The sequence below is a fragment of the Echeneis naucrates genome, chromosome 19 (assembly GCF_900963305.1).
Source record: "Echeneis naucrates chromosome 19, fEcheNa1.1, whole genome shotgun sequence".
Classification (NCBI taxonomy): Eukaryota; Metazoa; Chordata; class Actinopteri; order Carangiformes; family Echeneidae; genus Echeneis; species Echeneis naucrates.
In genome coordinates this window covers 7,981,659-8,270,016 of record NC_042529.1, presented here as the reverse complement: position 1 = coordinate 8,270,016, position 288,358 = coordinate 7,981,659, and the positions used below count along the sequence as shown (strand labels likewise).

The 288,358-nt window shown below is 39.7% G+C and overlaps 4 protein-coding genes across 16 annotated transcripts; 2 read left to right on the top strand and 2 right to left on the bottom strand.

Annotated features, from left to right (window-relative positions):
- The first annotated feature begins 47,754 nt into the window (after positions 1–47,754).
- Positions 47,755–49,941, top strand: LOC115060450 (leucine-rich repeat-containing protein 51-like). Its single transcript, XM_029528377.1, has 4 exons — positions 47,755–47,824; positions 48,278–48,483; positions 49,055–49,203; positions 49,812–49,941. Exons 1-4 carry the CDS (start codon positions 47,755–47,757, stop codon positions 49,939–49,941), a joined length of 555 nt encoding a protein of 184 aa, XP_029384237.1.
- Positions 49,942–58,947: 9,006 nt separating this feature from the next.
- Positions 58,948–203,285, top strand: LOC115059626 (protocadherin-15-like). Its single transcript, XM_029527226.1, has 38 exons — positions 58,948–59,139; positions 79,964–80,114; positions 91,288–91,353; positions 98,783–98,943; positions 99,386–99,541; positions 104,037–104,156; positions 104,466–104,576; positions 107,400–107,570; positions 114,996–115,104; positions 116,312–116,424; positions 117,460–117,666; positions 119,696–119,830; positions 121,420–121,569; positions 121,769–121,860; positions 122,570–122,671; positions 128,456–128,588; positions 129,439–129,518; positions 132,359–132,452; positions 136,385–136,513; positions 143,496–143,615; positions 143,741–143,926; positions 145,219–145,455; positions 146,302–146,418; positions 148,693–148,833; positions 150,820–150,932; positions 168,224–168,333; positions 168,840–168,980; positions 172,123–172,250; positions 175,822–176,052; positions 176,403–176,491; positions 178,184–178,360; positions 179,012–179,230; positions 181,747–181,857; positions 192,900–192,921; positions 193,479–193,517; positions 193,964–194,037; positions 198,341–198,470; positions 202,029–203,285. The coding sequence occupies exons 2-38, from the start codon at positions 79,994–79,996 to the stop codon at positions 202,758–202,760; spliced, it is 5,367 nt and encodes a 1,788-aa protein (XP_029383086.1). The 5' UTR covers positions 58,948–59,139; positions 79,964–79,993; the 3' UTR covers positions 202,761–203,285.
- A 1,597-nt stretch (positions 203,286–204,882) lies between these two features.
- On the bottom strand, positions 204,883–276,419 carry plce1 (phospholipase C, epsilon 1). 13 transcript variants are annotated; one of them, XR_003842215.1, is made up of 47 exons: positions 276,260–276,419; positions 270,674–270,805; positions 266,644–266,706; positions 265,240–265,899; positions 264,607–265,017; positions 264,298–264,507; positions 244,250–244,425; positions 243,614–243,756; positions 234,148–234,302; positions 233,702–233,869; positions 229,322–229,467; positions 229,074–229,221; positions 228,835–228,945; positions 228,644–228,753; positions 228,405–228,521; positions 226,517–226,645; positions 226,281–226,417; positions 225,773–225,879; positions 225,341–225,465; positions 225,065–225,209; positions 224,748–224,912; positions 224,460–224,574; positions 224,114–224,273; positions 223,907–224,029; positions 222,996–223,132; positions 222,663–222,901; positions 222,420–222,481; positions 222,121–222,286; positions 221,910–222,017; positions 221,441–221,557; positions 220,479–220,637; positions 220,043–220,178; positions 219,810–219,851; positions 216,741–216,859; positions 216,280–216,397; positions 215,073–215,210; positions 214,342–214,632; positions 213,435–213,598; positions 212,188–212,449; positions 211,966–212,084; positions 211,558–211,686; positions 211,244–211,441; positions 210,779–210,991; positions 210,428–210,640; positions 209,592–209,800; positions 207,952–208,465; positions 204,883–207,440 (listed from the first exon to the last, which is right to left on the bottom strand). XR_003842215.1 is itself a non-coding variant. In XM_029527179.1 (47 exons), the coding sequence occupies exons 5-46, from the start codon at positions 265,858–265,860 to the stop codon at positions 209,636–209,638; spliced, it is 7,017 nt and encodes a 2,338-aa protein (XP_029383039.1). In that variant the 5' UTR covers positions 265,861–265,899; positions 266,354–266,438; positions 266,674–266,706; positions 270,674–270,805; positions 276,260–276,419; the 3' UTR covers positions 207,838–208,465; positions 209,592–209,635. The 13 variants fall into 13 exon arrangements, 12 of the variants coding, with proteins under 12 accessions (XP_029383039.1, XP_029383040.1, XP_029383032.1 ...); XM_029527179.1 differs by lacking the exon at positions 204,883–207,440 and adding an exon at positions 266,354–266,438 and having other exon boundaries at positions 207,838–208,465; positions 266,674–266,706; XM_029527180.1 differs by lacking the exon at positions 204,883–207,440 and having other exon boundaries at positions 207,838–208,465; positions 266,354–266,706.
- Positions 276,420–280,657: 4,238 nt separating this feature from the next.
- slc35g1 (solute carrier family 35 member G1) lies at positions 280,658–286,951 on the bottom strand. Its single transcript, XM_029527646.1, has 5 exons — positions 286,439–286,951; positions 284,764–284,938; positions 283,934–284,068; positions 283,388–283,584; positions 280,658–282,331 (listed from the first exon to the last, which is right to left on the bottom strand). Exons 1-5 carry the CDS (start codon positions 286,734–286,736, stop codon positions 281,919–281,921), a joined length of 1,218 nt encoding a protein of 405 aa, XP_029383506.1. The 5' UTR covers positions 286,737–286,951; the 3' UTR covers positions 280,658–281,918.
- Positions 286,952–288,358: the final 1,407 nt, after the last annotated feature.

Below are 288,358 nucleotides of genomic sequence, written 5' to 3'. Positions count from 1 at the left end.
TGTGTGCGCTCAAGAGTACTTAAGGACTGTGCATCCCAACGTGCCAAACCTCAAAAGAATCTGTAGATGGAAAAAGTGTGCAGTGGAAAACCTCATGCCTTGTACCAGTTCCCAAAACAAAGCGTCCGATAGAGATAAGACTCCTGGCCAGTGGCTTTAACCTCATATATCATGAAAACAGTGGATCAGCTGATTTGGAATCATATTAAACCTCTAAAACCAGGTAGCACAGGAACTAGATCCCCTTAGGTTTGCCTACCAGGAACATATTTTCAACATGTAACCATTTTTTACACTTATTTATTTATTCATTGTCTGTCCGTAAGGGTTTGTGTTAATGGTGTTAGGTGTTTTGTGTGTGTGCTGCTGGACACCAGAATTTCCCTGGCAGTTATTTATCTGCCAGTAACGGAGATTAAAAAAAAAAAAAGTATCTTCTTCTTCAATCTATCAGCATGAAACGCTGTAATAAGTCACAAGAAGCTGTAATGGGTTTTGGTTTTCTCATTTTGGTTCTAAAGGTCTGGATAAATAGAGAAGTAGTTTTACTCCCATCTTGTACAATGAGACACATGTTAATGGCAATGTTGAATTAGTAAACATTACATCAATTATTACTTCCAAATCACATCTGTTGTTTTCATCAGGAGGTCGCAGGAGAAGTCATGAGTAAATTATTTAATCTACTGCCCCTCCTCCTGCTTCCACCTCTCCTGTGTTTTTGGCCATTATCAACACATACGCGCACACACAAGCTTAGACAACAATATTCAAACACAGAGAGCAGTGACATGTGGTGTTGTAACCACTGCAGCAGGAATTATGTGTATTAGTCAGAAGAACTGTGTGCATGTGCAGACATGAATTTGTGTTATTGGCGCGTTGGAGTGTGCAAGTGTCACAGTGTGAAATTTAGTTGTATGTTTGTGTGTACAGAGTTCATGACGAGGTCAGCAGCTCTTTCTGACACCAGACTTTTCAATACCTATTTAGAGGCAACGCTCACTGTCATGCTGATAATTACACTCTCATTTGAACTTGGAGAAAGATGTGGATTTGGGCATTTGCACGTGGTCATGCATATCTGCGTCTTTTCTAGTGTGACTGGACACATAATGAGATGGAGAGAAAGGAGCGAGAAGAAAGACAAATGAATGCATCACAGGCCAACTTGATCGATGTTTAATGGGTGGCTGCATGTCGAACAACACTCATTCATGGATCTGATTCATTGCAATAGCATTTTGGTGAAAGATAATATCAATGTATGAATTTCACTTTGGCTTTGTGAAATACATAAAGATGATGATGATGATGATGATGATGATAAGTACAAGAAGAATTGTTATTCATGTGCTGTTTCATGTCATGAGTAGAATTCATCTGGATGGTAATGGAAGCCTTGATATTTACATACTAACCCTGTGCTTGTGGTGACTTTAATGTGCCAGGCTCCTACATAAATTAGTACTAAGTTTTTGCAGCATGAGATGCGCTGCCCATGACTGCCTCAAAAAAGCCCAGCAATGAATCAAGAGTGCCCAGAAAAAAGAGAAAGAAGCTTCAATGAAGCTGAAACCACCAAGAAACACTCCTGCGGCGCCTCAGGGAAGATAAACTGAGCCCACTGAGAGTAGCTACTTTAGTTTCCAGCCAAAGGTCTCCAGCCACAGCACAACTGTAAGAAGATCAGATGGAAACATTCTGCTCTTGAATGGATCAATTCCAAAACATGATATTAAGTCACCACATCTCATTTGTAGACAAGCTTATCACTACGTATTATAGCCTTGATATAAATATCCACAGTATATTCCTTCCCACTTTAGCGCAGTCCAGCATTCAGTTCATTTAATCAGCTGTTGCTCCCACTTGTTCTTCTGTTGAATTTTCTATCTTAGTGTTTAAACATTATGTTTACCCTGTAGTGGTAGTGTAGTTAATACATTTCTTTAGTTAAACTAAATCCATTTTGTTTTTCTCTAAAGAAAATAACAAATGGAGAATTCTAGTTATTTAATCTTTCTGGGCTGGTAACTTTTTTTTTTTCATGTAGCTCATGTTGCATTGTCGTACCTGCTACAGTGTCCCTCAGTCAATTCTCGGGTCGTTGGTTTTATATCTGATTGGTGGTCACCCCCTTTGCCATCTCTCTCTCTCTGCATTCTTTTCCTCTAAAGTTGAACTTCAACAAGTTTTTGCTTTGCTGACAGCAATAGTTAATTGGCATTTACGTTTGGCAGACCAATCAAAGCGGGTAAGAACATGAAATCGTCCCATATCCCCTGGTTTCCGACTGAAATGGTTCCTGTGGTGTCAGAATGACTGCGTTCCCATGGCGACCACATGAGTTTTTGTTCCCGTGGCGATATGAAACTTATTCAAGTTCTTTGATTTCCCAGCGGACCAGAACATGACTGAGGGAGAGACGAGAAAAAAGATTCTGGGAAGGAGGGAAAAAGTGGTTGGAAGAATAGAAAGTAGACTAGAGTGGTAAAGACAGATGGATGAAGAAAATTTGAGAGGAGGGGAGGGGGGAAAAAAGTAGAGGGGGGCTGCTGCTCTGGCTGAAGGATAAAAACAGATTGTTTTTTATTTTGAAGATCGGTGAATTGAACAGTTCAGCAGCAATTTTAAGTTTATCACTCGGCTTTATTGCAACACCATCCATCCATCCATCCATCCATCCATCCATCCATCCATTCATACATCCATTTTGCTTTCTTGCTTGTTGTTCTTTTATTCTAAGGACTCATGGAGCAGGTTGTTTTGGGGGGTTTTCAGGCTCAGTGAATTGAATAGACCTAGAGCAATCATCTTTTATCACCAAGTTTTACTTCATCCTGTGCTCCAACACCAAACTCTGGCAGTTATCTTCAAACGTTTTTTTGTTTGTCTCCTCTCTTTTTGTCTTTTAGTGAGAGACTAAAAGCGAACAAAGGAGAAAAAAGTGAAGTCAGGTAACAAATGTAAATAACAGGTTAGAGTCAGCAGTTGTATTGTACACACTTTTCCCATAAAGCCAAGTTCCTAGGTACCAAAGCATTTAAGTAATTGCTGGTAGCATTTTAGTATTCAGCAGCATAACACTGACTTAGTTCTGCCAATAAATGTCGTTTAGAGAAGACTTTCACAAACGTAGAAGAACAAAGAATGAAAGTCTAAAGAGCAACAGAGAAATTCATATTTGAAAAAGTGGTAAATTCGTGTATCTGAGCGTTAATCCAGCTTAGCAGAGACTAGTTTTTCTACCCACACAGATGTTGGCGCTGAAGCAGCAGTGAACCCAGGATCAGCCGCCGTCACTTTACCTCAGTTTTTCAGACTATTAAATTCACCAGCAGAATGTCTTGTGTCACATTTGTTGTTGGTGTTACTTTTTTGTTATGAGCTAACAGAAGATTGTGCAAAAGTAATACAGATAAATGCAAATTTACTAACTAAAAATGCAGATTTTGGTTTTACTAAATTTACTTCACTTGCTGTTTTTTGGTTAGTGTCACGTTTATACGGCAACATGACAACAGCTCTGGACTTCTGGATCAGCAGTAAAGCAACAAGTGTAGCAGTTTTTACTGTATTTAGCTCTTTCTTATGTATTTTTGATGTTTTAACACTGAAACATGACCTTGGACCCTGAATATTGTTAAAATCTTTAGTACTGATGTCGAGGCTGTTGGAAAACTTGGAAATCAGTTTTGAAGTTGCAGATGTTTATTGAGGCATGATTAATCAAGGAAAAATGAGTTATCTATGCAGTGTTCTGTGTATGATGTTGCCTCAGTTATGATGAAAGGGGCTCTGTCTCTAGCACTCGGAAAGAAGGATGTGTTGTCATTCAAATTTTCCACTAGATGCGAACAAACAGAAAATGTTTGCAGGCCTAGATGCAGTCTAGTCAATCCTGAGCCTCTTGTTAGCGACCATCCAAGGTCTACTGTTATCTGCAGCGGCTCCCGCAGTATCAGGGGCAATCCACAGTTGCATCAGGAGGAGTCGCCGGTGTGTCTCCTTCCACAAGATTTAATATAGGAGCTGGGGCTCTGTGACCTTAGGCCATGTCATTAAGTATTCATTTGATCGCAACCATTTAGGCCTAAATACATCTTTGATCATTGACTTGGCAGGCTTCTGTTTGCCAGGTAATCTTTGGTGAATGTGTGCGTGTGAAGAGTAAGAACAAAAACTGGGGAGAAATTGTTCCCTGTGGAAAAATTGTATTGGGTTCAGTTCTAAATTACATTACTTGATAAAAAACACACATCATAGGAAAAACACCTTCACAAGAACAGTTGCATAACATAAAACGCTCCCTCCCTAAAAACTTGGACTACTTTTCACATTGGCAGCACACAAAAATTACAAGGAGACTGTCTGTCTGCCAAATATGGAGTGTATAATTCAGTGCTTTTACCTGGTATCTGATTGGAAGTGTACTCTTGTATAGACCCTTGGCTCTTGTGCTCCTGCCACTGCATGAAATGAGAACACACACACACACACTCTCTCTCTCTCTCTCTTTCTCTCTCTCACACACACACACACAGGAACTGCAGATCGCCAGGCTCCAGGGTGTTATAAGCTGTTGTTTTTGTTTACAGAATCATTTAAATTTTTTATTTTCATATACTGACAAAGTACATTCAGAATTTGTGAAAGAGTGTAGGAATCTCAATTTGTTCTATAAATCTCTGATCCCAGTGCTATGATAAAGGCAGCAAAAATCTGCTTCGTTCAGGTAATTTCTGATATAGTTGAAATAAAATTTATTGAAGGAATTTTGGTTGAACACTGTTTCTGTAATTTGACTGACCATCAAACCTAACTGGACAAATCCTATTGACCAGTTTACTGTATAAAAAAAAAAACCAAACAAACAAAAGTGTCAGCCTCTTTACCGGCCCTCTCTCAGTCCAAGTGGATTATTTTCCACCCTCAGCTTCTATCGCAGTCACAACTGACACAACAGAGCTTTCTGTTGTGTCAGTTTTCCACAGGCACTCCAGTTTGTTCCACCGTCCAGTGGAAGGGACGAATAGCTCAAAGCCGCTGTCTGTTGGTTGTGCAGTAGGGGATGCACTTTGTTTCTGCTGTCAGCTGAGCCTGACCGTAGATTTTAAATGAAACTTTGACAAACAAGGTGAACAGCATAGGGAACAATCTAGTCTACTCTTTCATCATTTTACAGGAATTACACTGCAAAGTCAACATTTAGTTCCAAGGGGTCTAAACATAAAATTGTGTATTTTCACATAAATTTTGTCCTGCCTAATAGTCTACTTATACAATTAACTGTACTACTATTATTATTATTATTATTATTATTATTATTGTTGATGTTGTTGTTGTTGTTGTTACTATAAGCAGCTAATATGTTAACACTTTTGGGGATATTCGTGAGACACTTCAACTTTCAGCTTGTATCAAAGTTTTCCTTGTAGTTCAATAGTCATTGATATCGGTACAATATAGTTAACTCTTGCTCACTTTTTTGTTTCCACTGTGGCCTGACACAATTTTTGGCAGATTGGCTAAAGTACACTTGCTTGTTTGTGTGCAATTTGTCCTTTCTGTTAAGTGATGACAGAAGCTTTTAGAAATGCCAAGAATGGTCAAATGGGGACAGAAGAATCGATGCGCCAAAAAACTCTGGGCTAAGACTAAAATCATCAAATGCAACTCAAGGCCTTCGAGTAAGAAGTGGTTTCTTTTATGAATCAAGTCAATTGTTTAAGTCACTTTTTGCCATAAAAAACATAGGGATATGTATTAACAAGGTACATAAAGGTATAATTTTTTCCACTCATAGTCAAGTGCTATAAAAAAAAGCACGTCTGGCTCGGCAGCTTCAGGAGCTCAGGGACTGGATCAACGACTGTTACTTAGACTTCTGGATCACACATTTAGTTAAGGAATCAACAAGTGACCAAAGAAAAAAATTTAGTTCAATAGTCAGAGATTATTGGAAGTAGGGGATCTACATTCAGTGTAATGTTGAGTTGGGTGTGCATTTCACCACGTCCAGTTTGGAATCTCCTCATCAACTCAGAATGTGTTAGACTCCTGTGTAAAATCTGCTTTTGTTTGGCTTTCACCATCTTCACGAGTAACTAAAGCCATAAATAAGTAAAACCATTTACTCACCTCTTGCTGGCTGAGAAGACAGAAACATCACAGTTTTGAGTGGCGATCTGATTTGTTCACAGCCTTTGGCTTCTTATTAACCTCAAAATGAGACAAGCAGCAAAAGTTATGAAAATTTCATTGAATGTGTATCTCAAACATTCTGAAAATGAAAGGTCCTGACTGATCCAGAGTTAAGGAGCTGATAAGGCTGAAATATTGACAGTCAGTCATGAAAGTTTAACTGAGAGCTTGTTTGGGTGATGTCAGCCTTTTTATGCAGTGGATGAGGAATATGATGAATTAATTTTACTGTCACAGAGGACAGTAATCCAGACGCCCTGTCATAGTGTGTATCTACTGTCCTGTATGGGTAAGACTGTAGCTGTGGACATGAGAACATGAGACATGAGAAAATATCTTTCTTTTTTTTTTCTCACTCTTCCCGTTCTGTCTTTCTGTGACTTTCATAGTGATTTGGCTTCATTTTTTACTCCGGATGTCCTTCCCATTGCAACCCCCCCATTTTTCCGGGCTTGGGACCGGTACGACCCTTCCTTTGGTTTGTGTTGTTGCTGGGGTTTGAGCCTGGGGGCCTTTGAATGCAAAGGTCCACCACTGAGCTATGTTGCCTGGCATGAGAAAATGTATTTTAAAAAAAAAAAAAAAAAAGAGAGAGAAAGAAAAAGTAGTGTAAAGCAAATTTCAGTTTTCTTTGAGATTATATGGTGGACTTTTACTTTACCAGTCAACCAATGGAAGTTACTGGTTTCAAACAGGAAGTAATATGTTAATTAATTTAAAGGTGGTTGTCTGTTTGGGCGAGCCTTGTTGTTTCCCTTCTGTTTCCTGTCAAAGAAAAGTGAAAAAGTATTATCCCGATTCTAATATTCCTTAAACATTTTATTGTATAATGTCACTTAATCTACGTTAATGTCATGAAATGTTGATTTTTTTCATTTGATAAATTCCAAAGACAAAGATGAAGTTTTCCAAAGAAGTCCTCTTTTGGCCTCGAAACACCTGAACCTATTTATCCGGATGAAAACAAGCTTTCAGTGACACACACTTGTGGGTATGTGTTACCATAGAAACCTAAGAGTGCTCAGTTGAGTACTTAGTGTCTGTCTCCCCTTTTAAAAAAAAAAATCATTATGTCGGCTTAAGAAGCGAGCATCAGAGTCTGCTGTCTCTTTTTCCCTTTTCTCTTCACTTGGCCACATCTTAATTTTCCATTTTTCCTCTTCACTGTCTCATTGATGGATCCTTATACGCTGAAAGGATAATTATGAGTGTAAAGATGAGTGACAAGTTATTTTCTAAACACAACACATTCGTAGACACATGCTCACAGTCGGTTGGTGGTTCAATATTCATGCATTAGACATGAGAGCACAAAGTTGGCTCATATCAGCAAGTAATCACAGTCTGACCTTCACACGCCCACACGCAGACATGCACACTTCACAGCATGTGTTCCCATCATAAGAAAGGAAACTTAAAAAGCGTAATACTTGGCCCCCCCTCATGGAACGATTTGTGGACTCTGCCTTGTCCTCCACACCTATTTCACGACTCACTTGTACCTCCTTCATCCATTACCCAGCTCAAAGGTGAGACATTTAGAAATCAATACATTTCTATCACGTTAATTATGACTAATTAGTCTAAGTGAAAGTGACCATCAGTCAAAACAGATGGACAGCTTTTCTTGTTGAGTTTCGAGTATCTTGTTGCAGTTTGAGTGTTTTCAGCTTGCTGCAGGCATGCTCTACAAGGAAACACAGCACTGGTTTATAGCACGTTTCTATTCTTCTTTGTTTGACCTCAGCTAACACCCATACTGAGGAAACAGGCTTGAGGCAATTAGTAATGGTTTTAGAAGTTGAACAAAAGTTTTGTTGACTAAAAAGTAATTTTGACAAAGCTCTCCAAGTGCAACTGTGTCATGCTGAGGCAATCAAGTTCACTACATTAAAAGTTAAGCAAACTGCAAATAACAAATTAAAATGACATGTCAATAAGTGAATTTTGTGCTCAAATGTGATGGAAGCCTTTTTCTTGTTTATTTTAGAAAAACGAATGTGCCAAACAAAGGTTTAAAGGGCCAGTCATGCGTTTGCAGGTGTTATAAGATGCATTTTTTAATGCATTTTTCACCTCTCGATAAACAAGACCTCCAAGTACAGCCACGAGTCACTGCCATTTTTCTAATTGATTGCTGCATTCATTTGTGCGCAACTTGTAGTAAAATTATTTCCAACAGCACTTGAAGGCACCGTAAGAGAAGGAATAGCAAGTGTCATCATTACGCTTCTGCACATTGATTTTAGCAGAACTGACACTTGTTGCCCTTGTGTCACATTGAATGCTCCAAAATAACTGAATCACTTTTTGACGTTTGCTAACATCTGCCTCTGGCTTCATTACTTTTTTTTTTTTTTATTATTATTATTTATTTTCAATGCTTATTTGTTCTGCTGCTCTCTTGCATTCATGTATTAGTTAGACTCAGTTATAATCAGTGTGAATCACAAGCCATCTGTCATAAGCTCACTGGGTTCATGCACAACAGAGTGTGCCAAAGTAAGGTTGACAAGGTGAGGGAGATTGATCAGAATCAAACTTATTTTTCTATTTCTGATTTTGCAAGGAAAACAAGTAGTACAAAGTCATCTTGTTTAGGCATCAAGATGAAGGAGGAAGAATAAAATATAAATTTCATTTGTCTACTTGGTGCTCTACTACACAGAAATTTAATCCAACACAAAGTTGTGGAGGTGAAAGTTTTGGCAATCTTTGGAAAAGCACTATTCTACTTATAGATTTTTTAATTAAAACCTGACTAATTATAAAGTTTACAGCTTTATTTTAATTATCAAATGTGTCGATGGAGCAGGTTGCGAGTTGCTGGTGTTCCACCATGTGCCAGAGATCTCAGACTCTGTAATCCCAAGTGAGTAAATTTAACGGCAAACTGGTCACAGCTTCTCTCACATCATTTGCTTGTTTTATTTATTTATTTATTTTTTTGTTACACCACTGGCGACACAGCCGACATCCAGGCCCTGTTTGTGTGCGAGTCTGACTGAGAGGAGACGTGAGAGAACCACAGAGGCGATTTGTGGGTCTGTCTCTCTATATTAAAATTTTCCCGCAGAAAGGAACTGTTTTTAATTGTGTCTGCAGGCTGTGTTTGTTTTTGTGTTTGCTGACCTCCCTGAGTGCATGCAGATGGTGCCTGGAACAACTTAGGCTGGCAGGGCTCACATCAGCCTCTTTGGCTGGATTTTATTTATCTCCAACATACATAAGCTGAATGAATGAATGAATAAACTCATGTGTGTTATGTATCTATATCTCCAGTATTATCTATATAGATGTGTAAAGTGCTCAACCTCACTGCATACCGCAGCTTTAGGATCAAACTGGAGAGCTAGGTCTCCTCCCCACAAGTTAGTACCTCACCCCCTCACCTCTTGTGGCAGGTTCGGAGCAAATCCCTGCAGTCAGGCTCCAGCAGCCTGTTTATGGCTTTGGTTTTGGTATAAGTACTTCTGTAGTTAGAGACGTCCCAAAGGCTCAGACTAGAGGAATTCACAGCTCTGAGAGTTTCCCATAAAATGAGAATGAGGGGATGAGTAGCAAAGAGATATCAGACACAAATAATGATTTCACTTGAGGGGCTCACATGGCCACGCTGTACTTGCGAAGTAGCACTTCATTAGTTGCATAAGTTTAAAAAGCTAGTGGTGGAAGTGAAGGAAGTGGCCAGGGGTTCCTGTGGTACGGCTAACAATCAGGGTTGTGACCGCAAAACTGGGAGAGCAGATCCAGGCAAGATCTCTGTCCAGATGAGTGCAGTCCGTAGTGCATAGAATCCTCCAGCTCCCAAGTCTCTGTTTGAGAGCCGAGCTTGAGGGAAGACGTGATTATCTAAAACACTTATTTTTCCTTTCCAGCATATTTTCCCAGACCAAATATTACTTGTGTACGGTCTTTGTCATTCTCTGTGCACACTTAGAGCCCCACGATGACAGTGTTCTAAAGTGTGTGTGTTGGTTTGTGCCTGAGCCTGTTGTTAATAATTGAAAAATGTCCTCAGGGCTTGGTAAAGCACTGTGAGTTATGCTGTCCCAGAGAGGACAGTACAGAAATGTAAAACAGCATACAAAGAGACAGCGTGAAGGGAGCAAATATGGGCGAATACAAATGTATGAGATGAGGCTGTTTTCTTGATACTGAACCAGACAGAGCTCACCTGTAAAGGCTACTCTTTTATTTTTCTAATAAATGTATGTTGAATAATAAAATGTGCCTAAATGGACAGATTAATTATTCCTCTGTGAGCTCTCTTTTTAATACCACGTTATGTTGTTGCTCCACTGTTTAAAAGAGTCTTCCTTCCTTTACATGCAAAGAGACACACAAAACCCACGAAGAGTTTATAAAGTTAAATGGTCTGGGGTCCAAACGTGTCTCACCATTTGGATTGTTGGACCCCATGTTGGAATTTAGACAAACCGAATAAAATGTGTGACTCGTGAATGCATCAGTAATATAAAAAACACCCCACTGATATGATTTTTAATAGCCTGCAGCTTGGTCATCACAGTGAGCAGATGATTTTAACAAGAGTCAAGTTTTTGAATCGTTAACTCAAAAGCTGTTATCCGCTATCATTCTGTGGTCACTCCCTGCAGTCACTGCGCTTTTCTGTCACACCACAAACAAGTCAAAAAAAAAAAAAAAATCACACCAGCGTCCACTCTGTAGCAGAGTGAGACCTGGGCTAAGAGATGGATGATTAGCTTTCAAAGCAGCCGACTCAAACTGAATTGAATTGGACAAAAGCACCAGATGAAGCGGTTGAGTCTTTCAGCTTTCCAAATTTCATTACTTCTGTCTTACTGTGCCACAGGGCTTGTCACGCAGGAGCTAGTTAACATTGCTGGTCACACTGCAGATTTCTTATCTGTGATGTTTCACGCCTTCTATCTCATGTTCGTTTGACCAGTTGTTTTTTGCCCCCCCCCCCCGTCTGTGTCACATGCACAGATCAGGGATCAGTGGCCTTTCCCGCCCACAGCTGTGACAGGTATGACGCGTCCTCAATATTGGTGGCCACAAATTCGAATCCGAACAAAACTGGGTCTTGTGGCCAACGTGTCAAATAAATGGTCTAGAGAATTATTGACACGACCAAATAAGTTGCCTGAAGCGAACTGTCATGAAAAAAATGAAATGTATCAGGCTTAAAAAACTGCTCAATAACAAATCAAATTGCTGTCACAAAGAAGCAATTGGAAAAATAATGAACTGAATATATGTGTAATCTGCCATCCGTTTTCTTTTTTTTTGTTGTTGTTGTTTGTTTGGTTGGGTTTTTTTTTTTTTTTTTAGATCTTAGCAAAAATCTTTTATTTTTCTGTGATGATCAACAGTGATGTGTAACTTAATAACATCTGAATAATAGATCATTGATGGTAGTTTATGTGCAGACAACATCACTGGGTCAATTCCATCTGCACCATTATCCAGTGGTCGGTTGAAGTATGAAAGAATGCAAAGTTTGTCTGCATTCAGCCGATTGAGCTTTTTATTTTTCAGCTGTCTTTACCTTGGGTTATTTTCCTCTAAGTTTCTCTCTTGAACACCCACGGCTTCTTTTGCCACGTCTGGCAGATAACTGACATTTTCATACCTTTTTAAAGTCACTGACAACAGAATTGGCGACCTTCACCTCAACATCATCATGACATTGTGGGTTTAATTCAGCTTGTGTGCTTTATCACTCGCCGTACACATTTTTTATTTGTCCATTTGTCTGAGACAGAGCAAAAATGCAAAATGAGTAAATAAATCCTCAAACAAACAAATCGTTTCTATTTGTGAAAGGAGACGCAGATAGATGTGTGGGCAAGAGAAAAAAGACAAGGAGGAATTAATGTCCCTACTCTTTTCTTCTAAAAAAGCCTCCTCTGCTTAGGTGACGACCTGCCGGAGCTTGAAGGTAAAGGTTTCCTCCTCAGAATTTAAATTAATCATACTTAGCGCAAGATCCTGTGAAGAAATTCCTTTAATCACCATGTAGTCAAAGTATTGTCAAGGCCTTTCACAGTGCGTGTCACAAATCTCCCCCTCATAGAAAGAAACAGCATGTCGTAAGTACTTTGTAGTTGAAAGTCTTGGAACAAGAGTGGGTCAAGGAAATACTCCATATGTTTTATGTTTTTTTTTTTTGTTGTTTTTTTTTTTCTACTTGAGATTTGTCATGTACAGCAACACACAAAGGGTTGGGGGGTGACTGTGCACGCAAATTGCCCATGCGGTTAATAAGATGTAAATGAACCTTTGATTCTCATTTACATATGTGTTTGTGTAAAACCACAAGTAAGCAGCACTTTTCCTGGATGATTTTACAGGTTTGTGTCTTTTCCTCGTCACACTGAGACATGATGGAGTAAAATGTAAAATACCTTAAGACAGTGAAATGAGTAAAAAACGCAAAATATAAAGCTGATATTGCAGTTTTGCCTCTGGGCTGCTCCATGCATAATTGCCCTGAAAAATGGCTGCATTATCCCTTTAAGTGGAAAACTTTTTTTAAGCTACGTCTTTGGTTAAGTCATGCGGATATATGCACGTGTGCGCGCTTTTGTGTGTAACCATAAGACAGTATGTGAATGCTAATGCATAAATGTGCTTGTTTATGTGACTGACTGTATGAATTATTTACCAGTAATATCTCATAAGAAGCATATTACACAGACTGCACAAGACAAAGCCCTCCTGAACCCCATCACCAACTATAATCATAGCCCTCAGACACAGAGGGAGAGGGAGGCAGTCAGGGAGAAGGAAATGAGTGTTAAAAAGAGAGCGGAAAAAGTTAGGAAACAAATAGAAATTATTTGTTTCACTCATTCTGAGTGTCTTGTCTCTTTTATGTTTAAGCACTTGTTTGTCTGCCTGTCTTCCCTTTAATCTCTAGCTTCTTTTTGTATCACTATCCAATTCAATGTGATTCCTTATGTTAAATAAGAGATGCAATCTTGCTGTCTACCACTACCAAACTGGAAGATTGCCGGTGTGAGGTCAGCATTGGAAAGTCAGCTTTTTTTTTTTTTTTTTGCGTCCCTCTGTCTGTCTGCCCAGCTATCTGTCTTCATCCTTCATGACATATGACTGTCTCCCTGACAGCTGAATAATGAGTTTCACAGGTCACATCATCACTTCTCATCCATAGATGATGATAAACCGGTCTCATGCTAACAGCTGATCTGCCTGAACGACCCTTTTACTCCAGCAATTTATCAATTAGTGTAATCAGCATTGATCTGATCAGCATCACGGTCCAGATAATAACGTGAGGCTGAGCGTAAGACTCAGAAAAAGCATATTCATTTCTCATCTTTGAGAATTTGTGTAGGATTGTGTGAGAAACTGATTGCAGCAGCTCCCAAGGTTACTTCAATTTTCACCTTCTGTCCCTGTCAACGTTGGCAGTTTTCCTCCTCCTCTTTCTAACCAATGAATAATGTCAGGTGGTACGGAAGATCCAGCCATCGCTCAATGTCCTTCCTACAAAACTCACAAACCCACTCCTGTGATTGATATCTGGTCTGTGGCCACTCCTCCGCTCCAGCCATCGATCAACCATCAGGCTTGTTTTCATCAGCCTGATCAACAGTGATCGACTGCTTTAGGATGGAGGCCAACTACAACTGTTGTAGTTTAGGTGATCGTGGCTTGGGCTGTCTTGGTTTTGATGTAACATCAGTTTTCAGTGAAAATCCCTTGCAGACTTCCCAGTTCTTCATCATTTTTTTTGAACTGTTGGATTTTGATATGAAGAAAACAAAAGCAACTTTCAAGTTGGCAAAGATGTTTTTGTGGGCTCAAATGATGACTCGCTGTTACAAGCTCGCTGAGAAAACATGGGTTGAGTGAAAAGTCAGGTTCCTCCTGCCAATATTTTTTTACTTGGTAATGTAGTGTAACAGTATAATGTAATAGACCAAACTTAAAGCATGTCTCCTCAGATTTACCAAAAAGATTTGGGATAAAATCTATTTTGATCAACAAGTTTGGCCACAGTTGTTGGAACATAATTATATTCAACAAAAATAAAATGTTAATGGTATTCATCTTCTCTTGCACTTTGGTTCTTTGCTTTTTTTAATCTTGGCTACAATTAGCAAGCCAAACTGTCCCAATTTCTTTTCTAACACTTAGAAAGGGGAAATACACACATTACATAACATATTAATCACTGACTGTGAGCAAATGCATCCTTCAATCATCAGAACGATCAATGTGTCCTCCCATATGATTGGTTGACCCTCAAGCCGTCTCTTCTAAGAGAAAAGTGAAAGCACCTTATATTTGCTATGCTGCCTGTGAGGGTAAAAACAGTGCGTAAAGTGAGGATGGGACTTTTTCTGTCTTATCACCCTTATCTTCTAAATCTGTGTAAGTCTGGCTAATTGGGTATTCATTTGCTCCAATCACAATTATCCCCAATTAACCCATTTAATTCAAGTTTGGAGCTGCAGAGGGGAAATGTTTGGTTATTTTGAGGGGTTTCCAGCATGGTCAGCTATTGAACTCAGTCTTCTGTGACAATAGCATTTACTTTTCAACTTCACAACAATCATTGAAGATAAACGAGCTGTAATTGCTGTGTAGTAGAATTAAAGAAAAATCCAATCAAACAGAGGTGTAATGGTAATGTGAGGTTGCCGGATTTCATTCTGCGTTTGCACAGACTTGGTCTTGTAAATGAAATCATTGTTAATGTTTGTTAATAGTCAGTGTCAGCGTGGCTCATTTTGTACCTTCAATGTAACTACCAGATATCAGCAAAAGCAATTCCACACTAGTAACAGACACTCTTGTCAATTTACTAAGTAGAATGCATCATTGGCAACAAGGCTGCATTGCCTTTGTTTGTAGAAATTGCTTCTTTTTCTCTTAGGAACAATAGGTTTGATAACTTGGAGGAGGTTCTGGAGCAAGCTGCGGTCAAATTGATGCTATCAGCACGAACCACATGGTTTCCTTCAGAAGTGAAACTTTGTGGAGTAGCAATACCACATTTATTTATCTGTCTGGTAGTTTGTTTGTCTATGTCTCTTTGTGTCTGTCACTTTATCTGTGTCTGTCATGCAGCGCGGCTCAGGTTTGAGTAGGGGGATTAGAACCTGCAACCACTTCTTCTGTAATAGGATTTGATAGAGCGGGACCAGTGTTACTCAAGTGCATGTGTTTGTGTGTGTGTTTGTGTGTAAGACACTCAGTAGTGCCATGGTCACACACCAGTCAAAAAGTTACGTATTATGTCAAGTCTGAGTCCATCAATATCCTAATCCCTTGAAAGTGTGTGAAAGTGTTTGTATTCCTCATCTTGGTTGGTGCCTGTGTGCCAAGTCTGGGAGTTTCCTTGTCATAATCCCAATGGGGTAAAGTCTGCATGTGTATTTATTAGTGTCATTGCACATGTGTAATGAGTGTTGCAGTGTAGAGAGGTACAGGGGGCATACATGTTCTCAAGATCAATCCTCATAGGATATCCTCTAAGAATATCAAGTGGGAAAGACCAGATGTGTGAGTACCAGTCAACAGTTTGGAGACACTTTCTCATTGAAATTAATAGGGAAGTGCGTATGTGCATACGTGTATGATCTCATTATGTGCGCTCAAATATCAGGATTGTCTGGAATTTTTTTTTTTTTTTTTTTAAATGTAATTACTTTCTCTTCTTCTCTTGAGAGCGTGTGTCCTTCAGAAGTGGCAGTGTATTCAGTGTAATAACACCCAGTGAGATACTTGATGTAGCACTAGATAAAAAGAGAAGGAGGATCATAGACATCAGCAGAGGGTCAGGCACAGCGCAGCATCGGTGGACTTGCTAGAATTAGAACAAAGAGTTTAAACACAGGACTTTTGTTGAAAGAAATATTTATCACGTTGAAACAGATGCCACTTAGATCCCTGCTTGTACAGGAATTTGCAAATGTTCAAAGTGTTCAGCGTGCAACGATCATCCCCTACACTCATAGTTCACGAGCGCTTTGACCATGCAAAGTGGGACCATTCACTGAGAAGCTTACATCGTCCTCTCTTGTAAAATCGCTTTCATGATATAAAAAGGAGCAACCGCCATGTTCCCGCTGCCCGTCTCTGTTGACTGGTGCCCTGTCTGAGCCATGCTACGCCACATCATTATCCAGGCCACCTGCTACTGGGGCGACAGATGGGAAAGGCTTACCTTGTGCACCCCCGACTGACAGCTCGAGTCATACAAGCAGACGTCAATGAAAACCACAACAAACTGTGCATGACACTCGTACCTTCAGAAATATCCCATATGTAGCTCTCTAATGTGCAAACACATATGGGCCTCTGCTAGCTTGAAGTCAGCGACAGAGAAGTTGCACTGACAAAATAAATGAAATTTAGAGGAAGAATTGAGTTTAAAGTTTTCCATTAAACTGAGAAAACAACTGTGGTAACTGGAGCTAAAACTAGTCATCTTTGAAGATAAAAAAAAATTCTGCTAAAAAAACTAAAAGCTCAGACATTAGCAGGCTAACCAGCTAGCCCCAGCCCATATCATCTAATGTTACCATAGCGTCCAACATGTCAAACATAAGTGAAGCTCTTCTCTAAAACAACTGCTAAAGCTAACATTGGTGATGCAGGGATATATTGCATCTTTAAGACAGGATTTGTGACTTTTTTTTTATAGATTATGTTATATCTTGTGCAGTAAATTTCAAGATGCCGTGATTTCACATTTAGTAGCTTGACTTGAGACTAATGATCACACAATATGTTCTTAGAACCTGCACTGATCAATATAATCTCTGCAGAGGCTTCATGATAGATGAGTTCCATTAGTGGTAGCAACACTAAGGAGGCTTCTGTGTGTGAACTGGATCTGAATTTGATCTCCTTGAACAACAAACCGTTAGTTGGCATGTTGGTGTATTTTATTTCAATATCAGGGTCCGTTTAAACCAAAAAGACAATTGGAAAAATACATAGAATGACAAAGCCATATGAGTGCTATGAAGTGTATTTGCGAGTGTGTGTGTTGTCTGCAGGTCCGATCAAGTCATATTGTGCCACCAGTTGTCTGGGTTGTTCAGTATTTTTGCTTTTCTCACTACACTGAGCAATTAGTCCTGCTCCCTATCTTCTCTAATTCTGTTTGTAAGTTTTCCATATTACTTCCCAAAGTCTCCAAAGGCATGACAAATAAGAATTCACACACACATTTCAAATATGTATAAACACCTTCCACTGTGGCCATCTTACATCCTGTCACCAACTTTCTCTTTCACTCATGTAAAAAACTCTCTTTCACACCAACTTACCAATTTGCACCAAGGGGGAAGCATTTCTTATTTGCTTCCCTCGGAGGGACCTGTTTTTGCTTCATGCCTTTTACTTGATGTGATATAGATGCTAAGTGTATATGTGTATGTGTGTGTATATATATATATATATATATATATATATATATATATATATATATATATATATATATATGTGGGTGTGTTTATAAAACACTGACAGCAGTCCGTTGGAACATATGTATGCACCAGCCTCTCTGGGGTAATTTTTAATAAAGATAAGTGACACATTACATTTTTAAATATTTCATGTCTAATAGTTGATGTTTCGTTGTTGTTGTTGCTGCTGCTTCCTCGTAGCAGGACCGGACGGCAATGTCATCAAAGACCAGAATTAATTTAGAAATATGAATTTCATTCTCTTTGAGTTGGACCTTTTCAGGCTCAGTTTTTGCCTCTGTCTCCCTTTTTTATGACACTGTCAGTGGAGCTTGAGTGATACTGGCAGTCAGCACCTTTTTAATGAACATTGTGAAACATATGGACCCAGCTCTATCGCTGTAATTATATCCATATAGGATTTATTTTAGCAGCCCACTCAAATCCATCTGACTTCATTCAGGAACATTTGTTTTGTATTTTTATAGTACAATAATTCCTTCCTTTCAAACACTTGCAAAGGAAAGCAGTTGACAGGGTAGATTGATTAAACCCTGTGTGGACTGGCTCATTTATGTGGATTTGCTCCTACGGCCAGAAATTGTCCAGTCATAGTGTACTAAGCACGGCCTGCCTTTCAGCCTTTCTCCACATGCTGAGACACTGGGCAAGGAGTTGATCTAATGCTGTATTCATATGCTATATTGTTGAGGCAGCAAACACAAACAAGCCAGTTGGAAAAAATATACATCAGCCTCCTAGATGAGAATTAACACACATTTCTCTTCTGCTGTTCCTGAGCCAAATATCGTCACCCTCTTAAAATAATTGCCTAAGTCATTTTTTGCCTAAATATCATATGCTCAACAAATGGTTCAGTTTTTTTGTGTTTCCTGAAAAATCTGGAGTAAAAAAAATGACTTAGGCAATTATTTTAAGAAGGCGTCAATATGTAACACAGTGAATGTAGCAAATTTGTACAGTTCAAGTGTATTTCAATAAATAGTATCTGTTGGGGAAATAAATTGAAATAATGTGTTAACTGAGCTGAACCATCCATCTCAGTATTATCAAAATTTGACCAAGTATAATACTGAAGTCACACATGAAGAAAATCATAGTCTCCAGATGTAAAGGGACATGCTTACTTTGGTACAGACCCCAGCAAGAAGGAATGTCAAGCATTGAGAAAATTGCTGATTTGCATATTCGGCTAATTAGCATGTTACTATTGATGGACTAACATTTTTTCCGATGCTGACGTGAACTGGGAGACAGTTGTGGTTCTCTGGTGGTTTACATGACTGAATTTGGGAAAATGCATGTTGAGCATTTGAAGTGACACCCAGTTTGAAACCACCACATTAAGGCTGAAATCCTGCCACTCTCTCACTTGTTGCTCCTCAGCTAAATTATAAAATTATGCTCATTTTCATTATTGGTTATTACATTTAGAGAGCAGACTAAATCTACACAGCAGGACATGAATAGAGCTTTTCCTCGATTTCACAGTTTTCTACATAGATCACTGACTGGTAGGGTAGTGCGTTTAGCTCCAGTTGTAGCACAGTGGCCGTCAAGTGCATGCTTAAAACGCCTTTAACTGTGTTTAATTTTTTTTTAATCCATTCACAACTAGACTTTAATGAATTGGAAGTTGTAAATCGTTTAATGTTGTTAGCGTAACCTCACAAGGGAGAGTTTAATAGGTGCAGCAGGAGTAAATGAGATGGTGTGGCTTTGTTAATGGTCTTTTGAAAATTAGCTTGTGAAATCAAAGTTTAGGTACAGGGTGATAGTTTACTGCCAGCGAGTGAACAACACACTTACTTGTCCCAGCTATGGCCAATAGATTGCCTGTGGGCAGCACAGTCAGCAGCGCATCTATGCTATAAAAAAAAAAGCATTTTCCCCAAGTCCTTGTCCAACTCAGCCATGTCATTCATTGCTCGAATAATAAAAAAAAAAAAGCCCAGTTACAGTTTTGACTTCTGCACTATCACCAGCCTACAATGAAATTAGATTCTGCTTTCATAATGACAGATCCAGGTAGTGATCTTTATTACCCGCTGCTGTTTCACAGGTAACCACAACATCTGACATGTTTAAGCTGCACAAGATATCCAGCATTCCACGTCGACACAGCCTCAGCTGTTGATTTGGTTGTTTGATGTGTCATTGAAATTCAACGTATGAAATCTTACCCATGCTGATTATATGATTACTAAACCTAACAAGCTCATTAATCGCTCTAAGGCATTTTAATGAAGGTTCTAATTGAGAAACATCCAGCACTGATACACAAAGGAGACCCTCGAGAACTTTAATGGCACATCGAGACAATGGAGGCGGCAGAAATGTTGCATTATTTCGCTCTTATCAATTAATTCGTTTAGTGACGAACTTGGTTAGAAATGGAAACCAATAGTTCATCTCAGGGAAATTTGAGGCATTGTTTCTCCTGAATGCTGTTTTTTTTTTTTTTTTTTTTTTTTGTCCTTAAACAACCTCACATCCCAACCTTGTGTTTGTGCCTTTGTGTGATTGTGAAAAGTACAAATGTATACAAGTTCAGACTTAAATGACTAATTCTTTAAGCCTCCCTTTCTTTTTTTTTTGTTTTTTTTTTGCTTCTTTTTCTCCAATTTGTCACACCTTCTTTCAGAAATCTTCCAAGACTTTGCTGAATGTCAAAGAAAATATTGGCATAAGAAATGTTTTAAATGAACTCATGCATTCGTTCATGTTCTTCTTTCCCTCTTATCTACCCCTTATCTTGGTTTTTCAGCTAAGTTCTTGTTTTCCTTTCATTTCTTCCCCTTTCTTCCTTCCTTCATAACACTTCTTGAACTATCCATAATCTAGATTATCATCACAGCTACCACGCTGTAATGACCCTGACAACAGATGAATGGCAAATCAATAAGCACTGACCTTGCAGCATAATGGGACTGGGCCTCTCTCACTCGTAGAACAATAACTTCATTATAGGGGGAGACAACTAAAGTAATTGAGGTGTTATTTTATGAAATTATATTTATAAAAAAGATCCACTTAAGCAAGACACTCCTGCTCCCAAGTTCTCAGGAGTAGGGACTAGAAAAGCAGGCAGTTTCCAGGCTGAACGCTATGACTTCTTTTTTTAAAATGGTATTTTAATGTTCAGAAAATTCAGAAGTGACCACTGCCCATACTATGGCCATCCAGATATACATGTGAAGAGGAAGCAGGTCTTGTACTCCACTACTGGTTGCTCCATCCCTCATGCATATGTCTCATTCATGCAGAGTCGTGGCTGCAGCCAATCCCAGCTGGCATCTCTGTAACTAAAACAGAAAAGAGTTGGCATCCCATTGCTCTTCATACTTTTCTAAAAGTTACCAATTTTTTACGTCTATTTTGGCCTCTCGTGTAATTGTTACGCACATACAATGACTTCATGTGCATGAGAGCTGAGAGGAGGAAAGAAGAAATCTTTGTTTTGCCTGAAAAAGGTTAACAAGATTAAGAGTCCAGTCACGCTCTGAGAGGCTGTGCAGACAAGCAGTTGTACTTAAAGCTAAATACTAATGCACACTTGCCTGCATGCTAACGTGCTGGCAGGTACATGTGCACACAAAAAATGGGATTGTGCACCAATTCGTCTTGTAGATGTTGAGACATGAGAGGTGCTCTTTTGGTAATATTTCTGCCAGACCAAAATCTGGGAGCTTATTTTGACATAAAGCTAAATGAGTTTTTATTCTTCATTTACACAAAGAATCACATCCTTGCTACAAAGCAATTAGTAGTGACTGAACAGTTAGATAATGATTTCTTTATATTAAATAGAAAAAAAGGTGGAAAGAGAGTTGTCTGCTGTGGCCCCTGCTAATACATATCTGAGGGAACACTTATGTGTTGCGTTTATGTACCTTTCACTCAGAGCGTCCTCAAAAGATCCTGTCGATTTATTGGTGTTCTGATGACCATTTTTTAAGAAGCTTCTTGAATTTTTTGTAACGAAGTGGGTTCTTGACTTTAGAAACAGCATGCTAAAAAAGTGTCCATTTAGTAACTTTTCATTATATTATGGGATCTTTATCAGCTGATGGAGCTAGCAAAATTGTTGCGATTTGGAGTCCTACCTGCATCTGCCGATGAAGTTCATGTTACATTATTGAAAGCTTAAGCAGATTAAACAGCTTTCTAATGCATTTTGGACAAACTCCCATTGCCTGGTCAATATGATTTCCCATCAGCATTGCAACTCAACTAATCAATACCTACTAGATGAGATGTTTTGGAAATGATCCTCATTTGTTCTGAACCAAGAGTTAATGTTATGATTTGGCTGCCATAAAGTGCCAAAGGGATCTTAAACCCGAACGACTGACTTGACCTTGTCTTTTTTCCTTCACATCCATTAATCTGTCAGGGGACATCAACAAAAAACCAAACAAATGGGGGCGAGAGGGAAGCAGACGAAGCAAATAGAATGGAGCTGTTTTCCAACAATAACATAATGGGGAATATTAGAACACCTGAGTCAAGATAATGAAGCAAACTAATAGAAATAATTGAATTTTGAGTCACCCTAAGTTAAAATTTCACCTTCACTACAGTCATTTACTGTCCACCTCAGGCCAGGGTATGAATTTAATGATTTGTCTGTCTTTGTTGCTTAATCTTTTTCTCCCCCTCCTTCTGGTATCCTTCCCTCCTCCTTTTGCCCTTCCCTTTCTGTCTTGTAATCTAGACACCACCATCACACTCCCACGCCCACTTCTTGTGTTTTGTTTTTTTTTTTTTTTTTTTTTTTTTTTTTTTTGTAATGCTGTGTTCCCTGATGCATTTAAAGACCATTATTTTGTTTGCACTTGCAAATAAAGATACACAAACATCAATGTAGACAACAGTGGCCTTCATGGAAAATTGCATACACATACAGATATATCCACCTTAGGCAGACGCACACACATCATGCAAGACTTTGCAACAGTGGGTGGGTGTTCTGGGGGTGTAGCTACTCTATGTCTCACTGGCTGATTGATCTTGAGAATGGGGATGTAGTGCTCTTTGTGTGTGCGAGTGTGCATGTGTGGGGTTGTATTACTGTGTGTGATGTTGCTACTCAGCATTAAAGACTGAAGTTTGGTGTGGTGTGGGACATACAATATACATAGATTTACATACTGCACCCTTGATTTGTGTCACACTTCAGCAGTCGAAGAAAGAAAGTGATTTAATGTCACATTTCTTAAATTAGCAGCGCCTAAACCGTAACAGTGTTATATTGACTTTAAATCAATTCCTCTGCAAATATAATGTGTCTTCCGAACTTTAACATAATGTCTGCTGCAAACCTGCAAGGCCTATCATGAAAGTGGTATAAAGTAGATCAGAGTGGAACACTGCTAAGAGCTGATGCCGTGCATTGGCAGCATTGACTAGAAAAGTTAGTGCCATTTGCGCCATGTTACATTGACAGCATTCAATCCTTGCAGTTCAGTCGTGAGTTTTTCTCTCTGAACTCACCAGGTTGCTCAGTGTGCCATCCATATTCTCAGGTAAATCAGTGTCTACAGGAGCAGACAGGTGAAACCTAAGATAAATTTAAACATAGATTGATTTTTCTTTAAGTAATGGGTTAGTCATCTAGAAGTCACTTTAATGTGGTTACTTTCATAATCACGATAACCACTGAAAGTCTTTGCTGTGATATTTACACATTATATACATATGTCTACATAAATGTCCTATTATTATTGTAGTTGTACCTGGTCTAGTCCAAGACTTTTGATTAGTCCATACACTTTTGCTGTCAAAAGAATACTGTATGGGAAATTTGGAAATAGTGGGCGTTGTTTTGTGCTGAGTGAGAATCTGGGATGGATTTTTTGCATTACCAACAAACTTTGACCTCATATGTACGTGTGTGTGTGTGTGTGTGTGTGTGTATATAATTTATAAGTTTCATATTGGTTCTATCTTCTATCTAAATTTCGGATGAAGCAATGGTACAGATTTTTATTTATTTTTTTTGGACCTCAGAAGAAGGAAGGCAGGGAGATGGAACAAGGAGAGACACTTGCACAAAATGAACTGAAATCATGCAAATTGCTTAAATGCTAGATTGCTATTTGAACTTGCGGAATATGTCTCATAATTTATTGAACTCTTCACAAAAACTATGACACAACGAGCGAGTAAAGATAAAAGTGGATGGCTGAGCTTTTGAGAACAAGAGACACAGTACATTGAGAAAGGAAGTAAGATTCAGGTGATTGACAAAGTTAGAGAAAATCAGAGTATTGTGCTTTTTGGTTTTTATGTGAATTATCCAGTGAAACTGAGGGGATGTGATCTGGTTAGCTAATTATTTGACTGACCTTAACATTGTAGCAAACTGCAACAATTAGCTTTAGGGTTTTTGTCCAGTGGACATGAATACAGCACACATACTAGCTGCTAGCTGCTCCACCTAGTGCACACATGCTCTCCTTTTGTCACAGAAATGAATGTCTGTATGTGTGTGTCAGAGCAGAAACAGTTTTTTGTCATTATTTGTCCACGGGGGCTCGTCAACTTGTCATCCCATTTTGGGTGGATTTCCAGCTGAGACACATTCAGGCTGATATTAAGATAGATCCTATGGGCAATAATAAAAGTAACTTCTATCTATTGTTGTGTTGTCCCAAGTAGTTTTAGTTGCCCACAATCGTTAACCAGAGTCAGAAGATTAGAAAATACCATAGGTTACCTGTTAAATTATAATTTTTCTTTTATTTTATTATTATTTTCTAATTTGTGTGTGAGACACTTGCTCTGTCTCATCAGGGGACGAAGTGCTCCATATTTGCTTGATTAAAATGTACTTTAAAATTTTTGAACGTTCATCCATCTATTCATTATCTATGGCGCTTATCCACTCAGGGGCACCAGCTGTCATTGGGTGAGGGTTTACCATAGACATATAGCGACAATCAACCAGTCACTGTCAGAGTCACTGATTAATCAAACATGCATATCTTTGGACTGCAGGAATACCTGAAGGGCTTTACTGTGAGTCCACTGTAATATATGCTGTACTTCTGTGCCACCCAATGTAGCAATTTCTGAAGAGAAGCATTTTAATGGCACTTCAGAAAAACTTGCCTGAAATCAATTACAGGCATGCTTGTATGTTTCTTCTTCGTGCCATGCTCAGTTTACTCCTGTCTTTCCTTTCTCCGCCCCTCTCGCTTATTTTATGGACTACTTCACTGACTTAGTATTGTATTCACAATGGACAGGTTTTTATGTGAAAAAAAGTGTAGCAAAATTGATGCAACAGGGCAAGAGAATTTTTTTTTTATTCCAGGTATTCAGATAAATTATAAGGATCCTGCAGAGCTCACTGGCAGAAATATGTGCAAGCACAGAATTGGTGAAGGATGCCAAAATGTAAAAAAATTCCGATGTATTGAAGGCTCCGATACTCCCGCAATGGCTGCCACAATTCCTAATGGGAAAAACTTTCAGAACATTCAGTACTCTTTTCCTAAAGATGAACACCGGACCAAACTGAGCAATCATAAGAAAGGAGGCTCAAGAACTTGATCAAGAACCTGATTGTCGATCTGGCTCAGCTAGAGAGATCCTTTGGGGAGATGGGAAAAACTTCCAGAAACTACTCAAAATGTCATTTGTAACTCATTCCAAGGGTAGATTTGTGTCAGGCTACAGAGGTCTGACACAATCATCTGTTTCTAACGCCCCACTTTTCAAACTTTTTTGTCTTGCTCCAAAACACAGTGGTGTAGCCTCCCCAACAAAAAATATCTGGTCTATGTGCATAATTATTTATATAGACCAGAGAAATGTTTGGCTTGATTCTGAATTTGATGCCTCCTCTGATGCTGCTGCGTTGGTTTTTCACTCATTGTGGGGCGTACTTGCTTTATTGACCTGTGATTTTTCGCTGTGAAAGTCTGGTAAGAGGATCTAGTCTGGTCCTTCTGAATCCAATCTGTTCCTGGATTCCACCCTCCTGATGGTATTGTGACTATAAGGCTCAGGCGTCTCCAGATGGAGGTGCAGCTGCTTACAGTCACGATTTTCCAAGTGGAATACTGTAATCTGCACAGATGCACAATCCATACTGTTTGAACAGAGTCTCATCACTGTGTGAGCATTCAGGGCTTTGATGTGTTTGAGGAAAACCTGACAGTTTTGAATATGAAACGTCATTGTAGCAGTTCAGTTTAAACTCTGTACGATACATGTTTTAAACATTTTGTTCAAAGTGGGATTTGAGTGATCTACATTTATCTTCTACATAATGCATATGTTAAAAGGACCCTTGTAAAACAGAGATCAGGATGATGATGGAAGTTAATATAACATTAAAAAATGTGAATAGCTTCCCATCTTCTACATTTCTAAGGTTTGGTGATAAATGCACAAAACAACGAAGGATGAACTTTTATTTTGTCAAAGACAAAATCAGAAACTGACAACAAAAGGAGGCAACTGTGGTGTGACAAGGAGACTGAAAGCAGAATCATAGATGTAGGAAAGTGTATCTATATAATTGTGTGTGTGTTGTTCGACGATAGTAGAATTTTCTTTGTACTGAAATATCTCAGAAACGTTTGGATGGACTCTTGGGGTGAGCCATCCAACCTAAAGATCACATGACCCTCTTTTGGGCTAAAACTCCATGGTCTGAATAAAGTGTGGCCCTCAGTCCAGTTTCTGCAATTTTTTTTCTGCCAGGTCTGACTGGATGTTGGAATTTGTATTTTTCCATTACTTTAATGCTTTCTGCCCAACACTGTTCTCCATCCCCAAAACTCTCTTATTCTTCTTTTTTTTTTTTTTTTAACTTCAAAACCAGCCATACATTCTCCTTAGTTTACAAACAGAATTCATTTGGACATTGCTGTTATATATTTATGAGGTGCTACATCTAGGTACATGAATTTGAAAATTCAGATTCTAGCTTGTCAGTCCGCCCCACATCATATCTCCTTGCCTCCAGTTCCTTCTCTTGTCCCAAAGATGGACTCTCTCCATCTCGAGCTGTAGCTGGTGCATACAACACATGTTGCTATTTCAAGCTCAGAGAAGAACAAAGACCGTTGTGTCCAGCTGAAATTAACAGTGTGCTGTTTATAGATTGAGTAGATTGATTCTTAAATTATATAGCTTGCTTGGTAATGTGGGAGGCTGAGTGGTTAGCACGCATACCATGCTCTTGCATGTCAGCTTCTTTGCTACGTACCAATTAAAATAAAGGCATAAAAAGCCCCCCCAAAATAATAAAAAGAACTTATTTAGTACATTATAATCACCTTTTAAAGATGTCATCTGTAGGATTAATGGATATACATGAAATTTGGGACACACACACACATGAATGTATAAATGTGTAAAGACATAAATAAAGTGATAGCAACCGTACAGATCATTTGTCATGCAAACAGCCAAAAACGCTGTTGTTCCTTCTCGCATTGAAGCTCTGTCCCCTTATTCATACACTCATGCATCATTTCACTCTGTAATCACCCCCCCAACACACACAGACACACACACACCCCTCTCTCTCTCTCTCTCTCTCACACGCAGATTGTCTGGATCTTTTTCTGTTTCCAGTACTGTGTCCACACACACACACACACACACACACACACACACACACACACACACACATCTTTGCTGCCACAGTGACTAATGAGAATATGTGACAGCGCTGGCGGTAAGTGAGACAGAGAGGAAGTGAAATGGAAGGACACCCGAATTTGTCATTGAGGAAATGAAGGGTTACGGGGTTCAGCACTTACCACTTCCTCCCATCTGACCAATGGCTGATGAGTATTTGGAATAGACTTCCAGACAGAGGAGACCAATCTGGAGAGACAGTTGTGAATTTGACCTCTGTCTTTTTCAGATCCATTTATCTTTATCCAGCCTTGCTTTCCTTACCATTTCTTTGCTTTCTAAATTCAGGCCTTCCTCTCTTTCTACCTATTTCGCATTCCGGCTCTCTGTCATCTCAATCGCTCCCCATCCTCAACTTCAGTATCCATTTTCTGACTTTTATCCATCACTCACACTTTGTTTGTCTCTCTACCATCTCCGTCCCTGCCCCTTCTCGATTATCATCCTTTTACCTGTCCATCTGCTCTCCTCGTCTCCCCCCTTTTCTTCTTTCTCCGTGCTCTCATATTTCTCTGCCTATCCATTCCTCTGTCTCTTTTTCTCAGGTGGCGGAGCAGATTAGTGGTTAGTGAGACCATCCCATTACCGCAGGGTTACAGATTCAATCTCCGAAAAGGCAGACAGGGTGCACATCAACAGCCATGGGTTCTGTCAAAATGTCCTTGAGCAAGATGCTGAATATACAGCTGCTCAGTCATTTGAAGTCACCCTGAATAAGAGCCGACTTCCAAAAATGTCAAATTTGGCTTTTCCCAATGTTATCTAGTATTACTGCTTATTCTAAATACATTCATTAGACTGACCTTCAGTTATCACAAGTGCTGTTATGACACTTAAATGGGCATTTCTTAAAATAAGGGCCACCATGGATGAGTCTCAACTATTTCTGAAGATTGCATTTTAATGAGAAGAAACTGCCTTTTCAGCTAAAGATTGTTACGTAAAATTGTGTTTAGATTTTCCTCATTTTGTGCACAATATCCCACAAAATTTATAACAAGGCCCGTAAAGGCTCAGAACTTACTTTGTGCTGTGTTCTAATATATGATTGTACGTGCAAGGAATTATTTGATTTTTACAGAATATGTTCATTTTATGCTTCTTTGTGAAGGATTTTTTTTCCAAGTCATTCTGTCCCAGGAGTATAAGCTTGTGTAAATGAATAGTTATGAGTTTTCTGATAGGTCATCATGATGTACAGATCAACAATATGAGGGACAGAAGTAGCTGTGACCGTCTGTGATGGTTTCACATAGCTGTGTGAAAAGAGCTCATCTTTCCTGTTCTTTTCATTCAGAGGTTGCATTTGTTGGTATTTCTGGTTCTATCATATGAAGAAATATAGCTATCAAATGGAGGATTCATGCGTTTATATCCTTTTTGCTTAAAACAGTCAAAGTGGATTAACTAAGTCCAGACTGTGCATGTGTAACTTTATTAATCTGTCTTTGCATGAACACAGTTTTAGTCCATTTTGTAGCTTAACTTTTCTGTTGCACATGATCATGAGATGAGGGGATCAAAGAAGAAGCATTTTCATTTGGAAGGGATAAAATAAATGAACAATTGGTCCTATAAACTCAGAATAAATATGGTTCTATATTCCTCCTGCAAAGCATCCTAGACGACTATTTCTCACATCGATCTTGTCTGATCCTAAAGAGGATATGTATATTTTTTGTTTTCTTTGGTGGGGAAAGGGATTGAAAAGCTGTTTTTTTTTTTTTTTTTTTTTTTTTGATTTGCATGTCAAGTTCTCCTTGACCAAAGATGCATTTTGTGAGTGATCTGCAGCTTTGCTTTAGGAAACATTTCACCATTTGAGACATTTGCGAAGCTGCATGTGCTCCCAAACCTGCACTTTCATTAAAAAGGCTTTGATAGGGGTTAGAGATTGCATAACATGCAAACTAGTGCAGAGAAAATACACAAACTCAAAGAGAGGAGGCGATGTAATTCTTCTGATAGTGGATAATTGAATGAACTTCTCTGAATCTGAACTCCTGTCAAACAGTCTCCCAATCTGGAAACCAGCTCTATCATCCGGTGTCAAATCTTTGCTTTCCTGCCTCCGAGCTTTAAGAAGTGATCTTTTCCTGCCACAAATCAAAGCTATGCTGCTCAAGATTACAGGAACAGCATTTTTCTTTGAAGTGCCTCACATATGAAAGTTGTCTCCCTTATTCACCAGATGCTCTGAAAATGAGATCTTGAAGAACTAATTCCCTCAAGTAGAATTGTGTATTGAATAACTAGGTATTACTGTTTTATAGAGAAATTAAACATCTGTCCAACTTTATCCATTTATGTGAAATTTTTCACTGGATGAGTGGAATAAATACCCATCCATCCTTCCATTATCCGTCTCATTTTTCCCTACTGGACCGAATATGTACAGCATACGTGATGATGAATAACTTGGCTTTATAGATATTTGTGGAACATATGATTTGTATTGATAAAACTCTGCATGGATGTCTGCAGGTGCAAACCACATATATGTATCTGTGTATGTGTGCGTTTGTGTGCTTCCCTTCTGAGTCGATGATTGGGACCCTATCTTGGCTTAACCTCTTAACTCACACCAGTCAATATAACAACAACTACCACCAAAGCATAAAATGTCATTATGTGACATTTTCAGAGGTCAAGTTAGAATATTATTGCCAGGACCAATGCAGCCATGAGCTTGCTGACAAGGTCCGAACTTGAGTAAACTGTTAAGTCAGACATTAAAAGACGTTGATTGATTTTAAGTGACAATCTAGTGGCAGGTAACGGCCTGGAAAACATACTCTCTGCTGTATATCACCTTTCATCACCACGGTTTTTTTTTTTTTTTTTTATCGCTCTTAAATACTTTGAACTGGGTGGGACCTAGTAGGGAAATTGTGAAGTCCAATAAGAATCCAGCAAACCTCAGAATATGACTTTGTCAGTCAAATCTGATGAAATTACAACCAGACAGTCCTGATGTTTAGCTGAATGATCGACTTAAATTGATGCTTATCAAGTGTGAATATTTTATACTCAAAGCGCCTGACAGCATGTTTAAATCTCATGTGAAATTACCAACTGTTCAGATTTTGGCAGATGGTGGTGTGTTCATGCGAGAAATAAGGTTTCAAAGGCCTTTAAAACTCAAAGCCACGTTGTTGGGGTGCTCTAAGCTCAAAAACACAATGTCTGTGTAATTATTGAAAAAAATAATGGACCTTATTAGAAGCAATGCGCCATAGAAGTTCTGCTGTTCCACTTCAGGTGGACTAAAGGCGGTAAAATGACTGACATTGGAATAATCAGTTGATCCTTTTTGAGTCGTGTGTTTATCTTCAACTTCCAAACTTCCACCTCAAAATCCAATCCAAGTGCTTAATATTGAATGGCTGACTACTTCAAGAAGCATCTACTCATCTTTCTGTTTTCGACTTTTCTCTGAAGGACAGCTTTGTAGTCCCTCTGGTTGAAAATTGTTTTTGCCCTTCTATATTGCTTTTGAAAATACCAAATGAAATGCGGCGCATCAGGCGGTCCACCATCATTTTAATCGTCCACAGAGAGGCGGAGAGTGAAAGACAGTTCATATCTCAGTGTTTTGGCCTTATCTGTTTATACAAACGGGCATATCATACAAGTATCCTGGCTAACCTACACAGTGGGAAAGGAGAGGATGGTTATCACAAACTGGGCTCTTTGTGTTAATGAGTCTGCAAGGCACACAAAAGAGACCTGAGTAAATGATGCAAAATTTCTGCTGTGTAATGAAGGTCACCATTTTAGCATCTTTCATTGTGTGCTTTGAAACAGCCAAGGAATACAAATGCATGAATAATGTATTCAGGGATAAAGTTGCCATGTTTGATGCCGTTGAGCCAAAGTGCAACTAGTTATTTCAGGAACAGGATTGACAGATGATAATTACACATTGTAATGTGAATTTGCTGTTTGATGTCGCATGCTGCTTTGAAGTCAGGTTAAAAAAAGACAGATCAAACATAAACAAACATGGATGTGCCAGGAAAGGGAAAGTTTTATTTTTGTCAGTTGACTTTGTCAAGTTTGCTGAGAGGAACAGTTTGCTTCCACTGATGTGATATTGGTATTTTAGAATAAAATACAACCTGGTTTTCCCATTTTGTTTTCAACTTCTTTGAACAGCATTTGGTGGAAACTCTCTTTCTATCGCTGTCTCACACAGACACACACACACACACACGCACACCAACCAAATGCTGCCAGCCAAAGAAGTGTGTGTTTCCCTTGTCAGCAAGAAAACAGAGCGCAGTGCCTGTAGTGACTATTTAAAAACACTTAGGTTCCTGTCAGAGCCAGCACAAGCGTTTTCTTCTTGTCTGACAAATGTTCAAACACAACAATGGATGTAACACGATAATGCACAAGAAAATGGACAATGCTTTCATTCTATTTTAATTGTGCTACATGCAATAAAAGCCCTGTATTAGCTCTCACTGAATTTTCCCTGGCCGTGTTCATCAGTCACCCGGCAATCAGTAAGCAATCAGAGACATTGTTAAAAAATACAATTTTGTCATTCCTGTTAATGTGAATCAGGATTAAAATTAATTATGAGGATTCATTAAAAATTATCTATTCATTTATCTATAAGTAAATAATGAATTGAATTTGAAAGTGTTAATTTAATCACTGTGTGTTATAGCTACCATTTCCCTGAACTGGAGAATCAGTATTGACATGGCGATCATGGATTCATTTCATTACTGAAGTAATATGCAATTAAGAAAATTATTTGCAATATTTTTTTCCATAAGCAAAGGTTTGAAACAGACTAATAACATAAGGTTTAATCCATTCTCTCACTCATGAATAGCTGTTAAAGTAGAAAGAAAATACACAACAGCCAAATAAAAATGTTAGATGGTGCACATTGTCACATTATGGTGGTGTAACTGCAGCGTTACTAGCTCCACCTGTTAATACTCTGAACATATCAGGCTTGGGTAGAGGGTAAACAAGGTGCTGTCTCTGTGCCACTGCATCTCGAATGAAGTGTTCTAACATGTATTTGCTGCAAGAGACTGTGTTGTACAGTTGCACTGCTGTGATAAGCTATTTTGAATTTGCAGAGCTCGAGTCTCCGTCTGAGCACTTGATGAGAAAATGGAAGCATAGACAGATGGAGAGACATAAACTCATTCTTACATTTATGGTTAGAAAGCTACATCGCTTGTCCATATTAGAAAAAGTGCAGACCATAACAAGTATCAAATGGGGCTGAATTTTATGAAAATCATCAGGATTAGAACTTCAAAATGCAATTTTACAGCAAAAATATAATTGAACTCTAGTCAGAATAAGTTTGGGGGCTTTTATTTGATAACGACAATGGAATCAGCCAGAGCATGCTGTGTCCGCTATGATGGGACTATTTAAACTGTTAAATTGTGTAGTATATGCATGTTTTGACACAAAAATTTAACTGTTTCTGAAGAGCTTGAATGACGAAGTCTGTCACTGCGATTTTTTTTTTCTTTTTTCTTTTCTTTGTTCTCTGTTCGTCATCCTCACTCAGCGATGCGCTATCCGTTCCCTCAAAATGCAGTCTAAACCCCCACAGTTGCTTTCTTCCTTGTTTCCCTTTTGCTGTCGCCCTCTCAAAGGAGAGATGTATTGTAGTGTTGTCGACATGACTTCTTATTATGGGGCTAAGCAAGTGTAAAATAGACTTTCAGCCAGAATGTAACAACTCACTGAAACCAACTGTGGTTGCGTCTCATTGTGTGGGAGAGCATGTGTCTGTAATTTTTATTTATTTATTTATTTTATGTGTCTCAGCATGTCTGTCATTGTGCATGGAATGAATATCAGTAACAAAACTGGCTAAAGACTGATGGAAAACATACGCTGATTGGTCAAAGCATTAACACCGGAACTGCCATCCTTTGTGTGCCGCCACATCAGGCAGGTTGAAGCTGTTTAGATGCCTGAAAGTACTTCAAGATCCAAGCAAGATTCACCAGTCCATTTCTACCACATCACATCAGAAACACTGTTAACTATGAGAGAGCGATATGGCAATTCACTCTTTTCTGGTCCTGATTGTTCCTCAGAAAAAAACTGTGAAAGTGGAGTCTCTCAGCATCAGTTCGGACCCTCTTATTTTGTAAGGAAAGTGCTATGTGTCATTGGCTTGAGCCACGTGTGTGTGTGGTGGAAATTAACTCAGTTTGAACTCTGACCCTGTTTGCTTGCAGTGTTTCTAAGTTCACCGTATGAGTTCACGTGAATTGATTTCTACACCAAATTTACTTGTACCTTTCACCTCCAATATCCCCAGAGGATTGAATTTAGTCATGCTGTAATTTTTGGCCCCACATTAAAATATTACTTTATATATATATTTGAACTGAATCTTGAACATCCTAGTTCAAGATTCATAAAGTTTAAGCATTTGTACATAAATACCTCATAGTCACAGGGAATAATATTACGGATATTATAAGATCTGCCCAGTTAGTATATTAGTAGACCCATCTTCATTTCAGAAGGGCAATAAGATGTGAACCTGCTTCATGTGCCCTTAACGCCTACTGTTCAAGCACTTGAACTTGAGTCTCTTCATTGCTCTTTATAGAAACCTTCTGCTATTATCTTTTTTTGTTTTGTTATGATTGGGCAGCTGATAAAAAAACAGCAATTGTCATGTGTACTTTTCTGAAAAAGGTCAGCTGTTTTTAACTTTCAAAGGGCTCTGCTCAGCCAAAAAAAGGCAGCTTGGTACAGGGCTTTTCAAAGGGCATCCATATTCTGAGCATCTCATTGTTTTCTCCAAAGACAAACACACACACATGCTGCAGGAAAAAAAGATGCATAGCATCTGCTCCTTTGTGTGACTCAGAGAGATGGATGCCTGTATTAAACCAGAGAGAGTGGAAAAGATGTGGAAAGACTAACAGCGGGAAATGCGATGGAGATAAGTCGAGAGGTGGAAGTGAAAGATTCAGTTGAAGATAAAAAGTTGTAAGAAAAGTGTGTGAAAGCACTAAGTAAGAGAAGTATGAGACAGAGAAATACGTTCGAAGCTGAAGTACTGTAACCAAGTGAATGAGAGTGATCCAGATAGGAATGGACAGAGAGGACGAGATTGCAGCTGTCAAGTTGACGGATGGACCGACGTTTCTCCCACCACTAATTCTGTCTCACTGCTGACACTGCTACTGTACACACACACACCCGCACTATCTCGCTCTTACATTTTTTATCTTTATGGAATTTTTCCCACATCTACTTGACATAAATTTTCATCCACACTTGTTTTCTTCCCTAGTTGTCATTCCATTGTTCCATTCCTTAGCACTTAGCACAATACACAAATCAGTGTTGAAAATCTAAGTTCAAAGGTCCACGACTTTGAGAATGTTTCTGTGTTTTAAAAGAAAGTCAACATAAGCGGTTCTTTCTGTCCTGGTGAAGAATTTGTAATTCATTCTTCATTGCCAGTAAAATCCATAACATAATATTGATTTTACAAAAGACCCTTTAGAGGAGAATTCAATGCACAAGTACAACTCTGTTATGAAACACATAAATCAGTAATTTGTGAGGCATCTTTTCAATCACCAAGATGATCACAACACTGAAGCCTATACTAAAATACCATGAAAAGCATGATGAAATGAATTATTTTAGAAGAAAGCATAAGATGGGATGGTAAAAATTGAAAAAAATTAAGTTTTGTGTAGTCAATAAGTCCCACATTTGGCTCAGTAATTAGAAGTGAAAGAAATTAAATGAGTGGAAATTGATTAATTAAACGCACACAAAAACATTTTTCATTGGGAAGTGGTTCCATTTTGGTATTCAAACATCTTAGCGATTTAGATTTTATTTGTTTGCAGAACAATAGCTAGATGGATTTGTGGCATATTCAAGCAGTGATTCATGTCCGCTGTAGATTTATATTCTACGAGCAAATCAAACACTTCACTCGTGAAAATTGTGACTGAAAGAGATAACTTGGAGCCATGTCGTGATTATATAACCCACAAAGAGTTGTGTTCATATTCTCAATAAGCCAAACACATTTCCAGGTTTTGCTGGTCTCCACCAGTGTCCCGTCTCTGGTTTTCAAAAGGATCTTGAGCTGCAGTTAGTGGGAGGAATGCTACTTGCTACTCTGTTGGCTTTATCAGTCCATAATCTGACATATGTGTTGGGATGGTTTGCAGCAGAGTTGCAGATGGGATGAGTGTTTCCTTTGTTCTCTGCTGTAAAATGCTTCCTTGAGTGAAGGAGCTCTTCTGTCTTGGGGTGATGTTCCTCAGTGAGGATTTAATTGAGTGTGAGATTGACAGGCAGATTGCTGCGGGGTCAACAATAATGTGGGCGCTTACCAGACTGTTGCGGTGCAGGAGAACTGAGATGGAAGTTGAAGCATTCAAATTATCGGTCATGGGCCTTGGGCAGTGACCAAAAGAATGAAATCACAAACAGAAACAGTTGCAATAGGATTTCTAGGTTGGGAACTTGGTTTTGGCTGCTTGTAGAAAACACTGAGAGAAAATCTTAAGTTAAGAGATGCTGGAAATGGTTGAGGTAGCTTGGGTGTCTGATCAGGATGCCTCCTGGGCAGCTTCCATTTTAGGTTTTCTGGACACATCCCAGTGGTTGGAGGGAGACAGAGATTGTTAGTTTGTCAAACCTGGGAAGGCCTCGAGGTCCACCAGGAAGAACTGGAAAGTGCTGCTGGGGAGGAAATATCTGGAGTTCTTTTGCTGCTGGATTTGCAGATGGATGTTTTTCAATAGTGATTTTCAGAGAAAGGCACTGAGAGAATTCAGGTAGGATTTATAAATGCACAATGTTCCATTTAATTTCAAATTAAATCCTTTTTTTTTCTATGTGTGCCTTTGAAGTTGTGTAGGCTACAATGAAAGGCAGGGCTGTAAGCCATATTCCTGCAATTGTGAGGTATCTTCTTCACTCCCAACATTTACAGTATGTGCATGTATTCCACTTGAAGAAAAAGTTTAGTCTTCCTTATATAAGTTTAATGACCCAAGGGCCTGCAAAATGTACGAGCTGAGTCTTTATATCATTTAGAAAAAAGAAAAAAAAAAGCATGGTTGTCAGTATGAAAATGTTTGACTTCTCAATGACGGTTTTTTCCAGTTGCAAAGTTTTCACATGATCAGTATTGCACTGCATCCCGTAAGAACTAAACACAATTTGCCATGTGGTATTTAATGGCCCAGTGTACTAACAATGTAATCAATAGGATATGCCCAATTTGCTTTAATCCTAAAAGTGAACAGTGTTGGATGATTTCATTTCGTTTGAGAGTTATGGGGACAAATGGAAGGAAGAATTAGTCCCCCGGGAGATGTCACTGGAGGACGCTAAATCCTTGTTGTCTAAATTAAAGCTCAGTGAGAAGACAGAATTTAGCATGGCCAAAAGCCTCTGTAGTCAGCACCATCGGGGAAATAAAGTTTTTGAGCTAATAATTATGTTGGTTGTGCTGGGTAGTCTGACAGGGTTTCCTGAGTATACAAAACAAAACAAACCATTACGACCATCAACAAGAGAGAAGGCAAAACTCTTTATGGAGCCATCAGTCATGCACACGTTCGTGATAAATCACATCTCAGATGTATAAAATGGCAAAAATTATCATAAATCAAGGCAACTAACTCCTGCAAGGTGCTTTGTAATTACCCCTGTATATTGTATAGACTGGATTGGCCAAATTCTTCTGACCCTATAATTAACTGTACACTATGAGCTTACTGGGATGAGTTATCTGAAAAGTAATTAATTCCTTTCTTTGTGTTTATTTAAATCATCGACTTGCTGATGATCCCATCCCTTGATGATCTCATTGTGGCATCATTAGTCTTTGCAGTCTGCAAGACATCAGAAGCGCAGTACTGTCTTATGCTAAAAGCAGAAAATCTTTTATACTGTACTTTCATCCACAGCAAAATTGAGTCCAAAACACTACAGCCTGACTCCTGATGAGAACCACGAGGACAGAGCATATTTTTCCTATTTTTGCTCAACTTCAGTGGTTCCAGCTTGCAGTTTCAGATTGATTTTAAAATGTTATTGATCACATCTTGGGAACACTTTGGATTGGTGCCCGGCCAAAAAATCCCCAGACAACACTCTTGTGGTCGTCTCTCATTTGAAGCCGAAGAGCAATGCTGACCTCACAGTGGATGATATTTTGGGGTAATTTTGGATTCTGGGAGTATTTAGCAAGGTCAGGGCAGATGTAGTTGGACTTCTGACATGAAAGCTGTGAAGTTTGAGGCATTCTTAATCTAGCTTTATATCTTCTGGCCTTTATCTGAATGTCTCTATTACAGAGGAAAATGATTCAGCAGGGGATCATAGCTGTCCTTGGGGTTCCCCTCAATAATCTGTTTGTCTGAAATAAAAACATATGACCCAGTCATACAAATAGCCTACTATTGCATTCAAATGGTTCATTTTAAGACAGTTTACTTTGAACATCATTAAGCAGTCTCTGAATATTCATCTGTATTTACACAGCTAAGCCATTATGACCATGTCTAACATTGTGTATTAGACACATGGGTTGTTTTGTCACTAAAAGAGCCCTGACCCATCGAGGCATGAGCTCCACTCAACCTCTGAGGATGCGGTGTGATATCCAGTCACAAGATCTTAACAAGTCAAATCAGATTTATTTATATAGCGTCAAGGCACTTTGCATATGTAACAGGTCTAGACCAAACTCTTTACTCTCGACCCAACAGATCCCCCCATGAGCAAACACTTGGCAACAGTGTCAAGGAAAAACTTCCTTTAAGAGGCAGCAACGTCGGGCAGGACCGAGCTCAGGGAGGGCAGCCATCTGCCTCGGCTGGTTGGGTAGGGTAGGGAGAGAATGAGAGCAGCAGGAGGGGATTCACTACAGGTGCAGGCAGGAACATATGATGCTGCATGAAGTTCAGAGAAATATGGGAGCAGTGATGATTCAGCACATGCAGGATGAGGACAGGGAGAGAGGGGAGGAACTGGGAGGGTCAGAGACTTTGGGAAACATGGTTAGCACATAGTTACACATTGTTAGAACTGGGAGAAACATGGTTAGTGGTATGAGAGAGGAAGGTGAGAGTTGGGACCTCCAGGAGTCCGATGTGACTGCCAAACAGATCCCGCAGATGGAGGTCAGCACATTGAACTTGTTGTTGAAACTCCACATTTCCAAATATCAAAATACATATTAAACATGTGCACAGATATACACAAGCAGTGGTGGCAAATGGACGGAGAAAAAAAAGACACATAAAAGGTTTTTATGTGTGTTTTTGTTTGTTTCATATGGTCTCACATCCATGTACACACAGTGAAGATTGTGTTTCCCTGCATTGGCAGTTTTGTGACGGCAAATAAAGCCCTCATCTACCATCCTCTGCTGAGGCCGACACGTAACACACCGTTTCGCACAGGAACAGCAGCTTTCTGTGCTGTGAGGCAACGATTGTCTGTCCTGTGTAACCTTATTCTCTCTGGGAGCAAGGACACACACACACTCTCATCGTTTCTTCATCCACACATGCAGGCAGGCATGCACACATACACACAGACACTATTTCTCTAAGGCTAAGAGGTCACTGTCTGTGCGTGAAAGATAATAATGAATTATGGTTATTCTGTACGTGCGCACACACGCGGCAGTTGAAAGGGTTAAGGCACATATTTAAATGACCGTCCGTTTGTGTGTGTGAGCGTTTATAACCTGCTGATGTCGAGTGTTCATTTGCCAGTGTATAAAGATAAATATCATCCCGCTAGCGTCTTAATCACATGACCTTTACAAAGTCAATCAAAATGGATTTATATACTCTGAGCTTTCAGATGGTTATAATGCCACAAGATGGGAGGTTGTTTGAAGATTAAATATATATTTCAAATCTTCCCAGTGTAAATTGTATCGTTTAATTATATCTTATACATCAACAGGGAAGTTATCTCATTTTAAATCCATTGCCGTCTTTTGAACTCTGCATAAATTCCCAATCTTCTGTTGCAGCTTGAAATCGATTCATGCATTTTAAGATGTAATGGTAAAATGTGAATGCCACAAAAGCGCTCGATAAAATTGGATTTAAGAGACTATCCAACCCCTATTTTTAATAGACTAGACTTATATAGTCATTACACAGGTTTAGATGAATACAAAGTTATCGCTTCAGTTATTCTTTTTCTTTGTTTTTCTTTCTTTTTGTGAGCTATGACCCAAGATTTGAAAATTAGTCACTATATTCCATAAAATAATTTATTTTATTACCCATTATGACCTGAGAAACAACATGTTCCTCTTGGGAATATCCATATTTGTCTTTTCTTGTCATTGAACATCCTCTTAAAATATAACGTTTATATTTACTGATGACAAACTCACTTTCATGGATTTTTTTTTTTTATTTTTTTATTTATTTGTTTAAGTTTCATGTCCTAGATGGCTGAACCTTCCAGTTAAGTTTTGTTTTTTTACTCCAGGGAATATGCAACCAAGTGTTTTTTTTTTTTTCCCATCTCTTTTGCAGATGTTCTACCTTTTAATGAAGATATTTTTAGCAAGATGGCACAACAGAGCTTCAGTTGTGTCATTTAACACACATTTGCCGAATGTACAGTTTTCTAACCTGTTTTCTGCTGTAAAGCGTTTTAATCCTGGGAATTCAGATTTTTCTCTCCGTGTTACTGTAGTTTTGTAATTGTAATAAAAGAAAAAAAAATGTCATTTTTTAAATGTCATGATGATACTCTAAACTCTTTATCAGCTTTTATTTGTAATTTTTATGTCCACTTCAGTTAGAGTAGTCAGTGCTTTCACTCTTTGTATTAATTATATTAAATGCCAAAGCCCTTCAAACCTCAAGTTTTATTGAATACTTAAAAAAATATCTTCTGATGACTCCGATGTATTCATGAGACCCTCACATACGCAGTGATAGATTCCCCCCCCCCCCCCCCCCTTCTCGTGTCAACTATATATGTGATGGAATATGAGACAATTCAATCTGGAGTGGAGACTCCTGTGAATATGTTTCACCATGCTTGGCCTGAATTTTCTGTCAAAAAACAGCTTTCTAAAACCAAATCCCAGGTTATGTATCTATGTGGTGCTATCTCAGCAGGATATGGCAGAGACTGTTTTGCACATAGAGAGGAATCAAAAAGAGACAGAGCGGGTTGATAAGGCAAAGGGCTTATTGAATCGAAATTTTCTGGTCAGGAGAAGCGAAGGGAGGAATGGGGGAGTGTGGCTGGCCTGAACATGGAAGGAAAGGGGAGGCGTGGCAGAGATTGACTGTCGTGACAGGAAAACAGGCACGCAGGCAAGCTGCAGAAATAGCAAAGAGAATGATAGGTTTCACAATTAATCTTGTAATTCTGTCACAGAAAAAAAGCAATAGGAGTGTCTGGTACATTCACTGCTGCATCGTGTTGACACAAAGATCTGACAAAGAATAGTTAGAGAGTCAGGGTAGATATAAAAGCAGGGAAATCCTTTGAGTGACTCAGAGTGCGGACTTGGCTATAAGAAAAAAGCATTGACAAAAGAATCTTCTTTTTAAATAAAGTTTTGGTGTCTGTTCTGTAATATACTGTATGTGTTAGAGCTTTGTCGAATAACAAAGTGCTCTTAAGAAAAAAATTCTAACAAACAAGACAAAAAAAGAGCATCTGACTGCCACTCCAAGAATTTAACAAAGTGCCTATGGATGGATGAAGTTATTTAAGGGCTGACTCGGTCTTGTGAACTGTAAAATGAGACAAAATGGTTGATGTGAGCTGCTCTGTGGCTTCGGTATTTTGACACAGCAGTGGTTTTGCCTAAAAGCTGAGTGTCAATGTCAAAGATCAACCTGAGTTGTTCAGCAGAAAGAGGGGGATTTCCAAAATTTTTACACTTTGTAATCTGAGGAAAGTGAATGTGAGCCACTGGTTTGATTGGACTTGGAATAGTTTCCCAGGAGAAGTGAAAGTGTCGTGCCAGGCGGTTGCCAAAATCTGTAGGATTTGCCTCCTGGGAATCCTCACTAACATTTCATGACAATCTATCAATTTGTTGGATAAAATTACCTACATGACCATACGCTTGTTGAACTATAAGAGAGATAATGTGCGTTTACAAACAGTCTAAGGATTTGCAGAGCAGCTGCGATGAGAAACTGTAGAAATCTGATATCTGAATCATTTAAGGTGGGAGTTTATAACTTGAGGTCCACTAACTATGTAGTTTGTTCTCATTTAAAGTTCTGCTTTTCTGAAGACTATTCAAAGACTGTTTTTGGTCTCTGTTGTTATCCAGGCACTAATCCTAAATTAAATCAAATTTGACATTTTAGTTTAAGCAGCTTAATTTTAGAGCAGCCTGCGTTATTTCAGTAGCACATTCTTCAGCACTTAGTCTTAAGGACAATATTATTCAGAATGAAATAAATTAAGCTGAGGTGAGATCAGCTAGTGTGATGGATACGTTGCCACAGGGAGCAGTGCTGGGTCATGTATCAGCAGTACTTCAGTTCAGGAAAGGTTTTATTTTTAACACATTCAAAATCTTTTTGACAGTGACTTTAGCTTTTGCTCCATGGTATGATTGATATATATAAATATAAAGGGTTAGAAAAGAACATTATTTCATTATTTTGTGGCTGTATTTTCTGAATATCCAGTAATTCAACCCAATGTTAAAACCACTCTCAATATTTGAGCCAAAAAAACATAGAAAACGATCTTGTTGAATGCCTGGAGACAAAAACAAAGAACAACCACACACACACAAAATTTCCAAATAACTTTTGAAGCATTTAAGACCAAAGTCATATTTTTGCTGCAGCTTGGCTAATTATTGGCTTCTTGAGGATTCTTGTTGCAAATTAAAAATGACTAGTGTTTCAAATATGGCACTCTGATCTTGCTTGGCAAGGTTTGAATTTATTAACAAAACTTTTACAAATTTATCAACCAAGGTAACATCAAAAGAAGCCCAAAACATGATCTGTGTAATGCTCCTTCCTTGACTTTGCACCTACACCAGGATTTTGTAGGTGTTATGACGGCACCTGGCCTGAAGACCAGGTTCCAGTTTTTTCCTGTTTGGTTTCTGGGATCCGGGCAGTGGCTCACTGGGAGTGATGGCTGACAGCTGGGTTGGTTTGTCTGCTCATCTGTGTGGATGGGCGCCTGACTGGTCAGGCACCCTCCTCTCTGGGTTATTTGGTTTGGTTGGATTTTGGCCGATTTATTTTGTTTTCCACACACTACACGCCTTACTGATGAACTGATGGCAGCCTTAATTTAGTTTCTTTAAATTAATTTATTCAGCTCTAAAGTCTCTCCACATTTTGCCCGACCTTTGAGTTGTGTTGCGACAGTACATATCTCAATACTGCGACGTGTTTTTGGAGCAAAACTGTATAATTTCTTTTGGCTGATGTTCTAAGTATATAGATCTTGGCTGTATGTATTGGCTGTCCCCAATCCTGGGTGAGAGGAAGTGAGTAACTTACTCCTTTCCACTACAGCAAACCTCACCTCACTTTGCTTTGACAAAAGCACTTAGCGTGACTGCTCCATCTGAGCTGCTCTGTCGCTGTATTTAACAACTTCCTGGAATGACTGTGTGTAATTGAAAAAAGAAGTGTTCACACTTGTAGAAGACGACTGGATGATGAAACCATATAAATTACATTAAAATAAATAATTTTTAAAAGGAATTTCAATCCAGTATGTTCCACTTAAAACCAAAATTTATTTACTTCAGTGGCTTTAAAAGCCATTTCTGTATTTGTACGCATTCAGATTTAAATTATTGCTTTCAGTGGAAAAATCATTGCGATCGTCTGCTCTTTGTTGTTTCTGAGTCCTGATGTTTATAAAGTTGGACTAGTTTATATGTTAGCTGAGAAATAGATATTTGCATGAAACCAATTGTAGTTAATTTAATTTTTTTTTTTTTTTTTTTTTTTTAAGGGACAGCTGCTAAGAATGCATGCGGCCACCTTCATGTTGTCATTTTCATATTTACTCGTGAGCATACCAAGAGAAGAAACTCAGCTGTTGATATCTGGATGACAGTATTTGTGTTCATGTCCATCCCCATTCCCCATTCTTATAATTTGTTTTTCACATTTTCACAATAAATAGGCTTTTTAAAAATAATTTCAAATGCACTGCTAATCTCATAATTTTTTTCAGTTAAATAAACACTGCCAAAACGCTTCCAAAGCAGAAAGAGACAGCAACAAAGACGACACCTTTCCTGCCATGTATGCTTTTGTCTCCACCTAAACCTGTGTACCTGAGCGAGTAACTAATAAGCAGTATCTCTGAATAGCATCAGCGGTGTAACTGCCCTGCTAATGGACTGAAACGATTCCTTCCCCACGCTGTCGTCATACTGACTGACATGACCGATACTTTTCGCGGCTGGCTGAATGACCATCTGACAGCAGCTAACTGACTGAGTGACTAAACAACCAGCGATCTGAGGGAGTGACCGGCTGTGGGGGCAGCTGATCGACTGTCAGCCCGCTCTTAAATGCAAGGTGAGCAGCCATGCGTGCCCATGCCAGGAGGAGGCTGAGTGACCAGCGGGCTAATAGCATGACCCTTTCTGTAATGCTAAAAGGGAAGGAGGTGGAGAAACTCAGCGAATGATAGTAACAGAAAGAGGGGAGGATATGCGTGGTGAGCAGAAGAAACATACACAGAAATACAGAAAAGAGTCTCTTTTTACTTTGCATTTTAAGTGTTGTCACAACCTGTCATCACTGGAGGCATTCAGGTAGTAGAGCTGACAGACAGGGCGAAAATACCTACATTACCTAAAAAGAGGAGAGATTGTTGTGAAAGGGAAGGAGAAGGGCAGGGAGGGATTAAAATTGTGATGGCCATTACTTTTTAGTACACTAGTAGTTTAGAGTGAAGGATGGGAAAGAGAGAAGGCATGACAAGACCAGAGATGTCTTTTAGTGCAAAAACAGAAGAAGATCGTCTGTATCCCCATTTGGGCTACAACAAATCTGAATTCTGTGGTCCCACTTTTCTTGTGATTGTGCTTCATTTGTGTGCATGCAAGTGTCTGTTTCTGCGTGCCCTTTAAAGCAACACTGAGTTTGACAGAAGAAATAAGCAATGACGACAACTACTGAATTCTCTTGTGATGTTACAGTAACTCTACCTTGAGGCTATAAACGAATGCACTGGCAGCGTGGAGGATGGTGTGGCCCAGCTGCGGTTGTGTTTATGCAGATCACATGCTGCAGTGCTGCCGAATGCCTTTCTGCTTGCTCCAATAAGCCTGTCTTGCATATGCAACACTGAACACAAATCCAACTTTTCTGAGATTCTTTTTGACCTTTTTGTCTCAACTCTTGACACTACAGTTCAACTACTTCACATTTTACTGTTTGTATTTTTTGCCTGGCTCTTGAGCATACAGCAGAAAATTTTACATATTTTTAAATATTTATATGATTATATTGTAGCTTTTTGCACAACCTCTAGCGCCGCTGTATTCTATTGTTTAATACCAATAGTCCCTTTAAAGTCAGAGGTGAACCCCTGTTTAGATGTGACTGCTCACAGTCACAACTTTGAGCTGCCCCGTCACTTCATACTGTTTGCTGTTGAAGAGACTCTCTGTAGTAAATGGGGGTTAAGTGTGTCACTCAAGGGCAAGTTGGCAGTTGCAGAAGGAATGCTGCCCATTCAGTTAAGTCCAGCTCTTTCCATCTGGTCTGGACATAAGCCTGCGTTTTGAAGGGTACTGGGACTTTTTATTTTTTATTTTTTGATATTTTATTCAACTAAAATGACCCTGTTTTCTGATCTATGTTAAGAGATTCAGCAAACTCTGAGACACAGACCGATGACAGAAATGTCCAACTTACTGTCCTGAGTTGCCCTCTGGCATAACACAGTTTCTAGTTTTAGTGTTTATGTATTTGAGCCTTTTAAGTGGCAAATCTGCAGTAAGAAACTTTAAGTAGTCAATCATACATTCATCTTCTACCGCTTATCCATCTTCGAGTTGTTGGGGGTGCTGGAGCCAATCCCAGCTCACTCTGGGTGAGGGCGGGGTCATTGCAGGGCCAACACAACCACTCGCACTCCCACTCAGACCTTTGGATAATTTAGAGTCATGAATTAACCCAAATACGATCTCTTTGGATGGTTGGAGGAATCTGGAGCACCAGAGGAAACCCACGCAAGCACGCAGAAAGGCCAGAGGCCTGGGTATCAAACCTGTGACCTTCCTTTTGTAGGGCAACGGCCATTATGCCACCATGCTGCCTGAACCTTAAGCAAGTAGCTCAAAAATACATACTCCAAGACTTTTCTCACATTCATACTTGACACAGTCTGAAACCCAAAATATTTGGTGACAAACACAGGGCCATTGTCTCTGTCCCACTGGGCACCAGTCCGGCATAACATTATGACCACTGACTGGTGGAATGAATAGCTCATCTCATTACAAAGGCACCTGTCAGTAGATGGGATATATTTAGGCAGCAAGTGAACATTTTGTCCTCTAGCTGACGTGTTGGAAGCAGGAAAAATACACAAGTGTAAGGATGTGAGCAAGTTTGACAAGGGCCAAATTTTGATGGCAAGACAACTGGGTCAGAGCATCTCAAAAACTGCAGCTCTTTTGGGATGTGGGTTTTTGTCTGCAATAGTTAGTACTTACCAAACGTCCAATGAAGGTAAACTGGGAAAGGTTGATACTGTCAGGGGCAGCGTGGAGTCATTGATGTGTGTGGTGAGCGAAAGGCTGGCCCATATGTTGCAATCCAACAGAAGAGCTGTTGTAGCTCAAATTAGTTCATGCTGGTTCTGATAGGAAGATGGCAGAACAACTACATTGCAGTCTGTTGAATTTGGATTGTGTAGCTGCAGACCGGTCTGGGGTGCCCATTGTGTCCATGTTTTGTATGCAACAGTGGGACGTACACAATATTTGGCAGGTGGTCAGAATTTTTTGGCCAATCAGTGAGCATCTTTCTTCCTGTTTTTCTTTTTTTTCTTTTCTTTTCTTTTCTCTTCTTATTGAAGGGCCAATCTTGCTCCTTTAGTGATATGCTGTTGGGCTGTTAGTGAGGCTGTGCACACGCACACACACAAATCTTGATTGCATAGCAAGGTGAGGAAAAACCCAGGCTGATGGATGCAATTTTCCATCATCCCCTCTTACCTATTTCAGCTCTTCTTTCTAAACTTGTCCTCCATTTGCCCTCCCTATGTTACTATGCTGCATTTTGGCACTCTTTTATTTATTTTCAATCTGTTTCTCTGATTCAAGGAGCTTTCCATAATTGTCAGCTGTCGGCCACATAGCTGGACATTAAAAGATCTCAAGCCAATTACTTTGTTACCGTTTCATGCCACGTCACTGCACCTTTTTATAACCCTGTAACTTCAACCGGATGATGGATTTTAGTAAACAGATGCCTGGATCAAGAGAGACAAGCCGCGCAGGCATCAACGCTCACAGCCCCTTCTCTCAGCATTGTGCCAACAGAAGAATTAGGAAAAACCCCAATTTTTTTTATGCACAACTGCTTCAGTGTGTTTTTTTTTGTTTGTTTTTCCCCCACAGTTTTCAATAGCCTGTTCCATTTGTTTTGTGAGAAACCTCTGCAGATAATCCTGGCCCTGCTTGAGAACTTGATGGAATGATGGAAATTGCTGTAATCCTAACCTAGAAACAAGCTGAGGTACTGTTAGTGGCAGCTCCACAAACAGCCTGCATTTCCTCACGACATGTCCACCAAATAGCGTAAAAGAAGCATGACTTTTAACATGGAAAAGATGTATTCTTTTTTATTATTATTATTATTTGTTATGGAAAAATTTGGAATAATTCAGCTTCCAGTAAAAACCGCCTGAACAGTGAACACAGAAGAAATCAAAATATAGAAACAAAACCCCAGTGAGTTGGGGAAAAAATTACAACTCCCACACTGCTGCAAGCCATTTTCAAACTCTGTTATTGCTTTGAGAGAGGCACTATTAGCAGCAGACATTTACGCTGAACTAAAGTTTACTTTTTAAATGGAGTAACGTTAAAATTTCGACATATAGTAAAGAAAGTTGAGTGATGATGAACAGAAACAGCAGCTGAAAGTCGTGCCTGCTGACATTTTGAACAGCAGAGAGTCATCTGAGGGGGTTTCGCAGTTGAGAAAGAAGCTGTTCTTGTATTTGTTTACACGTTTCTTACTTTTATACATTTAAAAGTTAAAAAATAAAAATTATAATAATTTTAATAGGTAATGTTCATTTTGGAATTCTGTTGCTAAGTAACACCTTGCATCCAAGATTTCAAAAGATTTGAGTCAGGTATGTAAAACACATTGTGTAATTTCATTTTGGCATTTTTCTGTTGGTGGAGATGTATAAGGACATGGATATCTATGGTCCTCCAGTGGATCTGTCTTTTAGATCCCTGAATCAAGTTTCAGGTAATGTCTCGTGTCTTCTCTTCCTTTTCTTCCCGGCAGTTGTTTACTTTTATTTCTTCTCTTGTCCCAATATTTCTCTGTGTTCAGTTCTCTGTGGGACTTTGCTCTAATAACTGAAGTATGCTAAGATTTATCAGAAGATTACCGCAGCACATAAGCTTCTTATTTTTAGCCCAGCTGCACTTTAAGCTAATGAGAACCTTAAGTGCTGTGTTCCTCCTTCATATGTCTGTCAATTGCGAAATTACACGCGTAAAATGTTGTGATCAAAATATTTGCAAGTACTGTGGCGCCCACATGCCATCACAAACCTCTGAAGAAAAGCTGGAATGTAATGAAAATATACTCGCACCAGTATTTTACTGAAATAAACGAATGTATTTTAGCTCCAGAAATATAAATACAAATCTTCAAAAAAAGCTTCACACTCACTGTAATGACTTTATTTGTCAGATACACTGGCAGTGAAACCTAGAAATCGCCAGCGGTACACAAAAACAAACTCAGCGGGAAAGTATGTGAGCTGCTCAATGATTCTTAATAACAACAACCTCAAAAACCTTATCGGACTCCAGGACATCCTCAGCCACTTCCTGGTCCAGCCATTGAAGCTCATGTGGCTGGATGTTTCCTTCAACCAGCTCAAAAACATAGATCCGGTGAGATTTCTCTCTTTCTTCTTTCACAGTGTATTTCTAGTTACATGTTTGCTTCCTTGTTTTTTTTTTATTTTTTTATCTTTATCTTTCTGTCTTTGGTGACACAAATATTAATCCTCCCCATTTCATACAGTTCTATTTGTTTTTGTTTGTTTTTTAATCCAAAGCCCAAGAAGCTGGAAAGCAATGCTGTGAAATATGAATGTTTCATGATGTCCATATTTAAGAAATAGCAGTAATTCAGCACAGCCTTCTTTAGAAAGATTTTTTTATAGTGGAAGACAATTTTGATTTGCTCCTCAGGGGCCTGGATTATATCAGTCTTGATGTTATACTGGTCTTCATTCATGATTCTTTTCAGTTTCTCTTTGCTGGAGGGCTTTTGTTGTTCCACCTGTCACTGTACAATACTCCAAATTTATTCTAGCAAAACAGGTCCATAGTTGTCTATGTCATTGTCTTTCAGTTTTGTTGCTTCGAGGCATGATTTTCTTGAGGACGGTCTCTGGGAGTCAATTAACACCTGCTGATATCATTTACATGTTGGTTGATAGATGTGTTTGTGTTCCAGTTTTTGAGCGAGCTGTTTGAGCTGCGTGTGCTTTATTTGCACGGCAACGCCATCGAGAGGATGACGGACGTAGATAGTCTGAGAGAGCTGCAGCATCTACGCACCATCACGCTCCATGGAAATGACATTGAAAGCAAAAAAGGCTACAGGTGATTTAAACAACTTATTCAGGCACACCTTCTTGACGAGGGCCTAATTACTGAGGTGTCGTGATTTTTGCTCGTGAGCTGGGGCCATTGCTTCTCTGGTTAATAACGTCAGCTAACAGACTGAGCACAACAAATCAGAAGACAAGCTCTGCACATAAAGATGGTATTTCACGCTGCAGTATTGTTCCTGAAGATAGTTGAAGGTTAGAAGTCTGCATTTACCTTGTGTGGATATCTGAAGTTTGTGAAAGTAAATGGATAACATTTCATTCATTCATCTATCCTCTACCGCTTGTCCGTTTTGCGGGGGGTGCTGGAGCCAATCCCGTCTTCACCAGTCCATCACAGGATAACAATTCAGTAGATGTTTAAATGAAGATCAGTACTCGTAGTTGATTTCTCTTGCATTCAGCTTTTTCATTTAATTTCTGTCTCATTTCATACCACCAGTTAAGTCAAAGTACAGAGAAGGTCTGCTTTGCATAGAATGAATCTTCTTTTTCAAAATTAAATGTGGATTCATCATGTGGATGTGCTCAAAATGTCCATAGAATTCCTCGATTTAAAGCTAATTTAATGTACGTGCTCGTTTCTGTTTCGTCCTTTAGGAGATATGTAGTTTCTACTTTGCCTCAGTTGAAGATGCTGGACTTCAGTGCTGTGACACGTGATGAGCGAGTGATGGCGGATGTGTGGTTTCACCCCAAGAACCAACAAAAACGCGCTAATGAGATTTGACAGTGACTATTACAACAAAATCACTCATCGAAATAATCAAAGAGCCACTGTGTCATTAAATTCTTCCTTTTCCCTTAAATATATTACTGGCACTAATGATGCCGCTAATGCTCACCAAACGAAGATCTGTCGTGATGTTCTTGGTGTCCAGACGCTCTATCAAGTGCCAGCTGCTAATCTACTTTCCCCTTTGGCTTCCTGGCTCTTTCTTTTGAAGTTGGAGTAAATAAATTACACAGGCTATTGACTGAATCGTATAATGATAAAACAACTGACACTAAATCAGTAACATTTGACCGTGGAGACTATTTTGTCCAGCTGATTGCAAAATATGAGAATATCGGCCTGTTTAACTCGACTCAAGGTCAACCACAGCAGAAGATGACAACAGGGCCGTAGATTGTGTTGTTTCTGTAAACCTGCTCTTTTTCTTGAATTCAGTTTAATTTTAGTTCAGCTCACTTTTCAGGCATGCAGCATATTGCAGTTGTTGATGTGGGTGAAATTAATTAAGTAGCATACTTATCACCTGCACTGGATCTGATATATATCATTTATAAATAGAGTCAGTGGGTGATTGATGCCTTCAGTAAATATAATGAATGGATATAAGGGTGTATTCTACATTAGCCTCAGCGTCAGTGTAAGGCAATCAGTGCCCAGTGTTCAGACATACACATGCATTCTGGGGCGTGCACACACATGCATATAAGCAAAATGAATGTAATACGCTCAGTTTGTTTTGTAAAGATCTTTGGGTTTCTGCTGTTGCTGTTTTCACTTGTTAGTGGAGAAATGTGGACCATAAATCAGCCCTGAGGCTGATTTAACTGGCTGTCCTCCAGCCTCTATTTGGTGCACAATCGTGTATCAGTGTTTTTTTCCCGCAGCATCTTTAATTGGCGGGATGGAAATCCTCCTGAATCAGCGTTTAGGCCACGTGACAGGAAAGCTGTACACTAAACCCAATACTAATGAAATTGTTTGAAACTGAAAGTAGGCCCTGTAGGACTAAACGCTGAAATTGATACTTGTGTAAGTTACTTCAGTATGACAGCGTTTAGATTTCAGTTTCCTTTGAAATTTGTTCTAACATGGTTACTTTGAAACGCCATTTAGAGAGTGTGTTTCAAACTGTGCAGGGAAGCTAATATCAATGAGTATCTTTTAGTGAGGTTGACAGCAGCTCTCAGCAGGATGGCCCACTTTGAGTGTATGGCAGATGACGAAATAGTTACATGTACGTGTACATGTACTTTATAGCTTTTGACTGCACTTTGGGCTGCATTTCTTGTATAGACACATACAGCTGTTTTCCGGTTTTTAAAACCTAAATAATATATTTTTTTTAAATATATATGTGTAGGGTTTAGATTTCACACCATATACATTATTTTCAGTTTGAGTGCGTGGTGAAATCTTTTTTTATTTTACTTTAACGGGGGTAGCTGCTTACTGCAATGTGCATCCTGCTTACAACTCCACAGATACATGTTCCTTTCCATCCTTTTAGAACATTTTATTCCAATGACAGAAAAACAACGTAACAGAATAATTATTCACTGGGATATTTTCATCTTTTAATGCCCATGGATAGTTTGTAGATTTTGCAGACAAACTCTTGATTTCTATAACTATATCACTTCTTGGTAAATATACGGAGTATCCAATCAGATAATGGCTCTTATATTTATAAATTTCACTATCATTCATATCAAAATATGATGGACATCAGTTCATTATTGTTATTCATCACATTCCTTGCCCATAACTTCTAATAAACAGCTCTTCCAAGTCATGCATGAGGAAAATGCCTTTTCAAGACTAGCTCCAAAAAATTGAAATTGGTATCCTGAAGGTGCAAAGTGGCAGGTAGAAAATATAGTGCACCACAAAGATGCAGCCATAGGCGGATAGCGTGCTTTTATTTCACTGTGAGCAGTCAAGTTGAGATGTTGTGCATGATTAATCATCCCTTTAAAAATTAAATTGAATGTTTAAATAATGAATTTAAATTGTAACTGGGAAAATGATTTATAACTAGCCAACTGAACGCACCAAGACAGACTGAAGGCGTTCGGATGACTGTGTGCACTAAATTAACTGAGGCACATGGCTTTTACGAAATCTAGGAGCACCACAGGGAGAAGATTATTTATTATAACACTGCGAGCAAAAATACTAATTTCCTATTGGCTGGCAAGTGTCATAAAATTGTACAGACACCTGAGTCATCAAGTTAGTCAGTGTCACATTCAAAGGACTGTTGGTGTGAAGTAGATTTAATTCATCAATTAAATTGAACACGCGGTCTCCCATTCACACTCCTGCATTATGGTGGTAGCTCAGTGCTCATTCACTGTGGTCACTCACCACAGATATCCTCATTCATTCTTTCATCTTCATCCGCTGCTGGAGCCAATCTCAGCTCACATTGGGCGAGGGGCGGGGTCACCAGTCCGTCACAGGGCCAACAACCACTCACGCTCGTAATCACAGCTACGGTCTTTGGACGGTGGGAGGAAACCCACAGAGACATGGGAAGAAGCCGGGAATCGAACCCGCAACCTTCTTATTGTGGGGTGACAGCGCTGTGCTGCCCTTATACTCATATTGTTAGAGAAAATATGTTGGTACTCCCATGGGAGGAGAAATATCAAAGTCAAAGCTGCCACCTCACTCTGCAGGGCTCTGATGTGGTCTGAGCAAATAGGCTACACGCACAAATCCCAGTAATCCTCCACTCCAAGTGTTCTACTGCTCTTCTTGATCGTCACTGACACACACCCCGCCACTGCTCTCCTCGCATTAGGTGCAGTTGTTTTCTGCTCCGTTTGAGATATATGACATAACTCCAGGATGCAGGCGGTGTTTATTCTGTTGTGGATTCTGCTCCTAAGGATCAAGCTACAGCAAACAGTCGCTGCATGTTTGCAGGTAAAGGAGAGAATCCAGCCTGAGTGTTATAAAGGACGGAGTCCACAGAGTGTTATTTAATGGGCCCAGATGTGGTGAATAAATCATTTTCCCCAGACTTAATTAAACACTTACTGCCTAGCCCTGTTAAGCTATTAACATCTGCTCTACCAAATGAACTAGGAAGGACTCCAGCTCTAGATGGATTTAACAATGGCAGCCAGAGTAAATACCTCCTTTTTTTTTTCGTGTTCTTCTTTCCTTTTCCCATTTTTGTGGCTCGCCTTTCTCTGTTTGTGTCTCGCTTTCTGTCTTTGTAATTGTCTTAATGCCTGCTGCTCTCACACTCAACATTTTTTTTGTTTGACTTTGTTGAATAACTGCGTCCTCCGCTGCTTCTCTTATCGAACAGCATATAAATTATAGAAGCCGTGGTAGATTTCATTACTATCAGTAGTTCTTACAGATTTTTCTTTTTTAAGTAGAGAAAGGGCTGACATTCAGTCACTGACAAAAAGTTTTTGTGTGCTTTCATAACAGACTTCTTTGGAGGCTTTTGTTTTCTAATTACAGTAGAAACTTTGAAAGGAAAGCAGCCACACATGGTAATTTACAGGCTCTAACCTTTTTGCACTGAACAGAGGGAAATGGCTCCATCACCTAAAATTAAAGCCGTCAGCAGCAACTACTGGGTTTCAGACAGAGCTAAGATAAATTACTGGTGTGAGTTTCATTCTGTCAAAAGAAGTAAAGGATCAGTCACAGATTTAAATCTTTATGGCAATGTATGCTGAAAAAAAGAAAAATCTAACTTCAATAATGTCTGTTGTCAATACCACAAAAGTAAATGCATGTACATTGCGACATTCATACAAATTAAAGTTTTCTTCAAATAGTATGTCCTCTTGTGCTACATGTGCAGTTGTACTATCACTCTGTTTAATTATCTCATCTGAGCTTCGATGTTTGCCTCCACCTGATAACTGTGATTCTGGGTTTGTAATGCAGTGTTAGCAAACTGGTGTCAGCTGATACGGGGATGAAGGGGGAAGGTGTCTCTTTCTTTGGGAAGTTGAAGTACTAATGGAGATTCACATCCTTTTAATTGGAAGAAACCAAGATTCCAGGATTGTACTAGGGCGCTGTACTCATAGCACTAATGTTAGCGGTTAAGTCCTCATTATCTATGGTCATAGTATTCATCAGTAATTAAATGTGTTTAAACTGTACAGTATCTTCTTTTGACAAGCAGTGTTTCATCTTTTTCACATGAGCTATAAATTATGACTAGAAATGTAATAATTTACAAAAGCAATTTTCTGTGGCTTAATTAAAGCACAACCTTTTGGCTGGTTTCATATCATTTCCAGTTACTGAGCCAACTTTCATGTCACAAGCCCCAAAAGATTATAAAGGCAAAGGGCCAAAACATAATGATAAACACAAATACAGTGCCATTGTACGTCTTAGGCCCTATTTGTATAATTGTGGGTGTTCTAAATATGATTCCTTATCACTTTGTTTCTGCAATCAGCCTCGGAGAAGTTTGAAACAAGCGTTACAGAAATCAAACATTCAGTTCAACCAAAAGTAAAAAAAACAGAAATGATTAGGAAACCTGGATAAAGGATTATCCAGGTTTCCATAGCAGGCTACCAAGGGGTCCACTTTCAGGGAAACCAGCCAGCATTTGAAATGATTTATGTAATGTTGAAGTTAAAGTTGACAGCTCTGTGGGACTTTTGCTGCTCCCCCAGATATACATTATCTTGTCATAGTTATTTTCCTAAATCTTAGTCAGACTGGACACGACTGTGGGAATATGAGCCAAGTTTAAGTGTAGTGTAGCTTAGTGTTTTGCTGATAGGAAAACTTAAAGGCACTGTGTGGAGTTTTATTATAAACAAACTAATGTATGTAGTCAACAGCGTATTTTCAGGCATTGTTCACATCAAAATCTATAATGTCATTTCAGTCTTCACTGTCACTGCCTTTGTTGGCATATTACGATATTTCTTCACACATTACAGCAACATCAATCGCCGATCAGTGGAAAAGCTTTAGACTGCCAGTTACAGTTTGCGCTACGTCTCCTAAGTGATGCACGGTTGCTGCAAAATGAGGACAGCGTTGCTTGGGAGTGAGAAAATGCATGCAGTGTAGCTTTAAATCCTGTCTATTATGGTGGCAGAAGAGTTGATTGAAACTGACTCACCTCAGACTATAAAACCATTCAGCACTCACAGTTTTCCGTAAACTTTGGCTTGCACTGGTTTTCATGCATTAGAAAGCAGAGTCACAGATTAAGTTACCGTCATGTCACTTTGGTTTACAGAAAAAGAATATAAATAAGTAAAATAAAGACCTGAAAGCACAGAGTAAAATATAGATCTGGATTAAAGCAGCTTTTATATAAATTAAAACATGAAAACTTTCTCTGTGCTGGTGTAACAGAGTCCTGTACTGCAGTGTCTCATCATTGTGGCGTAAAGCAAGTGCTAAGAAAGTTTCACTTTGTTGAAATCGGCCATATTCCCTGAATTATGGTATCTTTAACGGCAAACTCTCGGGTTTTGTGTGTCACGCTGCACAATCTACTTATTTTTATTTATTTATTTTTTTTAATTTCCAGAATAGAATGCATAGAAATTGTATGAATGATAATTCCTTTTTATCCATCTTGGGGCTTTGCTCGGAAAGACAAAACTCTCTTGTGCTGGTGGTTTGTCATGATTAGTTCAGGCCTGCTGATCTTGGCTGCCATTCCCTGAGCTCAATAGGATTTAGTGTAATCCCACAGAGCAAAGCAGAGCAGATGGGCACACAGGTAAGATCACAGTGGTCTAGGAGCTATTATTGGCCTGGCCCTCTGCCCGTAAACCCCTTTTTTTTTACTGCCAGTAATATCAATCCTTTTGATTATCTAATCAGATTTCAAATTAGTCTAACTCTATCTGTTAGGCGTACTCAGATTAGTTTATACTCAACTGGCTTTTATTACATTTTAGTCAAAACTCCTGTTGTCGCTCTTAGTTATTGTTGGATTTTTGCATCAGACAGAGTGAGTCCAGATAAAGTGACAGTGTCCTGTAATCCCGCAGATCAGATGAGCAGACAGTTAAGACACTTCCCAGGAGCTGGTCTCCCTCTCTGCCCTCCTCGATTATTCCCAAACTCTGTCATCAAAGAAAAAAAATAACATAAGCAATTGCTGCATACAGCGTACCACCATAGAGCAGATGGCTATCTCACAGCTACTACTCTTCCATTACATTTTATTAGCAAATGCTAAAGCCCTGAGGGAGAACAATTGTGGCGAGCTGTATCATTATGGCTACTGTTGCTCAGCTCAATTTCTGCTGCAAAGCACTTTGGGGCTATGCGTCATTCTTAATGTGTTAATGGTAGGAATTTCTCATTGTAATAACGAGTACATTTTTGCCATTTTGCAGGTAAAACGCTTTACTTAAACATGAGGAATGGAAGCAGATCTGTCTTTTAAGCAGAGCATGGTTGGAACACCTATAAAGCGCCACTCGGCACCAATTTAAATTTAATTCCAGGAATTCAGAAAATGTAACCTCATCTCACAAAAAACTAATTGGTGCTAAACCGGTTGATGACTTCTCAGGGAGTTGTTATTTACATTTTGTGCCATGATAAGATGTAACTTTTATAACTGGCAGGAGGGACGACATAAAACTTGGTCTGCTTGCCCAGATTGTTGAATGAATTGGGAATTAAGGTCTGAGGGGGGTTGCATTAAAGCTGTTTGTTTACAGGATTAATCAGTTTTAATTGATTTGATTGCCTTTTTGCTAGAGTAACTTCCACACTTGGAGAACCAGTTTTGTCAGAAGCAGTGTCTCATTCCTGTCAGTTTTGTCGTGAATTGAATTACTCAGAAAGCTGCTGCTTTTTAAATACTTTGACTTTTTGACTGTATTACCAACACAGCCAAATAGATGTGGAAATAAAGCTGGATGACTCAACTCAAAGCAAATTGGGTGAAGGATTACTCAATTATAGATCCTCTTCCCTCAGAGTGGCCCCTTTAGGTGCCAATATGTAGTCTAGAAGTACAAGAGCTCACAAAATAAACAACGCTTTGCAGCTGCCTGAAAAATAATCTCTTCTATAAACAAATATTGAACAGATCAGCAGACTGTAGTTATAACCATCTTTATAGTGGTTTTTCTCAGAGAATGATTACAAAGTTTTCCACAAATTCATTAACCCACGCGGAAGATGTTTAATCAGGATTTTTTATTCTTTGCTGGAGTAAGGTTTTCCTTCTCAGTCCAACATAGTCAAAGTAATTATTTTAAAACCCGCTGGCTGTGACGCTTCCACAGCCAGCACATCTTCTGTATCCCTGTGACAAGAGAATGATTGCAACCTTCGTATTATTTGTAGGAACAATACATATTATGCATGAGCCACAATTTGGAAAGTGGTGAGAGACTTTAATCCAAAATGATTCATCAAAAAGTTTAGATGTAGGCGGTGTGTAGTGCACTTATGCTGTCTCTTCTCAGCAAGAGGGCCCTTGCTTTGCCTGTGGACTCTTTTCCAGCGAACAGAATCGTGCTGATTTTCCGAACTGGGGGGGTTTAAACCACAAATGACAGTATGTTACATATCATGAATAGTGGTGAAAAGGCACGTATGATATGTACTTGAAGGATAGCACCACAGATTTCACACATCAAAGTCTAGTTTTCAGGTCTTGGCGAGCGTTGGAAATGAGGAATAAAGGAATGCGTGGCCTTTTGACGAACTGACTTCAGTGATGTGATTGAGTCAGCATCAGTTTGGGGGTCACACATCAGAAATATATGTTTGTCTTTTGTAATGTGATCATTGATCTCTATTTAGGCCAGCTGTTATTACATTTGTGCTCAAGTAAATTTCAAAGCAATGTAGTTTTTCTTACATTGTGATGCTTTGTCACAACTTCTTTCTTGGTGTGAGCCTTGAATACTGTTGGTTTGTTTACTTATTAATGTGAGGTTTGGACAGTGTGCTATATTAATTTACTGTGTTTATTAATTTAATGTGTTCCTGTTAAGATACCCGTTTGACAGTGAGGCCATGTAAAGTCAGAAGGATTAAGAAACCAACACATTTCTAGTCTTGAGGAACAATAGGCTAAGTGAAATGTAGCTACCAGGCAAGAAACTCCAGTGACTGTGATGAGCGTGCAGGAGTATTTAATCCCTCAATGGAAGGAGCAGTTTTACAGCTCCAGAAAAGCATGTCATCCAAGTGTTAATTGCATTGTGTATAAATCTTTATTTTTCTCCCCACAAAATGACCCCTAGTGTGAGCTTCACCACCTGTCACAGCAATGCAAAGGGAAATATACTGTATGATAATCAAGTCTTTATGGTGCATTCAAGGTTTTTCTGCAGAGTGAAAATATCACTGATGGTTCTAACTTTAGTCAGCGTTTTTTGTTTTTGTTTGTTTTCTTTAGTTTTGTTCCCCTCCCCACCAGCACCAGAATGAGTGGATACTGAATGTTTGGAATGAAAACAGTGCTCCTGTGCCTCTCTCTCCGCCATGGGGCGCACAGAAGGGGTCAGAGCAGCCAGCCGGTAATCCGTGAGTCTTTGGCCGTGGATGTAATTAGATTACGGCGGTGCACCGATCACCGCCTCTGCCGCTGCCGCTGCCGCTCCTGCGGTAAACGCTCGGCTACCTTCAGACAAAACCTCCTTTTCTGTCTCCGCATCGTCTCTCTCTCTCTCTCTCTGTCCCTGTGCTCCAGTCCCCGGCTCTCTCTGTCTCTCCTCCCCCTCCCTCCCCTTCCTCTCTCACTGGTTGAGAAAGCAAAGACAGTGCAGATAGACTGTGACTGTCTCTCCCCACCGCCGCTCGCACTTAAGTCCCACACCGGAGACTTGAACTGAAAGAAGACCAGATGAGTTTTTCACTGAACCAAGGCCACAATTCGCTCAAATCTTTCTGTGACTTGAAGATAAACTGCCATTTTTTTTAATGTATATATAGTATTGAAGGCGCGGAAAGCGGACCCCCGTCCCCCTCCCCCTCCCCTTTTCCCCCTCCTCTACCCGGTAGTCCCAAAAAAAAAAAAAAAAAATCAGAAAAAAAAAAAAACTAGGGTCGATTTGTCTCCAAGCGTGTTGGATGAGTTGTGTGGATGTTATTTCCTGGATTTTTTCCTCGGGCTGTGTCTTCCAGTGGCCCAGGGACGGCAACAGTGTGTGGAAAAGTCGATTTTTATGTTAAACATATGGACTCAACGAGGATAACGCGGTAAGTCCTGCACTACCTCCCTGTTCAGCTTGTTCCTCCTGGTGAAACCTCTATATTCGGACCTGTAGTGTGCCTGTTACTCGGTTGTGAGTTTGCTGACCGAAGGCAACCCCCTCTTCGTTCTGTATTTATTTTTTTATTTTTTTGCCTTTATTCATGTTATATGCTCCACACTTCGCATTCCTGTGGCGCGTCTGTTTGCTTTTTGGAAGAAATTAAGCAGTTTGCTGTTTGTGTGGAAAAAGAAAACGTTGCTTCGTGGGGGAATGAGACAGAGGGATGGCAGGCTGTAGCTGGGGACACATGCCTTGAAAAACTCTCCTGTATTCTCGTATGAAGCACAGTGAGTTTGAACAGTTGGAGCTTTTTTTTAAATTTCATTTTCTGTGTATTTCGGCAGAATTGGGAGGATTCGCTGTCCGTGGTGCTGAAACGGGCTGGGGAGGTTATTGGAGCTGCTTCAGTGAATTGGCGTCGAAATGAATTAATAACGCAACAACTCAGCAGACTTGCATGTAACACAGAGCTTTCATTTATTTCATGGTCTGTCCAGAGATTGGTCATCGCTGATGTGCTGTGATGTATCATAAAGGCACAGGTCGATTGAACATGAACTTCCCTTTTAATGTAAGCCAGGCTCGACTACAGTGCATCCCCTACAGTTGATAGTGGATTTTTAATGGGATTTTGAGGTGGCTAAGTTGCTTTGCTGGAGGTCTTACTATAATTGGACAAAAATCTATCTGTCACATAAATCATTTTGATTGATAGATAGTTTATTAATCCTGACGGAAATGGAAGAATTTGCCACCACGCTTGCCTGCCAAGGATGACCCCTCACATCTGAGAGGACTGAGAGTGTAGTTTATTTTCAACAAGTAGACATCTGTCATTCTGCAGTGTACGGTCTGTCTCAGAGACATGCAGTGGTCCCATCAAAAGCAGGTTACCTCACAAGCAGCCTGTGAGTCTGGGATTATAAAGGCAGCAATAGAGAGTCATCCGATTACCTTAAAGTACCGCAAGCTGTTGCCTCCTCAATGCAGAGCAGATAGTGAGGGGAGAAAGTCAAAGGTGACAGGAGGTGGGGGTAGTTTAAAGGTGTACCATTTTCTCTTCTGGTGGTTTTACAATAATCTACCTTTACTATAAGCTCCAGCACTCTCTTGGTGTCAAAATAAGTCTTATATAACGCCAAGCTTGGCTCAGTCATGTGTGAAAGTGGCTTGTAGACACAGGTAAACCTATTTAGAGCCAAATGACCTATAATGACGAACATGTGTGTAATGCTGCTGTGTCTTTGTGTTATGATGAGGTAAAGTGTGTTGAATGTGTGTGTCCAAGTGCCTGATGGGTTATGTGCCATTGCTTTCTACCTGTGTTTGAGCGAGTGGGATTGTGTTTGGGCTGGTGTGCGTACATAACCTACGTGCATGGCTCTGTGTGTGTGTGTGTGTGTGTGTGTGTGTGTGTATGTTTGTGTTGGTGACGGAGTGAGGTCAGCTGGACAGAATGTGTTTTGTGAACCTGGGACCTATCCACCCGTCACCATGTCAAATCCTTTCAGTCACGCTAGATGACAGAGGCAGCAGAACTTCTATTAAAATAACTGCTTCCGTGTCAGTACCTTTTGAATGGGAGACTGTTTGTGGACTCACATTGCTGTGGTGGTGGTGTCTATTCATTTTTCTGTGTGGAAAATTCTTTAGACATTAGTGCGTAGTGCAAATATTCATTAGAGTTCCTTAGAAGTCAGTTATTTTCATGACTGTTTATTCAGCATTTCCATTCAACAACCTCAATCTCCAACCAAAAAGCTAGATTTTTTGATAAAGATCATCATCTAACAGCACCAAATCTACCTTTGTACAAACGTATCATCTGTAAAACCTCCGGGGAAAATCTACACCTTTGAAGTTACCTGGAGTCCAAGTTATTTATCTCACAAATTGTCAAATGCACTGAACAACTCAACAACTGAGAACATCCAGGGCAAAACAAAATACAACAGCATCTCGGCATCGTCATCTTCACTGTTTCAGTTATTATTTCATACTTTTTCATTTTAGTGGCTCTAAGTTTGAGTACCTGAGACTCGAAATCCTGTTGGTCCACATTTTAGTCTACAGTGATTTGGTTGAGATGCACAAAGGATGCTAATTTAACTACCTAGCAGGATAAACTCTGCTAATCCAGGTCCCAAGGTCACAATTACAATTCCCTGCTTTAATTGTTGTAATACATGTATAAAGAAAATAACTAGGCGCTCCATTCAAGGTATTACATTGAATTACAGAGAAAGGTTTCTGTATAGGTAAAACATCAAGACTAAATATTTTCTATGGCAAGGCCAGATAGTGAACTCTGATTGTTACGACATCACAAATACGCCACAGAATGAAACAGCCCTGACAATGCCTAAAAAGTGAAAACTTGCATCAGTGTAACGTTTTTGACACGGGAGTGTTGTCGTTTTCATCGGGCCCAAACACAGCCATAGGCAGGGTGTACTGATTAGCCTGTTTCCTCAGAGCTTTGCATGGCTGGTGGAGTTGTGCTCAGATTTCATTACAATCACCTGGAGCTGCCCCAATGATAGTCCCGGAATATCCGTAATGACCACATACACAAAATATTTTTTCCCCTGGCAGCAGTTTGAAATTCACAAATTAGCTCTTGGACCAGGTGTGATGGAGGCCCATGTCCCTGGCCTGGAGGTTGACTGTTTGAATTGTTAAATTCAACTGGCTGCTACTGGGAGGAAACATTTCTGTGAGTCAAAGGCATTTTTTTTTTATTTGTCACATCAACACAGCCAAAAATCTAGCAATCATTTTCTAAAGGTTTGATCGCATTACCTCAAGATTTTTTTTTACTTAGAATTTTTCCCATTATGAGAAAACATTGAATTTTGTGCATGCCAGCATTTCAAGCTTCATCGTCCCGATTTAATGACAAACAAAATAGCACTATGTGATGGCATTGATTCAATTTTCCTTTCTAATTCACAGCTCCCCTCGACCTACATGGCAATTAATACATGAATGCATTTTCACCTCCCTCTAAAAATCAATCAGTAGAACCGTTGTGTAAGATAATCGCTGTCACTGCATCATTGCATCAATCTGCTGCTTATTTCCAGACAGGTTGTTTCAAGGTGTTGTTTTTTTTTTTTTTAACATAATAAGAAATTTAAGTGTAGGTCAAGTCCAGGGGGGATTTCTTTTACTGCCTCTTTTCATTTTACCTACAGTTCCCCTTAAATTTGCAACAAAATGTAAAGCCCTCTTTTTAGCTTTATTTGCACTTACTTGCTCTCCACCTGGGATTTCTGTATCTCTGAATTTTGTCCTAGGAGCTGGAGTATCTATTAGTACGATGTCATTTTGAATTAGCCACGCTCATGTGAGCAAGGCTAACTATTCTTATTCCTGACAGAAAGCAGCCTCTGGCTCAGTTCTTCCATTTCTATCTAAGGCTAGCAGTGGACAGTGTGATCCTCACAGGTATTGCTGAATTCTCTGTGTATATCAAAAGCATATGTTCTCCATCAGGTCTTATTTTTAAGCTTAGGTTGTTTTGGGTTTTTGTGTTTTGTTTTTTTTTTGTTTTTTTTTTGCTTGTTTGTTTGTTTGTTTGTTTGTTTTTTGTTTTTTTTTTTCAAATAATGCCCAACTCGCAATAAGGTGGAATTTTTTTTTTTTTTTTTTTTTGTTAGGTATGTACTGCGGTGTATATTTCTCAGTACACCCCCACTTGAATTACAAAGGCTTGCAAATTTTGAATAGTGCCTTCACACTTTTCCAGACAGCGTTGTTGAACCTGTGCTATAGAGGTATATATTTGGCTAAATGCTCACAACAAGCTGTCAGAGATCTGTCTTTTCGAATTAGTCACGCCTCTTTGAACAACAGCAGCTCCTTTTGAACTTAACTGGAAGTCTTATTCAGTGGGTTTATGAACTATAAGTTTAGTGTTTCTTGTCAGTTAAGAGAACATGCAGCGGGAATAAAACATGCCTCGGAGGGATGGCTAATTTTAAAAGTGACTCTCAAAATAAGAGGAAAATCAGGATCTGGTGTAAATTGTCAACACAATGGGGAAATGATATAGGTGGGCAATCATACATAGCTGTTAATTGTTTCAGCTGTTTTTAGAAAACTACAAGCATCAGTGGCTGTGTGTTATTATAGCATCGGGAGGCCTGTGTAGCAATTGAAAGTGAGTCAAGATGAATAGTTCCTCATCTTCCACTCTCCACTTCAGCAGACATTTATGGTTACCAGAGGATGACTCCCTCTGATCTTGGCGATACCCTGACTCTTCCTCCTACCTTTCTCTCCTAGGATTTGTGGTTAACAGTGAAATGTCTCAACTGTTGCGTGGACAGCCAAGTGTCAGCATAATTCAGATGTTCCTGTTCCCCTCTGGATGGTTTGTAAAAGTAATGGTGGCCCTATAACTTGTTGGCTATTGCCAACATCAGATCAAATTATTTGTATTTCTGTTGAATGCGTTGGTTATCTCTAACAGTGTGTTTGTAGTCTTGGACTGAAAAGCTGGTACGGCGCTCGGTGGCTGTTTATTAGAGAATTTATTAACTTTATGCAAATATCCTCTGAAGCTATATGAGTAAAAAGACAAGAGCCAGCTGCACTTGTTAAAATGCCTGCAGAAATGGAGATGCAGACTTGTTTCTTACTCGGCTCCACTTGTGGATAGGGGCTCGCTTCCAGCATAGATACAGGACTGCAGTGGCTGTCAGCCACATCAGCCCAGGTCTTACTTTTGTATGAAAACAGTTTCGAGCACTGTGTCAAAAACAGGATGCAAACATAGCTATTACATACTCATCGCTTCGTGGCTTATAGTATGCCGAACATGCCGAAAAAACAACCGAGACTGTATCCATATCTTTGGAGGATTTGGCATTCCCATTAGCCTCAGCTGTACTTTGTGTTAGAGAAATAGCAGATGTTAGTTTCAGATGTTAGTTTCCAACATTACTACAAAAATACAAAGTCTCAGGGGAAATGAATAAAAATAATAATGAAAAAAAAAAAAAAACATACAATGAAAGCATGAGTTGCTTGTATCATCATAGCTATAGCCTTTTTTATTGGAAAGAAATCCAACCTGGCCAACATAGCATAACAAAATGATATTACAAAATGAAAAGTATATTGGAAGCCTTACTTGTCTTTGTTTAATTTCATCATCGCAAAAATGATACAGCATAAATAAGCTGCACTTGTCTGTGTGGCCGAAGAGGAAGGATTGGCTTCACTTGCTTTGTTCTACTTTGCACTGCAATGAAGTTTTGAATGAATTAAACAGTAACGCTCCAACATCAGCACAGGAGTTTGGATACAAATTGACATTTTATTCAAATTTTTTGGTTGTGGTGCCAGGTGTTGTTTTGAATAGTTCTTTATGGGGGGATTGGGTTTACATTCAAAAATACAACCATGTTAATTGTCCTTAACAAGATTATCTGTCTGCTGGCCAGCAACACTGGCTGGAATCTGCATATCTGGCAACCCAGGCAGGGAAACAAAGCGGCCTAACTTATTTCCTTTGTGACCAAACTTTCTCTCTTACAAATGTTATTGTGCTGAGTGACAAACTGCTTTATATAACGGGTAAAGTTAGAAGAAATAATGAAGAAAGTGGACTAAAAAAAAAAAACAAAACTATAAACAAGGCAATTTAACGTCTCCTGTTATTGTGCTTGCAGACTGCAGTCAGCAATCAACAACATGCAAACTTTCCAGTTTACATCACCCCATCATAGATTTTCCTTTTCCTCTCCTACAGTTTCTACACTTTTTCTGGGTCGAACAATTAGTTTGTGGTTGTTTGTTGTGGGTCCCTGTAGGAGAAGTTTAGCAGTGTGCCTAAATCCCAGGGTGAGATTAAATGCACTCAATTTTAATCCTGTGTGGTAAAAAAAAAAAATAAATAAATCTGGGAATCCCGATTTTAATACCCTAAGTAGCTTTCTATCTGATCAGAGGCGCCTTGATCATCTCCTGTCCTGGACCTGGGAAAGAAATAATTAGTCTTAGCTTAGCTTATTATAACACAGAGCAATGTTACTTTGTTACTTTGACATATTGAAATAATGATACATGGCCAGCAACAGTTGGTGCGATCTCTTCAACTGGGATGTGACTCATGGGTAATAAAGTAACCAGCTTTCACCCATGCTGTGGCCTTTTTGTTTATTTTTTTTAAGTGACATTTAACGCAACTGCAAAGGTTATTTAGGGTCAGAAGAGTGCTGTTATGATAGACAGAGTGCATAAATAAATCTCTAAAAAAATCTCTAAATGGACTGCATGCGTGGCAAGGACAAAAGGAACTATTATAGTAAGGTCCACCAGCACACATAAACACACTGGGGGGTAAGAGAAAGGGAATAATACATTTATTGATTTGCTTCAGTCACTCACACAAAACAAAGGTTACACACACATCCAGTCCACAAACAAAAAAGAAAAAGAAATTATTGAAGATGATTATGTTTACACACATGCAACAAACATGAAGGAACATATCAATGAATACAAGACCAATATCTACCACCTTTAGACTCACCATTCCAACAATAGCTGTGTCTCTCTGCTGTTTTTTGCCAAGTGGATATTAAGAATTGTTAAAAGCAGCTCTTAGCTGTGGCCTGAAACATCACTGTGAGATTAAAGCTCTGTAAAGCCGAGGGCAGCTGCAGCTCATCACTCCCAGAAACCTCTTTAGCAATCTCATGTTAACAATTTTTATTTAAAAATGTGAACAGACGCTTTAAAGAATTGATTCAGCATCTCTTTTCAAAGCAGCACAGCAAATTGAAATGGTCTTTGGATAATCTACAGAAGATGCAACCTTTAGAGGAACTTTATGAAATGATGAGGTTTGTAGGTGAGCCTTTAAGTACAAGACAAGACAAAGAGAATCTTGGCGTCTTCTCGTATCATCTGCAAGCTGATTTCACTGTTTGGTTGGGTAGAATGGGCAATGTCATAAATATGATATACAAATTAGATTTCAGTTTTCCCAGTGAAGTATCGCTTGTTAATGTCATGATACAGCCTTGAGTGTGAGAGCCCACTACATCAGTTTGCCTTTAAGTGGACTCGTTCACCTAAAGTGAACTGTATTTGGAGTCCAGCTATCACAGAGAAGTTGGTGCATTTAGAGAGTAGCAGATGATTGTGCCAGGAAGTCAGCATGTCTGATTTAAGACCTGAAGATACTCTGAGGCTGTGTTGTGATAGACTCTAGAGTGGTAGACGGTTTTAGCAACACACACACACACACACACACACACACACACACAGAGAGAGAGTAACATCCAACTGTCAGGAGAAATTTCCATTATAGGTGGCATAAATAAAAACAAAAAATAGTAATGTGAGTCAGTACATTTCTGCATTTGTGTGAGAGAGAGTTTTATTGTTTATCTCTGTGTGGGAGCCAGGAAGGAACTGTCTATGACACTGGAGGAGTATTTGTATGTAAGTGTGTGTGTGTTTGTGTTTGTTAGTTGCCACATGCTAAGCCACAGAAGGTTGCCAGTGTTAAGTCTTGCCTCTGGCTCTCTCTTTCTGTGTGTGTGTGTGTGTGTGTGTGTGTGTGTGTGTGTTTGTGTGTGTGTGTGTGTGTGTGTGTGTGTGTGTGTGTATGTGTATGTCTGTGTGTGTGAGAGAGAGAGAGAGACAGAGAAAGAAACAGAGGGAGGGAGATTACAGTGACTATTGCCAACTTCAAAGTGTCTAGTGGTGTTGTGCCAGGTCAGCATGTTTACACAGGAGAATTGGTGTTCAGACACACACACACAGACAAATTGCACATGGACATGCACATGTGTAGACACGCCTTATCTCCTGTTCTGGTTCTCGAATATATGCGCACGTCACATGCACACGCAGCCCAGAGTGCATTGGTCTTATCGGTGGTCCCACTGAGTTAGGGGAGCCATTTAATCAGGGTCAGCACACAGCTCTTGGCATCAAACTGATTCCACTACCATTCCGCTCTCTTACCCCGTTTCTTCCTCTCAATCACTCTCTCTTTGCACTAAGTTGTCCAGTCGGCTAAGTATTACTCAGCAACAAAATTTTGCTCCTAAAAACTTTCAATAGTTTCACATTCATATATTTACAAACTTTCTCAGATACTTTTGGGGAAGACGGAACAGTGTGGCCATGCTGGAGTAAATACTATTTCTTATTATCTAGCAGTTTTTGAGGTCACTGCATCAGCCCTTGGTGATATATTTGAACAGTACTTCACCAATTTGGATAAAAATATACTTCCCTGTGTTTGCATTCTGTGGGAAGTAGTTTTCTTATACCTGTTTATTTTAGCGCTGCGAGATCAGACCTGGCCAGCACAGTGCTTATGCTAAGCTAACAGCTTCATATTTATTATAGACATATACAATATAATATCACAGTGGCACTGAACTTTTCATGTGACTCTTAATGATTGTAACTAGATAGAATTCCATACAGAAAATGCATACATGCTCCCTGGTTTGTGTTACCCCATTTGTGCTCATAAAACTTTCACACAAATGCAGAGTCTAAAGTATTTAAATTTGAAATTGCTGCAGTGCCAAATTAAAATGTAAATGCACCTTTGCCCAACAAAGTGGTCTTACATAAAGTCAGCAGCTTCTTGTGTAGCATAAAGTTAGCCTTACTCATTTATTATAAATGGCTCAGAGGTAAGACTTTTAAATATCTAATGTGAGGTAACACATGGAGAGAAACTGATAGGAGAGGATATTTTTGAAAATGGTGCAGCTTCTCCATAATAAAAATAACTCATTTTTATGACCCCATTGTGGTTACGACTGTGTCGCAACAAGAAACAGAAATCCCCTAACAACTGTGTGGGGAAAAAAATAGATTGCATTGAGAACATGGTCCAAGTAAGTAAAAGTTGATTTTAGGTCTGAACTTGGTCCTGTTTGATGTGGAAGCTGAGAACTGCTGTATTATAAATGTGTTGTGATAAGATTAAATATAGGTCAATCATACTAGCTCTATAACTGGCATCCAAAAACACAAGTATTAAAACAGTATGTGATATGGAAGCAAAACTGGAAACAGTCCAGAATATCAGTTATTCATTAAAGAAACTGAAAAACTTGGCCGTGGCAGGATTTTTAGTAGCTCAGGTGAATTTCTTCATGCACATAATTGGTGCTAACCAGCATGTTTCTCTCTATCTTCCACTTTTAAGTTAGAAGACATGCATTAATGAGACCAAAAGTTCTTAGATTGTTAAATTCATTTTCTAAGAAGACTTTGATTGTAGGATTGTATTCATTGGATGGGTACAGGTTGATAAGGCCCGAAGGCCATATGATCATATGACAGTTTTCGTCCTCATGCACAATGATCATATTGCCAATAGTATTTGAAACAGCTGAATTTCCTGGTGCCGGTTGCACATAATACCTTTAAACAGAGCCTTTCAAATACAAGGAGGGGGCTACCCTGTTCTTCCTCCCATGGGCACTAGCTTGGCCTTTCCAGCTCCCACCTGCTCCACACTAGACATAAAACCTACAATCAGGCACATCACGTAGATGTTTATGTCTGAGCGGCATACTGGTCGTAACTGTCATTTAGACATGATGTAACATCCTGACATACACCCAGCTGGTTGACTCTATTCCAGGTGTTTACAGCTCAGAAGTGTTCTTGATGACATTAATTAACTTTTCAGAGGAGCTTTTTCAAACGGTGTGCAATAAGATTTAGCTAAAGGTAAAACAATGCTTCCTTTCAGTGGGATCAGTGTATATGTTATAATTGTTTGTCAGCTTGTGTCTTAAGTGGGGCAATGGCCCTGTTCTTTTTAATTGCGGTTTATAAGATGAGAACATTGTAGCCTAGATAATTTTATTCTTATTTAGCACATGTGGAACAAAATTTTGTTGTACACAAAATCGTTCTCCTGCTCTTCCACTCTTTCTTGCACTCTTATCTCTCTTAATTTTTTCTCTTGCTCCTTTCCCACTTTGTAAAATCATTATAACTCAAAAGAAAGACAGCTTTGGAGCAGTTATTATCACTCCTAAATTATTATTCCAGTATGTCTGTCCTCTCTCTCTTTCTATTCTTCATTCTCCCTCCTGTCATTTATGTTTAACAAAGCTGTCAGTTTTGAAGTGTTTTGAAGAGGCCCAGAGTTTTTCTCTTGTTATTTCTTACAGAGCCCATGAACCTGATGAGGCATACCTGAAGAGGTAAATCAAGCTGGCTGTAAATAGGTTTTTAGCTGTATTTCTTGAATGAGTTTTCCTAGAAAGGACCATTGCTATGGATTTTCTGATGTTGTGATAGGTGGCTAGTTTTTCAATGAACATTGCAAAATATATATGATTCTAAAAAGAAACTTTGTGACTATTCTCACAATGAAAATATGTATATAATATTTCACATATTTTTAGGAAAAAAATCATGCTTCTGAATCTTAAATCTCATGTTATGATACATGTTGCAATTCACTGAAATGCTACAGTAGCTGCTGCCTCTTGCTGGTTTAAGCAAAACTTCAGCAAATTATCAATTCATGCATTTGCTAAATTATTTATTAATCCCCTTATTGGTTTATCTAATAATAAATGAAGTATTTAAAAGGTGCTTTGTGCACTGGCGCTGTGCGTGCTGATCAGTCCCCCTGCAGATTGGATCAGCAGCTTTGCAGCCAAACTCAGGTAACAACATTTAAGTGGTTTTGGCAGCTGTGAGTTGCGTGCGAGCCCCGACTTCTGTTTCAGGGCAATATGTCAAGCCTTTGAGAGTCAGGGTAAGAATTAGTTCACTAGGTCGGCACAGGCAGTTTTTATGAGTCTGACATTTTACAGGCAGAACTCAAACACAGTTCTGATAATAGCTGTTAATGGAGTTGTTTGACTCTTGTTTAGGTGCTAGCGATAATGTGTAAGAAGAGTCTCCATTACTTTAATGCCTGTCTTCACTAAATTGACCAAGTGGGACCTTGGAGTTGTTTATTTGCACGCAAATGGATGACAGTTAAGAGTTTTCCACATGACAGAGTCAGCCTAATAGTCGCAGAGAGCACCAGCTACACAGTCTGAATGAACATCTGTATAATATAAATCAGAAACGTGAGTAACTTCAGCCCGAGCTCAGAGGCAACAAATGTCCAGCCTGAGTAGCATCACATTTGTAAAGATGGGATGGACTTTCAGTCAGTTGGTCAGAAAGCTGCGTAGCGCCCTAACCCTAACCCATACTGAAATATCTCAACAACAACAAATGTGCTCCAGGTTTTGGTTGATTAAATGGTAAATCATGGTCAATTAGTTGCTGCAAATATGTGGCATTTTAAAATCACTGTAGCATGGTAGTGTTGGAAAGAGGAAGACCTCCTTTAACACAGTTGCCCCATGGGATTAAATCTTCTTGGAGCTTTATCCATACCAGGAATTAAGAGTCAGGATGTCCTGGCCTCCACTATCCAATCCCAACTTCTTTTTGAAGTGTCAATACTCTCTCACAAAGTTTTTCTGTCGGTGTGGCCTGAGAATAGACATGGATATAAATACTTGGATTGGATTAACAAAAACTTGCTGGATGCTTCCTGCTAATTTTTATGCTTAAAAGAAATGTGGTGCTTGTTCTAAATAGCTAATATCTACAAGAACTCATCATAAAATCAATTTCATAATATGTTGCAGAGAGTCAATTCGGTACGTAATTTGACTGTTTCAAAATGGCAAATAGTCTCTACAGTTCATTTAATGAATCAACAGTTTTAATCATTTTTCAATAAATGTTTTTCTGACTGGCGTATCACCTCCTGAGATGTAGCCAAGAACAAAAGTCTCTCTGACTCTAAATTAAAATGATCAATATCACTGCTGTACACACTGCCACACCAATATTTAATCCAAACATGACTAAAATTGGCTTCTCAATAAAAAAATAAGCTCTATTTAATCATGGAAGAACGCTACTCTCATTTTGGAAAGCAGAAATGTCAGAAATGCTTCTCTGCTGCCACAATTAGTATTACTGTCACTTTAAATTTGGATTCTGTGTGTTGTTCTCATCTTGTAATCACACTTCACTTAAGAATTGGACTTGGATTTGTGATAAATTGTGATTCTAATGGTCTGTTATATTTTCACTTTCGACAAAAGCCTTAATGGTCTTGGATCTGTAATTTCTGGGTTCAGTTAGCCAACAACACAACAGCTAGTGTGGGTCCATGAGTGGCTCCTGTTTTGGAGGTAAGAGTGACAACTGACAGCTCCAATCTCACACATTGTTAACTGGAGATTTTCCAGGAAAAACAAAAACGTCGGGAAAAAAAAACAAAACAAACAAATTGAAATTGGAACAGCTACAACATTAGAGGTGAAATCAAGTCCACAAAATGAGCTGAGAGACTTATCAGCTTCCATACAGTTACATGGTTGTGGAATAACAGAGGAGCTGTCAGGCCGATCAACCATGGTCACCAGTGGCAACCCAATCTGTCATATTTAACATCTACTTATACCATGTTAACCGTGGGGCATGTCTCATTACGCACTCCCTCACATATGAATCCTAACATGTGGATCCACCGCCATACATCTCAGCGAGCGCACGTTCACCCACCGGCTCATTCACACACACACACACACACACACACACTTACTCCTGCCATCCAGACTCTGCTCCATTTTGCCCTTTGTGGGATATCTTCCTAATGTTGTGTCACCTGCCAGGAGAGATCAGCTTGAGGAGAAAAGTGGAAATGAGGCACCAGGGTTTAATGAGAGACGAGACGAAGATGGCTGCCCAGGTCGATTAAATGCAGCGTGAGTAAAATGAATTGTGTTCATATGTGTGGGTTTACTGTGGAAGATATATGCGCAGACTGTGGTTTGTAAATTTGGGTGATTTGTCGTCGTGTTGTTAGTCTAAAGATGATTATTTTGTTTTTACAACAAAAAGCTTTGACTTTTTTTTCTAAATGAGAATTGCCTCTAGTATGCCCTCTCATCTCGTGCAAACTCCTGCTCAGCCCCAGCATGTTGTTCATTCATCAAAACCACAGAATGATTACTCTCAATTGCTATTATTTTCTGTTGAGTGAGCCCACAATATCATCCCATGGCATTTTTGGCAAAAGATTGCTTTATTTCCGAAAGTTTTACCCAAAAAAAAAAAAAAAAAAAAAAAAAAGGACAAAATGTGCCAAGACAATTGATTTCTGGAGTGTGAGGTTTCCGCTCCTTTCCATTTTTTTATGTTTGCCTGCAGTGTGTGTGCGTGTGCTTTGTTTCAGATTTTGGCTCACTTGGGTGATGTTGGGGGGGGGGGGGGGGAAGTGAACCATCACCAACATGCGATTGCTTTTTGATTTGACAGGCCAAGCTTGTTTGAAAAGACTTTCCGCTTCGCAAATCTGACCATTATGGAACAGTATCAGCATCAATGTTGTCTCTCTTTGGTTCTCACTTAAAAACCTAAATTCCTCGTCACTTTCTTCACCAGCCAGTTTTGTTCTCCTGCTGTTTGCTTTTGGACAGTTAGTTTATCTGGGACTTTTCTCCCAGGACACTGGAAAAGAGGTTGATGATAGTGGTGGGAAAGACACCAAACAGTTCACTGCAAGACACTAATGCGCTGCATACGGCTGAAGGAAACCACAGTTTCTGTGTGGCTCTTTGAAAATGTGCTACACAGAGAAATAAAAATGACGCAAGTGGATATCGTAGTAGCATGATGCATGTATCATATAGCTGAGGAAAATCATTATCCGCATCATAATGGGTACGTGAAGATAGCCTTGAGAGAGCAAGAGCGCCATTGGGTTTTGTATCTTCACTTTATTTAGCATTTGCCATCTTTCAAATAAAACCTTAATTTCAAGTCCAAGTGGTCTAGCTCTACTGTGAGTTTTCCAGGGAAGAACTAAAGCTGTGCTCCCCCCATTCTATTAAAAATGGTAACAGATTTTAGCTGAAAGGGATTCATGTGATTAAAAGGCCTTAAATGAGACTAGACTTTCCAGCTTTCAACAAAGCATGCTCTTTGGATGAAACGCCAATTCTTCCAAGTGGAACGAATACATTGGAAATGCTGTTAAATTGTCCTCAGCTGACCCAACTTCTCACCGCCCCCCGGCCTCCTCCCTTTGTGTGCTTCTGTTCATTTCATTCTCTCTTGTTTTTCTCACTCTTGCTTTAAATTCAACTTATTTATTTGCCTGACTGTTAAGCAGCAGAGTTTTTGTGGCAGTTTATGCAAATTTAAAAAAAAAAAGTTACATATTTATTCCTTAATGCTTTTTGGTGCTTTATTGCAGAATCCCTTAGGATAGTGAATGCGTAAAGCATTGTGATATTCGTTTTCTCTCTTATTCTGTTTTACGTTTACCACAATTCTCTTCCTATGTGGCCCCCCACCTGTTCTTCACTTCATATGTTCCCTATTTTATTTTGTTCTCCATCTGCTTCTCTTTCTTCACAGCTTTCATTCTTTGTTTATTTTCTTCCTCATCTCTTGGCCATTCTTCTGCCTCTCCTCTTGCTCTCTTTCTGGAAATTTGCTCTGCATTAATGAAATTTGTCCTGTATTGCTCATATCTGTCTTAGAGCTTCTGGGATGACATATGTGATCAATACCTTTTTTTCATAGCCAAATTTTGGCTCATCGTACCTTCTCAGTGCTTGGCAATGAGAAACCAATTGCATTTACAAAAGAAATAGTCCCTTGAGGCTGATGGAAACAAATCCCCCAAGCTGCTTCGTATATCTGATAGCACTTGAAGTAACATAACTGCAACAAGTGTCATTTTTGTTGTGTAGTGTAATGTTGCCACTTACTGCTCTTGCTGTATTGCAGTGCTTTCAAGTGCTGCTGAAACATATTCAAATTACAACTTTAGAGCAAATCAACACAACCTTGCGATGTCGTAACTCTATAAAAAAAAAAAACAAAAAAAAAAACAAACTATGAGATAAATGATGAGGTATTTAGTTTGTTTTTAAATTAATACTTGACAAAATAGGATTTTCCCAGCCTTGTTTTGTTCTTCTGCTTTCCAGTTTGAGTTGACGTTAGTGGTCATCACATCACAAAAAGATTGTCGGCCGGATGGAACAACGGCCTGATGGGTCATTCCAGTGAACATTTTCAATTTCCATTCTTGGCGTTGGGATCTTAGCGTTTGTGAGGAGGTCAGCAATTGGAGGGCAGTATGGTCAACCTGCACATCTGTAAATCTTAGTGCATGTTAGGCACAATTTGGAATTTATTACACATTATGTCAACATAAGCTTTTTCTCTCACTGTACGATCAATACTGTTGATGGGGGTTGCAGGGTGAGAGGTGGGTGGGGGGCCGTACTAATCTGTTACTCCCTTCCAATCTCTTCTCTTTATTTGGTGTCTCCACCTCTCACTGCAGCATTTGGAGTTTTAGCATTAAGACCTGATGCTCACTTCCAGGCTGTCCCTTACTGTCTCTCTCTCCCTCTCTTTGTTTTTCAGCACTTGTGTACAATCAGGGAAATTTTTGTGTCTTGGATGCAGCCAATTCACGCTCACAGGTGCTCACTCTCTCTGGGACACTCAGTGAGATTGGCAGAATGAGACAAGCAAAGTGCCCTACCATTAGCTTATTGGACAGTCTGGTCAACACAAAGCTGTGTGACTCAGTGTGCGTGTGTGCGTGCATGTGTTTCTTTTTCTCTCTGACACTGCCAAGCCGGGGAGACTCAGGCTTGGATGAAGTTATCATGTTGCACACCTGGTGTAATTGTCCTCTGCACAGAAAACTGAACCACAGATAATTGAATAATTCCAAGTGTGTGTGTGTGTGTGTGTGTGGCACGTGTACTTGCAAATGTTGTTTGTTTTAACCTACGGGCCATCCACTTCATTTTTACAATGTTATGCAAGTCGTTTATCACATTAAGGCACACAAAACTGATTTAAAATGTTTAACCTGGCACTCCTTGCATCCCGTGTTTAGGTGAGTAAAAATGAAAAAAGTGAGTGTCAGGAAATGGTGAAATAAAGGAACAGTGCTGAAGTTTTGCTTTGGTCTTGATAGTGCACCAGCGCGGTTCCATTATGCGCTGCCCTGTAAGCTGAGAGTTACAGTTCACATGTTCTTTGTCCTGGCGAAACCCCCTCCAGCCAGACAATGAACCTCTCATGGCACATCACTCTGCATAAGGCTGCCAGCCGTTTGCCGGAAACCGAAAAGAAGAAGAATAAAAAAAACAAACAAGAACAAGAAATTCCTCGTCCTGTTTTGCCAGCAGTGGCGCTGTGAAAGACATCAAACTACAAAGAGACAGACACTGACAAAACAGCACACTGACTGACAAAAAGAAACAGACAGATGTCGACTGTGACAGTACAAGGGAAATATTTTTATTTGTTGTCTTTTTCTGCGCACACGCATACGCAGTCTGTTAGAGTTAAAATAACAAGGTTTCATCAGTTGCATGCGATGACAGGAGGCTGATCACAAACACTAAGGAAGTGAGAAACTTTAAACAACATGTCAACATCTCTCACTTTCACTTATTGTTTGGTTAAGCTTCTGTTTTGTTTCCTGTTTTCACTATTTTAATACACGCACAGATTCATATGCTCCGTCGCTGCCTCCGCAGTTTTGAGGTCAGAACTTCTTTCCTATCTTCAGTTTATTTTTTTGTTTGTTCCTCAGTCCTCTCCTTGTTCTTTTCAACCGTTTCCTGTCTCCCAGGTTGTCATTGTCTCTCGCTTGTATCCTCATTTCCATCCTGTCCTCCAGTCTTCTTCTCATTGTCTTCCTGTGTCACTAAACAATAGTAAGAGGTCGATGATGCTTAGTAAAAATACAGACTTTCACAGTGCAGGTCACGATCCCGCATCATGCTCCTTTTTCTTTGTGTGTTTAGCAGAAGATGGAGTCTGGCAAAGACTGTCTCCTGCTCTTTACTAATGTAATTCCTTTTTTTTTTACCTTCTCATGCTCTCTGTTCTCTCCCTCCCTTTCTCTGTTTCCACTGAATCTCCCCATTTCCCTTATTCTCCTCTCCTCATTTCCTTTGTCTGAGCCTCTCTCTCTCGGTCGGGTGCATTTCCCCACCCTTTGAGGAATAAAACTTTTTGAAGTTCTACCAGAGGAGAAGTGTTTCTTCAGCCCTAATACACTTCATCCCGGTTACTGACGCTTACAGCATGGCCTACTATCGTTTTCCACAGTGCTCTGATAAATTTATTAGAGAATTAAACATAAGGCTGCAACTCCGTCCAACACATACAGTCTCACACTTGGGCTGGTTCTGAAGGAGACAAGTCAACAACCAAGGATTAATAAACAATCCTCTTTACTGATATACTTGGTTGTATATTCCTCAGCTCATCTATATTGTTTACACTCGAAAAAAATACAGCATCATCATGATGATGCTCAAATTTCTAAATAAATTATACTGTTATTTAGGTAATATTGTTTGTTTTGAGCTGTAATTTTTAATCCAGTGCAACTGTCTGTTAAACTTAAATCATTTATGACATCAACATGCAGATCAGTGGCAGCCCCTGCCAAACACCCAGGGGGCGGGGGGATTAAATTAAATGACCTATGCTGTGAAATTTCACATTCCTTCTTAAATAAAGTAACATTTTTATTTATAGCACCACTTAAGAAAATTTTTCAGCAAGTATAGTGTTTTCTAGATCAAGGAATGTAGCCCTGACACTTAGCTTTGAAAACTCTGATACCTAAAAACGTATGTAATTTTTAATGACTTTTAAAGGATTAGTTAATTTCATTGCCATGTCATCCACGTGCAGTACTTGCAATCTGCTGGACTGTTGTGTTAGCACTCACACTTATGGGTGTGGCTAATTTTGTGATGCTAATTGAGTAATGAATACAAATATCCATGTAGTTAGCAGCTACAGAGCTGACACAAAAACCTTTGTGCTTGGCCAAGTTTAATTTACTGTTATTCTAATCCATGTAGTGTTTGCATCGTTTAGAAACAAAAGAAGACTGTGATTAAAGAAAACGTGCCATAAACAAAATTTATAGCAAAAATAAATTGCTTTCAGTGAAATATATAATATGTCCACAAATACCATGCCCATGCAGGCACAGGGAGAACGTGCAAAGTCCACACAGTTTGTGGGGCAACAACGCTGACTACTATGCTCCTGTGCTGTCTTATATTTAGATATTGGCAATATAATACAACAAGCTGCAGCACAGCCTGTCCAATATAAATGTACTGTTGCAAGCTTTCCATTAGGGACTCTCTTGATGGATCCTCTCATGTTTTGAATTCATATTAGGTTTTAGGGTCCAGACTGAAAGACTCGGCAGGTATACCATTGAAGCAAATACACTTCTTTATTAATCTGTGTTGTTGCCTGTCCTAGTCATGTTCTCGATATTGAATGCTGTGTGGGAGTCAAAGTTTACTGCCACTGTTTTTAGGTCAACTCTTGACTCTGTTTGTCAAAGCATCAGTGGAAGGGTTAACTAGCTAATGCGTGAATAACAATTGAAAGAATTGTACCATGTATCATGGACTACCAAAGATTAATTTTCTGGTCATCTTTGTCAATCATTCTATTTTTTGCAATAATTAGGACTTGCATGATATTAACGACTGAGAAGCTGTAAATTAATAAACATCTAGTCCCATCCCTGAAAATCCTTCCTCTTTATTACTGGAGGTAGAGGAAGCCCTCCATTAACCAGAAGATCAGTGGTCTGAGGCCTGTCTCCGTCAGCCCACACATACAGAGGCTGCAGTGTGAATGTGGCTTGTAGCTTTATGAGTACAGCCCATTCAAACTTTAGATGGTGAAAGCCATCTGCTTCTCTAAAGTTTCAGGGGTTTTTCCTCTGCTGGCTTTCACTGACATCTTAATAACAGTCCACCACACCTGCCCACCATTTGGGATCTATTCAAGCACCTGAGTTTGATTTTGTAAGCTCTATTAAAGGGCTGTTACCACGAGCATGGTGGCATGGTGACTCTAAAGGGTGCCTTTCAAATGAAGCTGCTCCCGGTTCAAGCCACAGTGACACAGTTTGATTCAGTTGAATATCACAATTAGATTTTTGTCATCAGCCAACTCTGTATCCACTCAAGGGGTAGGGCAATAGTAATCTCCACCATGGGAACTCCATCAATCAACTCAAACAGGCAGTAGGTTTTTGCATCACGGGAAGCAGTTAATGTTGTGCTTATTGAAAGCCCATCTGAGTTTAGTCTCACTCAGAGTTCCAACTCAGGATAATCTCTTTCTGGAGGATGAAACAAACCAGCATTACTGTGCAAAGGAGCTGATTAACATTTGAACAAAACAATACTGAAGAGGAGAATTAGTTTGTGTAAAGTGATTTCTGTGGGTTCATATATTATTATATTTCATATAAGGGTATTGATAAGTTTGCAAAACTTCCCACAGAATAAAAGAAAAAAGAAAAAAGGGGCTCTTTATCACTGAGCAGCAACTAGGAATTAACCCAGAACGGTCCAAAAATGTCACCTGCAGATTTTATATCTTTTTGAAAAATGAAAACTTTGATGGCTTATTGACAATTATGTCCCAAGTTGACCTGACTGATTTAGAATTCAGTAAAATGCACATTGTCTAGATACACCATGTTACTTGAAAATCTTGAGCCTGAAGTTACAGCTGAAGCAAAGAGCAAACATTCACACCAGTTGATAATCCCATCTAGAAAATGTGGACACAAAGGACAAGTTTTTATTATGATTTCTCCAGTGTTGTGTGAAACACACTGCTCTTATTAATTACTGAGGATTAATGACAATAGCTAAAGTATGATTGGACAATGGCTGTTAATGAACAGTTGCAGACAAAGCTGGACCAATATACTGTAATACATCTTTCTAATTTCCTCAAGTATATTCAGGGGACAATTTATACTCTCAAACTTTGGGCTGTGGAGCCATGTAAATAATGGCTTTCTCACCCGAGTGGAACAGAATGAATATGACAGAGTACTTTGGGGGGGAACAACCATCCTCAATTTTACTTTACCACAAAGCAATCAAAGAGCAATTTATGGATATGCACACATATAGGCCCAGGCAGTAAAAAGATGTTGCTTTGACAGAAATCTTTGAAGAAACCTTTTATTTTTCCTTTATTTTCTCCCCTTTATTTTGTGCTGTACATGTCCTCCCTACAGAATGTAATTGATTTTAATCAAAGCAACACACATCCACATGTATCAGTGTGACGTATAGTATATAGCTACATCGAATTTCACTCTGGCAAATGTTCAGCTGCAAGATCCAGGTTGTTGTCTGGCCCTGCTGGCATTTCACATTGCACAGAATATTTCCCTTTCTATCATCATCCACAGGTTTCTTCACTTTCCATTGTGGTGGCAGTCCCTAGGAAACAATCATTTGCTTTGATCCACGGGCACAGAGTTTGATCAAAGATTTCGGATTACGTCGTAGCAGCCGTGAAGAGCAACCACAAATGAATATTAAATGCCATCTGAGCGTTAAATTGCAAGGGTATCTCATCATAGGGATGTACTGGAGTGCACTGTCAATGTCGAAAGCGTATTTTCATTCAGTGTTTACTCCTGTAAGGATGGAGCAGCGCTGGATTGTGTACAGGTGGCCTAAACTGAAAGACAAAACTAAAAGCTAAGCTAGGTTTTTCCACTATTTGTGTACAGGGCCATGAAGGACACCAGAGGTTTCCATGCTGATGATTTGCAGCCTATTTGAATTAAGTGATTGTGATTGTGTGTGTTCTAATCTCCTCCCCTCTCTCTGCAGCTGGATGCCTGGTGAAGCACGGTGGTGAAGATGGTTAGAATGAACTTAATGGGGCCGCTGTCGTGGAGCCGGGTCAAATGGCCAAGTATAAAGCAAGCGGGAGTCCTTTGTCTGCTGCTGCTATCAACCTGTCTCGGCCAAGACACAGAAGGTAAGGGCAGTCTCTCCGACCGTCCCCTCCCCCCTCTGATTGTACACTGCTTTTTCAATCATTCCTTTTGTCTTTGTGTTAGTTTCCTCTCTTTGGCTTCATTTCCTTTTTCTGACTAAGGACTCTGAGGTGAGTCAGTTCTGCTCTGCAGGGATGTAGTATCAGAATAACACTCATTAGTTCGAGGCTTGTTGTAGGTGGTAAGCACATCTCAGTCAACTGCAGTGTCACAGGATTTTCCTGAGTCAATATTTATCCCCTGTGTTGCCTGATAACCACACATGCTGTGAAAGGGAAGTTGTGTCTTCAGTTTTACATTGTATTAATCCATCTGCTCAGTTTTTTCTTTCCTCTTTTAAGTCAACATTAATTTCTTTTACCCGCTTTACAATTAATACTTACTTACTGCTTGAGTCACACTGTTAATAATTGATTTAAATACATTTTACAACTAACTAGTGTGTAGTGTAAAAAGAAGTTATAGCGTGATGAAAAAAATTCCCCTTACTCTTGATGTAATCAAGTGATCTTTTTAACTCTTCTCTATGCATTTTCTCTCAGTTGTTCATATCCATAGGTTGTTGCAAGTTGCAGATGTGAATGGATTATCTCTTATTATTCAGTCCATTTTTCCACCACTGTGGGGCTCCCAAACAGAAATTGCTGTGGATTTTGCAACAGTAAATAATTGTTACACTCTTTTGTCAAACCAGATGGATAGCAATTAGAACGTGTGCCAACAGCATCCCATTGCAACTGATTAAAGGGGGGGGGGGGGGGTATATCATTAAGTCTTATATTTATATAATTGAGTGTTGAATAACAGAATGCTATTGAACTTGTAACAATTTGCAGTTCATTTTGGCGCCTCGTGGCAGTGTCCAAGTTTGAACCTAGCAGTAACTGAAACAAGGTATGACAGAAATGAAGTCATTAGTAATGGGGGCTCAGCAAAATGCTCTCTTGACTTTATGCTCAATTTGGCAGAATATTAATATTCCGATTAACTCTTAGTCCTTGAGATTTATCTGGCTGGGATTTAAATGATGGGGGGCCGCAGCCAAAGGTGAATCTGTGTGAATGTGTGTGCCTCTCAGGTGACGTAGAGTGGGAGCAATGCGCAAGCATCGGCCATGCCTGTAAAGTGAGTCCACTGAGAATTTTGTAAGTGAAAGTGTTCTAGATCTCTTTTCAATTCAGATCTCTCTCTAGACTCAGCTTTCTGCTCGTCACACCTGTTCACTCATGTTCAATTAGGCCTAGAAAGCTTTGTATCCTCAGCTGTTGGCAGGGGCTCGAAAACAGGATTGCCGGCGTTAGTCTTGTAGATCTGCACATAACAGAAACAGTATGTTTTAATGAGCCTGGGTTTGCAATTTGACAGACGATATTTTAGTCGGTTTGGGTCCTCTCATGACATGAGTGCTGGTGTGTTTTTAATGAGCTCCAGTCCCACGATGAGCGGTTGATTTTAGCTGTTTGGACTGCTGCCTGACAGTGTTAGTATGTTTTAATCAGCCCGGTTCCTAAGGTAAGAAACTTTTCCACTTTTGGTTTCCCGAGTGACAAAAGTCCCAGTGTATTTATAATGAGCCTCGATCCGGGTGTGAGAAAACCATACAATGTGTCAAATCAGCCTTTTGGCTGGAAATTTAACAGGTCCAAAACCTTGTGCTTCTGTTTTCTGCCCTAGAAACTTGTCATAACTTGTATGATAACTGATTTAGATCATTATATTTTTGTGCTCATTACTGAAGTCACATAGGTTGTTTACTCCAACTATTGTTATTAGGTGCAATTTTAAAATGACTGATTGGTACCAGTATTGTATTGGGAACAGACAAAAATGTAGACCCTCTGGTCTAGTGAATTCCTGCACTTGGCTATGCTTATGAATTCATTTGAAGCCCGTGGTGTGCAGGCAGTGCCTCAGTGGTTGTTTTAATTGAATCTGACTTATCTCGGAATGAGAACAAGTCACAACAGAATGCGTGTAGAGGGTTATACTTGAGTCGTCGTATATTGAGTGCGATGTTTGTATATCTCTTTCTTTTATGAAACCTTCATGCTTATGAGTCTGGTTTTGCACCTGTGTGATTGTATGTGACAGCTCCTGGGTGAAAATAAAACTTTGTGCTAGTTTGTGTGTGTCAACACCATTACCTTCCTCATTTTTTATTTCTTTTCTATTCCTAAGTTGCTCCTCGCGCAATGTCTTTCTTGGGACAGCCAGCTCTCTGTCAGGTGCACTAGAAAACACATAAATGTCACTCCACAGTGTGACTGTGGCCCTTCCCCAAACCAATTCAGGGTTCGTCACTCTGGGTGAAGTCACGCTTACAGCTCTGTAGAGAACTCTGTATCAAGAGGGAGAGTACCTTCACTGTGAGTTGAAACAAGCCAGGAGAAACCACATACTACCCCGATTCACCAGACCACATATTTTCTATTATTTAATAGCATTATTAAAATCACTTTTCGAGCTAATGTGTCTGTCATGTAACATCTGCAAAGCCATTCTTGAAATATATTTTTAAACCATGCAAATTCCATCCCATCTCTTGTCACTGTGAGTTTAATTTAGGTAAGAACAGTTTTTTTTCCTCCATTCTCTTGCGCTCACATACCTGGGGGATGTCAGTAGTTATTATACTTATTGAGTGGTTGTCTACCTGTGCTTGCTAGCTGACTCTTAATATGATGAATCTTCCATAAAACAAGAAAACGGAGACAGATTGCAGGTTCTGGGGCCATGTTTGCATGCTGCTTGCATTAATTGTCCATCAATAGTACTAAACTGAGTGATAATTCCATCCTAAAATACTCACTTCAGTCTGAGTCATTGCCAACATCTCTTTTATTGTGCAAATCAGAAAGTGCAAAACAAAAAGCTTGGAGAGCTACAATTATAGTTTTACATGCCACTTGCTAACATTTGAGTGTACTTTGAAGTGATTTCACATTTTTGTCAAGCTTTTTAACCTCCTCAGTGTCTGCCCCCTATACTGAAACACATAACGCATAATACATAACGTCTAATACAGTCCAGGATGGTGGAGGTATACTGGACCTATAAAGTTCATCAGGAGGTCCATTCATATATTAGATTTAGGTTTAGATTGTGTTATTTTGTGTGCGTATGTTATTTAGATGGTCAGCATTAATGTAAGTTGTGGCTGCAGTGTGAGTGAGTGTGTGGTTGGACTTTGATTTTTCATATTTATTACGTTTTTGAATGTTTGTCTGCTGCCACTACATCTGTTTCTGTCTCAGCAGCTCCTGTTTTCCCAACTATCTCTGCATATTCAAGAGACCTTGGCCATATTTATTCTATTGATTCAATTAACTTTGCCACGTGACATTCACAGACATGCAGCGCACACAGCCACATAATGTATCACCATTTTGACATTGTTCTGGAAAGCCCTCCGTAGCTGAATAGTATCATGAAGTGTACGCCCACTCGCTGTGAATAAGATAAGTTCAAAGTTGAGTGGGTGACATTGTCAAGAGTAGAAGGATTAAGGGGTGAGAGAACCTCTCAAGTGGAATCCTTAAATCTTTTCGAAAGTACATATTCTCTTTTTGAGAGTGAAGTGAGAAGACCACTATTAAATTCATTTAAAGCCCTCCTTGTCCTATCTTAACATAAAGACTTAGTAGAAAGTAAAAAAACAAACAAACACCTTACTGCCTTATTTATACACTTTACTTCATCTATACTAAGCACTCATAGCTAGCTCATTCAGCTAGCACATGTGAGCAAAGATATTTGTTTCAGCTTGGTTTATTTATTCATTATGCTGAATAGCAGTTGGAAAACTGTTTATGCCAGCTGAAATCCAAACACCGACCTCTTAGTGTGATGCTGTTCTTCTAGCAACCCAACAGTCAAGTGTGGTTTTAAATGATGGGTAAAGCTAGATGGTCCCCCCAGATCATATTTAATTTGATCCATTTTTGATCATGTTTGTCACAAGAATACACAAAAATGTTTAGCATGCTACAACAACACAGGGACAAAGGTTCAAAGCATATCCAGTGTGTCAATAAATCATCCCTCTGTAAAGCTACCAGTCATCACCAGCACTGATTTTTATCGTCGCTTTTGCACTGACAAAATATCTCAAGCTGTTTCTTTGAATCTTTTTCGATGTTTGACATCTTTACAAAAGAATCAAAACCCAGCATCCATCTGTCCACAACAATGTGCACCGTTTGCATACGAGCCCGTGGGGTTACCCCAGGTGTGTTTATGTATTTCCACCATGTGTCCTCAACACAAATCGCAGCCTGATTACCACCACCGCTGCTGTCAGTGGCGTTCAGGCCCACACTGGCTGGGAACGGACCTGACAAACTGAGACAGAGAGAGGAGGAGGGAGAGGGGGACGCAGTCAGGATAATGGATAAGTCAGAGCAGTGACAAAGTGGTGATTCCTCCAGCATTGAGCCCTGTATGTGTCTCTGTGTTGTGTTTTTTTTTTTTTTTTTTGGCATGTGTGCATGCGTCTGTGGTTTTTGGTTTGGTTTTTTTTGTTTTTTTTTTCCCCTTCCATGCGTGCGTGTGTGTGCGCGCGCGCGTGTGTGTGTGTGTGTGTGTGTGTGTGTGTGTGTGTGTGTGTGTGTGTGTGTGTGTGTGCAAGCAGGTCGACAATCTGTTTTCTCCGGAGATACATCAATCTAACACAAGGTCACACTGTCTCTCTTTCATCTCTTTCTACTCCTCTCCTCGGTGTGTCCTCCTGTACTCACCCTCCTCTTCTTCTCTCCTCTCCCAACAAATCAACTCCCCTCCAATTTCGTCCCTTATCCTTTTTGGGGTGCAGGGGAGCTGGGTGAATAGTGATGGATGAATGGCGGGATGGTTGGGCAGAGGAGAGGAGATGGAGAAGAATTGGACCCCAGGGAGGGGTGTAGATTGGTGTACCTGCTGATGGAAGCTTAAAAAGGACATGACACAAGAACTTTTAAAGGAAAAGAAGAAACAGCTTCTTGTGTCTGTCTGCTCCCATATTTCAACCTTTTACTACTACTCCTCTCAGTTCCCTCTCATTTCAAAGACTCTCACACGTATTTTTAGAAGTAAAACTGGTCAGCCAGCCAGTCAATTATTTAAAGAAACCTTTCTGATACGTGGCTAGAAATGTAGTGAGTGTTGACACTATCGTTAAGACGATGAAAGAAATGACTAGTTTAAATAATGTGCTTTTCAATATGTAACTTATCTCTAATCGGCTCTTACTGGCTTGTGTTAATTAAATTATATGAAAAAAGTCCAATTTGTAATTAACTTCAAAATCTTGCAGAACGGTGCTAATGACTGCACACCTCCACATCCTGTGGAAATGCAACATTCACACAAGCACTTCTGAATTACAATATGAAGTCACTCCGGTTCCAGTAATAAATTCTCATTAATTTAATTGTTACTTGTTAATGGAGACAAACACATTTATGCATCTTTAGCAGTATTTTTAAAAGGTGTTCTTTTCTTTTCTTTTCTTTTTTAATAAAATCCCACTAAATCCAACTGCATTTTTAATACAATAATGTTTATTTTAATTTTCCATTTTTCATCCTGATCTTGTGGCCATCAATCAAGTGTTGGAGACTATGAGCTTTTCCGAAATCTGCTCAACACAGATGCCTCTCGAAAAGACACCCCTTTTGCCTTTATTGTTACGCTGTCCAAATTACTGCAGCATATTTTGAAGTTTGCCATCGCTGGGTCTTCACATTCAAAATCTAGACCCCAGGCAAGGTAGCCAAGCGAGTATTAAACAGATGGTAACAAGCCGAATCCAGTCAAACACAACTTCAAACTAAATGAGCACAATTTTTTCACAATATGGCATGACAGAAAGAGAAAAATGATTTAAAAAATTCAGTAACTGTTTTGAACTTATGTTAGAGGGAAAATGCTTTGGCTGAAATGAGAAAGGGAGCAGTCATTTTACAAGAATATTCACACTCGAGCAGTTTTTTTCCTGCTAATTTGACAGTTTTCACACTGTTTTGAGATATTGTGTCTATACATAATCGGTGTAAGGATTTTTACGTATGTTTGAACTGCTTCTGCTAAGCCAGGCTAACTTGTTGCTAACTTCATATTGATGATATCCTCTTGAGACCCGGAAATTAATTTTTGTCCTCTGTAGTGGACAGAGATTCCCCGTCTGCATGTTTAAATGTTTTATGTTTGAGATCAGTGATGTCGTGTTGTCCTCTGCAGGGCACATGCTAGAAAATGTAATATTAATTTAATTTGCTAAAATGTTTTCTTTTTTAGAAATGTGTTCCTTACCAGCCCCATGCTTAATTTATCCCCAAAAAGTCAAAACGAAAACACTTTTTTTCCCCTGGGTCTCAGGAGGAAATCGACATTAGTGGTACCACTCTCTCCTAACTCTCAGCAAGACGTCACATAAGTTCATTTCCCAACTTGTTTGTTTAACTTAGATTTACTAGGTTCAACTTCATCCTATTCTATAATGGATTAATAAAAAATAAAATAAAATAAAAATAAAAACAACAGAACATAATTATCACCAGAAGACACCGACTGCTGCTGTTTCTGTCATCTGATATTGAGCTCACAGTGCATTAGTCACAGGCTCAATCTTCAACATCATCAGATGAAATGACTCAATTATTTCAGTGGAGGCAGGCCAGTGCCATGGCTCAGATGGATCAGGGATGCCTGTGATATCCTTCACTGTCATTTGGGAAGAAACCATCCTCAGCGGGACTGTGGCTCATTCTAGTCAGTGTTGTCTGATACTATCACTCACTCTAATTTCTTATTGGATTATGTGCGCTGCAATTCTGCTATAATTAGTATTCGGGGCTTCTTTTCCACCTCTGCTTTACTTCCCCAATATTTCATTGCTCTGCTACACATACTGTATATTGAATACATAATTTCCTCAGAAATCATTTTTAATGTATATTGGCAAGGTATAGACAAACAATGTGAGTTTTGGTATAATGCTTTTTTGAATTGATGCAGATTGAAAACAATTTCTGGTTTTTAAGAGAACTGCTGAATTATTCCTTATTATTTGTAATATTTTGACAATAACACAACATTAAAAGCTCTAATTAATTCCTTTGTTGTTGGCAGCCTGACAGCTTCTCTCCGTGGAGCGACTCAGACTGCATAAGCAAGGAATCCTGGCTCAGTCCAAAGTCAGTGTTGTCCAGATTCCCTCTCTGAGTCACAGTCTGGATGTGTATATTTTATGGTAACTCGAGTATGTGTAAACTTTAAAGCGGCGCTCCTTAGCAGCGTGTCTGTGTGTGCGTCATGGAGATGGTTGCTAAGCTGCGTTTGTGTGTTGAACAGTAGCCGAATCTCCTCTTGGGTTCAGGGTGACTGCTGTGGTCTACAGGACGTAGTCACAGCCACTTAGCACTCTCTTCTTTGCCCTCCGTTGACTTTGTTCTCAAAGGGAACTTTTTCCTGTCATCCTTGGCAAACTGTACCTGCTTACTCTGCCTGCCAAATTTAGATGGAAAGAATTTGAATAGTAAATAAAGAAGACATTGATTGGAGTGGGCAGAAATACATTTGAAATAGCACATGCTTTTCTCATTGCCTACCTTGATATTATAGATAGGTCTATTTCTGAAGGTCTACGTCATATTTTTCTATATGGCCCACACTTTGAACACTTCACCCTCATTCACACATTGTTCCATGGAGGTTTTCTTCAGCTCGACAGAAACCTGGCATTAGAATGATTTTGTCGCTAGCACATGCACAAAGCCATTTCAGTGATTATATTTTTCCGAAACTTTGAAAGAGAGGATGGTAAGTGCAGGATTACAAGTCAAGATGTGAATGCTTGCAAGAGGACAAGTAGATATCAGAAAGGAAGGAAATACACAGGTAAACTTTTGAGGGTGAGCATGAGTAGATACTTTAAGGGGGACAAGTGCCTGCAGACAAGAGAACACTAATACTGAATATCTCTATCAAATAAGTGTGCTCTTATGAGGGAATATATGTGAGAGCTGTTTCAAAGACAACTGCAGAATTGGCATTTCAATGCAACTCACTTTTGATCCTGAAATTTTGTCCTTTTGCAGTTTTTCAACAGAGTTAACGGTTATGGAGAGAGGAGAAGTATGGTTTAAAGCAGGAGCTGCTAAAAGTATGTGGCAATTTAAAGGATTAATTTAACAACACGGACACATGCTTTAATCAGGATTCTACTTGTAGGCCATGCCTGTACAATCTCTTTAAATTTAAGGCACAGTGGGATTGACTCTATCTTATTTCATTTCCAGAACGTACATATCTGGCTGGTCTGCTTCTTTAAATTACAACGCAGTGTGTTTACTGTTTCATCCCAACTAATTTTTATTATTTTAGGGGGAAAGTATACTGACAGGTGGCGAGAAGGAGGTAGATGAAATGAGACAGAGGATGGAAGAAACCGAGGGAAGAGAGAGAGCGATAGAGGGGGAGACAGAGATGCCCCATAGAGAACAAATGGCTGGTTAGTAATAGATGAGGGGCATCAGCTTACACTGAAGGATAAAAAGGCAGTCAAGCAGGGTATACACATCTGTCATCTGCTGTTAACACACACTCGCACATGCACACACACACAGGCCAGCTGGTAAAGTGTGATGTAACTAGTGACTGTTGTTCCAGGGCTCATGCATCTTTCTGGATTGCTAACCTGAGATGCACCCTTAGAAAAGTACTCTTGATGAAAGCTTCAAAATGGAGAAGATGCAAGTTTTACGTTGCCTCAAAATATTTTTTGCATTCAGACTGATCTGTCGGAAGTTGGTGTGTTGGTCCAGTCCGGTAATACAACTGGACAGGACCAACCATTCAGGGAGATGCTCTGCAGATACCACTAGGGAGAGATGAAGTGATGCTTGACATGATGCATTTACTGCTTCTTTCCCCTTTTAAAAACCTGAGCTCCAAGTTAGGCAGACCTCCGCCTGAATAGGCCACCAGTGATGCTGTGTCCTGTGCCGTGGTCTACTACATAATAGATAAGACTACTGTATATCATGATACAGCTCAGCCTTTCTCTGTGGATCAGAGTGAATGCAAATTACTGTCAGGATATGTACAAACCTAATCGAACAAATGAAAATTTATTTCATAGGAGCACTGAAATATCGCGACTGAGCATAAAACCTGGGTTTAGTGGTTATCTTTCACAGAGGAAAATATAGCTGGCAGGATTTCTCAACATTGCATTAGATATATGTATATAGTACATAAATCTGCCAAAACACGTAAAGCATGTGTCGATGTTTTATTCTTTGACACCTACAATCATAAGGCAGGAGGGTGAGACCATTGTTTTGTGTCTCTAGCTCTGAATATTCGGAGAGAGAATGTCAGTTTTGGATATAGTGTTAATTGCTTGTTTATATTCTTCCTGAGTGTCCGATGAATAGATCAACATCAGCCTTATGGTGGCTTAACCATGGAATTTATTTTTAGGATTAACACATGAAGCCACCATCTACACAAGCCGGCAGATGTGTGATCTTCAGTATCGGTATCTTATTGTGCATACCCAGTGTACATTCTCTCCTTTACTTTGGTGCTGTAAAGTGGTGAGATTTTCCAAATTGGAATAAAAGAAAGCTTAAACAGCGTTTGTTGTGAGTGGTCAGTTTTATATCAGCTTGTCTGCGAGCGAAAGAAAACATTCTTTTACTTTGCACTGTGACAAATTGGAAAACCAATCATTTTCAGACACTCAGATAAGATAATTCGGAGACGTAGAACAGTTTAATCTATATTTGGGAACATTCAATACCATTTCCCCTCACAAAAAACAATGAATCCTGAGATAATCTATAATGTCACACAGTTGTAAAGCTTAATCATGAAGGGGAAGAGAATGAGAAAGAAATAGAGAGAGGGTGTGATCATTGTTCCGTGAAGTCTATTTTCTAGGTGAGCAGATATCCGTCTTTCAGCCTTCCCGTGGGATTCCTCCCAACTATCCTGGAGAGCCGAACAATAAAGTTACCCTGTCTGGTGAATGTGGGTGTTCTTGTATTTCCTGTATCCTGCCAAGGACACAAGGATAAAGGAGAATCCTCCCCCATCAATGCAACCATTTTAAGCCTCCGGCTCAGGTTAAGAATTAAAAATGATAAGAATTGTAAATACAGTAATTGTGAGAGGCGGCTGTGAATGTACGGTAGGTTGAAAAAGCTTATAGAGATAAACACATCAACATGTATACTGCACATGCGGGCACATGAGCACATTTTGTATTTGCCTGTATGCAGTTGGTCTACTTGTATCTTGTGCCACCCCACCTCCCTTTTTCTCTGAGGTTAATTCTTATCTTTCATGATTTTTTTTCTTCCTATGCTTTTATTCCTCCTTCCTCCTTCCTTGACACCTGCGAAACTTTTCCACTTCTCATTTCTCCCTCCTGATGGGCCATGGACGTTTCTTTTGGCAGACTGGCAATACGAGGGTAAGAACTGTTTCTTTTCTCTTCTTTTCTTCACCCTGTTCAGTCATTGTGTTAGTTCATTAACCCTTGCTAACCCTGCAGAGAGGTTTATATAGAGTTATGACTGTCCTCATTGGGGAAAATATGGATCTACTTTAGTTTATTTTTTTTTTTACTTTTCTCTGTGTGTGTGTGTGTTGTCTTTGACCAGTTTTTTTTTTTTGCCTCTGTCTTGAAAGAGTCTCAGTTCTGTCCATCATAATTTTATTTCGCCTGGACTCTTTGTCTTCCCTCATTTTCTTCTTTTTCTAGCCCCTTATACCTCAGTTCTTATCTCCACTCCCTTATTTTCACCTTTTGTGCTTTCAGTTCTTTGTTGTTGCCTCTCTTAACTACTCGCCATCTCTGATACACGTTCCCCCTAGACACACACACACACACACACTTGTACATATATATATATATAAAACCTCTATTGCATTTCTTTTGGGTTGATTGCTGCAGTTCTTGTCTTTAAAAGGGAGAAAAGTCATTTAAAAAAGTGTTTTCTGTCAAATCCTACATTCATGAGTAACAGTCATAAAGTGAAACCATTCATATGTTTCACAACACAATGTTACATTCCAAGCCACTGTCAAATGGACAGAAAAGAATCTCAAGACTGTATTAATGCTAACTCTTTTTTTTTTTCTTCTTCTTCTTCTTCACCCTCCTAGAATGTAAACTGTCTCGGTCGGGTCCTCCTGCCACAATCGTTGCCATAGATGAAGAGAGTCCCAACGGTAAAGTGTTTTATTTCTTAGTTCTATATATAATCCTGAATAGGTTTAAAGAGTTCACCTCAGTCAAAGGAGCACTTTGTCTGATATTTTTATAAGCTAATCATCACCTTTTATGATACGTGAAACAAACATCGCTAGATGATCTTGACCTTTTCAGCGGCTGCTGATTGGCGTGGCAGGTACCCTACACTCATTCATATTCATTAGGCTTGTGCCAACGGAGTCTTATCCCTTCTGCGGAGTGTAAGACACTAGGTCATTCAATTTCAGCTACACCGCTGTGCATTAGCATAAACAACAAAAGAGATATGAGTTTCTCCGTATGAGTGCATACTTGTGGTAGAGAATGATTCCATTTGTGAAACGCCTTAAAGGAAAAGTAAGACAATCTAGAAGATATGCTTATTTGCTCTCTTGCTGTGGCCTGGAGTGGGAGATCGTGCCATTCTTTGTGTAATTGTGTTACAGCAGCCAGTCAATTAGCATAGTTTAACATAAAGACAACAGAACCCATCAACCAACATTAAAGTCAACAATAAATGTGCTATGTCTTATTTGTTTAATTAATTCCTGGTTGACAGGAAGTCTTTTACTCATGACAACAAATACCTTTACTCATTAAATAATTCATTCATTCATCTTCTACTGTTGCCTGCAACCTTCTTGTTGTGGGTTAACAGTGCTCACCCTTATGCTGCCGTGCTTCCAAACTCCTTAGTCGAAAATCCCCAGTCTACATAGCACCATATTTTTAAGCAATCTGCTCCACCAATACAAATCAGTTAGCTCCCCAGGTCACATCACAAGTCAAATTACTTACTGAAATAGTCCCACGCAAAGTGTCCTCTAAATGTTCTTATTTTATTATTTCAGGTTTTAACAGAGATGTGTTTTGTCTTCATTAGTTGTGGAGCAGCTGTATGTAAATTAGTTAAAATATCGTGTTTAACATCGTCTTTCTGGAACAGTTTGAGAGTGACCACGGAGCTACAAGGCTACCTGTTGTTTCCAATGTTATTTCAACTGACCCCATAAAGTCAAATACTAGGATTTGAATTGGCTGTATTATGGTGTTGTTTGCACTTGTAACTTACCGTTTTGTGACAGTCTATTCATGTAGCTTTGCCGGTCTAAAGTTTATGCTTTGCTTTATATGTTAAAAATGATCAGCACACATTTGAAGAGAAATGTGGACGAAACTAGCAGCTCTGGAGCTGTGCCGAATAATCAGCAGCCTGTTAAATAAACTCGAACGGACAAAATCATTGACTGGAGGCTTAGAGAGACCGGATCAATTAAAATATCATGAACCGAAACCTCCGACACAATGAGTGCAAGAGGCGAGTGTTGGGTTTTACTAGAACGTAACCACCATGATTGAGATAGGCTCAATGACATTTGGCCAGTGTTCAAAATGTTGAATGTGTTGTCACACAAAGAGCACCCTTTACTGTCTTCCTCGAGGCCTGACTTCTATAGTGATAAGCACAGAGCTGAGGCGATAACACTTCATTATCTTGAGACCCCGGTTTTATTCTCAGACAGCTTGAATTTCTACTGTTCTGCTTTTAATGTCACATTTCCTGTTTTCTGACATTACAAACAAACAAAACAAACATGCAAGGACAACAAAGCGTGAATCTCCAGTAGTTGTAGGGCATATTCGAGAGTTAGCTTGCTCCAGGAATTTTATTTCAGTGTCTAATGTGTCCTTGATTTGTTATTACTGTTATCGGGGAAATGATGGGCGGATTGTTACCTCTGTGCACAGTAAGTCAGACTATTTCCCCTCTGCTTTGAGCAGAGCTAAGATCTCAAAGCTAAGATCTCTGACTTAGTCATACGTAGTACTCCCATTTTGAGCTACTTCACTAAACAAAGAAAAAGACTGCCAATGATTTCAGATGCCTTCTATCTGAGCAACAAAGGAAGTATCCCTTGTTTACTTAACTCAAACAGCATAAGATAATTACTGGAGCCTGGTTTGATGGCAATGCCATTCAGACTGTGTGTATAAATACAAGCACCCAGCAAACAATTCCAGAGTCTGATCAGAGATGTTTCATTGCAGGCTTGTGTGTGTTTATGAGCACAAGTTCAGAGGAGATATCCATCTTTAAACAGATGAGTTTAATCCTTACTTCAGTCACAAGTATATGAGGGCTTTCATCGGCCTGGAGGAAGGCCACCAAATCTCATGGGGGCAGATGAAATGTACGAAAGTTGGTCCGCATGGCTGAATCACACTCTCATCCTCAGCCCTCAGATAACTGTACAGAAACACCAACCTATCCCTGTTTATCATGTCTGCTTTTCAACAAGGTTTTAAATAGTGAGGCCGGAGAGTAATCCTAACTGACATAAAAGAGATTAGCATAGCAACATCAGACGGAGAGGAGAGCACCACCTTCCATCTAGTCAGCTGGCAGGTCTGTATCTGTTATTGATGGCTTCATCACTCTTAAGCTATCCATCTTCTCATTTCATCTGTTTTTCCATTTTTAATGTGTTCCTCTGTTCCCTGGGAATGCAGCAGCCTGGCACTAGTAATTATATGTAGGATTTGTTTTGCATTTCCCACTTGCCGCCCATGTTGGCTGTGTGTGACAATAACAACAAGATTTATTTGTTATTTACAGTATTTACAATCTAATGTGGATTGCTCATGGGAAGCTTGCGGTTGATTATTCTTTTTCCCTCAGAGAATGTCCTTTTTTAATTTATAAGTCTGTCTGTTTGAATTTAATAACTTAAATTAATGCAACATGAATGTTATTTTATTCATATGACGCAGTTAAAAAGCTTTTCTTTTTTTTATCTTTTAGCATAATAAAAAGTTACTGTGTATCAGTGTAAAACTAATAATTTCTAGAACATTATAATGAAAATACTTTATGATTTGTGATGATGCATTCTATATTTCCATTCACCCATCCATCTTTTATCAATACTGCTTACCATGCAGGGTTGTTGGGAGGCTATATGTGTTCAAGATAATTCTATAGCATCTTCACTTTCATTTATGTTCAACTCGAGCAGCTTTTAAGAAAAATCCATATTTTTCAGCCCTGAGTAAAGTCTGCAATTCATAATATCAGTCTCCAGGTGTGAGCAAATGCCCACACACAGCCTGCGAGGCAAAACCCAGGGCAATATAAAGCCAGTAAATCACACATTGCTGCTGCTAAGCTTATTGCTTTGAACACACACACACACACACACACACACTAAGGCAGCTCAGATGAGCATATCTACACGCTTATTACTCTCTTTTTTTGGGGGGGTGGGTGTATCAAAAGCCAGACCGTGACATGTTATTGTTTAGAGAGATTTAAGAAAAGAAATGTATAATATTTTGCAAAGTAAGTGGGCTCTGTATCTACATTGTCACCATAGAGGTTTGGCCATGCAGATTGAGCTGCAGTGTAATGTGTTCCTTTGCCTATTTTTGCATGTGCGACAGTAACAGGATTTCCATAACACATAGAAATAGATTTGTTTATAAATTGTATGTGCTATTTAATGGCCTGTCATGCCATAGGGAGATCAACCTATTGTAGCAAAAGTTACAGTGTGCGCGCATATGGCCAAATGTGTGTTTCCACTGTGTCTAACAACAACAATGCATGCACCTCATGATTTGCTCAATTGTGTGTTGATGCATACGTTTGTGCCTGTGGAGCATTAATCCTGCTAACAGTGCTGTCGAAGGATAATTTAGTGTTGGACTGGTTTGTATGCATAATGCCATGTGGCTGTGAAATAGTGTTACAGATTTAAAAGGAAATTCTAGCTTTAGGGGTGGTGTTAGCAAAAGGGAGAGAGACTTGAGGAATGAGTGACTTTTTTTTTTTTTTTTTTTTCTTGTAGCCCTGGGAAATTTCATAAAAGAAGATAACACTGAAATGAGGAGTGTGATTTTAATAATATCTACTAAAAGTGTGATTAGAACGAGTGGATATGCGTGGGACGGGAAACTACATGCATATTTAGCAGAGACATCCGTGTATCCAGTTCAGCAGGAACCTTCACAATACAACATATACCAATATAATACACACAAAAGGAGTCACCTGATGCCAAATGACTGAATGTATCATTTAGCAGATAATGCTGGAAGCATTGGCTCAGTTCAAGTTCATAAAAACATCTTCACAACTTAATTTCTCTTATTACACATTTAATGTAGAGACAACATGGTTGTCAATAGCAAGAGCTATGGTATAAGGCATTTATTTATTTATTTTTTGGTCCTTCCTTTGACGACTTCTTTTCTTTACAACCCTCTGGAGACATTGTTGACAGGAAATGCCTGTGAGCTTTTCCAAATGAGTTTAGAGTGGTGACAAAGGTGTCGGAGCGAACAAATGCAGCATGACAGACGGGCGGTGTCCAAACAGTGATGTCGCTGATAATAAAAACAAGTAAATGTGTATGAAATCTCAATTACAGAGACATTTGGGTTGAAGGTGCAAGTAAATAAGCTGCCATTACCTATTTTTATTAAACCTATACAAACTTCAGAATCTGAATAATTAATTAATCCCAAGTAGCAAATAAGCTAGTTCCAACTACAGTAAGTGAAAAGACATGAACAACTATTGTGACCTGTAGAAACTCATATATGTTGAATATATGGCCTTAATACAGTTTTACCTTAAAATTGCCAAATCTGTACTTAAGCTGCTTCAACAATAAACTTTACTTTGCAAAATAAAACCCTGCAAGCTTTGTGCACAAAGAAATTAACTTCAGTTCATCTGCTTCACGTTTGCACGCTGAATGACGACGGACTGACTCCGGGCAGCTAAGGACCAATGCCAGCTCGCAGGGTGCATCAGATTTTTCCAAGTTGAGCGGTAATTGCCAAGATTAGACTTTCATGGTTCCAGATTTTTATTGAACTGTGTGTTTAACCTTACAATGCATGAAATTAATGCAGTGAAATTTTGTTGATTTATAATCATAAGCTAGCGAGCAACACTGGCTGTGGGTTATACTTTTTATCCAATTTGTGGTGGTGGAGAAATATTGTCTGCAATAATGAAGAGAGCTTATTTTTGTTTTTTTTTTCGTGTTTTTTCTCAAGTCAGTGTCATAACCAATATCAAAGCAGTGGTTTGAAACCGATTAACTTTCTCATTAGAGTACCTCCATTTGTTAGAGGGGAAAAAACTGCCAGCCGTGATTAACCCAACATCTTTACCCTCAATGTCAGTGCAAATGTATTCAGTTCCTCTCCGTCATGGCAGCGTCGCTTAAGTGCACAATGCTCGCTTCAGACATCACACGCCAGTAACCAACCCACTATCATTGACAAAAAGTGAGTGAAAACAACTTGGGCTGGTGCTCGCTGTTCACTTTGAATCTCTCTCCTTCCTTCACTAAGACCTGAAGGAGCAGGCACAGTACATGTGATGATCACTTTTCAGTCCACGGCTCATACCCAACTGAATCCTCAACAGTGTCTCTACCTTCACTAAAGCTAATGTCCTGTAAAAAAAAAAATGCTATCAATGCATCACCACAGTGCTCATATTCACTCTAATTTCTCCTAATGTCCTCTTTATGCTTTATTTCTATCACCTTCCCATTCAACCTGATTTTTGTCACCTCACTTTTCTCTGCTTTCTTCTTCATTTTTCTTGCCGTCTAATTGCTCTTTTGACTCCAACAGTCTCTCGATGTAGCGGTGCACACACTCACATCTTAATGCAGTATCTGGCTGTACCTTTTAACACGTGGGTCAATTTAATCAGGTGCTGCTGAGTGTGATATTCAGTCACACATCCTATAAAGTGAGGCCACTGTGAAAAGAGCGAATTTATATTAGACTGCCTATAGAATTAAATTAGATAGAGATCAGCTACACAAGCTGGAATCTCTTTGTGTGTCCTTCTTTACCTGTTCTTGTGTTCTTTTACCAATTTGTAAACCAGAAGAGAGATGGCAATAAATTTTCCCTAATGAATTCCATTTTCTATTCCATTTTCATATGAAGAAACCAATTTCATTGAATTTCCCCATTTATTTAACATCAGCAAATCACAGCAATGCATTCGACACGGTTTCCATGGTAGCACAGAAGGCCATGACCTAATTTTATGTCTGACAAATCAGATATGTGATAGTTTTGTGTGTGTGTGTCTGTCTGCGTGCACAAACACACACAAGGATAGTAAAAAATTTCCAGCATGCAGCCATACGTATGTATACACACCCACATGCGCAAAAGCGCAAACACAATCCTGCTTGCTGCACTTATCTCTCTCTCTCTGGCGTTATCGTTCAAGTCTAATTTCAACTCAATCTCTATCTCTCTTCTCTCGCTCCAAGTCAAACAAACACAAAGGTTTGCTGGGGACAGTGACACAGCCCCCCCCCCCCCCCCCCCCCCACCTTGGTAAGCTTTTATGCACATTAACACAGGTTCATGTAGAAAAAATTAGTAACGGGCTGAAAATTCTACAAAGCTTAGTCAGGTGCTGACAGTATCTAACACGCTAACACATTCCACAGTTGTTTTTCTTTTGTTTTTTTTGTCATAGTAATTAAGTGAGCAGGGAAACTTAATGGCTCTCTTATGATTTGAAGCAGAGTCAAGCAGTTACACTTTTTGCTTTAAATAAATTAAAACTCGATTAAAAGGTACTCTCGAAACTATAAAGTTGATGTTCCGACACAAACTAGGAGAATTTTCCACCAGTTTTCATTGACATTGCAGCAACAGAAAGTTTCTGTGAAGCACTGCTGTTTATTAAATTCTACTTTTCCCTTCTTGGCCTTTCACCCCTCGTCCTTCTCCCAAATACCATCCCCGGATCTGTATTGCTTGTGAGATATGCATCGCTTGAAAACATCCAGCACATGACGTGTCATTCTTTTGTTCTTTTTTCATCTCTCATTTCCTCACTTCAGCAGCTACAGTTGACTGTTAAATGGTTTTGTTTTATTCCATCTGTAGCATCTGTCTTATTGAAAAGTTTACCTTTATTTATTCTGAGGGTCTGTTTTTCAGATGGAAATGATGATAAGAGAGGAACAGTTTCCTGTGTCTCTTTCTGAAATGTTCATTGCGTGCTCCAGGTGTTAATATAGAGAAAGCAAACAAATAAGCCCCCATATCTTCTCTGCCTCACTTAATATAATTTCACTGAAATCCGCTCACGTTTTGCTCTCCCATTTTCACTGTTATTACTCTGTGGTTTTACGTCTAATTGCCAATGACCCTAGTCTACAACTGACCTATAATTTCCAGGTATGTACTTATCCTGTGACAGAAAGCTCTCTTTGGTCTTCCTCTGTTTTCTTTTACTGTTGAATTCACTCTAGGGCCAAATCGTTTATCTCATCTATGAATCATTTTCTATTTCCAGGGCTTTGTGTCCTTCTGTTGGGGTTAATATTGTTAATTTTACTGTGCTCTCAGGAACATTATTGGTGGAGAACATGCAGATAAATGGCGTGGCAGAGGGTCCGGATCGTACCATCTCTCTCTCTCTAAGGGATAACCATGACCACTGGGTGATTCTCAACCCTTCCAAACAGGCCCTTTACCTCAACAGCACTGGGCGGGTTCTGGATAGAGATGTAAGGCAACTGAACTATTTAAAATTTTAGTATCATCTGTGCTCATAGTGTTCACAAATTTACCTTGTGGTTTGATTTTTTATTTTATTTTTTTTAAATCATCAATGCTCTTTTTTGCTCTGCTTGGTTTAGCTTCTTAGTCTTTGTCCTTCTGCAAGCCCAGGAGATCATTTAGCGTTACGTTGTTTCAGCACTGTGGCGTTGTTTCTCACTCGACTGCAGCTGATAAATATGGTGGAAGCAGATTTTTATTTTCCCAGCACTTACTGATTCATAAAAAAACAAAGCCTCCTGCTGTTTTGTAAAGTGATTTGGCAGATGTTTTTTTTTTTTTTTTAAGTTGGCCAAAAAACTGTCATACAAAACTGACAATTTTCTATGTAACTACTGTTTATTCAACACTAACACCATATAATCATCCCTCTGTTTCTCTCCACAACAGCCGCCCTCATATATTCAGTCCATTGTGGTTCAGGTACAGTGTACCAACGAGCTGATTGGCACGGTCATCTTACACGAGGTCCGCATCGTAGTGCGAGACCGCAACGACAACGAGCCACGTTTTCAGCAGCCGAGATACTATGTGGCCGTCAGTGAGGTGAAACACTGAAACACACACAAACACATTTGTATTTGCCCTGCCCTGCTGCTCTCTTCATGAACGCAGACACAGATCTCATGGTTGTGAGACCATACTGAGCTTTTCCCATGCTGCTCTTGAGGCCTTCTGCGACTCTCTGAAAATGTAGCCTAGCAATGCTGGACACCGCAATGTATTTTAAATAAAATCCTTCACCAAACAGTATTGTACATGACATTATGCTGTCAGACTAAAGGGAGGTAGCTGAGATTTTGGACAGCTGTGGAAAGGATCCCAATCTGTTATTCGGAGGCTTCCAAAATAGTCTGTGCAATATCTGTTGCTTGGTTAGTGTGTCCTCCACACTCCCAGGAGGCAGAATAACTTGAAATTCAAACTTTAAACTGGATGAGGATACACTTAGCCTACTGCCAGCACAGACAGACCCTGTAGAATATCTTATTATACACTCTTCCACAGCTTGTCTAACTCAATCTGTCTTCTCAACCCCTCTCTCCCTTTCTTGGCCTCTCTTCTGTTTTTGTAGCACCAGTTCCTAATACTTTCATCACCCTTCGCCACTCCCTGCTCTTCATTATATCACCTTTTCCCAACCTTCCCGCCTTTCTTCTGCCCCACACTATAATTTTCTGGTTTTCTTCCTTCCTCCTCCAGCCTGCCACCCATTACAGCACTCCAGTTTCTTGTAAAGTTTTTGCGAAAATTATCCCCTCAATTCACTTCAATGCCTAGCGTTCAGTTGAGGAGGTGCATCGTAAAAAAAGAAACTGTAAAATATGATTCCTGAGCCAGACCAAGGTAATTGCAGTCAGCTCGGTGGTAATAATTAAAGAAAAGTGAATAAATATTTCGATGTGAGCAGTAATGTAAAATCAGAGGCAGATTTATTCAAAAATGTGTTCAAGTCTGCTCATTAGGCAGACAGCTATTGTCTGTAACGTTTTTTTACCCCCAGAACTTTTTATCGCACTGTTCACTATTTATCGCAATAAATGTAATATTGTGAGATGATTTGGGCCTTCATCCTGCTTTATCTACAATAAAACTACTTTTAGTTGTCTGTAACAAACCAGTTTTAACTGCAAGAAAGTTAAGCAGGCAGATTATGACACACACAGAGGCAATATGGTTATTTATGAGAACGTCTAGGACACAATTTATGAGCTGACTGTGAAAGTTTTCGGGTACAAGGTGATCCCTGTGGCTGATTTCATGAGCTGGTGCCAGCAACTGAGTGTAGAGTTGTTTCATTAGAGCCACATCCAAAAGTGACAGCGTGAGAAGTTCTGAATACCATTGTTAAATCAGTGGGTGGAAGAGATAACTCTGTTGAGGGAAATGATGTAACAAATCGCTGGTGCAGCGGCTAAATTAAACTTATTCTCAAATGTTTCTTGTGCTGTCTGGAGATTAAACTTCTGTTTTGACACCTAATCATAGATCCCAAGGCAAGGCAAATAAATATATATATATATGCACAAATTGCTGCCATTGCTGCAGCAATTTGTGCTTGGCAACCTTTTCCTTCAGACCAAGAAATTCCAAGAAATTCCATTAAAAAAAAACAACAAAAAACATTAATCAAATTGAACATCTTCTTACATATCTAGTATCTTTTGCCTAATAAAAAGCGAGGTTCACCACATCCTGTTGCACATGTTGCAATTAAATTGAAATTTAAAGCCCAAGTGAAAGTGAAGAGGTTTTTGAATTGTCACAAAAATAAAATGATGGAAAATAAATGTGGCATTTCTAGTGTGCATCATATGCATGTTTAAGTCATCTTGGGAGGTGTTTAGACAGTTGTCCATCTCTTCTTCAGCATCTGTTCTATCTATAGAATACATATATCAATAATAATTATAACTATATTGCATGTTTGGCTGTGGTTAATGTTTCTTTGGAAGATGCATTGTTTCATTGTTATTTATGACAAGGAAGATAATAAGGAGGAGGAAGATAGTAAGGAAGATAATAAGAAGATGATAAGAAGTAGTGCTAAAGGAAGTTGGTTTGTGCATGGAAGAATTTAAATAAGCAACTTGGCAGAGGAGAAGGTGCAGCAGCACAAAACTGAGCAGAGAATTGTTTGCATGATGAAGATAAATCCCCTAATCACCTTATCGCTGCACAGAGAGTGAAGAATATTCTTCAGGATGCAGGCAAACATGTTTCATTCACCATAAAATCAAAACAGAGAGGGTGCAGTTAGAAAAGACACAAAAAGAAACTGGTGGAGTTGAGGACTTCTGTGAAAGTTCATGAAACAAATCACCATCATTGAAAGCTAAGCTCATGGCTCAAAGGCACAATTTCATCTGTCAAATAAAATGGTGGTTCTTTTATGGATTGGACATTATGGCTGCCAGCGGAACAGGCACATTAACATTTATTAAAGCTTTTACTGTTGACTGACGCAACAGACTGAATGTAGAGGTGTGCTGGAGCATTCCTGTGCACACAGATTCAGATTGTCCATCAAAAATTAGCCAACATAAATTTATTCAGTGGAATATCTTCCACTGACCAAATAAATCAATTAATCTCCAACAGATAGAGCTGCTTTCCACCTGCAGGCTGTTACAGAAATTTTGTAGATCACAGTTAAGACAACAGATAAGAGAGCACACTGGACCCCAAGGTGTTTCATGCCAATGATTAAAACTCAGCCGAGGAGAAGAAAGGACTCATTGATGCGTGGTGATGTGCACAATGTCACTTCAGTTCTGATCAGAGGAGCCCCTGCTGTTTGTTTTTATTCAGTTCCTGCCCTTCCTCCAAATAGTCTAAACCACATTTACAGTAAGTCATCTATCAAAGAGGGAGCCACAGGAAGCCTATTGGTCTAATGAGTGAGCAAGAGCTACACCGGTTCAGGTGAAGGGTCATAAAGACACAGACAGCTGCTGGTGCCCATTCAAAGCCTTTGTGTTATCACAATATCATAGCATGAAGGAGCACTATCTGTCCTATCAGCAGGGTGGCCTGGGAGAGCTGCCAGAGCGTCTCCCTCTATTGGTTTTACTACATCAGGGCACTCTGACCTACAGGGCCTCTCACTGAACTCTCACTTTATTCACGTTAAGCGAAACTGTAGAAAACTGCTTTACAATGAAGACCAGACCAAAGACAGAGAACCCCCAACAACAAGGAGCATCCCCAGGGAAGATGTGTCTGACTGTCACTGACTGCAAAGGATTTTGCTTACAATATTAAATTTTATGATTTTGGAAGACATCATCCATCTTTTTCAGCATAATTTCAGCATTATGTGTAAAGGATAATACCTGCCTCACAGTTCTTTGCATATTAATGTAAAGGTGCTGAAATTACAGCTTTGACTTAGTGCTGTAATTCCATTACACTAAGTCACTAAGTGAACAAAAAATATAGAAATGTACCTATACTAATGCTGTGGACTGTGCACTTAACTTTCCAAGGCATGTTACATCGTTTTAGGCTTCTTAACATGTTTTCTGCAAATTTTAAAGCAAAATTCTTGTTAAAATTTATCTGAAAAGAACTATTCAGTATAAACTCGTTTTATGGCAGTTCACAAGCAACAGGCAAGCATCCATCCATCTTCTACTGCTTCCGATGCTGGAGCCAACCCCAGCCAACATTCCAGGCGAGGGCGGGGTTCACCCTGGACAGGTCGCAGGTCCATCACAGAGACAAACAGCCACTCACACTTACATTCAGACCTACGTACAATTTAGAGTCACCATTTAACCTAGACACGCATGTCGTTGGATGGGGGGAGGAAACCCACACGGACACGGGGAGAACATGTAAACTCCACGCAGAAAGGCGCCAGGCTGGGAGCCGAACCCACAACCTTCTTATAGTGGGGCAGCGCTAACCACAATACTGCTGTGCTGCCCCACTATGCCAACATTGTGAAAATAATTATGTGAGTCTATGATTGTATTGAAAATATCCTCTCTTAGCTACATGTAACTCATAATCATTTAACTGAAATTAAAGGGAAAATAAATACCACCCCACCCCACCCCCGAACAACAAGCACGCTGTAGCATATGCCACGGGAATTTCTATCACCCAATTTTCCACTTCTATGTAAAACTTTTATTAGATGAGTCAATGAAGCGAAGAAAATACTCACAATGGTAAGAAGGAGAGAGAGACTAAGACACAGACAATAGACCGAACGTTGGACAAGCCAGGCTGCCAGTGTTTCATTCTGTTTTGCCGGTGCTAATAGAAGCACACAAACAGCTGCATGCCGAATTTCCTTCTCAAGCCCCATTTGAGCATAGTAAACATAAAACTGCAAGTCATTTTCAGTTTGTTTTGTGAGGACGGCGGGGCACCAGGATCCGCTTATGGCCAAAAGCTTGTGAACATACAACAGTAAATGTAAAAGACCAGACAAACGCACTGTAGGATACAAGCTGTTTAATGTCTGAGTGTATGACAACATGTGGTGTGACAAAGATGCTGATATTCCCTGCTCCTGTTGCCTTCTAAGCTGACGCCAGTAGGGACCACCATCTTCTCTGGTTTCTGGGGAAACAATGGCGCGACAGACATCGATGACGGCCCCAACGGACAAATAGAATACACAATCCAGTACAACCCGAAAGACCCGGTAGGTTACCCATTTTTATCATGATTTAAAATGAACATCGCAGCAGCAGTGCAAGGTGTGTCCAACACAATCCACAGTAGGTTGATAACAAACTGATGCAAAATAAATAAAATATAATTTTGCCACCCCTTAGATTTAGATTCTCCCTCGAAATATTGTAAAACAATCAATGTGTCAAATACTGTGCTGTGCTGTCTTCTACAGTCCTCTTGCTGTTATCACATTTTTTTGAACTTGTCTAAAAAGGTGTAAATGTCCCTGTCAGACGTGCCATGTTTGTGTTTTGTAATGTGTCTGTCTGTGTTTCAGACAGCCAACAGAACCTTTGACATCCCTCTGACACTGTTTGGCTCCGTCGTTCTGAGAGAGAGACTAAATTATGAGGAGATAACACGGTACCTGGTCATCATACAGGCAAATGTAAGCGCCTTTTAAAGTCTTCTTTTTGTGCTATGCAGCCACCAAAGACTAATCCTGGGGATAAGATTGTATTTCCATTTCATATATATTAAAAAAAAAAAAAAAAAAGCTTTTCACCTGAGGCCCAATATAAAGTATCTCTAAAGGAATGCAACTCTCCTGATTGAGTGGGAGTCTCCGGCTGAGAGTTGTTATTTTTCAGGCAAACTTTTATTATTACGGTAACATTACTGCTACACACACTGCTATGTTAAGAACTATAAGCAAATCCTTGATTATCACTAATGTCTTTGTTAATGTAATTGTTTTCTTCCTTTTTATTTCAGAGCACTCCATGTTTTATTCAAGTGGTCTACAATATAGTTAATTTCACTCAACATGCAAAAGAGACTCATGGGGAATAATGGGGGGTCTTGGAGTGAGGCACAACAGAAAATTACTGAAGTAGCTGATTGTGCCATTAAGGTTTTTTGTGTGACAGGAAAAGCTGGCTTACAAATTCTTCTCTCAAAAAAGTATTCTGCCAAATAGTCATATGTCTCAAGGCCCATTTACCCTGAAAGCATTATTAAAAGTCAACAGTACACTGAAAGATTAATACGTTTCTGACTGCTTGAAAGCCTGACATATTCGCTGTTCATCTGAATACAATATTAAAGGTGTTTTGAGTGGCTGTGGATGTGCTGAATTTAAATTCACGGAAAAGTTTTGTGGAAGACGCACGGGCCAGGAGGTAAAAGAACTATGTGGTACATGACTGGCCATTTCAAAGGAACAAAAATGTGATTTAGCTCTGACTGACTGAGCCACATGACCTTATAACCTCATGAAAAATGTAAATAACAGAACGATCATCCTTTTTTAATGGCAATGTAATATTTTTGATATGTCTTACAAGAATAGCTGTTAAAAGAGAAAAGAGAGCAGGAACCTTTCAAGGTCCTTCTTGTATTGTAAAGTGATTGACAGTAAGACAAAATCCAAAAATGCAGGTGGAACCGAATTTAAACAATACTTGGTGAATGTTGATGATGATGAATGATTGTTAATTGCTACTTTTCCTGTTTGGTTGATGTTGAAGTTTGTGAAGAAAGAAAAATTGGACTCCTCCAGAAAGATGCACGCAAATGTGAATATATCCAACTATGCTGCCTAGCATGCAGACACCAGCAGAAATAATGTGAAGGACACAGAGATCTAGATGACTTGTACACACAAAATAGCTGTTATTTTTTTTTTGTTTTTATTTTCCCCGTTGGTGCACTTGGAATTGCTGCATTGATTATTCACTTTGAGTTTCTCATAGATACATTTGGATGTTTTGCTCTGAAAACCAAAATAAAACAAAGATGGTTTTGTGTACATCTGGATTATCTTGAAAAAAAATAATAATAATGAAATACATTTGTAAACGCGGCCATTATATCAGCCTTTTAGATGAAGAGGTTTTGTTTGTTTACTTATTTATTCATGTTTTGAAATGTTTTTGTTTTTTTTTTACAAAAGCTGACAATGTCACTTTAGATGAACATACAACAAGAGTGCAGCTTTTGAATACCTTTGCTTCTTGTGTTCGACAAGGAAGAGTTGTACTGATAATTTGAAAGAGGCTTCACAGAGACCCTGCTATTTCAACTTATGGGTCCTCTGAATAAAAACCCAATAGTTTGTACACATCCATTTTTCATTTTGTGAGAATCAAGGTCTTGTATTTTGTTGCAGGTTTTTCCTTTGCCGAGTAAAAATATTTGCACTGGAAAGCATTCTGTCCCAATATAACAGGGAGGTGTAGTTTTGAATCAGGGCCTGCAGAACATAAGCATTTTGATTAATTTCTGTATTTTTGTTAATGAGACATGCTCACAAAACAAATTAATGCAATGCAAGCATCAATAATTAGTCAATACACAATTAAACTGCTGCTAATTTCATCTGTTGTGACTACGCACAACTGACAAAAGAAAAAGAAAAAGGATGTGGTGCATAATGAAATTTTCCGATGGGTTATTTGTGGCAGCGTGCTGCACCGCTAAGGGCACATTTGTTACACCTGAGTAAAAATGTTTAGCAATGGCATTAGGATAACAAACACATTGAGCATGTGTCATGTAGATAATGAGAGATGCAAAATGGGACATCAGACTGAATTCGGACGCACAGGTAGGATTCAGAGTGCTGCAGTTATCTCCGTTATTTTATTTACAACCTAAAATCTGTTTCTATCTATTTAAGGTTTTGCCCTACGGGCTCATCTGCTGAATCCTAGCCAATTAATGTCCTCTAATGAAGCCTAGAAGTTGGCAAATATCATTTTACAACATTATTATTCTCAGTCATTGAAGAGCAGCATTTGATTGGGAGCATTTCAATGTTAATTTGGCGGACAAACCGTTTTGAGTTTATTCCATCCTGCTCTGCAAAGATTTGATTACATAGCGCATACAAATTGTTATTAAAGCTTTTAGTCAAATAAAGTGAATCACTGAATATGAACTTCTATATAGACAGACAGAGCAGGTTCTTTTTGTCCTGCCTGGGAAGTCCCTGCTGCACTGTGCCAGCTGGAAATGCATTAGAGAACAGTTCAGTGTCCCCTGCTTAGGTATAAATAGAAGTGAAGATGTGTTGAGTAGACAACAGCTTTTGAAGGTATTGAGAGGTCCCTGCAGCTTTGTTGATATCCTGAAAATGTTCAGGAGAGATGTTCGATTTTTATACAAGATGTGAAGATGAAAATGCAAAAATATCCGAATATGAAGGTACAAATAAGAAAGCATGGTATCAGCTCAGCATGTAATGAAAGCTCCCTGACTTTCTGTGCAGGATCGCGCCCCTTACCCCAGCGAGCGGCGCACGGCCACCACCACTCTCACTGTGGACGTACTGGATGGTGACGACTTGGGCCCAATGTTTCTACCTTGTACGCTTGTGGGAAACACCCGTGACTGCAGTCCCATTACGTATCGGGCTAATGTGCTGGAGATGACAGAGCCGGTATGTGTGTGCCCTTCACATAAATAAATACTGTTATATTTAAATGGGTTGGTGCAAAGGGAACGTTTCTATCTGTGTGAATATGTGAACTGCTGCAGTTCCAAGTTCCTTCAGTGAACAATAGCCGTGTGTGTTATGGACATTTTTCTTTAGTGCACTTAATGGTGACATCGGCTGCCTCTACTGTTTTAAGCTTGTATAAAGGTAAATGTTGAATGATAATGTCTAAAGTTTTATAATGTACTTATTAGGGGTGTGCATCTCTGCAGAGACAGTCTGATATGTATCTAGATACGATCAGGACAGATCCATTTTTTTAAATGAACCATTTGGTTTGATTAGATTTAGTAGGACTGGTTATGATTTTGATTCAATTTAATTTGAATGGATATCCTAGAATCTGATACAGCTCCTTGTTTGAGGTAGACAATCATTTTACATTATGAATTAACACAAAGCAATACTATAAATGTGGCTTGGCACTTAAATAGATATATCACACAGCAGTGAATAAGTATTTTAGTACTTTTGACAGGTGAACACGTTGAATTCTAAAAACTTTAAAAAGCCCTCCAACAATGAAAACACATTAGTGTTGTGAATTATGTTGGATATTTTGTCCTTCCTTTTATATGGCGGAACATTTGGTCTGTCCCTCGCAAACAGAGTGCTATCTGACATTTCTATGGCAAGTTGCACAAGAGTTTTATGGGTGCTTGTGTGAAAGAGAGAGACGCAGAGAGCCGACGGAGGATTCAACAGCACAGTAACAACATAAAACTGATTCATACCTTTAGAATTGGGGCATCAGCCAGTTCGTTCTACATTCAGACTGATCCAGGGATCAGAGTTTTGATGCACACAGATTTTTCCGATTCAAATAGCTTATTTTTACAGCCCTGATAGGTGCTTAACATTATGCTGAACTTTACTGTTGCGTCTCTCAAATGAATTGACTCTGTAGCAAAAGGAGATCTGCTTTCTGATGTTTTTATGCTTTAAAAGATATAACATGACTCTTACACACTAGAAGCTTTTTTTTTTTTTTATTGTGGCATTTAGAAACGTGTGGCACTGCTAACCGGCTGCTAGTTAATGAAAACAAAAGGCTGAAACCATCTACATGATGTCAGAAAATGGGCTCTCCTTTTCATTTTGGGAGAAACAACATTTAGATTTCATAGGCAATTGGCATCATTGAGAAAAACGTTAGTTACAAAATGTTTTTTACATTTAATACAATGCAGATTTTTGATTTCTTTTTTCTGATGATTGATTTTAATCTGTTTTGTATGAACAAGAGTGAGTCTGCAACATTGTGGAATGCTTTTTATGCTTACGCAGCTGCATGTATCATTTCGTATTTGTATCTCGGGCATTTAGCTGATGCAGTTATCCAAAGCGACTCGCGATCCCACTTTGTAAATGAGACAAAGTTGCTGCAGGCAAAATCCTCAACTGACAAGTCAGCAGAGCATTCATCCCTTACCACACACACACAAACGTGCACACACACACACACACACACACACACACACACACACTTGATGATGACAAGCCAGCAGTGCATTCATGCTGTAACAACCTAACCCAACCCCAACACCCATAACAGTGTCAGGCCAGCAGAGCAGTCATGCCTAACTGGACATTGTCTACTTCATCTGTTTGTTTATACGGAGATCTTTGTCACATAGATACACACACACGAAAACATGCATGCTCACTTTACTCGACTGCCTTCAAACCTTGCTCTCTCTGGTCTCTTCTGACTCATACATGCACTCTTAAAGACATGCAAACACACACACAAACACACTCTCTCCTTCCAGCCAAGCTATGGGGGCATGGCAGGGAACAGCAGGAGTAAATCAACTTTACACCTCTTGGTTTTTAGAAGGAGCAAGTGTAAACAGACAAGGACAGGGTTTACAACAGAGAGGGAGTTGGGGCTGGATGAAACGTGTGAAAGAGAGGGAGAGGTAAAGGCTCACACTTAAGAAAAACGCTATAACAGGAAAATCCTAGAGGGGGTTTTTAAAATCCAAAGAGATGCATGAAACATGGTGCGTCTCACGCAAAGATTGGTTCTCAGTTGTCAATTTTCAGCACTACTGAAAACTCCAGATGCTTCACACTTTTCAGTGTTTATGATGTTACACCATCACAGCAATGGAAAAGGGAGTCATGCAGACAAACAAGAGGCTCTGCTTTCAGTGCCTATTGATGATTTTCAAGCTGTGATCTCAGGACTAAGAATCTGTGCAGATGTCAGATTGTAGCTCATTTAAGAAACCTAATGATCCTTTTTCAAAGCCAATATTTGTTTGCATCCCATGCAGTTTTCGGGATCATTGTTTTGCACATCAAGGCCTGTCGAGCCCCTAAATCGCTGCTGTTAGAACTACACCTGCACTGCTGTTATGAGAAGTTATTACAGTCTATTACAACAATTAGATTCAATTAGTATTTCAATCACTGATTCTGTGAGCTACTGTGAATCAGAGGCAGGAAGGTGAAGAGACCTTCTTGGGAATCCAACTCTGTTTGTGAATTTAATAATATCAGAAACATATTTAGAATACATATTTAGTACACTCCTCTAATTTAGGACATTTTACACTTCTGTTTACTTGTCATTCATACGACTCAGGCTTTGAAAATCATTCAATCAGTGGACGCTGGCTCCTATTTTGGGGATTTCTGCAACAAGGCACAAATGCGAATGCAAGCTGTCAGCATCTCCTTTTTTTGTGTCCAGTTGGATAGCGTCTTGGGTAGATGTGGTGATTGGTTTGCGTAAATAAACCTTATGATATCATGAAGGTAATCTCAGCTTGATCTTGACACTGTGCGTCTATAGCAGATGTGGATTTGACAGAACTAATCCAACATGCGCATGAGCTGTTTTATGGGAAATGTAGAATGTTTTCAAACTGTCAACTTTAGTGTTGTATCACTCAGTATAAGCTGCATTAATTGAATTATTTGCAGTTTCACATATGTAGGATAGCTCAGAAATAAGGTGGAGAAAACAAACATGAAACCAACTAATAATGCATCCATGAACTTGAAAACTTATGAGACAGAAATTGGCTTTACAACTCTCAGAATCTATCAAACAGCAGCAATAAGTGTCTCCCTCTCCATCTGTGCTGTTGCAAATTATTTGGACAATGCCACAATATGCACTGTATTCAAACTTGAAGCTTCACTCACACATGCATGAAAGACCAACACAATGAACAGATGACTGATCAGATCAGTCAGATGAACTTGAAGAACCCCCCTCCGTCATTCATCACGCTGCAATACATCTTCTGATAAACAGATGAAAAGAAACACGGACAGATAATTAAACACCAACAAAGCCAAAAAAGAAGAAAGGCCCCACAGCTTCTTAAACAATCTATGTACTTACAATGAATTATTTCAAGTTATTTATATAATTAACATATTTATCTTAACATCATGGTCTCTCCCATTAGATTCACTTGAATGTGCTCTCATTTATTCAAAGTGGTTTTCTCTCAGGGGCTCTGTTTGATTGATTAAGGCTAGACTTTGAAGCCATACCTCCATATGTTCTGCTTGAATGAATCCCGGATAAGCAGCTATAGTTTTGGGTTGGTGTTTGTTCTTCTAAAAGAATAAACCAGGGGGCCATGAATGACACACAGACAGATCGACTTTGATGGAAGAATGCATAGATAGATGTGAGGAGAGGTGCAAAGGACAGCAGAGAGCGGCTGTCGCAGGGGGAGAAGAGTAAAGGTGGGCTGGGGTGAAGTGAGGAGATGACAGGAATGAACAAGGAGCAGAGTGAAGGCGTTATTATAGTTGGAGTCCTAATCAGACTGATAAGATATGACAACCTCGGAGCCTTAGAGCCAGCGCAGTGGCTTTCTCTCTCCAGAGAGAGAGCTAGAAAGCCCCCCCGTAGCTGATGAATCATTTACTTTGTAATTGTGTCGTACTGGCAATCACTCAGCTGCAAGTTGTGCAATGGCGAACAAAACATCAAAGACATTGGTACATTAACTGTTTTCCACACAGTCTGCAAGTTTGCAGCACCGCGGTGCACAGCATTGTAGAAATAGTGATATTTTTTTTTATTATTATTATTATTTTTCATATGATTATATGATGAGGACATTGCTGCACAACCAACAGCTTCTTGCCGTGCACTCTTCTTCAGCTCAGTGCCTGACATCAGGCCTCTCCTGACCACTCGACACCCTCAGGGAGGGTTCTTCCCTCTTCTGTTGATCTTTTGCCTGCTCTCAGGATTGGCCACCTGCCTCCACAGCTGTGGCTCATTAGCTCCCCGCTATATATAAAAGGCGGCTTCCCAACACACACGTTCGCCAGGTGGTGTTTAGTTGTCCCGGTGTCTGAGTCACCCGTGTCTGGTCGATACTTGTTGCTGTTGTTTTGCCTGCTGGTGCTGCATTTGAATTTGCTCTTTTCTTGTTTGGTTGCGTCTTCATATCGCTGTTGGTTGGATAAAACAAGCTCCTTGCATATATATGCATTGTTACGTGTTATGAATTGCACTCATGTGTGATCAGCTAAAATTTGTAGCAATAAGCTACACAGAACATAATGACAAAAAGTAAGTTATGCCACTTCCAGCTCTGCAGATGGAAACTTAGGGTTAGAACTTACATTGTGAAACAATAAGAAAAGGGCTTTCGAAAAGTCTGTGGAGATTTTTATGGTTGAAGGGCTGTGAATACCACTTTAGCCAAAAGCCTTGTTTTGAAACCAGACATGATTTCAAAGTTTAAAGGAGTAAAGGCAGGGTTGGGTGGGTTGAGCAATTTGTGAGAACAGCAGAGGCATGGGATAGTTGTGTGTTATTCCTTGGTACTGCTTTATGGGTTGTTTGTCAGGGCATTCAAGGATCAGACAGACTCAAGTGAATGTATTGAAAAGCTGAGTTTGGTGTCACTTTTACTGGACATTTACTACCCCGCTTTTATATTTCTCCATCACATTTCTATATTAAGAAAGGATTTTCAATTATGAAATTGGACTCTTGGGAGCTTGGTTATGCATCCATCCATCCATCCGTTAGCTATACTAATTCATGTGGGGGGCACGTCCAGGCAGGGAGGCAGGCTGACATTGGACGTGGGCGAAGTACACCCTGCACAAATCACTAATCTATCACAGGGCTGACATATAGAGACAAACAACCATTCAAGCTCGCTTGCACGCAAGCCTACGGGCAATTATCCTAAACATGCATGGCTTTGGACTGTGGCAGGAAGCTGGAGTACCAGAAGGGAACCCATGCAGGCAGAGGGAATAGACGTAAACTCCACAGAGAAAGGCCCCAAAGAAGGGCCCCAAACCAAAAAACTGCTTGCTGTGAGGCGACAGCCTGGCTGTTTTCCTTTCTTTTTTGCATTCACACCTCGTTCTGCTCTCTGTTTACCTTAAATTCCTGGCCGATTGAGCCCCCCCCCCCCTTTCCATGTATTAACACCGTCTTTTAACACCCTCCACTTCATTACTCACCATAACTTCTTGTCTGTCTGGAAATCTCTGCTCTCCTCTCTAAGTGACAGGCAACAAGAGATATGGCTGTCTGATGGCTAGTAGATTTTAAGTGCTACATGTCAGGTGCACTGGTGACATATTGTATTATAGGAAGTGTATGAGTATATAGAATTGTCCACTGTGCGTGTGTGTGTGTTTGTGCGCACGTGCGTGCTCGTGCGTGTTTGTGTTCATCTGGGAATACATGGAGTCCTGCTTGGCTTGACATTTTACAGCTTTAGTGATAGGAGATTTTATCCTCCAGACATGTTATATTTTTCTCTTTGGGGGTCTTCAAATTACACACCTCAGCATATTACACCATTATAAGTCAACATTATAGCCCAGCCCCAGTTGCATACTAGTTTGGATTCACACTTACGGACTTAAACAGTGTCTATCAGTGTGTCTATATCCAGATAAACATACAAATTATATCTATGCTGGAAAAAAGTCTTCCCAATAAAAATAGGTCCTAAGCATTGCTCTGCATTAAGATTTTATTTTGCAGAGAGTGATGTGTATTTTTGCATCTTTAATGAACTGTGTGCTGCACTTCTGTGTTGTTGTGCCTATATGCCCTTAGTGAAATTTAGAAATATACCACATGGGTGTTTTTGCTAACTGTTTATTTTAACTCTCGCTTGGCTGGCATACTTAAAGATTTTAGTTACAGTTCTGTGCTTTAGAGAAAATAAAAGCACAAGAAAATAAACGAAAGCAAACAAACATGAATTCAATAAAATGAAGAAATAAATATAAAATCCATCTATGCTCACAATACAGACACACACTTAATAGTTTGTCTTTGCATCCCCAAAGACAAACTCGCTGCCAAAAGTACCAGAAAAACAATCACTGTTTTGAGTCCTGTTTTAAACAAAATAATTGCAGGTTCATTCAAAAGGCCCATACCTGGTGATCTGAGGGATCTAATGAGGTGGTAGCTGGTGAGGAGGTCAGGAAGGTTTTGGGTAGCCATACCATGCAATGCATTAAATGCTAACAGTAATGTTTCCACTTCTCTGTTAAACTGGGAGCCAATGGCGATTATTCAGAACTGTTATGTGTTAAATATTTTTGGTTCAGGTCAAGTTTCTGGCAGCATCACTTTGGATAAGTGAAAGTTTATAGATTTTTTTCATTTTTTATTTTTTACCAAGCCAGCAGAGGGTGTTACAGAAGTCTATACTGTATACTGGAGATGAATGTGTGCACCTTTCCATTGGGACATGAAGCACCTCATTTTGGAAATACTTTTTAGATGGTTAAAAGCTGTCTTTGTAATAGCTGTTATTTTACTTTGGAAGTTTAGATTCATGTGACCCCTGAGTTTCTGACCTGCTCACTGCGCTGAAAAGGAAATGAAGATGAGATGGATAAGAATTCTTGTCTCTGTTTTTTAGGGCCAACTGTCACAACTTAAGTTACATTTTACAAGATTGTGTTCAGGAGTGAGATTGTTGGAAGGAGAGACATATATCTGAGCGCCATCGGCATAACATCCATAACAGATATTTTGTTTCTAAATGATGGAACCCAAAGGGAGCATATAAAGGCTGAATTATAATGGATATAGAGCAGAACCTTGTGGTACTCCACAGTGAATGTTAGAAATATTGGATGTATGGTTGGCTTGGGAAACAGTAAAAGTTCTGTCCTTTAAATAAATCAGAACTACTGGAAGATACCCAAAATACTATGATTTCAGGTACTGAGCTCAAGTCGAAAAGTGCCAAGATGGAGTGTGTTTGAATCACTATTATTTTTAGGTGTTCATCATGTTCACTCGTGCTGATGAACTTCTGTTATCCAAATATTTTCTGAAGAGGTTCATGTAACTCAACTCAACTCTACTGCGTTCATTGTTTCTGCCTGCAGAGTAAAGTGAATCCCCTCAATGTGACTCCACCCATACAAGCTGTGGACCAAGACAGAAACATCCAACCTCCCTCAGACAGACCGGGAATCTTATACTCCATCCTCATTGGTAAGTTGAAAATCTTTTGATTTTATATCGTTTGACCATGAGGACTGGGCAGTAGAACAAATATATATAGTTATCATTGTATTTCATGTGCAAAAAACGTTACATAGCTTGATTTGACTGATATTTAATTCACGGTGACACCTGTGCGTTCACACGGGGCTAATTGTTAAATGTCAGACGATCTGAGGCGTTTTAACGAAGACACTTAAACGTTTAGCTTCAGGATTGACTCAGAAGCATGTTCAGGGCCACCTTGCAGAAGATAAAACATTTCCAAAATGATGGGAATGAATGCCTATTAATGCCTCATAAGGACCTTAAGCTGAAAGTGATGTTAGGGCGCATCATTGCTGCAAGGCATCTTAACAGTTTGAAGTAGTAAGAAAAAAAAATGCAAGACTCTTCTGTTGAGGATGTGCATATTCTGTATAAGATTTACTGACACGCTTTGACACAGACTTGATTACATTTCTCCTTTGAAACTAATCTTTCTGATTAAGGATTATGAGAAAAGGTGTCAACTTTTAAACTCCTCTTATATATGATTGGAGAAAAAAAAATCTATAAAAACGAGCTTTTAGTGTTTAAAGAGTATTCTTTGATCCAGTGGAAGTCATTTGAATTGATGGTCACTTGATTGTTTTGAAGTGAGTTGTTTGAAGTTGAGATTGGAACACAGAATGTGTTCATTCAGGCTTGGACACAAATGCCCGTAACCACAAACACAGGGGGAATCATGCTGACTTGAAACGCACCATCCCTGAGTAGAAACCAATAAAGTCATTGATGGCCATTAAGATGCAACACATGTACACACACCCAGATAGAAATACACACTCGAGGAATGTGATTGTGCACATTCGCTTGTGTTGCTGCTCTTCTCACCAGGCTTTGATTTCCCTGCTGAGCAATGGAGCATTCAAAAGCACCATATGTGTGTTGCATGTGTGTGGGTGTGTGTGTGTAAATGCTCACATTTGGAGAGCTGAAATTAGAAAACTGGGAGCGTTAGCCATGCCTCCCTTTCTGTCGTACCCTCTACTCCCCTTAGACGCCCACCAAACAAACACATTTTGATTCTTTCACCCGTTACTCATGTCTCCCCTCTTTACCCCCTCTCACACATGTAATGGTTTGATTGTTGTGCATTTTATTTTACAACTCCTCTTAACATGACTTTGTTTTGTTTTCCTTGTCTCTCTCACAGGGAAACCAGACTCCTTTGCTGAATATTTCAGCTTAAACAGAACCACAGCACAGCTCCTGCTACTAAAGCCCATCGATAGAGAACTTTACCGCAGATTTGATCTGGTTATCAAGGTGAGGAACAGTAGAGCAGCAAACGGGGGATGTTTAACTGGGATTTTTCAGAGGAGGCTTCTTATAGAAACGACAACCTCCCTCTGGAACGTGTGTCTTTCTTTCTGCCTTTACCCCAGAAATATCCGTCAAGTTCTTGATCAAATGTGGAAGCTTTAAAAAAAGACCAACTGTTCCTTCTTAGTTTATTTTGTGCTTTCTGGTTTATTTCAATTAAAAGTATTCTACTTTGGCAGTAATTGTGAAGTATTTGAGTTGGACTGTGCTGTGTAAAGGTGTTTTTGGCTCAATTAGGCCACTAATGAAATTACATTACCTAGTATGCATCAGGTTCTGCTCTACTGAAATTGAAAATGTAATTTTTCCTCTATGGGGTATTTTTACCAAAGTTAAGTGTTTGGATTTGTGTATAATTGTGCGCGCACTGCTGTTAAAACCCACATTGTTTTGTTTATGGAGCTGGAATAATTTTACTTTTGGGATTGTAAAGCTGTTGGAGCCCACGTGAACTAATAAGAGAGAAATGTGCAGGAACAAAGAGAGTGGAGTGGGAAGCTACAGGGGTGAGATGTAGACTACAATGGCAAAAAGAAGGAAGCTGAAAACAGAAATGAAAATGCACAGGGATATACAGACACAAACAGAAGAACACAGACAGTTGTGTAGTCACATTTGCAGACGTCGGTAATCTTTTAAAGCTGAGTTCTTCCCATTTTTAATGCACAAAAGAATTTTATCAACTCAATCAGCCTGATTCACAAACACAAAATAAAAAAAAAAAGTCACTCTTTTAAATAGAAATGCCCTAGATTTAAAAAATGTATACCCATGAGGGAAATATTTTCCATTTCAAAAGCAGACAAATTGAGTAAAAAGGGTGTTCCTCTAAGATTAAGTCACACTAACAACTCAAAAGTTGCAGTTTGTTGTTTCACATACCTCCAGTTACCCTCTAATTTGGTATTAAATGACCATGTGAAACAGGCTCTGCTGAAGCATCACAACACAACCAATTATTTGACCTGTCCTCTTTAGGCTGAACAGAACAATGGCCACCCACTGCCAGCTTTCGCCAACCTTCAAATCGAAGTTCTGGATGAGAACAACCAGACACCCTATTTCCTGGAGACTAGTTACCATGGCTACGTCAGTGAGGGGTCACCAGTGGGAACCACCGTATCGACCAATGACACCCTGTCTACACCTCTGGCCATCATAGCTCTGGATAACGATGTGGAGGAGGTAAGAAACATACAGAACTGTCAGCCAATATCGGAAGTTGAATCATTCGTCATTCGTGCTGTTAATGGATTTCATGTGCAGACATAAGCAGTTTGTGCAATTACAAGTGAGTTTTAGTTTCTTATGCATTCATGTGTGTAACTGACATGATCTGTTGCCTGTACCTCCTTTATAGCTAACAGCCAATCAGACGCCTGTAGGTATTTTCTGAGAGTGTAGGTTCTGTCTTTACCTGCTTTTGCTGGTTTCTCTGAAGATTCAGCTGGTTGATGCTGATGTTGTTTTTCTGATGACAAAAACGAGAATCCACGTATTGTCATTTTTTTAAAGCTCAGGTGGGGATTAACCCTAACCGATTGATTGCTGTTGATGGGCCTGTCAACCTTTCACTTCCAGCACAGATGCAGAGCATGATGATAACCGCTGGAGTAGCCCCCAAAAACATATAAACTGCAATGCTAATGTAGCCAACTTCACTAGCAGAATTGCACACAGCTTTTCATCCATCTTTAATTCCAGCAGCGTTCGGTGGTGAACGGCTACACTCACACAGAGCAGCACAGGACGACCCGCTGCTTAATCCGTCAGTCACTGTTTTATTTTAAATGTAAAGATCTCATGAGCTCCCTACATGTCGGGTATCGTTTACAACAGAGGCCTGCTCACTGCTTCTGTGTGGATGAATCCAAAGTTTAACAGGCCTGCTTTGCCCCTGCTGTAACTGCCATTGTTTGGGTGAAGAGATTTACAGAACAGCTTGTGCTGGCGGTGTTTAACTTTACATTGAGACTAGATAGACAAGAAGTCATTTCAATTTAAAAGTTCTAGAATGCAACACAGAACATAAATCCTGCCTCCAAAAATAAATCACTTTATAAATAAGCGTGGCAGCACGGTGCTTATGCATACCACACAGAAAGCGTGGATTGATTGACTGAAGTGATTACTTCTCTTTCTTTTTTCCCTGTGTGCCTTGCATGCATTGTGTGATGTGCCCCATCTTATTTTCCCTGTTAGTTTGGATAGGGAAAACAATTTTGCTCTTAAATTGCCTCTTAGTGATAATCTAAGCATCTACAGTGCTGCAACATCTCCGATGGTTCTCCGTTCTCTCCGATGGTCTCCTGAGAGCTTAGTTTGTTTAAGATTAGCGTAGTTATTTTGACAAAAACAAGCTTTGGTTCATTGCTTTCTAAAAGACACCCACATTGAAGGGCCTCGGCTTTGTTGGACTACGGTGTGTGTATCTGAAACTGTGTGTGTTTGTGGTGATTGATATATGCTGAGTAATGTTAACTAACCCAGTTTTTTCATCCAGTATTAAATACCAACAATGATGATTAGTCCTAATTGCTTTTATGTGCTGTCCATCTCTTTTATTTTTGTGTGTGCATACAACCGTGAATGTCTATGTGTGCGTGAGTGTGTGTGTGTGTGTGTGTGTGTGTGTGTCCCTAACTCGGTGTGTCTTTGTGTTTATTTATGACTCAATATCTACACTGGCTACATCTGCAATATTAACAGCCCCCCTCACCCCCACCATTACCCTGCTGAGCAAGCCGTCTCTGGGATGAGCACACACACCCCCACACACACTCCCACCCATACACACACATAGCATAGACACAGCAGAAATGACTGTGTGGGTAATGTCACAGGAAGACTTGAATGAGGATTGCCTCTTCATCATTGAGCCAACAACACACACACACTCTTTTACAATAATCTTTATTACTTGGAGATGTTTTACATCCACTGTTTCCTGTTTGGACACGTTTTTGCTTTAGTTTATTTATTATTATTTTTTTTATAATAATAAAAATAATATTAGAGAGAGAGCCTAAGGATGTACTGTATGGGTCTAGTTCATTTTCCATTTACAGTGTGTGATTATATAGGACAGCTCTCAAGTGTAAATGTACCAGCAGCAACACACTCCCTTGGTAATTCAAAGTGGAAAAAAAAAAGAAAAACTCACTTTTCTAATGCCGCCTCTATAGCTCTCAACATGTGTCTTTGTCTTCAACAGACCAGGGATCCCCAGCTCCAGTTCTCATTGGACAGTTACTCTAATGTTTTCTCTGTGTCTGCCACTGGAATCAGAAGATATCTCACCCTGATGCAGCCGCTGGACAGAGAAAAGCAAGACTCCTATACATTCACGGTACTCCAGAGCCTTGGTATTTGTGTTCATTATACACAGTGCACCCTGTCTGTGTGGGAATGTGCGTGAGAGATGAGCTCCTTAATGCATCTGAATATCTCACTTCAAATCCAATACCCTCGATAGTGCGGCAGCAGGACTTTTACCTGGAGGGAGGTGAAAACAGGAAACAAGACAAGAGAGAAGGAGGAGGAAAAGGAAGACAGGAAAACTGATGAAAGATATGAGTTGATCTGTGTATAACATGTATGCCCTGTCTTAAAGAAGGAACAGAAAAGTCCAAAATTTCACTTCCCTCCAATACTGCTCAAATATGCACTTCACTTTATATTGTAACAGGTTTTTTGAACATCCAGGCCTGTACTTTGCTCTTCCAATGCAGAAATAGATATTGAGGAAGGGATTTATCACAGTAGTTCCTTCTCGACTTTTTTTATATACCTTTCAGCATCAGTTTGTGCGTCTGGCTGAATCGCTTTCTGTTTTGTCTCCTCCCCCCTCCTCTGGTACACTCGTCCCTTTTCTCCTCCCTTCTTTTGTTGTTGTTCTCCCTCCCAATTTGTCATTTCTCCTCTCTTATCTATTTTAGTTCAGAGCAATCTAATTCAGCCGTGTCTTTATTGGTAAGGCATGGATAGACTGGCCGCTGCCAAGTGTGTGTGTGTGTGTGTGTGTGTGTGTGTGTGTGTGTGCGTGCGTGCGCGCGCGCGCGCATGCTGTATTATATACAGCACTTGTCTGTTATCTGTCAAGTTCAGCCTGGTCAACGTTGTGTGTGTGTGTGTTTGTAGCTGTTTGGAAGTTAAGATGGGAAAGCGGAGGATCTGATGTATTGAATGAAAGTCAGAGGTGTACAATAATCATCATGAAAGCCCTGCAGGAGAAATTAAACTTGAGGAAGAGTGAGTGAGTCAGCTATGAGACGGAGAGGATGATTTTCATATTAAGGAGTAAATCAGGATATTGGCAGAAGAACCTGTAGAGTGGATTGCTATCAGAAAAGAAGCTGCTGTTGATTATATATGTGTGCGATTTCTAAAACATGCAAAAAAAAAAATGTGTGTTAGTTCAAAGTATTGGGTGAAGTGCTCAAAAGACCTCAAAGAAAATTGCAGATAAATATTTTGGGAAGATCAAACCTGTAATATTTATCTCCAATAGATTTCCACAGAATTGAATCAAACTTGAAAAATTAGAAAATGTGTTGTAATATGCCACTTGGGTGTTTTTTACTGTTATTGTAGATTGACTGTATATTCAAATTAATTGGACAGAAATGTTTTAAAGATAGTGGAGTCAACATTGGAAATGCTGTGTATGCAGGTGAAATTAGTGTAGTGTAGAGAGCCAAGGCAGAATAGTTTAAAGACTTTTCAGTTGCAACCACAAGGATGTGGATATGTGCCCAGAACAGGGATTTAGATCGAAAATGTACAGAGGAATTTGACCTCAAAAGAAACAAGGAAATAATCACCACAGTCCGCCCACCTCATGATTCTCCAAAGGCAGCTTTTTGTAATTAAGCTGAGTGTAAGAAGGAACATTTTTAGTTTTTGCTTTTGCCTTCCTGTGCACCTGTGTCTCTGCAGCTCCTGGCATCAGACGGCGTCCAGCAGAGTGTACCGGTTACCGTGACGATAACAGTGTTGGATGCCAATGACAACCCCCCAACTTTTGCCAATGTTTCCTATACTGTCAACCTGTTTACAGACATGGTGCCTGGAGAAATTGTGTTACAGGTACACACTTTTACGGAGTTCTTGCAAGCAACATAGAATGACAAGTCTTTGAAACTACTTTATTCAGTACTTCATGTCATGCAAAAGTAAATGTGTGAGTATGTAAACACATGGCCATGTTTTGTGTGTGTGTGTGTGTGTGTGTGCGCGCGTGCGTGCGTGCGTGCGCGTGCATGTGCACGCACGCACACCATCCCAGCTGTCGGCAGTGGATTCTGATGCAGGTCCTAATGGTCAAGTCACTTACCGGATCTTAGCTGGTGCCCAAGGACATTTTCTTATTGACAACAGGTAACTATGCCGCATGCACTGTAATGTTGTATATGTAAGAAATTTTACACTAAAACTGAAAGCTTTTTGTTGTTTTTTTTTGGAGGGGTTTATTTGGCAAAAAACGCTGATGAAGGGCTGCTCTGTTTTCATCACACAAGCTGCGCTAACATTATGTAAAGGTCACTTTCACACATACCCTCTTGTTGACTATCTGCAGAAGAAAAAAAACTGAAGCGTGAAAATTACAAGATGCGGGTTTATGCGTTTTACTATTTCTTAGCTGGGTGCAGTCATTTCATGGGTTCTTGATGTCACTCTGAGAAAACCAGCAGAGAAACACAGCGAGGAGGCAAATAAGTATATCTGCCGAAATGTCAAGCAATTCCTTAGACTAATTAAGAGGATTCTTCAGTGTACGAAAAATGTCAGAGCTGCTGTTCCACTTGTTAAATGACAGAAAGGCGCCTCAGTTACTTGGATGTGGCGATGTCTATGATATGGTTAGATGTATTATTGTCATTAAAAATGGTGTGAAAGGTAACTTTCTTGTTAATGCTATGATGAATAGGAAGTGTCACCAACAAAGTAGTGTAGCAAAGTAAAATACAATGTGTATTCTGAATGTGAATGAGTATTAAAATGTATATGCTAACTTGATCCATTCTCCCTCATTTCAGTCATTTGTTTATGTGGGTAGTCATTTAATATTGTGTGACCTGTTTGGCAGCACTGGAGTCATTAACGTGGCGCCTGGTGTTGAACTGACTGTGGGTCGCAGCTATGCTTTGACTGTGGAAGCCATGGACAATGGGCCGGCACCTCATAGAAGGTAAGGCTCGCTCTCTCTCACGCTCTCTCTCTCTCACCTATTACTCTTTTTGTCTGTCAGTCTGGAGCTGAGGTATGATAGGTCATCACATTCCCCAAGCTTTTTCCACATACTCACCGTCAAACACTCAACAGAAGGCTACTCCCCTCCTCCCTCCATCCTGAAGGGGTTTGTTCATTTTTAGAAATATGTCACGAATTCTGGTTTTATCTTGAGAAATGACAGGGAAGGAGTGTAAAAGAGGAAAATGGATTGTATATGTGTGAGTCGGAAAGTAGAACAGGGTGAATAGTAAAGCAGAGTGAAAAGTAATGAACGGTTGTCTCGCTTGCAAGTTATTCTACCTGAGAAATCCCGTCTGCATGCCAGAGAGAGGACAATTTCTGCACGCTCAGACAGACTTTACATCCATGATAAATGCAAAAAGAAACATTACTGTATATCCGGCAGTCTGGACCTGGTGCATTAAAGATAAGGACTGACTTGATAACGCATGATATTTCTTTGATTGTTGTTCTCTTCTGCTTCATGTTTCCTGCCTCCTGCCCTTCGTCTCTCCTTCATGGCTGAAATCAATAAGGAGCCATAACTTTCACCACTTCATACACTCTACCTCAGTCTCCAACTTGAGCTGTCTCGTGGAAAATAGAGCAGCTTCTCGTAATATCGGGTCAATTCTAAGAGTATTGATCTGCTAGCCGAAGTCTGATGGACACTTAAAAAATGTAAAATTCTAGTTTTGGAAATATCCATGCAGTATCCCAGAACAGAAGGAAGTCCAACTACTTTGCTGTCTGCTCACTGGAACACAGTCAGACTACACCGCTCCACAGATTGATGCAGCAGCTGTCCTGGGAGAGGGTTTGATCCCTAGAGGATTTTCTATTTTTCTTTTTCCATGCCTCCAAGTTAACTAAAGAAACATCATAGAGCAGGGACTCAGTGGGAACATGCCATGTGCTTTTTGCAGGTTGCAGAAACGGGAGACAACTTCCATCAAAAGGTGTTAGCTCCCTCTGATGCCTGTTTTCCATCTTTTCATCATTTCTGAGTTTTCATTTTTTTTCTTGTCTTGTTGCATATCTTTATATACAGAAACACCACAAGGACAGCTAAGAAAGAAAAAAAAAAAACCCAAAAACAAACAAAAAATGTGAGGAATAGGCATCAGTAAAAATAAAAGCCATGAAGGTTACTGTATGGCAGCAGCCAGTTGTTCGTTCATACACAAAGCAGATCTGGTTGAAATTCTCAGTGTTTCACAATTTAGCACATTTTTACACAATGATAAATTAAAACCAGTGTCCTTTGCAGAGAGCAAGCTCTTGCTATTCAAGCAGCAAAAATGAAACCAAAATAAAAGTGAACAGTCACAGAGGACCATTTGATGAAAGACTTCTTCATAAAACATTGTTTGGGGAAAAAGCTGCATAAATTCATACAGGCTGAGCTGGCCAGTCTGGGATTATCCTCATTCCATTAAATGAAAAATTCTCAATGAGTAAATGTGTTGTGATGACATGTTTGAAAAACAGTTATGGTTTCTGCTCACTTTCCTGAAGAAATGACATCTGACATCTGGTTAAAACATAGGAAAGCAGTATGAATATTTTTATATCTGGCAGCATGTCCATCACACATTACTTTTCCTGTGAGCATTCCTGAACTCACTAAACCCCTCGCTGTTCTCAAATTTGCTAGTCATTTCAGATTAGTGCCTGTACCTGCATGTCAAGTCTTGAATTTTCAAGCCAAGCTGAGAGAATTAGCCATTTAAAAGACTGAGGTTATGTTGCTCACTGTTGTCAGTCTTCCTGCTCATAGTGGCAGTTAGAAAGATGCCTTTCTAATGCAGTTTCAATACAGATGATACAAGACAAAACTTATTAGTTGATATTCTGTGGAAAAGTTTAATGAAGCTTCCAACTATGTGTGTGTGTGTGTGTGTGTGTGTGTGTGTGTGTGTGTGTGTGTGTGTGTGTCAATACTGCAGTAAATTGCTTTTTCAGAAATATTTTGGTCATTGTGAAAGCTGGGGTCCTCTTTCCTCTCACTTGGCTCCAGCTATGCATGTACCAGATCAATACAGAACGTGAACCACTGCAGATTGAGGTGGTTCCAGTGATTGGCTCACAGATTGTCCCCCAATTTCCCCAGACCCCCCTGTTTGTCTGAGCTGAAAACATAACCTGCAAAACCAATCAATATCTATGTCTGCTGCCTGATTTGTTAAAACTATGGGTCAGCACTCCAAAGGAGCAGCATGTCATCTTTCTGGTGGCCCCCAACAAGACATGCCATCAGTGATGGCATTTAGAAATATATATATATATATATTGATTGAGATTGGATTCCATTTCGTAAGTGGTGCCTGTGCCAGACCTGTTGAAGAAGAAATCTGGATCTACTGCACAGGCTACATTCTATTGGGTTTGTTTTTGCGTGGTCTAGTTAGATGCACCCTGGAATACTTAAAACAGCTCGTGCTCAGGGGTCTCATTTATACTTTCATCAAACCAGAGGCAAGGAGAGAGAAGAGGGCACCACCAGGGAGAAGAGATGAGTGAGGATTAGATGTTGGATAAATAGTCAGATAGTCAAATGACAGAGCTACAAGACATGTAGTAAATTAGGAAGGAGATATACATACTCTGTTTCTGAACAAGCAGTGACGGTAGAATTTCTTGAAATAGCTTAATCTTAATAGAAGTCAGTACATCTTTTTTTTTTTTTTTTTTTTAAGAGAGATAATTGGCCTCATTCCATCAACCAGTGGACCAGTAAGTTAACATATCCAGGACAAGTCGGTCCGCATAACACATCAAGATCAAACTGAACCCACCATCAAACAGTCTCAGAAGACGGCAGACAATCTGGGCCCAAATACAGTTTTAGGCAGATGTGGTGTCCACTTTGGGGTGGTTCCGTAAACACGGCTGAATGCCATTTCATCCCAGGCTTTGATACATCAGACATTTCAAAAATATAATTAAAGGCCAAATGATAGAATTTAAATTTAGTTCTATATCTTACTAAAAGTCGTTGCAAAAACTCTAGATTTGGTGAAATATCTTCAGTCCCTTCAGCATTCTGAATAAGCTGTAATTGTTATTTGGTAAGGCAGAGAGGGAAGCATCCAGAGGATACAAAGGCATGAATGGGTTTCACACGTCCAACTTTTTCCTACAGTCATACCACTGCAGTTACAGTAATCACGATGACTGTTACTATGCTGTTTTCTATCCCGATGATTTGGCAGAAAACATTTTTCCAGCATTTTGCTCATCACGAAAAATCCTCACTTTTGTTAATATATTGAAGGCTTTTAACTAAAGTTAAATTTAAGGATTACAAAAGGTAAGTTTTAAAGGAAGAATAGAAAGTTTTAGGATGGAGAAGGATGAAGAGAACTGGGACCAAATCTTGATGGAATCATTTCAATGTCTCAATCGGTTTTTCATCAATAATGCCATCTGAATTGTTTAATGAAACGCTTCCATTCAGTCTCTCCGCTTCTATCTCTCACTGGCGGCTTACAGTTTTCCCTGTTTTATATCTTCATTCATCTGTTGTTGTAAATGTAAACAGATTTTGCAGGCTATTGTTTAGACCCGAGGTTCTTTGGCTTTTCAATCAATGACCCAGTTTGTGCTGAGTTAATCTCTCCCTTCTGGAACTCTGCTCTCTCACCAAATGGGAACAAAAACTAATTCCCTCCGGTTTCTTACCCCGAAATTCAGGGTGAGTGAAACTTCATATCACTCATGCCATGTGGTGGCAAAACGGGAGACGGAGCTTTTTCCAACCAATAACCAGTCAGGCAAAATTTCAGATTGCCATTTGATCCTTTTCATGGGATTCATCATTGGGTCTCGGTGCTTCACTGATTCCTGTCAACCTCCAAAGTCACGTTATATTGTGATAGCAGACTGAATGTTTTGCTTATCAGTTCATTGGGTTCACTTTTTCACTGTGCATTAAATGCAATTGTTCTATTTTTGCACTTTTGTTCAGCGTGTTTAGACTCTTCCGCTTCCATGCACTCATAATTTAGTCTATTTAATTTGCCAAAAAAAGAGACTAAAGATGGAATATACAAAGGTTCAGAGTAATTTGCCTGAAACAAATACAACACAATACAAGACACAGCAGTATAGGTGTTCAGCAAAGAGTGTAGGATAAAATTCAGAGGAGTGTTTTACTTTGAGGTCATTATTAACCTCCAGCTACTCCCAGCTGTCTTGCCTCTTATTGTTCTTTTGGGAAGAAGGTCTTCGGGACCACAATTCCAGACTGAGTCATCTCTAAGTAATTGATACAGCTGATGTCAGTTCTGTTTCAACTCGGGCCCCTACTTTAATTTTCAGTCCGTACGCTGCCGTCTCCCAGTGGTATAAAGCAGTTAAATTGCCAATAAGCTGAAAAATGACTCGTGCGAGTCAGACGATAGAATGTTTTCATAGAGAAAAACTGACATAACGACACAAGGTGTTTATGGTGTCAGAAATCAACAAGCTCTGTCAATTATAGGTCATTACAGTAACGTTCTGTTTTGGGATGTAATGTCGATTAGAAAATGGCAGGGAATGCAGCTTATTGAGCAGCTCGAGCTGTTTATCAACGCAGAAGTAAACACTGTGTAATTAAGACTTTTATTTTACAAAGTGAAACGATGTGCTGTCAAATACTACTCCAAATGTATTTTCTCTTGGTGTCATTCCTTTACAAATTACCAACTCATTCTAATTTGTAGAACTCACACTTTTAATTTACTTTCAGAACACTTTTTTCTTCTATAAAACCTTTATTCATCCAGTTCTTTCTTGAAAACACTTCCGTCAGGCTGCATCATGTTTTTTTTTTCTTTTCTTTTTTAAAGCCTACAATCATTGATCGGTGTAGCAAACTTTGGTTTACAGCTGTATTTATCAGTAATCAGTGGAATGATGCAGTTTTTGGTGTTTAGAACATGTTAAAATTATAACTTTAACATGGTATCAAAGGTTGTTGTGCTCTGGTGCAGGGCTCAATTTCAAGATCGTAAAAGTCTTCAAATATGCCATCCTGCATTATACGCTTCCCAACCCTCCTTAATAAGGTTCAAAAGTGTGTATAATAAGGTTCATAATGCTGCATAATAATGTTTGCAACGGTGCATAATAAAGGTTCATAACACAGCATAATAAAGGGCACAGGAAAGGGTGATAGAATACTGCCCTAACGAGATGGTGTCACTTTGTTCATTCTTTTATTAAGGTGACCTAACAGAATATAGTATATATATACTTTTATCTCCTCCAGGCTCCATATGAATTGAAACAGCATAGGTTTGTTGGAATGCATAATGGAAATGAAAGCCAATGCTCAAAAAAAGAAAGAAAATCTTTTGTAAGCCCAGCAGCAGAAATACCACCCAGTGTCTCTGCCACTCGACAGTGTTGTTGACTCCATGCTTTTATCGATTAGTTAAACACAGCATGAAGTGCAAAGAAACAAACATTGGCCAACCACTCTTAAATAATAGACCGTTCACCCTCCCTGACACAATTTTTTTTTTTTTTTTCCTCCTTTCTTTTTAACCTACAGTCCTCTTGTGTTGCCCTCCAGTTCCTCTTCCTGGTTTCCCTTCTCATCTCGCTCTAACACTTCTCTGCTACTGCTCCTCCTTTATCTGCTCATCTAGTTTTTCTAGCCGTCTTTGTACACTCGCAGCCTTTCCAATTTTCCTCAGCCTCCTTTTGTTTCTTTCTTTTCACTGCTCTTTCTCTCTCTGTTCCCCTTAAGGTCATCCATTACTACTGTCTATATTGAAGTTTTGCCCCCAAACAACCAGAGCCCCCCGCATTTCCCTCGTCAACAATACAACCTGGAGATCAGCGAGGCCATGAGGACTGGAGCTACACTGCTTAGCTTACAGGTACACCGGCGTTCTCATCATATTTTAAATGAACTACTTCAACAATTTATCTTTTAATCATTGCAACTACTTATTCATCCCCCCCAGCTACCTATATCAACAGTTATCCATTATTTAAAATGATCTATTCAATTCGTTCATTTGTTCATCCGTTTCTGGGTCGCGGGGTGCTGGAGCCAATCCCAGCTCACACTGGGTGAGGGCGGGGTCACCCTGGACAGGTCACCAGTCCATCACAGGGCTGACACACAGAGACAGACAGAGACCAACAACCACTCACACTCAGACCTACAGACAATTTAGAGTCACCAGTTAACCCAAACATGATGTCTTTGGACGGTGGGAGGAAACCGGAGTACCTGGAGAAAACCCACACAGGCACAGAAAGGCCCCAGCCTGGGAACCGGACCCGCGGTTCCCGGCCTGGGGAAATCATTATTCATTATCATTGTGGGGCAACAGCACCATGCTGCCCATCTATTCAATTATACAACACCATTATTTCAAGCTATATTTACTTCTATCTAATAATTTGATCTGTTTATTCATTACTCAAGTTCAACAGCTTCACTCCCCCGCTCCCTTTGCAAGCATTATTAGAGATAAGTGCAAATGTTTTTCAAACTCAATATGTGGCCATGTATTTATTTTATTTTTATAATTTTTTGTTGTTGTAAATTAAACTGCATTGTCAAATTTTTTTCATATTAATTGAGCTACTTCACAATCATCCCACATGCTCCACAGCGACTGGAGAGGGTACTTCCTGGATGACAAGAATCCCTAGTTAGGAAACTCAAGGCATTTAAGGAGAATTAGTGTTTGTGTCTCTCTCTGTTCACGTTTTAAGGCAATTGATCGGGAGAGGGACCCCATCACTTACAAAATCCACAGCGGAGATGCCCATGGACATTTTGCATTACAGCAGCAGTAAGTGTGCACACGTGTGAGTTCTTATTTTATCATGTTTGATGAAAGCCTCAGAGCTTAATGATGCTATTTTCAGTAAATCCTATCAGTTTCTTTAAAACTGTGTATGTGTGCTATCTAAGTGTTTGAAGTGTGTAAAACCATGGCAATAAAAGTACATGTGTGTACACACACACACACACACACACACACGCACATATATATATAGTGTTTGCATGTGGGCACAGTTGAAAGCAATTAAAATTATGTCTATCAGCTTAACCTCTGCCAAGGGCTTTTCATAAACACAACCCATATTCTCTCCCACAATCGCACACGAACAAATACATACAGACTCTGAGCGTTTTTCTTTTATTTATCCATTTATTGCTCATTAGGAGAGGAAAGCTTCTCTCTGTGTTTCCAGGAGTAGGACAAGAAAGAGTAACAAAGGAAAGTATGGCACAAGACCGAGAGAGAAGAGGGAGGATTGTAAGGAGAGGCAAGCGAGTAAGAGGTGAAGAGGATGAGGGAGAAAATGTCAGACAGCTGGGGGAGAAAACAATGAACACAAGCTGACAAATTAGGGTTTTAAGTTTTAACTGGAAGAGTATTCTCTGTGAAAATCACAGTGACAAAAATTAATATGAATTCAAGAGCTCTAATTTCTGAACTCCAGGAATATCTGATGTGTTCTTTCAGACATTGTGAAACACTCCAACACCTGTGCCATAATGTCCTTCAGCATCACAGCTGCGTTTGTCATGCCTTCTTTCTCTGCTGCACAAACGCAACATCCCGTGTTGCTCATATTAGCACAGAACTGAGTGATTTTCTTCTTTTTTTTTTCCTGCAGCTTTTATTTTGTGAGATGTAGCTGGCTTCAACAGTGCATCAGGAGAGTACCTCTTTGGGTCTGGTATTGGCCTATCTTTCAAGGTGGCTGGCACTAATGCACCACGTGCTAATGGGTGAAGGATTGTGATTACTTTTATAGGGAAATAAAAGTGCCTGCATCAGTGTTAAGGGCAAGTGATGAGCTTTTATGGAGGTTTATCAGAATTAGTTTTTGAAAAAAGGTATCCTGGGCTTCTTTTGAACAATGGGATTTTCTGCATCAACCCACATGTCGCAGCAGATGTTTGGTTTGAGACTCAGATGTATAAAGGAAAAAAAAAAAGTTTCTGGGGAAGTGACAAAGTAAGGCTCTGTGTGTATGTGTTTGTGTATGCGCACACTTCACTTTCCATGGCTCATCCATAAATATACATGAAATGTTTTTTTTTGTTTTTTTTTTGTAGGTTAAAAAAAAAGAAAAAGCTTCACATCCCTCCCTCCATAGACCACTTAACATAAGCACATCCTAACACTCTTCTGCATCTGCACACACGCTTCCACACACGCTGATGGTATTTGGAGAAAATGTGCATTTCAAATGGTTTTCCTAATTCATGAGGGGAGCTTAAATTAAAAACGCTGCTGCCAAATTCAACCACCGAGTGAACTGTATGAATAATTCTCGCCCGTGCATGATGAAGGATCGATTTAAGGAGCTCTTACTAGTTTTTCTTTGCACCACAAACCTTAAAATCCATGTTAGTCGTACATATTATCTACCAGTAAATTCACACATTGAGGTTGTGAGAATTTCTTTAACCACTACTGTCCAGTATGCTACAATATAGTCTGTATTTCATGGATAATGTATTAAAATAATCAGTTTGTGGATATTTACAGGATTCATGGATCAGCACTCAAGACCCTTATTGTTCCCTTATTGTGTTGTGGGTGTAGTGTTGGGTATTGGGTGTCATTTGCATCATCAAAGTACCGACAAGTGCGGAAAAAAAAAAGAAGAAAAAAACACATCTTGGTGTGAAGACATCCTTGCTGTGTTTCAGTATTTGCAAATGTCAGAGAGTGTGTCTCCGAAGTGATGCATATTAGGAGGAATACTCAGAAAACAAGACAAGTTTCCAGCTTTTTCCCATGTTGCCAGAATTGGCATATTAATGTAAACGTGTTGTAAACGTTGTTTGCCAAATTATCACAAGAAAATTTCTATTCCTCAGTCAAATGTTTAGTTGGAGTTTTAAAAAGGTCTTTTAAAAGGACCTTTTCTGTTCAGAAAATCACAGTCAGAAAAAGATGTGTAATGGAGGTTACGCACAATAATATGCACATTCAAAGCAGTAATGTCATTGATTGCTGAAGTTGGGGAGGAGCCTTCGTTGGTGCACAGGCCTGACCCAGCCTCTTGGCACATGACCACGTCCAATCCAGTGGAGTTGCGCCCCCTTTTTTATTTCCCTATTTTGCCTCGTGTGTCTCACACCGCTCAACTTTCTTAACCTTTGTGTTATATGCTCCATCTGCCAGTTACATGCTTTGCACCACTAATCATAACTTGAAGGACATGTTGGGAGTGAGTATCTCAGTGAACCACAGAAGGACCCCAGTTCTATCATACGGTGGATAGTGAGTGTGTGTGAACATGTGGGTGTACGCTGCAGGCAATTTTCTCTCTAAGTCGTGACCTGCCTCTCTTTGTATTAGTTAGAACTAATTGCTTTAACCTTCTTTAATCAGTGACTTTGCATTTCTTTATGAGTACAATTGCAATAAGTGTAATAAAGGTAATTAAAGCGTAAGCATAACCAAAACCTATCAGTAACTACTGATAAATGGTTGCCGCTGAAAGAATGAGAATTATGAACTTGATTCATAATTCACCCGCTTTGTAGAATCACAGGAGGAACGGGTATGAAAACCAAAGCGTCTTCCACGGTTGTTTGGTGCTGTCTCTTCTGATCTATTTTTGAACCCATGGCGGGGGGGTTAACGATGTTTTCTCTCTCCAGTTCAGGGTACTTGGTTCTGGACAAGCCACTGGACAGGGAGTCTCTGGATCATTATACCTTGGTGGTCACAGCCTCAGACGGACGGCCTGATGGGGTAAGAAACTCAGATGTACCACACAGATATTAGATGGTCCTCTTCACTCAAGTTGCTTCACATCCCCGGTGGAATTCAGCTGAGCGGCTGCTGGGAGGGAATCTAAATTCCTCTACTAATGCAGGAAGAGGAATTTCAATGACTATTTTTGGAAATATTCTGCATTAAGTTATGATAATAGTCATAATAACCAAAGTCAATTTACGACAATGACAACTTTCGACCAATACAAATATTTAATTAATTAGGTGGATATGAGAGGTGATGAGAATAAGTAGTGAGAAAAATGGAGGAGTGGGAAAAGTGCTAAGTTCAATGAGGTTCACGTGCCCTTCAAGTTCTTATCATCAAATATAGAGGATACGTACTAATACTTAGCCACTGATCGACTGCAACTGTGTCTCAGTAGAAACCGCTGGGACTGTATCAACATTAAGATGGACAAACTTGAAAGTATTTTTTTTTTTTTTGTTTGTTTGTTAGTTTGTCTTTTCATTTTGGGTCGGGGTTTTTTTTTTTGGGGGGGGGGGCACAATCAAAATGTTTTCATATTTAAAAAAGAAAAATCTCCTCAGAATGAGTGGATAAATCTGAAAAAAAAAAAAAACAAAGAAATAAACAGCTTGATGTTTGTTGTGAAGAAGGAAACTGAGCCGTGTCTGTCTTCCTCCCAGCCAGATGTTCAATACCATATGATTAGCAGTGCTGTTGTTTTCCAGCTGTCTGAATAATCACAAATCTCACCAACTGGCAGTGACTTGTGCTCTCTCTCTCTGTCAGATGTTTTGTACCTCAGACCTTTCATCAGGGAAAAATTCTTCTTTCACTGAGTTCATGCTCTGAATTTCGTGTGCAAAAAACTTTGAAGGGAGAATTATTCGCCCACTGAAAAGGAGACCAAGATAAATAAATATTTTTGCATTTTACTGTGAATGACCCTCAGTGTACCTCCTAGCACGAGTGCTGGGCATTTTCAAAAACAGGAAAAAAAAACCCAAATCTCTTTCAGACATGTTTACTTGAGTTTTATAAACGCATGTGTGCCCTCGTCCCTCACTCCCTCACCTAACAACCTGATAACAGATCACCAGAGTCTTCTCCCTCTTTGTGCTCTTCTTTCCTCTTTTAAAAGTCCTCTTTTAAAAATCTAATAACACTATTGGAAGGACTCCCCTTGCACTCACCCTTACCCTCCTCCTCCTTGTTACTGACCCCTCGTCCCTTGTGTCAATTAAAACCAAAGGTAAAGTTTAAGCTCCCTCCAAGGAGAGAAATTGCTTATTTGAATACGATGACCTTCTCTTGCTCACGATCTGGAGGGAAAGAAAGAGTGGGAGGAAGCATGGAAGGAGCAAGGAAGTGGGGGAGCGAGACATGAGGGGTATTCAGAGCGTTTTTTATTACCTTGAAAACTGCACAGCATATTCGCACTTAGTTCTATAAAGGAGTCTTGATGCACTCACATACATACAGTATACTTCTTCAATTGCTCTCTGGGCCTTGATAATTAGTGTATTATCTTTGTGCCCCAAAGGTCTCTAAGTCAGAAAATGGATAAAAGTAGTTTGGACATTTGTCTGCTTGACATTCCATTATATTTTGAACGAAGGGGGGGGGGGGCAAAACTGGAGAATTGAGGAGAAGAGAGGGGAAGGTGAGCTGCACAGAGAGGCAGAAGGAAATATAAGGAAAGAAAGAAAGAGAACAAGGAGAAGAGAAGATTGGGCTGTAGTTTTCTCATACAGGGCCATTAATCAGCATCACTCGAAAGGCCTTGGGTTGTCTTCATATAAGTGCACACACACATGCACACACCCGTCTGTGTCCCCTATTATTGAATGTCCCGTTGTGTGAGTGTCAGACTACAAAGTGGCTAATTGGCTATTTGGCCAGTGAATCCATCATACTGCCACAGACTGAGGACCCTACAAGCTGGTGCAGTAAACCGACTCCACTGTAAAGGCACCGTGCACGTGAGGGTGCAACTTAAACTTTTGTGCAAGTCATCATACGGACTGTGCTGTCCTGTATCATGCTACAGGAGAGCAGCACACACCATTAAATCCAGCGTGAACAGGCGCTGTTGTAGCAGCAGAGATGTGTGCCAAAATATGTTTATTTACAGGCTTAAACAATACAGGTTGATTTCTAAAAAAGAAAAAAGCAACAAATTTCATAGACATTCCATTCATTTAAAGTTTTTTTTGGGGGGAGGGGGTTGTTTTTTTCACAAATGCTACTAAAGCAGAAGAAAACATCAGACTTCTTGGTCTGTTTTGGAATCAATAATAGTAACGTGCACAGTTGTAATTACGTTGATGTACAGCTACACAAGTAGCAGAGTAGCTTTTCCTCGAAGTCAGCAGCTAAAGAATGAGCCAGTGATTACACGAGACTGAAACAGCTGATGTCAATCGGCAGTAACCTTATTTCAGTGCTCTGCCTCGACTGACACTTTGCTCTCCGAGTTTGCTGCAGTCGGATAATGTATGTGGAACTGATTTGAATTAAACTACACTGCCCACATATTTTTGGAAAATGAAGGAACACACCCATTATCCGGTGCAACAGTGTGACTCACTGCGCTGTCATTTTTGTTGATGTAGGTCTTTGGCACAAGTTGTATTTTTTACTTTGAAGGAAAAAAAAAAAATACCCGCTATATTTTTTTTATTGCATTGATACAATGCAAGCAAAGGAAACGTGCCCTGGGTTTGTGATACTTGCGGCATTCTGAAGCTGGCAGATGTTAGTGAATTCTCAGCTACTGCAGGTGGTTGCTGCGTAATTGTAAAGACAGATTCTCAGTTACAGAAGGATTACCTCGCAAGGAGAGACAAAATCACATTTTAGTCTAGACCGGATGAATTCAGAGCTCTGCCTTTTTACCTTTTACTACCTACTGCTCCACCGTGGGACACTTGCTTAAATTTGAATTGTCAGAGACTGCAAAGGCATTTAATGTATGTGAAGGTTGATTTGATTCCCACCTTCTGAGTCATATTGATCATTTTCCAGAACATGCTGTTTTGAAAAGGTGCAAATCCTTATATACATCTGAAACCCTGGAAACATGGTGTCTCCAGGCAGATGGGTAGTAAAATTCAGTCTGCAATTTCAACAAAAAGACAATAAACTCAAAGGTGTCCTCAGAGCTCCAGGACCTCTGTGCATTTCCTTAGCTTTGTGTGTGTCTACTCACAGTCTGCCTTATCTGACCCCCTTGCACTTAACTTATATTGGCATTTGGATAAACCGTTTTGTCAACTGTGAGCTCTTAACCTCAAATTACTTCCATCACCGTGTGCCCTGCCAACCTCAATCACCCGTTTTCACCTCTGTGATTGTAAATCTCCCACACACACACACACATGTAGACACACGCTCACAACCACGCCCACACACTTACACACCTGCATACTGCTTGTTCTCTTTTCATCCCACTGCTGTGAATCACTTAGCTCTCCCCCATTTTCCTCCTCCTCCTCCCACGTCCCTTCTTTAAAAGTCAAATCTTCGATCACTCGCTCTCTTTCCTGCTCTCATGAAAGTCAAATTAAGAAAATGGTGACCTCCTACCAGCTTCTATCTCCTCTTCCTCCTCCTTTGCATTTAGTTAGTTATACTTTTTCTGTGCGTGAGAATGTGGGGGGGGGCGTTTGTTGTTGGAAATGAAACTGTATAAATTAGTGAGGTGGGCCTATTGTGAAATCTTATATTGAATCCTGCACGAATACACAAACACGCTTTGATGTTTCATCTGATCAGTTTAGTTCATTGTTGTTCCCCATCTTTTCTAGCTCAGTTTTTTTTTTTTTTTCTTTTCTCTTCTCCCCCCAAATGTTTTCAGTCCTGTATGCTCGCTCGGGATGACCTCAAATGACCAGTATAGTTATATTGATTTTCTTTCTGTGTGTGTGTTTTTTTCGTAGACCTCAACTGCGACGGTGAACGTTGTGGTGACAGATGTGAATGACAATGACCCGCTGTTTGATGCTACGTTGCCCGTGAACCTCACCGTCACTGAGGAACAGGATCATGCCTACGTTGGGCGAGTCAAGGTGGGGAGATTCTGAGAAACCAAAATACTCAAACACGCAAACTCCTTTCATCACCTTCCCGCTCACCAATTAAATAAAATATATACTCATCACTGCTGTGCACAGTCAAGATGTGCATGACTGTGCATTTGTTTGTGAGCTTTTTGTGTCCTTTTGCGCTCACTAATCCTTTTTTATAATGATGAATCATGAACAGAAAAGCCAGTTTGGATTGCAATTTGTCCCACTGTATCAATAATTCCTGATTGTGCATATGAAATTAAACGACCGCTCTTTATTTTCCAGTGGTCTAAATCAACAAATTTGAAACTCACGACACAGCCTGTTGTGGTTTTTGTGGCACAGATGATCATGTGTTGTTGTCAATCTGGCTTCTGCCATGCTGATAGAAGATCACTGTCAAGAAGAAAACACGTTTACTCTCCAGGTCTGTGTGTTTCAAATCAGGACATAATACCACACATACTAACCCACGGTGCACGCCAGCGTTCACAGAGGGTCTAATTAATTTCAACTCTTATAATCTCCTACAGCAGGGACCAGGGTTCTTAACATTTGTAATTAGGAACGCATGTTGTTATCCTCAGGAGACTGGCTGCAGGCATGTGTGGGCATATTTGTAGGTATACGGGATTTCAGAAGTGCGTCCCCCTTTGCTTATGTGGAAATGGTGTCCATTAGTGTTGATATTATGTGATTTTTAAAATGATTTCGCCTCAAAAACACAGAATTGTTGACGTTTTTGTCATGAAAAGAATTCCTTGGCATTGGTGAGATTATGCACATATTTTTTCAAGTTTGTTTGTTTGTTTGTTTTTTCAATTATTCATAGAATATTAGAGGCCTGGGAGCCATTTTTCAATTCCCAGTATTTGACCAGGAAGTTCCATTGAGATAAAACTGTTGTTACTCTTACTGAACATTAGCCACGTAAAGTGAAAGCTGAAAAATTGAATGAAAATGTATAAAGAAAAGCTAAATGAGTCTAAACATGACACAACCAGGCTGTAGTAAAAAAAAAAAAAGAAAAGAAAAAAAAGAAGTTGTCATCTCTTCCCAGGATCATGTTGCATGTTTTTATCTGCATCAGCTCATCTCCACTTACCACCCAGACACTTGGACTTGTTCCAGGCCTCATGACGGACTCAAGTATTCCCCACACAGGGGTCATGTGGAAATCTGACACTTTGACGGGATCTGATCTGAGAAGATGTGCCCTCGCTTGCACGCTTTCTTGGACTTTCCTCAAGCTTAAATCATAGCTTATAGACACCGTTGTCAGGAGGTCTTTGATCAGTCTTGACACGCTGCCTGTTTCTAAATGTTAATTGTGCTTCTTCAGTTGAACACTCTGACTTCTACTTAGATAAATAAGGTGTGGCATTTGCACACCTTTGTCTAGATTTTGGCGTTACTATTAGCAGGTTACAAATTTAGAAGCTCCTAGAACAGCTTTTTTCTCGACTGTTGGGACAAATTTTGTAAGTCTACCTTTAGTCTACCTTTTTTGCTGCCACTGTCCAGATGCACCATCCGAAAATCCACCTTAATCTTTAGAGAGGGCACTTGAAAATATTCCAATCCTTAACTTCCTCCTTTCAAGGACCCCTGGATGTTTTCCAAGCCAAAACAGACGGTGTGATCCCTCAGTGGGCCGTGAAACGCACGACTCTGGGCCTCATTCCAAACCAGGGTCCGTATCTGTAGGTATTAAACAGATTTCCGGAAGAATGAATGGGCCTGACCTTGGTTTGCTGATGCTGGCAAGGTAGAGAGAGGATGGAAAGAAGGGATGAAGTGAGATATGCTTGGGTGGCAAGAGAGAAATGAGAAACACTGGGGATAGAGAGAGAAGAGGGGAGATGACGGAGCAGAGGGAGTATGGCTGCATTCTTCATCTGACTTTCATGAATTGAAGATGTTGAGCCTCTTGCGGAGTAGAATATACCAGATGAATTCAGGAAGGGGTCATCAATCATTAACCTACTGTAATTTTTACTAATTCTGACCTTTTATTGGTAACTCAGTAAATAAGGGCTTTTTTTTATCTAAAGCAGATTTAAAGGAGTTTTTTTTTTTTTTTTTTTTTTTTTTTTTTTTTGGTAATGTTGACAATATCAAAACCTGCATGAACTTTCGATGAAGCTGCATAACAAGTGCTGCAGTAGCATTTGCCCTTGATGGCCATCTTTTGACATTCCAGCTGAACCAACAGGGCATGAAATGACGTGAAGCATGAAAATCCTAACATTTTATATCAAGCTATGGCCGCCTCCGAGAGCACATCTTCCACAGTTTACAGCAGGCTTAGGCAATCATATAGCACACAAGATTGGATGGCTTTTCTCCCTGTCCAACACAGCGCTAAATGATTCTGTTGATTTGCACAACTTCAACCACAGAGAGGTGAATTGAATAAGTGAAATCACATGCAGTTGATTTCAAAACAGTGGCTGGAGTTTAGACTGCTGCTTCTTGTCGTTCTAACACGGTTGTTGGCTCGCTGCTATCAGCATCAGCATGCTCAAAACGGGCTTCTATAACTTGTTTTTCCTTTTATTAAATGGTTTTAAATTGAGTCATAAGAAATATGTCTGAGGGGGGAAAAAACCTTCAGAAGCTAGATTCAGGTTAGATTAGTATCGATCTCTCTTCGTACTAATAGTGTCGTTTCCATTCACCACAACTGCATTTCACCAGAAACAAAACTCCATTCTGATTTGGCACATACAAGAAAGCCACCATTATTGCTTGGAAGCACCACATAAATGGAAAAAAAAAAAGATGGAGACGGAGTACATGATGCTTCTTTGATTTCCATTAACATATAAGCTTTGCCCTGTGATGACCTTAAATGAAAAGGAGTCTACTTTGCTTGTCAGTAGTCTTACTTGAGTTTACTTCTCTGCCCTTAAATTTTTTTCTCAATGTCTGACAAGGTGAAAGCATCAGTTTACAAGAAAAAGGCAAACGTCATTGGAGAGCTGTTATGTTTATAATATCACAGCTCTACCCTGTGATCTCACGCAGGGAGTCTGGCCACACAGGTTGGTCATCCACCGCTCTAAACTGGGCTACAAAATATCGCAGAGCGAGTACAGACGGGTGATACATTGATGATTTATGTGTCACTTGAATGCCTTCGTGTGAATCCTTGCTGCAGAAGTGAACATCTGATGTAGTGCAAATGTTATCTGAGGGGAACCAAAGTCACATATAGAGTTTAGACATAATAACAGGGACCCAGATACAGAAGTAATCACCAACATACACGCACACAAGAGTAAGATACCAGAGTGACAGCCTGTCTGTCTGCGTAAGACTCCCCCACTGTTAGAGCACCTGACTGTATGGTTTATAGCTGCAACAAAACAAATTACATTTTTTAAAGCTGTTTTCTCATTGTATGTAGGAATGACATTAAAGGTGGAGGTGAAAAAAAAAAAAAGACAGGAATTGGAAGAAAAGAGGTATGAACATGAAAAGAAGAGTTTGCGATTATAGCGATCGAGTCTGTGCTTCAGGCTTCAACCAACAGACATAAGGCAGGCAAGGCATTAATCCTATTGTGTTCCTGGCTTTTAACTGTCTGACGATATAAATATTCTGAGAGAATTGCGAGAGAGACAGCGAGCGGAGGATAAGACACACTGAGGAAGAGTATTAAGGAAAAGATGGAGGCGCGCAGACACCTGTAGTCCCTAACTCCAGGATCTGCTATCATCAATACGCCTGACATCAAGGCGATTAATGAAGCCCACTGTGTAAAAGATTCAACTCAAAAGATTCACTGTAGGAAGCTTGAAGGAAAGTTTAATGGACAATAATATTTGCCTACCATTCATCAAACACGTTTTCTTTTTTAGACTTCTTTACATTTCACGAGGGGAAAAAGGAAAAAGTTGTTTGTTTTCACGGTTCTCACTTCTATGAAGTTTTGTTTGTTTGTTTGTTTGTTTATAAAATGCAATATACATGGGACCTAAATACTCTAAATGTACATTAACGTCTATAAACAGCCCAAAAAAGGCATCACTTAAAGGAATGGTTTGACATTTTAGAAAAACGGCTTCTTCATTCTCTCGCAGCAAGATGATTACAGTGATACCACTCCGCCTTTTCTCAGTCCAGAGGTAGCAAAACTGCAATATAATTAAGTTGTGAGAGCTGTGAAAAAGGCAGCCGTGGAGACTGAAGACACGAGAGGAAGAGAAAATACAAGGGGAAGGATGGAGGCAGAAAGAAAGACACATGCACACAAACATTTGTCCATCAGCCCCATAACAACCATTAATTCAGATGTTTAATCTCACACACTGTGCCAAGCTGAGCAATAACTTGGCTCTTTGCTGTTATGTTGTATTAATACGATGTATTAATTGGCAACATTCAAGTCACTACAATTTGGTTACAAGTTTGTTTGTTTTGTGTGGTTTTTTTTTTGTTTTGTTTTGTTTTGTTTTTTTTATAGAGCTCACAGCTGCTGTTGTTTTCATGCCAAGCTAAATATGGACATGTTTTATTTTGCATAAATTGATATGCATGCAGGATACTGTACAAATATGAACATTGCATCCGCTTCTTCTCCTTTACAGATATAGAATTCACATTTTAAAATTTCTTCTTCCATATCAGTTTTCTTCTCTCGTATCTTTCTCTCTTTCCTGTTTTCGCTCTCATTGTACATGTTTTATTCGGTCTCTCTACCTTCTCCAAACAACTCCAGATAATCACCTAAAAGCTGGATGCTCCATTGGATTTATAACACAGTTTTACACCCAGATAGCGATGAATCTCCTCACATAAATCATATCAAGAGGACTTCATTCTGCTCTCTTGCAGTCTGCATAACACTAGCGAGACGGAGTTAGATTTCTATTAATCCTAAGAGTTGCTCTGTGAGATGAGATGAAATTTTAATGATCCAAAAACAGGGAAAAATGGGTCACCGCAATGGAAAGGAATGAAACAGTACAGCAAATGGAATGGAATATAAATATTAATTGGCATAGTAATGCGCTTTAGATAAACATATACAGATGAATACGGCACTGCTATCAAAGTTATAATTCAATGTTTAAATATTATGATTATTACATAATTGATATCTGGTCTATATACATTATATAACATACAAGCATACTGCAAATGTTAATGAAGTGATGTAATTCTCAATTGTGTAAACTGTACAAACAGGGTTGTTTTGGGAAAAAGAGGCAATAAATGAATCCATATGGTTCACCCTTTTGATCAGGAGTGAAAAACCTGTGTAAAAGTGTAACTGCCATTAGGTCCAAGTGAGTTTTCTCACATCTGTTTAATGATGAAATGTTTGCAAAAGCAATAAGACTTGCCGAGTGCTAATTAAAAAAGCTTAGATAATTAACTAAACCGGCACCCAGAGCACAAGGCCAGATGCCTTCAGGGTCAGCGTGCCGCTGGTCTAGGGACTCTGTTAGAGAGGCTGTTAAAATCCCACATTGGCCAGTCAGTAGACACAAAACAACTCCAGAAAAACACAAAATTAACACAGAAGAAGGGGCTACAAAACGAGTGAAGAAGACAGAAAGCAATTACAATGACCTGCAAAACTACCTCAAAATGTCTACCAAGAGACACAAATAACTGCAAAGAGACGTATATCAGCGCCAAACAAATGCAGAAACACCTCAAAAAGATCAATACGCAACAACCATAAAGAGACACAAAGCACCCACAGAGACTTATTTCATGCCTGTGTTGGTCTGCCCAGGGCCATAGACAGTAGCCCTTATAAAATTGTTTCACAGCGTTTTAGCTGTTCATAATTGTGTTAGCTTGATTTCATATAGTTTGTCTGGGCTGTTGTCCTCATTGATCGCTATATTATTGGCACATAAAGTTTGTAGAGATAATTCACGATTATATTATCATTGACGTTCTTTAATTGGCATGTCGGTCTATTTCTGTTTGCCATGAAGTTCCTTTGGATCAAGTGATATTCATGATTAATAAAGTTGGGATGAGTTGACTTAATTGCCATGACTTTAGCTGACAGCAGCACTCAACATAAAGAATTCAAATGCAATAATCAACTTCAAATGTATCATGCTTTGAGCACTTCTTATGCAAAGTCCTGGCAGGGCATTTTGTAGTCAAAGAGCACAATAACACACTAAGAGGTGCACGCACTCACATGTTAATATTTCCTCTGATCTTCTCTCCTCTGCTCTGCTCTCATTTGTTTCAGTGGGTGAAAGGAACACTAGCTTGTAATTTGCCACCCTTTGACCACCTAATTTTATTAGCTGGAGGATGGTGTTGAGAGGCCATTTGAATTAGTTTGCAAAGAGACAGAGTCAAACGTGGGAGGGGAAGAAAAAAACCAAAAAACTAAACCCAAGAATAAAAGTGCCACACTGTGATAGTGTATACCAAGTGCAATTTGGATCCACCGTCCCATTAACTCTTAATAATTGCTACGAGTGGAAAACAAGTTTAAATCCTCTGGACAAGTAGCAATAAGAAGGAAAAAAGCAAGCAGAGTTGGTGAAATCTCCCACTGTGGGCATTATGACCAAGGTAACCTTATGTAATGCCTGAATGATTTTTGTGAAACCCATCAACAGGAACAATAATACAAAAAAGGAAGTGCAAACATAAGGAAGAGAGACCAAAGAAAGAAAAGTTGTACTGTAATTTATGTAAAAATCAAAGCCGAAAGGTGTTTAGCCAATTTGACAAAGAGCTCCCTGAATGAAAATGTTGAAGTGATTTTTCTCCTCTGTCGTTTCATTAAGAGAGCGTATATATTATATATATATTCACAGATTCCACAGTTTGATTCGTGAAAAAGACCAGCTTTAATTTATCAAAATGATAATTTGACTCTACAGCAGCCTGAGCAATTAACTGCATCTGCATTTCAAAACAAACCTTTCAAGCCTTTAGTCCTCCTTTCATCGTTTTTGTGTGTGTGTGTCATTTCTGCGTCCATGTTTAGGCGACAGATCCAGATCTGGGAGCGAGCGGTCAGGTTCATTACCGGCTCATCAACCACCAGCAGCTCTTTTCCATCAACGCCAATGGAGTGATCAGAACTGCTGTGCCGCTGGACAGAGAGGTCAGAGGACATGCTGGATGTGTTCAGAAATTTACATAAATGACACACAAAAAAAACAAAATGACAATGTAAACAATTTTCATAAGTGTAATGTTGTTTTGCCATGAATTTCTGTCATCTTGAAGGTGAAAGGTCACTACTTTGTGATCGTTGAAGCCTGGGATGGTGCAGTAGACCCCCGGAGAGCCAGGTTAATGCTGTTTGTCACTGTACTGGACGTGGACGACAACAGCCCAGTATTCAGCAAACAAACCTACAATGTCAACCTCCCCGAGAACAGCCCCAAAGATACAGTCATATTACAGCTAAAGGTGAGTGTGTGCGTGTACTTCAAGACTGGGAAAATACATGAGTATGACCAATAAATCAGATGGACTGAGGTATTGTCAGATTTTAGCTTGACTCAGCAAGAAATACAATGTAAAAAGAACTTTTGGAGAAAGTTTGAGAAAGTTCCGAGGCGGGCTGCAGGCAACATAATTCAGAGAAATGACAAGTTTATTATTGAACTGAAAAGTGGCCTATTCAGGGGCCACAATGCCTCAAAAAGCTAAATTGTCTCTGTGTGTGTGTGTGTCAAAAAACTATATCTACAAACTGGAATAAAACATCTTGGCCTTGTCTTTCATCTTGGTTCAGATAAGCCTACATATACTCTTAGCAAAATAAAAGGTTATTAAATGCCTGTATAAAATCTGAGTGCAGCCCCTAACACGTGATTTACTTTTGCCAAAGCCAAAGTCCTGCTCTTGAAATGTTTAAAACAACACCAGTTCTCTTTGGTTCACTTGAGCGCAGTTTATTTTTAGTTATTTTGCAGGTTAGCTCTTTGAGAAGTCTCTGCAGTTCTTAGGTCTTGTGGATTTAGTCTGTCTCAGGGTCTGCTTCTCTTTGTGTAATCCCACACTGACTGGATGATACTGAGATCAGGGCTCTGTAGGACGCACCACTTGTAGCAGGACTCCTTGTTCTTGAGAGTTGTGGGTGATGGCTAAGAATCCAAACATCTAGAGTACCTCGGCACAGCACTTTATGTGCGGGGGGGTTTTAAAATTGCATTAAAAATATCATGAGATGAACGAATGAGTGACCCTGCCCTTACACACATACAGTAACACTCACTTTGTGATCTGGTGAATTAAAAAACTTCAAGTCAAATATTTGCTTCCTGTGTCCAGACAATTGGTCTAATTGAAACGCTTTGAGGAACATTTTATTTGAAATGCACTAATTGTTTCAAATTCAAAGGACACGTGAGTACTGAAGAAATTAGAATTATAATCTCACAACATTCGCTAAGACGCCCTGTGAGTTGTGGAAGAATGTAAAATAGAAAAAGTAGCCCCCCCACCCCCCTTTGGCCTCACATGAAAGTAGTTACAGGAAGAGAAGTAAGGTGCCGTCCACCAGCTGGCTGTGAAGGTTACTAACAAAAGTGTTTCACACATGACACTACACTAATGGAAATGCTGCTGTCTGTTATAGCTCCGCATGGAAATGCCTGCCCCTCTGGCAAAAATGAAAAATCCTACTTGCCATAAAACTCGCAAGGCAGTTTTATATCCTTCTTCCTTATGACTCACATTCTTCTGTTGCTTTGCAGGCGATAGATGCCGACCTCACTTCCAATCTCACGTATCGAATAAGAAGTGAGGGTGCAGACCAGGAGATCACTGAGCTGTTCCACATCGACCCAGTGACGGGTGAGCTTAGGGTGCTTAAGGTCCTGGACTTTGAGGCGCTGACTGACTCAGAACCGGCATACACGTTCACTGTTGAGGCCTTGGACCGAAACGGGACGATGCCTCCGGGACTCACATCTGTTACTGTTAGAATAATGGTGAGTGTGTACGTGTCTGTGAGTTGTGTTTCTTTTCACTGCTGCTCATCACAGTTAAATCTTTCTTTCTGTGCTTTCACCAATAAGCACGCCCCCTGTGACTTTTTTTTTTTTCTTTTTTCAAAATCTCACTGACATCAGAAAAACCAGCATTTTCTGTAGCAGCAGCAGACGTAGTACTATCTGAATAGCGTGCAAGAGCACCGACTGCTGCTGCTGCTTTGTTTCCCTCCTCCCTCTGATACTGCTAGAGAGGGGGATGTTCCTCTCCGATCCTGATACTGGTGTAACAAAGTGCCATACCATTCCATGTGTTGGCTCAGTCACTTCTGGAATACATCCATCTATTTTTCACAACGTCTTAAAGATAGAAAGCTGTAAACCGATTACTTGATCAGTTTGGTTCTCTTTGCGACTGTGAAGCTGCTGTTTTCTAACACTGACACCTGTAGTGATAACCAAAAAAAGTATATATATAATATACATATTTAATTTTTTTTTTTTTTTTTATCCAGACCAAAATACAACCAAACTCTCTAAAAACTTCCAAGTCAGCATTAGCATATGTCCTGAGGGATCTGCTACCTGGTTCAGGTGTTTTTATCGTAAACAGCTGTAGCGTTGTGTACCCTGCACCCTTGTGGATGCCAGATGTTCCCGAACCTATGAAACCACTTTAATGAGTCATTTTGGGGACAGGAGAAAGTGACATGTATGAATAAGAATAAGAACAAAAAAAGAAAAACAAAAAAGCAACATGAAAGGTTTATTGGAAAACAAAAACAGCCTGATCTACATTGCTCATGCTATTCTTCTGCGTGCATGTGTGTGTTTATATCTCTGCAGGACATGAATGACTTTTCGCCAGTATTCAGCCAGTCAGTGTACCGAGGAATGGTTGCCCCTAATGCCATCAAGGGAACCATCGTAACTACAGTGATGGCCAATGACTCTGACCCTGCGGTGAGCATTTCCAGAAACTGTTATTCAATCTAAATGTTTTTCAGTCTGTTCCACAAACTCTGCGTGCATGTGTGTGTGTATTTTGAATGCACTTGCGCTTTTTTCCCCGACTAAGTGTTTTGCTTTTTTTTTAAAACACTCTTTTGCCCCAGTGTGCCACTTCATGATACCTCAACTGGGCTTTTAGCACTAAACATCTTTGTAATATAAGAGGGTTTACTCAGCTTGCTGTAAAATGAAAGTTAGCTCACTTTAAAGTGTTCCATTGCGAGCAATTAGATAGCGTGGCGCAGTTAACCCCAGGTTTAAAAGGGTGTGAAATTTTCATTCAGGGGTCCGCATAGGTGCAGTATGTGAAATTTGCTCAGAAGGATTTGCTGAGTCACACAAGCTTTTGGGATGCAGGTTTGAAACATAGATCATTTTTATTGAGGGAAAAAAAAAAAAAAGACGACCAATTAGCACGACCACTGAATAGTAAATCTCCAAAATCTCCAAATACTGTATATTTTTACAACAAACACCAGAAGCATTATAGCACATTTTTTTAATGCTGTAATAATGGCCTTATTTTTTGAGATCTGCTACACTGGCAATGTTGCCTCTTTTAACCCTCTTTTAAAAATCCATGTTCTTTCCTCTAATGTGATTTTTGTCTTTTTGCATTAGCTGAATTGATTTAGACTTCAGATTTAAGCATCAAGTTAGACTCTAATGGGTGAAAAAGCAGACATTATACTATCCACCTTGTATTATAAAAAGGCACACCTCCAGTATCTCAGCATAGATATGGAGGTCTATACCTATCAGACCCAAAACTTACCTTTAAACTAAAAGTTGCTGCGAATTTGTCAGTGTGAACTTGTGCTGACTCACTCTGAGTTGTTATCTAATGGATGCCTTGATTGGAAATGGCAGCTCTGAAGTACCACTCATGTGCTGTGCTTGCAGAAAATCAAAACTTTTATTTCAGAAGAAATTACACTGAAGGATGAAAATTAATGCATGTCTACTGATGACTGTTCTTAAGTTTGGCTTGAGTGCCGACATATAATGTGATGTTGACACTGCAACTTTCTCAACGCTGAGACATTTTAAATGAAATATGACCTTACAAGTGTTTCGTTTAGCAGGACTTGCTTTCCGTTTACTGGCTGTGTCACTGAGTCGTACCTGTCATGAGATCATCAAACAAATATAAGCCAGTCATTTTCAAGCACATCAGATTCTTAGCCATGATCAACCCAATGCAATCAAAGTCATCATGACCAAGATATGACATCCTCTGTATCAGAAAGGAAGGGAGGCAAAAGTAAATAGCTCAGTTTTAATAGCAGCCAGTAACCGATCCAGGATCTGTCGGTTACACTGCCAAGACTTTAGATGATGTACAGCACAGTTCCAGGGAACTGGGAGCTGGCGATCTGGACTGCTGCAAATATTTAAAAGACCTATTAAATAGAGTGTCACAGTGCCAGGAAGTGAACCATCCTCCCCGATATACTGTTCTATTCAAATGCAGATAAGCATTCTCAAAGAAACAGCATCCAGGGGCAATAATGAGCTCCTTTTTTCTTCCTGTCATGCACTTTCTGTTTTGAAAAGCACCGTATAAATAAAGCTTACTCATCTATTTTCGATATGTCAATTGAAGGCGTTGGACACCAAGTTATTTTACAATGATATCCACAAGTGCACAGCACCACACTCTCCTGTTTAATCAGTGTAATGTTGCCTGGTAACAATCAGATGGAGTTAACTTTTCCCATCTACATATTTCTTCAGATCTGATGGCTTGAGACAGGTAATGCAAACAATTTCCAACTAAACAACTAAAAGAAAGTTAATTTACTTTCTCACTCTGGGATCATGTACTCATTTATGCAAAATGAGGAAATTTACACACGGTGTTGCCCTCTCTGCCAGATATTGGACAAATACAATAATGTCGTTCTATGTATTTCCTGACATTTTCAGGCAATTCACGGCCCCCAGCTGATTATTGATCATTCTCAACAACATTTGAGAGAGTCATTTCGGGTCATCAGAGTCCCTAAACTTGGAGTGCATTCATTCCAAAGTGGTATTAGCATGCGTGTGTATGCGCTGTTTCAGGAATATTTGTATATATATATATATATATATATATATACAGAGTAATAGTGGGACACCTGAAACTACACAAGAGAATCTTAGCATCCAATAATGCAACTACATCCATTTAAACCATAAATCCTAATATCAAAGTATTTTGTGTTTTTTTTCTCTTCACAGGGAACCCCAGCAGGTCACGTGCGCTATAAAGTGGACCAGGAAGCATATCCATACTCCGCCAGTATATTTGATGTGGACGAGCATACGGGACACGTGGTTACCAGAGTAAACCTTAATGAGGAGCCCAACCTCAAGTTCAACGTAAGCATGCAAGCACACAACCTAAGCCAATGATGTATGATGTAGTGTGAGGCAGCGGGTCCGGACTACCACCAGTATGTGACATGATGAATCTAACGAGTCTTGGAAAGATTTATTCCAGAATGAATAAAGGGAAACCAATTCGGTAACACAACAGGTTCCTTGTTTTGGTGACCTATATTTTTTAATTCGTACCCAGTTGAAATTTGGTCTGTGCAGTGAAAATCTGCCTTCGAATAATCTGCTAACATCTTGCCCTGCATCCTGTGAGAGCAGCTTGCAAGCAGACATTACTTTTAGTAGAGACATGGAAAAAAAAGAAAATGTTGAACCGTTGTATGCAGCATTCTGTTAAACGAACAGAACTTGATGCCTTTTGCAGCCTTTTGTAAACTTTTTGTACTGGCATATATATTATATTATTATTATTTTTCTCTGGCATTATAGAAGTTATAAAACATTCTCATCCAAGATGGAGTGAAACAGCAGTAAAATACTCTCCCACTGGAAATTAACTTCCCATCAAACTATAATATAATTTATGTATCAAATACAGCCACATATACAGCCACATGGTTGTGAGTCTACTATATATATATATATATATATATATATATATATATATATATATATATATAAAAATACAGTACAGAATGCAGTGTCACTTAATTTAATACCCAATCAATTCAAATGATGAATTCAAACTGTAGACGGTGGCACCACAGCTGTAGTTTGATAGAGACATCATTACAAGAGAAGATTTATCTGATGCCCTCTCTTGTTCTGCTTTATATTTAATGGGTGGAGCTTTGGGACGACATCACATGAATTGAGTCATTAAAAATTTATTTGATCATTAATCTCACATTTTACTTGCTTACCTGTGGCATGAGTGTGCATAAAGGTGTCTTTGTGCGGAGCAGTCTTATAAATCCCTTTGCAACCTGCAGAGCATTCTGCAGTAAAGTATACCGCAGTAGCTTATTAGTTTCAAAACTGCCTTTTCCCAGCTGTGCTCCTCAATGGAGCTTTGGGCCATGCTAATTTCATCTTTTCATTGGGCTTTAATTAACACAACAAGGATACAGCGTCCTCTGAAGATGTCACTCAGGGGACTCATTCTACCTCGTTTGCTCCCGATTACTCAAACAAAATGAATCAGTCCAACTCTGCGTACAATTTTTGGATTATGGCTGAGATAAACATTGCTTCTGCAGTCATTTTTTTCAAGGACATTAACAGCTTGATTGGCTCGTTGACATGTAACAAATTGCATTATAAGGCTACCGCAGCTTTAAGTGTTGAGAACAACATGTTTGGTTTGGAGCAGGTCAGCGTGTCCAAGCAGGTGTGCAAGAATAATGAGAAATCCAGTCAAAACTTAAGTGCATTTGAAAAAATCAGTGTGCTCTTTGGCAAGGCACTGATTTTTTCCGCCACATATCTCAATAAAGCTTTTAAGTTTCAAGGATTTATCAATGCGCTTAATGGATTTCTGGTTGAAGCGTGAGTTACTGCATGCATACAAAGAAGGGGAATCCAGGATCAGTGACAATTTACTGGATAAATACGAGCAAGGAAAAACAATATCTCAGTGTCCTGATATTTAAGTTTAGGACTCATTATGACTCCTTAGGGCCCAGTTAACAGTGGTTACTCTCCAATTAAATGGAAAAGAAAGGCTAAGCAGGAACAAATAAGCACACCAGTGGATTACGCACTCATCCCACTCTCCTATTCCCACACAAATAATGTGCTTTTAGTTAGCTGGCAACAAATATGTAGACATTTATTTTGTTTTATTATTGCCCTGTCATGCATTAACGGTATCATTTCATTTGGCTGCTCCTACTGCAACTGGAGGGTAAAACGTGGACTGATCTCTTTGCAGTGGCAGAGGGGGCAACCAGCCATGTTGGAGTGTGCGGAAATTTACTGAAATTTACTTTTACTCTCCTTACCTGTGTCTGTGTGTTTCTCTGACAGCTGGTGGTCGTGGCCCATGATGATGGAGAGCCAGTGAAGGAGAACACAACTCTAGTTGAAATCACAGTCCTTCAGCCCTCTGTCATTCCTGTGTTCACTCAGGAAGAGTACAGGTACACACACACACGCACACTTTGTACGTGCTATGTTTTAAAGTTATGATTATGACATTAAAATTTAATTTGTGCTTGACATGAAAAAAAAAACAAAAACTGACAAACAGTTTTTACTGTGGATGACATAAAAGAAAATCGAAGCAATAAAGACCCAGATGCCTGACTCACTGAGGGCAGGAAACTTCTTTTTTCAGATATTCTCCATAGAGCACTCCAACTATATTTGTTTAGTCCCAAATATGTTTACACTTTAAAAAGCAGCAGGATTATGCAGTGCTTGATGTATTCACATGCACACCAATTACACACAATGTGCACATGCTTGACTCTTAACTTTTGATTCCCATGTGTGTCTGCATGCCATTTGAATCTGGGGCAATCTAACGACCAGTCCCACAACTGACAATATCAAAGTCAATACATTTAACCTTTCAGGAAAAAAATGCAAGCATAAGTCTTTAATGAAATCTTAAGAATTATCTATCATTGCCTTGTTGAAAATTCGAGCATGAATTACCAAAAACAGATTTGATCAAATTTAAACAGATGATTTAATTTAGTGTGGTTATATGCTGCTCAGCCAAGTTAAGGATGTCGCCATGAAGCCATGCTGTAGCCGTGATCCGTGATCTATTCAACAAAGCGTTGTACAGTTTTTTCCTGCTCTCTGTTACAGCCATAGATTTACAATGTTTTCTCTTGCTATTGGAAATTGTTACCTACTTGAAGTAAATACTGACCTTATTGCGATGCAACCAACCAGGTGAAAAGGTCCTGAAAGAGTGTTGGATAAAAAAGAAGAAGAAGAAAGAATCACACATCTGCCCACCTGATCATCTTCCTCTGGAAGCTGTAAATTTCCTATAATAACAGTAGACCAGGGGTTTGGTGTCCACACTCACAAAAATAAGCAAACCCCTGGACAAGCAACAAAATTAGTTTTTCATCTGTTCCGTTAATGAATGGAATGAATCACTGTCTTACTCAGGCAGAATTTATTTATTATTTATTAACTTTTTTCTGATAGATTACCAGAATCGAGCACTTTTAGTAAAAATTGTACAAAAAAATATACAATTCATATACTGTACAAGTCCCCGAATTGTATTTAAACCAAACTCACCTGTTCTGGAACAACGTACAATCCCAAACAAATCATCAGGATGGGAAACACTGACCGTCTCACCTGAGAGAAAAAAACAGTGGACGACAGGAAGTTTTGAGATTCTTCTGTGCAAAACATTCCCACCAAAGCATTGGATTTATTTAACAAAGTTTCATTCATCCATTATTTTTAGAAATGTCCAGCTGCAGAATCTGTAAAAAAAAGTGTTGATGCTTTTTGCATTTGCCTTTTGCAAAGTGTAAGGAATTATAAGACATGCATTCACACACGCAGACACGCACATATAAAGAATTAAATTCACTCTGTTCTGAACGTAAAACCCTCGGTCATACCCTCAAACTCTTACCACACTTGCAGCAGACATATAGACACATTCACACGCATGCACACGCACACAACTTTATTCTGAAGTCATCATTATAACGCCTCCAACTTGTGCTTCTTTTATGAGTTCATTGGGTTGCCTCAGGTTTTCATTCTGTGATTGACAGGGTGAACAGAGGTCCAGTGTGAAATTTTCCAATAAACTCCAGCCCTTATCTTCCTGTCCTGATCTGTCTTTCAGTCAATGTGTTTTATTATCTCATTATTATTATTTTTTTTTTTTTGGCTTTTCTTCTGCAACTCAATCACTCTACAGTAGGTTCTAATCAGCCAGCCATTGCTTTGTCAATGGCTGTAGGCCAAAATACCTCTGGACTGAATTGAATAGACCTACAATCAATCAGAGCAACAAAGATGTGAGTGGTAGCATTAATCTGGTAATCCAAAAATCCATTTCATATAAATTATAGATCAACATGACATGATTTTGTAAGTGACGCCATTTGCAGGAGTTTCAAGAGATAGCTCCACCTCAGCAGCCATAGCATACCATCTTGGTTTTTGACCTGTGCTCCAGTGGCACTCATCTGTCAGCAATCATTTCAAACCCATCTCATTTTTGATAAATGATTCAGACTAGCCTGATTCATCCCAGGATGGAAGTCTGTATGAACCAAACTAAGGCCAGACCCATCTGTGAGGGTGGATAATGACTGTGGTTTTGATGGCCAGATTCCATTTTTTTTTTTTTTGGTAGCACTTTATGTGTAGTTGTTCCCAACAGTGACATCAGAGGAAACAAATTGTTCTTCCATTTGCTATAAAATATTGCCGTTTAAATGCTTTCAAACATCATATTTTTCCAAATGTTTCAAAATGGCTATTTGCTCAGGGTCAGCGAAGAAATGTGTCGGTTGAAAACAGAGACTACTTTCGACACTGATGAAACTGATAGCATTGGTTTTGAGTTGGATACTTTCCTCCGTTGCAGACTTTGTTTCCTTTCATGTCTTCTCTTTCTTCCTATTTGTTGAGGCATTTAGTATGAAGCTAGTCACTTTTGTCAGATTGATAGTTTTCATATATGTATATATATCTCAAAACTATCTTTCTGCATTTTCTTTTGGTTACTTTTAGCTCTTTATTCTAACACCTGAGCAACAATTGCTCAACATATTTTCCCACCATAGAGCCCAAATTTCAAGATTTCAAGATTTGTCTTTCAAATAGATCTGAGTAAAGCTCCTGTCTATTTTTAGGAAAAGGGTTAGAGGCACGAAAGAGATAGCAAGAGTCAGCAAGCCATATAATACTACGTCTATAAATATGTAAGGTAGTTTCCAGCTACGTCTGTGTGGCCGTCTTTGTATGTGGCTGTGCATTATTTAGAATCCAGCGTATTTGTATTTTTCACTGTGAATGTCCTTTTCTGTGTGTATTGGTCTTTTTTATCCATTTTAACGTCTCTTTGGGTGCATGTGTATCTGTATTTTACAATTTTTGTTCCTGCTTGTTGCTTTGCGTGTGTGTACATGTGAACGAGACAACTTTTTTGTGTGTGTATACACGTGTGTTATTCTATTTCCATGTTGAATTCACACAGGGTACAATGCACCAGCTTCGAATTAATTATCCCAGCTTTATTGAATAAAAGCTAACCATTGTACCAGTGTGGTTTGAAGAGGAGCTTTCTAATGCAGCTTAATCATTTTGTATGGTGTCAACAGACAGGCTTTGTAGCCTTAGGCAAAACTGAATTAGTAATATTGATCCCAGTAATGAAAGAGAGTGTTGGTTAAACGAGAATTCTCTTAAGTTCCCTTTTGGCAAAGTGTATAGTTATTGTTTCCATTACTGCATTATTTTCTACTCATTTTAAAATGTCTTTGTTATTTTATCAGGGCCTGTGTCAAGAAATTTATATGAGCCCTTATTTTAACAAGGTCATGATAATTCAAAGCTGTAATGTCCAGAATTTTAAGCGTCCCAGAATTGGCTCCTCCTAAAAGTGCTTGTGTTGTAAACATTGTTTCAGCTTTATGATGTGATAGGCAATCTATGCATCTACTCCCCCAAATAAATAAGTCACAGACTACTAATTTAACACAGTTAGTAAATCTTCTCACTCCTCTGAGCCACCAAATTGCCTTTTGAGATATCTTCAAATAACACTAATGGAATTTTTAAAAGGCACAAACAACTAAAAGTTACCACGGGTGCCTCAATCAGCACATGTTGTAATTTATGTAAAATTGTCACACACATGTGAAATACTTATTTAAGCTCTGTGCATTGTAGGGCTATGAATGTAAGCTTGGTCTGATGACAGTGACATTTTCTGTTTTGGCTCATTATTACAGCGGCTGAATTTCAAATGAAACAGGAGAAGTTGAAGTGCTGATCTTCAGCTTCAAGTATCTTTTGGGTTGTTCACTTTCATACTGGGTGAGCAGCGGAGTACTCATATCCCCTTAGCCATGTATTAAAAGGTCTACAATTTTCTACATTGTAAACAATAGCTCGTAGCCAGGACTTTCACCTTATTAAACCCATAGCATCAGATACTGAGCTGAAATGTTTTTCATAGTGGTGCTCTCAAAAATGTAGATTTTTAACATTTTCTGCACATTTTTGAAGGTCAAAGAAAGTTTGTCTCCAGGAGGCAGTAAAGATAAATATATTGGGGATGGAGACACAAATACGGATGCACGCACATAATAAAGGGAAGTGAGGCATAGCTTTGGCACTGTAACCTGCTGTTTGTGCATTTTTGCTCTGTGGGTTTCTCATCGAGTAAAACAGTTTAGCTGAGGAGGTTTGTTAAATCATTTTCGCGACCATGTGTGGCTCTCTCTTTTTCTGTTCCTCTAACTGTAGGCCCATCGCTGCACCTGCAGAATTAGTATGCAGTCGGTATCACATACACATGAATAGTTATCAGCGCCTGGTGGCAATTATCAGCGTGAGGTTAAGTGAACCGAAAAACAATATTGCCTTTCCAAAGACTGTTGAAATCTACAAACCCCTCCTACCGCTTTCCTTACTTTTGTCTGCATTTGTAGTATGTGTGTCTATAGATTTTTGTCACTGTGTCTTTGAATCCAGGCCTCCCCCACCCCCCCACCATTCATGCTGTCAAAATAGCCTCAGAACCTGTTGCTTTGTTAATGCATGTAATTGGACGGTGCTGAGAGAGTTAAGAGCCTAAACATCAAAGCTTTGTCTTTATCAAGACAATTAAGACATCGTGTGATCAAGAATGAGAACATGTTGCTTTGTCTTGCATCATTACAAAGATGGAGATAATTCGGTACACTGCGGCAAGAGATTTAGATAAGTCAGGTCGCATCCAGCGGCTCAAGTTTCCTGAGATGTAGTACGCCCTCTGTCCGAGAATCACAGTCAACCAGGCAGGTCACAGTTTTTATCGGTAAAAGCCAGCTGGACAGCAGCAAATCCGGAGCTGTCAGTTTCCCCCTTTAAGAGAACACAGTCCCATTTGTCTGCCATCAAGTCAGAGAGTGCAGACTTATAACAGATGTGTCTGCCAACTTTTGGCCAATTTATCTCACATTAAAGCATCATGCAGAAGCTACAAAGACAAAATCTTTCATCTTGTGGTCTGAACAGACAGAATACTTCTGTCCAACTCTCCAAGGCAATGTTTTGTTTTGTTTTTTTAACCCCCATAATGCACACAGCTGTAAGATATGCACAACCAGGCTGTTTATTGCTTTGCTCCGCAGACCTCAGTACATAAATTCAAAGAATGTGTTGAACATTCTCCAATTGGTGCTTTCAAGTCACGCAAAATCAGACTTTTCTTAATTGTGTTTGGAGTCTTTTGTACAGAGCAACAACAGAAAGAAAATCATACATAGAGATACAGATAAAGCTAACCTAAATCTAAAACATCAAATCGTAGCTGCTATCCAGAATGACTATGGGCGATGTGTGTGTGTAGTAATTGTAGCAAATTATCATTATATTACCTCAAACAGAGTTTCAAAGTTAGTGTTGGCACACGCATGGAAGGCCTGCCATCGTTAGCTGGGTGTCCTGAGGCACAAAGCAGTAGTTCAGTTTCTCTGTTTTGTGGCACATCACATCCCTCAATCAGAGGGTACGTGGGTCTAACTGGGGGCTGTGGGGTTTTCCAATTCAATGAACCAAGGAGCTGACTGTATGATCAGTGGCTTCTTTCATTTGATATACCACTAATGGTGATCTGGTCCAAAAGTAGCTTCATTTGTGGAGATTCATTCTTTTAAATACTATTTCAAGGCACACAATCTCCTTTTGAAATATGATAAGTTGGTATTGTTCTTTTTTGCCACACTTTTCTGTGTTTTAAATATAGTTAAAAAAAAAAAAGTGGCATGAGTTTGAGTGTGAATGGTCATTTGTCTCTGCATGTCTCTATTTGTTGGCCCTGCGATAGACTGTCGACCTGTGCAGGGTGTAGCCCCCCCTTTCCAGAGATGCCAGCTGGGATTGGCTCCAGCACCCCCCTGTGACCCTTATGGATAAGCAGTTGAAAATTAAAATAAATGAAGGAAATGAAGCTTGCCAAGCTGAGACATGTTTTTTTGGAGACCCAAATATAAGTATTCATGGAAAGAAAAGCAAGTTAGCTACTTCATTTATTTGTATGGAATAATTTAATCATAATGAATAATGCAAGGCATAATGAAGTCGAGACTAAACAAGTGAAGATCATGTTCCAAAACCAAAGTTCATAATTTGAGATGAAAGAAAGTTTAGTTGCAAAAATGGGAAGCTGAATGGACCAAATAGGTCATCTGGCCTCTGTTGAGCTCAACTGGCGACAGACAGGAGGACTGCCCCTCTGCCAAATCGCATTATTACAACTTACCCAATCTTTCAATGAGATTCTGAAGTAGGAGCAATAGCACTTTTGTAAAATGGCAATTGTGCACCACAGAAACACTGAATTGCAGAGAGCATTGAGTAGTTAGTGAACTGTTTCGCCATTTAACCTCTCCAGTAGAGAGACAGTGTACATTAAAATATCTTGTATGACAGAAAATCCTTTAAATTTATGAGGACAAAGATGTAAAATGATGCTCCCGTATATATTTCTCTTTTGTATTCATCACCTCTGTAACTTTTGCTACTTCCTTACCGTCAGACTCCCATTTCATCTCCTGTAAACTATCTTGTATCAAATTACACATCTTTTCTGCCAAATTTAATAAAGTCCTGAGGGCTTTTAAACGTTTTAACTGAGATAAATGTGTCCCTGCACTAACTTATGCCAAAGCCAGTGCATCTGATCCGTGGCTCTATAAATCCAGTAATTGTCTAACTGAGCCCATCGAAGGTTACCTTGTTTTGTTGATGCATACTAACAGCCAAGTTAACCAAGTGCTGCTGGCAATGATACAGCTGTGACGACAAATGGCAAATAACTGTGGTCTTGTTATTTACAAGACTGCTTTCAGCTGGGAGAAAGCAAAAGAGAGAGAGGGAGGGAGTGGAGTAAGGTATGAGGGAGAATGACTGTGACAGAGCAAGAGAAGTGCAAATAAAGGAGGATGCAGGAAGAGGATAGCAGAGGGATGCGGCTCGTGAGTTTCAGGTGGATAAAGCAGAGGACAAGGGTAATGCTATAGTGATACAATGAAGGCTACAGAAGACAGCTATGCACAAAGACACCTTTTCCAACAGTCAAGTTGCCAGACAGGCAGAGAGGCAGAGAGTCGGGCGCACATGCTCACTGACAGATCAACATACAGGCAGATATGTCTTTACAGTGGCAGATAAGCTGACAAGCTGACAGATTGAAGCAAACTAGCAGACAAGAGTCAAAGAGAGAAACAGATAGATAAGAAGATACACAGACAGTTGCAGTGATAGACGGGCAGACTGACACTAAATATTCTACTAGCTTTATAGATGGAGAGGTAGACGTTAAGCTTCAGTAGTCAGTCAGGTGGACGGACAGTACAGTCATGTATTGTTAATGTCTGTTGGCCGGTCATTGACATGGATGATTCCTGACAGATGGTGACGGGCTCCTTTAAGGCTCTAATCCATCAACCAGTTCAAACCTGTTTAAATATGAATGGAAGCGCTTATATATGTATAACTACAGGTACTAAAGACGTGGCAGGTGGACAAGCACAGTGTCAGAACAAAGAGCTTCTACTTGTGTCTGAGAAGTAATATAACAACGTGTTTCTAAGCCTAAAAAGATGAGAATTGGAGAAGCATATAACTTCATTCCTGACCTCAAACCAGTGCCAGAGAGTCTGTAAAAAAAAAAAGGAAGAGTCAGACACATCCTGCTTGCCTTACCCCCTCTCACATGAACAGGTTGATGTTGTTATCACAGTGCTCCCTTTAATAGAAATATAAGATAGCTTTCGGGCTGTGACACCCTGATTGCCAGACCAAACAGATCAAAAAAAAAAAAAAAAAACACTCAAAGTGGACTCGGTGTAAAAGCCTGAATTCAGACATCTTCTTTAAACCTAAGAATCCATTGCTGACAGCATTTCACAGTGTATCTGTGGAGCTCTGAAAGGTCAGCTGCTGTCAAGTCCTGTGCCGGAGCCTGAAATTAGCATGATCTCTATTTACTGAGCTACAATGGCAGTGCAGCGTGAAGAAAAATTACAATACAGAATTAACTTTTAGTCACATGAGTGAGCAGGATATTGGATTACAGCTGTTAATTGTCTTCATGTCTAAGGAGGCAGCATGGCATTGCAGGGGCCAGCACCGTCGCCAGTTTGTGAAAGGTCCTTGCCCAAACCCAACTTGGCCTCATGGATTCCCGTTTGTAATGATTTCCATTGTGTTTTCAAAATAATGACCTTTTATGAATTCCTTTACAATTAGATTATTTTAATATAAGTCTCCCTCCCCAGTGTTGAATATTACTGGGCATATGAGTTCATATGAGTTGGTTAACACGTGACAACAGTGATCTCTATACGGTCATGCAACCCCAATCAGAAAACTAACTAATAGAATAAAGAGTAATCTGGAAAAGTTTAACTTACAGAGACGATTAATGCGTCCAATTTTGCATTTTATGCATAATTCTGCGTATTAATGTAAATATGGGAGTTAAAATACATTTAGGCAAGGATTATGTAACACAAGAGTTCAAAGAAGTACAGCCAGGATAGCCGACAGGTTGTACCACACCACAAAAATGAGCATCTTTTGAATTTGTTGTTTGTTATGTTTCCTGCCTGGTCGTTGTTGTTACATGAAAGCGAGCACACAGCGTCAAGTAGAAGCAACCGCTCGCATTTTCTATTCAAAGGAAAGCGCTGATATTAAAATCTGAAAGTATATTTTACCTTTGCACTCATTTTAGTTTGATTCATGACATTGCAGCGTAGCTCAGGTCCATTTTCGAGGGTCTGAAGTGGATTCACTGATGTGGCGGCAGCTGTCAAAAGACGAAGAAGAAACAGAGACAGACGATAATGAAAAGAGAGAGATCGAGATTTTTAGTGCTTTCTTTAGACAGAGAGGTAAATTACAACAGACTTGGTTTAGATTAATAATAACAACAAGCAATATCATCACTATCTCCTTATGTCTCCTCAACCACTCTCCTTCCCCCACACACACACACACACACACACACACACAGACAGATCTAAATTGAAAGTCAAACTCTAAGCACAAACATTCAATTAATTCTACATAGATTGCATATTGGGACACACCAGCACGCAAAGGTAGATAAAGATGGGATTTTAAATTCACTGCAGTATTTTGTTGTTGTTGTTGTTGTTATTGTTGTTTCCGTGTGTATGTGTGTTTAAATTATTTAATCTATCGTGAGCTTCAGAGGCGTAGATAAAAGAACAATATTCCCAGATATTTACAATATAAAAACAACTTCCCCTGTGCATTCTACATTCACTCCACCAACAAAGACAACAAGAGCTATTAAACTTTTGTTTTGGCATGTCTGGCAATTTGAAGGAGTTGGAGGAGAAAGGATTTAAGATAAGCAACAAAAAAAGTGTGGGACTTTGTTGTTGTTGCTTACTTCCTCACCTTTGTCGAAATGGGAATTGTTGATTTCTTTTATCTGTTTTTCACATCTGCTAAGAGTTTGGCTTAGCTAAACCTTGCAAAAAATTTAATTCCCCATTCATAACAACCTCGTCAAACTTTGTTGTGCTGTCCTCCAGATCAGAAAACGCTCACACGGGATGTGTTTGTAAAATTTATTCTTTCATTTCACCGACGTCTGGGTCTGGTTTATGTAAAATGATAATCCCCCGACCCCCCTAACATTTTTGCATGGTTTGGCTCACAGCATCATGGGAAACATTAACACTGCTGGGCTGCTGGATCACTGAGTCACTGCTGCTGCGAGGAAAAAAAATACAGCTCCACATAGACCCAAGCCTAACGTACCAACACACACCCACAGCTCAGGGAATATTCATTTGGACAGAGGTGGCCACCTCAATACCAGGAGTCCATTATTTCATCTCGTGATAAATTCAACAATAACCCATCCTGCTCTGTCTCACATGTGTTTTGTGTGTTAGTTCTTCAATGTTGTTCATTCAAGTTCACGCTGTTTCAATGATGCTCGGCCATTCAAGCGTCAGTTCACAATTGCAACAAGATTGTCACGCACACAGGGGGAGGAGAGGGCCATGAAAGGGCGAGCGAGGCCGTGACATTCACTAACAGAATTTATTAAAGAAAGACACTTTTTTGAGCGATACAGGGAGAGCCGTGAAGACCAGAGAGTTTGATTGACAGAAAGGTGTGACAAAAATGAAGAGGTTGTGTGTGAAATGTATGGCAGGAGAGAGATGTGGGATTGGAGTGCAGAGAGACTGCCAGAGGGCGCAAAAAATGAATTTAGATTTTTCAGACACTGCAGAGCAAAAATAATAATAAACTGAGGAGAAAATGACAACTATAATAAAATCTGCAATATTGGCTCACTATCACAGTATCTTAAGCAAATCCAAGTGATCCAATGTTAAATTCTCAACAAGTTAGGAACCATCATTATTCAGGCCACTGCTGTAAAATCGTAACACCTTCCTTATATGAAACCACTCTGGGTTTGAACCAGAATGTCGCCACCAGCTCATAAAATCATGGGGACATGTGAGCTGAAAATTGAAGCCTTCTAGCGGTTTCCACAGCAGGACAAAAAGTAAGTTACAGAAGTCCAGTCTGTGACGGTTATTTCTCTAGGTGGTTAAGACCCTTCGCTCATTGGACTCCTAATAAAAACCCTGTAGTCAATTACAGTAGCCAACCCGCTTGAGCGAGAGAGGGTGGTGTTCAGTGAGTGCTTCCAGCTCAGGTTGCAGACCAGGAATTAAACAATACTGTCATTTTAAGCAAGAGAGCTCAGTATTGGATTTGTGGATATTTTCTATACATTACATAAAAGGCTCAGCCTAGATGGCATCAACGCTGTTGGCAAGAAACAAGTCTTTGGATGATTTAAGATACACCGCATGTATCTCCTCATTGTTTTATTTCAAGTCCTTACACAGCTATTTAACTATGGAGCCAATCCAGCACTGACTGCCTTTCTCCTTCTTTCAATGTTGCATTATAGCTTTCCTTAGTGTGGCCAATTAAAACAGCTATTAATGTATTTAAGCATAAAGTATTTTCATGGTTATAATTTTTTAATTCAAGGCTTTCTGCTGGATCAGCCCTCATTTTACTTGAGTATTGTTTGAGTGATATCACAGTGACTGACAGTGTGTTCAAACCTCCAACTGGTACTGTATATTTACAGATTTTTTTTCTATTTCTTTTTTCTTTTTTTACCCCCCCCCCCCAATAATCTCTCTGACATCATCCCTCACTGTTGCTGCGCCTTTCACTGACTCAAGTCACAAAGGTTTGCAGAGTAGCATCACATGACAGGGGCCGATAAGGCTAGAAAAGCTCTGTCAGTTAAACTTCTGTGTTACCATGTTGCCCTCAGGCAACACACCCATTTTTGGCCAGTCACATCTCCACAATGCTCGAAATTGCCTCAAAGCTGTATTTTCTGGCCTTTTTCCATCAGGAAAAAAATCTCCAAACTAATAGATGAATAAACCTTAATTTTTGATAGTTTAATGCAATGTATTTGCTGATTAAATATTGGAAACGTATTAAAATAGAAATGTTGCCCTGCAAAGTTGCCTTGAGGCAACATTGGATGATTATGGAATCACCATGACAGTATGAAACTATGGTGTGTTTGGTCTGGCGTGTATTGAAGTAGATATCATTTTCAAAAGCATACCATTCATTATAAGTTTGTGCTGATCATTACCATTGAACAAAGATAAAAAACTGATGTTGGTTGCAGTAAAGTAAAGTTCAGGCTATCACTGTACTCTATAGGCCATAGTCTCCTATTGAAGGATGAAAGCAGTGAAAGTAAAAGTACAGAAACAGGTCTTTCCAGTAACTTATAAGATATGGTGTACTGTGAAATCCAGTTAAAATTAAGTCTTTTATTCTGTGTATATATTTTGTTCAGTGTTTATGTTTTCATTCAGTTTGCGTCACATTTGCATGTTTTCAGTTCCTCTTATCTGTGAAAAAAGTTTCTTTAGATTATGTTTTTGGGTTTTGTTTTGGGTTTTTGGGTCTGTTTTAATATATAATAACACTCCAAACATTTTGTTCATAACTGGCATCATAATGTGTACCATGGAGGGTTAAAATATGTTCCATCAAGATTTACTTATCAATAATTTACAGGTTATACCACTGAAACATAGTCTTGGCTGGCACAGTTTAAATAAACCTGGATTTTGGCAGCATATGAAACCGTATTTTCTTCATACTGACAGATTGGAGGTCTTTTATTCTTTTCGTTTTGCTTTAAGAATTATACAAAAAGTAATCTGGATGGATGAAACCAGGGGTTCGTGTGCTAAATTGTGATCAAACCACAAAGCAAGAACATACATGAGATCCGCCTTTATGCAACAGACAAGGTTAATAAGAGTCCATGCAAAGAAAAGTTGGCTAATCTTGGTTAATAAGACTTGACTTATTTCAGTTTGCTGTCTTCCAGGCACAGGCTCCCACACTGAGCACACACTGTAGATCAAACATCATGTGGAGAAAAAAAAACAACCCTTTATTACGAGGCATTGCCAGAGCCCAATGAAACCAAAGCAAAGAACTGCTTGGCACAGAGGAAGGATATTGTAGTTTGGCTCAGACAGTGAAACAAAGTAAAAGAAAGAGATCAAAAGAAGTGACAGAGCCAGAATTACAGTGGAGAAATGAAAAAGAGCAGCGTGAGCAGGGACAGCAAGAATAATGACACAAGGGGATGATGATGTATCATGAAGAAGCAGGAGCGAAGCGAAAGGGGCTAAAAAGCGGGGGGAAAAAAAAACCTAAAACATAATGAGTGAGACAAATGAATGACAGCAGCTAAAAGAGAGGGGGGTATCATTGCCCAACATCTATCGCTATCCTCATTAAGCTGTCTTTCCCTTCACACTGCTAAAACTCTGTGTTGCGTTTACGTCATTTGTCCCAGTCAGTATTTGGTCCTAGTGTGTGCTTGTGTTTGTGTGTCATCCATCACTTTATGCATACAAACATCTGTTCATACTATTTCAAAAAAATTCAATAGCCACAAGGTTCATCTTCGGTAAATGCCTTGTGCTCTGATCTATGGCAACAGTGCAATTAGAGTACGCATCTGGGGACTGAGTACAAGTCAATACAATGTCCTCACAAGTGGAGGAGTGCAAGTTAGTGTGTAAGTGTGTGTGTGTGTGTGTGTCTGTTGTTATCAGTATCAGCCCAGCTTGCTGTAGTTAGGGCTACAATGATTAGAGAGAGCTGGAGGTGGAGGGGCAGGGGCTTGATAATGAGCTCTATGTGTGTGGCTGTGTGCTTGTGTGTGGTTGTTGGGGTGTGTTTGCATACAAGCTGGTGTAGTTTTTATCTGTCTTATATGTACGCTCAGCAGCTTGTGTTCCTGTGTGTAGATGGAAATGCGTTTTGACCCATCTGTAAGTAATTGTGCCTACCGGTAAGGGGGGTGTGTGTGTGGGCATCCATTTCATTGTGTTACTTTACCTCTCTCAAGTAGCCATTACAGAAAGAGAGGGATGGAGGAATGATAACAATTGTAGCTAAAATCTGCTGGGATGTTAGCTGGAAGCAGCAGCCCAGATACAGTTGGAGGAATGTAGATGGGGACAAATTGAGCGAATAAATTAGAAGAATTAGGAGAATTATGATTTTAGTATGTTAGCAATAAGAATCAGAAGAAAAAGAGTTTAGAGAGCAAAACACCAGTGTGAGAACACAACAATGAAAGAACTGCACGTTTCTAAGTTGTCTCACTACAACAGAACATGCCCAGATTTATTGATTGACCATGTTTTTGCTGCTGCTGCAGTTGAAATACATTACCGCCAACTTGTCATTCTCATTGAGTCTCTCCATGTTGAATCCATGCAGCGTCTCGTCCTGATCCTAACATACGGTTTCCCTCTCTCCTCATTACAAAATAAAACACAAAGCTTTCAGGAGCTTACTGGGGGCCACGAGGTTTAATACAGTAGTCATAAAAATACAAAGCTCTATTTTTGAATTTCTCCTTATTCTCCCGTTTCCCATCAGCTCTTCATTGTGCACGTTGCATTTTACAAAGGCTAAATGAACAAGAGTGTGGAGAAAACGGAACAGTACAGTAGTCAGAAAATGCCTCGTTTTGGCTCATTACAGCAGGAAAAGTTCCTACGTGCATAATAACAGCATGGATGACGGCCATGCTCCAGTTCCAGGGTGCTGGTACACTGCGCATGCTTGCTGACTGTCACAAATTAGGAAAGCGTCATTGTTGATATCATTACCTGTAGTTTCTGTTTTGTTTTGTTTTGTTTTTTTTTTTAAACTATGACAAGTCTGCTGTCAAAAATACGCCTTTATTCTTTCTTTTATATGACAAGTATTTACTTCGCTTTGAACTTTATCACGCAACACATTCTTTTCCAGTTAATTTTCTAATCACTCAGTGCTTCATGTTGATGATATATTTGCTTGGAGGAGTGTTCGGGTAGAGCAGGTGGTTAGAGAAGCAATTGACTGGGCTGGAAGTTAACAGCAACACCAACACACTCGCCACACACTCATACTCCCTCTCACTCCCAAACAGTCCCATTTGTCACCTGGTGATTACTTGATAGCTTAGCCAGTTGGTAGCCCATGTTATATTGTTTAGCCAGCTGTGACTGCTGGCCTAATGACTGCACTGGGTTTATTTAATGGAGCAAAAGCTGTTGTGAGTTGTGAGTTGCCAGATTTTAAGGAAATCTGTCAAGCTTGTAAGCAGGGAAACTGCCCACCACATGCAATGAGAAACAGGTGGACAAAAACAAGGCCATGCCTGGGTACTCTTTGAAAGCTATTGGTGGTTTAAATTCACTGAATGGGTCAGGCCATTTTTTGGGACTCTCAGCGAACATATCTCCAATAGATTATGGTCACCTTCTTTTTCTTTTTAAATGGATGAATCACTTAATTTCACTCACGCATTAGCACCAGTAATTGGTTGGATGGCAGCTGGATTAAGTGAACAACTGTCACTAGACCGAAGTCCTCATTGTGATTAGGTGGTGAGGAAATCACAAGGTTTTTTCCAACAAATGCTCTTAGTGATTCATTATAATCAGCAAACAATCAAATAATGCCACCGTCACTATATATCATAAAGGTCGTCGATCATCCAGGTAATCTTAGTCTTGGAGTGTTTAGTGGGAAGAAACTGGACTTCTTATGTTGTTTGAAGACGTTTCGCCTCGCGTCCAAAAGGCTTCTTTAGCTTTGGATGAGAACACTTCAAGACTGTCACAATAAGTTGGTATTTAATGACTGGATATTTTTGACAGGATGAAATGTTACAAACGTCACAGTTGCCTTTTCTAAAAAAAAAACATAACTGCTATTGCAAAATAGTTGTATACAGGTAATTTCTAGAAGGAACAGTTGCCATAGCTGTCAGATCAGACAGATTGTGCACATCAGAGCCTTGTAGCAGGTTTCACATTTTAGCACAGTAATGTATCTCACTATAAGGAAATTTTGGGATTGAATGAACCAAAAACGAATCACTTACTATTTAAAATTACCATTCGAAGTTTGTTTTGTTACTTCTTCATATGTACATATTTACTGCTTTTCTCTGTGATGAACCACAAAAAATAGCTGTCACTTATTTCAATCATGAAAACTGCCAAAACTGTTAATTTTGTGGAATTAACTAATCTTACAAGACATTCCAGGTTAATTCTTAATCTTCAGACCACTGGAAACATTAGTTTTTCTATTTTGGAGTCTTTTGATTTGAATTGAAGGGTTGGATGATTGAACTGTTTACCGTTTAAATTTAGACAGAATAAAAGTCTGTGCCAGCTGTTTGTGTGCTTCAGCTTAACAGCTTGTGTTCATTAAATTGCTTCCTCGAAGTTTGTTAAAGAAGTTGTATGAACCTGATTTTTATTTTTATTTATTTTTTTTTTTTACATATGCAGTTTGCATTCACAATAGTTTACTCACCAAATGTGAAATCAGCTTCAAATTTCAATTCTTTATTCACCAAGCGCCATATCTGGCAGGAAAGCAACACCATTGTTTTTCACTTTTTCAAGTCCTTTTCTCGTAAAGTTACGGGAAAAAAGCTAGTTAGTTAGTTAGTTATAAAAAGCTGCACGTAAAGCGGTCACAATTTTGTCACTTTCCAACTGTAACTCATCGTAAGGGCTATGATTGCTAAGCTGTTGCAGCTCCAGCTCCTGGCAGAAAACCTCATTCAGAAAAAGAGAAAACTTGCAAATTTCACGTACTAATTTTTAGCCTCTGGTCATAATTATCAACAGCTTTATTTTTCATTCATTCATCTTCTATCACTTATCTGTTTCCTGGTTGCCAGGTGTGCTGGAGCCGATCCCAGCTCACATTGGGCGGGGTAAACAGGTTGCCAGTCCATCACAGGGCCAACACACAGAGACACACAGAGACACACAGTGACCAACAACCACTCGCACTCACGTATAATTTAGAGCCACCAATTAACGTAAACATGATCTCTGGGCGGTGGGAGGAATCCCACACAAGCACAGGGAGAACGTTGAAACTCCACACAGAAAGGCCCCAGGCTCGGGAACTGAACCCACAACCTTCTTATTGTTGGGCCACAGTACTTACTGCAATGCCGCTGTGCTGCCCTATCACCAGCTGTTTTCCTCTTATATTCTTCAGCCAGTAAATGGAACATTTTGAAAAATTAAGTGACAGAAACTTGGATGACCTACTTGCTGCCCTCTCTTACTGTACAAATATATTATTATCATGTGGCAGCTATGGACATGTACTGCTCTGACCATTTTGTACTGTTGTGATGTCAGACACTCAACATGAAAAACCGGCAATGCACTTATGATCTATGATGTTGGAAATTGAAATGTGGAGGAGAACAAACATAAATGCTGTGCCAAGGATGAAGTGAATTTTCTCCTTACCAGCACTGGAGAGGTTGTTCAGCTGCCAACTTTTTGTGTTCCTTTCTGCAATAACCTCTAAGTATGTCTCAGCGCAAAGACTGCAAACACGCATTTTATCGTTTTGGTTAAAGTGAAGGTACAAAGGGCTCCTGGCATGAAGGGAAAAATAAAGGAGAGAAAGTTGGACATGCTTGACAGATTTAACTCACTGTTGTATTTAACTTGCCAAATTGCAGTCGGCCCTCCAGAGAAGGTGTGCCCCACAGCCTACACATGCATGTTTAATTTTCTTATCAGTTGATATTGATTGACTGATCCATTCCCAGGTTTCCACCAGTGAGTGAGGAGGCTGCTGTTGGGACCCAAGTGGGAGTCATCATTGCAGCTGCTGTCAATCAAACTATCGTGTACTCCATCATTGAGGGCAACGAGGGAGGTGAGTAAACTCAGAGCTGTTTATGCGCAGAGCTCTACTGTTGTGGATTTCACTTCTGGACTCAGTTTGCTCTGACTGCTTCTAAAGTAGGTGGTGAGTTTATATAATTAAGTTATGAAGCCTGTTAGTTATGGCCCTCTAACAGGGTCTGTACTCTTTGATAGTAGCAGCTGAAATTTCCCATCCCTCTACCTGTCTGATTAAAGAAGCAGAAAGAAAGAGTCTCCAGCTATTTCAATACATAACGGTAATAGCTTTTAGGTTCTTTCTCTATCATTTCATTCTTTCTTTTTTTTTCAAAACACATCAAACTTTACCTCTCAGTGCTATTCTCTCTATAAAATTTACTCTATAAAGCAATCAACTTACTATCCAGCTCCTATATACGAGAGAAATACTCACTTTGAATCCCTTTTTGACCTTAGTCTTTAGCTGTATGATTCTTTCATCCTCACTTTCTGGCTCTTGATGTCTTTCTTTCTCTCTCTGTCTCACACTCTTTCCAGGGACGTTCGCATTAAATGAAACAAGCGGAGCGATTTCCACTGCCAAGCCTTTGGACTTTGAGACCAATTCCAGCTACATACTGAAGGTAGAAGCCGATTCCATGAGGGTGGTTTCCTCCAACCTCCGAGCTCCGTCAAAGAGTAAGTTTTCAACTCTGGATTGCATCACCACAGATATAACAGATTTTTCTTCTTTCTAATCACACACACACACACACACTCAAGGATTAATAAAACACCAGTGCATTGCCTGATACATGATAAGATAATGTTGCTCCAGGCTTTAGCTTTCTCTGCACACTCTCACAACCCCCCACACCGTCTTTCTCTCTATCTGGAGCACGATCTGGTTTCACCTTCTTCTTACAGTACAGTCACGTGTCTTGGAGGATACATTATATTAGACCTTGGCTGTTTTGTTACCATTTCCAACCACCCTTTCTGCCTCTCAGTTGTCAATCAAAACCTGGACGCTACGCCAGTTTGTTGTCTTCACACTGATGTATTCTGCCTTTCTTCCTTCCATCAGCTATCACATAACCCAGCATATGCAATTATGTAACTGCCCAAAATTTAAATTACAAAGTTCAAATATGTTCACGACAGCCGAAGAGGCTGGAGAAAACAGAAGTTTGATTATTTCATGGGTTAAGATGGAAAATTTTCCCAAATAAAATGCATATATATGCCCTCACAGTTAAAGTGTCAAGTGAAGTACTTGCACTCAAATTCCTGAGTAACTATATAATCATTAAAATATACTTATATAAATGTAAGTAAAATATATATTTATAGAGTAAGTTATATATGTAAGATAGACTAGAAAGCTAAATTGGAAATGGCCATGTGACTGATATTATTAACTACTGCATTATTAAAGTGTTATATATCTGTAACATTTTCTTGTCATGGCTGGATTTAAAATCGACTAAATACACATTTTGGCAGTTAAGTCAAGTGGCCCTCAACCTTGTGTTAAGGCCTTATAAGATAAATCATTGTCTTTCTTTTTTTTTTATGAAATATTGGCTAAATATTCCTCTTTGGGTATCAGATAGTTGTTTTCGCTGAGTCATCTGAAAGGTTTAGAGGGAAAATATCGCTTAAAGAAGTGGCAATAACTGGTAGATAACAGAAATTTGACTGAGAGCCAAGGCAAGAAACATAGCCCTCTTCGAGTAAGAGGTCACAAACCAAAAAGGACTCCTAGATCGAGAACGGAACGGGCTGTAGTTCTAGCTATACTTTTTCTTTTTCTGTCACTTCTGCTCACATTTGAATCCATTTGAGAATGAATTACCTTCAGTTGTACACGTGATGACTAATCGATACAAAATGTGGTTTATTTGAAATCATATCTGAAGTGAAAGTAGCTCTCAATTAATCTCAAACTTTCTTTCTTCTTCTAAATTTCAATCTCTGCTGCTCTTTCTCTTTTTGCTCCTTCTTCCTTTCACAATATATCTGCATTCTTCTTAATTGATGCTCAGCTCCCCAGCTTCCTTCTTTCTTCTGTAATTATAGTGTTTTACCACATGCTGTTCTCTTTTCATCCAGCCATTTGAATTTAGGCATTCTGCAGGGATTAAAACTGAAAATCATTGTAGTCATTAGCAAATCCCCTTTCAATTCATTTTACTATGCATTTTAATCAGGCAGAAGATCAATAGTATTCTAATTATGTGTTAATCCAGTTTTCGAACTAAAGTGTTGGTTGGAATTGTAAATAGTCATTTTGAGACGGTGTCTCTAGGATGACTACAGTAGTAAGCACATTTGCAGCTGCGTGTTTGTGTATTTCTTTGTATGTGCCAAAGTTTTTGTTGTTGAATGATTTTTTTTTTTCTCCCCCCTTATTTGTCACTCTTGGAGTAAAACGCAATCCTGGGATTTGTTCTTTTTTTTTTTTTTTTTTTTTTTCAACACATGGTTCTACGAGAGTTTCGTGGATGTATTGTGCAGCAGATTTATGTGGGTGTGATTAAGAATTCTGTCATTTGCCAGATAAAGGCTGAATGCGACTCATTCCAAGTTGCAATCATTGAATACGAACGTCAAAGTCTCATTGGCACCGTGATTTGTCTTAGGCTGAGTAAACAGTGTGGTTTAATTACAGTTGTGGCTGCTATATCATGAATAGATTTTTTTTTCTCCCCCATACAGTGTGTGTGTGTGTGTGTGTGTGTGTGTGCCTCTTATACTTTTACAGATGTAAAACATTTTGAAACTTGGCACAGCCATTATTCTGAAAAGTTAACTTTAAAAGGTCATAATGTTGACAGCAATATTAGTCAGTATTCATGACCAAGGGGTTTCTTGGTGCATATATCTCAAGAATGTGATCAGATGGCTCAGAGCAGGGTCACCTCTAATGCAGCATCCCATAATAGTCAACAGTTTCTCTGAGCTCATTTTCAGAGTTTGTCATTAGTCACTATGCCATTCTATCTTTTGATCACCACAACGCTTTGAAATTTTGTTTTTCAGCCTTTCACTTTGGAGTCATGAACACAATGTTTACTGCCAAATCTGGAGATCGCTTACCAAACTCAAAAAACAAAATATGTGATCAAACCACGCCAACACAGTTGCGATAAGCAAGGAACTCTTTTATTTGGCAATAATCAAAAACAACAAAACAACAACAACAAAGGAGTGCTGTTTTTCAGTCAGATTACAAGTATTTGTGTTGTAGAGAAATGCTTCATCTCCTTTGGTCTGTTCACAACAGCTGCTGATCCGGCCTTGGGACTGTCATGTAACTAGACTGCAGATTGTTCGCTAGCTGAGGTTGTTCAATCATTGTCCAACCTGTAGAAAAGAAAATGTATCAATAGCTTTCCTCCCTTGCTGCTGAAAGTGTTTGGACCTGCAGTGGTGACATGTCGATGCTTTCAGCAACAATCAAAGACAGCGCTGCAGTTGTATTACCTGTGATACCTGCATGCAGCGCAGAAGCTATGGCTTCACCTGCTGTAGCCTGAGGAACCGCTGCTGTTTTCCTGCACTGCCGCTTCCAGATTGGGGGCTGGTGTCATTTTCAGAGGCTTCGCGCAATTTACCGTGCTTGTTCTTATTATTTCATTTCTTTCTTTTCATTTAATATCCTTAGAAAACGGTGATGGGTTTTTGGTTTTTTTTGGCAGTTTATCAAGCACCTCTTCACTTCATAGTTACAAGAAAACACTCGCTATGTTTCCTTATACGCATTTCTACTTTTCTTGATGCCAAACGCAGAAATATATCACAATGTTTTAATTACGTGTTTGTGTGTGTGTCTTAGGTAACACAGCCAAGGTGGTGATTGATATCCAGGATGAGAACGACCACCCACCGGTTTTTACCAGACCGCTTTACATTGGAGGGGTTGCAGAAGATGCCAAAACCTTCACCTCAGTGTTGCAAGTACAGGTATAAATACAGACACACACGCTTACACACACACACACACACACACACAGTCTAGTTTGTTGTGAAGAAGAAAGTAACAGGAAAATGTGACACTATAATGCAGGCAATCTTCTGAAAATAATTACTCTCCTTCACACCCTGTCAATGAGTATCATGTTCCTTTTATTTAATACCAGTTCTTCTTCAGGTAATTCCCCTTTTGTCAGTGCATTACTGAAAATATTGCAGCCTGGTTGTTAGAAGAAGCAGATGTGAAACTTAACTCAATTTAGCTCATTGTGAAGGTGTTTGCAGTGGTCAAGTGGATTTATTTAATTTACAGAGAGCTAAAGAAAGCACACGACAAGGAATCTGATTATTATTCTGTTACGCCCCTCAACCTCTCTTTCTGCTTTCCTGTTAATTGATACATCTCTTTGTTTGCTTTTATTTTTACCTAACTCTGTAAGAATTTCAAATCGCTGTAAACAACTTCAGTGAGTTGTATTATTAAAATGCCTTCCAGGCCCAAAATGGGTCACGGAGTGTTTCTCTTTCAGCCTCTAAGTAGCAATATGTTTTAATGAGCCTGGATGCCACAGGAGATTCGGGCAGGGTGCTGGGCAGAAAAGTATGTGCTTTAATATTTTATTATATTTTTTTAAGGATCCTGTATTTTTGCTTCATTAGATCGTACTCGCTGAGAGTGACAGAAATGATGAGAGAATAGAGCAGAGCCTGTAACAAAGCCTCATATTTAAAATAAAATATTGTGAATGTGCTTTTCTCACTCATAAATCTGCTGTCTCCAATGATTATTTCTCTGCTACAAAGACCTGCTGCTGGTTATTCATATGGATTTTGTGTGTGACGGAGGTTCAAGGTCTACAATCATTTGACCTCTCTAAATACTTAAAGAGACAAACAACTAATAGCCAGCTAGCAGACTCAATGAGGCATAGGCATAAGTAATACATGTGGAGGATTTTGAGAAGACAGAGGATTGATGGTTAGATAAAGATAAGTGGCTTCCTGCTGTGAGAGACAATGACTGGACAGAAGAAGGCAGGGAACACATGCATGATTCATGGTTGGATGAATAGATGTATGGCAGTGAGTGAGTAGAAGGATAGACAGGGATGCTGGCGCCACCTTCACTACCATCCAGACAAAAGGAGTGGGACTGAAGATGGCAACAACTCCTAATTTCATTCAAGTTTAATAATTCAACCACATTTGTTGTGAGGTGTGTGTATGTGTGTGTGTGTATGTGCTTCCATGCTGATGTGTGTGTATTCCTTAATGCTGAATGCCTGCCTTCAGAGCACATGGAGGAGTTATGCCGTAATACAGATTGATTAGACCTCATTTCACATGAGCAGATCTACTTGTTACCTCCAAAGGCTCTTTATATTTGTTACATAATTTCTTTTTCATTTTATCTCCTGAACACATTTCTTTCATTTTTCCAACCACAACCAATGCAAATTCAGAGACGTTGAATGCCCCCCCCCCGTTAAAAAAAAAAAAAAAAAAAAAAAACCTTCAAGGGCCTCTGCTGGTGTGGGCCTGTTGCTGGAGGTTCTTGTGAAAAGATTATTTATCTGGGAAGTGGAGTTTAAATTATATACTCATAAGTTTGAAGCTATATCAAATGAAACAACATCAGACATCATCAGAAAGGGTTGTACATCAAACAGAAAGTTATCACAACCACACTCATTTTATTCATCATGACATCAACTGCGACAACTGCGTTATACAATAACCCATCTGGAATGTGGACAGACATCATTAGTGCTTTCACATTGCACCAAAAGTTGAACTGTCTTTTTATTTATTTAATTATTTATTTTGCATTTTTGCTCAGGCTCTATATTGGCTGCTAAGCACAGCCTTGCTTTACCTCGGTATTCTGTTATTGTGTGAGTAAGTGACGCACAGATGTGCAAAGGATTCAGAGTAGCTGCTTTTATTTTCTCTTTTATATTGTTGATTTCCCTGTCAGAAACTTCAAAATGTGCCAAAGACGCAGAATTGAAAGGCTTTCAGTGCTAAAAAGTTTGCTGTACCTGCTTATTTTCAAGTGCTGAATTTGTCAGTTAATTTGCGTAAAATCTTTTTTTTTTTTGACTGTAAATGTGATGGCAAAAGGTTTTTTTTGTCCTTTTCATGCCTCTCAAAATACACCATGATGGGAAGGACAGTTGAAAAGCTGAAACACTGATTTCATTATGTGTATAAATGTACTTTCCATTTTCTATATGATCGGAAAGCAATATCCAGACAAACAAAGTGTAACTTTAAAATTGACAACAATTTGAGTGTTAACAATTCAATAAGTTCGGCATTTGCTACTTTTCAAATATTAGCATTAGCAGCTCTTTCCACACCAGTCCATAAGAAATGTTATGAGCTCAGGATCAAACTTAATTCCACTCTCCACTAGTGGAAAGTAACCCTCCTGTTCCCATTCCACCTGTATGTGTCCTTCTTTGCTTAACTTCCTTGCAAGACATGTAAGTCAGCTCAACAGTTACTATTTAACAATTGTGGAACTCTCACAGTTTTTCTAACTGTCCTGTTTTGTTTTGTTTTTGACATTTTCCAGAGGGTGACTTTTATTTTTCCCATTTCTGTCCGACTTGAGAATATCATTTCCATTTCAACACTTCTCCCTGGTGAACATGCTATACAGCCGCTGCTTTGAATGGGTTTTGAACAGAACTATAGCCCTTGGTGTAATGGAACATATTGTATATATCCAGGTCTGTCTTCCACACCTGTGCTGTAGCAGTTTGAACAGGTGGTTGATATTACTGCAGATATTGATTTATTGCTGAGTTATCCTATCTGTGCCATGGACCTCTGCAAACTGGAACACAAAAAAATAGATCCCTGCATCTCTTCCTCCCTCACTCCCTCCATCTCCATTCCTCCCTTATTGACCTTATATCTGCATCCATCTTTCCTTACCTTTATTTCCTTATTATTCCCTGTGCCGATGAAAAGCTTTTGTTTTTTATTTCCTCCTGTCATTGTGTTATCTTTTTGATGTGGTGGGTGTTTCAGAGCTGAATCCGTAGTCTGTGCTCCCGGCCCTTTCTTTGAAAGACCCTGCAATGAATCAATGTCTGTCTGACTGTGAGTCTGGACATGAATGTGAGGTTTTGCATGTACTGTGTGGATGTGGGAGAGACCTGGTAGTTAGCCAGGGTGACAGAGTAGCCTTTCATACAGCTCAAAGCACCACTTGACCCCCCTACTGCTGATTCGGAGAACTACATCAAACTATTACAGTGCTGAAAGTCTCACATCAGGTTTCGCTACAATCCTGATAGAACAACTTCATCTTGTGGCTTTTTGTGAATGAGGAGCATGTCACTAATCAATACACCAATACACCACAGACTCAGAAATAATAGATTTAGTTATTATCATAGTGATCACAATGATCAGTGCTGTTTGTGTGCATGATGGTGACATTTCAGACATGTCTGGGTAAAAGTGATTATAATTATTATAATGTTGTGGTGTGTGATGATTATAATATCGATGCACTCCAGTGAGTCATACTTCTCTTATTCTTCAGGCTCTGGACAAAGACACTGGGAACTACAGTTCAATGATATACCGGCTGATCATTCCCCCTCAGACTGGCAAAGACACAAAGGACAGCAAAGACGGCTTTGTCATTGAACCCTACAGTGGTGTGGTGAAGACGGCAATCATGTACCGCAACATGAGGAGATCATATTTTAAGTTCGAGGTGATGGCTACAGACAACTATGGTCAAGGACACAGCAGCAAGGCGGAGATAGTGGTGAGCATATCTATTTTTTGGCAACATTACTAGGTTTGCAATAATTTATTCTTTATCTCGTCCATTCTCCTAAAAACAAATCAAAATGAGATGATTTCGCCTCATTGCAATGGGAGTTACTGTCACCGCTACATTATCCTTGAAGCAGATGTGTAAATATTCAACTGTGAAAACAAGTTCTGATTAGCCGCAGTTGAAGCAAAAAGCAAACACAACAAATGCAGAACTTTTTAAGTTCCAGTTGAAGAGGTTTAGTGAAATAAGTCACACCTGAACAGGCTGTTTGTGTTTGCTGTTTCTGTTTAAGTGCAGAAATGAGTTGTATTTGCGTTCACTTCATCATTGTGTAGGTGTCAGTTGTGAACCAGCTCGACATGCAGGTGGTTGTATCAAATGTTCCTCCAACGTATGTGGAGAAAAACAAAGATAAGTTGCTCAGGTAAGGCACGTTGCACTCTTTGATTTATACATCAATCTATCACATACATGTACCCTGAATGATGAGAGGAGTTAACTTTATTTTAACCACATACAATAACTGTTGATGGACCCCTGTTAAACTGTCAACCCTCTCCTTATATAACATTTATAAACTTTGCTTGATAGTTTCCCACTTAATTTGAGGGGGAAAAAAAAGATTTCAAAGCAGTGGAGCAATGGCAGGTGGGATATGTATTTGGTTGTCCATGTCTTCATTCTCTCTGACAGCCTGAAAAGTCAGTCATGGTTCAGAAAAAGTCAGTTTAATATTTGAGTGAAGATGGAGTCATACAATATTGAAATCAAGCCCCAACCTTGATTTGATACCATTTTCAAATATAGAGCTCTAACAGGGTATGAATCCCCCGTATCGATATAGCTGTGGTGTTTCTCCATCGGAAGAACTCAAGCTATAATTGCCACCATGGGGAAATCAACTCGGTAAAGAGCACAGACAGTACTGCATTTAAAAATAGTACTTTTATCATAATTTAAGCGTCCTAGTAAAAATTGTTGCGGCTGCTGTGTTGAATTGGAACCCATGCTGAGACTGTAACAAGGACAAGCATCAGACCAACACAGTTAGAGGGCACACAATGGTCCCGTAGGAATGAAACACAAAAACAGCAAGAACAACCAATGGATACTGATGTATTAAAGTTTATATTTTATTTATTTAGATGCAGTTTTCGCCTTTGTTGAACCGAATTAGAGTTTAAAGGTGTCTCTGTGCGTTGATGACTTCCAAGTACTATCTCTTGTGGTTACCCAGGAATATTTTATGGCAAAATTTCCAGAATGCAGATTTTTGTAGTAGTACCGTTTATTGTTGCCCATGCCAGTATAAATCTAAAAGGCAAGTTATGAAGTCACTTTTTTGAGTCCAACCAAAATACATTGTTATTGCAGCCCTAAAGACTGTTTTTGTTTCATCAATCCATCCCTCCTGTTTATGAAAACAAAAATGAGCAATGGCTCTTCATTTGGATTTGTCATAAATAAAAAAAAATATTAAACGTATATAAGCACCTGCTTTCATTTATCTTTCTGTTCCAACAATACACAGAGAAAATGTGAATTTTTCAGTCATATTTAGGAATGGTGATTAGTCATGATTAATCCACAGCTACCCTGTGATTAATCAGATTAAAAATGTTAATTGTTTGACAGCCCTATTTTTCAGGAATCCAAGATCTAAATATTAAACACACAATCCCAATCAGTGGTTTTGTCTACAGCGACACACACAAACACTGTGCTGCTGCTTCCTTCTGCCCCACGCAGCCAGTATAACAGGATAATAATGTTTTAAGCGTTTAATGTCTTTCCCTTTCCCTTACTCCTTTTCTGTCTTTACCACACACACATAATACACCTTAGAGGGACCTGCTGTGAGCAGGCCTTTCTTGGGGGACAGAAATCAATATTGCACAGCATGAGTGTGCCAAGCTGACAGGCTGGAAAGAATATTTGCGTGGTTTGTGAGTCCATTTGGTGTGTGGTGTGACTGGAGTCTGAGGTCTCTGTGTCTAAGTAAATGTCTTTTGTCCACAGTGGTATTTCTTGTATGTGAATATTTCACGTTGTAGGCTATTTGGGTATATAGCCATTATTTTATGGAAATCTAAATCTGTTATTTTTAAATTTCCAGCATTTTGGAACGCTATGTCCAGGATCAGGTACCAGGAGCAAAGGTTGTCGTGGAAACCATCGGGCCCCATCGCCATGGTGATGGGATGGAGCAGGAAGACTATACCAAGTCTGACGTCATGATTTATGCTATCGACCCTCTGACAAATAGAGCCATATCTAGACAGGAACTTTACAAGTAAGAACTTCGCCAACAACTCCATAAAAAAGTAAAATGGCGTCTCTCCAAAAGCCTTTCAAAGTAAAACTGGACAGATCCAACTCAAACTCGCATCATGAAAAATTAATTAAGGTAATGAATGGACCTCAATAATTTGTAGAGCTGCCATTGTCTCCATTTTTAGTTGAAGTCAATTTTGTACTCAATGGCAGTTCATCACGAGAAAAAGAGTTCAAACTTACATTTGTCATTTTGGCTAGAAGTCACTAAGGCGAGGGAGGCTGGACACACAAGAAGAACGAGTTGGTGTTTGTTTGAGATCAGTTTGCTGAATAAATAACATTTGACATCCAACTGGCAGAAAGTTATGGCTTGTTATAGTTCAGCTTGTTTGGGTTTTTTTTTTTTTTTTTTGGATTCACTTTTCTGATTTTATTAGATAGGACAGCTTGAAGATTGGCAGGAAGTGGGGCAGAGAAAACGGGAAAAGACAAACTCGCCAAATAAAGATGGCCAAAACTAAACCAATGTCAATGGGGACTTTGTAGCCTGCTGATTGCGGGGCGTCACTCTGCTCACTATGCCACTGGCGCCCCATTTGCTGCCGTAGATTAACACAAGCTGGATGTTACACAGTCATGGCTTTACATCTGTGTTTCTCTTCCAAAGATTCATCGACGGTAAACTCTTGGACATCAACAAAGAGTTCCAGCCCTTTCTCCCCCCTGGTGGACGGATTCTACAGATTCGAACACCCGAAGTGGTGACCAGCGTGAAGAAGGCTGTGCAGGCTGTAGGCTACACAGAAGGGGCGCTGCTGGCTTTGGCAGTTATTATCATTATCTGTTGTGTCCCAGCCATACTGATTGTTATTATCACGTACAGACAGTAAGTAGTATAATTATATATTTTATTTATTTATTTATTTATTTACATTTTGGAAACAAAACTTTGATCAGTAAGAAGCTAGACTGAATAATGCTGAGGACACTTGGTGTGATGATAATCCGTACAGTCCTTTCTATCAACAAATTCCATGAAAGGACCAAAATGAACAGTGATGTAAACCTACTGACTAACCAACATTATTTATTATATAGCTGTATTAACCAAATCACACCACCACCTTTTCCTCATTATGATGAACACTTGATGAACTGAACTCATATGTACACTCACCATGCACTGCATGTATATTCATCTGCAGCTGAAAATAGTCCTCAACAGATTTTGTTTTCGCTCGATGGTGCGTCATTTAGGCAAATAACTATTGAAACAACAAAATATTTTCAGGCACATTTTTAAAGATGTGCTTCGTCTCTAGAAGGGAGGTGGCAAAGAAAATCTCAGCAGCCCATCAATGTACAAACTCTTTTTTTTTTTTTTCCTCTCTCGTGTGCCTGGTGAAGTGGATTATTGCAGACAGATTTTTAATCTACCGTATTGCAATGTATCAGCAGAAAAATAGGTCTTGTATTTTGACATATACCAATGATGTTCATTGTAATGCACTTTTGGTGTGATTTGTGGGTGAGACTTTCAAGCCACTGATGTAAATGTGCTTCGGGTGAAACCATTATGCTTTGATATCAACCTGCTGCTCCTGAATTCTAATGTTTGAATTTAGGCCCTCGAAAGATGTTGGTCAAAAAAAGAAACATTTGACTTGAAATGGGAAAAATAACAGAGATAACAAGCCACCTAGAGAAGCTTTGAATTCTTTTTAAAGAGAGGCAGCAGACAGTCAGGCAAATTGAGAGAACTGACAGTCTCCCCCAAAGGGCCTCCTTTAGCACAATTTACCATTTTATCACCTGGGCTAGTCACTTCCTAAGATGATTTAGCATGGCAGCTTGTCCCACAGTGCCAATCCTAATAGTTTGTTTAGCTAACCACTGTGAAAGGCTATTAATTTCATCCATCTCCCAAACACACACACACACACACCACAGCCACACACGTTTAAACCGGATCAGTGAATTTTGGAAAAAGCCTCTCATCCTGCTGCGAAAGAGCGAAAAATGACACACCAAGGCAGGGGTCGACAACCCGCAGCTCTTTCATCCCTCTGCCGTGGCTCTCTGTGGTTTTCAGAAAATAATGGGAATAAATAATGGCTATTTCATTTAAATACATTTTATTCTACATACTTATATTTTTCTCATTGTCATAGTCATGATTCTGGAGATTTAGGCGATCTTGTAACATTTTGTCGATCAGAATATGCGTCGCACCTTGATTATCTCACCTGTTGCCAACATTTTGAGCTCGTGAACCCCGGTAAGCATACCATGGATACATCCAAAAAAACAGAAGTTGAGGAAAAAAAAAACCGTCTTTTATTTAGTAATTGCAACAAACTACAGCTCTTCTGTACATAGATTTAACTGTAAAGAAACAGTCTTCAGTATAACGGTCAAATAGGTTTTGTGGCTCAAGGTGAGTTTTATTTGGTGGGAATTGCACCCAAATGGATCTGTTAATGTTGAAGGTTGCTGACCCATGCACTAAGATGAGAGGATATTTAAGGACAGAAAAACAGTGTAGCAATCATCAGCATAATTATTATCAGTCAGCTTTGTTAAATGACTCTAATGAAAACAAATTGTCTTGACTTTGATTATAATTTGCAATAAGGAAACTCAGCTGAAAAAAAAAAAAAGGATGGAGTGATTTATAGTGCAAATAATCACTAATCTTTCTCTGTCTCTTCATCTGCTGCATCGACCGTATACCAACAGATTCAAAGAGTAAGTACTGCTTTCTTCCTATCCTATAATATTAATTACATGGATGTTTTAAGCACCTTTCATTGTGATTAATCTTTTGCGTTTTCATTGTACAATAAAATGGATGAGATCAGGAAGGGCAGTGAAACAGAAAGGACAGCAGACAATCAAATAAATGAATCAGTAAATGTCTGAAGACAGTGTTTTTATTGGGCCACGTTGGTGTGCACATGCATATACAAATCAAGACCTTTGCCCGTTTGCTCACCGGTTTTACTGCAGCAACTTTTTCTGGCCTGGTGGCTGTTTATTCACGTCACGAGATTAATAGAAGCTGATTTAAAAAAACAAGAAGAAAGCCAAATTAACCATTTTTAACATATGTAATAATACATTTTGAAGATTCCTCCTTCCTCAATGCAATAAACACAAAGTACAGCTAAGACTGACAGCAAGGGGGGAGCTGAAATATGAAGTATCCAAACATTTGTCCAACATTTATCCAAACTGGCACTGAATTTATTGTCATTGTTGTAGTAGTTGACATCAGCGCAGAACTGAAGGTGATGTTGGGGTGATTCCATTTGAACCTGACACTGTTAAACTACTATTAGTCTAAAGATGTAGATTTTACTTCACATCTCCAACTTTGTGTTTCCTCTGTGCTGTGGCCAGACGCCAGGCGGAGTGTGCCAAAACAGCCCGTATCCAGATGGCACTGCCCAAAAGCAAACCTGGTGGGGGAACTGCCAACAACCTATATGAAGAGCTGGGTGACAACGCCATGTAAGTGATGTGTGAAAGTGACATTTACACTGAGGAACAGAGGTGTTAGCTCATATTTCGGAGGCAGTTGAACTCCAGTCTTTGTGGTGTCGGCACAGTGAAGTCAGTCCCACAACATTAACCTTCCCTGCATTTGAATTTTTCTGTCAAAAAATTTTGATATTAAAGTATCCTTGAGTCTTTTCAGTCCAACAATATTAGCTGAGGTCATATTTTTTTCAACTTCTTTCACACATTGAAAATGAGACATCAGGATAATTAATATTTTGATACAGTTCAGTTAATAATAATGCCAAGTTTTGATTTTATAATTGATTGTTTAACAAAGAAAATCTTGGGAAATCCACATTTTATGAAAGAATGAAATATTATCCACCTGATTCTCAGTCATAACACACACAGTTCAAAAGATTAATAGTTTCAAACATCCAAAATCTGAACACCAGGACTTCCTTCTGTATAGCCCGTAGCACTACCATTAATCCAAAGCAAAGGCAAGCAGGAAATGAAAATAACAGCATACATCCATATCACAAAAAATCAAAATAATGCATACATCAGGAAAACATAGAGTGCATTGCGATAAACACAAGTATAAACTCCATCTGGAGCTGTAGGCTTCTATTAAACAACGCTGCAAATGGAAGGAACTCCAACATAAACTTGTTTGGACAGGAAATCAGGACGATGCAGTACAAAAACCGTGGTCATAAATAAACAGGCTAATTTAACGGCATCGTGGTGCAGTTGATTTAATCGCCTGGGAGCATGTACAGTAGGTGAGTAAACAAAACAGCATCAATAAGAAAAGTGGACTACCGGTGTTCAACGGGGTCACTGATCGACGCACCTGCATCATCGACAGATTTGTACAACCACATTTAAGGCTTGGCAATTAAACTAAATGGTCAAAGTCTTTATCTAATGTCATTTTGAATAGATAAGATTTATTTACTCAGCACTTAGTTCATGTTGATTCATCACACTTGACTTGTTGACATTCCCCAAATCACTCTTAAGGTCGGAGCCTTTCCAGCCATTAATGGAGGTTAAATGCTCTTCTAAGTGGCATCAGACATTTTTGTATGTGGCGGGTAGAACATTTTTAGAAGATGTTTCTGTAATTCCTCATGTAGCAGAGGCCGAAAAAAAAAGAACCCGTGATATTATGAAGCGACGACACGATTGTGGATTAATCAGGCAGGGCATTGTAACCCCACATCAGACAAGAACCAACAGAGCTTTGATTTCTGAATGCATCAAGAGCTTCAGATAAACCCCGCAATTTCATACTCACTAAGTTCAGTGACATTCAGCTTTTTCCACGTCTGCTTTGTTGCATGATGCATATTAATGTCTTCACTCTACAAGAGATAAGGGGAAGGTCAGAGAACAATGTGCTACTTGAGTGCAGCCTGTCAAGTGCACTCCAAGGTTTCACCTATTGTTGTCTTTTAATAATGCTGTAACATGTATGTCCAAGGAACAAAGGTCAGATGGCAAATGGTTCCATATGAGTTATTTAGAAATGGCCTTTTTAAAGCATACATTTAAGCCATATATCTAAGCTTCATGGTGATTTTACTTATTAATTCTGTCCAAGAGTCAGAATCTCTTCACCGCTCACTGTAACGCACCTTTTTCCGTGCATCTTCTACCGAATTGTTTCACCTTCTCGCCACTTCTTACTGCTCTAATATACATTGGAGTGGTTGAACAGGAGTCTAATAGAGGCAACACTGTCATTTTTATCTGCAAGTTTTCACAACTACACACAAACCCGCACGAGGCATTGCACTCTTCTTGCTGGAGTGTAAAGAGGAAGTTGAGAGGAACTCTTATCAGTATTACATGCATCGCTGGTTTCCTGTCTGTTGTTGATATGCTTCCCAATTCCCATTAACATGAGAGCAATTCATATGCAAGATGGTAGGTATCCTCAAAAGACAACAAGGGATTTCCAACTGTGTTAGTGTGTGTGTGTGTGTGTGTGTGTGTGTGTGCGCGCCTGTGTGCGCATGTGTGACTAACCAGCCAGAATGATTCTGAGAGAAATATGTGCGGAAATGAACTTGGATATGAGATAATTGAAATAAATGCTGGCCATAATTTATAAGGACCACCCTGGATGATAATTAATTCTATCGATAAGCTGCAAAGCATGTTTAATTGTTGTGAGTCAGGTTCTTTGCACATGTGTGTGTCTAGTATGTCTTATGTACTATTTTTACCTGCATGTGGGCTATCACTGCCGTGATATAGGAGTCCCTCAAGTAAAGTATAAAACCTGACAAAGTGCAAAAGTTTGCATGTTTTTAATTAAAGTCCATTATCTGGTCCAGTTGATTGATTTTTAGGGCATTTCTTCGGCTTTTTATTACCTTTGGCCATTCTCTTGTCAGACTTGGGTTTTAATGTCTGTTCTCAATTACTTATGGACGATTACACTTTTCTTCAACTTATTATTAAATAAATGAACCATTTTGAACTAGTTAAACTAGGTCATGTTATATCAATGACAATGTGACATTATAAATGGAATAATAATACCATGTATAGTATTATCCCTTCCTAATGGAATTATCCTCAGCCAGGCCACAGCATGCTAACTGCAGCTAGCTTTCCTTTTTTTATTTTTTTATTTCATTACACTTCTTTTCTTCAGCATTTATGATTAAATTTTTTGAAAATCTACTGAGCAGTCAAATTAATTGAAAATAGGATTTCCAAAATTGATCTGTGGAAATGGAAGTATATTACAGGTACATTGAATGTGAGACAAAGTGAAGACTAATCTGTGGCAATCAAGTTGCGGCTGTTAAGTTGCCATGTGTTATCCCAGATAGGCACTGAAAAAAATTCCCTCAACAAATGCCACGTTGTTACCAGCACCCCTTTGGACTGATGTAGATGGCACTGATAGGATAAAGCATCTGCCAGATGTGAATGTGTATTAAAAAAGCGACACAAATACACAACCAACCATCCCTAGATGAATTAACAGGATATATAGTTTGTCAAACTGTGTAAATCTTGACAAATTTCACCGCAGTGATCTGCTGATTTGTTAGCATGTTCCACAGACACTGGACTGCTGTTGCTTTCCACTCTTTCCAACTTTTCAACACCGTTCTTCATTGGAAATGTCGCTTTGCTTTGCCTGCTGCCATGTTGACTGATGTCCACTTTCTATTTCTGTTTCCTCCATCCGCCTTTATCCATGCCTGACAGACAAAAGTGAGTAAGATGGTCCAAACTGCTTCACAATGTCGTCAGTATGCGTCATCTTGCTTTTAGTTTTGTGTTTGTGTCCGTGCTAGTTTAATGTACGGGGAATGTTTGATCATACATCAAAGTTGTGATGTCTGATAGCTGATGCAAGAGATTCTTTTGAGTAGCACAGTAAGACGAGGATGTGTTCAGGCTTTGGCTGGAAATGTGTGTTTCCCAGAACTCCATGGTAGATAGCTTCCTCTCCTTGCTCCTAAAGATCTGGTATTGTTTATGGTCATAGTCTCTCTGTATTGCGCTTTTTTTTTTTTTTTTTTTTAACAGCTGTTTGATCTAAATTTAATTCAGTCCTCATCCTTTCCATTGAGCTTTGATCCATATTACTGCATCCTTCCAATTCACTGTACACTCTTCTACCTTTTTTTTTTTTTTTTCTATGATTCTTTCATTATTTTTCCCTTCATTCCATCTTTTTTTTCTCATTTTTCTTCCCCAAATCATGTACCAGCCGGTCAAACCACAGCGGTGGAGGGAGTGGTGGCAGTTTGGATGAAAGCGACCGCCAACGTCTGATCTCAGATTTTGCCACCCGTGCGATTGCAGCCCATCGGCAATGTGTTGCTAACGGAGGGGTGCTCAATAACCTGCCCAAGTCTGAGTCCAGCATCACCTTTCTTTCTGATGAAAACCCCCTGACGATCCAAAATCCTATCTACCACGAGGATGGTACTCTGAGTAGTCCAGAGACTCTTGGGAGAAGCCAGAGAAGTAGAGACCTCCTTGGTAATTTCTCCCCTTCCAGGAAAGGCCTTCGAGAGGCCTGGCTTAGACTCAGTTCACCCGGAGGGGATGTGGGGTTTGGTGGGTACAGCGGCAGTGACAGTGGATGGGGATCTGGAGGTGGACATAGCTGGACCCTCCCATCAAGACTACATCGAAGAGAGATGTTTGACGCTCTGAGGCGCCAAGTGGTCATGGATCCTGTGCAATGGGAGCTGGAGCTTCTTAAGGCTGAGTTCAAGGAGAGTAAAGATGCTGGACTGGATTCAGGTTTTGATCATGGGTTGGATTCAGACCTGATGGGGAGCCCGGGTCTTGAACCTAAGCTGACAGTCAAAGAACAAGCCCGACAGTTTGAACAACAAGCGCTTCAGGAAATGAGACAAAGGCAAAACAGAGATTCACGAGGATCTCTGTCGCCAGATCTTCTGCTTTCTGTTTTTCCAGAGTCTCCTCAGCATCACAAGCACAGCCCGACCCATAATGCCTCAGCTAAAGAAGGCCCTCCGAGTATCATAGTCACCCACAGTGACGGCGGAACCCCTCCACCGAGTCACAAGCCGACCCCCCCTGTGCTCCGGCGCTTTGGGGCGAGTTTAACAGGAAACCAGACACCCGAAGAGCGACTTCAGGTCCATTTAGAGGTTATTCCCGACCCTCCTTCAACTCCTCCTCCACCACCGCCACCACCTCCGACATCTGCTCCTCCTCCTCCTACATCTCCCCCTCTACACCACCCTTCCTCCCCTCCTCCTCTCCCACCTGCTTCATCTTACTCCAACCACACAGAAAAGCCAATTCCTCCCCCTCCTCCCCCTCCTCCCCCACCTCCACCTCCACCTCTCCCTCCTCCGCTGTCACCCTCGCTCCTGCGTCCATCCACCTTCGTCCTCCCAACGCTGTCGGAGGCACCAGCCCTGAGGCCCGTGTCCCTCCGACCACCCCCACCGCCCCTCCCTGTAGAGCCCGAAGCTCCCCGAAAAGAGCTGAAAGGAATCTTAAAGAACATTCAGAACATCGCGGATATTGAGAAGTCAGTAGCCAACATGTTCAGTCAGATAGATCAGAAACAGATCCCGCTCAAAAAGGTCATGAGGAGTCGAGCCTCCGTGGATTCTCTGGATTCCCTCGACTCGTTAGATGCATTAGCCCTCGGAGGCGGAGGCGGCGGCGGCGGCGGCGGTGGAGGAGAAGGAAGAGACGGAGATCCAGAGGGAGAAGGAGGGGAGGGGGGATCGTCTCCTCCACCACCTCCACAGATTCAGCACAACCAAAACATGAACTCCATTGTGGAAGAACTGGAGAAACGATTCCCCTCTCAGTCGACAATGCTCTAGCCTTCAGTCTCCTGACAGGATGAGCACACAATGGGGAATTTCTTAACATTTATCCATAGTTTTGGAGACGCTGTCAGAGGTCTTCTACTCAAAATAACTTTGTGGGAAGGTGTGATAAGTTAATGAACCCTTAAAACAGGACTTGATGTTCTCTACAGCCGAAATACATTCACTTACGTAATGGCTGGAAAGTACTTCCACTACTACTTTATTCTATTTCCCTTTCACTATCACAAGGAGAGAAAAGGATTAAAGGAATAGTGGCGCGTGCATAGGAAAAGATTATCAGGTTAACAAGTTAAGTCCATTTTTTAAATGTGTGTCCCCAGTTCTTTGAACCTGAACCACCCTGAGGGATTCAAAAGCCTGGATCCAATTACAACGTCAAAGCAATTGCTGGGTGGGGGGGTGGGAGGGGTATCTCATTATCAGCACTATCTATTATTTTAGTTTTCCCTCCCAAACAGCGTTTCCAGGACTTGTTCTTTAATTAACGCTGAGGGAAATTGGCTTAAATAACTACAGATGGGGGCTGTGAAATCAAATAATTAAAAGTGGTGAAATTTCACAGGTTAAGTTTCAATTTGACTAACATGACTAACATTCTCCATCCTCAACAACAAAGTGCAATAAATCTTTCCTGGAGAAATCTGATGAGACATTACTGATTCGCCCACTTGTTGTCAGATTAAAAGTTTTAAAGTACACCTTGTAGTCTTCTAAACTGGCAGTGCAGTGAAGAGCATTGTTCAACCTGCTGTACAGATGTATGCATCATAAGCATCCATCTATCCGTTCCTATCGGCAAACATCTCCCTTTTATTCATTACTATGAGTCAAAGCAGTGTTATGTACATATATACACATATTTTCCCTTTAAGACATCTACGTGGTGAAAACTGGTTTGGTGGTACAGCAAATGAAAACACAATTGGACAACTGGGACTGGCTGCAGCACCCCCAGTGACCCGGAAACGTATCAGCAGTAGAAGATGAATGAAGGAAAACGCAAATTCATTTGGTAGTTTGTGCTGTTTTTTTAATAAACACTCATTTGTCTCTAGTTCCCCTTATTGATTTTTAGCTCCGAAAGGTTTGCACAAAGCTTTGTCCTTTTGTTGTTCTCACTCTGTCTTCCATTAACTCTCATTTTCATTAGTGTCTATAGTCAATTGTATCTTTTCCCCTTGGATCCACATCGTCTCTGCATTCATAGCGGTTCTGCATTGACTTTTAACAATCCACAAAGTCATGTGAATGTTTTCTGTTATCCTCCAGGAGAAAAAAAAATGACATAGGTGGCTGCATAGGTGCAGTGGAAATATTTCTATGTAGGGTGATATTTTTATTCGCAATGTGTGCTCATTTTTTATGAACTTTTGAAAGAGGTTCTGTTGTCATTGTGCAGATATTTACTGGAAAATCATGTTTTTCTCAATAAAATATGTGGTGCTCACAAAGTGTACAGGATTTATTGATGCTGTCCACCCTGGACCTGTAGCCTCGGTCCTGGAACTGCAGCTACGCAGTAATTTTGTCTTTATGTTAGCTGGATCGTAGATGTTTCAATGTGTAGCTAAGGTACATCACTGACCCCAAGATTACTTCTAATTTAAAAAGTTTAATATAATGCATTTGTACAGTTGTAATAGTGAAACATCTTCTGATGCTAAATGCATTTCTGCACAATTTATTAGCTTACCATCTCCAGGTCAGTCCATAGATCTTAATGGTACTCAGCACAGGAGTGTGAGTTTCCCAGCTGACTGTTAGTCATTTTTTGCATCATAGAGGAAAAAGTCCTTTCATTTTATTTATTCTAATGTGATCACTGCGGTAGATTTAATGTGCAAAGAAGTGCCTGCCAGGTGCTATTTTCAAAACGTGACACGTCTTTACGACTTGTGATGTGGAATGAAATCCTGCGATTGTGGCTCAGTCAGAAGCAGATATCGCTGTTTTAAGAATCTAGTTTCCAAATGCATATCGTCGTTATGAAGCCACAGAATCACATCTGTCCTGCATGACTAGCGTTGCACTGCTGATCATGTCTGGCCAATTGAATCGAATTAGGATACACCAACCCTGATAGTCACACAGATCACTGTTAACTCTCACTGCAGTGATCAGATCATTTCCACTGTGAGGTTCAGAATAAACCCCAATGGTAGATCTGCTGAATCTGTTTTGTTGGTATAAAACTAACACACAAAACATGATCAATCCCTGATTCTTATTTTGATGAGACCTGGTGTTATTAAAGTGCCACCGGGCTTAGACAAGAATTTGAACATATACACAAATACAGTGTGTGTGCATACAAATGCGGCGCTGCCATTTCAGCTGACTGGGTGGAAATGCTTAATATTAAGATTAGATTTCAACCTGAGCATGCTGCATATCAATACGCACACACACACACACACACCGTCCCAGTGACAGTATTTCACTTTTAATTGTGTGCTTCTGTTGGAGAACAGATATCGCCTTGACATCTATAGGAATCTGTATAGTTTTTAACATCAAGCAAGGTGCACTGAATTTCATAGAAACTGAGCTGATGCGCTGAACAGACTGAGATGCCAGCTAGCATGCAATTGTGGGGTCGCAGGTTTGATCCTCGCTACAGCAAAGATAATCCTGAGTAAATGTGAGTTACTGAAGCAGTAAACAGCCATGAGAGGCAACAAAGAAAATTACAAGTTGCACATTTGGCTCGTGGGCAGAATTTAAAAATATTTCCACATAGCTGGCTATCTGTCAACCTCCATTCATATTAATAAAAGGAAAGTGGCACAGTAGTACATCATGTCACTGACTTCAGCCCAACAATATTTAATAAATGCTGAATAAATATCACCTAAGTAATATTTGAAATACAAAGGAACATCTTCGTCTCTGGTAGTTTACTTCTCCTCAATTTTTATTAATTTTTTATTTTTTGTGAGCAGATTTGATGCAATTTTCTGCAAAACATGCAACAAAGCTGCACATGTATACCAAAAAAGATGAAGAGGCACAGAAAGAAAAGGTTGTATTGAACAATGATGGAGAGGGAGGAAAATTAGTCAGGAGGGCGAGGGGGGTACAGTGGCTCTAAAAGGAGAGGGAATAAGAGAAAAATAGTGTTGTCAGGTGTCATACAGTACTGGAGTGTTTTCTTTAAGAGCTAATAAGATTTTTCTTGTTTTTCTTTTACACTGCAAGGTGGAGAGCACACAAGGAGTGGGAGTCAATTATATGTGTGTGAGAGAGACACAGATCAGATAGCTGTCTGTGTGTTTTCGCCTGAAGGGGACTTAATATTGTGTCTGTCGGGGCAACAAGGACACAGAAGCAGACACATGCTGACACACACACGCACAAATATTACAGTAAACACAATGCTGGGCACATACAGCTGCCAGCTATAATCTGGAGTGCATACACACACTTCCACACTCTGTGATGGCGATAAGGACTAATTCATTCTGCCCTGTAGATGCCCCCCCCCCCAAAAAAAAAAAAAACAACAACAAAAAAAAAAAAACCTTTTCACCCACGTCTTCATTCACTTTTATCTCCACTCATTCATCCATTCAACCACATCGGTTCATGCACTTCTGTGTCCTTCAATCCGTCAACCCATCTCCCTTATTTAAGCAGATAATCTTGTTTTTTTGTTGCTGCTGTTTTTGTTTTTGAAGAAGACTCAGTCATTCAAAACTATATTTATTCAGATGGTGAATGAAAGGCTATCATTTCTCCCGCAACTCTTCGCCGGGTTGTGTGTTGGAGCAAGCAAAGACAGGTGGATTTGCATCTGAATCTACTTTATGAAAAGTTCAAATGATTTAGTATGCGGATGCATGTGTGTGTCTGCAAGATAATAACCGAAAGGAGAGTATGAAATGTCCCCCAAAAGCCACCATTTGTTGTTCTGTGATACATCATCATTTTGCCAGTTCATTACCTGGGCTTCACGTGACGGTAGCTCCTGCTGTCAAAATAGTTAAGACGCATGGGCACAGTAGTTTTTGGCTGTTTGTCTTACTTTTTTTGTTTGTTTGTTGGTTTGTTCTTTGTGGTTCTTTTAAATTCCAGCCTTTGTGTTCCCCTCATTCTAAGTCTCTTATTCTGTCTCACCGTCTCTCTTGGACTTGGAAGTCTTAATTTGACAGCAAAAATCGAGTATATTTGTTTATTTTGTCAAGCGCTCCACTGTTTAGTGGAGAGTGTCTGATATGTGGCAAGTTTATTAATGTCAAGCCGAAGAACAGCATGTTCGGTAAATATCAAGCTATAAAGTACCTCTCAATAAACACGATCACATTAACTTAGCTTTGCATAAAGGGTGGATAAAACAGGAGAAGCAGTCAACCATCTGCTGATGGAAATTAGCCAGTAGCCCTGACATATGACCTATCGTTTTGTTTTGTTTTTTCTTTTATACTTTTTTTAAGGATAGGGGAAATACATGAGATATTTAAAACGGTAATGACCAAGTCGTGCTGAAAAGACATCCAGCAGTTTCTACAGGGATTACAGCACGATTTAACCTTTAATGTCCGACCAAGATGTTCCCACGCATCGTGTAACATTTATGAGATGTTATGATGAAAATGCAATCGACGGGATGTCATATCAACAACAGGCCACAGGTGGTCTTTAGGTTCATGTATCAAAGCTTCAGCCTATGGTGGACTTGGAGGGAACATGAGAGCACCTTTCTTTGATTTTCCAAAAGTAATTAACATTCGTCTTACAGTCACTTGCTTCATGCTTGTGAGAAAATGGAAGTCTGGATACTTTTTACAGTCTGATTCTGTCATGTGGAAGCATGCAGACTGTAAAAATTACTGGCAGAGCTGAAATAAAGAGAAATTACATTTTGGGGACAACCCTTAGTCTTTTCAATTAAACCTTTATTATGGATGCTCAGTTGAAAACCATGTTAGTAGTATTCTTCCAATACAATAAGTCCAATTATACAAATGACCTAGAAAATGTCTTTTGACTTTTCTCCACCCCTGTATTCATAGCAATGGTGTTATTTTCTGTAAAGGCTTCAGAATTGAAATGGAAAAATTTACTTTTTCAAATGTCCCTGGTGCTGTTGTCAGTTTTGAGATTCCAAACATTTTCAAAGCAGATGGAAAATTCTTGCCAATGGCCCTCAGTTATTTTGCTATGAGTACCCTGCTGTTGAGAGACAGAGCTTCCGCAGAAGTAAAGGCTTGTCTTTTCTCTCTGCCGGCTTGCTGGTCAACGTTGGCCACTTTTATCACGGTTCTGCTAAATATTAATGTAATTTTGTTGGCTACTTGTGGAGTTACATTTACCTATTGTATTAGCCAATATTGACATCCATATCTACAGTTTCTCAACATTAGGAAGGGCAATAAGAAGTGAATAACAACACACAGCAGATGACGGCATTTTTTGGCATCTTTCCTCCTTCCTCCTATTTCTCACTCTTACTATTTCTCTCAAAATACACACATACCTTTCACTTTCTTCTTGGAAACTCAGTAAGTTTGAAAACGTGAAATGTTTCCAGTGGACTACATCGATCTTTTTTCCAATTTAACATCTCATTTCCTGTGCAGTAAGGAAACTACACAGTGAAGTGATGTATCAAGTGCCCTACATTAAATGACACGTTTTCTCTGTACTGTTGTTTTACGGTCTCTCTCTGCTTCTGCCGTCTTCCAGGCGTGGATACGGACAACAAGAAGTAAGTGACCGCTTGCATGCCGCAGTCGCATGTTATGTGTTGTGTACTCTTTCATTTCTGTTATTTATATCTTTGCTTTATGTTCCTCTTTCTATTCTCTGTCAACCATTCGTTCCATAATTGAAACACTTGCTCTTATGAGAAGCTGCTATATTCAATATTTTATGCAGTTGTTATAATATATAAAATGAATTTGCATTAAATTTAAACTATTGAATCTGTGTTGACTTTTTATTGGGTGAATATACATCTTCCCCCCAACACACCAAATAGTTTTATTTATTCACCGTGACAATGCATGCAATTTTTTTTTATTTTCTAAATACTTTCATTTAGAGCTGAAACTGAGGTTTGCTCACTTCTTGGGGAAAAACAACACAATAACTGCTACAGGAAAATGAAGCAAATAGACATATTGGAATGTCTTCTTTCAAGTAATACTGAATCAGGAACGTCAGCAATTGATTTTTCCTTTTTAAAAACAGACAGTTTTAGGGAGAGCGCCTAACTTCCTCCATTTGTCTTGTCATTCGCTGCTTTTCTTTCCCTTCTGGCAGACACAACAACTTCTGCGACCTTCTCTGCTCAGACCAGAGGTACTCTGTATCCCTCTTTTCTTTACTCCACTTTATGTTTTCTGCTTGAGTGCGTGGTTCATCGGGCAGGCAGGGTGTACATCCACGTGTTGGCCAAGTGCAGGCACTGGAAGGCCAATTGCTCACGATGGATGTGGATGTTTTGGGTTGTTTTTTTTTTAACACTCACTGGACACTTTGTTAGGTTCAACTGCTTGTTGATGCAAATTAGCCAATCACACTGCAGGGACGATGCATTCATGCATGTGGACATGGTCAACTATGCATGTCAAACCACCTCTGACCAAAGTTTCTGGCACCATTTTGAATCTGTGCCACGAAATATTAAGGGCAAGGCGTACCTTATGAAGTGACCAGTGAGTGTACAGGCATATATGAGTATGTACTTTATGTGTCTCGCAGTGTGTGGAGGATTTATGTGTTCTAATGTTTTGCCAATCCCACAGGAGCTGTCAATGGAGTCTGGCATCGACCCCGGTCAGGACTATTACACACAGGATTATTACAACTACGATCACGGGTTAGTACTCCTGCCTGTCTGTCTGTCTGTCTGTCTGTCTGTCTGAATTTTGTTTTCATCTTTTGCACTTCGTAGGTGTTTGTCATTTCATGGTGAATAAAGGCGGTCAGCGCTGTCACCTTGCTTTATAAACGTTCTGAGCTCAATGCCCTGAGCCCGGGTGTGGAGCTAACATGTTCTCCATGTGACTGCTTGGGTTCCCTCTGGGTGACACAGTCCAAACAATCGCAAGTTTAGGTCGATTTGCAACTCTAAGGTGCCCGTAGGCGTGAGTGTGAATGGTCTGTCTCCAAATGTCAGTCCAGCAATACCGGATAGACCCCCCCCACCCATTTTTAACCGGGATTGACTCCAGCAGCCCCATGACCCTGACAGATAAGCAGTATAGAAGATGGATGGGTGGATGGATATATGCCATAGTGGGTTACTGGCATATATGGGCTTATTTGAAGCACATTTCTTAGCTGCAATAGAAAAATGCAGTGATGGGATCTTGGGTATAATCCAGTACAATGTTGTACGTGCACTTTTTTTTCCCAATAGTAACACAAACTAGGAGGTACGCTGAGTTCAGTGAATATAGGCCACCTCCACTATGTCCCATCTGACACCTTCGACTCCGAGCAGTATCTGCCAGGGTTCACTCATAACGTGATAAAGTTTATTTCCTCCTGGAGGTCAGCTGGTGCATTTGAAGCCTTGTGTCAGACCTGTGTCAGACCTGTGTCAGACCTGTGGCAGACCTGTGGCAGACCTGTGGCAGACCTGTGGCAGACCTGTGCCAGACCTGTGCCAGACCTGTGCCAGACCTGTGCCAGACCTGTGCCAGACCTGTGCCAGACCTGTGCCAGACCTGTGCCAGACCTGTGCCAGACCTGTGCCAGACCTGTGCCAGACCTGTGTCAGGCTGAACGCATCAGTCACGCAGCGCGCAACCATTAGCAACCGTCCCCATCTCACAGAGTTCATATGATTTCAGACAACAGCAAAGCAGAGGGGTTTGAAGAAGATCTTGCAGTGATTTGTTGAAAGTGTGTACGTGCATTGTTGTGGGTGTGTGTCATTTCTTGGATGCCTGATGTTGTAAAGGCGAGAAATATTATATAGGAGTGTCTATATTGGAACACATAAACATACAGACACATTAAATCAAAGTTTCATGAACAAACCCTCTGACGAATCAATGCATCTCTCCCAAGGGCATCAGTCTGTGTGTGTGTGTGTGTGTGTGTGTGTCATTCAGCATGTAACCCTCCATCCACGATGCATTGTGTCATTTTTATAATTTTAGCTGCAGACTCCTGGGAATTTGATTTTATACACCCACCCACACTCACACATAAATACACAGCAACACACACAAATTCTCTCATGGCAAACACATTTATCACTCACTCACTCACTCACTCATATGAGAGAAAAGCTCTCTTGCTCACACTCACTCGCACACTCACACACACACATACACAGCTAATTTGCTCTTCCTAGCATTGCATTACCATAGCAGCTAATCAGGCAGCCAGCCGTGGCGCAGACAATGGGCCAGATGCTGTTGGCTTAGAGCTACACTCCCAAACTCATGTCTGACTCTGTACGTACACAGCAGCAGGAAATCAACTTTGTGGCCCAGTGGGATTCTGATGTAATCGCTTTATTGCGTCCAGGTACAAATGAAAGATTGAAGTAGACTAAGCTGACAAGTTCTAAACTACTCAGGACAATGACGTTTTGTTTTTCAGAAACCTTCAAAAGCACTTCCAGTATTTGCTTCCACTGCTCCAGGATAGTAGGTTCAGAACCTTTTGACCCTTTCTTTAAGATCAAAATGTGATTTTCTCTGCATGTGGGATTGTAGCCATCTACTACTGGCATGATTCTGGTTGAATTTATGCAGATGCAAAAAATAACTTGAACTTGGAAAGAAAAGAAAAAAAAAGTACAAAAACAAAATAAGCTAAATTCATGCTGTTGAGTAAAATGCTCATACACTACACACAGCAATACAGGATTAAACCTTGCTTTTCCAAAAATCATTATTAGTGTGGGTGATGAGCGCTGTGACGGTTGTGTAGCTGATAGGTGCTGAGTCGAGGCACCCACATTTAAAATATAAGATGAGGAGACTGCCATGATGAGCAATGTTGTATGAGGATGAATGCGGCAGCAGATGAGGTTTATTTACGATGGATGCAAAATGTAGGGCGTTATTGATCACAGATGAGAAAAACACTAAATAAATGATTTTTTTTTTTTATTTGCTTTCCCGGTGAGAATATTTGTACATGAAAACTACGGCTTTCGCTTAGCTTAGCGTTAAGACTGTCGACAGGAAGGAACCAACATTTTATATCTAATAATTAAATGCATCCAGAAACCAACAGGTAGAGACATTTTATAGCTGCTCTGGTTTTCCTTTGGGTTATTTGGCAGTCTGTCTCTTCACTGCTCTTGGCCAAGACACCAGATGACCGTCTGTTGCCTCCAGCATCATATTTCATCATAACTTCTCATTTAACTCTTGGCATGAACGAAAATAAGCATATGTCCTAAAATATTACCCAGGTGATATAATGGGATTCATGAGCAGTCGGGAGAAGCTCAAGACTTTTAGTCCTCAAAATGCATCAAGCCTCCAAAAGCATTTGTGCATTATTCATAATGCAGCTCTGTGCCATTCGTCTTTAGACCCCCTGTGTTTAGCAAACTATTTTTAATTACCTATTACATTGATTAAGGCTTCGATTTGAGAAAAAAAAAAATCTAACTTGTGAAGATTATTCATGCAATTTTCTTCACTTGAGCAATTTTGTCACCAAGTGAAACTAGTAATTTTATTTTCTTTTGTAGAAGAATAATGTCAGGCTTAAATCGAAAAGCAGCTTCCTGCAGCGGTCCATGGAATAATGCCTTTAGGTATCCTATCAGAACACTGGCTTAATGCTGCAGAGGGATATTTTGTTTCACCAAGCATCAAAAACATTGTTTCATCCTCTCACTCAGTGACATTTAAAGGCCATTAAAGCATGGAGTGCCAGCACTCTGTCATAATTCAGAGTGAATGAAATGACACGTCCGCAGACTGATCATTAAACAACTCTTTAACATTTGGAAAGTCAACAGAAGCAGGCCACTGACCCAGTTTGGTCTATTTTGCTAACTCTCACACACAAACACACACTCGGTTCCAGAAACACACTGTTTTTCTGGTAACTTTGAACTACGTGAACTGATTATCATGTCATTACTGCTCCCTAGTGGTGAGTCTGAGAGGGAGATGAGTGAGAAAGTAAAGGAGAGAAGACTTAGGGAGGAAAACGTAATCATGTAAGCGTTACTGTATCCTTTAGCAAGTAATTTGATTTTGTGTGCACTTCAGTGATTTCCCAGTAATGACTGTGAAATCCCATAAGCAGGTTTTAGTGAAAGGATAAGACTCATTACATTAGCTCATCAAAGCCACACTGAAGATTATGACCGGCCTGGTCTTTCTATTCAGACCAATCTGCCGTTCATTTGTTCTTTCTTTACTTCACCCCTTTTTTTCTCCTCCTTTCTGCCTTCCTCACCCAAACACATCCTTCATCCATGTGTCCCTTCCATTTGTTTATTATTTGGCTCCTTACTGTAATCGAAGAGTGGCTTCTTCCACCAGTTGACTCTAAGCAGAGTGATTACACAAGGAAACTTTTCTGTACAGCTCTGTAATGGAGGGAAGCCAAAGGCCTACCAGCAGATTTGTCACTTTAATCACTTTGGGACATATTGTTTCCAGAAAAGCAATGGAAAAGATATGTTGTTTTTTTTTTTTTTTTTTTTGGGACCTGCTGGTTCTAAATTGCTTGCTGCAGGGTATGGTGATGCAAAACAGTTGTTTTTGTTTTTTTTGTTTGTTTTTTGTTTATTTTGCCCAGTTGAGCCAGGCATCGCTCCCAGCAACAGGAAGAGACAAAAGGTGAAGAAAATCGATTTCAGTTTTTCTGGAAAAAAAAAAAATAAATAATGTTTTCTGCAAACAAAAATGTCTTGTGGCAACTAAATGCTTTCTTTTGTGAAGAGTCATTAGACACCACTCATTGCTGCCCCGCATGTTTCAGGTTTAAGTGTCTGTGGGAAAGTATTAGCCAAGTGTAAGGGCCGTTTTGCTTTTTCAAATTGTTTGTGCTTCTGATTGGCACAGTGTTAAAGTCAGTACCAGAGCATCAGTCTGATTATCTATACATTTAACACAAAATAAAAACCATAAAAATGATGTTTCTTATTGATTAAGGTTTACCTGTCATTCTCCTCTCGTCGCTCTGTGCAGGTATGAGCTGCCTCAGTACGGCAGTCGCAGGAAGCTGATCTCACCCTCTGGCCTCTACGATGAATATGGAGAGGTGGTTGTGGATGATGATGGGAGCTACTACTACAGCCCACAGGAGTCTGAGGGAGAGGTAAGAAGGAAAATACCGGATAAGACCAAAATAATAAAAAACCCACAGTAGTTGGGGAAGCTCTGCTTAATTTAAGGATTTTTAATTGCTGGCCCTTTTGGTTAAATTTGCCATTTAATGTGTACATTATCAGACTGCTTTAGAGGACAAAAAATATTATTTCAGAAAAAAACTTTAAAACACATCAGAATGTATGCTCATTTGTTGTTTTGCTGAGTTAGCAAAATAGATTATATAGACTATCAATAGATATCTATTGATAGTCTATATCCATATATAAATAGACTATCATTCATTTCTATGAAACAACCATTACCGCCAACCAAGCTCAGCAATATTATTTCACAACTCTGCAAGAAAACAAATGTGTATATTTCCTGTATTTTAAAGCTTAAATCTATAGTGCACAACTTCAAAAAATGCTGACTAAGGCTAAATGGCAGGTAAATGTAACTGCAGTTTACAGTAAACAGTATTTAGTACACTGTACTCTGCAGACCTTGGGGAATATATTTGGCACATGACCAAACCAAATCATCAGTTATGCTATTTTATTTTTTTCGGTGGATATAAAGGCCATAAATGACCTCAAACTGAAGTTATGTTCACAGTTACACATACCATCATATCATTTTTTTTTTTTGGCATATACTGCAACACTACTCCCATTGCACAAAATTTGAAGCAACTGTAGTAATGGAGGCTGAGTAGACAACAGTAAATGCAATAAGGTGGATGTGAAAGTTTTTAAAGGGTTAAAACCAGTTTCTATGATGTCAAAGCTTTTTTGTGCACATTTGCTAAAAGTTCTCCTTTAATTTTGGACTAATATCATCAGGTGTGGAGAAAGTTTCAAGGGAGTAGATTAGCCTCGCTCCCTGCTAACTTCCAGCCCCGTCCTCCACCTATTCCACCCCCAAGAAAAACCCCAGGAGAGCCCAGAAGTGAGGGTGACAGAAGAAAAATACCACAGGAGGGTTCTACAACCATGAACACGAAGACTAAAGCCTCAAGTGTGGCCACAAGGTTGAAAGCCATGATGAAGGTGAACACACTGCTCACCACTGAGACCAAAACACCTGGACAGCCTCCTGCCATCCACCCGCCGTGGAACAAAGCCAGAATCAGACCATTGGAAACTGGGGATGGAGACAGGGAAAGGCTGGAAGAAAGAAAAGAGCAAAGTGCATTAAACAGTCTTGAAAGAGGAGAGGTGGGGAAGAGAGGAAGGAGCGATGAATCAAAAGAAAGAGAGAGAGAAAGAGGAGGCAGAGGAGAGAGGCAAACATGGAGGGGGGGCAGTAGAGGTAGCTTGACAATGGGAAACAATGGGATGAGGAATGCCTTTGGAAGAGAGCATGGTGGAGAGCTCCCTGGATTATTGTCCTCTGGCCTGTCTTCCAGCCTGGACGGTAGCATGGTCATCAATGGGAGTTACTTCCACACATCCCTGGAAGCCAGCAAACTCCCCCCCGTAAAACAAAAGATGAGTGAGGCCCTCAGTCTTATCTCCCTCGCCAGAAGGCTCCAGGGACCCAACAGGGTGAGAGACGAACAGTGGAGTGATGCAAAAAGCTTGGATGCGCAAGAAGAGAGCAGCAGGAAGATGTATGGCTCCATAGGAGATATGAGTGTTTCTGCATCAGTGTCGGAAATAGCCACAGAAGAGGCGAGGAGGAGGTGGGAGTCGGGGAAGGGAGATAGTTCCTCTGAGGGATGGTGGAGGAGAGGAAAAAGATTCCATGACAGCGATTCTGAAACAGGAAGTGGCAGCAGAGAATCAGAATTCAGCCTCTCCGACTCGAGTAGCTCCACATCATCTGTCACAGCTGGGCATATCAAGACTGAGTCTGAGACAGAGACAGAAAAAAATGAGTCTGTCTCAGAAGCAGAAAAAGAAGGAGGAACTTCTAACACTGACAGAGAGTTGGAGGGCGAAAGCCAAGATGAAGAGCGAGAGGGGTCAGAGTTGGGGTTAGAGAGTGAGGACGAGGAGAAAGAGTTGAGCAAAAAATCTTCAAAGGGTAGCCCCAGTCATGGCTCCACAAGTAGTGACAGCATTAACAAAAGAAGAAGAGGTAGAGCCAATTTAAAGACAGAAAGTATGAGCAGACGAACAGGAAGGAGATCGCTACGCAAATCAGATAGAAACAGCAGCTTCTCCAAAAGTTTGAGATATTCAAGTTCGAGGCCCAGAACTTTCAGGCAGCCACATTCCTCTCCAGAACCAATCGAGGAAGAAAGCGATGAGGACAGTGAGGAAGATGAGGAATCGGGGGTGGAAGAGGAAGAGGAAGGGGGGAAAGGACGAGCTTTCAGCCGCAACCAACCAGACGTCAGCTCAGGTTTGATGGACACCTCAGGAGACTTGCCGCCCATCCTGGAGGATGCGGAGGAGGAGGAGGACAGGAGCGGTGGCCATGTGGGGGGAGGGGGAAGTGAAAAACGAGGCAGCTGATTGAAATGCAGATGAGGACTCGGCCGCCCCCATGATTAAATTCTTTGCCACTAAGTAAGATCTTGGTGAAAACACCTGGACTGGGAGTGAATTACCTGAGTGGAATTTATTACTGTAATCTCTCCCTTTTTCTTGTTTGCTGTGATTTACGTTCAGGAAGGTTTAAATTGCCTGCATGTCCTCTGCTGCCCCTGCACAGTATCTCTTTCTGTGTTTTCAGCTCCCGACTTCAATCCCCTTCTTCCAATCGGCCCGTCTTCACCCGCTCTTCGTCGTCTGTCTCGTCTTCTATTGTAACAGCCCTGATACTTTTGAAGTTCCCCTTCGCTGACTGGTCTCATTTTCCTTTTGTGAAAAGTCCACTTCCAGCTGCTTTTTTTCCCTTTGCTGCTGCAGCTCAGAGATTGTTATTCACTGACCTCTTTCGCTTCACAGTATTCCATTAATGATTTCTTCTTCTGTGTCTATTATCCCCCCTGATTTCAGTCAGTCCTTCTGTAACATACAGGGGGGGGTGTTTTCTCTGAAATGATGAACATATTCTTTCTTCCATACTGTGGCATCTGTTGTGCAATAGCAGTTCAGTTATTTTCACAACAGCACTTTTCATCTTTTTGAGTGTATGTGTGTGTGCACGCAGGTTTCATGGTGAGATTGCGTTGCAACCAAAACAACCTGAATTTAACACCACAGCAGTGAATTGTCTGTGCTGTGTAGTATTTTGATCCTTTAATCGATTTCTTGATGAATTTGACAATAATTAAAAAAAAACAAACAAACAAACAACTGACTGTTCGTTACATAGGCTTGTTATTATGCATCACTGAAAATGCAACATAAATAGAACAAATTTCACACAAAATGACCCCAAAACACAAAGATATCAATTTGATTTTGACCAAGTCTGGCTGCTAAACTTTAGAAATGTGTTTTGGAAAATTAAGCTATTTGTATTTGAAGAAGCTTTTCTGTTGCTACATAGTCAGCATCAGAATAAACAGCTATTTACTTACCCAAAAAAAAAGGTACACCAACAAATTTAACACTTAACTTCATATTAATATTACATTAAAGTCAAGTTGCTTCTTTGTTTTTTCCAGCATGGCAGCAGAAAACGTCGGGTCAAGTTGGTGGTGGACCGGGAGTACGAGACGAGCTCCACCGGTGAGGACAGCATGCCGGAAACCCAACGCAGCCGCTTGGCCACCAGCTTCAACAGCCACGCCAACGTTAACGGCAGCATCTACATGGCCCAGAACGGCTCCATCATCCGCACCCGACGTTCGGTCAACACCACGGGCCCCATGACCAACAACCTCAAACTCCCCTCCCCCGTCTTCAGCTCGCGGCTGGCGAAGCACTTTAAAAAACTCGACAAAATGGCTGCGACCTTGGAGGAGCGGGTACCCCTGAACAGCCCCAGAACAGCAGCAGACGGCGGGTCCAACACGCTGCACACCTTCCAGAGCGCAGGAACGGCCACTTCCTCTTCCTCCAACACTGACAGAAATAAAACGCCGGACGTGTGCAACACTCGACAATCCAGCAATTCCTTAGGATCCACCAGCACCAGCAACACGGGCCCAGAGAGTGCGGCATCTAAGTCGAAACTGCTGAAGGCGGCGCAGGACGGCGTGGAGCAAACGCCTCAGAGCACAGAGGAGCGGGAAGAGCTCAACGAAGAGGAGAGGGAGTCAAAAGTAGACGACGAGGATGACGGGCTCGTTCTGAGGGAGCCGTTGGAGTGCCCGAGCGATAGGACGCAGTCAGACGAGGAGGAACTGTGGATGGGCCCCTGGAACAGCCTTCACATACCGATGACCAAACTCTGACTGACACTGACACCACTGTGCTGGCTCCTTGTTGCCAGAATCATTAAAGCGTACAGACATCCTGTCTGTCCGTGAGTTGTGGATCTAACAGGGATGCTCCAGTCCGATTAGGAGAAAGCTAAATGCGTACTATTCCTCATCTCAACAGGAAGAATTTCATTCATTTTTGATTCTGTTGAAACAGATGACAAAAATACATTACAGATTAAGTAAATTGGCATCTAATTGGTTGTTTCTGAAATTTATTCAAGAAAATGTCTGTTTTTTTTAACTTCACAATAGTCCAGCCCAAGCATCCCCTCAGCACAACTGGTCTCAGAACTGCAAACATACGTGACAAAACTGATGTAGAATGAGAGGACTTGTTATATTTCTACTTTGCTAAGATTTAATGATGCTGGACTAAAAAGTCTATGAACTTTCTACGGCCCTTTAAGCGTCTCCGCGTGGAACTGCACTTCGTTTCATTCAACGTTAACGGCCACTGGTGCGATTCATCCGAAGAATTTGCCTGACACTTTTCATTGACACATGAAGTCTTGTATTGTTCAAACTTGCCTTTTTATCCTTGTCAAGTTGCTTGGCAAACGTTATCCAAATAAATATATATATATATATATATTTCATCAATTGAAACATGCACTTTGGCTAAATTGGCTCTGAGTTCATGTCTCCCCTCAGAAACTAAGTTAAACTTTCTAAACTTCACATGGAGTATACATGCTGCTCCAGCTTGTCTCGAGTGCCTAAATTGCACTGCAGGTTTGATGCAAATATTCAAATTGTCATCTAAATCTCAACAAGGGAAATAAGAAAGCTTCCAAACCGGTAAACTACTCATTCAAGATGTAGCTGCATTATACCTGCCATCAAAATGTTTCCACGAGCCCGCAGATACTTGTTACACTCGCTCAAAGCTTAGATTTCTGCTTCACTCAATACAGAAGTTCTATTTGAAACTTGAAAATAGAATAAGAACTACAAAAAGATTTTCAAGTCAAAAGAAAAAGAGATACAAAATGCATGAGCTATAATAGAGTAAGGGAGATTAAAGAGAGGAGGACTTGATTCAAAGTTTTACGTTGATAAAAAATGTCAAGATTTAGATTTTTATTTATTTTATTTTTTTTTCATTAAATTAAAAAGTTATGTGATTCAGAAAAAGTTGCCCACAGAAGCAAAAATCTTTTAAAAGACATTAGCATTTTCCTTTAATTAAACAAGATACTGTTTGGAATTAAAGAGATTATTTTTTTGAATTCCCTAATTCCACAGGATCCCTGAGAGCTGACTCAACAGCACACGGATCCTCATCCCTCATCAAACTTCGATGTGATAAAGGTGAGAGAACTTTTTAATTGTGAGCCACATTATAGTGAAGTCTGAAAGAAGTCGGACCATTAAGCTGTGGAATTAGCCAAGTTTTAAAACTCTCACATTTAATTTGACGTCTGCATAATTTTGCATTAAGGAATGCAACAGAGGGTGCCATACCGGTGGTGATATTTGAAAATGAGTGCTCCTTATTAGCTGGAATTAGTGGACTGTACTACAGAGCAGTATTTTCAACAGTTTCTGGAAGGAAGGGCACGTCTGAGCTGCTGCTATTGATTCAACTAAATGAGCTGATTATGTCACTGATTCCTGAGTCCACTGTGCTTTATTAGTGGAGAAGACGGACTGAACTCGGCTCATTAATCTATGACACAGGCGCAAAAGATTTGATTCGTGGCTGTAATGATGTTAAAAAATAAGCTGACTTATTGTGTGTTTCATCCTGAATGTGGCTTAGCACATTAATTTCATATGACAGTCCCACACAGGATGTTTTATGAGCAGTAAACAGTTACACACCTGACAAAAAATGTGTGTGTGCAGGACCACACAGCACAAACAGTGGAGCTTTAGTTGTTTTGTGCATCCATTGACTTAGACTGATTAACAAAGTTATTAACGTGTTGGGATAAGGACCCTTAACTACAGAAAATATACAGACAATTCAAAAGGTCAATAAATAATTAATGAAAATATACTTCAAGTATCAAAACTAAAAGTTATGTAGAAAGAGATTATTCTGTTTGTATCACTAATGTAAACATTCAAGCACATTTTAAGTATAAGCAAATAATAGAATTATGGTACATTTATGAGTATTTCAAATTTTATTATGATCCTGGTATATAATAAATCCACCAATAATCATCCTTTTGAAAATTCAAGTAAATAGACAAAGGTTCACTTGACAGTCACGTCATTACATGGATAGTGGATGTTAAAGGATATACTGCACATCTTATGGAAACAGGGTGCTAAAAAATAAAACATAGCCCACAGTCAGCAAACACGTGTCATATTCAGTGGATATAATGAATACACCAAAATCATCATCGAAAAAACTATTTAACAAAGTTTCAAATTGTCAGCTTTTGTACATATTTGTGAAAAACTCACAAAACAATAGACATTAAAAGATGCTGCTGTGTACTGCAGAATAACATGCCAGAGATAATGAATACTACACTGAATATTTTACACAGAAAGTAAAATATTTCTTTATATGTCTAAATGTGTTTGAGTAAATTAGAGCACTTCAGAGTTTATTCTCTCTCATTTTGAAATAAATAAAAAAAAAAAAAAAAAGAAGGGAAAAACACTTTATATCTACTTACAGGAAATTGTACACAAACAGCAATGACAGATAAATGCCAACCAGGGCTTCACATTAAAATAAATAAAGATCCAAACGCACATTTGTCTCAGGTTCAACACATTAAGAAATGTTACATTCAGAAATGAGGTCTACAAGTTAGAAAGAAAGAACGAAACGTGACGATGTGGTGAAGCAGATGGATCATAAATGTACAATTCAACAGAAAACGTCCCTTCAGGTTCAGAATCAGTGTGGGTTTCGCATAGTTACATCAGCTGAAGTCACTGTGATCACCAGGTTCTAAAACATGAGTTATTTCTACATTTATTTATCATGACAAAACAGTCACTACTGTACCTGTCAGGAACAGAGTTGTGGTTTCTGAGAACAACAGCTCACTTTAAGGAAACATTCCTTTGGCTTGTGACGAGCGAATGATCATCTTTGTGCGTGAATTTTAACAAGTTTGACTATTCTAAGGAACAAGTCAAGGTCAGGAATAAAGAAATTAGAGTCATAAAATAAGGAGAAAAACAAGACCTAAAGAGCTGACGTGACAAACTTCACTATTGCACTAAAATTTAAACATCATTACTTGGCACAGAGTTGTTACTTGTTTTACTTGAAGACAAAATGAAAGTAAAAAAGGACAGAAAGTCCAATTATATTTGTAGTGTGGCCTGGAAATGAAAATAAAATTCAACCTTTTGAATAAAACTAAACTCTCCCTGCATTTTAGCAGCAATATTTGCAGTCTGCAGGTCGGGGGAAGCTTCTGTGAACGCATGATTTCAGTCCTTCAGTGTTGGAATGTGGGTTAGAAATTTGGTAAATCCACCCAGAAAAACAATATAATACATTTGCTTTAGGGTTAGGGCTAACCCAAAAAACACAGGATTTTTTTTTCCTTTCAGAATTCACATTCAAAGATGTTTGAATTTTCTCTAGATAAATTGAAGGAAGTTTTGCCAAAGTACAGCAAATGTGACACTGACTGAAAGCATTTAGATTTTTAAATATTAGCTCTACAGGAACTGTACGGAAAAAAAATGTTATATGGAAATGTTACACATCAAAAAAAAAAAAGGGAAAAATTTCAAATATTGGAAAAGAAAATTGAAATGCACAAGGAGTGGAAATAAACTAATCATGATAAATGACAATCAATACAGTACTCTATAAAGATACATCAATCAAAATCAAGGCCAAAGAAATTCATTGCAATGTAAAGCCTTATTTTAAAGAATAATTTTTCATTGGGAATTATATTTCTAGATTTCTAAAAACCAGTCCAAATATTTAACTTTTGTTTTCTTCAAAACTAAATTCACAACTGGCCTGGGATTAGAAATAATAAATATTATGATCAGAATTAAAATAAAATAATAATAATTTGACTATCTTTTGACAAAAAGATTCTGTCAATCATCAGTAACACTACAACAACAATACTGATGATAACAGCACAAAGAAAACAAAATGTGCAAAATGCTGACAAGGCGAATCCCTCCAAAGTAAGGGATGTTTTGTTTTTTTTTTACCAAAATGGTTGTAGCAATAAAACTCCAAAGCTTTTAAGTCATAAAAGCTGAAATCCATCCTACCTGACAACTTATAAGATTTTTTGGAATGAAATCCAAACTTTGCCAGTTTTAGACCTTGTTTAGTTTGGGTCGAGTTCTTAGATAGCACAGTTCAATTTTGAAAACATAAAATAAACATGAAACACAAAAGAACAATTTGCAGACAATGATAACAACATTAATCCCCTCATGGAGGCGGCCAAAGATCTTTGTCAGAGATACAACTAGAACTCACCTTTAGGGCAGTCACATTAGTGTCTAAGAAATCGCAAAGGGTCTGCTGCTTCCATTGTCTGTTCGGATGTATGTCGTCTCAGTTTGACGCCACTCATATTAAGATGCAGCCATCTGCATTTACAGTACTGTGAAATTGCAACATTAAGAAAAGAATTGTACAAGCCAGCTTGTCAGCCTCCTTCACAGCGCCCTCAGCCCAACGGCCCCTACCTGAGAAGGAGAGAGCAAAAAGTGATTCACCCCCTCGGCCCTCGTACTCTCCTTCTACGTCTCTTAGCAGAGCCCCCTCCGCCCCCACCACCAATCTTCTGGGTGCTTTTTTCTCATGATGCCAGAAAAAAAAAAAAAAACTGTAGTGTAAAAAGTTACTTTAAACTGAATACAGATTAGATCTCAAATTGCAAACTGGAGCCTGTGCTAGTGCACTGGTCATTTCATCTTCTGTGGAGCCGTATTTGAATTTTCCCTGAATCAACTCTTTGAAGAACTCATTCAATGCAGAGGCCATTTCGTCCCCCCCCCCCCCCCCCCCCGCAGCCACCCTTTCTTAGCCCTTGCTGTAACCTTCTGAAGAAGTTTAAAAAAAAAAAAAAAAAAAAAAAGGCACAACTGAAAGCAAAGCCATACCTTTCTACCCTTGTAATGTGACTCAAGGAAGTGTGTTTTTTGGGGGATAAGAGAGGGAATGCATTTCTGCTCTCTTGTATCCCTGATCACGTACCTTATGACTTCAATTTCAGCAGCTGCCTCTATTACTGTGGACTCTCTGTGGAAGCACATTCCAATCAATGAACCACGATGAGCACAGAGCTGTCCACAGATTTCCAGTCAGAAACTCCTGTCTGTCACTCAACCAAGCAAAGCAGCTCAACCAGCGTCACCCAGCCTGTTAAAAGGGCTTCGCTTGAATCCCATCCTCCACTTGCTCAACTAGGACAAGGAGAGGGTGATATCCACGATGCATCAGAGTCATCTCTTGTAAAGGGGAATCCTCCAATTTTAGAAGAAGTCGACACAAATTGCACTCTCTGGTTTTCATTTGTGGATCTTCCAGTTCCTGAGGAGGTGAATCTTCCAGGCCAGGGGGGTCAGAGAAGAGGTGGGCAGATGATCAGGTTGGAGTCGCCGCCTAAAGGAAGAGGAGGAGGAGGATGAGGAGGCCTGTAGGAACCTTCCTGCCCCCACCCTGCCCTCTGCCACCCACACCTTCAGACCTGCAGCTGCAGACAGATACCCTGCAGGGGACACAATACTTATTTACACATATTTGCATAAAACACAAGCAATTTTATAGAAAAACAGTGGTACCGGACTAATCTATCTAGAACACAACACAGCACTTATTAAGATCACAACCGTGATGAGCACACTGCGGAGTGAGACCATCTGTTATAAAAGAGATTAAATGTTGCTATAAATTAAGTATAAGAAATATGAGAGTGAACAATTCACTGAATTGTAAACAGACTTTGAAGTAAATTGCAAAAATAGGTGATATTGCATTTCATATACTACTTGTGAGTTCTTCACTCAACACATAAATTACTGAAAGTCTAAGTTTGTAACTGACAAACGGTGCTAAAAGTCTTCGGTAGTGTGGTCCAGTTTACTTCAAAGTCCTTTTGCATGGCAGGTTAAAACAGGAGTTCCAGCTATTGTGAGAGAGAAGTGATGTATTTCTAACATCTATGAAACTATATCTTGTAGGATTTTCAATACTTCACACCCACCTCTACTGAATGGCTCTTTGGTCTCCACTCCGGCTGCCTCTATTTCAGGCCTTATCCTTTCTTTGGAAAAAGTCTTCATGTAAGTACTCTAAATATAAACTTGCGCTTAATGAACCTGATTCAGAATTTAATAAGTGAATTTTTTGCCTGACCAGTAATCAAAATAAACTTCTATAAATCTAAAGCTCAAATACAGGTGAGGTCAAAGGTTCATTCTTGACTTTAGAAACCATAATTAACAAAACAATGTCAGCATGATGGCTGAAATGATTTACTGGTTTTCCAATATCGCATGGATGTGAATGTTAAAATCCTCCAAAATGTGATTATATAAGTGATTGATACTAAACAGCTGCAAAATAAACTTTGAATAAATCAACTTGTCAATTTCTGTTTCTTCTACATTGTATTTACATCTCAAAGGAGAGAACCCAATTTTCTACAGATAACCTGCTTGTATAATTAGCATAACTGAGAAATTCAAAACAGATTGTGTTTATTTGGCTACTTTAGGTTTGTTTGTTTGACCCTACAGCACCAAAAGTGCCACAAAAAGTTTTCAAGGTTTGGATTGTTCACTTCATATGAAGTATCTCTTGTAGTGTTAGAGGTTAGAGACAACATACGGTACCTCTGTTGCCTTCCCATGCACAGACAGCAGGCAGAATGTGAGCCTCACTCCTGGAGCTCTGTCAGAGCCACACAGCATGCAGCTCTATCATCCTTACTCTGGGCAGGACCGTCCAATCCGCCGCCAGTCGTCATGCTGCGACTGCGACTGGTCAGCTTCTTGAGCTCGCTGGCGAAGGAAATTACTTTCTTTTTGTCTTCCCGCGCCACCTGGAATCAGGAATTGAGTCATGTAAGTGAAATGCATAAAGAGACCCTGAAGATGTACCAGAAGGTTTTCAGCAGTTTTCTCCTTAATAGTCCTCTCTGTGTCAGTAGTCAAAAATACCTTTTCTTTGGAAAAAAACAAAAGGAAATATAGATTAAACAAAATCTTTAACTTTATTCAACGAGGCAGGTCATTGAACAATATACTCATATTCAATGGATGGTGAATAATAAAATTATTTATCTCAGATTTACAACATGTAAAAACACTGGCTGAAGACAAGCAGAGAAAGTCTAACATTAAACTATCAATCACAAGAACAAACAAATCAGCAAGTGGACATTAAAAAAGGGTCACAAACAAAGGAAGCAGCGATGGGTTAAAAGCACATGCAATCCATCACGCAGGTGTTATAAGACGATGACCTTCTCACAACAACATGGAGTAATTGAGTTAGAGAGACAGTCAGCCAGGTTTCTCAAGTACAAAGTTCCCAGGATTCAGTCCACGTATGGAGCATGCAAGATGTTAGTGGGGCAATTTTCAAAGGAAAATTTTTTGTCATGCACATGATTGCAAAACAAAAACTAAAATGTCTCTATGTCTCTAGCAACCATGTTTAGAGCTACCTGCTCTTTAAGCTTAAGAATAAACTTTCCCGCCCCCCGCCAGCGGCTCTGCGCCTGGTAGACACACTCATGATCCAGCAGCACCCGCTGCAAAGGTTTGGTGGTGGAGGACTTCTTAGAGCCAACATCTTTGGTCACTTCTTCCATCAGGACATAGTCACATGGGTTGGGATTTGTTAAGATACTGTAGGAATACTTGGCTTTTGACAGAGTCTGACCAAGAGAGAGAAAGAGGAAGAACATGTAAATAAAATAGAGGGCTTATTTTTCTTACATTTTTCTGCATTAGGACAAGCTACGTTCATTTATTTTGTCTCCATAGTGCAGAACCTAATGCAGTGAAAACCATACCTGCTGTACAATGTCCTGAGCTGTGCTGTAACGTGGGGCCTTGATCACGGTATGAGGCTGTTCTGGTGACACTTCATGGACCTGAACGAAGAACATATCGTCCTCTCCTCCTCCTCCTCCCCCTCCTCCCCCTCCTCCTCCTCCTGCTCCTTCTCTGCTTCCCACAGTCAACTCCTCTTCTCCCTCTGGCACTGGGTTCCTTTCATTTAAGTTCTGTATGAGTAAATCAGTAAATCAGACGTGAAACACATGTGAAGCATCACTTATTTATTATTTATTGAAAAGGACAACCACAGGGGGGAGCTATGCTCTAAATAAAATAAACTATACAGTCTATGGCATTGCTTGAATTTTATTATTAAATTTTAAAAAAGCTTATAATAAGCAAAGGACTTCAGATGAAAATGTTCTAAATCATTCAACAAAGAAATCTGATGAAACATTAAACATGAAGACTGCACAGACCTCCTCTCTTGTTTTAAGGCAAATCCTTCCCACGTATCCCTCCTCAGAGTTCCAGCTGTGGACAAGCCTGACCACCTCCTCTTCAGGTGCAAGAGGTCGATGCTCTGCACAGTGCTTTGCCTCACTGCGCTCCTTCAACAGAGGAACCCTCTCCTCACAAAGGAAGTAATCCTGTGGCTTTCCCGCAGACGCTACCACCTATGGGAAGATGGTTAATGAAAAAGTTTAGGCATGCAAAAACACAAGACATAAGTTGACACAAAGGTGTGCAACCTTATTCAAGTATCATAAATTTCTATTTCTGAGTTACTGACTGTGTCCAGCAGCTGCTTGGCAGTGGTTTGCTCCGTTACACCGAACACAGTGAAGGGCTCAGAACCGGGGGCTCCATGTACCGTCACCTGCTGCCGCTGGGATGCACAAGACTCCTCTGAACTGAACAGCTGTGTAGCGAGCGAGAGAGGAGCGAGAGAGCAGGTTGCTATGAAACATACTTGTGTGATTTATCCCCTTTATCAGACACCCTCTCTAACTGTGTCCTCAAAGAGTATGATGGAGTAAGACCAAACTGATTCACAGCAATGATGTTGCATTCAGTGCCAGAGGAATTTCTTTGAACATGCTTGGATTGTGGCCTGCAACATTTAAATTATTAAGAAATCTGTCTGTAGCATTAAAAGGTTTTTTAAGTGCAACTGAAATGTGACCTGAATAAGTCTTACCAAGGATGAGGGTGTAGCGCCCCCTGTGGGACCATCTTCTGTTCTGCGGCTGTAGATAAATAGGCTGGACACTTCAAGTGGCTCATTATGCTGTGTCCTCAACTGGACATGTCTGTACCCTAAAAAAAAAAAAAAAAGACACAACAACAAAGAGATTTTGTCTATGGCATCCATTACTGGCCAGTGCTATTATGTTGAAACTAAAATATCTTAAACGCCTACCTGGTTTGAGGGCTTTCAGAGGAAGAGTCCTCTGGGCAGTAGTCTGGGAACTGTTGTTCTCCACCACGGCAAAGCGCAGGAAGCACATCTCTTCAAAGTGCACTGTGAACTGAAAGTGCTCATTCCACATGGGGTTGAGGGTGTTGCGGTGGATGGGTTTGGTGCGGAAGTGGCAGCTGTCAATGGGCATGCCCAGAATGTCCACCTCAATGCAGGGACTCCCGGAATTGTTACTGGGACAAACGTTCTGACCGGAGACAATCTGAGAGAAAACAAATGAGAGAAGGCAGGACATGATGAATGAGCTTGGATAATAACACACTGTATCAACAACGCAGCTAAGATTCCATTTATATGATCCCGGTTTTTGAAAAACCATCTTGTTTTCAGTGCATTTGATGAAAACCTGAGAAAGCATGAAGCCAAAAAAACTCTGTAATCCCTGAAGTCACATTGACCTGCCAACAATGACTCTTTAATCTTCTCCTTGTCTCACTCACTCACTCACTGACTGACTCATACACACACACACACACACACACACACACACACACACACACACACACACACACACACACACACAACATGGAACCAGATAATCACAACCTCACAACAGATCCTGGTGTGTGGGTAAACACTAGCAACTTTGAATGAATGCTTGCAGCAGGTAAATCCAACAGAATGAGGATGTTTAACATGACGTTGATTAATCAATTTAAGATGTTATCCGTTTAGTACACAGATACACGACACATTAAATGTCTGGCAGTAAGACTGTAACAGCTCCTCTTTATCATTCACACAGATGTATCTTACAGACTTGTAACACCTGACTTATTGCAGTAATATCCAGGCTTACAGTGTTCAGTTTTGTTTTTTGGTTTTTTTTGCAAAGAATGTGCAGTGAGTGACGCAAAGTGATGAAAAGTACAGACTGAAAAATAAATGAGACTGGAAATGAAATAAATATGCAATTTAAATGCAGTGAGACATTATTTGCAAATACAAAATATTGCAACAGCAAATATATTATATATATATCATATATCAAGCATATCATGAAAGTTTTTGCTTCAAACTGAGTATATAAGAGGTATTTAGGAAAATATTCAAAGAGGCAGGAAGCCAAAGGTGTTAGTCAAAAGAAGTGAGGGTGAAAGTTGAAAGTTAAAAAACTCTTGAGGACAGAGTAGTCACCCCGACCGATCCTCCTTTTGGCTCGAATAGTTTCAAAAATTTCAACTCACAGTGAGGGAATACACAGCAGGGCTCATTTTCTCCACATCTCTCTCCATGGGACAGAACTGCTGATAAAGTGGACAGCTACGGTCCCACAGCACCGCCGGCTTTAGGACATAACCACAGCCGCCGTTGGCCTCAAACAGTGCTGTGTTAAGCTGCATGGGCAGGTCTGCGAATGAGAAGAGCAAGAGCAGTCAATTCAATTAGCACTGAAGCAAACAGCTCTATCCAACAACTTAAACCCCTCCTTAGCATTTGCAGAAAAAGCTATCTAAGAGGCGGAGTATTGAATTGATTGAAGTGAAGTGATTTTCCCTGTTTGTTTTTGGTGATTCACTCTAATTTAGTTACACCAGACTGACTAACTGACTGACTGACAAAACGTGTATGTTTCAGTGCAGGTACGTTTCTAATTGCACACAACCAGGTGATCGTGTTTTGCAAATTTTGATTCAAACTGTAAGAAAAAAAACAACAATTTAAGAAGCAGACAAAAACAGAAAAGGGTTTTTTTTTTGGCCAATTATCTTAAACTGTCAGATTTCAGACAGCAGATGTGCACATACAACATTAAACAACATTATACAAAAAAAGTGAGAAGACTTGAACAATCCCTTAAAAAGAAAATCATAAGAAAACATTTTATCTAACAATTTTCAAAGATATAACACATACTCCTCTTATAATGTCGCCAAGTTTAATCCAAAATGTCCAGTTTTTTTCCTGTTTTATGGATAATGGGCAGCACTGGCTCAGTTAGAATTACAGCCTCTCAGCCAATTTCAAGTTTCTACAAAGATGTGAAAGATTTTGAGATGATATGGTTTGCAAGAGACAAGTTTCTAGAAATTGCCCTTCGTGATGTTCATTTGAAAACAAAGAGTGAAAAGCTTCTTTTTGTGCTGCCCTCACCATCGGTTTGATAGTTGAGCGCAACCAGCTGAATACCGTGCAACCAGAACAGCAATGGGTTTGGGTTCGTTGAGTCGATCCTGGTTGCCGCCGGGTACGTCCTGAGCAGCTGGCACACAGTGTGCTGGATCAGTTTCTGAGAGTAGCGCCGACATAGGCGCTTGGCAGCGTTCTCATTGACGGAGGAGATGTGGTAGCACTTGGGCGTGCGGATGATTGCGCTGAGAGAAGTTGGGGGGTTGAGGGTGGGGGATGTCTGCTGCTCTTCCCAGCTCAGCCGCTCTGTGACACCTGGACGCAGGGCAGAAAGATGTGTTTACAGACCCAGAATCCCTATGTTCTCAACCACCAGGGGCACATGAAGATTTTCCCAAAACTTACATTTTTAATGTTGCTTATTTAATCCTGAACGTTGCTGTCTTCTGTAAGCTTTCATTTTAGTGAAGTTTTTCTTTTTCTTATTTCCTTGATAAAATTCAGCTGCGTATCCAATCAAACTGTCCCACATTTAGTTGCAACCATGTTAATCTAAAACTGCTCAATTGACTTGGATGGGTGTCAGTGTTGGGAGATGGATGGCCTTTTTGGGCTTCACATCCACCTACTCTTTCTCAGTAACATTTCCATTTTTCAAAATATCTCTGAAATGCAAATAAGAACGGAACAAAAATACATGTATCTGTTTTTTAACACACACATGCTAAGAATCTGCGCCCCTTGGCCCTACGTACCTTTCCCAGGGGTGCGGCTCTGGGTTGTGACCTCCCCCGTGGTGCTGCAGCGAGCGGGAGCTGTGCCAAATATGGACTTCCTGCTCTTTCCTCTGTCCTTCCCTCTGCCAGAGCCAGCCGGAGACAGTGTGGAGAGGCCTAGGTTCCCACACACAAAACACAAACAAAAGAGAGAATGGTGAATGATGAAATGCAGTACCACTGAAGACACCACAACAGTGATGATGATGATCAGTATCGCTCTTCTCAACTTATATCACTCAGAGCTGTCACTGAATCATTATGAAGATGTTGCCTCTCTGTCCAGCAGGCGTCACTTAAAGTATGTTTGACACGACAGCGATCAGACTGCTGTCTGCCTGAATTGGGCCAGTTGCCCTCCCTTCCCCCTCTTAGATCTCAGGTCCCTGGAAACAGTCAACAAATAAAATACCAGTGGAAACACAGGCGGGTTTATAAGGGCAGATGTCACATAAAGAAAAGAGGAGACAAGCAGAAAAGGCGACACTTGAGGGAGGAAAGAGGAGATAAGATAATTCAATGGACATAACGAAATACTTGAGATAAGTACTAGCAAAGAATGAAGATAGATCCCAATAAAAGTAAAATAAGAAGCATTTTATGTGGGTACAGAAAACAAAGTCAAACACCCTGAACTTCTGGAATGTTGAATTAGAAGAATATAATTGACATGGCCATTAAAGCAAATCAGTTAAAAGCGGGAGGCAGTGGAGAGTTGCATGCGACAAATGACCCAAGTCAAATTTAAACCCGGGATGTACCGCTGTTGTTCTCTTCAGGGACTGACAACACAAAAAAACGTAACCATATCTTTCCCATGGGGAGTAAGGGATTCAGCATCTTAGTGGGTGTCCTGTGTGGGAGAGGAATGGAGTGAAATACATGGATATTAAATGTCATGCAATGAAAAAAAAATATTGAAATTTGGGGAAAGGTTTGACCTTTTAAATATAACATGGGAGTGGACAAGACAGAGGAGATGAGATAATGAAAATTATGTCACGTCAAGAGTAAAAGACCAGACAGTGGAAACAGAATGAGCATAAATTAGTTTGCGCTGAGCGAAGAGTCGGCGTATGGAAACAGCAAACGCACAGTAGCAATCAGAATGGCTGTTAAAATAAGAAATGAAAGAAGGGAAAGAGCAGCATTTGACAAAGAGACAGGATGATAAAATATTCTCTACCAGGGAATTTCACAGCCTGGCAGTAGATGACGAGGTCAGACAACTCCTGAGCAATCTGTCGACTCTCCTTCTTGTTCTGAGGAAGGTAAAACTCCTCGCCCAGCTCCATGTCAAACACCTACAGGTGCAGGTAGACACAGGACATGAAGAACGCATTAACATTTAACTTGATGAGACAGTGATGTTGTACTGCAGCAAGCAAGTAGGAACAAAGCAGCAGAGCTACTTACTTAACCTCAATGCCAGTTTATGCAAATTTTATACCTTTACTTTCATGGCAAATTCATTCAGGTAAATAAACCAAGTTAAATCACTAATGAACGCTGGCTTCAATCCCAAAAACTACTGGGTCCTAGAAGCCACAAAACAGGCAACTCCTTGGGAGTATTTTAAGCTGTTGAAGTTATTAAATGTAAACACAACTACGGCAGTTAGGTCAATTTAGTTCTTCAGCTGCTGACCTTTCCTTTGCTCTGTGTGGTGATGTCAGCCTTCTTCATCCTCTTCGGTATTTCATCAACAGTTGGCTCCTCTTTGTCTGCTGAGCTTTTCCCCTCTGGTTTGTCATCAAGGATGTTATCTATACAGACAAAACAATTAATGAAATTAGGAAAAAAAAAAGAAAAAAAAAAAAAAAAAACAGTGCATGTGTTCAACACAAACCAAACTATTAGCTCAGTTACCAGAGAGGGAGGACTTACTGTAGCAGTATTTTTCTGAAACCATTTTTTTTATGTGTGTTGTTAGTGTGCAAGATACCCGTTAATCAAGCAAGCAAATGCCCAAATATAAGCAAATCTTCAACCCCCTTTTTTCCCCGGTAAAAGCATACATTTTACCGTTAGCCTTACAAGCTGCATGTGATTATACTGAATTCAAAGTATAATGAATGTAATTCCTTGAAACCATATGGCTACTATCATTAACCTCTGTGTCTAGTAGCATAAAGATTGCTTGTTGGTGTCACAGTTGCTGTTGATATAATGTTAAGTCACATGTAATACATATATCAGAAGAGGTAAATTTAGAATCTGGGAAAATGTATCTTGTAAAAACAACGAATGACTATTTCAAGAAAGGAGTTTGGTTTTTCTTGTTATTTGAATAAAGTCAGAGGGTTGAGCAGCTACGAGAGCTACAGTAACTGCAGCTTAAAGGCACTTTTGTATCAGCTTTGATGTTCAACTTGGTTACTTGGTATTTGGCTCATTAATGGGCTTACTCCATTGCATTGGGATCTAATTTAGACAGAAAAATAAAGCACAAACTTCTAGCTGGTCTCTATCTCATCTGTCTCGAATGGTGAGGAAATCTTTGAGCAGGTGGGAACAATTTGAAGACAATTACGGAGGGAGAAGCATCAGCCAATATCTACCTGACTACTTGCAGAGCTCAAGAACGTGCTCCCAAGCAAACACAAAGGCCCACAAAGACCCTCACCACCCCACCCAGACATTCAAGGCGATGTCTAGCAACTGTAAACAGCAGCAGCAGTAGGGAATTTTCCCTCTGCTCCCATTCCGCCTACATGTTAACAGCCAAAACCACAAAAAGAAAGATATCAGTGCAGAAATGAGGACATTTTTCTTTTCACTGTAGACATAGTTTAAAAACTAACATTTAGAATTTCTTCCTTACAATAGAGATTAGCCACAGAGATGACCCTGTATGTCTAACTGTAGAGCATCCAGACAAGTGAGGTGGACCAGGCTGAGACTGGAAGGAGCTACTGTTTAACAATGGACAGAGGCAACTTGGCAGCGCAGGACTGATCTTGATATACCTAAACTTGTATGGTAAAATGGAGACAGCCAGATTGGGGAGTGGATTATTTTGTCCGGATGTCTTGATAGCTGACTGGTAAGTTAATATTTGACTAAAAGAGTGTTTGCTTACCAGCATGGAACTACGCTATGAGGTTTAGATTAGAGAAACGTTGTTTTGAAAGGTCCATGACCGGTGAGTTCTTCTGACAGGGACAAGCAGAGGGCAGGCATTAGGAGGGAGCAGAGCTGGGACTGGGACCGGGACAGGGTAGTTTCCCCTGGTCTGTTTTTTAGTGCGGGGGCAGCGTAGGGCCTGAGAAACCAGATGGCTTTGTTTTGTTTCCCTGATGAGTCTGCCCAGCCACTAGCAAGGTCACAGACAAATACAGTGCAGGGGGTGGAGGAGGGAGGTGATGTGTTTGTGGGAGAGAAAGAGAGCATGCAGACAACACATTGTTAAAACACTGATTGATTTGAATAAAGTTCAGTAGAATCTTTATGTCATTCATAATTACATATCTGTGGCTCAGGAAGTTGAGTGACTCGTTCCCTAATCTGATGGTCTGTGGTTCACTTCCCAGCCTGCATCGCGTCAGGATATCTAAGTGTTTGGCAAGATACTGAGCTCCAAATTGCACCTAATGTAACACTGATGTGTGAACATGTGTGTTAATGGGTGGATGTGGCTCTTAGTGTAAAGTGTTTTGAGTGAGTGTCACATAAGTGCAATTCATTTACCTTTTAAGTAAAAACAATAATAACAGAAATATGGTGTAGAGATACATACACTGGTCCCATCTTGCTCTGACTAAACTATGTTTAAAATACAGGGAAATGAATTAATTCTAAAAGCATGGCATGTTATGTCAAAACAGGAGCAAACAGCAAAATACAAACGCAAAAGCAAAAACCAACCAGGTTTCTATACAAACAGGAGTCATAGTGAAGCAATGTAATTTAAAGTAGAAGCAATTTTGGATGATTGATACACAGACTGATATTAAAAAAGTCACTTCTGTTGACACAGCACAAGAAAAGCGGCTTTGCAAACCTGAAGGATGGAAGAGAGCATGACAAACACTATAAATGTCTCTGGCTATTGACTATCTGACTATTAACAATCATGCTGTGATAAATAAGTTTAGCTGGCATCCTAATGACATTGTAAAACAATTATAAATTAGAGTTACTACAAAGAACTTCATTGTTGGATGTCAAAAGAGCATTCACAGTGGACTTTATTTTACCAGCTGCAATAGAGGGAGGATGCACTGGCTTTTAGTTCAATCCCTAAATGTTCGATGTGTATATGATAGATATCCAGATATTTCACAATATGTAATGGTTACATTTCAAAATGGTGGTTCCCAATTAAGATAACTGAACAATATTAGGTCACCTGACTTTGTCCAAAAGCAAGCTAGCAGCTCTTACAGTGTGCGCACAGCGACAAGAATCAGTGGGGCATACAGTATCACTAGTGAACATCCACACACCATCACACATCTTTCCTCTGTAGTTATTCTGCAGTGGTAGACACCACAGTGGTTAAATTTGCATCAGTTAACCATAATTTCACACAAAATCGTTTGTAATGTCTGCAAGTAGAACCGTTTGACCACATCAAGATACTAGGAAGGATAACATGGTGCTGTCATTTTGCCAAACACAGGGTGAATCAGCAAGAGACCACCTGCCACCACTGCAAAACAAAGTTAGAGGGAAACACTGGTACTGAGAGATGCATCCGAGCTGCGCATTTACCTTCCAGGCCATATGAGGCAGTAGAGGCTGTGAGGACATCAGCTAAGAGGAATGCGGGCGAAATAAAAACAAGGAAAGGAAGGATGTGAAAACAGAGTGTGAACATAAAGAGACTTGAGTGTTGAAGAGAGACATTACATGGACATTTGTTTCGTTTTTAGCCCATGTATCCAAGGAAAGTGTAGGCCCTTCAGTTGAGTGACATAACAAACCCCCATTGCAGCTATCCTTACCATCTGACAGCGACTCGTAGTCGTAATCATACTCGTCTTCTTCCTCTTCCTCTTCCTCATTAGTGTGGTTGCCAGATGAAGTAACCCCTGGCGACCCGTTGCTAGCCTGGGCCTGCATGTGGGCCAGCTGGTGAGCCTGTGAAAAGGTTAAAATATTGTTTTAAAAAAAAAAAAAAAAAAAAGTGGTTTGGTCAATATCCGCCATCACCTATAAATATATAAACCCTTTTCTGCAGTGGTGTGTATATATAATGAAGCACACGCGTTTGTAAAATCAGTGAACATGTGAATACATTTCAGTGTATTAGCAGCGTTCTAATGGTAAATATCCAATGTCATAATGCTACTTTAAGGCACCTTTAAAGGAAATATTAGATATAAATTATGTACGTGTCGTGAGTGAGTGTGTGCAGGATGTCTTTCTCTCTTCTCAAACCTTTTGCTTCAGTAGGTCCACCGGTGCCTGATGGGCTTTCAGTTTCTTGTTCTTGAGGAGAATCCTCCCCTGAAGCTGCTGTGGTGATGGCAAGTGGGGGTCATCACTGAAATCACTTTCAAAGAGGAAACGTGTCACAAGGCGCTCCCCAAACACCGTCTAGTGGATAAAAATTGAAACATGACAGGCAGACATGAATAAATAATGTGAGGAATGGATCAGTTTGTAATGTCAAGTGAGAGGAAGAGAGAGAAGTTGGAAGTTGTAGTGGAATCTTCAACAGCTAAAAAATGAAAGGTCTTTTATCAACACAAAATAACATTACAAATAAACAAGCCCATGGTGAGCGGTCTCAACATGAAAGATTTCTCTTTATCAAGCCCCTCAGAAGCTGGTCTCCAGGGAGGATGAAATGCTGGGAAGGTTTCTTAGATTAAAGCATGATGTTATTCTGTGATGTATCTGTCGTGCCCAGATATGTGTGGCCTTCAGTATTGACTATACAACTCCAAAACAAAAAAAAAGAAGAAGAGGAAAGGGAAAGTTATAGCCTGAAGATTAAAAAAGCAAGCCAACTGACTGGAAGTCTGCCAGTTTAAATGCCCAGAGCAGCTGAGAAAATCTGGTGAAGGAAAAAGAATGAGTGTGCAAAAAGCACTGTTATTAAGTGTGATTGAGGAAAATGCTCCTACCTGTTAGGTGCTTAGTGGAGTAGTGAGGTTAGACTCAAAACTATATTGCTTGAAGGTGTGGGTGTATCTAATTCACTAAGCACTGTACCAAGGAGGGCACTAGTGAAAATACAGCAAGCACACTTAACTAAACTCTTTCCTTGGTAAAAGTTTATAAAACCATTTTGTATATCCCTCATCAAAGTTTCTTCACCATTTAGAATACCCAAAAGGTCGCATTCATCACTTACTAATCATAAATTATATACAAACTAACTCATGGAAACGTACCTTGAAGATATCCGCCATCTTCCGTTGCTGTGGAAGGGAGCAGTGGTTCTCTATGGACAGGATGACGGGCATGTCAGAATTGACAAATGCAGCCCGGTTAATTGCTTCCACCACATCCTGGGGGATGATGGGAGAGGTTAAAATCCTTGAAACTGCACTCCAAGTCAAATATGTGACAGTAAAACTCTCTGCAGAAACCAATTTTAAAGAATGTTTTGACTCAATAAAGCTTCATTGGCATCAGTTGATGTGTGTCCTAAAATTACAATATTTGTTGGATTTACTGATACATCAGTGCAATACAATAGACCATAGTGGCATGAAATTGCCCAAGGAGTTATTGACATATCTGTGCAATATGGTATAAGAGAGGAAAACAGGGAGCACCAGATTTGGATTTTTCCCCACAATCAGTGGAAAGATCTTTTTTTTTTTTTTTTTTTTTTTTATGCAAACATGCATTTCTAACCTTAAAGGGTATTTTGGTGGTGAGTGTGTGCCCATGGTAAATAACTGGCATGCCATCATCTCCATCCCAGCAGTCCAGTTCAACACTCCTACAGCCTTGCAGTAGCACCTAAGCAACCAACACAATCACAAAAAAAAAAAAAAAAACATGAGCTGTGGAGAAAAGAATAATCTTAAATTCCCATATAAAAACAAATAACTGTCAAACTAACCTGACTGTAAAGCTCAACTGAGGACTCTCCTTTGAGCTGGTGTCCAGTCAGATATGTATTATGAGAGGACTCAATGTAGTAGTAGGAGAGAGGATAGTGCAACTCCTCCGGATTCATTTGGGATTCCTCATTCCGTGAAGCAAAGTTTTCCTTGTCCATCAAGTATCTGGTATGAACAAAGTGACAAGCTTGGATTAAAATACATGTTGCTATGTATGCAGTTCTTTGCATGTGTTTTGAATTTAATGTGCAGTCACATTTTGTTTCTGAAAGTAGCAATATTAAAATTTTCACTATACCTCGCAAAACCTTCAAAAGACATCCAGCCCATTTGTCTCATGCTTGACGACGGTTCGAATTTCTGTGAAAGAAAAGCAAAATATATATATATATATATATATATACACAGTACCGTTTGTTCCCATTAATCTGCTGACTTCACAATTTATTTCCCAGTCCATAGTATACGTCCTGCTTAGCCATAAGTCCAACTCTTGTCAGATGACAAATCTCTCTGTCATTAACCAGGCTCTAGACTCTACCTGTATGATGCTGAGAATCTCATCGTAGCTCAGGTGCTCTCGCTGACAGTTGACCAAAAAGTCATTGAGCTGGGGAATAGCCAATCCCAAGACACCTAATGATGCATTCTCCACTCCTGTCCCATTGGTCACGATGCTGGCTGCTGCAATGGCATCCGAGATCTGTTTCTGGTTGTCGGACATCTGCTGCCTTGTCCGGATGAACAGGCCAAGATCAGAACCGTTGCGGGTTAGTAAGTCTGGAGAGCAGAGGGATGGAGGAATAATGTCAGTGCATTTGTACACATTTATGTCAGCTTAGAATAAATGCAATAATATCACGGTTTGTTGTACCAAGGTCTGGTTGTAACTCCGTGTCCTTGTCATCTATTCTGAGGCTGGTGTAGAGGGGAGCTGACTCTGGACTTGAACGACTGCAGGGGACAGCGAAGGTATCGAACAGCTCCTTCAGGTCCTTCCTGCTTCGGATACTGTGGAAGAAATGATTCACATACTTGTAGATCTTGTAAACCACCTTACAATGATGTCCCGTTAATTTTATGATTGTCATTAACATGTTGTTTTCAATATATCTACACCAATACAGATAAATAGTTTTGCTGTCAAATTTAAATGCATGCACTGGCATTCGAAAAAGATAAGGAGATGCCACGTTATGTCAGATTTTTCTTGTTGACAAAAGGGCACAAAGGTTCAGAAAGCATTTTATTTAACATTGTATATCAACTTCTGTCTTTTTTTTTTTTTTTTAATTACTTTAAATTTGACACCAAAGCTGTGACTGAGCAAATGTGGAATTCCAGAGGAAGCTGCTGGACAGCTGACTAGAGCGAGGATACGCTATAATCTAAGAAATGCAGGAGGGCTGGTATGAGATTAATCAAGTTCTTATGAAGGAAAAACAATGTTTCCTTTGAGCGAAAATATTACAGAAACTAAATATTACACAGAGAGGAATCTTTGGAAAATACCCTAGACACAATAATCTTGAGAAGCATTTGCTGAATTTCTTTGATTTCACTGCCTTTAGCTGCTATTGATAAAAACACAATAATAGCATAACAAGGGAGAAAGATATGGCAAAAATTATGAACAGGCCATTATCAATACACACATATTTATATACATAAATGCTTCATGTGATTAGTGAATATTTGACGATAAAATTTTACCACAAATGTGTCTTTAGTAAATTCTCAATACAACAGAGGCATGCAAACTTTGAACTTTTTTTTTTTATTTACCTGAATGATTTGAAGAGCTCAACAAACTCAATAAAGCTCATTGTGCTGTCCGATATCATGAGGTTCTGGAAGCCTTTGAAACAACCTTTCCCCCGGCCGTGCCACGACCTGCTGCTCCAGGTCCTGTAATGCACAGATAAGAGGAAATATTTATTAACCTAAAACAAAAAAAAAAAAACTCCTCAATTTTTCATTTTTGGCATTTACCCTGGTTGTGACTTGGAACTTGCTGAAAGGATTGGCGAGGATTGTGGGCGATTTAGGTTGCACCCTGCCATGCTTGAGGAAGAAGAAGAGGATGAAGAAGAGGCTATCAGTCCGGGGCTCTTACTGGATGAGAGGGAGAATGGTCCAGGGAAGCTGTCCTCTATGGAGGCACGGAAGATCAAGTGTAAATAAAACTCATACAAATAGAATGTTATAGGTCCTGCTACAGGAAAATATGTTTGCTTGTTTAACCTCCAGAGCAATTATGGATGTCAAAACTGTTGATCTGGCAACATCTACAGTTTTGATCCTTTTTGTGAATTTAAATGGTGCCTGAAAATTTCACCTGTATCTTCTTGGTCGATGCTGTCAGACTCTGGTCCATTTCGATATAGTCCCTCCTTACAACTTCGTGTTTTCCTTGAAGCCATCTCATCATCTGTGGCGTCCCCGCTATCTCCCTGTTTCAAGGAAGTCCATTACTTTGTGAAAACAAATCAACATTACAAAGTAGGAAATAAGATAGGTAAAACTGTTTGTCTCCTTTAACATTAACATCAGGTCCTACTTGTTCAAAAGACTGAAAATGTACTTTAATCCTAAAATAAATGTAGACTGTAAATACTCCATGTACCCGCACGAGGACCTTCTTCTTTTTCTTGGTCTTTTCGTTGATGCTCAGAGGGCTGTTTTTCTGGGCACCAGTTTTATCTGCTCCACCAGTGCTCATGCTCCACCTGCGCCCTCCAAACAGTTCAATGGCCTGGGCAAGTGTGGGGCCTTCGTACCTGCCGTCCTCCTAACACAAACAAATGCAAAATGGAAAATTAGACTCATTCAAATTGACATACAGGACTAATGGAAATTTTGCCATTTCATATTAGAGGGAAACTGATTGTGCACATGCAAAGGTTTGCCAAGGAAACATCATTCAGTTCAGAATTCATGTACCTGATACAGACTGACATACTGCCTCCTCAGCCACTGCAACCTCTGGTCAGGAAACTTCTTCAACTTCCTGGTTGCATTTACTAACTCTGACAGGCCTTTGTGAAGCATTCGAGCCGTGTGATTGGGTGCTACAAAGTGTAGGAGCCTGTTGGCAAAGATTTTCAGATAAACTGTGTAATAACTGAAAGGCAGCTCCTCTTCTTCTTACTAACTCCTACTGTATCAATGTGTCAGTGTACAAAATTTGGATTTATAAGTAGGATGGCAGGAACGTACCTGTTGTCGGTGGTGCCGAGGCCATAGAGGAGGCTGAGTGCATTTTCCTCCACTGTCATCTGGCTCAGCTTGTTCTGTAAACACACAGCATGGACGTCCACTCCCTGGTGACCCAGAAACACTGCCTGCACATTCAAATAAACATTAATAAGACTACAATCCAACCCATGACTGTCGAGACAAAACAGATCAGCAATCCTGCAGGGGAAAAAAAAAAAAAAAGGTCATCTTCATCGGTGCGCTTCTTAAATCTTGAATCATAAATGACTGTTCTTGGTTTAATGCACCTACATTTCCTGGCATCCAAACAAAAATTATATTCGCTTGCTTTAAGAAAAATACAAATTCATGTCTATAACCAAAATTGAAAGAATTTTTTTTTTTTTTTTTTTTTTCCAATTGCAGTTTAAATCCCAAAACAACTGAACAAACCTTCACTACTCCAAGGTCCAACAGGCCTTCTGCTAGACCTGCCACTACAGTTTGTCCCAGTCCCAGGGGCTGCTCTGGAGGAGAAGCTCCTCCACTCTGAGGCTTACCTGCCATAAATCAACACATTTATGTTATGTTTGAAATGCAGTAAAGGGCCAAAAAAAAAAAAAAGGCCACATATTCACAACCACCTTAAAATGTATGCATTACATAAGACATGAGTGCTTACCTACTCTGGATAAACACATTTACAACATGTTTAAAACATAATCATGTCACAGGAAATAGGATTTTTTTTTTTACTTATAATATCATAGACGCCAATTTTCCATTTGTTTAAGGAGTAATAATCCATCTGTCTCAGATATAAACACACTCATAATGTTTAAAATAGCTCAGTGATAGACACAGACTGATTACAAAACTCAGGAGTGAAATTAATTACAAGTTGTTTAAAGTGGTGTAAATCAAATGGAGATGGTTTTAATGGCTCTATGTAATAAAATACCCCAGGTAAGTGTTGTGTTGTCAGGCTGTAGTTGCAGCAGACAGCGAGCTGTGGAGTGGCTGTCCTGGTCATAGTGGATGACTGTAGCTCCTTGAAGCAGGAACTGGTGGATGTCTGGTTGTAATGACAGCACGTACCTAATAAATAGAAGACAAAGTCAAGATAAACAGCTGTGCTAGCTGCGCATAAATTGCATGGTTGGCTGTGTGTGCAAGGTGTATGTGTGCAATTCTTACCAGGGAATGAGCTCTGTGCCATGGCTGAAAGCTCTGTGTGTCTCCTCTGTGCCCTGAAACTCTGCGTCCTTCACCGGCGGCTCAGACGACAAGTCCCCATCTGAATCCGACAAGTCCCAGACCATGAATCTGAAAATGGATTGGAAGGTCCAAGAGGACAGACATCGTCTAAGGTTGTGAGAAAGAATCCATTTTAAATTCTGAGTTTTACTTTAAAGTTTCCAATGTAAAATTTGATAATTTATCCATGTGTATGTTTATTTTCAACTATTGCAGCACATTTGGTGAAGCAGCAAAATACATTGTTGCCTGGACAAAAGTAAGAAATGAGCAGCATCTAGAGCACAATGAACATTTCCATACAGTAGTCCATCGGTTGAATGAGCAAAAAGCATCATGCATTTGTCATTGCACATTCCTTCACTACTTTACATGTTTCTACACAAACTGTCTAAGTGAGATTAGACAACATTGCCCAAACTCCTGAAACGTTACAATCACTTACAAGACACGGTTTGATTCTGGTGGTGTCCTAAATGATTGGGAACTACAGGATGGATGAGAATGGGACAATGAGAAGAGGAAGAATGAGATGAATAAAGATCAGACACAAGTCCTCAAAAATAAAAAATAAAAAATTGCAGAGAGGGAGATGCCAGAAGGAAAGAGAACCACAGGAAAAGAACACCTAAACCTCTTTGAGGAAGAAAAATTATATTTATCTACATCCAAGTACAAACGGATGAACAGCGTTGCCAGAGCCAAAATGAAGAAGTGTTATCCTGAGCTCTAATGTAAAATAATAATTCATAGTCAAAGAAAACTGTCTAGAATCAAAGAGAAGATAATCCAGGTTTCCTTAGGAGAAACAGCACTGCCCAAGCTTGAAATTAAATCAGTTTTCTAACAACATTTCATGTTGGTGTCCTTATTCCTGCAAGCACCAGTATGTTGAAAAGTGCCAGAGCTCTGTCCTTCCTGCCGTGACAGGAAACTAACCTGCTATCTCTTTTCTCTCTGACACAGGGGTTTATGCGAACATCACCTCATCTCAATAACAATCTGTAAATAAGTTCTTTCCCAAGCCCATATCTTGTGCTGAAATTTACATATAACATTTTTTAGTTTGTGAAAGAAAAACTCACCCAGAATAAAATGTTGCACAATGAGAGTTTGGTGAATTCGCCTGGCCTCAGAAGTATCCACAGTATATTAATGTACAAGAGATACTGTTTTGGTGACATGTTTACAAATGTCTTTTCAGAAAACTCCCATCTGCCTATATTTTACAGCATGGCCATGTTGACACTCTTCAGAAAATATGTATATAATAGTTCATTTTCTTTTGCTTTGTCTATAAATCACCACCAGTTAAAAAAGAGGAAAATAAAGAACTTTTTGACACTAAACTTTAGCAGGAAAGGTCACAGCCCTAAACAATAGTATATTTCCAGCCTGCTCATAAATACCCCAAAATAGATCAATGATGTTGTCACATTCATCTAAAGTGATAAAATGTATATTTATATACAAACTGAGACAGTTTAAGATTAGGAATTTCTTCAGTAGCATGATAAAACTTTGAACTGAAAAGAGGCTTGTAAATAAACACTAAGTAAAAACAACTATGCAGCCAACTGAAACAATGTGTGCCAGTGTCTTGATGGATGACATGACATGCTAAGAGCCGTTTATTTATGTGTGTGTGTGTGTGTGTGTGTGTGTGTGTGTGTGTGTGTGTGTGTGTGTGTGTGTGTGTATATATATATATATATATATATATGATGGATTCTTATTTAAGACCTGCAGAGTGACAGGTTACTACTTGATGGTGGACACTGAAAAAACTCTATTGGTTAAACGAAATGTAAAAATCAATGGAACTAACTGATTGCGGCAGCGGTCCCTGAAAGAGTTGTTCCTTGAAGCAGGGGATGGTCCAGTAGAAGAGGGACTGGTAGATGCCTCATCAGGATCCTCTGCCTCCAAACTACGATTGCAAGATCTGAGTTTCAGGGAGAAGAGTCAGAGAAGAGCCAAATGCAAGAATATTTCTTAAATTTGAAATCACTGGTGAAAATGGTGATTAGAAGACAGTCATACAAATGCCGGGGAGTGACTTCATACCTGATAATCTGGAGGATGTTGCTGACAGTGGCTTCTTTTTCTGGGACATGTAGGCCATTTGGACCACAGCGTGACATGAAGTTGTGCTGGCCGCTGTAGTCAGCCACAAACTAAAGAGAAGAGGACACTGATTCTTCTTGCTTGGATCATTATTGAGATGTGTGTATGATGATGCATGTTGTTAACTGTACCTCTATAGGGTCCTCTGTGTTATCTTGAGGTGGTTTAAGGCTAATGATACTTGCTGTCCCATCTAATGCATCACTCAGCTCCTTCAGAAAGACCCCACAGAAAGGCACAACCTATGGTGCAGGGGCATGGCAAAGAAAACCATCTTTTTCATTATGAAACAAATGTGTTACGGAGGGAAGTAACCTATGGGACAAATTAGACCATTGCTTTCACAAACATCCCTTGAAAAGCCGCCCACCTTGCATCCTGGGATATTGAGAGCTCTAGTCACAACTTTCTTGTACTCAGAAGAAGACTCGTGCTGAGCCATGGCGTCTTTCAAGCTTCTCATGGTGTCAATGTCTGACTGGTCCATAAACTGCCACATCTTAAGTACTTTGCGTGACCTGGAGAAAGAACGAAATTCTCAGTCTGTTGTATATTTGTAAGGAAAGAATTATTGGTTAATCATGTGTCCATCGTATGGGTATGTGTGTTGCGTAAAACCTGAGTCCTGCCAAGAACTCCATCACGCCATTGTAGTTTCCCATGTTCCAACAGCATTTAGCAACATGGACTAGGTAGGAGAAAACCTCTCTCTTCTCCTCCATGGAGCCAGCTGTCAGGACAAGCCACGTCACCCATGAACTCACCTATTGATAAAAAAGTTTTACATATTACTCATAGTTACAATCATACACAAAGGGACATTATTACCTAAGAACAAAGCAGACTTCGGAAGAAAGAAATTATTTCTGGTTATTCATTATTAAAAGGTTATTTATACACATCGTTATTATTCAAATAAACAAATTTTAATGAAATTTATAGTAAGAAAATTTCCTGGTACTGGCGCAATCTGCTGTTTCCATCGCCATTAAAATATTTTAACAGTGCTACTTGATCCTTCTAAGTGAAGTTTGATGACAAACAAGAGAATCACTTGGAAACATGTTAGTGTGTTAATACAACACGTGTTAGAACCCAGCGAACAGGAGACAAGGTCCACAGCCAAAGGACAATCAACCAAGACTCTGTTGTGTGTGGTCTCCAGAAATGCTCATGGCGTCTCTTTTAAATTTTGGCATGGCAACCTGTGTCCAAAGTAGTAATGTGTGCACAGGAGCAAGACAGCTGGCCACACACTGACACCCATGCACACGCACACACACACAAAATGACATCAGATATCTATCAGCTGCACTGTGTCTCTGCTGTGACTGCCCTCAAGCACACACAAAAGATACTAACCAGATATTTATCACAGTCAGTTTCCTTTACACATAGACACACACACACACATACACACAATACAGGAAAAGGTCAGATTTTAATCTGACTGTTTCTTGTTCTCTCTAGTGAGTTTTGAGCTTCATGAATGTATTCACACACACACACACACACACACACACACACAAATTCCTTCCCAGCCCCCTTGGAGGTGGTAAAAACATCCCCCTGGCCCAGAGATCTATTACTGGGTTATGCAAGGACCTGTAAAGCCAACCACAGTCTGACTTCAGAGGGACTAAATAAAGACACATACACACAGACACAAACACACAGTTTCACATTCACTCACACAGCCCAATGAAACACTGATAAAATGTTTTGGGTTTTTTTTCCCAGACTGTAACACAAGTACAGAAATACCACACATTCAAAAAAAAAAACCATGCACAGAACACCAACCTTTAGCATACACTTCATATGACCCCATAGACATTGACATAACAATCTCAGGCTTTTATATATACAATTTAATACCCAGTATACACAGACATCTTCGATATGAACTTGCACATACACAGAACTTACTTTATAAACAGGTGATCTACATCGGTTGATTTAAAGGCAAATTTTATTTGCCAGACTAAAAAGTTGGTTGCTGTAATTTCTCACTCACGTTAAGAGCGTGATGGTTTGTTAAGTACCTTTCCAATATGAGTGAAAGCTTGTCAGTTTATGCATTCCTATGCGATAGGAGCACAAGCATTAAGAAAGCTGTGGTTAGGAAGTTTACTGATAAGACACAATCCAGCTCAGGCATTTTGAAATGGTGCCTTTAAACTGTTTTCACTCATGTACTTTCTTTATTTACTCAAACTGAGAAATATCAAACACTAAAACTTAAAAGTTGTCCCACTCTTCTTCCAAATCTTGTCCATTTCAGTGGAACTAAAATGCAACTGAGGTTCAAAGTTTATTCTTGACCGTGAAAAACAACTTCACTAGCTACCTGTGAATCGTAACAAAAAAAACAAAACAAAACATGGTGGAGCATCTTGGTCACACCATTGCCTGTCATTGTTGCTGGTACCCAGCTAGATGTGAGCTTATATGTTACAATTTGCACTCATCACCTGATTAATATTTAAACTGTAAATATTTAAACTAAATATGAAAAGCATCTCAGTTAATACGCTGAAGTCTTCATAGTTTAACCATCTTGCGCTCTCTCTCTCTCTCAATGGGAATAAAAATACCCAACCATTCTCAATACACTTCTTAAAAAAACAAAAAAACAAAACACATTGTCATTAAAACCTACACCTCATTGCTGCTTTATATTGGCCTATTTTTATAAAGTGCAGTCAGAAATTTTCACCAAAAAGTGACTAGATACAGAGCATCAGCTTCAGAACCACCCCCTCGCCCCCTCCTCCATTTCCGCGGCAGCCTGAGTAAATACAGTGTCTCGCTCTCTCTTCTTAATTGTGCTTGTTGTCCTCTACTCTACTATATATGGCGTTCTGACAAACCTCACTGCCCCCCAGAATCTTATCTGATACTCCCTCACTCTGTGTGTGCCAGGGTGAGCGTGCCTTGCGTGAAAATCTGCTATCACTCACTTCTAGCATTATGACATAATGTGAAGTCATGTCAGCAGCTGGGTTGTATTACAATCGCCATCTAAGCCATTCTGACCGTCTGTAAAGTGGCTTTTTGATCCATTGCAGATCAAAAGGTTGTACAGACTTGGCATCATCTCTGATATTCCAGATAGCAAAAGTCTCTACTCAGTGTTGAGCATGAGAGATAATAGACAGAGTATGAAGATGCACTATATATGCAGAGAGAGCAGGGAGGCGTGGAGGAGAGGATGAGAACTGACAAGGGGACAGTAGAGAAGACTACAAAGGTTGTAAAAGCTTTCTTCAAACAACTCCCTCCCTTATATACAAAGCATAGGTGCTATCAGTTGACAATTCAAGCATATACACATACACACACGAACTGGAGCTGGGTACAGGCTGATCTCCCTTTGATGTTTGTCTATGAGTCCATCTGTCTGTCCGTCTGTCTGCCTGTCTCCATCTGTGCATGTGTTATTAGCTGAACTATGAGGGTCAGGTTCTCCTTGATGCATGAATTACATAACTAAGGTTGACAGAGAACTATTAGAAACTCAGCTCATGAGCACATACTGGTCCTGTCAAAGCTAAACACTCCAGACAGACACAAAGGGGTTCAAGCCGTTCACCCTTCCTTGCTGCCAAATTTTCTCTTGTGTTGCTATCCTTTTTTATGGCATAATCTCTCACTCCCATACATGGCTTGAAAACGTGGGATGAAAAACATTAGATATTTTTTAATTTGCATTTAAAACATGTCATCAGTTGAGTGAAATTAAAAAATTAAAAAAATTAACACTTAATATCTATAAACAGAAGATCCTGTCCAGGGCAGAGTCATCAGTTGCTTAGCTGAACAATAGCAGTAAAATAAAAAAAAATTTAAAAAAATAAAAAAAAAATATACACAATATAATGTGAATTTCCCCAAAACAAATTCAGTGTCTTCGATGCTCACCGTGACATTGGTCAGTTGTAGAAAAATGGATCCAAAGCACAGCACAGTGTACAAATAGCCAAGACAAGACAGTTCTACATCATATCTTGACTCCCTCATCATCATTACATTCACACTTATAATCACTGTCATCTGGATGTTGTTGCATTGTGACCTTATATGGCTACGATGCACATTTGAGAAACTATTTTTCATGTGCCTCTACTCTCTCTGACTTAAATGAAAACCAGCTGATGTGAGAGGCATGCAACTTAAAGATGACATCATCATTCCAGATCAGTCTCTCTCTGCCTTACTTTCTCTTTCTCACCAGCCCAGTGTTGTGATTGTTTATTCTCAAAGTCACTCACCATAAAGACACAAGACCCAGGAGAGCAACTTCAGCCAACTTACATTGCACAGCATGTGCTTTGGTCTTGAGCTGATAAGTTGGCATGTCTCATACAGCAAATACAACAACTAAAGGAAAACACAATTACTGCTCCGCTATGCCTTTCAACCTTTAACATTCATGTCAAACCAGTTTCTGAAGATGTCATTATGGGTAAGCCACAGAGTTATCTAAACACTAGAAGGCTGTTTTTTTTATATCAATGTTATAGTTCAGAGGTGCCCCTTTTCAATATGAATAAGTCTATCTGTACTGCGTTTAAAGAGTCATAACATTCAGCAGTCACAGCATCAAACTATCTCACATTCTTTGCTGAACGGTCTCACAGATTCTCAAATGATCTCATCCAGACATCAGTCATATAGTAAAAACTGAGCTTGTGATATAAACCGTTGGAACGACTGGAGAAGGTTACTGCAATGAGCTAAAAAGAGGCCCGCTAGCTTGAGAAGATGACACCTAAGAAAGTGTAAAATGTAGATATAAGAGTTGAAGGAGAGCTGATGCAGTTTGTTCATTTATCAACCAAGTTTTCAAAAAAAAAAAAAAAATCAAGGAGGAGGTAATCTCAGGATTAACCAATAGTAATTATGTCTTCATTGTCTTTGTTTTTCATTTTCTTGAATGCAGTGCAATAATCCCAAAAAGCCACAAACACAACTTCACATAATACATTTCCTCACCTCATTGAACCGTGTCACCAGGTCTTCCACAGTATTACTTCGCTGAGCACTCTGGGTAGGCATGGTGGGTGCGGACAGTGAGGCTTTGAGGTTAGGGTGGTGTTTAGTTTGGCACTCGGGACTGCCCAGGTCTCGAGTGAGGAAACGGAGGTAGTCCAAGGGAAAGACCTGCAGTGAGACCCAAAATAGTGGTGGTGGCTGTGACTAGCAAAAGTGAATGATTGAACTCAAGAGTGGGATTTTTAAATTAAAACAAACCATCCACTCATGCTCCCGTTCTTCCCACTTACGAGAGACAATAACATTTCCTTGTATTATTTAATGCATGTCTGTATTCTTTCATTAAAATGTCAATTCAAATTCATTATCTGGCATTTGTTGTCCAAAAAAAAAATGCCAGAAGATGATTTTGAGCCAGAAGATGATTTCTTTGAATTTCCTCCTACCCGTTGGTAGAGCTTCTGCTCTTGTTCAGTGAGGATGCAGGCGATCTCCTCGGGGAACTGCACCAGGTGTCGCAGCTCTGCCAGCTCCTTACTGATCCCACTGACACTGGGAGGAAGAGAGCCGCTGCTGGTCATACTGTTTGCCAGCTGACGCTCTGGACCGACAAGAAAAGAGGTAAGGAGAGACAAAACTTTATACGTGTGACATCAGCATCTTGCACTGTGGCGAAATGTGAGAGAAGCACGGGTACATCAAAACAAGGTGAGAGAAAAAGTGTGGATGGGTTGATACAGTGGAAGGGAACTGAGGAAAACTTTTAGCAAGTGCACAAAGAAAGCAAAAATGGCTGCTCCTCATACCAGTGAGAAACAAAGAACAGAAATTAGAAAGAGGGGAGATTAAGAGCAAGGCATTATCTATTCTGATGTTTCCCTTTCACCGTGAAAGCTTTAAGCCTCAATGAAATGTGGATCAGTTTTTCAGGCTTAAACTGAATGTCACAAGTCTTTTGATCCAAGGATCCCTGCATACCATGCTCTCTCGATCCCTCAACCTGCCAAAGGAAGCCTGCACACTTCACCCTCTGGAAGTAAACAGCATTGATCACCTGCCAGTTCCTCTGTTTGGATTTCACTACGGTCCATTAGTCTGTCTGTTTACACACACAAACAAACCTGCCCACATCTCTACTAACAAAGGACTAATGGACAGTTTCTACGCTGGTGTTAGAGCTGCCAGGTAGACATACGGTACATTGTCGGGATGGATGCCACGTAAACCAACAGCCGTTTTCCAAGCCAAGGAGCTTAGCCAGGAAACATTTGAGGGAGTTTCACCTACTTTCAACTGCAGTAAATCACAGATCCTATTTTAGTCACGAGGATACAATTCCTGCCCCGAAAAACCCCCTGCCTCTGAAGCAGAGGCTGCCCGGGCAAGGTTTGCATGTACTGAATGCTGTTGAGCAGTCAAACCCAAACCATTACACAATCTTTATCCAAACAGGAGCAAACAAGGTGTTTGCCATAAGGGTAATAAGGTGTAAATCAGCCAGACTGACCACCAGATACTAGACTGATTCCCTTTGGTCATTGTCAACTGTCATGCTCAAAGACCACCCACATATGCAATATCTTATCCATACACATATGCAGGCAAACATTTAAAGGTCGTCCTTGATAAATCTTGAGATATGCCACAGGTAGCTATGGCAACAACAGTGACTGTTCTGCAGGAACAACACTTGCTGATTTACACTGTTTGATTTGTGGATCCGGTCTTCACAGCTTCTGCAATGAACTATGTGTGTCTGTGTGTTTGAGACAGTTGAGAGCACAGACGGGAGAGATGGGAAAAGAAAAAGAAGAAAGGAAAAAGCCAGAATGAAAGAAGTAAACTTGGGAGTTAGAGGCCGTAGTGGGAACAAGGTCTTTGATCAGAGAAATTTCATACATGCAATTAAAAAAATACAGGATAAAGAAAAAGAAAAAAAAATGAACACAAAGGAATCTCTCCTTTGGGAGAGGACAGGACAGGAGAGGATGGAGAGAAATGAGAAAAGAAGGAAGGGTTAAGTGGAATAAGTGGAAATTTTGTAGTTTACACAGGTGTGAGTTATCGATCACAGTTAGAGAGACAGCATAATCCACTAAATTCTTTAAATGTCTTAAAGAGGGACAGAATACAGGGTGTGAATTATGGTTCTTTACATTCTGCAGACCTGAAGCATAATTCTTCATGTTCAGTTTTGTTTGCATTAAATGAAACAGGAGAATCAAAACAATCTATTGAAAAAAAAAACTACATACAATGCTTGACCTGTAAACAAAGCACCATACGGAACAAATCCAAAGCACAAACGCCGAACCTCCTCGACAAACATGTACATTTCATATGGACACTTGGAAACACATGGAGTAGAAACTGCTGCAACTTGTAAAACAATCAAAAAGAAGAAAATGGTAGCCACCAACATATCAGTCCATGTAGTTCAACTGGTTCACAAAATGTATTATCCGTCCACTCCTATCGTCCTTGTGCATGGTGCAGGTATGCAAAAATGGCTGAATATCTATAAAAAGACCTGGCTGAACTAACTCTGAACTGTCTGAATATCACAGTTGTTTGATGTTAAATTATTGCATTAGGTAAATAATAATCATACAATAGGAAAGTAACAAACACATGACTTATTCATCAAATATTAACTTGATAAAGTAAAAAATTATCTGGTCCCACATCTATTAATCATAAGGGCAGCATTGCCTCATCTCTATCCCTGAACTGATTTTACAAGCTGCCCTTTTGAAGTGGAAATGGAGGCATCCTCAAATCAATCATATGAATTTCATGATTATACAGATCCCTCAGTCATTCATATATTCACCTTTCAAACAGGGAAACACAGAGGCAGACAAAGCTGTCAAATAAGGCACTGACTAAGAGATTACTACTTAAGAGATTCTGTGAAACTAATTAAGAGGAAACATCAGCAGTTAAAACTGAAATCCAAACTACAATACAGTGACTATCAAAAACAACTATGCCACATACAGAAAATAAACAGTAAACACAGGTTAATCTATTAGATCACTGGGTTAAAATTGGAATAGATGTGCTATGGTCAGGAAAATAACACTATCACCAGTTCAATACGCGATGTCATGATTGTGTTATTCATGGTATCCTCAACCTCTGCCTGCAGAGATTTACTCACACTATACAATATCAGTATTGATAAGGAAAATCTGATAAATAAAGCTGGCTCTCATTACTGGGTGGAATGAGATCGTGGATTCCCGAGATAGTGATGAGTGTATCTAATATATTCAGCTGTAGACCCAAGAGAAAAGGCCCCTGACCTTTTATGGATCATAAACACTGAGAGACACAGATGAGCCACAGTGAACATGCAGCAGTCCTGCTGTGTGACTGACAGAACATGAACCTGGACTAATCAACCATGTGATTTTAATGCATAGGATTAGTCATGTGTAATGCATGCTGCTGAATACAATTACCCTGAGTGTGTGTCTGTGAGTGTACAGGCAAATACAGTATTGGATATAGTAGATTGGCTGAACATCCTTTTTGGATATTTTTATAAACAGCATGACATTAAAACGTGTGTGTGTGTGTGTAAGCATTGTGTATCATTTAATGAGGTGAAGAGGTTCAGACTGTTACATGTTGACTGTTGAATATGAAAAACAAGTCTGCAATTTCACACTTTATGCACACAGAGATTTAGAGTTTACGTAGGATAAATAAATCTGCACAATTTCTATATAGAAGAAATTTCAAACTGTTCACTATATGACAAAACACAGCAAGTTCTTGAAAGTTAATCCCAGTAATGTAACTGCATGTCAGTGTATCGGTTTGATCTCAAGTCAACCAACAACTCAATCATTGCCTGGATCTGCTTTTGAAATGGTTGAGAGGTTTAATCACTGTGTTGGGGTTTGTTCTGTTTATCAAGTGAATCAGAGTTATTAATACCAGCTAAAGGCAGAAGAGCATTGAACATAGACTACTGTCTTTCTTTCCACAAGTCCACACATGCGTTCACTGTTCTCATATGCACGTTTAGAGCTGATGACAACTTCCCCACAGGGGGTAGGGCACTCATAACGGGTGTAGCCCAAACAGTTTAAGTAATGGGACTGTTACCCGTTTCATTTAAACCATCAAAAATTTTCTTTTTTCTTAGTTTTCTCTGGGTGGACGACTCACCCATGTCCTTAAACATTTAGTGAAGGACACAAAACTTCAGTATGTATATTTAAATTGATAGAGTTCTGCATGTATGAAAATATGTACATTGAAATCTGTCGTAGTCTAAACAATATGATCTGAAGCCACTCTGCAGCATCAGGCGGTTTCCCTTTACACAGCAGCGTAACAACAGTTGGTTGGTTTTATTTCATGGCAAAAATAGCAGAATAACATCTGATACTGCCTAGTTCTTACTGGCGCACACACAGATGAAAGTAAATGCACAGAATAGTCATTTAAACCCTTGTGCAAATAAGAAAAAAAAAAATCAACAAGTAGCAGCAAACAAACAGTAACAAGCTCTGACAGGCAAGAATAAATAGTTTAAGGATTCATGGTGCATAGATGCAGCCAAGAACATAGACACACAGCAGCAGACATTGATCTGTCTGACTGCTGACAGCATTGACTTATCACAGGGAGTTTTCCTTTCCCTCTATTGCACACACAGTCCCACATGCAGATATAACTATAACATTAAGAGTCTACTGAACTTTTGCTGGTAGAGGGGAGGACTGTAACAAATTTTAGGTTAAAAATAAATTTGAAATAATGAAGCAAATTTAGATCTAAGCTTTAGCTTTAAATTTTAACTTCTTAAACAAATTAGGCTCATTGACTTTCTACCTGCAGACGTATTTACTGCCGTAAAAAAAAAAAAAAAAAAAAAACTAAAACCAAAAAAACAATCACAGGCCAGTCACTTTATTGTGGTTTGATGCAAATCAGACCACAAGGGTGAGGTCTGTGGTTTATCCTATCAACTCTAAGACTCCAAACATATTCACAGCCATGTGTGTGATATTCATTCAGGGTCAGCTCAAAGTGATGATACACAGAGAAATTGAGACTTGTCACTGTTGTTGTTTCTGGTATTAAAGGTGGTAGAGAGCCACACAGTGAGTTGGTGGGGTATGTGTTTTGAATTAATGGGTTCAACAAAATTACAATATTTGCACGCAATATATAACAGCAGCAAAATAAAAGGAGAAAAAAAAGCAGAGCACAAGGCACAAAAGATTATGATGATAGTAAAAAAAAAAGGTGGGTGCTTATTAGCCAGTAGCCTCCACAAAAAAAATAAATAAATAATTTTGATTAGAGGTAGCAGTAAAATCAAAGTCAAACATAAAAGACCTGCCAGAGTTACAAAGCCCAAAAACCAAAACTGTGAGTCTGCATTTGGCAACAATTAAGGCAGAAAAAACAGGGAAACCAAATCTTGTTACAGTGTTCTTCTCTAAATTAGTCAAGTCCCCTTGATTTCTGATAAACATAAAAATGGAGTGCTGACTACATTGACAACATACAGCATTTCCTCTTAACGTACAAACAGAGACACTAGATGAAAATGAACATGTGAACACACATGCAGCCAGACATATTTCATATGTGTACTCTCCCACCCACTGAACCAGTTTACTGTCCTTCCACATTGCCTTTACTCACTTATCAGCTTTAAGTCCATTCTCTGAGCGTGCTTCATGGTTGCTAGATACAGCTGGCCACTCTACCTCCGAAACTGTCAGTTCAGTGCCGGGGTGACCGAGGTACACTTGTCCACATTTGAGTCGCCAGTCTCCTCTCTCTCGCAGCTGTTCTCTCTCTCTCTCTCTCCCTCTCTCTGATTGTCACTCTCACTTGTTCTGTTTCTCCCTCTTTCTTACTCCATTTCTAACTTGAGCTGTCTCCAGCTCGCACTTTGTCTTTGGCTCTCGTTGAGTCACCTGGCTACTTTCCCTTCTCACTCCAGCAAACAGGCTTTCCAAGCTTTCCTTTCTTGACAGCATTCACTAGTTCTCTCTCGCTCCCGCTCTCTCTTTTGCTCTATAGCAGTGTCTCCCTCCCGCCCACTGACACCATACATAGTTCACAGCCGTGCACCAGAGTTGGAGCAGTCAACTCACCACACAGACACATACTACTAAATGTATACACTTTTATGAAAATGGTGGTTTTGGTTTGGTTGCCTTTACCTCTTTCATTCTTAACTAAACAAAAAAAGCTTATTGATTGAAACTGCCATTCTGGGCCCTGAACAACTATGGCAGCCGCAACAAATCAGTTTGTGATCATTCCTCTACTGATCTATTGATCAGCCTCATAAATGTATGTTATTGTGCGTTATTTAGATTTACATTTTCAGAAATGTACCATCTTGTCTTTGGATTTAACAAAGGCTTGAACTATATCACCAGTCTCTTACAAGAACATGTAGCATATCATTCTTTTCTTTATTACTTAACTGTTTAATTACACCATAAATTTGATTATACCAGAGATAATATCTGCAATCTATATTAAAAAGTTCTGATAATTTACAAAAGAGTTTCAGTATAAAAGCATTCAGAGGAGTAATTCAAGCAGTTTGTTTCCATGTAAACAGTGTGTGTTCTTGAAAACCCTGTGACTTCCTTTGACTATGATTCCCCACCATATCTTCTGTCAGTGGGTCTTAAACACAATGTACAATAACTGGGAGGAACAGTGAAAAAGAAAAGAGGAGAGAAAACAAAAAGGAAGAAAAATCAATACCAAGCTGGGAGGATTGCAGCCTATGACTGAGCTGCCTGCTTCCTTTTCAGCTGTACTGTAAATTGTGCAAAAAGGAAATGAGCTCAAGAAAAGCACTTAAACATTTATAGTTTGCGAATATGGTTAAATCCCTGTGGCGTTTTTCATTGTACTCAAATAACTACAGTTTGACAGTGAAGGAGGCAAAGACATTTATGCCAGAATTAAACATCCATTATTTGAGGAGTAACACTTTCTCCATAAACCTCAAACCAAAACAACTAGTCACTAATCACAACAATATTCAGTAATGATTTTAAGGTCTCTCTGTACCACGTGTTACAGCAGTACACAGACACATGCACTAACAAACACATCACCTTGACTTTAACCTTGTCTTAACTAGGCATTTTTTCCAGTACCTGTATTTGTGTTAGTGGTTGTCTGCATGTACTATCACAACAAAGGTGTGTCACACAGATCCAGACATATTCCAGTTCAACCTGAAAGATATTACTAATCAAAACTTTCCTCCTGGCCCACCAGCATAACCAAACCATTGCTATGTTACAGTAATAAATCTGTCATTCACTTACACCAGAGGAACAAGCAAAATGCTTTTGGATCGTGACAGTGCATGTGGAACGTGTGAGAAGGTTTAGAAAAACATTCCACCTCTCACGGTAAAACTCTAAGAATACACCAAGGCTGGCCAGGCGATTATCCTGTTAATCCTTGAAAGCATCTGGAGCAGAGTCCTTGATCAGGTTTGTTAAAGGTGGCCTTCACTAAACTAAACTCAACACATAAGTCATCATTTTGGGAAGACATTCATAACCACATGAGCCCATTTTTTCATACTTTCAAATTTTGATTCATCTCATTGAAAATATGCAGTGTGTGTAGATCAAGAGTGAATTAATCTATTAGTTATATCAAGCATTTTTTAAATGTAACACCTGCTCTAAAAAAACTCAGACTTTAATAAAGTAACAAGAGCAAGAAACAAAAGTCTAGGTTTATTTTGAAATAGAGCTGCGTTTTCATCACGGGGGAGGATGAAGGCAAAAGGATGGGAGCAGAGGAAACATATAGAGAGAGGGAGAGCAGAAAAGCCTCTTCTATATAAAATCTGTGTGACAAACTCAAAACTACAGTAGCGTGTGTGAGCTGTGTTAAATTTGATGAAGTCTGAAGTTCGAGTGAGAATTACATCAGGATACTGTGATGGCAAGCATGCAACTCACAAACGTGAAAGTGTGTCTGAGTGTGTGAGTGAGTGAGTGTGTCTCTGGGCAGGTTAGCTCCCTGCTACATTAAAACCTTCGCGATTTGAAAATTATTCATACAAATTTAACTGAGAATGAGCCCTTTTTCATAAATCTTGTTCGATTAAGCAGTTTTTTTTTTTGGTTTTTTTTTATATTTAATATATTTTTTTATATTTAAAAACACTGACTACACGAATGATACCGTAAATGGTAAGTAGGCAATAACTGCACTAACCACCCCCCACTTTTTAAACTTAACACAATTAATTGTCTATCATGACATCTGATTACTTTAAGTGTCAGATTGAGTAAGTTACAGTGAAGTAAGTAGAGAGTTGGAGTAGTCAGTGTTCTCTTTTCAACTCATCACTGCACTCCTTCCTTTCAGTTCAGGAAGTGAATCCAAATGTTTAAAGCAGCAAAGTTACACATTTTTTCTGTTACAGGAGCAGCATCTTCTCCGCTCATGTCAGATCAAGTCCCATGTGCCTGTGGCAGAGATTGGAAATTTAGCTATGTTTTTGTTGTTGTTTTGTAGTTTGTTCGTTTTTTGTTTTCGCGACAGGTTAATATAACAGCAATGATCAGAACGTTAGACTGGGAGCCTCTCTGACACTGTGCGCATGTGTGTGCATGCGTCTCTAAAATGCTAGTCCTGCCAAGTCCTGTAAGCTGCTATGTGCGCGTGTGTCTGGCACAATTTTGTTTCCTGTAACACCCATTAGAACAGAACAGAGTGTCATGTTGAAGATATGCACCGTGTGTGAGTGCAAAGGGTTATGCCTCTAAAAACTTTTCTGTCCAAAAGTTCTATTGTTGTTATTACAAGAATTAATGATAAAGCAAGTTACAGAGAAACAACTAGAGAAATTACCATTTCTGTGTGTTACAGTGAGTTCATTCAGTGTGTGTGTGATGTGATTTTGCCAGAGACAGCCTGTTCTCTGGCCCACTGCCAGTGGAAATTAATGTCAGGATCAGCTTACATTGAACTCATATGTAACATCATTGTGGAGAAAGTGGACAGACAGTTACCAGCTGAGCGACTGACCGGCAGCCCAGCTGGTTGGACAATGAAGTCATGAGGGACAGTATAAGTGACAGAGAGGGGTGACATACTAAATATTATATATGTATGATAAGAATTGGCAGAATGTATTTATTATCTTATCCCCTTTGGAAAAAATGTTTTACAGTTGACCTTTCAATGTCTCTCTAAGGGTGTTTCAGAGATAGATCTAGCTGCTGCCCTGTGCTATATTACATAAAATGAAAAGCAGGCGTGTGTGTGTGTGTGTGCATGTGTTTGTTTTTATGTGTTCGTTTGATGTGTATATAACGTCTTTTCAGATGTTAAGAAATAATTGAGTGTGTCTGCACAAGTGTTGAGCGGATGCTGTGATGTCAGGGGGCTTTTTCTTCTTTTTCAAGGCAGTTAGGCTTTGTGTATGTGCATGTGTGTCTTAAATGGAGAGTGAGAGTGCAGAGAAAAGGATCGTACGATAAGGGAGAGACGACAACAGAAGGGAAAAAAGAGAAAGGGCAACCATTGGGATCAACAACAGACATGCTGCTGTCGACCCAAAACCCGCTGTGGATGAGGAACCATGTGGGAAAAGAGCAGAGGAAGAGAAAAAAGTGCAACAGTGGATCACAGGGGAATAGTGAGAACCTTTTCTTCTCAGAATCAAACAAATCAAACAAATACAGGCCCTCTGCCCAAAGTCCCTGTTTCACTGACCATTTACATTGTGGAAATAAAAGTTGTGTAAAACACAGCAGTGCGATTCCTGCATACATTTCAGGTCCAGTGACTTTGACTCAACAGTCTTCAGTTCAATTTAGTGTTAATTCACAGAGACTTTGTGCACTCAAATAAACAAGCTTTTCCGTGCACACCCACCTTTTAGCACGGCGTGGCTGTTGGGACCCTGGGGCGAAGGGTAGGGCAGGACAGACCGGGCACCAAGAGCAGCTGTGGCCTCCAGCAGGGCTCCACTCAGGAGGGAACACACTGATGTCCGCTGACCACAAGCGCGAGAAGACCTACAAATAAATGGAAAACGTGTAACTGAGGTTAAAAACTCTTTCAACAGTAGTGACATTCTCTAAAATATCTTCCTGCCTTTGCTTTTCCTTACAGGCAGAAACAGCCAGTAGCTGCCTTTGGGATGCATTCAGAAGATGTCTGCATTTTGTTGTGCTGTCAGATGCACATGCTCACATTTTAATCATACTTACCATATATAATTGTAGATAATTATAGATGGCAAGTTGAACACATACACTGTACACTGTATATACACTATTCGCTGTAATTTACAGCATAACTTTTTTCCTCTTTGACGTGTTAGGGTTATTACAAATAACAGATTATCATTTTTAATCATCTGTCTTCATTTCATTTTCTTGAACTGTTAATTAAGTTCACAGCATCCTGATATACACAAGTGCCAATTGACGAACCTCCTTAAGGTGATGATGTTTTGTTAAGACTGGAAAAGCAAAAGGAAAAAAAAAAAAAAAGGATCTTACAAACCTAGGTGGCTCAGAAGGTTCACAAGACCAGGGATTAGGGAAGGAGTTCTGATCACGTCTCGATGGGCTGGCAAAATAAGACTTCCTCAGACGCACACATCCAGGGAGAGACAGCAGGATCTTTTTGGCAGTATTAATCAGGCTGAGTTCCTCTTTGTGCTGCACACAGCTGGTAACCTGTTGAGCAGGAGTGTGATACGTTATCAGAGCTGTGCTAGCAATCCTGCAACCGTCAGTTGTTGAAAAAGTATTTAATTCCGGTAAAAAGCTTCAGTGTTTTCATATTCTGCTCTCAACCAATACATTATAGAGACAAGCAAAACTCAGGTTTGCCTTAATAGATAAACTGAGAAAACTGAGAAACTGAGAAAAAAGTAATAATAAAAGCTTTCATGATAAAATCTATTTCTCTGCTGTTGTATTTCAGCTTCCGTGTTGTTATATATTATTCAAATCAAGGGTCATTGTCAACATCTGCTCTGCTGTTAGGGTTAGGAGCAGAAAAGGAAAAGGAGCAGTGTGAAAAGGAAGAATTAATAAAAGGAAACATCACTGTTAGGCAGAACAGAGGCATCGTGGTTAGCACTGTTGTCCCACAATAAGAAGGTTGTGGGTTCAGTTCCCGGCCTGGGGCCTTTCTGTGTGGAGTTTGCATGTTTTCTCGTGCTTGTGTGGGTTTCCTCCCACCATCCAAAGACATACATGTTTAACTGGTGACTCTAAATTGTCTGCAGGTCTATGTGTGAGTGTGACTGGTTGTTGGTCTCTGTCTGTCTCTCTGTGTGTTGGCCCTGTGATGGACTGGCGACCTGTCCAGGGTGTACTCTGCCCTGTGAGCTGGGATTGTCTTGAGTCGCCCCCCGTGACACAGAAAAGGATAAGCAGGAGACAATGAATGGATGAAAGAATGAGGACCACTGTGGCACACAACAGAGAGGCAGAAAGGCATGAAAAGATTCAGACAGAAAGCATCAGAGCGATACACATAGATAATGTGAAAATAAGCCCTCAAAAGTTAAGACAGAATGCAAAGACGTCAACAAGGAGCTTTAATGGATTCAACATTTTGACCCTCAACCTTTCTCCTCATTCGGTTGACACTCTTCTTGGAACAAAATTAATTTGGCATAAAGGAAACACTTATCCAGAGTGATTGGTTTGTTCTCTGTCCTTGAGTGAACCTGCAGATGAGTACTTTGAATTTCAGAGAAATGCCATCAAAGCAGCATTCTGTGGCAACGTAAGTGGGCTGTAATACCTTTAGCAGACGCCAATATTAGACACAGACAAAATCAATACTGGTGACAGAGCAGGGGATGAATGCAATGCAAAGTGCAACCATCATTGACAGTGTTGATGGCAACTACCGCACAAGGAGATAGGTAAAGACGAACACCTGCAGGCGTAAGGTGGAAAATCTCATTTAAAGAAAAAAATCTGTGATCACATTTTAATATGTCCAGTTTGCAATGAGCTCAGTCCCACATTTCCCCCCCATTACACCCCCACAAATATACAAAGTGTACAACCAAGTTGTTCTCTTAATGGGACGGGTTTCCTGCATGGGGTGTAGGCCTCACTGTTGTCAGATCTGAGCCATCTCAAGGGAAAGGAGACATACCAGCCTGCACGTTTATAGAGTGAGGGAGCCCAAGTGAGAGAGGGGGTGAGACGCAAAACACAAACACTCACAAACAAGCACACACTCCTTTCCCGGTAACAAGCCAATGCCAGCAACTACCTTTTTCCTAAAAGCTCTAACTTTCAGCGAGATTAGGAAATCAGACATTGTTATCAAATCCATTTAGCCTAATAGCTTCTCTGATTTTTAGTTTCTTTCCTTGTCCAGAACCTCCACTGACTCACATTTCTGGACCTCATTTCCTCTATCAGCTTCCAGAAACAGCACAGCACAGACTTGAGGTCTCCTATATTAGCACTACATTATTCCACCTTCAGCTAAATGCAAAAGCCTGGTCTCAGTTACACATTGCACTCTCTCTTTACTCCTTGCCCGACATTTAGCTAATTATGGCTGAATTGCTTTTAATGTTATTCTACATTGCTTGGATACTTTTGTATTTAGTGTGCACCAAAACCTTACTATTTTTACTTTTAGAATAAATTGCTATAACATCCCTGAACCCCAACTAAAACTGAGTTTGTACTTGTTTTAATTCATCATAATTCCACAACGGCTGTGCCAACCAATGTTTCAGTACACAGAGTCGCTCTCTCTTTCTACAAGACATCTCAGTAGTGACTGCAGTTCCCTGTAGTGATGACGAAAAATAAATAAAAGAACCATTATCAAACTATTACTGGATTGATGGGTGATGATGTTTTTGCCTTATATGGTTCGTCTTCAGTTAAAGTTAAACACTTTATTAAAAACAACTACTGCACATACAGTTTCAACTAAAATCTTTTGGATGAATTTTTTGTGCCATTTAAAAATGTTTAAGCATGAATTAAATTGGCAATGAATGACTTGTGCTGAATATTTACCCCGAGATTTTTATTGCTACTGTCGACAAAATTAAAGAAAGCATTATATAATTAATCCAAAATGAGCTGTATAGGAACAGAGCCCATTGAGCCCCTCTGGTGGAAACCTGTGAGGTATGTTGATTCACAACCTATTACCAATTTATCAAAAAGGATCAAAGAAGATATAATCCAATTGCTGTGTTTACCATATAGCCTTGGCGGGGTTATTTTTACATTTTTTCTGTTAACCTAGTTTCTTGAGGAAGAGTAGGTCAAGAAGCTTGTCAAAGGGGTAATAATTTGGATTGGAGTAGAGAAAAGGCTACTATGAAGCACTGTCAAGAAGGGACGACATTGGCCAGGGTTAGATGGTTTGCATACTAACTTCAGGAGAAGAAGACACGAGTAAGACAAGAGCTAAAAATGGTTTTGCTTTCAGCTGTTGGAGCAAAATCTTGGTAAGTAAAGTAATGAATTAAATAAGTAACGCTTACTTCCTTCTTCTAGACTGGTGAATAGCTGTTAATGCTGACAGTGGCTTTATTACAAAAACAAAACAGTACAGTACAAGTAGCACCTTTACATTTTTTTTTTCCCCCCCAATAATTTCTTTCTTAGTATGATGACATTTTGAGAAAGATACTCCCATCCTCTGGCTGTAAAAGTTAAAACTTACACACAGACCTGCAGTTTGAAAGAGTTGACTTGTGAAGCAGGAAAAACTGTGTGACTCTGTGTGTAACACAAATCCTGACGACACAAAGGACACTGCAGGGTATTTGGTACTGCTTTTGATGGACAAAGAACAGCTGTATCGCTACACATGGACACAGAAACAGAAACAAACAAAATGTTCAAACCCAGGGCAAACACATGAACACACAAGGATGACTTTCTTTAAAAATGACACGACAAACGCACACATGTAGAACACACAGCACATATACTGTCGCACTGTACACTAGTACTATGTTTACAGTATATATAGCACTCTATGTGTATATATAAACAAAAACGCAGAAAACAACCCATTGTGGAATATGTTTCACAAGTTTGTCTCTGATCCCATTCTCAGCTTTCACAGATGCCCCAAAAAAATGAGAAAAACCATAAAAAACAATGACAGAATGGAAATTTTGTCTTAAAGGCAGAAGAGAGTGAGAGAGCGAGTGACGAGTGGGAGAGTGAGTTATTGTCTGGCTTTAGCATCCATTAAAAACGGCCATTATTATGAAGGCCGGCAATGAAGGAAGGACAGCGAATACTGCTTTGTAGCCACAGTCGCATCAGGCATGGGCGTGATAACTGCATTTCAGCTTAATTACATAAGTAATTAATAAATGAATAAATGCTCTTCTTCCTAATATGTTACCATACCACTGATCTTCCCATTCAGCCGGTTAGCAGAGCTGTAGCTGCATGAGTCAACTGTCACTAATGCAGCCTCGTATCTCATGTTACTGTGTGCACAAGAAATGCAAATGGTTTAACATCATAACATGGTTTAACATCATAACATCATCAAGGTGAATTAGAACTGCCAGAGGCAACAGCACAGTTTGAGCTCCACATACTGGAATTTAAAAAATATATGAAGTTGTATATTGTGTCATAGACAGTCTCTTTTGCTAATCATTGTAACTATGATAGCTGTACACATAAAATTAGACTTGGGTTTTGGGACACTCTGCTCAAATCTGACCTTGTGTAGTTCTCTCTTTACAGCAACTGCATACACATTAATTATTTACACATACACATTTAATAACCCACACAAACGGTTACTATTTCCCCACTGCTGAAGACTTACAAAACTGTGCAGCAACAGCTTGTGCAATGTTTTATCTTACTAAAAATCTCACAGACAGAGAGAGAGAGAGAGAGAGAGAGAGAGAGAGATATTCCTCACATCACCCATATCCATGGTTGCCAGTTGCCTCCAAATTTTGCCAGCTCATGTTCTTCCACTGTTAGTCTAAAATGTATTGCTACTCTGAACTTTTGAAACCTTAAGAAAAGTCTCCTGAAACATCCGTCTTCCCAATTACAACACTGCCTTTTATCTTTGACACAGATACATACAGCTTTCTGTCTCAACCAGTCTGCCCAATGTGGTTGAATGACGTATCTCACGTGTATGTTTTTTCAAGGCTTGTTGACATCTCAAGGGTTTAGGGAGGAGTTTGTCTTTCTCAAGGACACAAACTGATGGGCTGTCGACTTAATACATTCTTGAGTTGAAACCAATAAAACCAACCAATAAAAAGTATAATCAAGCTACGACTTTTGTGTTTTTGACAATCAGTCTGTGTAACCTACAGTTATGAATGGGCTTCCCACTAAGGCTTATTGGGTAATTTCTCTGCCTGGCAACAGCCATTCTGGGAAAGGATTAACAAGGGGCACTGTGGGCACCACATAGATCTGCTGAACTTTGAGTTGGAATGCACACACACACACCAAAATGCAGTCATGCTAACACTCTCTGACTCATGCCCGTGCCATTATGTATATCATACCAGACATTTACAGCATGGGCTGAAGCTGCCTCCCTGAAATCCAACCACCCAGATCTTGACCTCTATAGTTTGATGCCTCTGGCCCCCTCCCTCACATATTCCTACACTGACACTATCTTCACACACTGACACTCTTTTCCCAACCCCAATACTTGAAACAAACCCCTCTTCAATTACTCTTCAATATTCTCTTGTATTCAGAGGCAGAGGCCCGGCAATGCAACACAGCCCAGCTGTCTGAAATGCTGCAATGGAGTGTACTATATAATACTAATCACTGCTATTGTACCCTGCTAGGCTGCCACCCCCAACATGCTCTCCAAAGAAGCTGACATTCAAGGAAAATAAATACATCATTTCTGCTCAGATCTACTTTTAGTGGCATCATGTAGGGTTGAGGTTAGCTGAGGTTAAACATGGGGAGGGAGGAGGGGTTAATGTTAAAAGAACAGTTATTCTGGTCTGGATTTAGCTGAGGTCAACATGAGAGACATCAGTCCTAACTCTTCCCTCAGAGAACAAAGTGCCTCAAGACATCCGTCAACTGTCAGTGCCTTGAGTGCTTTCATCTTTGAATTTTTCTCTCTTTTTTTTAAAAGGCATGGGGGATTCTACAATTTACTATTATTGGTATTTACAGAGTATGTTTGTGTTACTGTTTAAAAAGACAAATTTCTGTAGATAAATGCACCATGTATAATACGTAACACTAAAATCCTATTGCAAGAGCCTGATTGTTAATGAACTGCAAGATATAGCACAATTCAATCTCTTTAACAGCAAAGATTATCAGGCATAGCATTACAGACCATTTGGCAAGCAATTTTATTATCACCTTTAGAAATAATATCCAGTATCATAATCATGAAAGTGATGTGACCATTCACCACATCAATGATCATGTAATCTTTTCTCTTACACATTACTTTCAATGCTTCTCCCTAACTGAAATTATTTTGCAGCACAATAAGAAATCAGCTGAATCACTCTTGCACTCATGCTTTATTCTCCCAGTCCTGTAAATAACTGGAAGATTTACAGCTGAAAAAGCTCAGTATTCCTGAAATTCTTGGACTGTGCCGACAAAGCTGCATGATGGGAAATGAGGAAAACGTACACCCTGCCCGCCCAATGAGACAAGCACATTTAAATCAACAATACCTAGTGTATTTGAAAATGTGATGAGAAGCCAGGCATGCTCAGCAGCTCTGGTATCTAGACACGTCCAGAACACTCTTAAACCCACCCAACCTTGACAGCGCAAGCCAATTCAAAAGACATAAACCAAGCACACCCGAAAATGCCACGAATACATCCCACCTCTGAAGACAAACATGTAAAAAGGTGCTTCAAATTTGCTCACTCCTCTGCTTCCATTTGCTGCGTGTATGTGTGAGTGTGTATTTTGCTTTACTGCAAACACAGGACATCGCTCTTCTTATCCAAGCCACTCTAAATCCTGGTTTGCATCACTGAGAACGAGACTACCTATCTACGCCATCCTGTTCGACTGTTTCTGTCTCCACAAGGTAATGTTTGCCTTCCTGCAGCCTGAGCCTGGACTGTCTCACTGCTGGATGAGTGAGTGCTGTGCTCACAGGCGCAAAAAAAAAAAAAAAATTAAATAAATAAAGTTGTGTATAATTATGTGTACACAGATTGCACATGTATACAGTTTTTTTTTATGTATATTGTTATTGTGTATTCACCATGACTATGTATTTCATACATTTCATAGAAAGACATAGAAAGTTTTATCTGACTATATGTGAATAAGCTGTGTGTGTGTGTGTGTGTGTGTAGGTGGTCCACATACCAGTAGCCCCCCAGTCCCTCTTTTGAGGAGTAATAGTTGCTTGGACTAGAGGAGCCTGACGTCTGAGTATTTACAATGCAGAGCACTGCGTTCACACAAACAATTAAGCATCTACAGTACGCACAGACACAGGACATAAACCTTAAAAAGTCAGAGCTCCTCAAACATAAACACACGTTTCTGATGAAATCTTGTGCTCGCATTTTAGGTCATTTTCATTAAAAAAAAACAAAAAAAAACAGCAAAACTACTGACAAGCACTCCTGGTCCTCCGCTGATATGTCATAGCTGGTTTTCAATGCAATGTCTAAGCCGGGCAGTTACAAGATGTTGCATCTCTGAGAGCCAGCATCGACAACCACATTAAAAAGATGGAGCTGAAGACAAGAGGTGTCTATGGCGCACTGACAGCAACATCCGTTTTACTGGGCACAGAGGAAATGACTGACAGACTTGAAGAGGACACACAAAAAAAAAAAAAAAAAAAGAGATAACACAAAATAAAAGACAAACTGAAGCAAAATGCACAAATGAATACAGAAAAGTAAAATACCCTCAGTTATCAAGCAATTTGCTTTTACAGAGTAAGGTTTGAAACCTGTCTTGAGTGACTCACAGCTTAGGTCACGCACTCTGAGACTTAGTGGGTGGAATATGATGCTCAGATTTCTGGGGGTTAGTATTGTGCAATTTTGAATTGTAAATACAATGTGGGCTTTGCAAGCATTTGGGCATTTGGGTCTTTTCTCTGAGATTCACAATTACTGGACCAATGCTACGGAAATTAGATGAAAAATGGTGAAAAATACTAATTGGAAAACATTGAAACCTTTATTTGAAGGCTTTAATTTGATAACATTGTTATATTCAATTTAGCTCATATGACTTCTTACAACCTGATGGCTCTCGACACGAGTTATGTAATCAGGTTTAAGATGTCCATGCAACATCTGAATATCTGGATGCACAGTTCTATCAATAACATGGCTGGCCATGCAAAACCTTACATTTACACCAACCATTTTGTAAAATAAAAACTAATTATTCTGCTGAAATGGGATGGAAATAAAACGGATAATGATGGGAACCAGAGGGCATGAGGGGGAGGAAGAACAGAAGTCATGACTGAACAACAGATGTAGAAGTTGGAAGTTGGAATGAGAGAAGGAAAAAAAAATTATAAGGGACCAACAAGGTCTGTCATAACAGGAAGAGAGGTTCAAAAGAAAGCAGGAGGAGAAAGAAGGAGTGGAAAAAGAGATGAACATGACAGATGAGAGAGAGGAGGAGAATGGACATGAAAACGGACAGTGCAGGAAGAGAGACAACCAAGAAGGAGAGAAAAACACAAGGGTGCCCAACAGGGGAAATGGAGAGGAAGGCCAAGGGTGACTAGAATCATAATTCCCTGTTGAATTTCACAAGGAGCTGTTTCACCAAAGATCCAAGAGCTGGGCCCACCTCCCAAGCACTGCCTCACACCTTTAACAAGCTTAGGGTATTATCGTGTGTACCTTTACACCCCCCGTGTACGCATGTTGTGTGTATGTGTCACACAGAATTACACAGAACACTTGAGAGTGATAGGAAAGAAAGAAAAAAAAAAAAAATATATATATATATTAATGATTAACTCAAATACGGAAGTTCACCATGAACTGAAATACACAACACTACATGCTGCTGCAGATGCAATAAGATGCAAAAACAAAACAAAACAACAAGCTATTTGCTTGTAGCAAAAGCAAAAAAATAATGAGTACGTACTACAGAAAAAAAAAGGGAGAAACTGAATAATTTCATTTCTACAGAGTAAATAGAGCAGAAAGATGATGATAAACTGCGTTTGATCACACAGGTCATCTTGTTAGCAGATAATGTTGTGCAATAATTTTTGGAAGTTAGATAATAATACATTAATCTCATTATTACTATTACTGTCATAGTATTACAGCAAAATTAATGTCAGTATTTCCTAATAATTTCATTCTAAATAGAGAGAAGAAAAGGGAAACTTCTCTCTTTATTGAGCAGCATTTTCATGCTAATCACTTATGTGGTACACCAGCAGCACCACACCAATTTAGGAGATGAGAGCAACAAACTAAACTTAATTAGGTAAAGCAACTCGAGCCTTATCGAGACTTATCGTAAACATCATGCAGGATCTCCGTTGTAACTATCCAACAATAAACCATAACAAAACAACAAATGCCAAAACCGGAGAAGTAACACATAGAGCAGCTATTCAGAAAGGTTTGGTTTTCTACTGTTGTTGCCTATAGTTTATATGCCAACAGTGCAACAGAATTGGAGAGGAGGCTATGAATTTGTAATCTTTTTTTACAATCCTCCTTTCCATAATCCCTGCAGTGTAAATGAAAAGAAGAGGAGAAAGGGAAGCAACATGGGGAGGAAGATGAGAATAAGACACAAAATTGCTCAAATTTAATGGAACAGAAAAGGAAAGTACAGCAGAAGAAGAAATATAACAGTGCAATTGGCGTGAGTCAGGGAGAACAAAAAAAAAATAAAATAAATAAAAGCAGGGTCATTGTATGGGCCAAAACAACCTGGAACCCATTAACCAGAGCCCCCAGTGGGACTCCTCCGCACCACCACACTCCCCCACTTACAGTTCTCATGATGTCATATTACAGCACGCTGTTACGTTCTCCTTCATAACAGCACGGAGCCCTGCTCAGGCACCAGAAGATAAGCCTGATGAATGTTTTTCACTTAAAAAATTCCTGGACAAAAAAAAAAGATAATGCTGGTGCAACATGCAGATGCATACAGTCTAAAGAAAGGTAGAAGTGGCATGGTACAGTTTCACAATGAACGCACACATTCTACCTTGTATTGCACATTTTACTGATGTTACAAGTTCAGTTTATCACACAGGACATCAAATGAACAGCTGTCTAAACTTAAGAGTTGAGCAAATAAGTTCAGCCTCTATATTATGACAAAGCTGAACCGTCAAACACTGTTCAACTCAATACAAAACATTCAGCTTAATTAACAAGAGCCAACCAACCCCAGTGGAGGAATAATGACACTGAAATATAAATAGCAAAGTGTAGTTACAGCCACAAACAGCAGTGAATGAAAAGATGAGAAATTTTAAGTTTTTCTCAAAGCACAAGAAGAACCCATAGTAAACAAGAGTAGACAAGAGTAAACAGTTTACTTACTGTAGCATAGAAAAGACTGGTATATTGAAGAAATGGAAGGAAAACCACCAAGCTCTAATCCCTCTTAGCCTTTGTACACTTAGAGAAGTGAGAGAGGAAGCTTGCGATATAAAGTGTGTGTGAGAGAGAGGGGGAGGAGTGGGGGGGTGAGAGAGAAATCGCTACATTAGTGAGGCTTGCAAAAAGGAGAGAGGGAGAGAGATGGATTGGAGGGATAAAAAAGTGAGAATGGTTTGAGGGGTTGGGGGGTTCAGAGATGTCTGCTTTATGAAGAGGGTACCCCCATATTAGGTTATAAGGCAAATGGCCCCATCACAACCCAGCAGCAAGACAGGAGATTTTATCAGAGAGCACACTTTAAACATACAAGGCCCAAAGAGGCACTGGTATACAAGGTTTCAATCGATCCTCTTCTGGGAGCCTGTTCAATGTGTAAACACTGTCTCACAGCACTCAAATAACTGCTGCATGTTTTGGTTTGGGACTAATAAACAGAACCTGAAAATCACCTGAAGCCCCTTTGTCAAAGTCAACATCACGTTCGTCTTGTCCAGCAGTGATGCTAATTTCTCCGGGAGACAAGCAATTCCAAAAGTGTTAAGTCAATCAAAATTAGGGAGAGGTACTTTTGCTTGACAACTAAGTGATGTTTATGTAAAGAGATAGTGCTCCGTTTGTTTTACTAAACACAAATAGATAACTTCTGCTTCTTAGGTGAAGTCAGGAAACGGTGACAAACCTGTTGGCCTCATTAATCTGTAGAGACTATAAAAAAAATTAAATAAAAAGGCAAACTACGCAAACAAATAGAAATGGCACAAATGACAGTCATACAAGAAGCTTCCACCCATACTGTAATGGGTAATGCCAGAAAATTGATGAAGATGACAGTTGAGAGCTCTGGACCTGGCTAGTAAGTGAACTGTGAGCTAGAAAATGTATTCATGCTTCACGTTTTTTAGCCACCACAGACAAGTCGTAAAAAAAAAAAAAAAAAAATATATATATATATATATATATATATATATATATATATATTAATTTTCCTTTTCTACTATGTAAAATACTAAAACTGGTTCTATTCACTCTAGTGGATTAAACCTAATTAGTCTCACTGAGCCCAAATCACCTTTAAAGTGTCATAATTGCTAAACAACATTCACATTCCAGCTTGGCTTTTCATGGGACAGGTGATGCTGTAGGACCATTAAACCACATTAGATACTGAGATACGGCCACTTAATCCGTGTTATTTGCTCTGCTTTGGTGAGCATTTCTATGCCAACCTCCAATTAATGGCCAGTGTTGCAGCTTTTCTGTTAAGCCAGATCATTTAATGCCAACCAACAGCTTGCAGCTTATTGGAACAACCCTATTTTTAATTCTACAGCATCTTTTTTCATTTCATGTATTTAAGATTTTAATGAAGCAGACCTTTACAAAGAGGAATAAAATTAATTTAGCAGGTTCATCTTACCGAAGACTGAGGTAACTTCTTCTCTCATCGATCATTTCCAAGTATGTTACACACAGAAACAAATAATCACAACAGTTGCAGGTCTAAGTGAATACAGCGTGTCCTGCTGAATCTGCCTAATCAAAAATGAAACCATTTCAGGCCCACTTGACATCAAAGCAATCTTCAGAACAAAGCAAACAGATGTCCTGCCCTCTTTGCATTTCTTGGGTCATATTTAGTTAATGAGACTGGCCTCCTGGGCAGGTAATTAGTGGTAAGATTCATCTGTTATATTCCATTTGTTACATTTACTGACTTCAGAAGGCAGAAAGTCCCCCAATTATTGTGGGCAAAGACGATACAGTGTGATTTGGGTCTGTTTCATTCTGTGACTGTACACACTGAACATCAACACCAGTGTTATTTTTCACAACACCCTGGAGCAGCTTATGACAAGGTGACACTGCCACTACAATACAACATTTGCAAGTATAATTCATATGCCCTCTTTATTGCAAAAGTATACTGCCCTCTGGTGGATGCCTATACATTTATTTATTATTATTTATTTCCCAAGTTTAAACTGTTTAAGAAAGAAAATAATTTGGGCTGCTAATAACCAAATCAGTAGTTCAGTTGAAAAGCACATAATTGCATTTTAAAGTACATTTTTTTTACCAAAAATGCCAAATATCCTCTGGTTCCAGCTCCTAAATAGTTAATAACGCCTTGTTTAATTGAATTTTAATTAGTTCTTCTTATAATTTAATTTGTTCTTCTTATTCAGATGTCTTACATTGAGAATAATAGCCATAATTTAATTTATGTAACAATCCACAGCTTCATAGAAACCCTGAAAATGGCGCAAATATCCATTTTAAAACTACATAGAAACATTATTTAAATTATCAGACATAGGATGTATTCATTTTTGCCAAGTGACTGATTAGCTGAGCAACTAGTTCAACACTTCGCAGCAATGACAGGAATCACAGGCAGGAATGTCATGATGAAACACACACCACAAGCACACACACAACAGGGAGTACAGTATGTACTCCCAGATCTTACCATCTTTTGTTCGACATAAATTATGACACAAGCTTCAACTGTCATTGGTAAGCACATACCAAGAACATTCAGCAATCCAATTTCATCATCAGCAGAGTGTTTTCTTCTCCACTAGATGGCACCAAAGGCTGGTACTTCGCATCACTGCTCATTCCAATTCAAATCAGGTCTCTCTCATTTTAACTGCTGTCAGTGGATTTTATGTATCAAAGGAGTGGACAGTATTTTTTTTTTTTTAGCTCATGCTTATCAGCTTTGGAGATTACATTGGCGTTTCTCAGACGCTGCCCTGACCTTCCCTTTGATTGCAGCTATATAAAAACTGGGGAAAAAAAAAAAAAAAATGTGACAAATGTGAAATTTCAACTATTACTGCATAACATCCTGCGAGATTCAGTGTTTATTTTTGGCTAAATCACCTCTGGCTGACGTCTCTTAATATGAGTCAAAGCATTAGGAAGGGAAGGTGCCATGCTATTTTTACGTAAATTGTGTTAATCTTTCAGTGCCCAATAATAGCAGCGGCTCACAACTCATTCAATCTCATTTAATCCATTTTTTGTGGAATATTGAAGGTCAACTTCCACATCAATACCCTAAATAAAACCATCTAGATAAAACCAGAAAGTATTTAGTGCAATTGTTTGATAAATAAAAATAAACCACAACACATAAAGCAGCATGTATACTCAATGAGAGAGATTAAACTGCTACAAGTTAAAAGAACAAAGTTTAATCATAATGACAGAAGGTTCAAGTGTATGTGCGCTTGTTTGCATTTCTGCAAATGTGGTTCTAACAGTGAAGCTACTCTCTGAAGTTACATTTAGGGATATTGCATAAAGGTCTTGGGGTTAAAATTCTGCGCTGTCTGTTTTGTGTTCCGGGTCCTGACCCGCCTTCAGCTCTGGATCTCTCTCCACGTTTCTGGAGCAGTGCAGTTTTCCCACAGTGTCACAGAGATGTGAGAGGCCTAGAGCGAAAACACACTCACATGCAGTTTTGACATCCTTCTGTCACCCAACAAAGGCAAACAAACGGAATGTCTCACAACAAAAAAACAAGTGCGGCAGCCACATGCGTCCCTGCGCAGCAGATTTAGGTCAAACGCATCGACAGCAATGAAGCAGAGGATGGAGTCTTGTCCTGTTTAAAGAGCTGAGAGTTTACATGGTTAATACTACCATTCTGAAGAGCAGCACTCCTTCACAAAAGACATGTTAGAAATATGCTGTATTCCAATTTTTTTCTGGGTGAGCAGACATCTGACTAAACCAGAGTGTGTTAACACTCACACATACACACACACACACACACACTAATTTCTGCCTAAGCCCCAACACCCAGCTGACTGAGAAAGTGGCCTGCTTCGCACATTCCTTTGTCATCGCCCAACACACACTGAGACAACATAAGTGGTAGACACAAGGTTAAATGAGTCTAACATCCATTGAGGACACGTGTGTGTATGCATGTATGTATGTGTGCCTGTCAATGAAGGCATGCCTCCTAAATCGTAACCGTTAGATGTTATGTTTCATACTCGTTTACTAACTTACAAGCAGTTTGCAAATTGCTATTTGGTCATAAAAACCAAGAGCCCTGACAGATAGCATATGATAGGAAGTTTATTAGAGCCAGGCATTTTGCCAGCTTATGGCACAATCACAGATGGAACCCACTGTCTTACAGCTTTATTAACCTTCCACCCTTGTGCCAACACTAACTGGAAGATAATCATACCTGTCACCCCCAACTCGTCCTGTTGTCATTCACTTGGTATTGGTCTCTGTACAGACTAGCTTGGGCCTCTTTAAAAATCATCAGATTGGATTGGAAGTGTGTTTGATACATTCACCAGGTGTTCTCTAGTCCCTCCAAAAAAAACAGGAAACATCATTATTAGCAATTAAGATCTGAAATGCGCTTTGGGACATTCTGTACTGCTACAATGAATCAACTTTAAGTTGCCTAATTGATTACAAATAATAATTAGCTGTGCTCATTTGCACGCGTTGCTGATTATATATCCAAACAACACCAGCAGGTATCCTGCAGTTGATTGGCATGCCAGCTCTTTCTAAAAAAAAATAAAAACGCAATGATATGCTAAACCAGTTTTCCTTGTTTTCCCTTATGTATTACGTGCACACAGTTAGTGGCTGACTGAGAGCTTTTCAGTTAAAACACGTGGCAAGCAAACAAGGACAGCAGCTGTACAAAAGGAAAGGAGAGACAACACTCACTTAAATCATCCTAAATCACTCTTTAACCCAAACATCAATACAATGGTGAGACAAATAAGTCATGATGTACCCTGAAAAGAACTCTTCATACAGACCTGTGTATGGAATTTTGTTTGTCCTCTTTTATTTTCAAATGCAGACCTTTTGTGTCCATTTTTCGTTTAAGTTCCCGTCTTTGTTCAGTTTTCCACCATTGTGATTGTCTTTCCCACCTTAATATGTTTCACTTGTTTTCTATTATCTCAGCCTCCCTTGTGAATTTATTTGTCTTTGTCAGTTCATCTGCTTTGCCCCTTTAAGTTCAACCACTTATCGTCTTATCGTGTCTACATTTGGATTCAGTTTTCCTTCAAAATTACAATTTATTAAAAAGGTAAAAGCGTGTAAGTTTGCTTTTCTGCCAAACGGGATTCCTTCCTGGGACAATAGGTTATAACATGCCCTTTGAGCAGCACTATGTCTTCTGGGCAGATTGGAGGTTGTGTTGAATCTCTGCCCTGAAAATCTCCCTCTATGCCTGACAGCAACCTGCCATTCATGCTAACATTGGCTGGGTATCAACGGGAAATCTTTGTTGGTTTAGTTTCAGATAAATCAAACTGTGATGTTATTCCATTCACCTCAACCTTTTAGACATCTAGCCTAATCAGTTCAGCATTGTTCAACACTTTTCAACAAAGCCCATCTAACTTTAAAAAAAAAAAACAACACCCATTTGGTTTGGTCCAAATAAGATGCTTTGAAACTGACAGATGGCCCTTCCAAACAAATGAACCAATCTATTTACCAAGGAAATTACCTGGAGACTCATCAATTCAAGGCAGCGTCTGGGATGTAATGGATGGCTTTAAACCTGATATTTGCTGGACATTTTATCTACCACTGAAACAAGCACTAATTGGGAACAAAGACCTGGACGTGTTGCTACCTGAGGTCATAAATAACCAGTCATTAAACATATTGATGTATTTTACAGGCATAGGTATTTAACTAGCAAAGGGCCAGAGGGGGAAAAACTATTTAGCAGAGCAAACAAGAATAGGTTTTACAATGTCCCATACATCACAGGCTGTATTTTTAATCTTACTGTTTAGGACAGCCCAGATAATTTGCTGACCACATACTATCTGACCGCAAAGCAAAACACCATGTAGTATAGCTCTGCAAGTCAGGCTGACATAGCCACAGCTGAATGGTAATCAAATATGTTCTGGAAAGTTTAAAAAAAAAAAAAAAAATGTTTTGAATCACTGTCTGCTCATTTGGAACTATCATCAAAGACTCTGGTTTGGGAGAAAGTTCACTTTGTCTATAGTTAAAAAAAAATATATGTGCTAGCTTTGATATTTTAGCAGATATTCCCCTGTAATCAGCTGCAACCACTGAAGAGAGACTAACATTTCACTTCCAGTCCACTCAAAAAATTTGTTTAACATACCAACTTCAAATGACAGGTTTATCTCTGTCAATTCAACATGACAAGCAATTTAATGTGTGTTTGAGCATGCAAGTGTGAGTTTGTGTGTGTGTGTGTGTGAGAGAGAGAGAGAGAGAGAGAGAGAGAGAGAGACCGTTGTGCTGTGATAAGAACTGATAAGGTATCTCTTCCTATTAATCCACCCAAACAGGAAGTGATGTATAATGTGATGGAGTCAGGACTGTTGTTTTTGTGAATCAAACCTGACAAAACCTGTTTCTGGTGAACTGTGTTTTTCTATTGAGTCCCAACTAAAAAAATGCAGCCAGTGATACGAAAGAACTCCAATATGCCACCAGCTGAAAAATGATTATTACAGAGTTTAGAGTAAAATTTGAATCAATAGAAACTTGATGGCCCACAGCAGCAGAGGAAATTGCAGGTTGTAAGGGAGACCAAGGAGATAATGAACATGTAACCATTTATTCTTGAGAACTGAACACTTGCAGATGTAATCTGTAACTTTAATGAACACAGTGTAGTGGGTTTTTCTGCCCACTACAGTGGGCTTGAAACAATTAGAAGCAGTGACTAAACATGACCCTACAAAGTAATAAAATTTTCAAGGAGCAGTAAGGTCACGCCTATTTGATAGCATATGCCTCCGTACACTTAGGCTCCTCTTAAGGCAAATACAGGCTGAGGTATCTCATAGTGTGGTCAGTTAATGCACTGCTGACTAACTCTAGTTGAGTGTGAGATGCTTTCTCAGTAATGATTTGATAGAAGTGCATTTACTGGCATTTGCGGTTAGTTCTCAGCTCAGTTATTCCTGGACGTGAACACGTTGGGAGAAACAGAATATACAGAGCATCTCAAGAAGGAAGAATGTCTGCCATTCCTTTCAGAATAATTCATCACTGATAATAGGAAGATGACATATGTACAAGCAATCATTTTTCAACACTACTCCCTCCTCAGCCCTTACTGCTCCTCTAAAAGGTATTTAAATGTGCATATACATGTCTGTGCTTGGCTAAGTGTGTGGGGGCAACGTTGTCCATGGTCACTTCCCACCTAGCCTGACACCACTAAATTAAAGGACTTGGCAGGGCTCTAATTGGTAGAGTCCACAAAGGCATTAAAAAGCTCTGCTGATTGCAGAGACTGTGTGTGTGTATGCATGTTTGTGCATGTGTGTGTGAATGTTTTATGGTTAGACCGGTTCAAAGTAATGGAATGTCCCTATTCTGTGTTTAAATGTTTAAATGAGACTGCCACTTTTGGGGAAAAAAAAAAAAAACATAGTATGGTAAGTGTTGATCAATGTAAAGAGGGGCTTAACAGGGTTTTAACCTCTTAAAACAAACATTTTAGTGAGTTACATATACTCAAAGACAAAAAGAATAATTGGAGCAGTATGCTCTCATGTGTTCACTTTAGCCTCAAGGATTGGCTTCTCTGGTTAAGTGTTTATAGTTAGTAATGTAACCTAAACCATCCTATTACAGAGTGACCTGAGGATCTTATTGTGCTAACTTTCTGTTACATTTGAAACTTAACTTCATGGCTATATCTTGGTTAAAATCTTTCTTTTTGTTTCCTCTCCTGTGCACACATTCCCTTGTTTTTACTTTTCTTCCCGGGTTGATTTTTTTTTTTTCCCCCCTTTTTCCACTGTTAAAATCTAATTTTCTACTAAAGTTTTACCCCTCCCTTACTCTCTCCCTCTATCTCCCTTCCACTACTGTTACCCTGCTCCAGTCCCGCCTCCACATAATCCTGTGTTTTTTGGCTTGCTTCATTAGTTGAAGCAATAAACACGCAGGGCTACGGGATACCTCCAGAAAACTCCTCACCACGATTACTACACAGTCAGACCCACACGCCACTTATAGGGGGGCTGTGTACCATTAAGTGTGATTGTGTGCATATGAAACAGAGAGGGGAGCAGAGACAGACAGACAGTGTGGTTGTGTGTGTATAGGATATTGCATTGCTCCCACCACGACCGTAAAGAAATGAAGGAATGAATGAAAGTGTGCAGTCTTTGCAGCTGTTTTCGACTACACGGCTCCCATTTGTTTGAGGTGTATTTTTCTTTTCTTTATCCCGATGACAACTCTTGCTAAATGTCCACTTATTCACTGTAACTGAGTGTTTTCAGAGTTTCTTTGGTGATCCCTTTCAGGAGTGGCTCAGATGGTGTTTTGACAGACTGGCTACTCCCCCCACTTTCAATAGGCTCATTATTAACGCTGCTCTGCCTCAACTTCGCTCAGCCCGTATTTCTACTACCACAAAGGACTCATAAAAACATATTGGCAAAGTCGAAAAACCACACTGCAGCATGCATATGAGTGACAGTTCATTTGTGTGTCTGTGTGGCATAGGTGTCTCCCCTGCATGCATGAAAAACCTTAGACAGTACTTCACTCTATTGCATCTATGCATGAATCCATGAAAACAACACAAATACATATGCATGAATATTATGTACAACCTAGACAACCTGCTGCTGAGTTTACCACAACTTGAAATCAAAATAAAAATACAATATGCTATCTGACATTGAATACAGTAAAATTGGTCCTGTGTAATTCAGTGATTGTTATGTGTCTTCAGGATCCAGGATCTTCTGGGTTCGGGATGCCATGTGTTTTGAGTTCTTATAGGAAGAAGAGAGATAAGTGTGCACCCCATGTGATGCTGCTGATTCCCAAGTCTTCACAGATCCTCATAATGTTTGCACCTCAAGCACAGAAGAGCATGATTTATGGCTGTTAAATAGAAGTGTGTGAGACAAATGTCTATTGAAAGAAAGGCATGTGTTGTATATTTTCAGAAACGGTCGTGCCACGGTGGCTCAAGCTGAACAGCGCTGGTGAGAGGCTTTTCTCATGTTTGTAAAACACTCTCTCTCTCTCTCTCTCTCTCTCTCTCTCTCGGAAACTGGATACTAACAGAGCAATGAACTGAACTCTATGTCTCACTCCTTCTCTTTTCCTCCATCCTCCATCTCTCTCTAAGTTTCTCACTCTGTCTTGCTCATTCAGCCTCACTCCAGTTTCCATAGCTGTAACTTCCATGCAGATGCCAACTCTGCTTAGTCCATCTACATATGCTCGTGTGCACATACGCACACATACTCACACACAAAGATCAGTCATTTAGTCTGTCAGTAGTACTGAGGGCAGAGCTAACAGAATAAATCATTTTTCCACTGCAGGGGCCCTAACCTGAACAAAGCGCCTATGTGTATGCATTTTTTTAAGTGTGTGTGTGTGTGTGTGTGTCTGTGTTGATCTCCTAACATATTCCTTGAACAAATTATTCATCAGCCACACATAACAGGCATAACATTTCAATGCAAACACTGGAAAGCACAAACCAGGAACAACCTTTCCCTGCTGAACTAAGAATAAGTCAGGTCATGAATATGCTGCCATTGAGTATTACTTTCCTCTTGGAAGAAAGTTTAAAAGGGATACCACACAGAATCCCACAGCCTTTTCACGTGAGGGAATTTTTCAAACACCCTAAGAACCAGAACATCATAGGTTGAGACAAAAGTTCCCACTGCAACAGCCTCTTAATATCATAAAAAGGTCTTAATACCTAATATTTTTAACTGCACTGATTACTTCTGTAGACTGGCTTGAGATGCACTGACACAGAACTGAGGAGTGTGTTAACAGTAGCCTGGGTGTGAAAGGTGCTGACGTTCACTGTATTTCTGTTGTATGCGACAACATTCACAGCGTATTTGAATTATTGAAGCCAAACTTTGCCTTGTGAAATCTAAACACATAGCAATTGCCATCATTTTCTTACCTTCTGCAGTTTAATCCCGACAAAGCGTAGCATCCCCCTGCAGACTCTGAATTCCTCTCCGACACCAAGCACTAGGATGGGCAGCATATCCTTCTTGTTGGGTTGCCATACCCTGTGGTTAACAACCACGTCCCAAACCTCTTCTGAGATGCGCCCTGATGGCAGTGTCCTAACAATCGCCCTGGTTCCAGTGCACACTGATTTTGTCACCTTAAGGAGAGAAAGGTTTTTTGAGATGTCAGTTAATTGAAGCTCAGTATAAATGTTTCCATTGTGACAATTAGGTGACCAACTGGTAGTCTTAATTACCTTCTGATTATTCTTGAAGAAACGTCTCACCAAGACAGTGGAACGCTCTTTCCTCTTCCTTACAAACTCTGTGTTATCCACAGGACCCTCTGCATCCATCTCGTCACTACTGCTGCTCTCGCTGCAATTCCTGGTCCTTCCTGAAGGTGTCCACTCACCTTGCCCAAATCTTGTAGTGGTAATTTCAAGAGATTTACGATGTTGGAACAGTTTCTCCAGGGAACATTTGTTAACCCTGGGCCGCCTATTAAGCCTCTCTAAACTTGAGTAGCCGTTTTTGCAATGGTGGCGGCAGACATGTCCATTTTGATGATACTGATGGTGTTTGATAAGAGGGGAACCACAGGGAGACGACACCAAAGAGCTTGGCTCACTGGACGGACTACACTCTGATGAGTAGTAAGGTGATACCTTGTGGAAGAGAAAACATTGCTAGTTAAAATGGTCACAGCTATTAATGATGCAATCACAGCTAAATGAGTTGTACCTCACATCGACTAACGGGGTACATATACAATTTATAGTGAAGAAAAAAAAAAAAACATGCATTCAAAGGATGCTGAAGACATGACACCCTAGACATAGCAGCTAAATTTCCAGATAACCAGGCCTGGCACCTTCCATCTTTATTACCTTGCTGGAAGACAACATTGACAGAGGCAAGCTGCTACGGCGGATGTGTTGCTGCTTGTGCCTAAAGCGGCTGGATTTGAGACAGGGACTGTGAACAGGGCTGGAACCGGGGCTTGGACTGGAGCCGGGGCTGTGGCAAGAGGAGGTGTTTGAACCCATGTAAAGGCTAGACAGGGCGCAAGAGCAGTTCGTGCTGCCAGTTCTGTTTCTGCCTGCATTTACACCTTCTGCAGGGGCGTCCAGCTGGCACAGAGATCCCTCTGAACTTTCCCCAGATACTGAAGTAACTGTTTTAGTTATTCCTTCAATTCGCTTGCCAGCCGACAGCTCTGGACAAAGTTTCTCCTCTGACCTTAAGCGTTTTGAGCTGTTATCCAAACACCCATATTCCTCGTTCAAAATTTTCTCTTTCCCACTGTCACTTGAAAGCTTCCTATATAAGAGGAGAGAAGGGCTGCTCCTCTGTTTTGAATGCAGCAATTGGTTGGAATACTGATGTATTTCCTGGCTGTCATTTGCATGTCTGGCCTCTCTCCTGGTTCTGTTCCCCCTGGATGGAGGAGGAGAGCACTTATCCAGGACTACAGCCCCAACCTGTGTCGGATTTTCTTCAGTGGCCATTGTGTCTCCCTGGAGCTTCCTGTTGAATCCCGTGTTTTGCTGCAGCAGTGAAAAGAAGTAACAGTTTAATCTTGAGGACAGTAAAGCAGGAGAAATCTAAACTATCAGAATTAAGAATAACTACAAGAATTGAGCCCAAATAGAAGACTTTCTGAGTTCCTTTTACTGAAGAACAACTTCTTCCATCTCAATTAGTGGCTCCATAGAGGAAAAGAGAGGAAATTAAATTTTCAGAGGAAATTAAATTTGCAGACTTCAAACTCTATATAATGTGTAAGGTGACAGCGTTGTCATGCGTACCAACTCTGCTGGTCCAGATGAGTAATGTTAGCATTCAGCTTTCTCTCAATATAGCGCATGTTTATTGTTCTTTCACCAAATCAGAATAACACATGTTTTAGTTAGGCTGTGTTAAACTGATTAGTTTACGTAACACTTAGCAATAGCAATTATTCCTAACTCATCAAATTCACCAGTTCAAATTACAACTTACTTAGATGAGCAGAAGAGTCCACGTCATCCTACACAACAGTCCCAAACTTCTTTTTCAATTTCAGTGTGGCATCATGAGCATATGTCTGCATTAGGGCAAATGAAAGCTTCAGCTTCCAATGACCTCTCAAGTCACTAAGACAGCATGTCCATACAAAGTGTGCTCTGTCTCTGCATGTTGTGGAAACAGAAGCTTGTGCAGCTGTACAAACCACCAGATAGAGAACCCACGGCGGTGACCCTGGAGAACTAAAGAATTTCCTTGATAGCACAGTCACAGTCAAAGCTTACATGGCCATGTGTATGTCGCTGTGCACTCACTCTGATGACTGTGTAGTTATCCATTCGCAGGCCCTGGGAGAGACAAAGAGACAGAACACAGACCCACCCACACATTATTTTTCCTGCTTTTCATGAGTAATTCTACATTATATTTTTTTCATCCAACAAATAAATAAATACTGAACTTTCATGCAATTTTCACAGAGGACAGACCGAGACAGCTTGGAAGTTCAAGACAGCGGAACGATAGAAATATATTTCAGTGTTCTTCTTTCATCACATTAGCTTTCTTATCTGTAACTATTCAACTAAATCACTTCACAGGGCATGAGCCATTGTGACTGAAACAACTGAAATAACAAATTCTGAATTTAAGTGGTAAAGGAAGACAGAGGGAGGGAACAACATTCATTTCACACCACGTTAAACCCATCAAAACCAGCAACTTTCCAGCATAATAACAATAAAACTACATTTAGTACATTTATCACCATTTCTTGATATGATGTATGCAGGTAATGTGCTTAGAGTAGTCAAAGTATAGAGCTTTCATCCCTCTGAAGAACTTTTTTGAAGCCTTTTGTAATACTGTGTCTTGAAAAAATAATAGACAAATATAATCTTGAACCTGCACATTCTGAAGTATAATTAAATCTGTAGTGGCTTATTGGTTAAAGCGCTGACCATGTACTGAAGTGTCCTTGATTCCCATTTGACCAGAGGACACACCAAACTCACTCTCTCTCTTCCCCTGTTTCCTGTCATGTCTCCTCTCTCCACTCTGTCTAAAGTCATGAAATGCTGCCCAAAAACTTGGAAAGCCAAATCTTTAATTGAAATGGAAACATAATAGAGTACAGAAATAGTGTGTATTGGGACTGATTTCACTATTAGTGGTAAATGCAAAATGCTTTTGAGTTTGCAATGCTGCTCTATACATGCATCATTTATCCAATATACATCAACAGCCCTGACTTTACCTGCTCCTCCAAAACAATTAAATCATATTCAGATTTTATAATTTTGATATTGTACAGGAGTTTGTAACTGAAGAGTCTTGTCGTTAGCAAAAGTACAGACTGTTAAAAAAAGCCAGTTATGCAAATTCAGTAGAACGCCAGTTGGAGACAAGAAAAGGTAATGATGCCCATGAAACTGTACAGTCCATTTTCAGTACCCGGTTCTCATTACTCACAGCTCTGCAATAAATAAAAAATCTTTCCCCTTATCTAATATGTCAGGGGAAAAATTTTGGTTTAATTAAAATATTCTGTCTCTATTAGTCAAGCACCCTGGTAGTCAAAGAAACGAGAGCTGGAAAGAGATTAGTTATGCACTCTGTTAGCATGAAATACATCCGTAACAGACACACTCAAGCCACAACATGCATGGATACTAATTGTGTGGTTCTGGTGTTGTAATGGTGGCCAGCGATGTATGAATCCACATAACTGGTGCCCAAAACCTCATAATAAAGTGACCACAGCCCTTCATTCACTGCCAAAATACACAAGCCGCAGTAGAATTTGGGACCATCCACACGTTCAGAGTGAGTGTGTGGAAAGAGGGAGAGAAAGAAGTACAGATAGGGAGAAAGGGGCTCTTCTTACTTCCCTCCAACATACACAGTACAGCACAGGTATCAAGGTGGATAAAGCTCTGTGCTACATTTGTACCGACTGGAGAGATAAAACAGACAAGTTCCGTGTTCATAAGATTCCTCTGCTCTGCGGCTCGGCTGTAGCCTTGATGATGAGACTGATTTGATTACTCAAATAGGAAAAACCTTGATGGCAGGCTACATTGCCTGCGTTTTGTTAATTTTATTAAATGCAAGAATATTGTTCAGCACATCGACAATGAGACTATTAATTAGCTGAATCCAGCACCACCTCACACACTGATTTCACAGAGAAGACGCTTATCAATCGCAAGACTGCATTATTATTGTACTAGTTTTGTTTGTTCATTTTGAAAATAATAAGCTAATAAATAATAAGTAGAGGACATGCCAGGATTAGGATTTTGGCGATGGCTAATGAAAATGGTTACACGAGGCCTTTTTATTCAAAAAGCTTTCGTAATTGTTATAATGTGGCTTCATTAAAAAAAGTTACCTCATATGTAAAACATACAAAACCAATTGATATGGTTGGAAACAGGTTTGTAAATCTTGTCCTTCCATTACCCCTTCATGGCATAAATACCAAAGCAACAGTAACTCTGGACAGAAACTGGAGAAGCTTGTCTTGCTACACTGAACATTTAAAGAAAACTCCTGAGGGAGTTGAAGACATTGCCTCACAACATGCCACACAAAACATATTTCCAGCTGTGTGTGGATTTCATTTTCACAGTCCATTGTTCACTGTGGTGAGAGGATTAGGAGTAGGTGGAATGTCAATGGCATGTGTCAGTCAATTATCAGGTCTAACCAGAACCAGACACATGAAAAGTTGGCAAAGGATACCTGCAAAACTTGTCACCACCATCTGTAATAATATATGTCGCCAAAGTAACTGAGGTCAATCCTGCTTAAGAATGCAGGTTCATGCTTTTATCTTTCTTTTACAGTTAAAATACTCCACTTTTCTGAAAACTGAGCCTGAAATCATTTCAAGTTTGGTAAGTAAACTCTGATGTGGGAAAAAAATGCCAGTGATTTGGGTGTATTTATGAAGCACGGGTGAGTCACAGCAGTGCAGTGAAACCAACTGTAATTGTAAACAAGTAAAACACAATCATCACTTTTCTCATTGGAAACCATTTGTATTTGACTGTTGCCTTGGGCCTTTACAAGTTTTAGCTACTGCATCACAGCTGATTTCATTTTGGAATACAAAGTGACGCTGCTACGTGTGAGAATATGAACCTGAGGAGGACGATACCAGTGTAACATTTTGCGTATTCAATGGCCAATTATGCAGACTGCAGCGTTAAATCCTAAAGCCATGCGTCCAGGAGCATAACAGACAGTTGTACTTGCGGTCAAGTTAACTTTAAACCAATAATATTAGAAACAAGATAGCATTTCCACACTGTGCAGACCCTCCAGGGATTCGCAATGTCACGATCGCAGCAATCAACACAAATTCAGCCAGATCCCATGATATTTGTCCGCCCTTGCAATTTAATCCAGTCACCGCAAATTCGACAGCTTTAACAGGGACAAGTCCCCCAAAATCAGGGACTGTGTAAGAGGGACAGTTAACAAATTGAAACCAAAGTTGAGGATTTCATTATTGACTCTGATGTGCAGCAGTTAAAAGTAAATTGCTGTCAATGTCAAAAAATATTCTCTGCACTTGATTTGAATATGCAAATAAAGCATATTATTTTAGAGTTGTTGAAATTCTGCACTTTTGGGGGTAAGGCTACAGAGAACACTTACAGTATTTATAACAAATTTGTAAAATCTCAAGCTGGTGCAATTTTATAAAAAAAAAAAAAAAAAAGCCTCAAAACATTGCAACTTGATCGGGCATTTCAGGCCACAACAACCACAAAACAGCCCAGAAAATCCTGGAGGGATTGACAATAGTTACTTAAAATGGAAGCATGTTGACTGAGAGCTGTATATCCTTATTGCTGTACTACTTGAGCATTGTCATTTACAGGAACAAAGGGTGAAATTGCGAGATTAAAGACTGTTCAGAATCATCACTATATCATATACATTAGTAAATCTGACAACACAATCAAGCAGACGCACTAAACACATTTCAAAGCAGTCCATGTTATCAACTCCACTGTGACCCTGGCTGAGAAAACAAAATAGCTCTTCCAGCTAAATCTCAGCCTTGGGCAACAAGCGCAGACAGACACACATACGCACACACCCACACACATGCACACACACAAAGAGGAAATAAGGTCACATCAAGAGAAGAGTGCAATGACCAAGAAAACATTCACACGCATCAGCTGTACTGTATACAATATTGTCCAATTGGGGACTTTCTGTAACCAGTCTTCTTACAAAATAGAAGAAATGATTAAGTAAAATATTCAGTACCTCTATTTTTATGGATATACTTACTTTGAATTTAGGTGTATGCCTCTTAAAACCATGTCATTCTTCAGGTTTCCTAATGATTCATGTCTTCTTTTCTCTACCTTTTTGTGAAATGGGTGTGAGGACACAGAGAGTAAAAGGGCTGTGTCCCTCTCTCTGTGAGAAAAACAGAGCAAGAGAGAGAAAGAATGACATGAGGGATGGGACTTGTCCAGTCAGTCTGAAAGTTCAACAGCCAATCAGAATGTCTGTACATAATTTATTGACATAAATATTTAACTGTGAGCGTTATCGCTCTGGCAGTGGCAGGACAAAACAAAGATATACTGTGACACCCAGTAAAATCTTTTTATGAAGCATTGGGAACTGGAGTCTGTCCTTAAAGAACCTTTAAATTTAGGAATTGCAGCTGTAATTGCTTTTTTTTTTTTTTTTTTTTTTGGAAGATGAGTGACATTCACCTCTCCATATTGAAGCAACATTTCAATAATATAAGAAACATTTACTGCTTTCCTTCAAAAGGAGAGGAATTGATACCGCTCTCATATCTGTAAATATGAAGCAACAGCCAGTAGCCACCGGAGGGCTTAGCTTAACATAGAGACTGGAAACAGGCCAGTCCAAACACCATAAATTCCAGATAGCAGCACCTTTACAAGAAACTAATTTTCATTTTTGTTTTATTTGAGCCCATCATAAGGATGCCAGGCAACCAGCCAAGACCTGTCCTATAACACATAGGCTACTTTAGAGTATCCCAGACAAGTCGTGAAATTAGAAATACTGTATTTATTTTTTTTAAATTGAAGAAATAATTTTTATTTATATAGCAAAAGGTTAAATGTGGGCTAGAATACTAATTTAATAAGGAAAACTGTGATCTCAACTGCACCACTGAAAAACCTGATGAAATGAGCAGAGTTTTCTATCCATTTCGCTTTAAAGTGAGCTGTTGGATACTACTCGCCCAACAAGATCCAACATTTCCCGCGTTGCAATAAAGTGTAACACATGTTGATGAACGCAAAAGGGGATGATCTCAGCACCTCTGACAGTGCTGAAGAAAGTGGAATAATCAGAATCAGATGGTTAACTACAGCAATAAGTATGACGCCGTTTCAGATGTTCCCTCATTTTTCAAAAAACAAAAGGTTACTTCCAAACGGCTATGGATCAAAAAATTATGTACAGTACAATTGGTTTTGGAGATTAACTCTTTAGTTACACCATGCAATATTAATTTTGCCCTCCCACGCAGAGCATGTTAAAATATTCCAATGTAGGTCAGTGACACATTCACACAGATTAAGGTAGTGGAACAAGAGCCGCATCTCTGGCATTCAAGGCCATGAAGTGAAAATAGCAATAATTGTCTTTTGTTTTGTTTTTTTTTTTTATTGCTTCACCGGTGGTGGTATGACTAAACTAAACAGTACCATTTTAAGTGGGTATGTTCAATTTTCACATGCTAACTGATGAAATTGAATCTATATCTGACTCTGTGTGTGGGGGTGGGGGGTGGTGGGAGGATTGTTTGTTTTAATTAATTCCCTGACTGGAACACATTTCAAACTTCTGTCCTAATTCAGTGTTCAAACCAGAAGCAGGGGCCCTTCACGCTCACATAAAAGCCTTTTTTCTAATGTCTATTCAGGAGGGATTATTTCACAACTCATCCAATCCAGTGACTCACAGCCTGGTATGTGATTAGGTCCACCTTCACTTACAGTGCACAATAGTTAAATTACCAGTAAGCAGTAATGTAGCCTCTGATACAGACCTTAAAACCTTCATTTTTTTCTTAATCTTAGACTGATACTCCACAGTTAGTTGACAAAGGAATGTAACTAGAGTACACCGAAATTTCACTTATCCTCCTGAGCCTCCTGAATACTCCACTAAATACTTCACACTCAGATTCAGCATGGGATCTTTAGCATTCCAGCAACACAATAAACAGGGCAGGGAGGGAGGGAATCCCCTTTTCTGTTGTGTAGGGGTCACAGAAAAAATAAAGGACCTGCTGTGTGAGTACAATAAAGTGATGGCCCGACTGGTGTCAACCAAGTACAAAGAAGCAGTCACCCAGAAAGGCACAGAATTCAATCTTTGGTCATAAGTCTTTGGTGAGGCAAAAAGATGATTGTAACCTTTGTTATTAAAGTACCAAAAAACATTTAAGATATTTGAAAACTTCACTTTAGAAGACAACCTTCAATTTGGAGAATGATTCAACAAATAAAACTAGCAAAACCTGTGAAATGAGAAGACTGAAAGTCAATAAAAACAGCATTCGAAAAAATAATAAAACTAGGGATGCGATGACCTGACACTTGGTATTGTCATTAAAACAAAGTTATTGGATTGGCTATTGGAAAAATATCAACTTAGACTCATATTTTAACTGCAGACAACTTCCCTGGATGATAAAATGCTGTTATAATACAACTGCCATGAAGAGGCATAGCAACACATTCAAGTGAAAACAACAACCGGCAGAAATTTAATGGATCATTGTTCGATAGCTTTCCAAGCTAAAGATGGCTTCTTAAAAGCTCCATACATACTGAATGGACTTTATACATTAAGGTTACGGAAGTGTACTGGAAATCAGAAGGTCGTCTCTAAAACAGACAGAAAGTCCTGCACACTTTTACAGTTAATGCACTCTCCATCCAGATGACCCCCCCTTCTTTAATACAGTGAGGGTCAGTGAAGAAAAGACACATCATATGACTACAATAGAAACACATTCCTTAAACTTGTGGTGGCTGAAGAAAAAAAATGCCATTCTGTGCAAAAACCTTGACAACAGGGAGATCTGTGCAGTTTGGAAATTTACTTGCTTCGGTTAACAAAGTAAAACATTTCATAATTTAGAATTTGTAATAAGTATACAGTGACTGAGGGGAAGCGAATTTTTGATCTGACTGAAAGAAAATGAGACCAAACCTAAATCGAAATAACTCAAATCTGCACTTTATACATCCAAACAGAATGAACCTCCCCACCACCCCCTCCCTTATTAGGAGAATTTAAGGCATCTATAATCTATGAATTGAGGGGAGAATTATGAGTATTATTAAAGCTTTTGGTTGGGAACCAAGATGAGTCACAAATCTGATTCTTGTTGGTCCCAACATACCCAGTGGTGGTTTTGTTTGTATTAGTCATGATCACATAATAGGTCCAAATTGGCAAGGTTTCTTATTTTATTGAGACTGTCCAAACTCATTTTGGCCTCCTAAACGTGCACATGTTTTTCTAATTAACTAAGACAGACAGTTGAATCATCCTTAGAAACAATGGAAATCTTTTAACACTATGGTCTCTCATGAAATGATCCAGGCTAAAGTGCAAAATATCTTTGACTCACAAACCAGCAAGCAACTACATAGGAAACAGGGGAGAAAATGAGTGAGATGAAACTGCCTGCCTTCCCGCAACCAACTTTTATCACCACACAGAGGATTCTGAAAGCAGCAGAATCAAAAAAAAGTATGAACAAAGATTGAAATAGGAAAGGAAAACAAAGTAAAAAGTGTGAAACATCAACCTGCAATCCTCTGCAGGTTAGATTTCATTTTAACAGAGTCCCTCTGTCAAGTTAAAAAAAAAAAAAAAAAAAAAAACAGGGCTGGTTACATTGGGAGCAGTGCTGCAAACACAACAGACTTTTCATGCAAGAGACCTGGGGAACATATGGCTTTGATTAGAGGGCAGGGCAGAGAGAGACGCCAGTGGAAACTGTACAGAAAGAGAAAGAGAGAAAGAAACTGTGAGAGTGTGTGTGTATCTGCTTGTGTGTGCATCAGCGTAACAACAGGGCGAGAGGGCTGACTCAAGAAGGGGGTGACTGTATTTTCATGGTGGATGAGTGAGTGAATGCCAATGTGTGCGTGTGTGTGTGTGTGCTTGCTAACAAAGGCAGAATAAATGATGGCTCAAAAGGGGTAGACTGCTGAACTTGGAGAATAGAATGAAATGAGTTGCTGTGTCTTTTGTGTGTGTGGCTGTGATAATAGTAGGGAAAGTGAGGCTCTGCAAGGTTTGCCAAGGCTAAGCTCATATGATGAAAAGCCATATCCACGTCCATATCGCACTTGCACACCGTATATATGCTGTAAAACCTTTTCTGTGACCCTCTGACCATCAGTTAAAGGTTTTGCATTAACAGCATTTCACTGCTGCCAATAAACTTTGAAATAACTGGCCTGTGTTGTCAGGTTTGCTTATTAAATCAGCCTATTAAATTGTTGAGGACAGACTAAACATTATGCAAGCATGTGGTGCTCAAACACCATATGCCTAGCTGCAATCAAGATGCTAATAAAGCATTGGTTCAAGTCAAAATAAGTTCAAGGCCAAGCCAATGAGAATCTGGTTCCAGTCTGGAGTCTGTTGCATGAGATACGTCTTATTTATCTGGATGATGACACATGGTATAGCGATTGCTGTGCTCTGTGTTTTTCTCCTTTGCCAGTGTGATGTCTGAGCTACTGTATGCAGGACAGCATGAACAGCAAAAGAAATGTGAACTTCTTGGCTCTCCACACCAGTAATATTCCCGCAGAGATTTTTATCTTTTTGTGAATGGACAATTTCACTGACAACATAGCAACAAGGACTGTAAACGTCCTCAAACATACAAATATAAGCAAGATAACTATAAAAGACTGCTAATGTAAAGGTGGCTAATAATGAGCAGAGTTAAAGGTGCCACTATTTGTGCAGTGGCGCAATATTGGGGGGGACTTGTTTGTTTGTAGAGCACACACAAAATGTAAATAAAGATGGCAGTGTGCCAGGAGCCTTTGGTGCATTGGCATGTTACCCTCTGGATCGTCTGGACCAGGATTCATGGCTTCACCATGTGCACCACAGGGAGACAGCAGGAAAAAATCCCAGCTTCTCTGCTGGATTGATTCGAAGATGGATATGGTTAATACAAACCAGCATTTCCCCTTCATTCCCAGTTGGAACTGATTAATTTTCTCAAATGGAAGGCAAGCTTCTCTGCGACATCCCACTGAAAGGAGTTGCATTGCACTCTCCCCCTGGGATGGCTACATGGGACTGTTCCTGTGTAAACAATGATTTGACCTGTCAAATTAAAAGCCATACTCTCTCTCACACACACACACACACACACACACACCTTTGAAGTTAATGACAGTGCTTGCAGATGTGGAAGAGAAAAATGATGCTGATGCTGGTTTTAGGGAAATAAACACAACACGACAACTATGAAGGTGACACAACCAGAAGGGGTAGAAATGCACCTGAACGCAGCAGCACACTTGCAGTGACAGGACCTTTTACACACACAAAACTGCAGAGAATTTAGCGGTCTATCTGGACTAGTTGCTGAATATTTTACGGTTGCTCTCACTCATATTTCTTTGAATGCATGACAAAGATCCATTTAAACCTGCTTTCCGTTGACTTGTGTGTGTGTGTGTGTGTTTGTTTCCTCCGCCGGCGCGGGACTCACCGAGCGACTCCACCAACAACCTGACCCGGACTCGTGCAGCTCGACCCCGGCGAAAGTGTTCCCGGAAAGCCTACGCTGACTCTGACAACAACGGGGATGTGTCGGCACAAACTTACCGGCCAGCTTCGTCATTTTCAGGCAGCAGCCATCAGATCTTCGCACACACTCCCTGCACATGTCAGGTTTACGGCGGTCGGCTCGCTCCGCGGCGCTCGCGGGAGGACAGTTGATGCAGCTCGTGCTGTTGTGGGAAACCACTCTCCCTTTTTTGTCGCTGACCCCTTAAGGTGCTCCTCGGAAATCTGCCACTCCTCCATGCAGCACCTCGGTTAAACCATGGGCGTGTTTGTTTTATTTCTTTTTGCTTGCTGTATCTGCTGGAATTTTCTATTGATTCTTAACATATCCTGAGTATTCATTTTATATAACAGATAAACCTAACTTTTGTGCCAGCTGTTTCTCCCAATTAAATTATAAGTGTATGTTTAGGTATAACGTCAATTTAGCAAAGAAAGAGATTGACGCTTTTAAACTATTGTGCAGTAAAAGTAATGTAAACTATTGCTGTGTTGTGCGATGGTGAATGAAAAAACACTTATCTTGCAGGCCGGTGGGGTAGAATGTAGCAGAATTAGCTTATTGTATATTTCATCAAGCATATTCTTCATTAAACCACAACACACAGATGGCTCCTACAATATTCTTAAATCTTGTGGTTCTGTTTTTAGAGGGACCCTGTGCAGTTTTAAAATTATTTTATCCGGTGCTCACGTTTTGCATCTTTCCAAAGACACTTAAAGAAACTACCACACATTGATACTGACGCAGAAATCTCTAAGACCAGGTAATATTATTCCAGCACCAGAAAAGTAGTTCGTGTGCATGATGATGGATGGGACATTTTAAGGAAACAAGGAACGTAAACACCCCAAGGGGGTAAATCATGCCACAATGCATAAAATAGCTTTGGAAGTCATTCGTTGCTTCATTGTTTTGCTTTGGTTTCTTTGTGTGTGTGGTAAATGCAAAACACCACATTTTGCTCTCGCGGTGAGTAATTTATATAACGTGTTGAGTCTAATCAGAATATATCCAACGGCACCTAAAGGCAGCATCTGCTTATTTCAGTAACCATCTGAGCTGCGGACAGGAGGACAATAACTGCGGTTCTGGGCTACTTTGTGGTGCTTTGTGTGTGTGTGTCACTACATTGGAATGTCTGGCAGCAATTCCTCACCACTCCCCCCCCCCCCCCAACCCCCGGGGTGATTAATGTTACTCAGCTATGCATTTATAGTGTAAAATGTTGCAGGGACATGTTCTGATATATTTACATAACTCGGGAGCCAAGCACAGATTTACATCGGACAAATAGTTTGACTCGTAATAAAGGCTTGGGACCCATGGGACATATTGGACATTGGGTGAAGACAGATCTATCTACCTCCCTCGAAGCCAAGTCGAGGCAGATTTCTTAATTGATGCCACCAATTTATTGAACAAAGCGGGAACTTTCGTGCGCAGCGAACGCAACACGCAAAGAGCAGAAGAGAAAGTAGGTTACGAGCGCGCAGTTGAACTCGCCGCAGCCCCGCCCCCAAAAAAGTGCGAAGAGCACGTGCTCGAGTGAGAGATGCCCTTTTCCACTTCACGTCCTATAACAGTTCTTCTTCCAACTTGGAAACTGAGGGATTATTTTCCCGATCTTCCTCGCTGGAAAGTCTTATGCCATCCAACAAGAATGTGCAACTCTCCCATTCCCTTAACTCTCCTCCACCCAGGAGCAGGCAAACCTTTGGGAATCCCCCAACTTGCTGATAAAAGAGGGGTGTGTGCCCTTTACAGCTCTATGAGACATTTTTTTTTTATTTGCTCTGAAAATCAAACATGACTGAGTATCACCCTCCTGATTTCATTTCACAGCGTTGATCTGCTTTGGAAAATGTTGATGGGACTGAAATAAAATACACAATTTAAACGTGTGCATTGAAAATGTGGCCAGAGGTCCCGTTACCAGTTAAAAATGTGTTGCTGCAGGAAAAGAGGAAAAAGGAGGAAGTAGATAAGGAGGAGAGAGACTTTGTACCTGGGAATTAATGGAAGAAGAACTCAATTTTGAAACATTGGGGGAGGTGGATTTATTCTTTTCAGCATGTGCTAACACAGGCCTATTAAAAGTTATTAAATCTTTGTGTTTGTGAGTATACTGCAATACAAGTAAAAATAATGGCAATGTAGTATTCATGCAGAATTTTGTTTGACTTGTTTGTAAAATTACACCTCTAGGCTGATGCAACTGTATGTCGTCCTCCAAAGAAAGCGTTTTGCTGTAACAGCAGATTTCTTTTTTTCCAGCTTAATTCTTGCAATTCTAGCTTTTTGTCATTAGATGAGTATTGAAATCTAGAGAAGCAACTATAAGTTTACGTGTACTTTTGCCTCATATGGTGTGATTGATTCACTCAGGCAACTTCAGTGACTGAAACACTATTGCCATCAGCTTGCGTAAACGTTTAGTGTTTTATGTTCCCAGAAGAAATCCATTCCACAGAAAGACAATCAAGCCAAATAACATTGTATGTGAATTTGCTACATATACTGGTGTTAAATGACACATCAAGGTGCATTTGCTGGAGCTGAAGTAAGCATTGATATGGTTAAACTTTCAGTCGATTATTCAGCGTTAACTCCTATGAAGAAAGATATGTATTGTTTTGTTGATTTAGCATAAATAAAAACAGTTAAACCAAGTAGGTCCAAAGTTAAAACGCTGTCTTGTCAGGGCAGATTTATTTTCACATACAAGTCCTTTCACCTACATATATAATATGAAACTTACAAAGGCAAAACCATGTTGTCCTTATTTTTGTGGATTCTGCCCTCTGCTGACAGAAATTGTTGGATACATGAGCTGGGAGGAATGATATCTTAGAGCTGTTACTTTTGACCTCCAATGTCATAATAATGTCTCACTGATAATAGATAACAGTGCTACTGACTATACTGTATATAGTTAACAAATCGTCTTCTGTTTAAAATGTGTGTTTCGACACTTGTCAATACAAGAATTTGATGGCCACACTGCACCTTAAAACCGAAAATAAGTAAGTGAAACGATAGGCAGCAGCTTTCAAGCCTTTTAATCTTTGGCCTTGAGTAATTTAACTGTCAACAAAGAGCTACTCTGTTCTTCTTTCACATTTGACTCCGCTCAGTGCTTAACTGAAGGATTACCCTGCAACTACGCCTGCATCCAGAGGAAGGTTTGTAACTTGTACGGTCAGCCCTCTATGCAAGGTACAAGCCTTTGTTTTGCAAGATACGGGTGACAATGTGGCACAAGGGAACACATGCAGTGAATACCCAATACCCCACAACTGTGTGCTGTTAGCATATAATGGGGAAATAAACAAAGGCATAGTAGAAATCTGTGTAGCGCTCACAGAGACAATTAACCAGCACACATGTACACACGCACAAAAACACAAAGACTACAATCCAACCGCACATCCAGGTTATTATTCTGAAGCCTCCTATCAACAGCTGCCTGACTCAGTGGTTTGTCAAAAGGTTGCCCAGTTTGTACTATTGTCACCTATTGAGCCATAAGAAGGCTCTTCCACAAGTTTCAGTCATGTTAAAAACACAATGAACACAGACAGCAAGAGTTATAAAGTCATGTATAATTTATTCTTGAATAGTAATAAACTAAATATTAACCACCAATATGCAGAAATATACCTCTTATAGAATAAGTTGATGTAATACATCACAGATATCGTAGAAAATACTATTAAAGCATTGTTTAAAAATCCTAAAAACATCTTTAGTAAGTTTGTAAGGCTTATAGGTCCTGAAACAAATGTTTACCAACCATTTGATGGCAATTCAACACATTGTGCTTACACAACAAGCATTCAAGTCAAACTAAACTAAAATTCTGTGCACTAAAAGCCAATGTCAAAGCAAACCCAACAGGAAGAACATAAAACTAGCTTATGGACATTTGAAGTGACCATAACGTTCTGCTGTACTTTGAATGATGATTGATAAATGTCACAGTGACTTCAAATAAATTCCCGCACACTAAAATAGGACATCAGATTCACAAGTGGTAGGCTGATTTTACCAAATTTCTCTCTATGACACTTCATCACTTTAAAAATGAATTATATCCCAGGGCTTGTTCTACAATGACCAAAAATGAATAGTTTAAAACTTATTCGGCTCTTTAAATCAAAAGAGTTAGTATAAAAATCTTATGAGTTGATGCATTTTTTATTAATCACTGCTACAGGTAATAAAATATAATTTCAGTGCTATCTTAATCAGTATATTTTCACTTCTTGCATAATTTTTGTGCACAGTTGAGATGAATTTTCAAGCCACAGAAAATTACGTGGAAATATAGCTAAAATTAAATCAAGTCAATTTTAGCAGATAGCTTTTTACAATATTGAGTGCTAGCCACCATAAGACTTAACTCCATTAAAGATGATGGAGAAATCTTTGGGTAATATAAGGGTGCAACATTTTAAAAATGCTGTGACTTAGACTTTATCTTTGATTGTCATACAAGCATTCGACTAAGTTCTTCTTTTTTTTTTTTTTTTCAGAAGAACCTTATTTCTGATCCATATCCACAGTGACAACCTGAGATCTGCCCAGTAAAGACTGCTGGTTACTGAGCAGCTCCATTAAAAGTAGTTGGGGGTGGTTAAGGTCCCTACTTAAGGCACTTTCAACATTTTATTAAGAAAGTATAAATATGAACTGGACAATAACAGATCATTTAGTCTTAATATGTCAGCAAAATAAGTAAAATCTAATAAAAATGTAGATATTTCAATGGACTAATGTGTTGATGGGTAAGATTATGGGGCAAGATTTAAGTGCCAAATTTGACTGTAATGAACAGGTGAAAAATCCCTGAGAAAATCCTACAGTATGATTGTCTATTAAAGTGAAAACCTATTTTGAGATTTTATTGTTGGCTTTTATATATTTATTTGACATTTTCAATGTCCTAGAAAAATGGAGAATAAATGGGTGCATCTGAATGCACACACTGCTTATTCTGCGCGCATTACACTAATTTTCCTCATAGTGAATGGCAGAGTGATCATAGTTGTGTTGTCAGCACCACAGATGCATTAAATGTTTTCTTTGCAGATGGTCACTACATAGTGTCAAAAACAAACCCTATTAAAATTAAGTACATAGTATGTTTTTTTTTGTGTTCTATTGTTATTGTTATGTTACAGTATGAATGGTCCCAGTACAATAAGCCTTTGGGTCTTTGGATATTTCATTGAGGTTAAAGCAAAAGACAAATGAGGTTGAGGACATCTTTCATCAATCTTCACTATGGTGAAATTCACTTTCATGCTCTAGATATTTGATGAAGGAGGGATAGGAATTTGCTCACGAATGAGCAGAAGGCGGGAGCAGGGGAGTTGGGGTAGTGGTTATAGTAGTTGTACTTCTGCTTATTTCCCTCACAGATGTGCTACAGAGAAATAAATGCATAGCAATAAACTACACAAGTTGACTCTTACGAGGCAACATGTATAGAGATAAAGAATTTAAATTTGAATTAAAAACTCAAACTCTTAACTGATTCCCACTAGATTGTCCCTCTATGTTTTTGATTTTCAATTCTATAAACAATCTAAACCTTCTCAGGTTTGCATGTAGATAACAAATAAATCAAGAACATATGATTGTTAGCAGAATAAATAGAAATACTTAAGTTTTCTATTTAGCTTCTGCCACTCAGTTCTTGCGAGAGCTGCTGTACCACTTTCGAACAGCTACTCCACTTGTACTCATCACTACGCACAGCGCCCCTCCCAGGCTCCACAAGGTTGGTGCACGGTTAAAGAAAATAAACTGGAAGATGAATGCCAGCACCACATCCACTGTCCTCATCAGGGCCACAGGTCCAGCCTTCTCTATCTGCAGGGCTTTTGTCAGGAAGGACTGACCAGCAATGCCCAGCACAGCGATCAACATCAGCATCCAGCGATCACGGCCACAGGATGGGATTTTCCATTCCCCAAGGACGGATACAGTGATGATGCACTCGATGAGACCGATGACGGCATAGTACCAAACAGAGAGGTAGTAATGTACACTCTTCCCCATCTTGCGAAGGACGACAAATGTAAAAGCAGCAGCAACCGCTCCTATAAAAAAAACAAAACATCCTTTTTAATGAAAAGCACAGAGTGAATGCAAAAATCACAAGAACAATGAAAACCATAGCATGCATTTAAGATCATAAGTAAGAACCTTTGATTCACCTGCATCTTTTTTCTATAGTCTCACTTGTGTCCTTCATAACCCATCTCCTGTCAATGCCAAAATATCACTTCATGGATGCCACTGATTTTTTAAGCCAGCTTTTGCAAAGGAAAAAGTCCAGTTTCGATAACCATGCTGGAAAATTAGGGAGGCACATGTTGCTACTATATTGGCAGCTACTGAGGAGACCACTTTAGAAAATAATGGGCTACATTTGCACGGTCAGGCGTACATTTGGTTTGACAGCAGAATTATTTACCAACCTTATTAGGAAGGATTATGACGCAAACCACCACAGACAGCAATCCACTGAGATGTAGAATTGTATTAAAGAGCCATAACACAAAAGCATAAAGCATAATTTACTGGCTGATCTTTGTTTGGAGCCTTACAAAAGAAAAAAGCTCTTTGTCCCTTGGCCAGATGAGTTATCCATCATAAAAATAGCAGTAATTTGACAGTGGGGAGCAAATTATTGATAATTAAGGATCATAACTTTGTTGCTAAAACTAGCAATTGTTGTAAACTGGAAAAATGGAAGCAGCTAAAACTAAAAAAGGCTGTATAACAGAGAGGTTAATACCACTTTTTCGACAAAAGTGAAAACTATTAGGTATTCAAACCGACAAACTTTCACATCAAGAGCTTTTTGAACAAAGTGACTGGAAGGAGACCTATAACTAAAACCACAGCTAATAGGAAAGACTATGTTTCCACCTAACCTGTTTATTCCTTGGGACATAGCTGTACTCAACCTGTTGGCATTGTAATCCTGACCTGGTGGTGGTTAAAATAAGGACGCTCATACTCATACTATGAACAAACTTCTCCACATCGTGAGCCCTCCAGTAAGACTGTTTGGCTGATTAAATGTCTATCAAACAAACTTAAATTATTTAAAAATGCTTATATTAAAATAAGTCTATACATTTTATTACCTGCAAATGCAGCAATAGTCCCCTTGATGTGGTTAGAGTAGTTTCCCTCAATGCCACGTAGATGATCACCAAAGAGGAATGGTGGTCGGGCAATGAGGATGACTCCAGTGATGGTAAAGACGGTGAAAACACAGTCCCAGATTGTACATCTCTCTTTCAGGAAGATCCAAGCCAGGAGTGAGGTAAAGACTGGATTACTGAGGGGCCAGAGGATGATGAAAAAAGATCAGTAGAAAGGATGGGGGATAGAGATGAGAGCATATGAAAACGCATTATATACAGTTTACTAAAGCAAGAATAAATAAAGATTTTTGACATGAGCTCTGCAGCTGTGATTAAATCAATTTTCCCGTCTATTCGGCACATTAAACCAAATGAGGGAGCGATAAATATTTAAGAGGAATGAAGAAAATCCTGATGAGGAGGAGGAGGTTGAAATAAGAATGACGGGGAGGTTAAGAAGAACTGCACAATTCCACAAGGACAGAATCTAATTGCAGTGTTAGTATAATCTGTACTATTCCACTACAAAGTATGAGTTCTCACCTGAACATGATGACAGTAGCATCTGCCAGCGGCATCTGCTGAACAGCATAAAAGAGCAGGATCATGGCATTGGAACCAATGAAACCCCTTAGTACCAGATATATCCGTTTATCCCTGGGACCAAGGAAACCCGTCCTGGAGGAGCAGAGATATGATGATGATGGATGAATGGAAGACTGGATGTATAGATGACTAGACTAGATTTGACTGATAAAGGAAGAGATGAAGACAATTCTATAAAAAAAAAAAAAATAGGATGGATAAACAGAAAAAAAAAAGTGAGATGACTAATGGCAAATGACTGGACAGTTGGATAGCTAGACAGACACTTTTAGATTGTGAGGAAATGACAGTGATGGATGTAATAGAGCAGAGGAGTGGGGAGGGATAGGTTTGTTGCTGACAATTTAGTGTTAAAATAAAGAATGTAGAACATGAGTAGACAGATTGATGAATAAGTTGATGATGAATAGAAGCACTGGTGGTAGCCTTTGGGAAACAATGTTATTCTAAAGTATTATTTTGTGTAAATAGCTTCAGTCTTTAGTTGTGTTGCTACAACTTCAAGTTGGAAAACATTTTCAAACTTGTCTGAGCTGTTATGTTAACTCAATTCAACTACAAAGCAACCACAACTGCAGGAACTCCCAGAAAAAAAGCTGGAGGTAAGAACACAGAGTAACTGAGTTTACTTTCACAACAGATAAATTGCGGGTTTGGCAGTGTTACTATTACCACAACAGTTTTAAATATATTGTGTATAAAGGTTTGCTGGGGGAATGTTTAAAAGTCTATTTGTGGACATCTAAATGCTTCACCATCATACTTACTTGTGGTAGATGAGTAACGGCATAACAAAGATCATCTGGAAGAAGCAACGTATGGCGCTAATTTCTATAGCGTGCATTCCCTGGATGGTTTTCACCAAGACGGCAATGATGGAGAAGAAAACTGTGGCCAAGAAAGCATAGAACAAACCAAGACCTGGACATCCCTTTGGTTTTTCTGTGAAAAAGAGGTTAAAAAAAAAAAAGGAGTGTGAGAAAGAGCAGTTCAACACTTAATATCAAATATTCTTCAGCCCCCCCACCTAAAAAAAAAAAAATAATAATAATAAAAAAAAAAATAAAAAACACACCCTGTTTTTCCTTGTTGTACTTCTGTTTGTAAAGTAACTGCTGGATGGAGACTGTGTTACTGAACTCCATGTGGGCTGGGTAAAAATTCAGTTGTATAAACCACAAAATAATCTCCATGCACAGTGGTGTAGTGTTTGCAAACCTGCCTCTGGAACAATAAACTGATATGCTTTAGGAGCTCAAATTTCAACCTGAGGTCACTCAAGCATCTTCCTTTGTACTAGTCCACAATGTCAAGTCTACTTACAGCTCAACTTACTATTGTGACCCTGCACTAAGTCAAAACACTGAGTGGCCATCCTTCTTAGGCTTTAAGCTTGTTTGAGAATAATTGCGTTTTGTAGTTTTAGTCTGAATATTATGCATAGCAGAAACAGATAAAAATTATTAGCGTCACTTGAATATCAGTCAGTTTTCAGTTATAATGGAAATAGGGGAGATGATCAACATTACCATGTGACAGTGATCACATTATCTGTAAGCATGTAAATAATAGTGATTAATTCAAATTAAGTGGAATTCCAATCTTAAAGTAGAAATTGAATCAAAATGTACATCTGCAATTTATTGGGGTGAGAACACCATTGGATTTTAAAGGGAGCTTTTATAGGCGGGACTTTCTTTCTCCATCAGGTACAAGATTGGAGATTTATTTCTCACTTCCTTGGCATTCTGACTTTATTATGAAAATTCCACAGAAACTCGCGTCATACGATGTTAGACTGGTTCTCAAACACCTCCTCTGTAGCTGCATGTCTTTTTGTTGACAGAAAAGGAAGTGTTTAGACGTTAAAATGAGGAGGCATTTACCATTTTGAGAAGCAAAAAGTGTGCTGGCCCTTATGCTGTAAAAGTGCACAGTCATCCATCCTCTTTAAGGATGATGTCGATGCTAAGCTGGTTTAGAGCAGAAGGCAGCCACGCTTAGCAACAGAGGCATTAGCCCTGTAACAGCATGCTAATATGACGCCGCGTTTAATGGTTAATTCAATACAGATATAGGCGACCTTAGACCCAAAAACACAAATACCGTTGGCTCAGAATAATTCTCCATAAACGACATATTTCCTTTTTCCTTCTCATCCCATTTAACCTGTGGAGCCCAATTTTCCTGTGACGTTAAGATGACCTAACAGAAAAGAAATGAAAGACGTGTAAACTTTTTTTTCTAACCGGGGCTTCTCTGCTTTGCTTTGCTCCGGTAAAGCACTTGTAGCACTTGTATGGCTAACACGTAACTTTACTCGACTGTACGACGTGAGACGACGCAGGAAGCGTCTGCCTCGTTCCTGCATCAGGTCATTAATGGAGACGGCCGTCGCCTCACGTGCCTTTCTTATAGAAGCGGTTGCGTGCGCTCTCCTACCGTCGCGTGCGCCTCCGTCCCGGGATGATGCGGGCTCGCGGCTGACGCAGAACGCCGGCGGACACAGCGGCGTCCTTGTCTCCTTCTCCTGCTGCTCGCCTTCCCGTGGACCGTCGCCGCCTCTCGTCTCCTCCTCAGCATCTCGTCCGCGGTTCCCCTGCAAGTGGATCCGCTCCTCGTCGCCGTCGTGGTCCCCGCCGCTGTCGTCGACATGGCTGTCAACTTGGTGAAACACCACGGTAATGTCGTCCTCTACGGGGAGAGCCCGCTCTCGCGCGCGGTGGTTCCGGTCGCCCATGGTGAGATGTGGCGGCTGAGCGGCAGCATGCCTCGGACAGAGTACTGTCCTTCCTCGGTGCCCTGAGTAACTGAGAAGACAAGGTTAATGACTAACCTTGGTTCCCGGGAAGGAACTCCCATGCGGTGATTAGTTTACCCACAGGGGGGCAGAACTGAACCCAATCCACCCCTGCTGGGAAACTCAAACAAGGTCCCCGGGTCCCGGCTGGTGGCGGAGGGAGGCGGAGGGAGGCAGTGGAGGACTGAACCAACCAGCGCGCGGCTGACGCTCTTGTTTGGCACACAGCTGTCTGTGACGTCACGGCCAAGGCCTATAAATGTAAGATTATCACCAGGTGATGGCCCCGCAAATGAGAGCCATGATTATGAGTCAAGATTCAAGATTTCCTTGTCATTCCCCACAGTGGAACGAAATTTCATTGCCAATTGAGACTGAAGGTGAAGATCCTGACTTGATGTGATCGCTTCTTATCCACTTTTATTCATCTGGGACTGGCTATTCCAGTTGGTAGCTCACAGCATGTTGAACGCTCCTTTTTAATGCAGGACTGAATGTCACCGCATTGTATTATAAAACACATTTTATATTAGTTGGAGAAGAAAAAGAGTTTAAAATCTAAATGATTGACTGGTGGTGAGGAATAGTAGGTGTAACTGATTTCAGTGACTGAGGAATGGAAAACACAAAGTTTACCGTCAAAGAAATAAAAATAACAAAAGATCTACAGCTCTGATTCCGCATTTTAGTATTTTATTATCACTTTACATAAAATAAAATGAGCTACATTACAAACAGCTAATATCGCTACACTTATATAACAAGATTAGACTGACACATTTGGGTTTATACTGTTTTGCAGAAATAACACGTTACACAGTGTTAAAGGAGGTGATATTTATTATATCAACACTAAATTCTATGTCTATTAAAAATAAAATATTAAGTGTGGTCCCCTCTACATACAAAAGCAGTATCATATAAAGTACTTTACACAGCATTGTAAAAACGTAAACATTATATTTGGCAAATAGTTGTCAGTGAAGTTGTTAAATTGTTATCATCACAGAATAAGAGGACCGTGTGAAAGCACAGGTAGTAGGTGCTGCACAGTGGTTGGGTTTTAGTTGCAGAGTAAAGACAACAATGGTTTTGTCAATGAGGGAGAAAAGGGGCAAGAGTGCAGTGAAAGAGAGAGGGCTGGTTGACACAGTGGGATGCTTCTAGTGAGTTATTCATCAGGAATCAACACTATGAGTGTCTGTATCATGCATACAGTACAGTCTTGCTTTTCCGAGAGCTGACAAAATGGAGATGGGCTGTTTGTCCTCAGTTTCTCACAATGTTTTCTGGATCCTTTATTCTGTGCAGTATGGTCTCTCCTTTAAGTAATTTACAAAAGACTGACGAAGCACTGGTTGACTAGCTGCCAGATTGTGCTAGAAGAAGAAACATAATTCTCAGCAGGTAGGGTGATCCACATCTTTTATATGCATTTGGTAAACATTAACATTACTAACTACACTGTCGTGCAATTTCATATTTAACATTTGGGAGACTGCCTATCTTCTATGAGGTTTTTAACAACCCACTCTTGTGTAACAGAACTTCATAATGTATCT

What these genes read in the sequence shown, in the direction of transcription:
- plce1 (XM_029527172.1), bottom strand. Translation starts at nt 266,697, where the DNA reads ATGGATAACTACACAGTCATCAGAGTGAGTGCACAGCGACATACACAT. An exon ending in TGGTGACACGGTTCAATGAG is followed by an intron (nt 229,468 to 233,701) that starts GTGAGGAAATGT and finishes TTTTATCAATAG; the next exon opens with GTGAGTTCATGGGTGACGTG. An exon ending in GAGTTCTTGGCAGGACTCAG is followed by an intron (nt 229,222 to 229,321) that starts GTTTTACGCAAC and finishes TTCTTTCTCCAG; the next exon opens with GTCACGCAAAGTACTTAAGA.
- slc35g1 (XM_029527646.1), bottom strand. Translation starts at nt 286,736, where the DNA reads ATGGGCGACCGGAACCACCGCGCGCGAGAGCGGGCTCTCCCCGTAGAG. An exon ending in GGACGGAGGCGCACGCGACG is followed by an intron (nt 284,939 to 286,438) that starts GTAGGAGAGCGC and finishes TCTTTTTCACAG; the next exon opens with AAAAACCAAAGGGATGTCCA. An exon ending in GCTACTGTCATCATGTTCAG is followed by an intron (nt 283,585 to 283,933) that starts GTGAGAACTCAT and finishes CTGGCCCCTCAG; the next exon opens with TAATCCAGTCTTTACCTCAC.
- LOC115059626 (XM_029527226.1), top strand. Translation starts at nt 79,994, where the DNA reads ATGGTTAGAATGAACTTAATGGGGCCGCTGTCGTGGAGCCGGGTCAAA. An exon ending in CTACACTGCTTAGCTTACAG is followed by an intron (nt 128,589 to 129,438) that starts GTACACCGGCGT and finishes TCACGTTTTAAG; the next exon opens with GCAATTGATCGGGAGAGGGA. An exon ending in CCAATGACTCTGACCCTGCG is followed by an intron (nt 146,419 to 148,692) that starts GTGAGCATTTCC and finishes TTCTCTTCACAG; the next exon opens with GGAACCCCAGCAGGTCACGT.
- LOC115060450 (XM_029528377.1), top strand. Translation starts at nt 47,755, where the DNA reads ATGTATAAGGACATGGATATCTATGGTCCTCCAGTGGATCTGTCTTTT. An exon ending in AGCTCAAAAACATAGATCCG is followed by an intron (nt 48,484 to 49,054) that starts GTGAGATTTCTC and finishes TTTGTGTTCCAG; the next exon opens with TTTTTGAGCGAGCTGTTTGA. An exon ending in GAAAGCAAAAAAGGCTACAG is followed by an intron (nt 49,204 to 49,811) that starts GTGATTTAAACA and finishes TTCGTCCTTTAG; the next exon opens with GAGATATGTAGTTTCTACTT.